General features: G+C 47.2%; 23 protein-coding genes, 1 long non-coding RNA gene, 2 other non-coding genes and 1 pseudogene across 34 annotated transcripts; 8 read left to right on the top strand and 19 right to left on the bottom strand.

Moving 5' to 3' along the window:
• The first annotated feature begins 17,474 nt into the window (after positions 1-17,474).
• On the top strand, positions 17,475-20,260 carry LOC112895704 (early nodulin-20-like). Of its 2 annotated transcripts, none has more exons than XM_025963690.1 (4): positions 17,475-18,081; positions 18,280-18,372; positions 18,481-18,597; positions 20,093-20,260. In XM_025963690.1, exons 1-3 carry the CDS (start codon positions 17,477-17,479, stop codon positions 18,491-18,493), a joined length of 711 nt encoding a protein of 236 aa, XP_025819475.1. In that variant the 5' UTR covers positions 17,475-17,476; the 3' UTR covers positions 18,494-18,597; positions 20,093-20,260. The 2 variants fall into 2 exon arrangements, with proteins under 2 accessions (XP_025819475.1, XP_025819474.1); XM_025963689.1 differs by having other exon boundaries at positions 18,280-18,387.
• Positions 20,261-30,426: 10,166 nt separating this feature from the next.
• LOC112894301 (COP9 signalosome complex subunit 2) lies at positions 30,427-37,550 on the bottom strand. 2 transcript variants are annotated; one of them, XM_025961962.1, is made up of 12 exons: positions 37,358-37,550; positions 37,167-37,259; positions 35,504-35,582; positions 33,157-33,397; positions 33,004-33,078; positions 32,779-32,913; positions 31,908-32,095; positions 31,725-31,793; positions 31,558-31,648; positions 31,332-31,466; positions 30,898-31,010; positions 30,427-30,806 (listed from the first exon to the last, which is right to left on the bottom strand). In XM_025961962.1, exons 1-12 carry the CDS (start codon positions 37,365-37,367, stop codon positions 30,716-30,718), a joined length of 1,320 nt encoding a protein of 439 aa, XP_025817747.1. In that variant the 5' UTR covers positions 37,368-37,550; the 3' UTR covers positions 30,427-30,715. The 2 variants fall into 2 exon arrangements, with proteins under 2 accessions (XP_025817747.1, XP_025817748.1); XM_025961963.1 differs by lacking the exons at positions 35,504-35,582; positions 37,167-37,259; positions 37,358-37,550 and adding an exon at positions 33,580-35,471.
• Positions 37,551-38,309: 759 nt separating this feature from the next.
• Positions 38,310-40,920, bottom strand: LOC112894302 (magnesium-protoporphyrin IX monomethyl ester [oxidative] cyclase, chloroplastic). Its single transcript, XM_025961964.1, has 5 exons — positions 40,392-40,920; positions 40,240-40,304; positions 39,470-39,797; positions 39,279-39,377; positions 38,310-39,044 (listed from the first exon to the last, which is right to left on the bottom strand). The coding sequence occupies exons 1-5, from the start codon at positions 40,866-40,868 to the stop codon at positions 38,781-38,783; spliced, it is 1,233 nt and encodes a 410-aa protein (XP_025817749.1). The 5' UTR covers positions 40,869-40,920; the 3' UTR covers positions 38,310-38,780.
• Positions 40,921-43,074: 2,154 nt separating this feature from the next.
• Positions 43,075-45,574, bottom strand: LOC112894300 (probable protein S-acyltransferase 4). Of its 2 annotated transcripts, XM_025961961.1 has the most exons (5): positions 45,200-45,574; positions 44,806-44,997; positions 44,341-44,682; positions 44,003-44,236; positions 43,075-43,883 (listed from the first exon to the last, which is right to left on the bottom strand). In XM_025961961.1, exons 1-5 carry the CDS (start codon positions 45,266-45,268, stop codon positions 43,485-43,487), a joined length of 1,236 nt encoding a protein of 411 aa, XP_025817746.1. In that variant the 5' UTR covers positions 45,269-45,574; the 3' UTR covers positions 43,075-43,484. The 2 variants fall into 2 exon arrangements, with proteins under 2 accessions (XP_025817746.1, XP_025817745.1); XM_025961960.1 differs by having other exon boundaries at positions 44,341-44,997.
• Positions 45,575-46,578: 1,004 nt separating this feature from the next.
• LOC112894299 (CO(2)-response secreted protease-like) lies at positions 46,579-50,256 on the bottom strand. Its single transcript, XM_025961959.1, has 10 exons — positions 50,046-50,256; positions 49,680-49,875; positions 49,344-49,496; positions 49,140-49,251; positions 48,489-49,035; positions 48,309-48,412; positions 47,977-48,219; positions 47,781-47,892; positions 47,467-47,680; positions 46,579-47,358 (listed from the first exon to the last, which is right to left on the bottom strand). Exons 1-10 carry the CDS (start codon positions 50,136-50,138, stop codon positions 46,793-46,795), a joined length of 2,340 nt encoding a protein of 779 aa, XP_025817744.1. The 5' UTR covers positions 50,139-50,256; the 3' UTR covers positions 46,579-46,792.
• A 16,291-nt stretch (positions 50,257-66,547) lies between these two features.
• On the bottom strand, positions 66,548-75,786 carry LOC112892730. The gene is made up of 4 exons (XM_025959854.1): positions 74,934-75,786; positions 74,743-74,857; positions 74,584-74,642; positions 66,548-66,771 (listed from the first exon to the last, which is right to left on the bottom strand). Exons 1-4 carry the CDS (start codon positions 75,784-75,786, stop codon positions 66,722-66,724), a joined length of 1,077 nt encoding a protein of 358 aa, XP_025815639.1. The 3' UTR covers positions 66,548-66,721.
• A 4,527-nt stretch (positions 75,787-80,313) lies between these two features.
• LOC112894415 (protein ZINC INDUCED FACILITATOR-LIKE 1-like) lies at positions 80,314-90,237 on the bottom strand. 3 transcript variants are annotated; one of them, XM_025962120.1, is made up of 17 exons: positions 90,030-90,237; positions 84,183-84,223; positions 83,999-84,059; positions 83,772-83,874; positions 83,576-83,678; positions 83,434-83,487; positions 83,265-83,327; positions 82,942-82,991; positions 82,787-82,862; positions 82,391-82,591; positions 82,217-82,304; positions 81,983-82,068; positions 81,444-81,551; positions 81,073-81,117; positions 80,911-80,999; positions 80,750-80,793; positions 80,314-80,632 (listed from the first exon to the last, which is right to left on the bottom strand). In XM_025962120.1, exons 1-17 carry the CDS (start codon positions 90,199-90,201, stop codon positions 80,529-80,531), a joined length of 1,488 nt encoding a protein of 495 aa, XP_025817905.1. In that variant the 5' UTR covers positions 90,202-90,237; the 3' UTR covers positions 80,314-80,528. The 3 variants fall into 3 exon arrangements, with proteins under 3 accessions (XP_025817905.1, XP_025817904.1, XP_025817906.1); XM_025962119.1 differs by lacking the exon at positions 90,030-90,237 and adding an exon at positions 87,207-87,487; XM_025962121.1 differs by lacking the exon at positions 90,030-90,237 and adding an exon at positions 85,171-87,135.
• Positions 90,238-94,702: 4,465 nt separating this feature from the next.
• Positions 94,703-99,094, top strand: LOC112892231 (probable anion transporter 1, chloroplastic). The gene is made up of 10 exons (XM_025959364.1): positions 94,703-95,216; positions 96,122-96,229; positions 96,330-96,485; positions 96,851-97,066; positions 97,180-97,389; positions 97,469-97,606; positions 97,846-97,947; positions 98,094-98,159; positions 98,308-98,392; positions 98,486-99,094. Exons 1-10 carry the CDS (start codon positions 94,842-94,844, stop codon positions 98,581-98,583), a joined length of 1,554 nt encoding a protein of 517 aa, XP_025815149.1. The 5' UTR covers positions 94,703-94,841; the 3' UTR covers positions 98,584-99,094.
• Positions 99,095-99,280: 186 nt separating this feature from the next.
• On the bottom strand, positions 99,281-103,548 carry LOC112892232 (leucine-rich repeat protein 1-like). The gene is made up of 6 exons (XM_025959365.1): positions 103,123-103,548; positions 101,787-101,858; positions 100,544-100,687; positions 100,341-100,412; positions 100,171-100,242; positions 99,281-99,619 (listed from the first exon to the last, which is right to left on the bottom strand). The coding sequence occupies exons 1-6, from the start codon at positions 103,344-103,346 to the stop codon at positions 99,550-99,552; spliced, it is 654 nt and encodes a 217-aa protein (XP_025815150.1). The 5' UTR covers positions 103,347-103,548; the 3' UTR covers positions 99,281-99,549.
• Positions 103,549-114,070: 10,522 nt separating this feature from the next.
• Positions 114,071-119,800, top strand: LOC112893739 (transcription factor TGA2.3). The gene is made up of 9 exons (XM_025961205.1): positions 114,071-114,494; positions 115,745-115,835; positions 116,817-116,894; positions 116,975-117,034; positions 118,046-118,123; positions 118,206-118,257; positions 118,362-118,633; positions 118,926-119,171; positions 119,295-119,800. The coding sequence occupies exons 2-9, from the start codon at positions 115,773-115,775 to the stop codon at positions 119,439-119,441; spliced, it is 996 nt and encodes a 331-aa protein (XP_025816990.1). The 5' UTR covers positions 114,071-114,494; positions 115,745-115,772; the 3' UTR covers positions 119,442-119,800.
• A 417-nt stretch (positions 119,801-120,217) lies between these two features.
• On the bottom strand, positions 120,218-132,078 carry LOC112893738. Its single transcript, XM_025961204.1, has 5 exons — positions 131,925-132,078; positions 131,705-131,788; positions 129,317-129,909; positions 126,591-126,766; positions 120,218-121,032 (listed from the first exon to the last, which is right to left on the bottom strand). Exons 2-5 carry the CDS (start codon positions 131,724-131,726, stop codon positions 120,549-120,551), a joined length of 1,275 nt encoding a protein of 424 aa, XP_025816989.1. The 5' UTR covers positions 131,727-131,788; positions 131,925-132,078; the 3' UTR covers positions 120,218-120,548.
• A 19,056-nt stretch (positions 132,079-151,134) lies between these two features.
• LOC112893764 (pentatricopeptide repeat-containing protein At1g80270, mitochondrial-like) lies at positions 151,135-155,213 on the top strand. Its single transcript, XM_025961238.1, has 3 exons — positions 151,135-151,412; positions 152,190-152,745; positions 153,569-155,213. The coding sequence occupies exons 1-3, from the start codon at positions 151,378-151,380 to the stop codon at positions 154,817-154,819; spliced, it is 1,842 nt and encodes a 613-aa protein (XP_025817023.1). The 5' UTR covers positions 151,135-151,377; the 3' UTR covers positions 154,820-155,213.
• Positions 155,214-155,468: 255 nt separating this feature from the next.
• On the bottom strand, positions 155,469-157,242 carry LOC112893765 (eukaryotic translation initiation factor 6-2-like). The gene is made up of 7 exons (XM_025961239.1): positions 157,118-157,242; positions 156,905-157,001; positions 156,735-156,820; positions 156,578-156,622; positions 156,178-156,308; positions 155,899-156,009; positions 155,469-155,797 (listed from the first exon to the last, which is right to left on the bottom strand). Exons 1-7 carry the CDS (start codon positions 157,125-157,127, stop codon positions 155,534-155,536), a joined length of 744 nt encoding a protein of 247 aa, XP_025817024.1. The 5' UTR covers positions 157,128-157,242; the 3' UTR covers positions 155,469-155,533.
• A 9,746-nt stretch (positions 157,243-166,988) lies between these two features.
• Positions 166,989-170,809, top strand: LOC112894239 (F-box protein At2g26850-like). The gene is made up of 5 exons (XM_025961880.1): positions 166,989-168,417; positions 168,763-168,842; positions 169,012-169,190; positions 169,361-169,435; positions 170,188-170,809. The coding sequence occupies exons 1-5, from the start codon at positions 167,731-167,733 to the stop codon at positions 170,373-170,375; spliced, it is 1,209 nt and encodes a 402-aa protein (XP_025817665.1). The 5' UTR covers positions 166,989-167,730; the 3' UTR covers positions 170,376-170,809.
• Positions 170,810-171,535: 726 nt separating this feature from the next.
• Positions 171,536-174,694, bottom strand: LOC112895323. Of its 2 annotated transcripts, none has more exons than XM_025963271.1 (6): positions 174,278-174,694; positions 172,902-173,116; positions 172,507-172,780; positions 172,313-172,417; positions 172,073-172,203; positions 171,536-171,973 (listed from the first exon to the last, which is right to left on the bottom strand). In XM_025963271.1, exons 1-6 carry the CDS (start codon positions 174,677-174,679, stop codon positions 171,796-171,798), a joined length of 1,305 nt encoding a protein of 434 aa, XP_025819056.1. In that variant the 5' UTR covers positions 174,680-174,694; the 3' UTR covers positions 171,536-171,795. The 2 variants fall into 2 exon arrangements, 1 of the variants encoding a protein (XP_025819056.1); XR_003229177.1 differs by having other exon boundaries at positions 171,831-171,973; positions 172,073-172,174.
• A 796-nt stretch (positions 174,695-175,490) lies between these two features.
• On the bottom strand, positions 175,491-179,362 carry LOC112894112 (cyclin-B1-3-like). 2 transcript variants are annotated; one of them, XM_025961722.1, is made up of 7 exons: positions 179,220-179,362; positions 177,795-178,234; positions 177,574-177,702; positions 177,194-177,445; positions 176,943-177,101; positions 176,683-176,861; positions 175,491-175,875 (listed from the first exon to the last, which is right to left on the bottom strand). In XM_025961722.1, the coding sequence occupies exons 1-7, from the start codon at positions 179,248-179,250 to the stop codon at positions 175,737-175,739; spliced, it is 1,329 nt and encodes a 442-aa protein (XP_025817507.1). In that variant the 5' UTR covers positions 179,251-179,362; the 3' UTR covers positions 175,491-175,736. The 2 variants fall into 2 exon arrangements, with proteins under 2 accessions (XP_025817507.1, XP_025817508.1); XM_025961723.1 differs by lacking the exon at positions 176,683-176,861.
• Positions 179,363-189,871: 10,509 nt separating this feature from the next.
• On the bottom strand, positions 189,872-195,451 carry LOC112893169 (coatomer subunit beta-2). The gene is made up of 4 exons (XM_025960356.1): positions 193,270-195,451; positions 191,779-192,288; positions 191,099-191,184; positions 189,872-190,522 (listed from the first exon to the last, which is right to left on the bottom strand). Exons 1-4 carry the CDS (start codon positions 195,319-195,321, stop codon positions 190,318-190,320), a joined length of 2,853 nt encoding a protein of 950 aa, XP_025816141.1. The 5' UTR covers positions 195,322-195,451; the 3' UTR covers positions 189,872-190,317.
• Positions 195,452-200,025: 4,574 nt separating this feature from the next.
• Positions 200,026-202,117, bottom strand: LOC112894259 (blue copper protein-like). Its single transcript, XM_025961905.1, has 2 exons — positions 201,617-202,117; positions 200,026-200,702 (listed from the first exon to the last, which is right to left on the bottom strand). Exons 1-2 carry the CDS (start codon positions 201,843-201,845, stop codon positions 200,194-200,196), a joined length of 738 nt encoding a protein of 245 aa, XP_025817690.1. The 5' UTR covers positions 201,846-202,117; the 3' UTR covers positions 200,026-200,193.
• Positions 202,118-209,196: 7,079 nt separating this feature from the next.
• Positions 209,197-210,107, top strand: LOC112895575 (annotated as a pseudogene).
• A 5,131-nt stretch (positions 210,108-215,238) lies between these two features.
• Positions 215,239-215,311, bottom strand: TRNAR-ACG. The gene has a single exon. It is a non-coding gene; the product is annotated as a tRNA-Arg (tRNA).
• Positions 215,312-216,058: 747 nt separating this feature from the next.
• On the bottom strand, positions 216,059-216,131 carry TRNAR-ACG. Its single transcript has one exon. It is a non-coding gene; the product is annotated as a tRNA-Arg (tRNA).
• Positions 216,132-219,240: 3,109 nt separating this feature from the next.
• On the bottom strand, positions 219,241-222,821 carry LOC112893532 (tubulin beta-4 chain). Of its 2 annotated transcripts, XM_025960914.1 has the most exons (4): positions 222,757-222,821; positions 221,722-222,137; positions 220,700-220,969; positions 219,478-220,154 (listed from the first exon to the last, which is right to left on the bottom strand). In XM_025960914.1, the coding sequence occupies exons 2-4, from the start codon at positions 222,113-222,115 to the stop codon at positions 219,478-219,480; spliced, it is 1,341 nt and encodes a 446-aa protein (XP_025816699.1). In that variant the 5' UTR covers positions 222,116-222,137; positions 222,757-222,821. The 2 variants fall into 2 exon arrangements, with proteins under 2 accessions (XP_025816700.1, XP_025816699.1); XM_025960915.1 differs by lacking the exon at positions 222,757-222,821 and having other exon boundaries at positions 219,241-220,154; positions 221,722-222,115.
• Positions 222,822-237,654: 14,833 nt separating this feature from the next.
• Positions 237,655-239,078, bottom strand: LOC112892729 (atherin-like). The gene is made up of 3 exons (XM_025959853.1): positions 238,737-239,078; positions 238,333-238,580; positions 237,655-237,658 (listed from the first exon to the last, which is right to left on the bottom strand). Exons 1-3 carry the CDS (start codon positions 239,076-239,078, stop codon positions 237,655-237,657), a joined length of 594 nt encoding a protein of 197 aa, XP_025815638.1.
• A 4,741-nt stretch (positions 239,079-243,819) lies between these two features.
• LOC112891867 lies at positions 243,820-246,236 on the top strand. Its single transcript, XR_003228616.1, has 2 exons — positions 243,820-244,234; positions 245,193-246,236. It is a non-coding gene; the product is annotated as an uncharacterized LOC112891867 (long non-coding RNA).
• A 7,629-nt stretch (positions 246,237-253,865) lies between these two features.
• Positions 253,866-254,780, top strand: LOC112892728 (glutathione S-transferase T3-like). Its single transcript, XM_025959852.1, has 2 exons — positions 253,866-254,168; positions 254,247-254,780. The coding sequence occupies exons 1-2, from the start codon at positions 253,866-253,868 to the stop codon at positions 254,778-254,780; spliced, it is 837 nt and encodes a 278-aa protein (XP_025815637.1).
• A 782-nt stretch (positions 254,781-255,562) lies between these two features.
• LOC112895028 (NADPH-dependent aldo-keto reductase, chloroplastic-like) lies at positions 255,563-257,277 on the bottom strand. Its single transcript, XM_025962892.1, has 3 exons — positions 257,079-257,277; positions 256,687-256,935; positions 255,563-255,770 (listed from the first exon to the last, which is right to left on the bottom strand). Exons 1-3 carry the CDS (start codon positions 257,262-257,264, stop codon positions 255,687-255,689), a joined length of 519 nt encoding a protein of 172 aa, XP_025818677.1. The 5' UTR covers positions 257,265-257,277; the 3' UTR covers positions 255,563-255,686.
• A 712-nt stretch (positions 257,278-257,989) lies between these two features.
• LOC112892727 lies at positions 257,990-258,622 on the bottom strand. Its single transcript, XM_025959851.1, has one exon. The coding sequence runs from the start codon at positions 258,620-258,622 to the stop codon at positions 257,990-257,992; it is 633 nt and encodes a 210-aa protein (XP_025815636.1).
• Positions 258,623-269,411: the final 10,789 nt, after the last annotated feature.

Below are 269,411 nucleotides of genomic sequence, written 5' to 3'. Positions count from 1 at the left end.
GTGGGACCAAGCTGTCAGCGAAAGGAGAAGGAGCAGAGGCAGCCCAGCCCAACAAGGAGGAGGAGGCGAAAGGAGGAGGCCATCAACTCGCCGCGGCCCAAGAAGCGCAGCAAGGCCAAGACGAGCCAGTCAGCCCACCTGCCCGAGCCGACCTGCAGAGCCGCAGGCCAAGCTGATCCGCGAGCCGAGCCGAGCCCTGTTGGGCCAATCGAGCCGGCCCAACTGAAATTTAGCCCACAACCAGGCCGAACTTTTTCCTTTTTTTTTCCGGCCTGACCCGAGGGGCCCACCTGTCAGCCTCAGGGCGAGGCTGACCAGTGAAGCCCGTTGACCGTGGACCCACCTTGACCGTTGACCGCTGACCGGTCAACGCTGACGTCAGCAGGGCCCACTGCTGACGTCAGCAGACCCGGGCCCCCCTGATGACGTCATGCTGACGTCAGCATGCCACATGGCACGCACTGGTGCTGCCACATGTCTCTGTTTAATGATTTTCTTTTCCGAAATTCCTTTATTAATTTCAGAAATAGGTTTTTCCTTAGAAAATTCATAATAAATCAACCGGACCTCCGAAAATTATGAAACCAGTTCCATAATTCTTCTAAAATCATGAACCACCCGTTAGAGTAGGCATTGTGGTGATTTGGATCTTATTTGCAGTGTTTTGTGCATATTTGCACTTTGGTCCCTACTCTTACTCGTATTTACGAATAGGACCCGACTACGAGGAGTTGACCGACGGCCAGGACTACCCGGAGGCCCAGGAGGACTTCGAAGAGACGCCAGGTTCACGCCCATCTATGATTTGAATTCCTATTAGGCATTGCTTGTAGATGTGCTATCGCTATATGTATACTTATATCGAAATGAACCTGCATGGCCCATTTTATGTACCTTGCTCCTTGCCAACCTATCTTACTTGTTTATTATATAAAATACCTTGTAAATCCTTGAACGAGCATGTGTGGGAAACATGTCGATAGTCCTGGCGTGTGTGGAGTGGTTCCCTTCAGGAGTTGGTGACTAGGGTTCAGCCGGGAGTGGGCTACCTAACTCGATCGTGGATCGAGGGCTTGGGGTGTGTATCTTGGCACACCCTACGGAGTACCTGTGGCGGGTACAGCTTGGGTTATGTATTTGAGGTGATTGGGGCACCCGTTAAGGGTGCAGTCGCGGACCACCGTGGTGGATACGCTTTTGACGAAGATGCCCGCTTCGGCAGTTAAGGACCGGGTGAGAGTAACTATGAGTTGTGGGAATCTGTTAAGCGTGCACGCCACTTACCCATTATGAGGGTGGGCCCGGTCCGGGGTTAGCAAGCGCGGTACCAAGCCGGTAGGAGGATCGAGTATCGGTGCAGGGGAAGGAGGTGCTGACCTCACGTTCCCCGAGACGCATGGGAGGCTTCACAGTCCCGGGGCGACCTTTTGTGGGAGGATGCGCCCAATACCCGGGAAAGCCGGATGGTGCCGTGGCTCCTAATTCCGTTTCGGTAGACCGGTGTTTCGTATATTAGTCGGCTGATCTCCGGCTAATGTCGATTCGAGTGGGTCCAGGTGTACAACCCCTGCAGGGTGAAAACTGTACGTATAGCCGCGTCCTCGGTTATGGACATCCCTACTCCTCTGTTGCTCTTATTAGTTAGTGTTACTCATGATCTCTACCTCCCTCTAGAGCAACTTCCTGCCAGGGGGCAGTTGAGATGCGAGGAAAGGGAGTCCTCACATCGTCTTGGTGGTTTTGGAAGGCGTGTGTGACGGGGATTCCGGGATGCCGGAAGGGACCGAGTCGGGAATGAAAGGAGATGTGTGTTCATATATATATATATATATATATATATATATATATATATATATATATATATATATATATATATTTATATTGCATGCATAGGGAAACCCCAGCTTTACCTCTTGAACTCTGTTATATCCGTAGTATAGACCACGATAACGCTTGCATACAGATGGTGACGTGAACCTATCCCATTCCTTGGGGGTTGTCTGGTACGGTGCAGGATCCAATCCGGAGTTCGACTCCAACGACGACGGGTGGTACGACTGAGGCCCGAGCTACGCTCAAGTCGCCTGTGGAGGAGGTTCCCGAAGATGATGAACGGCCGAAGACCCAGCTACCGTTTTGCGCCTTCTGCCTTTTCGATCTAGCCGAGAGGCTTGTAATAAATTCCGTACTACAGATCCTCTGGATTTATGTAATAATTAAACCCGTGTTTGACCTTATAACGAGTATGACTGTGATATGGTGCCTGAAATGAGTTCTGTATGTGATAGCGCTTGATCCAGGGACTATCACGATGATACAGGGAGTCGGATTCCTTGATCCGGGAATCCGGTTCGTTTCAGTTGGTATCAGAGCCATACTTGACCGTAGCACGAGCCTTAGACATGGTCGGTAGACCTAGGGAAGTCTATACGATTCTATCCACTTACTATAACACCTTGGACTATTTTTCGTCGATACCTTGACTCTGTTTTCCTCCACTCTTGAGTTATTCTCTTACCTACGCTGACTCAATTCTCACGTTCCTACGTAGGGTAGCAACCGCGATGACGACCACGATGGAGAGTGTGAACCACGACCCCGAGCTGTACGCGGAGTACCACCAGAGGGGTGTCCTCAAGTGGTTTGAGCGCGTAGTGGAGCACATCGGCATCGACCTAAACTGCGTCAAGCTCTCCCTGAAGTCGACCACCGCCCCCCCATACTACTCCAAGATCGCCACACTCATCGTCTTGCCAGACCCTGCAGTACCCGATTTTGAGGGTAAGATGGTCTACGGCTTCGGCGTACTCACCGAGACAGCCGTCCAGTCAGCCGCTCGGAAGATGACGATGGAACTACTCGCCCAATTCTGGCAGACCAAGTTTGCGGACTCCTCTTTCCGCTTACTACCTCTGGTCGTCCTGCCCAATGAGGATCCCGAGGCTGTCTACCTAGAGATGTATTCTGCCCCGGTTCAGGAGACCGGAGGGGACCAACCCATGGTCCACACCACCGGTTCTTACCTCTACGACCTGGACCACCTAGCTGTGAACCTTTCCCAGGAGAACGAGCAGCTCCACCTGGGATTCTACGAGAGTGTGACGCACATCCACGTTCTACTGCACGAGATTCAGGGATGGAACCAGATCTACACCACAGCCCGGAGAGAGGCCCGCCGCAACCAGGTGTGCTACATGGAGGCGAACATGATGCGTCAGACCCAGACCGAGCAGAGGATGGCCGCCGAAGCAAAGCTACTCCAGACCGAGACCGAGCTCCAGAAGCTCCGGGAGGAAAAGGCCGAATGGGAGCTCAAGGAGAAGGACTACCTCACCACCATCAGCAAGCTCAAGGATCGGGCAACCGACAGTGAGGCCGAGTGCCGCCAGCTGCAGACCCAGGTGGACGACCAGCAGGACTTCATGACCCTTCACGGCTACTTCGAGGCCAAGGTGGAAGATCAGGTGAAGGAACTGGAGACCAGGCTGGAGAGGAACAAGAGGAACATCGCCTTGCTGACCCGCACCGCCGTATACCTCCGCGACATGGTCGCACGCGCCTTGCAGACGTGGGAGATTTCTGACTCCATCCGCGTCGATGAGATCCACTAGCTGAGGAACCAGCTACTCGAGGGGAGTCAGCCCATGGTGAGGAAGGAGGACTTCAAGCTCATTCCCATGGAGCTTCGCCTACACCTGTGCCCCCACGAGGAGATGCCGCCCGCAATCGAGACCGAGGAGGTGGTGGAGGCCGTCGCTGCCATCGACGCCATCTTCCCGGAGGACTACCCGGAGGACTATAAGCGCGTGCTGTCCTACAAGAAGCCGCGCGTCACCTTCTACTAGAGAGTGAGTCAGTGTCTTAGGTAGGGGTAGATGTAGGATCAGTAGCCGCCGATGGTCCATTCCGGCGAGAGTTCCCATGAGTCTTGTTCTGAGCCGATGACATGTTTCCGGCTAGCGTCCTATGATGTCACGAGTTCAGGTAGACATGATAGGAGTCGCCACTCTTTTTGTAAGCATTCACGATGTATTCTTAGAGTGTGAGTTGGGGGTGTTATCTTGAAGGATTAGGTGTTGACCTCGAGATAACACCAGTGTTTCCTTGTACTATCTGCATGATGTCTAAATGGATGGGTGTCATTTCTTTTGAATCTCGCATCTTTTGGATAATTGCTTTTATTCTGAATGTTATTGCTTTTTATTCGTGCATCTCTTCAGATAATAGGCATGTTTTGCCCATGTGTGTATTCTTTTACTTTGGGTGGTGAGTGCCGACGTTTATATGAGAGGTTTTCCCCTTCACCTTATACAGGAAATGTCGATCCGGAGATCAGACCGCTTGATGGCCCGCTTCGAACAAGCCGCTCAGGAAGAAGCCGCAGCCGAGGCACGCGGACGAGGCTGCCCATTTGGCCGTGGCCGAGGACGTGCTGCCCCAGCACGTGCGCCGGCAGCAGGACGTGGAAGAGGCAGAGGACCTGCCGCGAGTGCCGCACCCCGCGTCTTTGGGGAGGCACACCGTGGAGACGAAGCCAATGAGGACGAGGTCGACGAGGAAATCGACGCCGAGCCCGCACAGCAGCCACCGCCACCACCGCCGACACTCGCAGAGATCATGGACAGGCAGACTCAGCTACTCCAGCGCCTGGCCGAGTCAGTTGATCAGAGGAACAGCGGGGTCCACCATCATGGCCCGCCTGAAGAGGACCTCCAGCGCAAGATCGAGAGATTCATCCGCCTGAAGGCCCCGACTATCAGCTATGCCGAGGACCCCTTGGAGGCCGATGACTGGCTGAGGGTGATCGAGACCAAGCTGGACCTCACCAACTGCACCGACGAGGAGTGCGTCGCACTCACCGTTCACCAGCTCGAGGGCACTGCCAAGTCATGGTGGGACAGCTAGTGTGACTCCCATCATGACCCAGCACACATCTCATGGGAGGAGTTTGCCAGGGCATTCTGTGAGCAGCACGTGCCCCGGCAAGTGATGATTCAGAAGGCCCAGGAGTTCCGTACCATGACTCAGGGTACGATGAGGGTGGAGGAGTACGAGCGCCACTTCACCAAGATGATGAGGTACGCTGCAGACGACACCAACACCGAGGAGAAGAAGCAGTTCTGGTTTCTCCAGGGACTACACCACGGCATCCGTCAGATTGTGACGGGATGCGAGTACCCATCGCTCCGCAGCTTGGTCAACCGTGCCATTGCTGTGGAGAGGGAGAGACTGGGATGGGAAGACCGGCAGCGCAGCAAGAAGCGCCAGACCGACCACCGTGTACGAGACCGGCCCTTCCAGAAGGCAAGGAACGCGCCACCCCTGCCACCGAGGAGCGGTTTCCGATCCGGCTCCAGTCAGCCGAGCAGGAACTACGGTGGGGGAGGCAACCACTACTCCGGCAACAAGACCCACGGATGACAGAACCAGGGAGGAAGCAGCTACCACCGCCAGCAGCCGGCACAGAGGACCAACAGTGGCTCGACGCCGTTTGTTTGCTTCACCTGCAACAAACCGGGCCACAAGTCCTATGAGTGCCCTGAGAAGAAGACCTCGACTCCAGCTCGCGCGCCTGGCTCCGCCGGCAGGCCCGCTCAAGCTCCACGCTCTGTAGACCGTGGCCGCCTCACCCACCTGACTGAGGAGGAGGCCCGGGATTCCCCCGACGTCGTGACAGGTGAGTACCTTATCAATGGCTCTAAGGCCTTGGTGTTATTTGACTCTGGAGCCACTTGCTCCTACATCTTTTCGAAGTGTGTTGCACAAAAATCCCTTCCGATGACCCCGAGAAGCCATCCTATCATCACTAGCTCTCCGCTGGGAGATCATAGGTGCACACTAGCATGTAAGGGGGGTGAGAATCATGATTCAGGGACTGCCGTTCACCGCTGACTTGACATTACTGCCGTCAGAGGGGATAGATGTCATACTGGGGATGGACTGGCTGACCGCACACAAGGGTGTCATATCTTGCTCGCCCAGGTTGGTGACACTGGAACACCCTAGTGGGAAGAAGATCGAAGTAGAACCGTTGAAGTCCCGAGACGTATCTCGGGTGTACAATTTGAACAACTTGGAGAAAAGGACACTCGAAGACGTACCAGTGATTTGTGAGTATCCAGACGTGTTTCCCGAGGAATTGCCGGGTCTACCACCAGACAGGGATGTCGAATTCGTAATCGACCTTGTGCCAGGGACGGCACCGATCGCGAAGCGACCCTACCGCATGTCCGCAGAAGAACTCACCGAGTTGAAGAAACAGCTGAAGGACCTGCTAGATAAACAGTACATCAGGCCTAGTGCATCGCCGTGGGGATCACCCGTGTTGTTCGTAAGGAAGAAGGATGGAACCATGAGGTTATGCATCGACTACCGATCGTTGAACGTCGTGACCATCAAGAACAAGTATCCGTTACCCAGAATCGATGATCTGCTTGACCAGTTGAGAAAGGCCAAATTCTTCAACAAGATTGATCTGAGAACCGGGTACCATCACATGAAGATCCGGGAGTGTGACATTCCGAAGACAGCGTTCGTGACCAGATATGGCCAGTACGAGTTCACCGTAGTATCCTTCGGACTGACCAATGCACCCGCCTACTTTATGAACATGATGAACAAGGTGTTCATGGAAGAACTGGACAAGTTCGTCGTAGTCTTCATCGACGACATCTTGATCTACTCCGAGACAGCCGAAGAACATGCTGAGCACCTGAGGATAGTACTCGAGAGGTTGAGGCAGAACCAGCTGTATGCTAAGTTCAGTAAATGCGAGTTTTGGCTAGAGAAGGTTGCCTTCCTAGGCCACGTGTTAACTGCACACGGGGTTGCTGTAGATCCCGAGAAGATCGAAGCAGTGTCCGAGTGGCAGCAGCCGAAGAGTGTTACCGATATCCGAAGCTTCCTGGGATTGGCAGGCTACTACCGGCGATTTATTGAGAACTTTTCCAAGATTGCCAAGCCTATGACCGAGCTACTCAAGAACAACGTACCATTCGTATGGTCACAAAAGTGTGAAGCCAGTTTTCAAGAGCTCAAGACCCGACTCACTACTACCCCAGTCCTCACTCTTCCGGACATCCGGAAGGACTTCGTAGTCTACTGTGACGCTTCTCGTCAAGGTCTGGGTTGTGTGCTGATGCAAGATGGCAAAGTTGTTGCGTATGCCTCCCGACAGTTGAGGAAACATGAAGAAAATTACCCTACCCACGACCTTGAACTCGCAGCTATAGTACACGCCTTGAAGATTTGGAGGCACTACCTAATTGGCAACAAGTGCGATATTTATACCGATCACAAGAGTCTGAAGTATTTCTTCACTCAGGCAGAGCTGAATATGAGGCAGAGAAGATGGTTAGAGCTGATCAAGGACTATGACCTGAATATTCAGTACCACCCCGGCAAGGCTAACGTCGTAGCAGACGCCTTAAGCAGGAAGCACTATTGCAGCAACCTGACGGTTCGCGACGAGCAACCCGCACTGTACGATGAACTCGAGAGGCTGAAGTTAGAAATAGTAGAGCAAGGGCACCTGAACGCAATGACAGTCAAGTATGATCTAGAGGATCGGATCAGGCAAGCTTAGCGATGATGCCCGGAACTTCAGAAGCTCAAGCGAGCAATGCGAGATGGAAAAACGACCGACTACAGGGTCGACGACCAAGGGACCGTATGGCTGAAAGGTCGCATATGTGTTCCCCAGGATCAAGGGATCCGTGCCGAAATTCTGAATGAAGCGCACAACTCCAAGTACGCCATACACCCAGGATGCACGAAGATGTACCAAGACCTGAAGGACCGTTTCTGGTGGAACGACATGAGAACGGACATAGCCGAATTCGTGGCTAAGTGCGACATTTGTAGGAGAATCAAGGCTGAACACCAGCGCCCTGCCGGTCTGCTGAAACCACTTGATATTCCCGTATGGAAGTGGGATGACATTTGCATGGACTTCATAACAGGGTTACCCCGAACTCTGAAGGGCAATGACTCCATTTGGGTAATCGTTGATCGCCTAACCAAAGTGGCACACTTTATCCCCGTCAAGACCACATACACCGTGAGTCGACTATCCGAACTGTATATGGAGAATGTTCTGAAGCTCCACGGGGCACCACGAAGCATAGTATTAGATCGAGGCCCTCAATTTACCGCAAAATTCTGGCAGAGCTTGCACAAATCCCTAGGGACTCAGCTAGATTACAGCACCGCCTTTCACCCCCAAACCGATGGACAAACCGAGAGAGTGAACCAGATACTCGAGGACTTGCTTAGAGCATGTGTGCTAGCCTACGGGAGTGATTGGGAGAAGAGTTTGTCCTATGCTGAGTTCACGTACAACAACAGCCATCAGGCCAGTTTGCGGATGTCACCCTTCGAGGCACTTTATGGCAGGAAATGCAGAACACCGCTGATGTGGTCAGAAACCGGGGAGAGATCGTATTTTGGCCCAGACTCTATCGTAGAAGCTGAGGAAAATGTCGCCAAGATCAAGGAAAACCTGAAGATAGCGCAGAGCAGACAGAAGAGCTATGCCGACAAGAGAAGGAGAGACCTCTCGTTTGAAGTTGGAGACCACGTGTACCTGAAGGTGTCACCGCTCCGAGGCACCAAGAGGTTCCATGTCAACGGGAAGCTAGCTCCAAGGTTCGTTGGACCGTATCCGATCGTCCAAAAGATCGGAGGATTGGCGTACAAACTGAAGCTACCAGAAGGACTTGCTGGAGTACATCCAGTTTTCCACGTATCTCAGCTACGCAAATGCTTGCGAGTGCCGGATGAGACAATACCCCCAGAGGCAGTGGACTTGCAAGAAACGCTTGAGTATGTAGAATACCCCGTGAGAATACTGGCCCGGGCAGATAAGGAGACTAGGAGGACCTTCATTCCCTACTGCAAGGTTCTTTGGAGTAATCACTCAGAACGGGAAGCCACTTGGGAGAAGGAATCCGATCTGAAGGAGAAGTACCCACACCTTTTCGAGGACCAGGTAAACCTTTAATCTCGGGGACGAGATTCTTGTGAGGGGGGAGTCTGTAACATTCCATGTTTTACCCTAGGTGTTTAGATAGCAAAATTTGTGAATTTCAAAAACTTTTTGCGAATTAACTTGATTTGAATTGGTTGATGGATTTTACTTGCTGGGAATTTCCCATTCTGCTATTTTAAATGTGTGGGATTTGAATTTGAATAGACCAATCAAATTCAAATCCAAACCCTACCCTCTAACACCCCTAATGGGCCACCAGCCCACCGGCCAACGCAGCCCCAGGCCCAGCTGACCTCCTTCCCTCTTCTCTTTTTCCTTCTTCTCCCCGCACGTGAACCGGCCTAGCACCACCGGCCCAACCAGCCATCGCGAAGTGTCGCGACTCCTCGCCTCCTTTGTCGCCTGGGGCAGCTGACGGGCAGGCCCCACCCGTCAGCTTTCCCTTCTTCCTCCGCCCGCGCCCTCTCCCGGCTCGCTCCACCCGTGTCGCTGCTCGCCCGCTCCGCGATAGGGAGCCCAACCGCCGTGCCCCTGCTTTTTCCTCCGCCCGCGCCTTTTTCCCTTTTCCTCCCCGCCGCGGCCCCGCTCGCTCGCGTCATCCGCCAGCCCCGCGCGCCGCCCCGCTCCACGACAACCCGGCGTAACCGCCCGCGTGCGCGCTCCCTTTTCCCCGGCCTCCCGCGCCGCGAGCCCTAGCCCTAGCCCCGTGCCGTAGCCGCAGCGATGCCACCACGCGTCCCGGCCCGGCCGTCGAGAGCTCCCGGACGGAGCCGCTCCCGAACCCTAGGGCTGCCCCATAAGAACCCCACGGCCGCCGCCCGAAACCCTAGCCTCCTGCGTCCCTTTTCCTTTCCCGCCGACGCCGCACCAGTGAGAGGGAGAGAAGGAGGAGGAGGAGCAGTGCAAGGAGGTGGAGGACGACGAGCTGCGCAAGGAGGAGAAGGCCGTCGCCGCCGGAGCTCCGCCACGCCTGCGCCCGTACGACGACATCAACGCACCTGCGCGCCCTGCACGACCCCAACCCACCGGCACCAACCCGCCACCGCGTCGCGCCCCCTCACCAGCGAGCCCTCGGTGAGCACTGTCGCCGCCGTTTCCTTCCTTCCTGCCCTTGCTGCCGGCGTAGCCAAAGAACCCTCCCTAGCCCGGCCGTAGGACCCCCCATCCCCCTCCGGCCGCCGTGCCGACTTTTCGCGCAGGAGCCCGACACGCCGCCGTCTTCCCCGCTACCGCCGTCGCCTCACCGCCGCCGCGTCGTGCCGCGGGCCCGGGATGCCTGTGCCCGCGCACGGCACGGCCACTCCGCGGCCCTGGGAAACCAGGACCCGCGCGCGTGTGTGCACCGAGCCCAGATCGCGTTCGCGTCGCGGCTAGGCCTTTGAGGCCTTTCCCCGAGCACCCTTCGGGCGCCACACGCACACACCCGCGGCTTCCGCGCACGCTCGCACACACCCTTGCCCACTGCACTGGATCCAGCCGATGCCGCACCAAATCCCACCGAGGCCGACGCGTGGGACCAAGCTGTCACCGAGAGGAGAAGGAGCAGAGGCAGCCCAGCCCAACAAGGAGGAGGAGGCGAAAGGAGGAGGCCATCAACTTGTCGCGGCCCAAGAAGCGCAGCAAGGCCAAGACGAGCCAGTCAGCCCACCTGCCCGAGCCGGCCTGCTGAGCCGCAGGCCAAGCTGATCCGCGAGCCGAGCCGAGCCCTGTTGGGCCAATCGAGCCGGCCCAACTGAAATTTAGCCCACAACCAGGCCGTACTTTTTCCTTTTCTTTTTCCGGCCTGACCCGAGGGGCCCACCTGTCAGCCTCAGGGCTAGGCTGACCAGTGGGGCCCGTTGACCGTGGACCCACCTTGACCGTTGACCGTTGACCGGTCAACGCTGACCGGTCAACGCTGCCGTCAGCAGGGCCCAGTGCTGATGTCAGCAGACCCGGGCCCCCTGATGACATCATGCTGACGTCAGCATGCCACATGGCACGCACTGGTGCTGCCACGTGTCTCTGTTTAATGATTTTCTTTTCCGAAATTCCTTTATTAATTTCAGAAATAGGTTTTTCCTTAGAAAATTCATAATAAATCAACCGGACCTCCGAAAATTATGAAACCAGTTCCATAATTCTTCTAAAATCATGAACCACCCGTTAGAGTAGACATTGTGGTGATTTGGATCTTATTTGCAGCGTTTTGTGCATATTTACACTTTGGTCCCTACTCTTACTCGTATTTACGAATAGGACCCGACCACGAGGAGTTGACCGACGGCCAGGACTACTCGGAGGCCCAGGAGGACTTCGAAGAGACGCCAGGTTCACGCCCATCTATGATTTGAATTCCTATTAGGCATTGCTTGTAGATGTGCTATCGCTATATGTATACTTATATCGAAATGAACCTGCATGGCCCATTTTATGTACCTTGCTGCTTGCCAACCTATCTTACTTGTTTATTATATGAAATACCTTGTAAATCCTTGAACGAGCATGTGTGGGAAACATGTGGATAGTCCTGGTGTGTGTGGAGTGGTTCCCTTCAGGAGTTGGTGACTAGGGTTCAGCCGGGAGTGGGCAACCTAACTCGATCGTGGATCGAGGGCTTGGGGTGTGTATCTTGGCACACCCTACGGAGTACCTATGGCAGGTACAGCTTGGGTTACGTATTTGAGGTGATTGGGGCACCCGTTAAGGGTGCAGTCGCGGACCACCGTGGTGGATACGCTTTTGACGAAGATGCCCGCTTCGGCAGTTAAGGTCCGGGTGAGAGTAACTATGAGTTGTGGGAATCTGTTAAGCGTGCACACCACTTACCCATTATGAGGGTGGGCCCGGTCCGGGGTTAGCAAGCGCGGTACCAAGCCGGTAGGAGGATCGAGTATCGGTGCAGGGGAAGGAGGTGCTGACCTCACGTTCCCCGAGACGCATGGGAGGCTTCACAGTCCCGGGGCGACCTTTTGTGGGAGGATGCGCCCAATACCCGGGAAAGCCGGATGGTGCCGTGGCTCCTAATTCCGTTTCGGTAGACCGGTGTTTCGTATATTAGTCGGCTGATCTCCGGCTAATGTCGATTCGAGTGGGTCCAGGTGTACAACCCCTGCAGGGTGAAAACTGTACGTATAGCCGCGTCCTCGGTTATGGACATCCCTACTCCTCTGTTGCTCTTATTAGTTAGTGTTACTCATGATCTCTACCTCCCTCTAGAGCAACTTCCTGCCAGGGGGCAGTTGAGATGCGAGGAAAGGGAGTCCTCACATCGTCTTGGTGGTTTTGGAAGGCGTGTGTGACCGGGAGTCCGGGATGCCGGAAGGGACCGAGTCGGGAATGAAAGGAGATGTGTGTTCATATATATATATATATATATATATATATATATATATATATATATATATATATATATATATATATATATATATATATATATATATATATATATATATATATTTATATTGCATGCATAGGGAAACCCCAGCTTTACCTCTTGAACTCTGTTATATCCGTAGTATAGACCACGATAACGCTTGCATACAGATGGTGACGTGAACCTATCCCATTCCTTGGGGGTAATCTGGTACGGTGCAGGATCCGATCCGGAGTTCGACTCCAACGACGACGGGTGGTACGACTGAGGCCCGAGCTACGCTCAAGTCGCCTGTGGAGGAGGTTCCCGAAGATGATGAACGGCCGAAGACCCAGCTACCGTTTTGCGCCTTCTGCTTGTTCATCTAGCCGAGAGGCTTGTAATAAATTCCGTACTACAGATCCTCTGGATTTATGTAATAATTAAACCCGTGTTTGACCTTATAACGAGTATGACTGTGATATGGTGCCTGAATTGAGTTCTGTATGTGATAGCGCTTGATCCAGGGACTATCACGATGATACAGGGAGTTGGATTCCTCGATCCGGGAATCCGGTTCGTTTCAGTGCTCCAGGTTTCCATGTATACCTCAGCCCAGGAGGCTATAAAAGGAGGCCCTCTCCCCCTCATTCAACACACATCACAACATGGAGCCTCTCTCCCTCTCTCATTCTTGTGACTTGTACTCCTTAGGGTAGTGGAGCTAGGCTAGTTTATCTCTTTAGCAAATCCTAGTCGTCCTCGGGGTTGTTGAGCAATCCTCGGCCTTGGGTATGGTGTTGTATTCGACTTGTCAGTATCTTATTTGTAATGCAGAGCTTAGTCATGGTTGCTATGCTATCTTGATAGTTTATCATACCATGCCTTCTTCTTTCATAAGTTATGCTTCATATGTGGTTAGGCCAGATGTTCTAAGTAAGGCTATCGGTTCATTGTGCCTTTGCCTTATTTTATTTATGGTCACACACTCAAGAAAGGCTTGAATGACTCTTTGATTTTCTTCTCCTTGGGCTATGCAAATGAGATCCTGTTACCAAACACGGGGCACCATTTGTATAACTGGCGGTCACTAACCGTCCTTCTTGTCCCACACATAGACATAGTGTTTCTGGTTTGCCTGGCAGAATGACATGAAGCAGAGCCCGAAGAGAAGCAGCACCGACTCCACCACCTCCACAGCCTCAGCCATCATATCCACATGAGGTAGGTGGGTCATCATGGCATAGCGTGAGTACCGACGAGTGGGCACGGCAAGCCCCACCCCGCCGGTACACCAACTCTAGCTCCAGCGGGGTCTCACACCTTGCACGACGCACGGTCTAGAGTACAGGATTCAGCTCCATCACTCAGCAGCTAGGCGAGCTGAGGGTCTAGGCCAACAATATCGAGGAGTTGCTAGACCAGCACATCTAGACCAACCAAGCATGGCAGCGACATAGATGAGAGGATCCATGCTATGGAGTAGAGACAGCAGCAGCAGGAGAAGGAGCGTCGGTGGGGAGGGAGCGCTATGGATCTGATGAGGAGCGGAGGGGAGTGGGGCAGGGAGAGATGGAGCCCTAGGGTTTCTGGCAACATGATACGACGGGGAAGCAATCTAAACCGTCAGATCAGGAACGGATGGACACGAAAGTTAGGGCCGTGCTGGCGTGCCCAGAAAATGACCCAGTCCTATGTTTTTTTAGCACAAACTTTACAGGGGCTTTGTCACTATGTATGGATCCATGCTTCAATGTCTCAAAAAATACGTCCGGTGGCAACGGATTTTTCTGTGCTACTGCCTTAGTCAGCTCATCTGCCTCTTTGTTCAAAGCCCTTGCAAAACTTCTGATGCCGAAGCCCAAAAAATATTTCTCCATCCTCCTAACTGCAACTAAATATTTCATGAGCTCTGGATTTTGTGCTTTGTATGATTTGTCCACGTGCCCCGTGATCAGTTCAGAGTCGGACTTGATAAACAACCTTCAAACTCCCAATGCTCTTGCTTTCCGAAGGCCTAACAGTAAGCCTTCGTATTCTGCTATGATATTTATGCACCCTTCGAAGTCTAGTCTGACTGCGTTCTTTAGCTTGATGATCGAAAGGGCCACCAATACCGCCGAAGCCCCCTGCTCCTTTTCACAATATGCCCCGTCAAATGCCAGGTGCCATATGACTTCGGTCATTGGCCGCTCTTGACCCCTTATCTTGCACTTGTGAATTTTAAAGTGTCTATCATACCATCTTGGGTAGTTGAGGAATGGAACGGTCTTGAATCATGTCACCTTAACTCCTTATATCAAGCAGTTTGGGATTTTTCAATAAGTTTTCAAAACGAACCTTGCTTAGCTCCTAAATTGATTATCTCAGATTGCTCAATGTGTATATGCCCTCACCAAGGTATTTGACTTGGGACATGACCCACACCCTACACGAGTTGTAACTACTTGTACAGGAGTAGGAAAAGTCGGAAAAAATAAAACTACCCACTCGAGTAGAACTTCTAAGCTCGTATTTGGCTAGAATTTCGATGTAACCTATCCCCCAGACTATATAAGGGTTGGTAGGGATCCTCTCCAAAAACAATCAATCTAAGGCAATACAAACCACCACACAGAACGTAGGGTATTACGCATACCGTGGCCCGAACCTTCGAGTTCCTTGCACCTTCGAGGTTCTGATCTCGGTGACATCCTGCCTGCAATCTACCACCATGGGATATCCCTCGATGGGCTTGGAGGTTAAACACCGACAATAAACTTACATCGTGTTCTAGTACATTCATATGCCTGTTGCAATTTATATAAGTCTATATGACAGTGTAAATTGTGGTGTAAATCTTGCGTGCATGCCATGTAAGCTTTCCCCTTTTTACCTGCTGAATACTTGTGTCTCATATCTGGAGAAATTCATTTTTTCATTGCCCTTTAATTGTGTTAGTGTCATACTTTATCAACTTTTTTATGATGGTTGATGTCATTATCTGTTAGTGTCATACTTTATCAACTGTTAATATCACTAATTGCTCACAATAATCAGTCAAGATTGTATTATAGGTATGTGTTGCCTGCTGCTGTGAAAAAGCTATAATTCAATAATCTGTCAATATGTGAGCAATTAATGAATTATAGCAATTAACTAATTGTGTTAGTGTGTTTGGTTGGGTTGTGGCTTTTGGAAAAACTGTTGTGAGCTGTGGGCTGTGGAAAAGCTGCTGTGAAAAAGCTGATGTGGGAAAAGCAGAAGACCGTTTGGTTAGAGCAGTTGTGAGCTGTGGGTGAAATACCTGTAATACCCCTGAAGGTTTGTGGAACTGTAAAAAAAAAGATTAAGCCGAATTTAAATATACTAAAATACTCGTACAAACCTAATATCTTCACTATTTCGCATGTAAATGTATTTTTTGTAAAGGAAAATATTAAATTTCGTAAGTTTTTCGTCCATATGATCTACATAAATAGAACTGTACCAATTACATAAGATAAATGATTCATAAAATTATGACATATATCAACATAACTATCCTCCTCTCGCTCTAACCAAATCATCAGCGATCTTGTCACGAATGGTATCCATGGTATCCTCATTGTCTACATCTTCATTCCTATCTTCTTATATTTATATTGCGCCACTTATAAATTATAAATAGTACCAAGTACTCCCGTCCTCCCCGATTCTTTTTTGAAAGGCTGCTGACCGAGTGCTGTGCAATCATGTTCGTGTTCAACTATCAAGGGGGGAAAAGGTCCGCATCCTTGGCTGCGCCACCCATGACGCAAAAGCCATGCTCCTTCGGCTCCGCGCCGCTCTGGTCCTCCTTATCCCCGCTTACCACTGCGCCACGGCCACCGGCGGTAGCGACAGCCGCCAGTTCATCTACAACGGCTTTGTGGGCGCGAGCCTGTCCCTCGATGGCTCGGCCACGGTGACATCGGAGAACAGAAGCAAACCGTATTTTTTCATAGCGGCTGGTGGGTAATTTTTTACCCAAAAAACTACTAAAAGTAGGGGAAGAGATGTTTTTGCATTTGTACAATAGTGAAAGCTGCTTTTAGGTAAAAGCACTTAGGGCTTTCAAATTTTTTGGTTGGCTTTTGAGTTTTGCAAAAGTAAAAGTATGTTGGAAAGCCCAACCAAACACACCCTTAATTATTTACTCAACAGGTAAGGTAAATATATGGAATCCATTAGGTAAATATATGGAATCTATTTGGGCGGAGGCGCGGGTGGGAGGGGGTGGCAGTCGGTGGGAGAATAGAAGCGAACCGTTTTTTCATAACTAATGGCAAGTGGGTAATATTTACCCCAAAAGCCACTAAAAGCAGGGGAAGATGTGCTTTTTTATTTGTACTGTCGTGAAAGCTGATTTTGGGCAAGAGCACCTGGGACTTTTAAGCCTTTTGGTTGGCTTTTGGCTTTTGCAAAAGCAAAAACAGGTTGGAAAGCCCAACCAAACACACTCTTAATTATTTACTCAACAGGTAAGGTAAATATATGGAATCCATTAATGTTGGCCTATTTTGCAGCAGGAAACGATTGCCTGTCCATGAAATAATTTTCATCTATCCAGCTAGTATCGCTCTATATATAGGAAGAATAACGAATGAAATCGGATATTTATATCATTAATGCATACCAAATCACGTACTATATGGTAAGGTGGATGTGCCTCATCACCAATTCCCCCAACCTATCTCCCTTAAACGATCTATGCCTCTTCCCTTTCCTTGACACCGTAGCAAGTGCTAACACCATCGATCAAATCTGCATATCCAGAGACAAAAGGCCGCCATGAGGACCTGCATCCTCCTCATCGTAGCCATGGCTGCCATTGCCATGCCCAAGGTGCTGTGTGATGATGGATATGTCGAAATCCCAGACATCAACGATTATAAAGTCCAAGGACTAGGCCGGTGGGCGGTATATGAGTACGACTCCCAGGACCAAGGACGTATCAAGTTCAACAAGATTTTGCGCGGCAGGGAGGACTCGTCATGGTTTAAACTAATCATCAATGGATCATCATCGGACACTATTTACAGGAATTACGAAGCGTCGGTGTATCAGTTAAACAAGAATACCCAGCCCAAGCGTCGGTGTATCAATAAGTTTGTTTGATGTGCATGTTCCGCACATGTTGTGCCTGGATTTCGATGATTGAATCGACTATAGTTAGAGAGGAATGTCTCCTTTGTCTCTGTTCTTCCCAGACTCCATGGCGGCAGCGGCTGCGGCGGCATGCGAGGGTTAGGGCGGTGGCAGCTGCGGCGGCGTGTGAGGGTCTTGCCCCTCCCCGCGCCTCTCGTCCCTCCCCACGCCGCTTCCCCTCGTCCCTCCCCGCGCCGCCGCGCGCCAGCGTGCGAGGGTCCTGCCCCTCCCCGCGCCCCTCGGCCCTCCCCACGCCGCCTCCCTCCACCGCCTCCGCCGCCTGTAGGCCTCTGGCGTCGCTGCCCTCCGGATCCGCGTCCCCGTCCCAGGCCCACCGCCCGCCGGTCCCCTCCCTCGCCGCGTTCGAGTGGGCGCCGAAAGCCACGCTCGCCGCCTCCCTCCTCGCCCCCGCCGCGGGCGGCGGCGGCGGCGGCGTCTCCAAGTCGCCCTTCGTCACGCTCTCCATCGCCGAGTCCGGGGACACGGTGGCGGCGATCGGAGACGTGCCGGTCTGCGTCAATTTCGTCGGCAACAACCACATTGTGGTGGAGCAGGCGCCGGCGGGTGAAGATGAGATGGAAATTGTGAGCGGCTCCCCGCCGGAGGAGATGTACGCGCACTTCGCTAACTTTTATGTCCTAGAATGTCCTAGCATTGCTGTCTCCGTTGGCAAGTTTGATTGTGGAGTGATTGCGATTTACTAGCTGCTATCTCATGCAGCGTGAAATGGCACTGCATGTTCGTGCAATTGCCCGTAGATGAATGCATGGTGTCCTTCTGATCATCTATAAAATTTGCCGGATTTAAGGGCGGAATCTGGACTGCTTAGAACAAGGCCGGAAGGGCAAGAGAAAGAGATTAGCCAGCTGAGGAAGCAAATAAAGCATCTTGAAGAGGAAAGGTGGCAAATGAAAGTGTAATTTACTCACATGTCTAATTTCATGTTTCAAGTCTACGCATCACTATCTAAAGTTATGATGAATAACCAAATGCTGTGCACCCTTTTCAGGTTGAGGGTCTGATGATGGATGTAACAGCTGCTGAAGAGGAGATTAAAAGATGGAAGATGGCAGCAGAAGAGGAAGCTGAAGCTGGTAGATCAATTGAACAAGAGTTCCAAATTCAGGTGCCTCGATACAAAACATATTCCATATAGTTCTGCTTCTTTTCTATTAGCAGGAGATTTGAGTGTCGTTTCATTAAGAAGAAGAAAGATACTGCAGCCTTATGATGTTCCCCTGCGCGGTTGAGAAAAAAAAAACAGACCTTGTACTATTTTACTATACGATTTAGCATATGGAAACTTTTCAAAAAGGAAAAAGAAAGAACCTAGTGACACCAAATTATATGGTATTGCCATCTTCGTCATGGTTTCTTGCTGTGTTCAGTGTCTTCATCCACAAATTATTTCTGCTTGCTATATTCTCGTAACAAACTAAAAGTCTGTACTTAATGATCATTCTAGTATTCCAAGTCCATTACTACATATAGACCTGTCAACTTAGGCTGGTGCCAATGGGGGGCGATACCGCCCCCCTGTCGCCCCAGCCCAGGCGAGAGTGAGGCGAGAGGCAGGCGAGAGGTAGAGAGAAGGCGGTAGTGCTACCGCCGGGCGAGAGCGGGCGCTATCGCCCCGCTCTCGTCCGCGTTGGGAGGCGCGGCGGGGCGGTAGGCGGGCGGTAGGCGGGCGGTAGTGAGGTGGAGCGTTGGCGCGGTGGGCCCCGGGCGAGAGGACGTGACGTGGCGCGTTTTGATTGGTCCACGCGGACTATCCGTTGAACTAGCCGTTATTTGACCGTTTGAACTCCAAAAAATTCAAAAAAAATTGCAAAAAATTTCAAATTTTATCTCCAACCCCCTATAAATACCCCACCCGGTTTTCACTCCTTCCACACCCCATTTGAGCTCATTTCTCTCCTCTACAATCCGAAATCTCTTTCACCATAACCGGTTGCCCTCCAGATTTTCGTACCTTCACCGATCTCTTGCAGTCCGACGGGTCACAATCATTTCCTTTTTTAATTATGATGTAATCGGTAATTTTTTTAGTTGAATAAAATTAGTTTATTGAATTATTTTGCGTACGCGAACAAAAGAGAGTGAAATAATTAAATCTGGAAAAGAAAAGCTGACGTGGAGGAGAGAGAAGTGAGAGCTGACACTATAGCCTCTGCATTGGAGGGGTGGGGTGAGAGTGGAGGCGAGAGCTGACGTGGCGGGGCGAGAGTGAGGCGATGCACTGGACTCAGCCTTAATCATAGAGAGTAATGCCAGCCGAGAAACACGGTAGATGCCTTGATGATGTTATCCCATCATATATAGTCGAATCTTGCCTACCAATGTTCTGTAGTGTATCATGGAAGGCCTTGTGCAGTCAGTAGTGGCAGTGGATGTAGTTGAGCCCCCATTACTGGCACAGTGCCACAATGACTTCATGAAACATACATGGTTGATATAGAGCTGTAGTATCCTTTCTGTGTGGATAGCATGGTATTTTGGGATTTGTGTTCAAGAGAACACATTTTAGATATGCTGATGAAGTATTTATTTGGTCTAACCAACAATTTTCTTGATTTTGGATTAATTGATCTCAATCTGATGGAGTTATGCTTTTTGCACAGATATCATCCCTTCGCAAGGAGTTAGATGAAGCAAAGCAAGCTATGGTGGAGCTAGAAAACAAGCTGAAGTTCAAGTAAGAGACTGCGGCTGCAGCAATGACGGCACGTGATGCCGCAGAGAAGCCCCTAAAACTAGCGGATATGCGATCTTCCAGGCTACGGGAGAGACTGGAGGAGCTAAACTGGCAGCTCGAAGAATCAGATAACAGAACTGACTGTCAGTCGCAATGGCCTCAGGTACATGTGCTGGCCATGGCAATGGTTGGGACTGAAGTCACTGAACTATGTGCGGTTGCCTCCAGCCGAGACGGATCAAACGTCCAATGAGATGGAGTTGTCCGAGCCATAGTTGGCCATCAGGTCCGTGGGCCGGCCCACGGCATGGCTTTTTGGCCTGGCATAGGCCCATCATAGCATGAAGTTAATCGGGCCTAGCCTGGTGCTTCGGCCGATACCTCGGCACGTGGGTGGGCCTGACCTGGCACAATTAGTGGCCTGCTTAAATTAACAGCTCACCACACCATCCAGCCCACATATAAATACATGTTTTACATCTCAAACCCTAACTCTCACCAACCCTATCACTTCCTGGCCGCCGCTCGCCGACACCTGCTCCCCTCCCCCGCGTGGCCGACGCCCGAGTCCCGACCTCCTCCCCTCCCGGCGCAGTGGCGAGCTCGCTCCCATCCCCACCCGTAGGCGCGGCTGGCGCACGGCTTGCCCTCCCTGCGCGGAGGCGCGGCGGCGCCTAGCCTCTTTCTGCCCACGCGCGGGGGCGCTGCCGTCAACCATCCCTTCCCCACCGTCGACGCCATTGGCGGTCGCTGCTCCTTTCCTAGCGCGCCCGGCGCCTGCCCTCCCCGCGCGGAGGCGCGACGGCACCCGGCCTCCTTCCGCCCATGCACGGCGGTGAGGCCGACAGCCATCTCTCCCAACCCAGCCGGCACCTGACCTCCTTCCGCCCTCGCCATGGTGCCGCGCAGCCAGCGCCCGGCCTCCCCCTCCTCGCACGTGGCGCGATGGCGCCTGACCGGCGGCGACGCCCGCCTCCCCTCCCCAAAGCTGCATGGGCTAACCGGGCCTACGTGGGCTAATCGGGCCGTCGGGCCGGCCCGGCACGGCTAAAAGTCCCCCATGCCGTGCCTGGGCCGAGGCTTCAGCACGTGGGCTGGCCTGGCCTGAATAAGTAATCGGGCCAATCGGACCGAGCCTAATCATGCCGGGCCTAATCGGGCCCAGGTCGTGCCGTGCCTGGCGGCCCGAATGGCCAACTATAGTCCGAGCCTCTGATTATACAGATGTGCCATATTTATACAGATTAAAGATACGAGTCCTTGCTCTTTCATTTAGAGAAGGGGAACAGTAGAAATTTGTTTTGGTTTGCATTATCTTGTAGATGTTTTTCCCGGTTTGTTCACGTTAGTTTTGTGGAAAACTCACGAGGGTGTTGGATGGCACCGTGTAATTGTAAAAGTTGCCTCTTGGGATATGGTGAAGATGCCAGATATCCATCCTTTGAGAATATCGTTCCATTCTTAGACGAAACTAGCCTCACCTGATCTTCTGTATGTTAAGTCAGTTGTATACTTTAGGTTGGCAACACACTGTACAGAGAAAATATCTGCTCTGTTGTTTTTAGGTGGATAGTACAGTGTACAAAGAAAGATATTTCAGAAGCTGTACAGAGTATTTCAGAAGCTATTTTGGCGAATACTCAGGAGACTGAAGCTCCAAAATTGTGGTAACTGAGCTGCTGGCCTATTGGTGCTCTTTTCTTGGTGAGCACAGCAGCCCAAGTCAAGTCGTGCTCCAAAATTGTGGTAACTGAGCTGCTGGCCTATAGGTTTTGAAATATAGGTTTTAAACAACTTTGAACTAGATATTGACAATGACAGATCATGACTCATCCATTGTTCATTTCAGGCAGTCCAGTGTTTTGCCGGCACACTCGAGTCCCATGTCCTAGCATCCTGTGAGATTGTAAGCGTTCAGACGTTGTTATTGCTTCCCCAGTCACTTGTATTGTGGATAATATGGCGTGTCAGATTTTGTAAAGCAATAATATGCAGCAGAAATCACAGTAAGAGCCAGTGATGTACATCACCCCCTCTCGCGGAGAAGCTGGACGGCTCTCTGGGAGTCGTTGCTGTTGGCCCAATTCGGACTCTATTGATTTCCACACTTAGCACAATGCCCAAGGCCGGTTACATATAGGGGAGGAAACTTGGCTACCAAGTTGTCCCTAGCAGACTTGAGAGCCAAGTTTCCCCCTTGACTCTTTTACCTGGCGAGGCTCGCCGTCTTCATGCGCCACGTTCAGCTCCGCCGTCTCGCCATAGATGTCCTCCATGGTGCGGTAGCGTAGGGGCTCGCCGCTATGGATGTCAGATCTGGGACCACGGGACTGCTCAGATGGTGTAGAATATTCCAGAATAAGGGATAGGGCATGTTCCATGCCTTATATCTGTTGTAATATACTCGGATACGAGTTGGACTAGGTAGAAGAAAACTACCCAAGTAATACTTAGGTAAGACTCATAAGCTAGTATCCAGGCTAGAATTCAATATAACCCTGTCCCCCCAGAGTATATAAGGGCAGGAAGGGAACCTCTCCAAAGCATAACCAATCCAAGGCAATACAAACCACCACACAGGACGTAGGATATTACGCTTATTGCGGTCCGAACCTATCTAAACCTTATGTTCCTTGCACCTTCGAGTTTCTGATCTCGGCGACACCCTACCTACAATCTATCACCTAGAGAGTATCCCTCGGTGGGCTTGCCGATAAAACACCGATAGTGGAAGGCATCGATGCGGTCCTCATCGTTGGGCGGCGGTGTGATGAACACCACCATGCGCTGCTCGTTGGAGGTCGGCGTAGGCAAAGTAGAGCTTGGGGAAGCGGGAGTTGGTGCAGCCGAGTGGATGTGTTCGACGCTGGAGTGGGCGTCGAGTTGGCCGACGCCGCCGAGTGGCTCGGACTCGACGCCGGGTGGCTCGGCTCAGTGTGAGCTGGAGTCGGACTCGAGTGACTGGGGAGGAGTGACTCCGAGTCGGAGTCGCTGCAGGGTGACTCGGCGCCGGCTGACTCGGGATCGAGGTCGGGGTAGAGTGAGTCGTCGACGCCGAGTGGCCGCCAACTCCCCCGGCTCCTGAAAGTGGATGTACTCGATGTTGAAGTCGTTGAACGATGCCGAGTCACCGCCTGCTCTGAGTCCCATGTCCAGCCGCGCCCTTCATCGACCACGATGTTGCGCACCGTGCGCACGCGCCGAGTCGTTGGGTTGAGGATGCGGTAGGCCTCGCTGCCCTTCATGTAGCCTATGAAGACCCCCAGCTTGCTCTAGTTGTCAAGTTTGCTGACGTGGTTCAGCTCCTTGGCGAAGACCCGGCGGGCAAAGACACGAAGTAGCCAGCCGCCGGCTTGCGACCGTACCATGCCTCGTATGGCGTCTTGCCGTCGAGCGCCTTTGTCGGCAACCGGTTGAGGATGTGGATGGCCGTCATCACCGCCTCGCCCCGGTAGATGGCCAGCATGCCTCTCTGCATGAGAAGAGCGTGTGACGTGGCCACCACCATCTGGTTCCTGTTGGCGGTCGATTTCCATGATTTTTACCGCCAACATTTTCCTGAATTTCATACTTTTATGGCCAAAATCACGTTTAAATGATATATCCTGATGAGTTCCAGTAGTTTTGGTGATTATTTGATTTCAGGAGCTCACTACATAAATTTCGACCAAATTGGGAGAAAACCTAGGCTGACCAGCCTCCCTTAGGCCGGCCGGCCTGGCATCGAGGGGAACACACGCCAAACTTCACCTGCAGGGCCTCAAACACAATTGCAATCAATCCTGACTAGCACATCATCAAGTAAAATATCCTACGGTCGAAAGGCTTGAGCCATGGATTGATGGCCCACCTACAGTGACTACAAGGTCTTCAGGCTCAAAACCACCTTCCTGAGGCATTTGCACACGTTGATCAACACGTTGGTGAATCAGAGGGCTGAGAGGAGCCAGAGATAGGCCTACCGGCCTCATCCAGGCCGGCAAGCCTCTAACTTCCACGCCTCAAAGCGGTGCAACTATTACCGACCTCCTGGAGTGAGTGATCAGAGGCGTCCACAAGAAAGGCGATGACATGTGGCAGCATCCCTTGGCCAGCCTGTATAGGGGAGGTTGGCCGGCCTAGCCCTGCAACGCCATGTGTCCATATTCGCGTACAAGCTACGTTAACCGTCATACCTGCTTACAAGATAAACTAAGCAGCGAGTACCGACCTTGAGAAGCCATAAATAGCTGCCCAAACCTCCATTCACAATACACCATCCTTGGAGAGAAGTTGAGTTCTTGGTTTAGTCACTCTACCTTAGTGTAGAATAGGGAGAGAGTGAGGTGAGAGCTTGGGTGAGAGCCAAACTAGGAGTGCAGCCCGGTTCCCCTCGGTCCTACTCCGACTCTGTAGCCACCTTGGAGGAATAAAACTTATTCAAAGTTTCTCTTTTATCTTGAGTGTCTCGCTAGTTCTTCTCTTATTTTCAGTAAGTTGTTTATTTACTTTTGTTGATATGCGGGATCTCTTATCTGCGTGGTTAGCAAGTTCTATCCATTTGGGATTTCTTCTAGCCTTAACGTGAGGCGGAAGTCAGTAACTCGATAGTTTAGGCGTGGTGCTTATACTTGGTTAGTTACCTCGGGTTGTGTTCCACCCCATGTAATAGTGTGGTAGGTGGCAGGCGGTGACAGCCCTGTCTGTCCCTCGTAGTCCACCACATTCAAGTGTTTTCATAGCAGTAGTAGCAGGTTGTCGTTGGACTCCCTTCTCATCCCTTTCTGAAGTCCTTTCTCTTCCACGTCGTCGACTAGGGGCATCCCGCGCACCATCTCCCTGGTGCCGAGTCACTTCAGGGCCTCGAAGTGGAGGTGCCCAAACCTCTCGTGCCATCGCCACGCTTCATCGTCGTGCCGAGCTGCGAGGCAAAGTGGCTGGGCCACCTCAACTTTGAGGACGTAGAGGCGGTTCTTCCCCCGGTTGACTCTGGCGAGGAGTTGCTGCTGACGATCCCAGATGTGCAGCACCCCGGAGGCAATCTCAACTCGCGAGCCTGACTCGTCGAGCTGCCCAAGGCTGATGATGGAATTCCTCAGCGCGGGGATGAAGTAGACTCTAGTGAGCATGCGGTGCTCGCCCATCTTGGCGGCTAAGATGACGGAGCCGACTCCCTTGATCTCCACACCGGAGGCATCGCCGAACTTGACGGTGCCCTGCATGTCGGCGTTCAAGTTAGAGAAGAACTCCCGCCGCCCGGTCATATGGTGTGTCGTGCCGGTGTCGTGGTACCGGCCGTTGATCTTCTCATCGCTGGCACCGTCGCCGAGGAGGACGCGGGCTCGCTGCTCGTCGAAGTGAAGAAGCACCGCGGCCGCCGAGTCAGTGTGACTCGGACTCGGCGCCGAATGACTCGGCGCCGAGTGAGTCGGCGCTTGTTGACCCGGAGTGGGCCAACTCACTTGGAGAGCATGTAGTATTAAAAAAAGCACTTAGATCAAATTTATTGAAAACATGAAATGGTAGATTTTCGAATAAAGAAAACATGTCATGGGGCTAATGAACACATGGAGAAAATTAATACAAAATAGAACTGGTATTCACATAAAATAGATAAAGATATTCATATAAAAAAAGATAAATATTGCTTAAGACACATAGTGGTAGTTTTGGCTTAAGAGATGTAATCATAATAGTAGCTGACACACATGCATCAACATTCATCTTATGGAATAAAAGAAATAAAAAAACCAATGTGGTTGATTAGTTGCTCGTATAAATGATGCACTTGTAGAGATTACGTTGAAAGCCATGTGAGCGATCTCTTGGATGAAAATAATAGAATTTTCAGTTACTCTTTGGTTAATTAATGAATGGAGAAGGAAGAAACCACATCTAATGGATAGAAGATGTGCACGAAGGTAATCGGACGGTTAGGATAATCAAGGTGATGTGGCTGATTGAGAGAAGAGAGAAATAGCAATACATGCTTCTTAGTGGGTTGCTTCTATATAATATATATAGATTTGTTAGCTATGCATTTTGAGATTTCAATTTTGGGATGCCGCACCCCACAAGAATAGCAGTGTCATTAATTGCTCACAATAATCTGTCAAAATTGTATTATAGGTATCTGTTGCCTACTGCTTAATTATTTTCTCAACAGGCAAGGTAAATATATGGAACCCCGCCGTTCCCCTTCACTTTACTTTACTTTCTATTCCTTTTGTAGCAGGAGAAACCCTTGTTTTGATTCTCATGCCGCGTGGAATCAGATTTGTATCTGGGGTCGTTAGAGGTTACAGAGGGACTGGTTGAGGACTTGGCAGCCAGTAGTTACCTGCAATTTCGACAGGCTTTTTAGTCAGAGTGGATGAACCAAGAAGAAAATTGTATATTTAGAACTCCAAACATTATGCCATTCCTAATATTAATTTTATAAAGATCGGCCTCCAAATATTGTCCACTTGGTTTCCATACCATTAGGAGTATTTCGTCTCCTTTCTTATATTTCTATATGTACTAGTCATATGAATATCAATGGAACATATTGCCCTTCTACTTTTGCACCACGTACCCGACGTCATCGCTGACTTCCGCTCAGCTGGCACGCAGGCTGGCCGCCGCCCCCACCTGGGCTGGCTGGTTGGCCGCCGCCGCCATAAGGACAAAAATGAGCAAAAAATATTCTGGGCATAAAAATAAGCACAAAAAATTAATCTGGGTACAATAATAAGCATATTAATCTTGAGTTCATCTCAGAAATCCACAAGTTTAGTTTGAACAAGTTCATCTAGTTCCATCTTATATGAAATAAAGCATGAGTTTAAATCTTATCACAAAGAAAGCCATCACACATCATAAAAAATATCATTCATCCAATGTGAAGCCTTTTTATTAGAGTCATCTTTTTTGATGCAGCTGCAGTAGTCATCCTCTCAGGACCAGTGGCGATGGGTTGTGAACAGCTGCCCTCTCTAAATAAGAACGCAAGTTGGTTGCATAAAAATATGGCATGACAATTACATATATGCAAAAACTTATTACATAGTAAATGTGTTAATATTTCTTACCTTCTGGTGATCCTTCCTGGAATATCCCTTAGTATTTCTTCGTATGGCCACCTTCCATAAATCCTTTCAACCTAAGTTTTCTTCGTCTTCCTACGTCTCCTTTAGCAAGAGGTGCACCAACAACAAAGGGTAGTTCCACTAGGGGCTATTGCGGTTTTTCCGTCATTGGCTCAATCTCTCTACAATGAGCAGCCTTGAACCTATTCACCAAATAGTACTTATGCACAAATTGTTCAAGGTCAACTCCCCGTGTGCCATGGCTGGTTACAAAGGCCAATACATGTCGGCATGCCTTACCAGTGTGCTGCCATTCAAGATAAGTACAAGTCCTTTGATTTAAAATTCACAATATGCCTCTCAACTTTCTTGGTATGGTCCCAGATCTCTGCACTCTAATTAGCAGATGGCACAATTTTAAAGTTCTAAACCTAGTATTTGCCTTCAGGTGAAGTATAATAGCTGGAAGTACCCTGCCTTCAGGTATCCATAATTGCATAATCATTTATCTAATCTTATCAGCAAGGTTGACAACAGGTAAGTCTTTACGCTCTCTTATCCAGTTATTGAACGACTCTGCAATATTACTAGTGATGTAGTCACATTAAATTTCTGGATTAATGACACATCTATACCATAATAGCTTATGATGGTTTTGTAATCATTTCACTGCTTCTGATGATTTAGTAAGAATTGTTGCCATATGGTCATAGATTATATCTTCTCTGTAAGCCCTTGCTGCAGGAGATATCTAGCTGAATCCTCTAAACCTTTTCAAAAGAAATTCATAAGATGATAAAAGCATTCTTTTTCTCTGCATTTGGGAAAACATTGTTCACTGCATTCTCTAAACCCTTGCAAGCATCATAACAAACATCAAGGAGTGGAGGATCCCCTATTATCTTCTTTAATTATTGCATGAACCAAGTCCATTGTTTTTTCTGTGCTCTTAAACCATGCGTAGATGGTTTTTTGGAAACAGGAGTAGCAATACAATTGCCCCTATAATTTTTTACCATGTTTTTCGGTATTTACACTTGAAAACAGGAGTAGCAATACAATTGTGGGACAATAGCCCCTATAATGTTTTACCATGTTTTCCAGTATTTTTCATGTAATTTTTAAAAATTATTTGAATTCTGATCGATAAATCCGAAATTTTGTGTTTTTCCCCTGTTTCAAAGTGAAATGGTGATTTTGCCCCTACTTTTTGGACTGTGCGAATTTACTCCGCTTTTTGAAAAATGAAGGAAGTGTTTGCCCCTGTTCCGTGAAAGCCAGTTAAAGGTATTAAAATTGGTATAGAAAGACCAATTTACCCTTGCGGATTTGTCCCTACTATTTTGTGAACTTTGTGATTTTACGCTTGTTTTGAATAGAAGAACTGGACAACATTTTGACATGTCTAAAAAGAATTTTCTCAAGCAAATTCAAACCAAATTTTTATAGTTTTCAAACATAACCGAAATTTGATAAATTTTTCAAAATTTTGGTTTGTTTCTTGGTCTTCCCTTCTTCTCTCTTCTGTTCCTGTGCCTGCAGAAGCGAGGAGCTATGCGTGCTCGGGCGGAGCAGAGCACACGGCGCCAGGCGCTCAGCCAGCTACAGCAGGACATGTGGCCCAACAGCAGCCAGTGCTGCTCCTCTGCAAGGCTGCGCTGCGCTCGGGTAGCGGCCAGCAGCTGCGTGCCCGCGCCGGAGAGGCCATGCGCTTCCGCTTGCACGCTCCCTCCTGCGCCGGGTGGCCGCGCTCGCCCGCCTGCATGCTTCCACCTGGTCCGCCGCCGCCTGCGCTAGGGTTGGATGGGGAGGGTCCAGGACGTGAGAGAGGAGATGATAAAGGAGAGAGCTTTTGGATAGGATTAAGGGTAATACGGTTTTTTTCCATTGCTCTAAATGTTTCTTCCATTTGTTTCTATTTTTTTAGTGGGCATCCAAATAACAGAGTTAAAACCAGAAGTAAACGGTGGCTTCATTTTCAAAAAATAGGGGTAAAATCATATAGTTGAAAAAATAAGGGCAAAATAACCATTTGAGTTTGAAACATGGGCAAGAACACTAAAATCCCTCTTCTCTATGGTCAGGAAACACTATGTAAGAAACGCCCTACAGTGACGCGGACAAAGATGACGCGAGGTTACTGCGCGTCACCTCTGTATCAAAGGTGACGCGCGGAGATGACGCACGTCACCTTTGTTCTCATCGGGCCACGCACAGGAACAATGCACGTCACCTTTGATGGATCATATGTGATGTGGCTTAACGTTTTCCGTCAACCCTATTAATGGTGACAGGCAACAAAATAGCCTGTCACCTATAGATCCATCATCGGTGACGGGCTTTGTCCCGGATGCCAAAGGTGACGGGCTTCACTTGTAGCCAGTCACCTTCGGCTTGGCGTTTGAATATATACCACGACACTTAGCCGTTTTCTCTTGCTCTCACAAATCCTAGCCCGATAATCCTCTCTGGGAGACCCACGCACGCCGCCTCCTCATCACCGAGCCGCCGTCGCCGTCGCCTCCGGATATGCACATCTGCCACCATCGCCAACTCCCCTCGCCGCCTCCTCGTCGCCGCGCCACCGTCCACCCATACTCTCGGCACTGCCATCCTCATCTGCGCGCCGCCGACCTCATCCTCTTGGCCCCGCCGACCGCCATCCTCCCTCTGCGCCGCCGCCTTCCTGTGGCCGCCCTCATCACCATCTCGACGCCGGCAACTGCCACCTCAACCTCTTCTTCCTCCACATCCTCGTCCTCCGCCGCCAAGAGGTAAAATCCTTCTCTTTTTAGAAAATGTTTAGTGGATGAATTAATGAATGAATGGATAGATAATTTCATGAACTTTTTTAGTGGATGAATGCATGGATGGATGGATGGATGTATGGATGAATAAATAGTGGCTTTAGATTTTTGAGATGGATGAATGAGCGCACTGTTTAGGAATTTTTCAATTGTCTAGGATTTTTTCAATTGTTTAGGAAATGTATTTATGTTCATATGTTAGGAACAAAATTATAATATGTTAGCAATCTTTTTTTTGGCAAATGATGACATGGGAGAGTGATTAGGGTAATGTACCAGAAATGGTGTTAGTAAAGGACGTTGTTCCGATGTTGGGCTCGTTATGTCAGTGACGTCTACTCTCATCCCTGGCGAAAATTGCTCAAGTCTCAACTCTCGACCTGAGATCAGACGTTGAAACAGTATTGTTCAAGTGCAGCTGCCTCCCAGCAGGTTCCGGCATGTAAAGGATTCGAAGGCAGTAAGCACAACAAAAGTTGCTAAGGCAACCAGATGGAAACGTTTTTCCCCTCTGGCAATTGGCTTGGACCACTGGGTTCAGTTCAAGCTCTCAATTACATCGGCATTTCGCGTCACCCAGATCCAACATTCTATCTCAAGCGTCACAAAACAATATGCATTTGCCCTCAGATCTCCAAAACAGGCTATCAACATATCTCATAAGTGCAAAGCACCCGACCGCAAGAAGCCATCTCACCCAACTCTGTTGGAAACCGTTTGGTAGATAGACTTAAGCTGGCTATTCCACTTGTCGATGGCATTGTACTTCCGCATCCCCTTGGACCTGCAAAGCAGCCAAAAACTCACCATCTCAACCTGACCGCACAAAGCATAGTAATACAGCAACAGGGGGGAGTCAAGTTGGGATTACACACCTGTCTCCACGTTCTAGCAGCTTGTTCACCTGATCTATGTGGCCCTGGATCCGGTTGTCCAGAATCAGAGATACCAACAGCTGCTCGACATCCTTTTCGGGGACATTGAGTTCCTAAATGCAGACCGTGATAAGATTATTGGTGTCATCAAAAATCAAAACACTGTAAATTTAGTTCTTAAATGAAGATGGTAATCTAATAATTGCTGCTGTTCCAACACCGTAAAAAGACATCGAAGCTTGATCTTGAGCATATTTTGATATCCTAAATAGCAAATACTAATCAAGCCCACAGCTTTTGCTGGAGCAAAGAATTTTTTTTCTTTCAAATTTATATGATAGGGCAAAGTAAAAAAAAACCAGTAAAATGTGTAACTCACGTTCCCTTTCTTTTCACAAAGAATATCATGGGCATGCAACAGAGTAAAAATTTACCTGTGAAATGAATGGTATCCTGATCCGTGTATATGGCTTAATAAGCTTGAGCAGGACTTGAGTTCTGATGTTCTTCAATAGGTCCTCAATATAGTTCCGGATGAAAGGATCATCCATTATTGTCCTTCTATTACTCTGCCAAAATCCATTAACATGTATACTGAAAATCAAGAGCTGAAAATTTCTAGAGAATAAAAAAACCGAGCATCTAGGCATAAAGGCACACCTTTAGGATCTTTTCAAATTCCATGATGTCATTCTTCTGGTACGCTGCAATCAAGTTTGTCATTGCAAGGATTTCAGGATCATTTTTGTACCTGCAAACATTTTGAGTTTTCAGGGTGGTAGGAAAATCAAGGACAAGATTTATGCAGGGATCATCGGATGTCTTACGGTTTGGCCTCTTGTCCATCAAACGGATTCACTTCAGATTCCATCAACATATTGGCAAGGACGAGATATCTAATTCACAGCAAAAAAAAAAACCATATGCATCAAGTATGTCTCAAACTTATCTACCAATGAACTTAAGGTAGTAGCCTAGAAGGAGAGAAGTGTATAGGCTTGAATAAGTACTTGAGGCATTGAATTCTCCGCGGATTGCCTGCTTCATCGTAGTTCTTGAAAGCTTCAAAGAAATCAGTAGCAGCTTCTGCCCACTGCCTCTCAGCCATGTGCATCTTACCACCACATTCACGAATTATACCCATGATTCTTGGATGAGGTATTGCTGATTTGATGGAAAGAGCCCTCTGATACAATTCCTGCAGCAAAGATTCAATTTAGAATTCAGATAATCCATTTCAAGGAAACAGCAATCTAAAACAGGATCCTTGCACCTGATACACGTACTAAGAAAATAAATGGCATTGGACAAGAAATGGCAAAAGGGTGCAAAAATGAAGTATCAGTCTTGAGGGTTTAAGGCTACAAAAGCAGAAAAGAAGAGAAACCGTTTTATCTCATGAATGCGCTGGTGTGCATAACATATTACTATTACAATAGCTAAACATTCTCCCATAGATTGAGATAAAAGTTAGGTATTCCATCCAATTTCAGCTAAGCCTCCGAGAATTTGAGATAAAAACTAGTGTTCCATCCAATTTCAAATAGCATAAGCATTAAATCAGCATGGTAGCAGCTATTCTTACAAGTTATTACAGCACTAATGCACTAGGATATATCCGTTAAGCTCAGAGTGAAGAATCCTTGTGGCAATAAAATATAAGTCAGTATGCAAGTGCATAGCATCGAACAACTCAAATTATTTGCTTTACAAGAGAAAAACACAAGATAAAGAAATTATAAGCCACAGCAAAATGGAGAATAATAGAATAACAATTTTCAGAAACACATAATAGAATCACACAACAATAATCTATGATAAAATATTAGACAATAGTAAGCCATAACCCAAAGGAACACTTGCAAATGTGCAAACATTTACCTTAAGTTTTTTATTATTCTTTGTTTCAGTGTACATTTGGATTTCAATAGCATAGACTTCCAAAAGCTGTGTGCCTTTCTTTTGGTCATCAGAACCATCTTCCCTTTGACAAGATTTATGCAGCTCCTTCAGTATCTGCCAGTAAGATAGCATGGGAAATAATTTAATAATAAGGATTGCAATTATTACAATGAAAGTGTATGACTAATGAACTGATCCAAGTACCTTGCTCATGCGGCCATACTCCCCCATATCAAACCAAATTTTGCAAAGCTTCAGGTTTGTCTTGAACCATAATCTCTGCACCACAAACAATAAAAGCTATAAAGAACCATTCAGCACATAAAATGTTAGTCCACTTAATGCAACAAATCCAACCTCATTTTTTGCTTCTTCAAGAGCTTTCAGTGTTGTCTGGTAGAACTCTTGTAAAAGAGAAAAGTTCTGACTAGCTGATCCAGAAACAAAATCCATTATGTTGTTTATACATTTCTCACTGTAGTTTCGGGTCACAGCAGATTTTATGTATGTTAACATCTCCCTGTAGGCATCCATCATCTCTTTGTATTTCCCCAGCTTATAGTAAAGCTTGACAGTTTGTTTAAGAGCTTTAAATCCCCTACAAAGACAAAGTTACAGAGTAAAGCATAAGAAGGCAAGGATAAGAATGACAGTAGAATGTTCTTTTCTGGTAGGATACTTGGAACAATAGGCTGTTGAAAGATTCCCTTCCAAGACTCTATAGCTTTGCTAGAAACAGGAACATTTCAGTGGCTAAGTTTCTCCAAAGTGGTGACATACTTGAAAAGTTCCATATCCCTTTCAGCTGAGGCCTTTCAAGAATTACAAGACCTGCAAGCTATTATTCAAGGAATACAAATCCAAAACAATGAAGCAGATTGTTGGCAATATATCTGGGGCTCCAACAGGTACTCTCCAAAACAGTTCTACAACCTCCCTTTCAAAAGCATCAGACCTCCATCACCATTCTTATGGATTTGGCAATCAAGATGCAGCAACAAACTTAAAACCTTCTCATGGTTGCTGCTCATGGATAGATTGAATACCAGAAACTTGCTCAAAAGAAGGAACTTCCATATTGAAGGAAATAATTACAATTGTGTTTTATGCAATGGCAATATAGAAGAGACAGCCTTCCATCTCTTCTTCTCTTGCACCTTCAGTAAATCCTGCTGGCAGGCAATAAACATAATTCGGAGGGACAACCTACATTTCTTCCAAATGATGAAGAGAGCTAGACAGGACTTTCAACACTGGTTCTTCATGGAAGTATTCATAATAGCCACCTGGCACATCTGGAAGCAAAGGAACAATCTAATCTTTGAAGGGAAAAGAACAACAGTTGGAGGCTGGTTTTCAAATTTTATAGACGAGGCAAGACTTCAAGCTCACAGAATCAAGGAAGACAAACGGCAGGCCTTTCTTAGCTGGGCTGATAGTGTCCACCTTAGCTGATTTCTACTTTCTCAGAGTTTTCTCTAAGGATCTCTCTCCTTTGCTGGCTCCTCAGCCCTTTGTGGTTGGCGGACTTTTGTACAGTTACTTTTCTTTATATATATACACCCTACCACAGCGGGGGCTTCCCCCGCTGTACAGTTTTCAAAAGAATGACAGTAGAATAACAATAAATACAATTAGTTTCATAAAAAAACTATGGCTGAAGAAAGTGTGATTCTTTAGTTATACAGGTATAAAGTAGCCACTGAGGTTAAAGAATCGACTTTTTTAACTTCACTAGAAATTTAGAACAAGGTGCAACACATAGTAGTGTTCATGAATCATGTTTTGACCAAGATTTACCCATTATCGGCGTGGAACATGTTGAAACAGGGAAACGTTCAGGCAGTTGATCAATAAGCAACTACGAAGATATTTTGCCAACCAGACAAATCTAAAAACCCTTCATTACCAGGGTTCTACTGGCACCTAAGCGATTTCAAATCAGTTTCTACGTTTCAGCCTTTCTTTTTCTCCTTTTCTTTTCTTTCTTGCTATGGAGATGTTTTTCATGCAACCAATGTTAAACAGCTTGAGATTGAGGCAGCTTAAACTGATATAAAAAAATGACCCGCAACTGACCCAAATCCACCACAATGAATATAAACATGAGTTAAAGGAAGGTTTAAACCCTGTTCTATAAGTCCTGACCATGTATCTGGTTCATCAGTCCATCCAGCTTAGTAAAATTTTTATTCTCGTAGTAAAATGTGCACTGCCGAATATCAGCTCGCACCATTCAGGTTACCATACATGTCTTTGAGATTTACATTCTTCATCATGAAAAATCGCAACAGCCACTAAAATCATGAGGCAGGAACAGGTAGCACTCTGTATTGCTAAATATTGATTTGGCCCATAAGATATATTGGAGACATCCTGGTAAAGATCATACGAGGACATAAATATTCTATGGCTCCCCTTAGATCCTAAATTTCAGGCACAGGCCTGAAGTAAAGAGAATTTTAGTGAGGAGCGATTTGCATATGTAAGTATCCAAAACATATCCATATGTGAACATTTGAGATTCCTAAATCTTAATGAGAACAGTTAGGTTAGATCCTATATTAGGTGGGCTTACTCAGTATTCACCAAGATGGTCAATATGCTTTAGCATTCATACTGGCATTCATATTGCAACAGAAACAGCAAAAGCAAATGAATCAGAATAGTGAATGTTGAAAAGGTTGAATTAAAAAAAAATTACCATTCAGCCTTTTCTGGCTCCATTTTGACTACTTGATCAAAACCAGCAAGTGCACCCTCTGGGTCTGTCTCAACCATACCTGCAGAAAGGTAGTAATAGCATTTACAATTTTGTTGTCCTTTAAGTACCCAATCTATGTACGCCTCGGTCTGATTCCATCATTAGCTACTGTTTCATAAACTAAAAACAGGCAGGACACACAAGTACCTAACTTTTGAGTGATACTATAGATGTAAGAGACTTATTGGACTCATAGAAAAACACACAGATAAACCAATCAAATAACTGTATCAATAAAAGGAATTGATTGACAGAAATCTTAAGAATGTTTCTGTTATAAATTTTGAGGAAATTCAGTTGGATTTATTGGTTACAAGAAACTGTAGAAAACATAGGGCTGTGACTTCTTCAATCTTCGTATAGTGTATAATTATGATTAACAAACTTAGAAAATATGATGTTTGCAGCGATGTTGTATGTGGAAAAAATATATATCTAAGGAATGACAGAGGTATATGCTGACAAGGAAATCTTTTATATAGAAATAACTGGTGAGATTAGTGGCACGTCGTTTGCATTGAAGGCTACAGTCGCACATTAATCCTTGTTGAATCAGAAAAGGGGCAAGTCCGAGTCCTTGCCTAAATTGAAGAGAGAAGAACGACTTCCAACATTAAAGAGAAACTAAATTATAAATCTCTCACAATTTCTATTCTAGAATATTCTATGTACTAGATGAATTAACTGATCAATTAAAAACAGTGAACTTCCTCTCACACATAGTAGGATAGGTGTTTAAAAAAAGAGATAAAGGCATGAAGCATGCGAAAAATGCTGACCGAGAGTCCGAGACTCACCTCTAAAGCACTGAAAAATTATATTGGTGTTTTAACTATGAAAAATTTGCATGAAGCCACGTCATCATACATGTCTAAAAAGTTGTTTGACTTTTAGCAGCGTTCGCTCACGCAGCCGCCAAGCCTTCTCGGGCACTAGGCGGCACCACTCCTCCTAGCTGCCTAGCCAAAATCCCTCCAGCCCCGCTAGGCGGCCACCTATGCCCACCTATTGCCGACTAGGTGCTAGGCCAGCTGCCCAACTAATGGGAGACGCTGATTTTTGGTAACAAGTAGTGCAGATGTTACGTATTTGTCTATTTGGTAATTGCTATTCCTGTGCATTACCTTTCTGTAGTTATAAAGAAAAATTCTGCGTGAACCGAACTTTAATTGTCAATTACAGAGGAGACAGCAGGTCTAACAGCGAGCAAGAGTTGCTCAGCTAGCTGGCACATAGGCAACGCTTCCTTGTCACAGTTGTGAAACTTCCATCCACCATACAGAGAAAACAGGAACAAATGCGAAAACTGAACAACACACTGATGTCATTCTCAATCAATTTAATTTGTCTATTCCCCACGACCAATGAAATTGTAAATATGTCTCCAACCTCCTCACCTTAATCCTCACTCACCAAGGAAAAGAGGCGCAGCTAAATTGGCAAGCACAACAAAGCGGTATCCATCCGTCAGAACTCAAATGAGAACACTAAGAGTACCATCGGAAAATGCGTATGCGCAATAACAACAGGACTAGCAGATAATCCGGCCGCGCTCGTTTCTTAGAACCACCCGATTCGCAAGAGGAGGAGAGGAAGATCGAACCTTTGGAGTTGTAGTACTGGTTCTCGATGTCGACGTCCTGCTCCTCCGGCTCCTCGTCCGAGTACTCGAACCCGTAGTCTTCCATGTCCGCATCTAATCAATCACCACCACGCGCACCCACGATCAGAGAAACTCCTTCCTAATCGAGAGCAGGAAAACCTAGGTGCGCTAATCGGAGGATGAGCTCTTACCGGATCCCATGGCGGCGTCGACGGGGCGGCGAGCGCGGCGGGAGAGTCCACGAAGCGGGGGCGCGAGGGCTAGGGTTTCTGAGGGGACGAGGGGTTTGCGGCTTTGCGCCTTGCTGAGAGCGGCGAGCGGAGAGCAGATGGGCTAGATGGGGGAGCAGAGGGGACGCGAAGGGAAGGGAAAGGAATTTTTGCGTATAGGCCCCTGTACAAATAACAGGCTCTCCGCTCTTGACCTCGTGTGCTCCACGCGGCCACGCCTCCATCCCATTCCGTTCGGGTTGGGAATTGTTTTTTTTTTCCTTCTATACCCTTTTTCCTGTTGGTTATTAGGGTTTAGGGTTCGACTGATATTTAGTTTCTATATATTTTTATTTACTGGATTTTTTTGTGTTGAATCTGCTCTCCTCCTATCTTTAATTTCCAAGTGTAAGCTGATTGTGTTCAGAAGCCAACAAAAAGAGTGAACGAATTTTCATTTGCTCTGAATTTCTTATAACCAAAAAAAATTGCAAGCACTGAGGTATTAGCTTCAAAATAATGAATAATTGACCTGGGAGTCAGGGACGGGAAACTTTGAGTACTTCTTCCGCCATTATATCGTAGTGTAGTATACCAATTCTTGACTCTTGAGGTTTATTTTTTAGGTAAATGTTGTACATAATTTGTACAATATTTTCAAGGTAAAAAAGGCACGTTTTTGCCAATACATGCAAGTGTTTCTTTGAACTTTCTAAGTGTAGAACTTTTCAAATGCAAATGCGGAATTCCGCGCAAATCTTGGAGAATAAATGAAAGGGGGAGGTGGATGGTGGGATCTCCCCTTTGACATGATCATATCCGCTCTAATAATGACAGTGTTACACGAGGTTCTTATAAATGCATCTAGACAATTGCCACGTACTCTACATTGTAGAAGGTTCCTAAAAAGAAATATGTAAAAATTCACACGGTATAGCCTCATAGCCAAATGTGTTATATAGCTTTCTAGTGTTACACTGTTACACGATCAACCAATAATGCTTGGGACATTCATCATTCTTAGTTCCAAATCCACATGCACGCACAATAGAAATTGCCAGTAATTTCACCAAAGATCATATGTGATACAGTGGACTTAGCTAATGATCTGTATGCTCTTGCCTATTGGCTTCAGTATCAGTACAACTTCAGACTTCAGACGCTCCCTTCTGCTGGAAAACCGGAACGCTCACTTCTGATGCAGTTCACTGTCACTTACATGGAGATGCCACACAACAAAAGCTTGCCAAGCCTTACGTTGTCAATATTTTACAGACGAACACAAGATGATGCAGGTCCTCTTAAGTCTTAACCATCCAGCGTTTCGCCATTCAAAGCCCCTCAGGGAGAAAGCACCAACTTGTCTTTCGGGGAAAATAATTCGTGGATAAAACTTTCTACAGAATCAGTAAACAAGCTGAGGCTCGAATTCAGCAAAATCAACTGATCCTGACTCGATGGGGGGCATGAGGTACGCGGCGATGATCTCAGACACCAGCGCGGCAACAAGAGGAATCCTCTTCAGGTTCTTCACTAAGGGGATGTCGTCAGATTCTCCGATGGCAATGATCTTCTGGTTGATCTCAACCATCCTGTCAAGCTTCCTCTTGAATTCAGGGTTCTCGACGTCCAAAACAGCAGGGAAGATCCTCGCTGTTGTGCGGTTGGTCTGCAGATATATGCACATTTTACATTGTCAGTAGTGGCCTTGATACATTAAAATTTCTTGAAGTAATTCATAAATTCTCACTAACGCTGAAAGAGGTTCGTGTGATTTCTTTAATATTTTACAAGGACCTTATGTCCACATTGAGCAGTTATTCAGAATGGTGTGAAACACAGTAAAGAGGCAACTAAGATACAGAAATGATGACACTGTTAAGAAAATACAGCTCATTTTTACCTCAATGATCACATGCATGTCGAATTCCTTGGTGTCCAGACCAATTCCCTCATAGAATGTAGTGCGTTGGCAGTCATTTAGGTACATGGTCACATACACCTGCAGAAGGTCGTATAACACTATCATCAGAAGGGAGGCACAATAACCTTCAGAGTTAACCCATCTTTAACGAAGGAATAGCTTGAAATTACCGAGAGGCAGAAGAACCGTGACCAGAGCTTGGCCTTCCAGTCGTTAAGGAACTGCGGCTGAGCCTTTAGCAGGGCAGAGAAGAAGTCACCGTGCCTGTTCTCATCCTGGCACCAGTTCTCGAAGTACTTGAAGATGGGGTAAACCTGGTACTCCGGGTTCGCCTTGAGGTGCCTGAAGATGGTGATGTACCTCCAGTACCCAATCTTCTCAGACAGGTAGGTGGCGTAGAAGATGAACTTGGGCTTGAAGAAGGTGTACTTCCTAGCCTTGGTCAGGAACCCGAGGTCCAGCGCCAAGTTGAAGTCGGACAGACCCTTGTTCAAGAACCTGGACAGAGCAAATCACAAGAAAGTTTCAGCTGAATTTCTTTGTGCGCTCATTGTTATGCCTAAAACCTCAAATTGGACACCACAACAACTACATGCATGGCTGAATTCTAATAGAACGTTTATGAACAGTTGCTGGAAGCAACCCCGAATGGCCAATGCATTGGCCTAACTGCTACTAACAAAACAGGGGCATGTTGCTGACTACTTCCTTGGAAATGAGTATTTTGTTTTTGCATGTAGCCAGGGTCATGCCAATTATGTCTGCAAACTTCGAATCTGTACATTCCTTATCAAATTGAGGTAGAGGCATCGACTATCTCGCTCAAAAGCATAACTTTTTGATGAGAAAGGCAGACAACTGTATTCCTAATCATACAAGAATTCATTACTTGGCTCCTGATTGCGGAGCATTGTATAATGAAAGCAGATAAGATACGTACCCAGCATGGCGCGCCTCGTCCCTGGACATGAGCGAGAAGATCTCGGCCACCACGGGGTTGGTTTTCTGCAGAGAAATGGAACGTCAGTGAACGCCCACCAGGTGCTCGCGGAAACGCCTACCCCAGGCTGCAGAAGCAAAGAAGCCACTGACCTTGAGCCTGCGCCCGAGCTCCTTGTAGAGGAGGAACCCGGAGAACTCCGCGGTGCAGGAGCGCTCGAGGAACTCGACGAATATCTGGCGGAGCGGTCCGTCCATCTTGTCCGCGGCGGCCTTGAACTCCGGGTTGCGCACGAAGTGGGTCTGGTTGTAGTCCGTCTTGAACTCCTGCAGCAGCGCGTCGAACTCCGCCTGGTTGAGCTGCTTGTTGATCTCGGCGTTGAAGAGGCGTTCCATCTCGTCGAAGTCGGTGGTGTAGAACCGCGGCGTGAGCAGCGTCTCCTGGATCTCCGTCTTGCCCCGCTTCTTGGGGCCCGAGGACTTGGGCGGCGCGGCGGCCGCGGCGGAGGCCGACACGCGGAAGCGGACCACGGAGCGACGGGCCAGGGGCAGGCCGGCGGAGGGCCTGGCGGCGCGGTGGTGCATTGCAGCGGGGTTGAGGAGGGAGAGCTCCATGGCGGAGGAGGCCATTGGCTGGCGGCGACGGGGCGGTGGCTCGGCGAGCGGCTGCGCAGCGGGAGCGAGCTGAGTTGAGGTGGAGGGGGGTATATGCTGTCGCTAGCTACATGCGGATGGGGCGATAAGATGGCGATGAGGTGTAATCCTGGGCTTCTAATCGGGGCGCGCCATGTGTAGCGGAGCCCAATCTAGCCGCACGCTTTTCCCCGTCTCTTTCTTTCTGATTTTCTTTTTTTTTTGCCCAACTTGCAACTTCTCGTTGTTGGCATTGTTATTTCTGAAAATCTTTTCAGCCTCTTATTTTTCACATTTTCAGTGCGGGGAGTATTTTTTTTCCCCACGCCAAAATGTATGATGTTTTCTATGCCAACGAGATTTTTTTTTCTTTTTGTAATTTTGGATCCAGTTTGGGATCTTTCTTGGAAAGTTTCGGGAAGAAATTAAATGTTCTCTCTACACTAGAAGCAAATTTTAAATGAGTGGCACTGGCATGTCGATATTGATCCATTCAGAACTTGGTCTGCTGTTCAGGAAAAGTGAAATATTTATTTTGAAACGAAAAAAAGTGGAATGTTTAGTTCTTTAAACAAGCGAAAGAATAGGGAAATGTGATATTGTGAGTCTTGTTTTTAGAGGGAAAAAAAACATTGCAAGATTTCTGAGCTACTGGCCTGGCTGGAGCCAAGTGTGTGGCCATGAATATCCCCACGTAATGGTGTTTGGGAAATAAGATGCAAACGGAGAGAACAGACTGCATCAACTTGGGTGAAAGAGATACCTGTGTGCAGGTTTCAGATGGACCACCTTCCTAGGTGAGTACAAGAATGTTTTGCTGTAGATTGGCAACGTGAGGAAAAGAAGCAAGGGAAACAATATCAACTGTTAACTAGCATTATCATGCTAGCTCAAGGGAAACAATATCAACTGTTAACTAGCATTATCATGCTAGCTCGGGAGAGAGGGGATGAAAAAGGACGAAGCTGTTGGTGACACTTTAGGGTCCGTTTGGGACTGCTTCACTTCACCAAATTCGACTTCGCTTCGTGAAACTGTAGCCAAACACCCTCAGCTTCACCAGCTCAGCTTCACCAAAAAATGTGAAGTTGGTCCCAATTTCACGAAATCCATGAAGCAGCCAAAAGGGTACTTCACGAATAGTCGTTTTGAACTCCCTCGTGAAGTTGGAGGAAAATTACCCACCAATGCCACTGATTACACACCTGGAATGAAACGTTTTTCTTCTATCTCTCATGTACCCGCGACCCCCCCCCCTCTTCCTCCCTCTGTCCGCTCCCATCCCTCAAAACCCTAGCTGCCGGCATGTCCACGGGCGGCGCGGCGGGCGCGGGGGGCGCGGGCCGCGGCGCGGCGGGCGACGGCGCGGGCGTCGCGAGCGCGGCTGGCGCAGGCGGGGGCGTCGCGGCTGGCAGGGGCGTCGCGGGTGCGGCTGGCATAGAGGTGTAGAACCAAGGTCTCCTAAGGAAAAGTTCAATCGTAATTATGCACGAGTTCGTAATGTTATTGAGAGGTCATTTGGAGTCTTAAAAATGAAGTGGCCAATTCTCTATAAAATGCCGATGTATCCATTATGGAAGCAAAAGATGATACAGATAGGACTCATGGTGATCCATAATTTCATCCGTGAGCATAACAGTGGTGATTTAGACTTTGAACGTGTGGAGCGTGATGAAAATTATGAGCCTACAATACCGGAAAGGTATAACAAGTATGTTGTGCTCTCGGATGGATCATCTCCAGTACCCAATGCGCCTACTATGGATGTTTTTCGTGATGCATTAGCAACGGCTATTTATCAAAGTTGGATGTAGTATGAGTAGTAGATCATTGAGACTTGATATGTAATGGAATTATTTTGGAATATTTGTACTTTATTATCTATTTATTATCTATTTATAATGTACTGTTATTTTTTAATTAAGCGTTTAGATGAAAAATTATAAATGAAATTCTCTCATACATCGTTCAAGGGCATAAGGGACTTTTCCAATCCGAATCTCTTTTTTCTGAAGCTGAAGTTGGTCTGCTAGCCAAACACTTTTAAAAACTCTGCAACTTTAAAGCTGAGCTGCTCTGCTACGAAATTCATGAAGCTGATCTGCGATTTGTGAAGTAGAGCGGTCCCAAATAGGCCCTCCTTTTCCCTGTTGCCCCCTCCTTTTCTCCCTCCCTTCCAAATGAAACAAACAACAAAATGATAGAATAGGAAAAAAAAGTTTTTTTTCAGAGTGTCAGTAGCTCGTCCACTTGCAAGAAAAGAAAAATCTTCAGAACTGCTCCTACCGATTCACCAATCCACAACGCACAAACAAAGGTGATTTTCTAGAGTTACACGAAACCAATGACATTCCGAAGCAGGAAAAAAAAAACCTGGCAACCAACCTCCACAACAGGACGTGCCTCTCTTTGTGCAATTCCATGGAAGCAGCAGCGGCAGGTCGTTGCAAACCTGACAAATCCTCCATAAACCGTGCATCCCAATTTCAGACTGTTAAAGTGCTCAAAAAGGTCGTCCCTGCAGCTATACCTTTACAGTTTATACGCACGATGAAGATCACCGTTCCAAAATTTCCAACGAATCTTGCCACCTGGTCATCGCCGATCACTACCTCACTCAACCTCGCCGTCGTGCCGCGGCGCCTCCGGGATCATGAACGGGTCCGGCGCCTCCGCGGACTGCCGGTCCTTGACGTGCACGCTGGCGCTGTTCTTCTCCATCTCCGCGTAGTGCAGCCCCTGCAGGATCGCCGGAACGCCGCCGGGGTGGTGGTGGCGCCCCATTTCCAGGTCGGCCTTCTCGTCCGGACCGATGAGGTCGATCTTGTTCCTCGAGGCGAGCGGCCCGCCGTCGAACGCCTCCGGCGGCTCCGGCAGCTCCACCCATGCCCGGAACCTGTTCATCGACGGCGGCATCCCGGTGCAGAACACCTCGGAGATGTTGGCCGGCACGCCCCGGTCGTACGGGTTCTCCTTCTTGTCGTACCGGTACCTGAAGTTCTCGTACGTGGTCTGCACAAGAAGCATCATCAGTTGCGCAGGTCAAGGTTTCTGAATTACTACTGTTCTAGCTAGTGCTGATTCAGAGATGAGCATTTCTGAATCTCTGACTAGCAGATGTGGAAACGAACCTGGTTTGTGCTCATGAGGTAGGTGTGGAACACGGTGAGGCCGCCAACGAACCACGCGGAGACGAAGGTGTAGACGATCAGCACGAGGGACAGCGGCTCGCCGGTCATGGACCTGAGCAGCGACCCGCCGTGGCTCCCCCTCTGCGCGGCGATGTTCAGCCAGGACAGCACGAAGACGTAGAGGCACAGGAACGTCGACGTCGAGATGAAGAGGAAGAAGAACCGGTAGTTGCGCTGCACGTACGAGGAACACGATCAGCGATCATCATCTCATCTCAGGATCCCAGCCCTTTCCCCGCTCAGCTAGCGGCGGCCATGGACGCCGGCCGGGCACTCACCAGGCCGATGCACTGGCCGACCCAGGGGCAGTGGTGGTCGAACTTCTGGACGCAGTTGTTGCAGATGGAGCAGTGCGACGCCCGCGGCGGCCGGTACAGCAGGCACGTGTCGCAGTACTTGACCCGGACGACGTGCCCGCCGGCGACGGCCACGTCCCTGGTGCGCGGCAGCCGGAGGTGCGGGTTCGCCGCGCTCATCACCCACTCGGTGGACGGCGTGGCGACGTCGTCCTCGGCGGCGGCGGCGGCGGCGGGATCGTCGTCGCCGCGCTCCGGCGAGCGCGCGTTCCTCGGCACGATCCCGGGGTCCCGGCTCGACGTCAGGAACAGGAACGCCAGATCCTGCGCCGACGCGACGCGATGCGCAGTGAAGGGATTAGCAATGCTGAGCTGCTGACAGGTTCGGACGAGCTGGGAACGAAGAGCGCCAGCAGGTGATCGATCGATCGAGGGAGGGAGGCTCACCGCCAGGCCAAGAAGGATGGTGGCGACGAGGGCAGGCATGCCGAGAGCCTGCTTCTCCGAGCTGCCGGAGTAGTTGAGCTTGGTGACGCACTGGAAGCACAGCCCGACGAGAGGGCTCGCGATGAGGACGGTGGATAGGAACAGGGAGCCCGCGTCGGGGCCGAAGATGAGCCGCCCGCCGCAGAGGAATTTCTGAGAAATCAGGCAAGGTCATTGCCATTTGATGAATCGAGTTGAAAAAAGCTAATCACAATGCTACTTCCGTTAAAAGGAAAAGGAATCAGAAAACTACTTGTATCGAGACGAAAACCAAGTTAAAAAAAAGCTGCTCGCGAATTCGCAGATATTTGGAGGAAATTCTTGGTGAAGCAGAGAGGCAGCAGGCAGGACTTACATTGCTTCCTTTCCACACCTGGTACAGCCTCCTCCGTCCCGGCTCCGGCTCCCCCATGGTCGTCAGCATCAGCACCTCGCGGCCGCCGCGCTCCGACCTCCCAAGATCAAGAAGTAGACATGCGCCGAGCACACGGCAGCGCGCCCCTTCCCGAGTAGTCCTCCGGCGTCGTCAGTGCTCGACCACGACAATCCGGAGAGGACGCCCGTCGGCGACGACGCCGGCCGCCGGGGACGAAGAAGACGCACGGCGCGGCGCCGCTGTGTCTCCGGCCTGCTCTCGCGACTTCGTTTCGGCGGGAGTTAGGAAGTCGGGAGCCCCGACCTACCGCGAATGCAACCAGCTCCGCTCCTCCTCCGCCGTCCCTGGCTTTGATTGGCCTGATCAGGCAACGAAGGGCGTGCGTGGCGGCGACGCGGGAAAACAATCATCGGGGTCGGGGGAGGCTTAACGACCGCCGCCTGGCCGGCCGCGTCGTGCCCGCCTGCATGAATGACGTGACAGGGTGGAGCACCGGCCGGGCCGGCTGGCGGGCTGGGTCGAGGAGGCTGCGGGGCCCGCATCCCAGCCAGCGCGGGGGATGGATGGATTCGCGCTTCCGGCTCGCGCACCTACTAATCATGTTCTAATATTCTCTCCGCAAAGGCAATCGCCACCGCCAATAACTATCTTCTAAATGGTATACATCTCATTTTCGAATTATTATCATTTATTTTCTTAGAAAGAACAGAGGAGGGGATTTTTTTTTAATGTGTATGATTATATTTTTTGTTGTTGTTGGTCGTGGGCTCCACGTACGTTTGCAGCCAGCAAACAACACAAAACTAGGAGCAGCAAACCTACGTGCCAACATGTCATCGTCGCCCGCCTTGATTAACCTGGACCGGTTCTCAGATTCTGTGCTTGTGCATCTCAATTCCCTTTCCAGGAACATCTATCTTCGCCGGCAAGGGGGCCGGACCGGGAAGCATTTGGCACGGTGGTTTTACACGCGCGAGGTCACCGATCGAGATGGAGATAATGGCGTCAGGCGCCTAAAAAAAACAAATGGCGTCAGCGTCACTCTAGAAAAATGACACGAATTAGCGGCCATTTTCTCACGTGGCACTTCGTTTTAATCGCCGCAGTTACACTAGTAGCGCATGAAACTATGTGCCTGACACGTAGCTATCACACTTGCGTAATCTCAGATGGCACATCATCTCCCAATGAATAATTAGCCATAAATATGCTATACCACAAGAAAACTTGGTCAATTTGCTATATCAAAAAATTCCACGATACATATATATAGTTATTAATTGGACCAAGCCCAGGAACTAATCTTCTGCTTGATAGCTTAACAGTTGGGCCGCAATTCCAAACGAGCACGGTCGTAATTGAGCCTAATTGCCTAAATAAGCTGACTTCTCATGATTGTGGCCCAGTGGTTAACAAAACTGAATTTCAAATTATTCCCCTACTGTCAAAACAAGGGGGAGCGCTGCTCCCCGGGCACAGTACAAATGGGTTACGTGTCACGCAAAGACCAAAACCAAACACACACAGTAAACGAAGAAGCAAAAAAAGAAAAAAAAACATCACTCCATCAGATCAGAGGACATTGACGGCGAACGGCGTCCGCACCGAGTGCGCCCCGTCCGACCAGGTGACGGCGCCGTGCGCGTACCCCTTGCCCACGCCGGCGCCTGCCGCCACGTCGAAGCTCACCTCGTACCTCGCCGTCGTCCACCTCCTCGAGAACACCAGCCGGTCGGGCGACACCGTCACCGTGACGCCCGGCGGCGCCTCGACGGCCGCCACGTACGTCGCGTTCGAGGGCCCCACGTTGATGGCCGTGCGCGCCACGGTGGCGGGCCTCCCCCTCTGGAGGCGCGGCACGGAGATGGACGGGTAGTTGACACCCGACGCGATGAGGTCCGGCGAGGGCGCGCCGGCCGGACAGGAGAAGCGCGCGGCGCCGGAGACCTTCCGGACCTGCTGCTCCTTGTAGCCGTAGTAGCAGAGGAAGTTGAGGTAGTCCTGCGCGCTGGTGTCGAACACCAGGCCCGGGCTGAGCGCGCGCAGCGGGCTCATCTCCCCGGCGCCCATGTCGTGCCCCGTCGCCGCCGCGCCCGTGCTGCTCGCCACCGGCTTCCCGAGGTTGTTCGTCGTCGTCGCTGCGTACGTGCCGGCCAAGGTTAAGTTTTCTTTTCTTTCTTTTTTGTGGGGGTTCCCCTACTCGAAATGCGAATGCTCTGCTGGCTCTACTGTGTAGTAGTCTGTACCTGTGGTCATGAGAGCCGATCTGATCATGGACGGCGTCCAGCCCGGGTGCGCCGACTTGACGAAGGCGGCGGCGCCGGCGACGTGGGGGCAGGCCATCGAGGTGCCGGACTTGATGGCGTAGGCCGACGGCTTCTTCCCGGGCGGGACGTCGTCGCTTTCCGCGGACGGGATCGTGGCGGCCAGGATGCTGACGCCGGGAGCCATCAGGTCAGGCTGCCACGCAAGGTTACGATCGTCCGACGACGACATGTCAGGACATGACCAAAATGCTCCAACTCCAAGCATCTCATCACGATTCTGCCGGGGAAATTACCTTCAGGATCGACTCTGTCATGCCGGGGCCCCGCGCCGAGAAGGACGCCACCACCGGCGCCGGCTTGAAGTCCTTGGCGTCCTCGGTCGGGAGGATCACCGCCGTCGGATTCCTGAATGGGCAAGGATCAACGGCGAGTCAGAATCCTCCCGCTGTGAAAATGATCTCGTGACGGCGGCCGGCCGGCGGGGCTCACTTTGTGGAGTTGATGTACTCGAGTATCTGCGCGCCGGCGTCGGTGCCGACCTGGGACAGCGCGAAGCCGCCGGCGACGAACGGCACGTCCTTCTCGGCGTCGTCGATGAGCACGAGGCCCCGGGCGCCGTTCCCCTCGGCCACCAGCTTCTTCACCCGCCGCGACACCATCGGGTCCGTGCTCACGCACACCACGATCTTCCCGGCCACCTTCTGCGCGTCCAGCGATCCAGGGTAGCAGTTGCTGCAATGCAACGGGCACATCAATCAGTTTCGAGCCATGAGAATCGCGGTGCGTCGCGTCGGGCGTCGGCGTTCAGCTGCGGCGTGTACCTTGCCTCGGAGAGCGGCGCGTAGCGGGCGGCCGCCTGGGCCCCGAACACCAGGGGGTACTGGCCGCCGCTGAGGCTGTGGTTGGAGAAGTTTATCGCCACTCCCTGACACGATGCAAACGACCAGGAGACCGCGTAAGCATGGCGACGGCGACAGTGACACAGTATGCAGCGTGGCTACCTTCACGACGGCGCCGTTGCCGAGCACGATGCTGGACTGGAAGGAGCGGTCGATGGAGGAGGCGGCGACGGTGAGGATCCACGGCGCGGAGTTGACGACGGTGTAGGGGTTGGGCCCGTCGTTGCCGCCGGAGCAGACCACCAGCACGCCGCGCTGGTGCGCGTGGAACGCGCCCAGCGCGATGGGGTCGCTGAGGAAGTCCGACTGGAAGACGGAGCTCATGCCGATGGAGATGGAGATCACGTCCACGCCGTCGGCCACCGCGTCGTCGATGGCCTTGAGCACGGCCGACGACGAACACCCGCCCAGCGAGCACGCGCGGTACACGGCCACCCGGCTCGCGGGCGCGCCGCCCTTGGCCGCGCCCCGGGCGAGCCCGTAGTAGCCCGCGTCCACCACCACCGCGCCGGCCGCCGTCGACGCCGTGTGCGTGCCGTGCCCCACGGTGTCCCGCGGCGAGCCGGTCGCGGCCGGCGCCGCCACGGCCCGGGAGGCGTTCGACGCCGACTCGGGCTGCACGCCGTAGTACCGGGCGCCGATGAGCTTCCTGCGGCAGCGGGCACATGGCAGACACACATTTATTTTATTCGTGTCACAGTCTCACAGAACATTCTTTACAAATGCAGAGGACACGCAAGCAAGCATTGGTACTTGTTGCAGTTGCTCTTCTTGAAGTCGGGGCCTTCCATGCACACGCCGCGCCACCGCGCCGGCACCTCCCGCATCCCGGCGTCGTCGAAGCTCGGCGACTCCGGCCAGACACCTGACGGCGGCACGAGACCACAAACGCGAGCGTCAGGGGAGGGCCCCACTCGTTTCTGGCCGTTTGGATTCAGAAATCAGGCCGTCACGCACCTGTGTCGATGATGCCGATGATGACGTCGCCTGACGCGCGGCGGCCGAGGCGGCCGGACTGGAGCCCGGACTGCACCTCGAGGAAGTCCCAGGAGCGCGTCGTGTGCAGCTGCAGCGAGCGGTCCTTGAACACTGACACCACCCTCTCGTGCCCTGCCAAGAACGCGAGGAAGATCGAGCAGGTCCAAACCATGTCGCCATCGATGCTTCGCTCGCGCGATCATTGCGAGGAAGGAAACAATTCGACCAGCAAAGTTTTTTTTGGGGAAAAAAATGAAATGCTTCTCGAAAGAAGAAACGATTCGATCGGAAATGGGTATGGATGAGGAGCCTCACCGGAGAGCGAGGCGGCCTCCTTCTCGGTGAGCGCGGCGGCGAAGCCCTCGAACGCGTGGTGGTAGCTCTGCGTCAGCGCCGCCCTCCCCTGCTCGCCGCTCGGGACGACGGACGACAGCATCTGCAGGTGGTCCGCCTGCACCGCCTCCAGGTCGCCGCCGCCGCCCGACGGGCTCCCCATGTAGACGACATACGACTGAATCGCCAGCACCATCGGATCAGAAAGCAAAATTCAGCAACTCTGATGGCACAAGCAAGCACAATCCTATCCTATCTAAGACAGTGGATGCTACTTCAGCTCCATCTTCTTGCAGCTCAGCTGCCAATCAATCAAGTAGTGTAGCAGCAACCCGACAGTATCACTACCTCTCTGGTGGCGTGGTCCGGCTCAGCTGAGAGGATGGGTACCAGGAAGCGGTAGGCGAGGGCGAGGATGACGAAGCGCCCGGTGTTCACCATTGGCGCCCCACACGATCAGCTCGGTGCTCGAGCCCGGGACAGTTCGGGGCAGTAGAAGCTGTGGGGGCTGGCTGATACCGGCAGGATGGGCACCACCACATTTGTAGCCGGAGCCGAGCCTCGCTTTTGACAGAATCGGATTCACCTGGGCTCCGGTGACCAGCCCTCTCTATGGCTCTTTTGGAGCAGCGGCTTCGGCGTCGCTTTCGATGGGATCATGGTGGATGGAAGCCTCTCTCGTCGGGATTCGTTTCGGTCGCCGTCGTCGCGGCGCGGTCGGGGCGGCCGCGTGTCTGCCTGAAACCATGCCCAGATCAACGTGGGGGAAATTGTTTTGCTGGAGGGATTGCTTGGCGCCGAGGAATGGAATACGTGCAATGCGGTCTGAGTGACGCTTTCACTGGTGGACATGGAGCCTTGCTTTTCACTTTCCTCATGCACTTCAGCTTCAGTGATTTTGCTTTCCTAGCAAAAATTTCTTTCCTTTTCCTCTTATTTTTTAAAAGATTTGTATAGTTTTTGTCAGAAGTTAACATTTGGAATCAAAGTTGCATATCGTGAGTGTACTAAATATTTTGAAGTGGCTGCTGCTGATGAGTAGGATAGCTCCGTGATGAAAGCATTGCAAGGAAAGTGATGGATCGATCATAAAGCAAATAAAAAAACTATGCCGTGTCAAGCATTCCTGGCTTTAACCACATATGTGCTCCGTCGAGAACACGTCGGGAACACTAAACAAAACGCACCTGCACTTGATGATGTCGGTCAGTCCTCAGTCGGCGTCTGGTGGCCAAAGGCCGGGCAAGTCGGTTTCAGGTAACGTATCGGATGGCCTTGCCTTTAGTGAGCGAGCCTCCCTTTCTGGTAGCTAACCTTTCATGTTCCATCTCCACAGCGAAGAGAGCTCGTTTCCTCGCAACAATGGCACTGCCACTTGGAACAACTCCTTCATTTTTCGCATCGATTGCAATCCCAATCGTTTTACATTATCTTCCGTTGCATCGGGATCGATGGCGATGATTGTTTCTTTTCTCACCGGGCTGGATCAGAGTCGGCGATCAGATCATACGCATGATGATGATTTGGTGGGGAGAAAAGGGAGGGGCAAAGCAACTCCACACCGGAGATGTGAGCTACACTAATCAGTAACCGGCACATGAGCAAAAGCGTTTCCACAATGCCTCCCTGATGACTTTTGCTCCGACCCATCACGGCAGGGCCTGCGTTTTCAGTTGCCACGATCAGGCCATGATCCTGGCGCAGCCTAGGGGGAGAAAGCTCGAATCCATTGGTTGCGCGACCGCTTACTGTTCGTCCTTTTCGCTTTGCTGCCCTGAGTGACTAAGCAGATGAAGTATCTGATTCTCTTCCATCCAAAAAAATAAGACCAACAGTCACTTGTCTTTTAAATTTGAGCCGGTCAAGAAAATTTCTCATCTTCTGTAGTTATGCCAGTGAAAAGATGATGGTTCATAGATGACCATTTAAAATCCCTTTCACATCTCAGATTATGAACATAGAAAGCTTCCTTGCAAAAAAGAAAAGAAAACAAAGGAAATATTTAGAGTACTAAAGAATTTGGGAGCATTGATGATTGTTCTTTTCTTGAGTATCAAGGGCCATCATAAAAACAGAAGCGTGGGGGCACTGTCACATACCAAGTACTGTAGCCAACTGAGTAAGCAAACGAAGATGCCTCTGACCAACTTTGCAAAGCCAATGGCATCCACCCTTTGTGAGGATGATTGCTCGAGAATGGTCAGCTATTGCAATTGCGGATGTGTTTGCTCACAACAGGACTTGCTGTAAAATCTTCAGACGCTCAGTACTTGTAAATGACATTGATATATTTCACTCTATTAGACCCAGGAAGCGCAATTTATAATGGGTTGGCGCACCTTCAGAGCATTCATATTGTGACACCCTAGGTGTCAATTTGTATCACATTAGGTATGAAATGTAATGCATGTGTTGAATTGTATAAGGTTGGATGTATTTGTAGAAATAAGACCCTATGTGTAATTTTATAAGAATATGAGTCCTTTTGTGCAAGATGCATGAGTTACAAAAGTAATTTTCAAAAGTTACTAGGGGCCAAATTATAAGAATGCAAGAAATCATGACAGTTCTGAAAACTTGCACCTAGGCCCAAGTTGTGTGTAAAATATGTAACAAGGACAAAATCTTTATAAAATTTAAAGTTAGTCCAAAGTTTCAAAATAAAGTTGCATACTTTGAGTTTTTGAATTCAAACCCTAAAGCAATGTTGTAGAGCTTGAAAAGTTACACATTTTCTATTTTGGTCATTTCTTCATTAGAGCCCTGTAATAGTGGGTAATTTAGCTTTTCTTTCAGGCCCTTGAAGATTTTGCAATTTGCAAACAGGTCCTTGGCGCCCTCAACCTTTCTTCCTCCTCTGGCAGGCCCTCTGCTTCCCCTGTTCTTGCGCCGCCGCCGCCGTTTTTCTTTAATCCCGGCCAGGCAGTGCACCCCCCCTACCCTTCCCTCACTCCCAGGCGCTGCCTTATCCTATCCCCAACCCTATCCCCCGGTGCTCTCGCCCATTCTTGTGTCGCCACGCGCTCTGCGCCGCCGCCGGCTCTGCCATGATCCACGCCGCCGTGGCGCCCGGCCATGCGCCGCTCCCCATCCTTCCCTTCTCTATAAATAGCAGCCCCGGGACCTCTGGAAGCTAATCCCCCACTTGCTAGCGCCTCTCCCTCGCCGCAGCTCAGCTCCCCGCGCCACCGTGCCGCCGCCGCTCTTGCCGCCCGCCGGCGACCCCTTTCCCGTCCTCCCCAAGCCCGGCCAAGGCCTCAAAAGGGTGCGCCCGGATGCCCTCTTCCTCCCCACCCCCTTCCCCTTGCTAATTGATCATCCCATCGCCGGAATTGGAGTTGGGACCGAGCTCCTCCGGCCATCCATGGCAGAGGGGCCTATTTGTGAAGTTCCAATTCTTTGCGAGGGCCTGTATGAAAGTTTTCAATCCTTTCTTCATTTTCAATGTGCTGAACTTTGAAAATTCCTACGAAATCATAGAAAATTCAAAAAAATGTGAAACCAGTTGGACTTGAATCCTTATTTCAAACTCTATCACTTTTGTTTTATGATCATGTTATGAAAGTATATGGTTTGTGCTGTGTTTAAAATAGAAGTAAATGGATGCTTGTTATTTCATGTGAGTGATATTTTTGACTTGTAAATTCAATAGAAAATTGTAGGAAATTCCAAAAATTGCAAAACCAGTTTTGTTGAAAACTAGGTTTTGAGCCTACAACTTCTATTAAGTGAGTTTGATATGAAACCAAATAGTTTTGAATCTATATTAAATCTAAGATAAGAGAGTGTAATATCCATATCTCCTACATGTAACTTTGTTGATCTTGATTTTTGGTATGCAATCCCTATAGATTAAGTATGGATTGATATGGAGTTTTCAAACCTAAGTTGCTTTGTAATTTAAATTCTTTTAAGTTGATCAATTTAATTTATTTTATAGTAGAATTAGCTAAGTCTATTCAGTAAAGCTTATCTAATTAGATCTTTTAGTCAGAATCTTTAAATATGCAATTGATCTGTGTTTAAATTTTCAAAACTTTATAACCCTAATTATTTAGGGTTCACATTCAATTTTAAATTTAATTTTGAGTATTTTAATTCTTGTTCTAAATAAATTAATGATATAGTCATGAGTTGAATGTTCATGATTCAAAGTTTAAGTTTCTTTTTGTACCATGAGTTCTTGAATGTTAGCTTTTGGATTGCAACTTTTCCGTGAATTGAGACAAAAGTGTGTGCATCCATTGAACTCCATCTTGCATATCATGTAGACTCGACCACTCCCGCCGACGGAAATTACCAGCTAATCCCGGAACCAGAAGGAGGTTGTTCTGAAGACCCTAAGAACTTCGTCAGGAAATTCTCGGAAGGCCCGAACCAAAGTTCGGACGTTATTAACTTGACTAACCCCAACCCCACCAGTAAAGGCAAGCCCCGGACATAACCTACTATTTTTATTACACTGCAATCTATATCTATTTACGTATTATATGCATTAAGTTCTTAGGAATTGCTTGAAACCCTAGTTGCATTTCCCTAGGAACCAATGTGATGAATACTAGCTCTTAAGTCCGATTAGCTGCTATGCTAATAGGGCCGGTAGAAGTCGGGTAATTTTCTGTCACTCGCGCGATATAGGAATTGTAATGTTTACAATCCTGTTATCACTATAAGGATGACGGACGGGAGTTTTGAGAGGTATCATGGTTGAGGTGATACCCCGTCTGTGTTGTTGAATTGGATAAGGTCGCAGTGCGTTGTAGTGCGGGTTAGGCGTTTGAAAGTACTAGCCACATGCCGTGAGTTTTGGGTAAGCGGTAAGCCTAGTAGCCAATCGGCCCGAGGAGTGGACATACCTCCCACCACATGTTTTTGGTTCTTCTGGTTACTTGGTTCGATTGGGGAATACGTGTTGCAAGGGCAACCAGGAATACGGGTTTTGTAGTCGCGCTACAGAGGTATGTCCTGCACACATTGGGTGTGCGTATAGTTCTGCAGTCGCTTGTGGTGGCTCTGATCCACGAGTCGGAATGAAAGGCAAACGGTTGCTTCGGAACGCCCCTTTGGTGTTCCAAGCGTGTGAGCTAGGTTTACCTTGCAAGGTTGAAAATTCGATTCAGAATCGTCCGATTCTCACGAAGATTGAGACTGCTTGATCCCTTTACCACATAGAGTAATAAGAGTAATATTATGGTTATCAAAGATGATGTTTGACCAAAGATTACACCATGCTTGCTTAGTTATAGATGCTTACCTAGAATGTATAATTAACTATAATCTGAAAACTAAAACTTGAAATTAAGGATCTACTCTTTGTTGCTTTTCAGCTAAAACTAAACCCAGAACCATTATAAGCTTTCATAAGTCTAGTTATGGGCTAAGTATACCCAATCCCGGGTAAGCCTTGCTGAGTATTAGTATACTCAGCCTTGCTAGTTATATGTTTTGCAGGTAATGTCTTGAAGACCCTACTCTTCCCTTGCCTTAGCCCTGTGCTCTTTCAGAAGGTTGGTCCGTGGAATGGGATCCGTCCCCGGCCAGCACTGGTGATATCGAGTGATGTCGTGCTAGGGCTTAGCATGACATCCGTCTTAATGACGTGTTGTAATCATCGCGTATGTTTTCCGCTGCTAAAAAACCATAGTTTTAACAGTTTGTAATCTTTTCTCTGAATCTGAAACTTCGTACCTCTTTTGGAAACTCTTGTAATGTAATTCTTTGTGATGTAACATATGATGGTGATTGTATCTCTGGACTCACCTTCGTGTGAGGTAACCTTATTTGATCCTGTGTATCGGTGGTTTATCGGGACGTTACCCGACAGGCCAAGGGATTATACCGTTTGAAGCACGTTGGAGCCCTCTGGAGTGGACTCGCGTACTTGAGCCGGTATAATTCAGGTTGGTTCTGCCACAGCTGGTATCAGAGCTATAAGGTTACCCTGGAGATATATTTTACCTTAAAAATGCTTTCAGTATAAAAGTTTGACCACCAAAATGTTTGGCAAAACTACGTTGGTTTCGTTAAGAATCGTGCTTAGTACGTAAAGCCCTAGGGTAATATTATGAGGGAAATAGAGGTGGCTATATATATATAACCCTAACTACCAGCATTATTTTTCTGTCAAAACTTAAAATTCATGCACAACTCCAACTTTACATTCTGTAACGACACCTTCGATTGTGAGGTAAGAAGGTAAGGATCCTCAGCCAACTGAGGGAGCTTGGCCTTCCCGTCGGTGATGCGAACCGAACGCTGTTTCTCAAGCAGTGGCCTACTTGAGATGCTGCCAATGTACCAACTTCGGTTGACTACATTGGGAGTATATGGTTCGGCGCAGGGTATGGCGATCGCTGTTCATACCCCCGCATTTTGCGGTACCCCCGTGAATACGTTATCTCGATAACGTATGTTAACGTTGTCTGTACGACGGTAATTGTACAGATGCTGTTTCTATAGTGAACAGTAATGAATGGGAACGCTTTCATGACGTGCTGGCATGAAAGGTTCATTGGATATATATTGTGGTTTTCTGCAGGTACACTAACCACGAATACGAAACTAGGACGGATAGGGTTTATCGACTAGTTAATAGTGAGAGACGTATGTATAATGCCACCGAAACTAACCACGTAAGTCCGAAGATATTCGACAGTTGCTTTTGGTTTGTGAGGACGAGTAGAACATGCATGCATAACTCATCATTAAATACATCATACAATGTGTGTTTTGGTTCTTCTAAGGATGTGTGGTAGAATGTTGATCTTTGGTGTGGTTAGCGGGATTCTTGTGGTAGTGTTAGTTAAGTCTCTTAAGTATCTTCCTGCTTTCCAGCCCTTGCTATATCAGAATCCGTTGTCTCGTCCTATTTACCCTGTAAGTCTTCAGCAGGGTAAATAAATTTTATCATCTGAATTTTTGTTTCAGATGGTTGGAGCCACACGTGGAACCCCGGAAGGTTTCCGGGCAGATCAATTCAGCAATTCCCAACAACCATCCCTATCACTTTCACATCTAGCCGAGGTTATGGCTCGGCAAACTGAACTTCTCAACCTATTGGTACAAGCACAACAGAATCAACAACACCAGCAATCACAAGGTCGTGATGAACTTCTGGTAGCAACCTATCAAGATTTCCTCAGCACTCAGCCCCCGCTGTTCAGCAAAGCAGAGGAGCCTTTGGATGCCGATGCTTGGCTCCGCATCATTGAATCTAAGTTTGCTCTTCTTACGATTCCCTGTGCGGATTCCAGCAAGGCTCACTTCGTTGCACAACAATTATGCGGAGCTGCCCGCATTTGGTGGGATAGTTATTGTGCTATGCAAACTGATGGCCATGTTATCTCCCGGGAGGAATTCCGTAAGGCCTTCAGAGCACATCATATACCTGAGGGATTAATAAAGCGGAAACTGAATGAGTTATTGGCACTTACTCAAGGCAACTGCACCGTGCTGCAATATGCACAAGCTTTTAATCACCTGTGTCAGTATGCGGGCTATCATGCTGATAATGATGCCAAGAAGCAAGATTGTTTTCGCCGAGGTTTGAATACTAAGCTCAAAGAATGTTTGAACCTTATCAAGGCAGGTACATTCAGCGAGCTGGTCAACATGGCACTGACTCAGGAGGATTTTATCACGGCACGAGGTGCCGAAAAGAAGCGTAAGGTTTCCACTGGATCTGCAAGTGTTCAACCCTCGTGGTACCAAGTTGATCAGAATATATTGCCTGAAGCACCACAGCGAAATGCTCCGATTGGCAGACTGGTTCTTAGGCCGCCTCAACAGCAAGGAGCATATCAACCTTCTGTATCTCGGCAACAACCACAACAATTTGGTACACGGTCAAATGTTCAACAAGTTCAGCAGAAAAGCAGCACGTATTGCTGTTTAAATTGCGGAAGTGCGGATCACTTTATCAGAGATTGTCCGCAACCCAAGAAATCTAATCGAGGGCAAAGCTCCAGTCAGAATAACCAGAATAAGGGCAAGAGGCCGATGATGCGAGTCCGGTAGGGGCAAATTAACTTCACTACCCTTGCAGAACTTCCGGATGGAGCTCCTATCATGTCGGGTACATTCTCGATATATCACAAACCAGTTGTTACATTATTTGATTCAGGAGCAACTCATAGTTTCATCTAACAACTGCAGTACCCGAATAAGACTTGATCCTTGTCCTACCCAAGGATCATATATGATTTCTACTCCTGGAGGGAAGATTACTTCTAATCAAATGATTAGAAGCGTACCAATTCAGTTAGGCAGTAAAATAATCAAAACTGATTTGGTCTTGCTAGATTTAGAGGGTATTGACATTATACTTGGGACGGATTGGATGACAGAACATAGAGTATTGCTGGATATTTCTTCCCGAGTCATTGAAATTGATTCACCATATCACGGAGCCACTACCTTCTATCTGCCTCAGCAAGAATATCTAAATTCTTGCGCTTATGCTATCACAGACCTTAAAGTAAAAGATATTCCAGTGGTCTGTGAGTACCCCGATGTCTTTCCAGATGATTTACCTGGAATGCCACCAGATAGAGACATCGAGTTCATTATTGAACTTCAACCTGGCACCGCTCCTATTTCAAAGAGGCCGTATCGCATGCCTCCAAATGAATTGGTTGAATTGAAAATTCAACTTCAAGATCTTCTTGATAAAGGTTTTATGCGCCCAAGTGCGTCACCTTGGGGTTGTCCCGCTCTCTTCGTCAAAAAGAAGGACAATAGCCTATGGCTATGTGTTGATTATCGTCCACTCAATGCGGTTACCATCAAAAATAAGTACCCACTTCCCCGCATTGATATTTTGTTTGATCAGTTAGCTGGAGTTAAGGTCTTCTCAAAAATTGACTTACGCTCTGGTTATCATCAGATCAAGATTAGGCCATGTGACATTCCAAAAACGGCCTTCTCAACCAGATATGGACTTTATGAATATCTGGTTATGTCATTTGGGCTCACCAATGCACCGGCATATTTCATGTATCTTATGAATTCAGTATTTATGCCGGAACTCGACAAGTTCGTCGTGGTCTTCATTGATGATATTCTGATATATTCCAAGACTAAAGAAGATCATGTCAATCATTTACGAGTCGTGCTTCAACGACTACGTGATCATCGTCTTTATGCCAAATTCTCAAAATGTGAATTTTGGCTAGATAGTGTGAAATTTTTGGGACACACTATCTCTAGTGAAGGCATATCGGTTGATCCAACTAAAGTCCAGGAGGTTATGGACTGGAAACCTCCAACTTCAGTCCATCAAATCCGAAGTTTCCTTGGCTTGGCAGGATATTATCGCCGATTCATTCTAGACTTCTCCAAGATAGCCAAACCTATGACTGAGCTACTTAAGAAAGAAGTTAAGTTTCGCTGGGATGATAAATGTGATAAAGCATTCTACACTTTGAGAAGACTTTTGACAACTGCCCCAGTACTAGCTCAGCCGGATAATACTCAGCCTTTTGATGTCTACTGCGATGCCTCTGGAACTGGCCTTGGTTGTGTTCTTATGCAAAACAACCGGGTCATCGCTTATGCATCCCGAGCACTTCGGAGTCATGAGCAAAATTATCCAACTCATGATCTTGAATTGGCAGCTGTTATTCATGCTCTCAAGATCTGGAGACATCATCTTATGGGTGCTAAGTGTAACATCTACACTGACCATAAGAGCCTCAAATATATTTTCACTCAAGCTGACCTAAATATGAGGCAAAGGCGTTGGTTAGAATTGATCAAAGACTACGATCTTGAGGTACATTATCATCCTAGCAAAGCCAATGTGGTTGCAGATGCACTTAGCCGCAAGGCACGTTGTCATTGCTTATCCATTAAGGCTTTCAGTGACACTCTCTACAATCAAATGAGAAAACTTAATCTAGAGATCATTCCTCAAGATAGTCTAAATCTACTATCGATCGAGTCTACTCTCCAAGATAAAATCATCATGTCGCAACTACACGATGAGGGTATCAACATTATCAAGCTAAAGCTATCACAGGGAGAAGCTAAATATAAGTGTTTTCACACTGATCATCAAGGAGTCTTGTGGTTCAACAAACGCCTTGTTGTACCAAAAGATCAACAGCTTAGAAAGCAAATTCTTGATGAAGCTCATCTATCCAAATTCTCTATTCATCTCGGTAGCACCAAAATGTATCAAGACTTACGCCAACATTTTTGGTGGACCAGAATGAAAAGAGAAATTGCCAAGTATGTATCTGAGTGTGATACGTGCCAGAGAGTCAAAGCCACTCATCTCAAAGTATCTGGTACACTTCAGCCACTACCCATTCCGTCATGAAAATGGGAAGACATCAGTATGGATTTCATTATTGGTCTTCCCAATACATCTCAAAAGTATGACTCCATATGGGTAATCATTGATAGACTTACCAAAACAGCTCATTTTCTTCCCGTGCATACCACTTACTTAGCTAAGAAGTATGCCGAAGTCTATCTGGATCAAATTGTTCGGTTGCATGGTGTTCCTAAAACCATTATTTCTGATCGAGGGCCCCAATTCATTGCACGCTTATGGGAACAGTTGCAGTCTGCTCTTGGAACTAAACTGTTTCGAAGCTCTGCATATCATCCCCAAACTGATGGACAGACTGAGCGAGTCAACCAAATACTGGAGGACATGCTCCGAGCTTGTGTTATACAATATGGTACAAGCTGGGACAAATGTCTTGCCTTGGCCGAATTCTCTTACAACAACAGCTATCAATCTAGTCTTCAGATGGCTCCATTTGAAGCGTTATACGGTCGCAAATGTCGAACTCCTTTGAATTGGTCTCAGACCGGTGAACGCAAAATCTTCGGACCTGATTTGGTTGTAGAAGCCGAAGATAAGGTCAAGGTTATTCAAGCCAATCTCAAAACAGCTCAGTCTAGACAGAAAAGCTATGCAGATAAAAGAAGGAAACCTTTGCAGTTTCAAGTAGGAGATTTTGTCTATCTTCGAGTATCTCCTACCAAAGGTGTCCAGCGTTTCAGCATAAAAGGAAAGTTAGCACCCCGGTATGTTGGACCCTTTGAGATCCTTAAAGTCTGTGGCCCCGTGGCTTACAAAATTCACCTTCCATCTCAATTGGCTGCCATTCACGATGTTTTCCATGTCTCTCAACTCAAGAAATGTATCAAAGTACCTACGGAGATCGTTGAAACCAGTGCCATTGAGATTGAATCCGATCTATCTTACACCGAGCAACCTATTCAAATCTTGGATACCAAGGAGAGAGTCACCAGAAGAAAGACGATTAAGATGTACAAGATTTTATGGGATCACCACACCGAGGAAGAAGCAACTTGGGAAACAGAATCTTATCTCCAACAAAATTTCCCAAACTTCCTTCAAGCCAATCCCCAAATCTAATCGTCTGATTCTTTCTGCCTTCGAATCTCGGGACGAGATTCTTTTTAGGGGGGAGGGCTGTGACACCCTAGGTGTCAATTTGTATCACATTAGGTATAAAATGTAATGCATGTGTTGAATTGTATAAGGTTGGATGTATTTGTAGAAATAAGACCCTATGTGTAATTTTATAAGAATATGAGTCCTTTTGTGCAAGATGCATGAGTTACAAAAGTAATTTTCAAAAGTTACTAGGGGCCAAATTATAAGAATGCAAGAAATCATGACAGTTCTGAAAACTTGCACCTAGGCCCAAGTTGTGTGTAAAATATGTAACAAGGACAAAATCTTTATAAAATTTAAAGTTAGTCCAAAGTTTCAAAATAAAGTTGCATACTTTGAGTTTTTGAATTCAAACCCTAAAGCAATGTTGTAGAGCTTGAAAAGTTACACATTTTCTATTTTGGTCATTTCTTCATTAGAGCCCTGTAATAGTGGGTAATTTAGCTTTTCTTTCAGGCCCTTGAAGATTTTGCAATTTGCAAACAGGTCCTTGGCGCCCTCAACCTTTCTTCCTCCTCTGGCAGGCCCTCTGCTTCCCCTGTTCTTGCGCCGCCGCCGCCGTTTTTCTTTAATCCCAGCCAGGCAGTGCACCCCCCTGCCCTTCCCTCACTCCCAGGCGCTGCCTTATCCTATCCCCAACCCTATCCCCCGGTGCTCTCGCCCATTCCCGTGGCGCCACGCGCTCTGCGCCGCCGCCGGCTCTGCCATGATCCACGCCGCCGTGGCGCCCGGCCATGCGCCGCTCCCCTTCCTTCCCTTCTCTATAAATAGCAGCCCCGGGACCTCTGGAAGCTAATCCCCCACTTGCTAGCGCCTCTCCCTCGCCGCAGCTCAGCTCCCCGCGCCACCGTGCCGCCGCCGCTCTTGCCGCCCGCCGGCGACCCCTTTCCCGTCCTCCCCAAGCCCGGCCAAGGCCTCAAAAGGGTGCGCCCGGATGCCCTCTTCCTCCCCACCCCCTTCCCCTTGCTAATTGATCATCCCATCGCCGGAATTGGAGTTGGGACCGAGCTCCTCCGGCCATCCATGGCAGAGGGGCCTATTTGTGAAGTTCCAATTCTTTGCGAGGGCCTGTATGAAAGTTTTCAATCCTTTCTTCCTTTTCAATGTGCTGAACTTTGAAAATTCCTACGAAATCATAGAAAATTCAAAAAAATGTGAAACCAGTTGGACTTGAATCCTTATTTCAAACTCTATCACTTTTGTTTTATGATCATGTTATGAAAGTATATGGTTTGTGCTGTGTTTAAAATAGAAGTAAATGGATGCTTGTTATTTCATGTGAGTGGTATTTTTGACTTGTAAATTCAATAGAAAATTGTAGGAAATTCCAAAAATTGCAAAACCAGTTTTGTTGAAAACTAGGTTTTGAGCTCTACAACTTCTATTAAGTGAGTTTGATATGAAACCAAATAGTTTTGAATCTATGTTAAATCTAAGATAAGATAGTGTAATATCCATATCTCCTACATGTAACTTTGTTGATCTTGATTTTTGGTATGCAATCCCTATAGATTAAGTATGGATTGATATGGAGTTTTCAAACCTAAGTTGCTTTGTAATTTAAATTCTTTTAAGTTGATCAATTTAATTTATTTTATAGTAGAATTAGCTAAGTCTATTCAGTAAAGCTTATCTAATTAGATCTTTTAGTCAGAATCTTTAAATATGCAATTGATCTGTGTTTAAATTTTCAAAACTTTATAACCCTAATTATTTAGGGTTCACATTCAATTTTAAATTTAATTTTGAGTATTTTAATTCTTGTTTCTAAATAAATTAATGATATAGTCATGAGTTGAATGTTCATGATTCAAAGTTTAAGTTTCTTTTTGTACCATGAGTTCTTGAATGTTAGCTTTTGGATTGCAACTTTTCCGTGAATTGAGATAAAAGTGTGTGCATCCATTGAACTCCATCTTGCATATCATGTAGACTCGACCACTCCCGCCGACGGAAATTACCAGCTAATCCCGGAACCAGAAGGAGGTTGTTCTGAAGACCCTAAGAACTTCGTCAGGAAATTCTCGGAAGGCCCGAACCAAAGTTCGGATGTTATTAACTTGACTAACCCCAGCCCCACCAGTAAAGGCAAGCCCCGAACATAACCTACTATTTTTATTACACTGCAATCTATATCTATTTACGTATTATATGCATTAAGTTCTTAGGAATTGCTTGAAACCCTAGTTGCATTTCCCTAGGAACCAATGTGATGAATACTAGCTCTTAAGTCCGATTAGCTGCTATGCTAATAGGGCCGGTAGAAGTCAGGTGATTTTCTGTCACTCGCGCGATATAGGAATTGTAATGTTTACATTCCTGTTATCACTATAAGGATGACGGACGGGAGTTTTGAGAGGTATCATGGTTGAGGTGATACCCCGTCTGTGTTGTTGAATTGGATAAGATCGCAGTGCGTTGTTGTGCGGGTTAAGCGTTTGAAAGTACTAGCCACATGCCGCGAGTTTTGGGTAAGCGGTAAGCCTAGTAGCCAATCGGCCCGAGGAGTGGACATACCTCCCACCACATGTTTTTGGTTCTTCTGGTTACTTGGTTCGACTGGGGAATACGTGTTGCAAGGGCAACCAGGAATACGGGTTTTGTAGTCGCGCTACAGACGTATGTCCTGCACACATTGGGTGTGCGTATAGTACTGCAGTCGCTTGTGGTGGCTCTGATCCACGAGTCGGAATGAAAGGCAAACGGTTGCTTCGGAACGCCCCTTTGGTGTTCCAAGCGTGTGAGCTAGGTTTACCTTGCAAGGTTGAAAATTCGATTCAGAATCGTCCGATTCTCACGAAGATTGAGACTGCTTGATCCCTTTACCACGTAGAGTAATAAGAGTAATATTATGGTTATCAAAGATGATGTTTGACCAAAGATTACACCATGCTTGCTTAGTTATAGATGCTTACCTAGAATGTATAATTAACTATAATCTGAAAACTAAAACTTGAAATTAAGGATCTACTCTTTGTTGCTTTTCAGCTAAAACTAAACCCAGAACCATTATAAGCTTTCATAAGTCTAGTTATGGGCTAAGTATACCCAATCCCGGGTAAGCCTTGCTGAGTATTAGTATACTCAGCCTTGCTAGTTATATGTTTTGCAGGTAATGTCTTGAAGACCCTACTCTTCCCTTGTCTTGGCCCTGTGCTCTTTCAGAAGGTTGGTCCGTGGAATGGGATCCGTCCCCGGCCAGCACTGGTGATATCGAGTGATGTCGTGCTAGGGCTTAGCATGACATCCGTCTTAACGACGTGTTGTAATCATCGCGTATGTTTTCCGCTGCTAAAAAATCATAGTTTTAACAGTTTGTAATCTTTTCTCTGAATCTGAAACTTCGTACCTCTTTTGGAAACTCTTGTAATGTAATTCTTTGTGATGTAACATATGATGGTGATTGTATCTCTGGACTCACCTTCGTGTGAGGTAACCTTATTTGATCCTGTGTATCGGTGGTTTATCGGGACGTTACCCGACAGGCCAAGGGATTATACCATTTGAAGCACGTTAGAGCCCTCTGGAGTGGACTCGCGTACTTGAGCCGGTATAATTCAGGTTGGTTCTGCCACACATATTGTGCCTAGATTTTCTTTTTTGAAAGAAACGTATTGTGCCTAGCAATGAGATAACCAGATTTCACTTCAGCTGTACTGTTTCCAGGCCAATTTAGATCCCAACAAAATACAGCAGGGAAGGGAAGAACACATGCAGTGAGGCCAGTGTGCTTAATGCTTAGTAGTTGCTTCTTAGGAGTAGATCTTAATTTCATCGAATGACTGACTGGTTTACAGCCATAACGAAATTGTCAATAAAATGAAGTTGAGGAGCAAACTTTGCGGTCCTAGCGCCGCCGCGGCCTTCACCGTGCGGCTCCTGCTCCCCTATGCCATCGGCCTGCACCCAGCCGCCACTCCTGGGGTCTCCGTCCCCACCGCGACAGCTGTGGGCTGTGGCTCCGGCCCCCGCTGCGGCTCGCATGGAGCACGGACGCTTGTCACGGCCGCCAATCCTCGGAGCGCACGACGGCGCCCGCCGCCTGGTTCGCGGTGAATGCGATGGATCAATGGGAATGGAAGACGGAACCGCCGGCGAGGATAGGAAGGATAGTTGGGCCATCGTTGGTGTAGGCCGGACCGAGAGAAAGTGGAAGCAAAGGAAGAGGGAAGGTTGGGCTGGGCTGAGACGGAAAGGCCGAACAAGCCGGCGGGGAAGGGCAGTTGGAAAAAGAGGAGGAAATGGAAGGGGAGGGATGGGTTGGGCCGGATTCGGCCTGGTTAGGGTTTTACGTTTAGAAATTGCTTTGGCATTTATATTTGCCAGGAATATCACATATGAGCATCACGAGTTCATTTTAAAAAAAAAACACATCACGAGTTTTTCTACAGGATGCTTTCATAAGTGCATACTCTAACAATTGTTCTACGGAGGCAGAAAAATAGGATAAAAACTATTTGTAGAGTGCAGGCCTCGCTGATGAACAGGATTGTTCAGAGGGACCAACGGGTAATTCAAAAGTGCTCCATTTATCGGGGTCCTGCATGATTTGGTGATATTAGCCAGCTGCCGTTGTTTCAGACTTTCAGTGTGGCGCAAGCACAGATCCATCAAGAAATTTGCCTCGGGCGTCGTCGGCCACGCATGCCTCGTGCGCTCGGTAAAGTGGTCGTTAGTAGCGTGAGGTTGAGCAGTTGGTCGTCGTCGGACGCCGCCGGCGCCTCCCTCGCCGCCGAAGTCTTCGGTGGAGGTGTCGTCGAACCGGCGCAAGTCCTCGGTCCCCGACGCCCTCCGGCAATGCCGTGCAGTCGACCGTGGGATCGGCCGGCACGTCGTCGTCGCGGAAGAACTGCTCCCAGAATCCATCTATCGTCGGCCGCCGCACAGGCGACGACTTCCAATCCGCCGACTCGTTACGCGCACCCCGGCCGCCGCCGCGCCTACGACGTCCTCCATCGACGAACCCTTGGGCACGGCGGGCTCCGTCGAGTCCAGGAGGCAGCCGTCGTCGGCCGCCGGCACCTCCCTGGCCTCGTCGTCCTCAGGACGATTCATAGTGGAACAGATAATGGAGTCGTATCCACATCCACCTCGCCAAGTTTGTAGGCAGCCGCGGATGCATCGGAGTCGGCAACCTGATCAACCGAGTCAGATGGGATCGAACTGGGATTCATTCGCGTTGGGCCGGAATTTAGAGGTGATTTCAATCAAATGAGATGAATTACGGGGAGAAGATGTGTTTGCCCTACAGAGTTCAGACTTGAAATTGGTACCATCTCCATCCAGTATATGAAGTGCAAGAATGTTAGTTTGGCAACTAAAACATCAAAGCTGCAGTTAAGAATAATCTCAATCTGTATAAAAGAAATAAAATTTCCCATTCCACAAAAATAAAATTAAAATTTCCCACTAGTACTTCACAACTAAGAATACAATGCCATAATAAACATGTGTGTTTCAACAAAAATCGAGGGACGAGAAATTTCAAGAGAGTGTTGGGTAGATCCATCAGCTTTGTGCCTCAAGACATCAGGACACTGCAAACGGGTACATTGAAAATACATGATGCCAAATTGATCACCCACATTTAGCAGGATTCTTTCCAAAACCCACATGTGCACAAAATGTATGTTCCTCCTAAAGGACGAAATAAAAAGAATTCAGAGTGAGAAAAATTGGCCACATCAGAACTTCAGAAGTAAGGCACTGCTCAACATCCAACCCTCATCTCACTCACTACTTTGTTTAATCACTAAAATTAAAAGGCTTCTCTATGGATAACTCAAATGCTTCGTCAAGCCATCGAAGAGATCTTGTGCTAGAATAAAAAGGATCATCCTCGCATCGGTAAGCCCCTTAGCCACATCCCCCTCCTGAACATGCATAATATGCTCCGGTTTTGTGACTTGTGTGCCAAACGGGCTCGACCAGTGAAACAAAATTCAGCATGGTAGTCTGACAATGAAAGCAAGCTATATACAAGTCCTAGGAAGCATGAATAGGCACCAGTCATTCGCTGGGAAAAATAGAAATTCGGCATGAACATAACAGCTTAAGATTAGAACAAGACTGCAGAGATCCACACATAGGTGGTATGGGAGGGAACACAACGAAGAGGGCTAGTAGAAGACTCAAAGCTGAACCTGGTACAGAGCACCAAAAAAAGAAAAAAAAACAATCAAAAGAGATCTCCCAGCCTGAAATTAGCAACAGCTATTCAAGTAAAGGTTTGCCTCTCACAAATATTGGAAGCAGGTGAACCAGGTTAAGAAACAGATGGGTCCTCCAAAACTACTGCAGTTACCAGCTTACATGTAGAAAATAGCAGGAGTGTCTATTGCCGAATCCTCATTCCACATAATCTGCATGTCTATTTTTTGCTCTCTACTTCATATCAGTCCCAAGAGTCAAGAGTCTCACTCTGCTCAAAGAACTCGTCAAGATTTTTGAATCCACTTGATGCGTGAAATTGTCTAAGAACCTGCCCATCCTGATGTGTTTGGATAAAATCATCATCCCTCTGGGAGATCAAAAGAATTTTAATTACACTGAAATAACATTAACACAAAGTACCAATAGTATGACAGTTGATGGGGAGATATAGAGAGGAGAAGAAGGATTTACATATGGTCTTTATTGACCTAGAGAAGGCGTATGACAAAATACCGAGAGACGTCATGTGGTGGGACTTGAAAAAACACAAAATCCCAACTAAGTATATTACCCTCATCAAGGATATGTACAAGGATGCGATGACTTGTGTTCGAACATGTGATGGCGATACCAGTGACTTTCCAATTAAAATAGGACTACATCAGGGGTCAGCATTGAGCCCTTATCTATTTGCTTTGGTGATGGATGAGGTCACAAAGGACATACAGGGTGATATTCCTTGGTGTATGCTCTTTGCTGATGATGTGGTGCTAGTTGACGAGAGTAGGGCAGCGGTTAATATAAAGTTAGAGCTGTGGAGACACACGTTAGAGTCGAGGGGGTTCAGACTGAGTATGACCAAGACCGAGTATATAATGTGCGACTTTAGCCCGACTAGGCATGAGGATGGGGATGTTAGCCTCGAAGGTCAAGTGGTGGCCAAGAAGGATACTTTTCGGTATCTAGGATCAATGCTTCAGAAAGATGGAGACATTGATGAAGATGTTAGGCATAGAATTTCAGCCGGTTAGTTGAAGTGGCGACAGGCTTCTGGCATCCTCTGTGACAAGAAGGTGCCACAGAGGCTAAAAGGTAAGTTCTATAGGACGGCGATTCGCCTGGCGATGCTATACGGTGCTGAATGTTGGCCTACACAAAGGCGACATATCCAGCAACTGAGTGTAGCAGAGATGCGTATGCTGCGTTGGTTCTGCGGGCATATAAGAAGGGATAGAGTCCGGAACAAAGAGATTCGAGATAGGATCGGGGTGGCACCTATCGAGGGGAAGTTGATTCAACATCGGTTGAGATGGTTTGGACATGTACAACGGAGGCCTCCCGAGGTGCCGGCGCGTAGTGAAGTTTTAAAGCTAGGCAATAATGTAAAGAGAGGTAGAGGTAGACCTAGACTAACTTGGGACGAGACGGTTAAGAGAGACCTTAAGGAGTGGAATATCGCTAAGGAATTAATTATGGATAGGAGCACTTGGAGATTAGCAATTAACGTATCTGAACCGTGACCTTTGTTACTTTTTGTTTAACCCCTAACTCTTCCTTTGGCTTGTGCTCTTTTTGTGTTTTTTATTCTTATTTTCTGTGGGTTTCATCTCTAGCCTACCCCAACTTGCTTGGGACAAAAGGCTAAGGCCGTGTTTGGTTCTGCTTCTGTACCCTGCTTCTGCTGTGAAAAAGTAGAAGCCAAACCAAACACCCTGCTTCCGCAGCTGCTTTTCCCACCGCACCCTGCTTCCACAGCTGCAAATCGCGAAGCAGCCGGCCACCTGCTTTTGCTGCGTTGGGGCGATCGGAAGTCGCTAAAATTACCCACTGCCACTCGTTACGAAGGTACCGATTCGTTTCTTTTTTCTTCTCCCCTTGGTTCTTTTCCCCTTCTCCACCCCGACGCCGCCACTCCCCCAGTGCTGCCCCTTCCCCCGGCGGCGCCCCCCCCCCCGGCGCGGCCCCGCCCCCGGCGGCGCACCCCTCCCCCCGCGCTGCCCCGCCCCCGGCGCCGCCCTCTCCCCCCCCCCTCCCGCGCTGCCCCTCCCCCGGCGCCGCCCTCCCCACGGTGCTGCAGTGTGCGCGGTATCTCAGCCCCCTGTTTGAGTTCTGCAGGAAGAAGGTATGAATTCTTAAGCGATTTCCCATCTGTGGGTTGCTTAAATTGTGTTATTCATTTGATTGCACTTGAAATTGAAACAGTTAAGCGAAAATGTATTTAGTAAATTGAGTGAATAGAACAAGATATAAAACGAAGCTCATTGCAGTGATGTGTACCTGGAAAATTCAGGATTGTGGGCAACTAGTTGGCGTGATGGCGTGATGATTAGAAAGAACAAATGACCTTCATAGTTTTCATCAGATTTGGAAACTGTTGCTTAAATCATTTTGGTTCTTATGTTTCAAATGTCTTGCTTGTTTCAGGAATGCGCTTCAGAGCTGATATAGCAATCTAGTTCTGAGATGATGGAGGGAACTAAGATAGTGACCCTAAAACATACCATAATTTTGTTGGGCCTATGGTCACTTGTTGAATGTTATGAAATTTTTCCCCCCGACAGATATATAAATGTTCAACTAATATTTCTTCAGCAACATGAAAATTGTGTTCTGTAACCACAATTTCTGTAAGATGATGCCAACCAATTTCTAATGTAACTATTGTTTATCTTTACTAAAGTATGGCTGAGAAGGCAGTTTGGGACAATGCAAATGTGAAGCACTTGATTGATATCTGCAAGGAGGAGATTTTAGCTGGGAATAGGCCTGGAGGTTGTTTCACTAGAAATGGTTGGAAGAATATGGAGGACAAGTTTTTAGTAAGGTGTGGAGTGAAATTAGTAAAGACACAATTGAAGAATAAATTGGACAATTTGAAAAAAGATTACACACAGTTCATGGAATTGAAGAATGCTGCGACTGGTCTTGGATGGAATGAGGCAAATCAAACAGTTAACTGCTCGGACATATGGTGGAATGAACACCTTGAGGTAAGATAAAATGTTATTTCAGTATAATACAAAATGCACTCATAATATAATATGTTTGACTGAATGTTGCATTTTTTTCAGAGATGCAACAACAGTGAGAGAGGTGTGAAGTGCAATCATGTGAGATTTCGGAAACGTGGTCCAAAATACCTTGATGATTTGTATTTCTTGTTTGATAAGGTGCATGTCACTGGAGCTACTGCGTTCTGTCCGGGAGATATTTCCTCTGGTGAGTCCTCAAGTGACGATATGTTAGAGGTTGCACAAAAAGATGATGATAGTTCTGTAATCAAGCTGAAAGCTTTGAAGAAACCAAAAGAAGCCGGGAAGAAGCGCAAACAAACATGCGGAGCAGCTGAAGACAAGGAGGAGAAAAGTCCATTTTTTAGAATGTATAAGAACACGTGCCTGAAAATTGATAGTGTAACTGACAAGATCGGATCAAGTGTTGAAGCATCATCAGCTCATCCATCCAGCCATGTCCCTACTCTTGCAGATGCTATGAAGTTGGTCAAGGAGTGTGGTGTGCAAGAAAAAACTGCTATGATGCACACAGCTGCGTTGTTGATCATGAAGCCGGAATTTAAGCAGATTCTTTTCTTACTTGACACGAATGAAGGCAGATATGATTTTATTGAGAGAGAGCACGAGAAGGAGATGAAGAAGGCTGCATGAAGACATCTGAACTATTATTTTCTTTTAATAATTATGTTGCGAGCTATTCTTTGCTTTGAACCATTAGTTGATTTGAACCATTATGTTATGTACCACTATTTGCTTTAAACCACTGTTTTCTTTAAACCATCAATATTATGTGAAACAATATATGTCGCTTATGTATTTTTCAATTTCTGTTTAGATGGATGCAAGCACGGAAGATTTAGCAAAAAAAGAGCAGCAGTCTCTACTATTTGTATCTCAACTATCTGAACTATCACATCATGCTGCAGTTCTTGCAAATTTGGGCAGTCTGTACCATGAGCGATATTTGCACAAAGATGAATACAGAGATAAAGATGCTCCAGAAACTGGGTATCAATGGGTTATGAGGTGCTTCAATCGTCCAAGATATTTTTATAAGATGTTTCGGATGAGTCCTGATGTTTTTATGGCACTTCATAATTTATTGGTCTCTTCATATGATCTGAAATCCACTCATAATTTTACATCAATAGAGTCATTGGCAATGTTTCTATGGATTGTTGGAGGTCCCCAATCATTTTCACAAGCTGAGAATAGGTTTGTACGATCAACATGGACCGTTCATATGAAGTTCAATGAGGTTCTCAAATGTTTGCGTAAGTTGGGGAAAGAAAACATTAAACCTAAGGATCCAACATTTAGCACGGAACATGAAAATCTCAGAGAAGATCGTTTTTGGCCTCATTTCAAAGGTACTATTGGTGCTATAGATGGTTCTCATGTCCAGGTCGTAGTTCCCAATGATGAGGTGGTTAACCACATATGTCGACATGGATATGCATCACAGAATATACTTGCAATATGTAATTTTGATATGAGATTCACATTTGCGATTGCCGGATGGCCGGGTTCAGCACATGACACAAGAATCCTTAATCATGCATTGTCAAATTTTGATTCCTTTCCTATCCCACCAAAAGGTACAAATATGAGAAAATTTTCTTCTATAGATAAAACTTTCTATATTAATACTAATTATATTTTTTTACAGATAAATATTATCTTGTGGACTCTGGCTATCCCAACAAAATTGGATATCTTGCTCCGTTCAAGGGGAGCACGTACCATCTACCGGAATTTCATCATCGTCGTGATCGTCCACCGCAAGGAAAGTACGAGATATTCAACTACTTGCACTCGTCCCTTCGTAATGTAATTGAGCGATCATTTGGAGTTCTAAAGCAAAAATGGCGTATATTAAAAGCTATGCCACATTTCTCAACTCGAAAACAAGCAAAAATCATCATAGCTTGTATTGCATTGCACAATTTCATTCGTGATAGCCATTTGAGCGATAAAGAGTTTGATAGATGTGATGTAAATGAGGAGTACATGCCTCGAGCGGCACATGCAGCAGCAGCAACACAACAAGTTGATGAGGTAGAGGGACATAATGAGGTTACCATGAACAGTATCCGTGAGATGATAGCTGATGGTTTGGTTGGTCAATAAGTAGCATAGAGGTATGTCTTATGTTTTAGTTATTTTATTTGAACTTTAAATTAGCCACTGACAAGTCATGTAAACCGAACAATCTATGTACTGCGATTATTTTGAGTATAAATATAGTATATTAGGGTTTCAAAGGTATTACAGCAGCTTTCTCAAAGCAGGGTGAACCAAACGACTTTCAGCTTTTTCACAGTTATCAGCTCACAGCAGCTTTTATACAGCAGAAAGTTCACAGCAGCTTTTTCACAGCTCACAGCTAAACCAAACAAATCCTAAGTTGTTGTTGTTGTTGTTGAAATAAAATTAACAAAATAGGAGAAGAGATGTGCCTGGATTGATCGTGGTTACATGGTGAACCACACGGAAGGATCCCTCTGGGAGATCAAAGAATTTTAATTACACTGAAATGAAATTAACAAAATAGAAAAAAAGATGTGCCTGGATTGATTGTGGTTACATGGTGAACCACATGGAAGGAGAGAAACAGGCGTCCTGAAACATGGCCCCTTTAGACTATTATTGTGTGTGACAATATAGTCAACGGGACTAACGAGTTTGTGAGATCACATTTATAGAATTTTTAGGTCACATGAATGGAGTCTAATTCATATACAAGACAGTCTAAATCGCCGTCAAGGCGTCCAAGTTGAAGTGATCGGTTGAACCGAGGGCATCAAAACTGAAAGGGTTGGTGCATTGGAAATTGCAACGGCAATCAAGTGCGGGAAAACTCAGTAACACCGGTTGAATCGACGGTACATGAAGGGAGGCGTCGGTGCAACGTGAAGATATAGAGATCAAGTGAAGAAATATCAGAGGCACCGGTTAAACCAACGCTATGGTACAAAGCGTTGGTGCATTTGTCATTTGGACCTCTAGAAGGTTTTGGAGCTGAAGAGGCGAGAAGATTTTCAGCACCGGCTGAACTGACGGTGCGTCGGTGCAATGATGTTAGCAGCAGGAGAACGTTGGAGTGTGACCGGTTAAACCGACGGTGCCGATCGGTTTAACCGACCCTTTGGTCTTTTTGGCAGAAAAGCTAGCAACGACTAGGAATGGATCTCTAACCTACATAAGGCCTCACCCCGGGTCATTTGAGGCCGCTGGAGTTCGTGAGAAGCTACAGAAACTCTGCTGAACTTCTCCAAGCCAACCAAATAGCTTATTGATCAAATGCTTAGGTTTAGCACAAGCTTTGTGAGGTGCAGTGCTAGGCTAGCTCTAGAGAGAGTGTGAGAGCAAGGTGTTGTGATCTTGTGCTAGTTCTTGAGTGAACCTTACCTCGGTGTGCCAGTCCCTTGGAGTATTGGTGGCTCGTCGGCAAGTCATCGACCCTCCGACTTGGTGTGGAACGGCAATGATGGCTTTGTGCGGGGGACGTGGAGACCCTTTTCCTTTATGGAGAAGCTTCTCAGTGAAGACGATATCGAGGTGACCGGAAACTTGGCGAGAGCCTTGGTGGCTAAACCTTCGTGGCGAGTCAAGAAAAGTCCCGGAAGAGATTTGGTGACCGGAAAGCAATACTCTTAGTGAGTACTTCAACAACGTGGACTAGGGGTGGCTTACTTTAAGCTTCTGCATTTCATATTGTAACTTGTGTGTCTTTACTTTCGTAGATTCTTTCATAGATTCTCTTAGTATCTTGATAGATTTGGCTATATGTTGCAAAATATGTTTGGGATGAGGTTTTCACCCAGTTGAATCCTAGTTGCACGTCTAGATAGTATGATTTAGTTTTTAGTTTATGTTCTGTGCAAACTAGTTTGAGGAGCCATAGGTTAAGGTTTTAAGTACGCCTAATTCACCCCTCCTCCTCTTAGGCTACGAGCACCGATTCCTTTCATATCCCTTTTAGTAGGTGTGGCTTTTGTTGCATGCAGATAAGTATGGATAAGACCTAGGAATCAAGCGTACATTTGAATTTGGTACTAGAAATCATTTCCAAAGGAATATTTCTTTATGTTTCAAAAAAGAAGAATTTGTCACTAAAAATGACAAATCCTATTAAACCAAACACTCATTAGAATTAATTCAATGAAATAATTCAATAACAATGCTAGCAGGAAGTGGTAAAGATGAACTCTATTTATATGGTAATTTGATTGTGCTTCATACTCAATTATGGCTTAAAACTTGGAAAAGCAGAACCCACCTGCGACGGCCAGCACAGAATCACGAGAAGGTGTCATGAAAGGCTGAGCTTTTGGTAACCTACACAGAAGTAATTATGTAAACATTGGAAAACTGGCATTAATACAGCATTTCGCTTCCTTGGATCTGCGGAACCAATTAAAAATGAATTGGCCCCAACCTCAAATGATTCATGAAACCACACTGGAGCGATTCCACATCTGGAAATGCCATTCCCCAAGCCAGCACGGCGAAACTCTGACGCGAAGAGATTGCGAGCAAAACTGGGACCAGCTCTGCAGTCATACAGCGTTGCCCGTGAATCTGCTAGAGTACTAGTAAATCTGAAACCGCCCTAGAACGGGAACGTACCTCGCCGCTCCCCCGCTGATTTGCTGCTAATCGAAGGCCAAACCCTCCCACACGGCCTAGCTGGTGGGCTAATTGATGGAAACCCTTGCCGATTGCGGTCGCAGAGCTCCGCCGGCGGCCGCCGCCGCTCGTCGCCCCAGGATTGATGCGGCTCACAGCCATAGGGAGCAGCCGGGTTCCAGACACCAACCAAGTAACCCGTTGTGATCCAACCCGACCGAACCGGACCCGGCCCGTCCTGACCAGTTGAACAAGTCAAATACCCATCCCCCCGCCTCTCCTCCCTTCTCCTTCTTCCTCCCTTGCGGCCTCGCCCAAGAATCAAGAATCCCCGGCGGCTCCCACCCGCACGCCCAAGAAGCTCCGCCGCTACCACCCGGCCTCCCGCCTCTCTTCTTGGCCTCCTTACTTCGTCTCCCTCGCGGAGAGAAATCCAAGAACCCCCGTGGCCGCTCCCACCCCTCGCCAGGGTGCTCCACGATTTCTCGCGCAAGGTGGTGGTGGTGCTCGAGCTCGACGCCGAGGGCGTCATAAACAAGGCGATGGGGTTCAATTGGGTGGACGACGACGGTTGGGTCTTCTCGCCCGCCCTTTGGGGCGACGTCGACGAGGCCTCGGTGAGGGAGGCCCTCGACGGGCCCAGCGACGGGCGCCTCGCCATCACCGCGGTGCGCCGCTGCTGCCACTGCGAGGTGCGCGCCGTCAGGTTTCTGGATAGCACGAAGGGGCGGGGCGCGTGGGCCTTCGGCTGGTACGGCGCGGCTGCGCGCGACGTCCAGGTCGCGGCCGACGGCGGCGACCTGGCGGCGAACTGGCCGCTGCTCGGTGCTGGTCGCGCGCACGGGCGTGGCATACACTTGTCGGTCCAGGGCAAGCCGATGCCAAGGTGAATTCAGAATTCTCCATTGACTTGGGTTTAGTTTAACCACCAAAATCGGGATGTTTTGGTGGTTCTTGTTAGGGCCGGCGAGGCAGGGAGCGCAGCAAGCGACCGCCGGAACACGCCGGCGAGGCAGGGAGTACAATGAACTCACGCGATCACTTGGAACACGATGAACACGCAGGGTTTGTGCTGCTAGAACTGGCAGCGTTTTCTGTTGATCTTTACTGTATAATTAAAGGAATTACAAGCTAAGCGTCTCGGCCATTTGCCGCACGTCGCGTGATTAGCGGGTCCATCCCCACGCCCACGACGTCGCCCACGGCTGAGAGCCCAGGTCCGTGACGAGCTATTCTCGGCCAAGACCTCTACGCGCGCACGGCGAACCACAGCCTGGTGCTCATGCGCGCACGCAGGAAAGAAACATGCAGTCTAATCATAGCAAGGCTTAATCTAACAGTTCTGTAGTTCTGTTCTTGGTGACTTCTTATTGTTTGCCAAGTATCTGCTGTCGATCAGTAGATGGATTGAAGTTTGGACAATTCTGTTATTGCATCGGTAACCTGTTCTTCGCCTATGTTCTATTTTCTGTTCTTGATGATGAATACATGGAAGTGACTAGCTGTTTGCCTAGTAATGTCCTCTGTTCTTGATAGGTAGATCGTATGAAATGCCAAAGTGACTAGTTGTTCGCCTAATTCTGTTCTTCAGAGTTCAGAGGTGGATCATATCATCATCCTGTTCTTGTCCATACGCAGTTTAAGGTCCATGCCGTTCTCTTAACTAAATGACTTCTATCATGCTCTGTTTGCAGTGTCGAGCTTTCGGTGGCGAGCATGAACGATCAACAGACCGCCCACCTCCTGCTCTGCGAGCTCTCGCCTGGCTTTCCGGAGATCATCGATGCCGGGTCTCCACAATCCCAGCCCGGCAGCCCCCTCTTCCGTTCGGGCACTGATTCCTCGGAGAATCCTACGTGGCATGTCATCTGGGAGAGCTCGGCACGAACACAAATACTTCCACTGTACATGTTCAGTTTCAGGCCTACCCAACTCTGCAAGAGGTCAGTGTCCCCGCATGAGGAGGCTTCAATTCAGAAAGCAAGGTTGAGTATGTAGATGCATACAGAGGGCTGTGCAAGAGTGGCACTACAAGAGCTGTACAAAGTAGCTTTGGTGGGTGCTCTGCAGTTAGAAATGAACCAACATCTGGAATTCTGGAGAACGACTTGTTGTCAAAATTTTGGCGGTGCTTGGTTTACTAAACAGTTGTCGTGGATCTCGTTTCTACTGATTGCAATTGAGGTTCTGCAGTATTAGTTTTTTACAGTTGGTCATTTTGCTTTATCTGTCACAACACGAAGCCTTAATGATAAAAAGGTGATACTTCAGGAGTTGAACAAATCCTGAACTTGGATGCCATGGGTGTTTGGTAGGGATGCAAGTTATATTTATTTTGGGTCATTGGTCGATCTAAAAGTTTGATAAAATAAACTAGGATGGCATTGTGCATAATTAATTTAGAAAAAAAATGAACTAGGATGGCGTACCATCGTAATTATTTAGTTGACCAATAAAATACCATTGGGTACCCACTTGCATCCCTAGTGTTTGGTGTTTCCATACGAGTGGTGCTATACCGCCCACAGAGCTTTTTAGAACATAGTTCAGATCTTGATATTTTGCGCATCTGCTCATTATGAAAGGTTAACAGGCTTATTGTTGCCATTCTGTAAAGGACGGTGCCAATTTTAGTTGGACATATGGCAACTCTATCACATACATATAACTCTACTAGCAAGGGTCATGGGAAACAAAAAAAAATTGACAAGCATGATTTCATTTCCATTTTATGATGATACCAAAAGAATGGTGGTCTACACAAAATGTCCAGAGAACCCTTTTGCATCTGATTGCTTAGCTGAACACTCGGCATAAAGTATGAAGTACGAACCAACACAATACACAAACTCTTGCAGTTCAGAACCCACAACTGTAATCTAACAGTGCCCGTGATTTCATTCACAAGTACGAAACCACATATAAATAAAGTAAGGAACACCTCAATGCATTCAACAGGAGGGAATGTTTTACAGTTTAGCATACAGGTTACTTTGCTGACGCAAAAACGAAGCACCATGTTTCACATAGCTCCATGTCGCATCTCGGCAGTCTGCATCCCCGGAGCTGAGCATCAGTTCTACACGCCTGTCCCAGATGCAGAGGGAAATGGCTTGAACGTCAGGACTAAACCAATTATTGACACCATGTTTAGCTTTAGGAACAGGATCCGATCACCTGCATTTTATGTAAATGAAAAAAAATACATGCACCAAGTTATTGTGTTTAGCTTACTGAGCATCCTAATTAAGGAAAGGCAAAGCCATCAGCAGTAATGCAGATGGCAAACTTGGAGAACCAAAGTATGTGCTTCTGAGCCCATGAAAACCTGAAATAGCTTTCTGCTGTTGCCTGCTGGAGCTACAGCTTCGGATATTGACATCTGAGTAACAGAAATGTCATTAGCAACACCGCTCTGTTTCACATAGCTCCATATCGCATCCAGACTGCCGAAGGAAATTTGTTTTGCAGATTATCTTATCTTCTTCTTGGCAAGGGATGGGGCTGCTCATGTGCAATAATCGTTAGCACAATTCGAAAAAAGATATCACGTACCTAAAATAGCTAGCATATAGTACCAACGTCCTCTGTTCACTCATGTTTCATCAGAGAAATCAGAATCTAGCAATATGATGGACCAGATGCGTTGACATAGATGAGCCTATTAGACGGGATTGATGTGTACCAGTGCGGTCGGTGTAGCCTGGTCCGTTCAAACAATACAGCAGAATTCGCTCATAACTAAATCTCCTTCGAAAACGACTGAACTAAGATATCGCATAAACGAAGATATCTATCCAACTGCTAAACTAGAATCTGGACTTGTTTATTGAGATTTAACGTTTCCCTGTTCTAGTTGCCGATGGTGACAATGAGATAGTAAAAACATGTTAATTTTTTGCTCGGGGTTAAGCAGACAAAGTGAATTGGTGAGGGGAGTAGAATGGATTTTTCCCCTAAATTTTTAGAGTGTTCAGTTTACTGTAAATACTCGCAGCTTCCATCTCTCGTTGCAATTAACGTGTACTAGACGTGTCATTCCTTTTTCTTTATCTGTTCAGAAGAGAAAAAGCCTTATAAGTGATAAAGAAAGGTACACATTGATGGTACATATGCTTACAACTAGTTCCCATTGAATAAAAAATTGAGGCAAAAAATCACACAAATGCAATTTGAACAGTTTTAAAGCAACGGTGAACTTCATCAGGAAGACACAGGCAATAGATCTTCCGCACGAGAGCCGAAAGCCATCAACAAACACAAAGTTGTCTTGGGCGTCGTCGTCATCCCGTCCTCAGCGAATTGGAGCGGGGGTGCATAGAGTGAGCTCGAGTGATGGCTCATCGTCAGGCACCTCGGCGGCTACGGGGAACATCATCTCCTCCTCCCAGATCGCACAGAATTCCTCTTCTCCGTCTTGTTGTTGCTGCTGATCGTCAGAACGCACGTCGTCGTCGTCGGAGACCACTACACCTCTTCCATCGCGGCCAGGAAGAACAAGTCGTCGTCGTCGAGACCGTGCTCGTGCAAGCCCTCCTCTGTCCGGGGCTCGACGATGCCCCGCGGCAGCGCCCTGTCGCGGGTCATGAGGCCATGGTCGTCGTGGTGCAGGAGGCGGGGTGGTGAACCGTCGTTAGGCTCCAGCCCACCGCCGCCGCCGCCGCCGATGAGCTTCTCCCAGAACGCTACGAATTCTTCGCCGTCTTGTTGTTGCTGTTGATCGCCAAAGGCCGCCGCAGCAGCAGCGTCCACCTCCATAGAGAAGGAGCCGGTGGGTAGCTCCTGCAGGTCGTCTGGCAGCAACCCCATGCTGGCCTCGGCGAAGTGGTCCAGTTCCTCTTCTATCGTCATCTCCATGCCTTGATCAGTTGATCTGCTAGTAGTGCTTCCATAGACGGTGGATCCGATCTGGGAAGAGGTACGGCACGGCTAATTTGGTCTCTGTTGACGAGATGGATCGGATCGAGTTGTCGATTGATCAGCTCGATTGCTTCCCGGCCTCCTGGATGCTCCCTTCCCCCACATTTATAGCCAGGTCGCAGGACACCACAACAACCTGATCGACCTACCGAGTCCGAGTCCTACCAAGGAACCTTGATCGACGTACTGAGTCCGAGTCCGACTCCATATTGTAAACTAATCGATATATCGTATTATTTGATTGATTGAATTATTTGTTTTCTATTCATATATCTTAATCATTAGGAACTGATGAACTTTTATAGCCTTCATGTTAATCCTCACAAGATGCTCTAAGAAAAGGATAGTAATCCTAAAAGTTCTTACAAAAAATCCGAAACATCCAGCCATCATAGACTAATTATCATTGATAGTAATAAGCTATTAGATCTAAATAATTATTAGAATAATTTCTGAATGATTTACACACCCCTGCCGTTGTGCAAATAGTTAAAATGACCCATAAATGTCTATGCGAAAATTCAGAGAACCCTTTGCATCCGGTTACTTAACTGAACATAAGGCGAAAAGTATGAACCATCACAATACATGAACTCTTGCAGTTCAAAACCCACGACTGTAATCTAACAGTGGACCTGATGTAACTCACAACTAACAAACTTCATATACACAGGGTTAAGAACGGCTCATCGCATTTGGCAGGGAGAAAAGTGGCTTGAATGTCAGAACTAGACCAATTACGGACACCATGTTTAGCATCAGGAACAGGATCTGATCACCTGCATTTTGTGTAAATGAAACAAATATACGCACTTAGTTATTATATTCAGTTTCCTGTCATCATTCTAAGGTAAGGCAAACGGCGAAATTGGAGGAGCCATGTATATGTCCTTTACCTGGTAAGAACAGCCCGCTTATGTGTTTCTGAGCCCATGAAAACCTGTGAAAAGGCAAGAAAACAAGTTAACCGGTGCTAATTCAAGATATTATTGTTATGTGGAAAAATAGTTGATTTCTTGCCATAAAAGGTAAAGAAAACCCAAAAGAAAATACTTACAGAATCCCTGCTGCTGCTGGAGCGACAGCTTTGAACATTGACATCAGAGTCACGGAGATGCCATTTGCAACACCTCTCTGTTCTTGTGTCTGCGCATGTTTCATCAGAGAAGTGAGAATGCATCGACAGATATTGAGGTTATTAGACAGAACTGATACGTACCACTGCAGTGTTTTGCAGAATGTTGCACGCAATAGTAATGGTAGCCTGTTTTGTTCAGATGATACATCAGAATTTGTTTGTAACAAAAAAATCCCTTTTGAACTTAACTTATATTTCCAAAAGAAGATAATTGTGCATTATCCAAGAATTCGCTAAATTAATGCTCATTTACATCAGCACAGATGATATCAACGTTTCCCTATTCTAATGGCCGATGCCGATAAAAGAAACTTTTGCCATCAAAAGCACTTCCAGTTATTGTATTAGGATGGAATAAAAGATGGTTCATACAAATTTCAAAAACAAAGAAACAAGGAAAAAGAAAAGGACCAACATGGTCCGGCAAACGTGTTCGTAGAAACTGGACTTACAGCAAACATGTTCTTCAAAAGCGATGCTATGTTGATAAGTATCTTGAGCTCCGGCCCATGTAGGTTGGTCATGAAGGGATATGTTGCAAGGAGAAGTATGGATAAGACCTAAGAATCAAGTGTACATTTGAATTTGGTACTAGAAATCCGTTTCAAAGAATATTTCTTTCCATTTCAAAAAAGAAGAATTTGGTACTAAAAATGACAAATCCTATTAAACCAAACACTCATTTGAATTAAGTATGGGCAAAGATAAATTAGACTGAAGAAGTATCTTGATAAAGCTGTGGATTTGCTTCGATACACCTCTTTTAGAAAAATTTACGCAAGGAGCACCTCTTCAGTCTCCATAAAAAGGATCAATCAATATTCTCCTCTACCTAATATTCAAATCTATATCTAATAATTTTGATTTGATTCATTTTGTCCCATTGATGCCTATTTGTTTCCCCAAATATTATAAACTATTTTTGAAAATTCTAAATTCTTTTACAAGAGCGTACAGAAGTAAACCACATGAAGATGCATTTTTTGCATACCGCCGCAGGACGAAATGGCTTGACTGGTCCAAAATACTTGGAAAGGAAAGGATAAATTGCAAGTTGATATACAAGAACACCAAAACCTAAAAAAAATGAAATTTTTGTCAGCTAAATAATTCAATGAAAATTCTAACAGGAAGTGGTAAATATGAGTGCTATTTATATAGTAATTCGATTGTGCTTGTCATATTCAGTTTTCAGTGGCTTATAACTTGGAAAAACAAAACACACCTGAGATGGCCAGAACAGTTCCAACATCCTGGGATGTCAAACTCAGGCCCCGAAATTTTCTGCTGCTAACAGCCCAAAGTGAAAATATCTGAAGATAGTTTTTACACAACATATTAGCATCCCCATTTGCAGCTTCTTATTAGAACACATCTCAAGGGCCAAAGTGAACATTACCTCAAGATAAGCTGTGTCATGCAGAGAAAAGATACAGTAGAGGATTACTGCTGACATCAATTGCCAGTTCTTTAGCAGATTCTTTGTAGATTCACCTCTAGATTCTTTAGCCTTTCGAGCATCTAAGTTGGAGTCACCAGCTTGTGCCTCCAGTTCATCAATAACTTCTACCTTGTCATCATTGTGAAAGTGCAGTGTTTCCTGAGAAGATGGGGTAAAATTTTGAGGAACCTTCTTGAGATCTTTAGAAAGTTTCGAAAGAAATGTTTTTTCAAGTACAAAAGGTTGCAATGAATGGAGACATATAAGTCCAAATATATTTCATTTATTTTCTTGAAAGGATGTAGCTAGTTGGAATTCCAAGAGAAAAATCAAAAGGGAGATGAGGTGGTGTACCGGAAGCCAAATGCATGCAATACAAGATCCTGCTGCTAGTACCGATATGACGAAGCAAGGGAGGAAGTATGGAAACCTGAAAGTAGATCCAAATTTAAAGGTTTATCTAGACTGAAAACCAATATAATACTAATAGTATGATGATAAAAATTTACCTCCCAAATATGGACTCTTCAGAGAAAAGATTGGGGTACTTTTTTGCTGGCTAATAAAGCATAGAGGATAGATAATGTTAGTCATACATTTTTGAATATTTTCTTTGTTACACTATTAGGTGCAATCTTATGTATTAATGTATATACAGTGAAATTAACCTAAGGATATACTTATACCCACTTTGTTCCATATATATGTTCTATTCTTACAATCTTGTTGGATGAAAATGTTTAGCTTCAGCTTGTTTTTTTTTTTGACGTAACAGAACAGCTACAGCTACATACATGATGCAGCCATGCAGGCACAAACCGGTAATCCTCACCTGTGCAAGAAAGCCTCCAATAGCAGGTCCAATAACAAGAGCGATCGCTCGTGACGATGTAACCTAGGACATTATGTTAGACGTAACTTAGCTACAATGAAGCATTACAAACTGAAGAATTTGCTCAAGGAAGAAGTTGAACACAAAATACAAAAGGGATTGCTCTTACAAGAGATATTCCTAGAGCTTGGTGCTCTTTCCTGCAGACTTCTGAAGCATAGGCCTATAAAATACAGATGCGAGCAACCATGAGAAAGTAGGACCTAAATATTAGTAAGCTCATTGGGCCAGCCATCCACACGGTGAGTTACCTTGATTGGCCCCAGTATGCCACAGAGCAATCCAAGTAACCCCCTAGTTACAATTGCCATCCAGTAAGTTGTGCTAAGGCCAAAAAGCGTGTTAAACACAACCCTGAAAGGAGAATCAAAATAACTTTTACTTCAGTCCTGTTTAATTGAGTGCGAAGTATGCTCCCACAATGGGTCTAAATATTATGTTCCCTACACTGAGAGGATGCTGATCACAATGCATGGCTTCCTTCCATACTTGTCAGCAAACATGCCCCATGGCACAGCACTGATGGTTCTTCCAAGGAAATAAGTTGCCCCTAAAAGATAAATGAAATATATCAGTAACACAATAAAGAGCACTGAAGATAAACCATAGTCAAATTAAAGATAACCGAAGGTTTACTCAATTAATCAGTGAAAATGACAGAAGACACTGCTCACCAACAAAACCAGCATAGAACCCAATGTCTCGCTCTTCTTTTGCGATTTTCAAGTCCCTGATCTGTTGGATGGCAAAAAATTAAGATGAATATTTAAAAGAAGTTTTATTTTAAATTAATTGAATATTCCAAGTGTTTGGCACGTTACTGAATGTAAAGCTTGTATTTTAGAAATTTGCACATACCATGAAGTACAGATACGGGAACAATGACTGGATTGGCAGAGCTGGATCAGGAAAAATATAAGAGTTTAGCTATTGAATGAAAAAAAAAAGAACTGATAACAAAAACAGACATATATTTTGGACAGTATAAGACGCCCCGTAAAAATGCATTTTAACATAAAAAAAACATGAGGTCCATCACGTGTGCAGAGTGTTCAAAATGAACATGTTGGCACTTTCATAGTTCCATGTCACTAAATTTGCCAATCAATATTACGCATGAGTTGTACTAGCATGTTTTCACTAAAGAGGTGCATGCCAGCATGGTGCAAAAAAAAACAGTGAATGCTAAGTAGCAAGTAAAATGAAGTAAGCAGGGGCTGTTTTGGACCACTCCTGACTCCTGGTAGTCTGAATTCCTTCTAGTGACGTTGCCAGCTGATATTTAATATCATCCAGCATTCTGAAATCTCAATCCATGGATGTCAACTGGTAAGCACCAATGAAGGAAAGACAACCAACCACTGTCAAACTGGAGTACTTTCTTCGTTGAAACTTGCTCAGGAAAACCCCTGAACAAAACAACCATAACCTATGCCACGAATAAGCACCAGCACTTATATATTTAGGCAGTGCCAAAGAACAGATCACACTATCAGCAGGACTAGACACATCAGTCCTATGTGCAGAGGTTTTGGTATGAAAATGAATTGTCTTTGTCTACTACTTTTCTAAAAGTCACACTCTGAATTGTTTGTCTTGAAGATGTAAAGCCCTCCTGCATGCGTACTCTTGGAAAATAAAAATCACTCCGGATTCGACTCTGAGAATCAGATTCCCATGGCCTATCAACATTGTTCTTCAGTTAGTGACGGTCACCGAGCTTGCTGTTTCGCAAGACGACGACTCGACATCGAGATCAGCGCCCCACGTCCGATCCCGTGCGGTCGATCTGCTGCATGTAGAAGAACTAAGAGACGACACGTACGCATGGGCATTACATTCGTACCGGCGCAGAGGCAGGAGATCCAGATGTAGAGGAAGGCCGCGTACGGTATCCGGTCAGAGGCCATCACCCTCCTCTGCTGCCGGCACCCGGGGCAGCGCTCGCGCCACGCCGGCGCCCCGTCGCCGACGAGCAGCGGCGCGCCGCCGTCGCCACCGCTGCCCGCCATGGTCGTCCGGGCAGCAGACGAAGGTCAGGAGCTGGACGAGGACGCCGCCGGGTGGGGTACGCGCGCGCGTGTGGTGGCTCTGTCCGGGTGGATCCGGCGCATGGGAGCGGCAGGACATGCTCCTTGGGCAACGAGGAGCTGACCAAATGGAGTTTAACCGGCGCTGATGTGTGATGCGCTAGTGCGAATTCTCGGCCTCTGGAGCTGAGTTCCTTCCTTCGTTTTCGGGGTTTTATCTTGGGTTTGGCTAAAATTAGGAGGCGGGGTGATCAAAGGGTTGGCTGGGTCTCTCCGTCCCGTTTGGAACGGCTTCGATCACTGCCAGTACATTTGCAAGTACGTTCCCCGTTTGCAGTTTCCAGACTTGTGCAAAAAGTATCTGAACTTGTTAATTGCGTAACTTGAGGTTAAAGTATCCTCTCGATCAACGTGTGGTTGCCGGTTATTGTGCTCTCCGCGGTCCCCGACGTCTACGATAAGTGCGGTCCCATTAGGATTGTCTCTTTTTCGCTGTTTTCTAGTTTACGTGTAAATATGCTTGACCACCACGAGTGATGAACCTAAGGCGAGGCGGAGCTAGAGGAACAATCTCCTCTACTACAGTAACGAATAGTGTTCCACAGTACCACTGCAATATGCTACAGTTGTGTGCCAGGTGGAACTGGAACAGGCCGAAACCCGGCCAAACGGGACCTAGTATAAGTTTCCTAGAAAAGAACGTGGGACAAGTACCCTCGTGAAATCCACGTACACATCGCCGATCCCGCCCTGATGAATAGGACCTGTCTCGAGTCGACTGCATGCGCGCTCGATCTCCCGGCCGGACGGAAACGGAAGCGCCCCGGCCGGCGAATGTGCGTAGCTTCCGAGAAGCTTCGTGGCTCCCCGCAACGGACGAGCCGGGCGGGCAGCACCGGCGGCCACGACGGCCCCCGATCGACCAAGAGATTTAGCCGGCCGGAAAGAGGCGGCGCTGTGCCCGCAGCAGCGGCGCCGGGGCCACGGCCTCGAAACGGAAAGCCGGCCGCGCTTCCAGGATCCGAACGGATGGGGACCGGCTCACAAGCATGGAGGAGGAAGGTGGAGCGCGTCGTGCCAAGCCGGCGCCAAACCCAACCAGCGAACCAGACAACCACGGCGCCGCCGCCTCGTCCTCCGATCCCATGGTATGATCCTCGCAGCGGAGGACGAGCTAGCGCTCGTCGGATCAGCTCGACCGATGGCGCGATCCCGTTGCACGGTTACGGTAGCAACTAGTTAATGCCAGCTGGTTTACTCCTGCTTCCGGTATAGCTGCGGGGCCTGCTGCCGTTTCTTCAGTTCAGACTACTACTGCGCCGCACCGCACGTTCGCGGTGGAGAGGATCACCGGATGGACGACCTTTTCTTCATCCGTTCAGATTTCTGAAAACTTCAGTCGGGACTAATTTGCCTTTCTTCTAGAGAAACAGTTCGACCGGTAACGTACGTTGCGTTTAAATAAAGTAGCAAAAAAAAAGCCAAAACTCCTATGTTCGTTCGCTGCTCCCAAATTTCTTATCAGCAAATCCACAAGCTAAGTCATCCGCGCACCGTGAATCACGTACCGGTTTATTAGGTGAGTAAACTAAGATATCCTTATTTGTATGGAGCCCATATAGGATATAGTAATCTGTAGGGGATTATATTAGGGGTGCTACAGGACACGAACACGTACACGTCCAGGTGAGATGCGCGTGCGGCGGAAGCTTCTAACGCAGCGGCCGGGTGGCGCTCCGTCTGGAGCTCGCGTGCGTGCCTACCCAAGAACCCGAGAGAGAGGAGGGGGGGGGGGGGTACGTAACGCCAGGAACAATCGGGAGAAAAGTGTGAGCGATCGAGCCGGACTGACCGGCGGCGAGGCAGACGACCCAGATGTAGAAGAAGTTGAGGTAGGGGACGCCGGCCCGGGACTTGCTCGCCTCCTCCACGCGGCACCCGGGGCACCCCTCGCGGCACCGCGCCCTCCTCCTCCTCTCCTCCCGTGCCGCCGGCAGCAGCAGCAGCGGCGCCGCCGCCGCTGGCGAGCCGTCCTCGCCGCCGGCCATTTCTCGACCCTCTAGCTCTCGGCTCTCGCAGCTGCCACTCGATCGGAAGAAACTATACTAGCTAATGCAGTGAGTGACGCCAATTTGAAGAGGGTGCGTCCGTTCTTATAGACCACGTGAGACGCGCACCCTGACATTCCCAGAGGTCATGCGCGTGAACGGGCCGGGACAGGCCCTTGCGTGCGTTTTCTCTTTTCATCACACGACCGATCAAAAAGGGAGTTATTACAGTTTAGTTAATTCGGCTGTTTTTAGGTCATCCGGCAACATTTATTTTATTTCCACCTAATTGCTTCGCTTTGGTGCTCCCCAATCTCCTTGCATTGGATCTACACGTATTGGAAGGGCTTGACGGAAAAGATTAGTTAAGAAAGGTAAATATGATAAGAGCTCTTAGAACGTGTCATTCCATCTCCACGGCGCTGCGAACTTTGATCGCGTGACTGTCAATTCCCTCCCTCCACTCCTCTTCGCCGCAACAACGCAGAGCTATCATAAATCGTCGTTATTATTATCGAGTAATGTCTACCTATTACTAAAACACACAACGTTTATTTCCACCAAAAAGTTTAGCTTGATCCAAACGATAGATGGACCCAAAGCATAAATAATGAGAACTGAATAACAATACTATGTTGTAACCTAAACGGATTTAAATATAACAAAAAGGTGAAAACAAGATAAATCCATGTAAAAGAAAATTTACCACAGGTTCGTCGCAATGTACGGGCATATATGTTAGTGTGTATATACCGTACGTTGCGGGTCAGACTGACCGATAGCCGGGCTCGCCTATCATCTGGCTGTGTCACCGCGGCCGTCCGACCAGGATGGATACATGATCGGTCGGCGTCAAGGTCAAGAGAGAGGAGGACGGAAATCAGAAGCCGCGCGCGCCGTAGACGACACGATCGACATCATGGGGTACGCCGCCGCACGTATCGCCACCAGCCGATCGACCGGTGGGATGAGGAGCCGACGGCGACGGGTACGGTCGATGATCGGGCGCGGATCTAGCTACGGGGACGGCGCTCGCTCGCTCGCTAGCTCTAGCTATAGCCTAGAGGTGGTCGCGTCGCTAGCTAGCCAGAAGTTGCGATGCGTAAGACGGACAGCGCCGGAACGTCTCGTCGCCGCGCTCGTTTCGGATACTAGATCGAAGAAGAGAGCGACTCCGGCAACTAGCTAGGGGCCGGTGCACGGTGGTTTCCAGGAAGCTTCCCTCGCTCGCTCGCGGCCGTCGCCGTCGTCGTCCGTCCGCTGGCCGCCGGATCATCGCCGGCCGGAGGAATAGCCGCGAGACCAGTGTACCGTGCGAGCGTACGGACATCCCGATCCTCGCCGTCGCTACCACAGCAAACGTCCGTGCGGATACGCCGCCGCCTCGCTTCGCTAGCGGCCGCGCCGTCCCGCCGTCCCGTTCCCCGGCGCGCGATCGACTCCATCCACGCACGCCGGCCGCGCGATCCGCCGGGAATCGAAAAGGCAGGCCGCGCGCAGCTTCCGGGAAGCTTCCGGCCGGCGTCATGACACGCCACGCCATGCGGGCAGCGAGTGATGGCATGGGCGGGACCGACGGGTAGGTGGACAGCGGCCTCGCCGGGCGGCTTCGTTCACCGGCACGTCGTGCACCGGCCATTACCCGCCAGCGCGGCCACATGACAGGAAGTGAGCATTGTGTTGTGGGTTCTTTTCGTTGCCGGCCGGGCCTTTTGCACACTTGCTTGCTTGCGAGCAGCATGATGCTGTTGTGTGTACATGACGACCGGCGCAGGCTGCATTGGCCGGCTTATAATGTACACGTACAACGTATTTAACCGATAAATCTTTGGCACGGTGGCCGGACGGACTTGGGAGTTTGTATGCTAAATTGCTAATGAAGAGCATCTGGTGACTCATCGAGTATAACTTTTTTGTTACTTATGCTCTAAGGCCCGTCTATTATTGCGCAGTTATCAAGATTGAAAACTTCTCTTATTTTATAAAACTTCTCCTCCTTTTTCATCATAAATAACTCTACTATATCAGCAATAGCATGACATTTAATGCTTATAATATTTCTATAATACTATTAGTCTAATATGATTAAGATCTAGAGAGAGAAAAAAGGTGCGCATACGCGTGTCGCTGTTGGTCGAATCTGTAGCCCTCGGCAGTCTACTCGATCAACGGCCGTTCGTTGACCAGCGCAGCGCCCCCACCGCAGATCCATGCCGAGGTCACGCGCGACAGCGAGACGGAGGGATGCAAACAAACAGAACTGCAGCTGGCCGGGAGAACCGGACAACAGCGACCTGCGTTCTCTGCCACTGCCACACCACATCGCCGCGTACGCGTCCTTCTCCCAACGTACGGACAGATAAGAGTGTACGGTGACCCGGTTACTAGTCTAGTCCGTTCTGACTAGCCAGGCATGCAGCGACTACCGTTAATTCCTTAATTCGTTGGGATATTCTTTGCAACTGTTACAATATACTAGTAATCCTAAATTAATCTCTCTACCTGCCGTTTCTTCAGGCTTCTACCGCATTCCAGTGATGCTAGAATAATGCAAGCTGCAAACAAACAGCACACAAGAAAGAGAAAAGACGGAAAAAGAGGCCGGGGCCGGGGACGGGGGGACTCACCGGCGACGAGGCAGACGACCCAAATGTAGAGGAAGCTGAGGCGGGGTACGCCGGTCTTGCCCTCGTTCGCCTCGGCCAGCCGGCACCCGGGGCAACCCTCGCGGTAGCGCTCCGTCGTCGTCGCCCCCGCCAGCAACGGCGCCGCCGACGCCTCGCCGTCGCCGCCGGCCATTTCGTTCTCGACCCGCCGGTCGGTCCCTCCCCTCGCAGCTCCGCACGAGCCACTGGACTGGAAATCGGTGTGCGTGGCGGCAATGCGTGCAAGGCAGGCAGGCAGCTATGTGCCTGTGGCCGGATCGGAGGAAGGCCGGGCATTTTCTGTAGACACGGGCGCGAAGCAGGAGTAGGTTCGAGTGGGCGCGCGGCGCATGGCCCTGCTGGGCCGCCAGTCCCTCGCGGCCGCGCCACGTGCCCGAACGCGTGTGCTCGTTGCGTGGAAAGTTAGGGGTGTATTTTTTTTCCCCTTCTATACGGGAGCAGCATGGAAGCCCGTACTGAATCTCTATAAAGTCCGTAAAAGGTCTTCGCTGCCCAGTCTAACTAGGCGTCCATTGGATCCCCGGATGGGCCCAAAAATCAGGTTCGTGTAAAAAAAGTTCTCTGCAAATATCCCGCAATTTAACACATTCACAACTCTCAAATTGCCTTCCACAAAAAAAAACTCTCAAATTGCATCCGGAGATAGATGCAGATCAACCAAACGCTCTATTTTTTTTTCCTAAGAAGTAAACTCATGCAATATGTTTCCCGTCATTTAGAATATAGGACAGCTCTACGAAACCCCTTCGAGCAAACGGGAGATTCTTATCCTTAATTAAAAAGACATAGTAGTACTGTTCTACAGCGCTTCCTCCAAAGAGGTGTGCTCAAATTGTCTGTTCTGTGTATCAAATATTTCCTAGGTACTCTTCAAAATTCTTATCAACTGATAGAGAACATTTACTAATTTGGTTTGAAATTTTTCTCAGAAAAAAACAAATTAGCAACCAAGACATTTCCTAAGAAATAACATCAGCCACCTACTCGGCTATTCTCACAATTAAGCTAAAAGTTCCTTCCTTATTTATTAAAGGAATAAAAAATAACCATCCCTGTTTACCCCCCAAAAATAGAGAAACCACAGAAGTTGAATCGTTGGATCAAATAGATATCAACGGATCCAAATTCAGGTGATGGGCTCGTTGAAATGCCCAAGTGCCCAATTGTCCCGTTCTTTTTCGTAGTAAGGGGCCGTCCAAACCTTTCTTATTAGGACGGTTTCTTAGCATTTGTTAGGATGCCATGTATTGAAAAATCTGACATGCTAAGAGGTTTAATGAGGTGAGAGGATGGAATCATTTCAGAAATGAGAAACCGAGTTGATTAAGGACCGAACAAACCGTCGGAGATTATTTGGCGTTGGGAAAATTATGGTCTCTACTGAGTGGACCCACATGCTAAACCGGTCCTCTCTAACGATAGGCGTTAGGAGAGTAGCGGCTCCCCCGCACGAAGCATGCTCCGCCGCGGCCGCGGCTAGTGCCCATGCTTCCCTCACCGCTCATGTGGTGCCCACCTGCCCCGCTCACCACTGGAGCCTGCCACTCGCTCGACGCCTAAGCTCGCCGCTCAATGCTCCAAAGCTCCGCCCACTCACTCGCCGCTCGGGGTGAGGATGAGTGGAGGGGGGAAGTGTGAGAGAGAAGAGAGAAGAGGACGTGGTGAGAAGAGGGACCAGATAAGGATGTACGAAGTTTATGGATCCACATAAATAAACTATGCATTGGGTGATTTAGTTTTTATATAAAGTTTCTAGGTGACATGGCAGCCATGGAAACTTAATAATTTCATGTTGAGATTACCCTAAGGCTAGAGGTGCAGTCTCCAAGTCTATTTTACCACTAATACGTACATTGCTTACATACAGCCATGACGTGCGTCTTAAGAAAAAGAAGGGAGTTATCCTTTGCATACTAAAATCTAAGTACTCCCGGTGTTATCACAGGTGGTGTAACTATCGTACTTTATTTGTACCATGGGTAAGTATAAAGTCTGTTGGAAAATACTCTCCCGTGCAAGCAGCAAGTTCTCCTGTACTTTATTTGGTCTTGGTCTGGCCCACCAAGCCCATCGACCGATATATGCGCTAGGATAACACGCAAGCCACGTGGACGATGCGGATCGGGCGCCCGAGACGACGAACAAAAATGGTAGGTATATAAACGTTGTACCGAGCGGTGCCCGTAGCACGCCGGCCGTTTAGGTCTAGCTAGGACGTCGACGAACGCGCAGCAGGCGTAGCTAGCTTACGAGAGAAGGAAAAGCCATTATAGACGACGCGAAGAAGATCGAGTACATGCACGAGCTAGAGGGGGGGCAGCTGGGGAGAAAACCGTTGAGGGATCGGAGAACTCACCGGCGGCGAGGCAGACGGCCCAGACGTAGGAGAAGTTGCGGTAGGGGACGCCGGCGTAGGCCTTGTTCGCCTCGTCCAGCCGGCACCCGGGGCACCCCTCGTGGCGCTGCCGCCGCCGCCTCCCACTCGCCGCGCCGCCGCCCAGCTGCAACGGAGCCGACGCCGAACCGCCGTCCATCTCGCCGGACGGTATGTCCTCTCGCGCCGGCGGTTACGAGACGCGCGTGGTCTACTGCGTGTGAGCACTGCACGTGTGCATGTAGCGAGCGACGACCGATCGCGCGGGGAGTGCAGGCGCGTTCGTATATATAGACGCCCGCTGGAGTACGCGCGCGAGGCGAGAGGAGAGAGGGTAGGCAGTGGCGTATAGCATTGCCAACGTCGTGGACTCGTGGCTGCTCCCGCCATGTTGGGCCGTAAATGCCTTTTCCTACTGGGCTTTCGTTTATTTGCAACGAGGCCTGTTTTGTTTATTTGCTTATGAGTTTGCTCATTATTTCCGTATTTTTCCTGCGTGGTTGCATCAACAGGGGCGGATACACCGGAGGCTGAGGGGGCTCCAACCCCCTACCTCCATAAAGTCCATGGAGCCCTCTCTAAGCAGGGCCTACTCTATGATTTTGAGAGCCCTAGTGCGAACTTAATATTATAGACTTTTTAAGCTAATATATTTATATGTAACAGATAAATGAGAAAATAGCATTAATAATAAATTTAATTGTTGAAAAACAACGTTAATAGTACAAACTAAATTAGCGGCAAAATAAAACTATATAGTATAATTACCAAATTTAGAGAATCAGAAAGCAACAGGAAGGCCACTTAGTATCTCGGTGTTACCATGATACGGTGATGGGTCTGCTGGCGCCTACTGGCTAGGAAGTAGGAACAGCAACAGGCGAGGGCACGCACACACACCAAGAGGAAAGCAACGCGATCCCAATCGACAAGATGATGATTCGTCGATCTTTTTTGCCTCTTGAGCGAGGGCCGGCGATAGATGATAGGATGATTGATGATGATCCACGTACGGTGTGTGTTGTGCCTGCGCTTTAGGCCTTGATCTTGATCACAGCCTCCTTCTGACTTTGTGTGCCTGCACGTGGCTGCTGTGGCCGGAGAAGTTTTAAGACCTAGAGCATGGAGGTATATGGACATATTAGCTCTTGGCCTCCCTCCGCTTGGGCCCTGGCGGTCTCCTCCGTTGCATAGGCTTAGAGCCAGGTCTGCCTCTAAGCCCCCACTATAATTTCCGGCCATGGTCGAAAAGGAGGAGGAAGAAGAAGAGAAAGTGAAGGAGGAGGAAGAAGAAATGGAAGATGAACCTCTAATATTTAGCTTCTGGATCCGCCACAACTAGATACCATGCCTAAAACGCTTAAAAAAGCATAGAGATTATAGTACCTCCGTTTTTAACAATACACGCTAAAATTAATTAATTTATTTATTCTAAACATCATATATTTTAAGATGGAGGAAATAATTTTAGAATTGGCAAAATCACGGGTACACACGAAAAAGCAATTGGACAAGCTCCAAAACATCCCAAGGATAAGGTTGCATGGAATGAAAATTTGGAGTTTAAGATAATTCCAAGCAAATTCTACGGTCCAGTACACACTTAAAATAATAGAGATCTGGTCATCTACTCATCTTCCCTCTGTCCTCATTAAAAGAAAGGTAATATTAGGATTGGAACATCCGATGCCTAGAAAAAATTGGACGCTCCGACTTATGTTGCAAGAGATAAGTACCGATGTTACAATTATTGTTTTTTACATTGCATAGTAATGGATGTTGCATGAAACATGATGTTTATATTGTGGTGGAAATTTTCCATCCTCAAATCGGATATCAGAGTCATTTATATACATTATTTTTTATATTGCAAATGTTAATTTTTAATATTATACTATTATTTATCTATATTGTGACGAAAATTCTGATCGGATGTCTGGAGGCTAGCTGTGCCAGAAAAAAAATCTTCCGCACCTCCTGGTTTGGCCAAACACGTGTGCATGCGACGCTGAGTTGGCTGGACGCCCACGCACGCGTCAGGCGCCAGGTGGGCAGATATAGCGGGGCACCCCGCCGATACGCTCGCCGCTGCTCGGCGCGCCACAGCCATTCGTATCCCCAGGCGGCCGCGGCGGCCACACCGCCCCCGCTCCGCGGCATCGCATCCGCAGCGGGAACCCGTCTCCCTCCAGGCCTCCACGGTCCACGGAACGCCCGCCCGCCCGCCCACCACCGCGGCTCCAGCAGCCTGAGCCCTGGAGCCAGTTCTTCCGGAGCTCGAGTGGGTGAAGAAAAAAAATATCTCCCGCACGCCGCGGGGGAGCTTCGCGTGCGCCGCTTGCTCACCGCCCCGCTTGCTCGCGCCGCGCCGGAACCGCTCTTCTTATCCTGCCGCAGCCATGCTCCTCCACCTGCTGCCGCTCTCCTGCCCCCGCCGCCCCGCGCCGGTGCTCCGCCCCGGCGGCCGGCCTGGCTCCGCCGCCGGCGGCCCGTGGGCTCGTCGGGCCGGGGGCCTGGCCCGGAGGCGGGCGCTGCGGCGGACGGACCTGCAGCCGGAGACGCCGCCTCGGCGGGGCCGCCGTGGGGGCGACGGCCACGACCCGCACGCTGGCGAGGCGCTGCTGGAGACGGTGCGGAGGCTGCTGCTCGCCAAGGAGGAGGCGGACGCCGAAGGGGACGAGGAGGAGGGGGAGGAGGAGCAGGCGCAGTTCCCCAAGCGCTGGGCCATCGTCTTCCTCTGCTTCTCCGCTTTCCTCCTCTGCAACATGGACCGGGTACGTGTGCCTCTGCTAACCCCCTACTCGGCTAGTCCTTCACTCTTTCAGCCTGCCATCGCCTGCTTGGCCTGCATGACCGCAGTGCCACGAACGATCAAGCTGGTCAGATAGCTAGCTCACGTATTCAGAGCTGAGAGGTGACTATGTGCTCTTCAGAAATGAAAACCAAATGCCTCTGCAGTTTTACAATCGGTGGTCGAAATAGTTAGTTGTTGTAACATGCTTCAAGTTTTGCGCATTTCTCTCTTGAGGAGAGCATAAAGGCACGAACTGACCTAGTAGTTTGGTGACACTACGGTGGTGGCGTTTGGATGGGCACCTCGATAGGGATAGGGAAATGACATGAGGTATGGTGAGGTGGGTCGTGATTTTCTATATCCTTTGTTTGGCAACGGTTGGAAATGCAGGCGGGGGGGGGGGGGGGGGGGGTGGGATTTTATATAATATATGAAAGTGCCCTCAGACTAAAAAGTTACAAAATATTACAGAAAATGCTACATAATCTGCTGCACAAAACCAAAAGGGAAAACATGGTCTTGCAAATTGATTCTGGTTACATTGAATATGTCATCAGGGAGGTCGTGTCCATATTTCCAATCGCTACCGATGTCCCATTAAGCGTGCATTACTGGATAAACTTTCACGGTGTTCATCACAAGTCCAAACCAACCTTCTTGTTCCCTTTGTTGCCATACTTTTTGTTTGATGTAATCATGTGAACAGTTCCAGTCTTTTTCATGAATACTGCAGCAGCAAAATGCATGTACCTGCTATCAATTATGTCAGCTGGAAATCAATAGTAAAATCCAGAGACGACTATGATTGTGGTAATAGTTTTCGATGGGTGTGTGCATAGTGGTGTTGTTTTGTTTGTGAGAGGTTTATAGTACTATCATTTGCAGGTGAACATGAGCATTGCTATTCTGCCTATGTCCGCAGAGTTTGGTTGGAACCCTCAAACTGTTGGTCTCATCCAGTCGTCTTTCTTCTGGGGCTACCTCCTAACTCAGGTCAGTAAGTACGAGAAATTCTTGCTTCGTCCAGGAATTCTGGATTTCGGATAAAAGGCAGTAACTTCTACTAAACAATTTAATCCCATAATCATTGCAGATAGCTGGAGGAATATGGGCAGATACTGTTGGAGGAAAGACTGTCCTTGGTTTCGGGGTGGTTTGGTGGTCCATAGCTACAGCTCTTACTCCCATCGCTGCACAGCTTGGCTTACCATTTCTTCTTGTCGTGCGAGCTTTCATGGGAATTGGTGAGGTAAGCCTTAGTTACTCATGGACCTACATATATTCCTTTCTAATCCAAGTTCAGAAACTTCTTGAGGGTATCAAATGATGGCATAATTTGAATGTTGATAGACTTTTGCCCCTAGGGTTGTTACCTGAAGGGAATATCATTACTTCCTTGAAATGTTTGCTACACTTAAGTTAGTACTTTCTAGAAAATTTGAAAAATTAGGTTCACAAGCAGCTATGCGCTCCTGTGCTCACCCTGCTGGGAACCCATACCAGCCTTGACCAGCTATGACAAGTGTATTCTGGTTGCTTAGCTCTGCATCTTTTGTTATTGATATCCTTTCTACACCTTTCTCTGATTTAACAGCGTATTCATTCTTGCTCCAGGGGGTTGCCATGCCTGCAATGAATAATATTCTTTCAAAATGGGTTCCTGTATCAGAGAGGAGCAGATCATTGTCTCTTGTGTATAGTGGAATGTACCTTGGTTCAGTGACAGGCCTTGCATTTTCCCCCTTACTGATACATAAATTTGGTTGGCCATCAGTCTTCTATTCATTTGGGTCTCTAGGAGCTGTTTGGTTGACGACATGGGTAACCAAGGTACTTTTGTCTTCAAGTGTTGCATTGTACATATGAAATTCTTCCAGTGTAGCAAAAATTGACTTCTGATTTCATCGTATCACCTCTAAATTTATTGCACGTTTATTTTTAAGGCATATAGTTCCCCACTTGAAGATCCTGGAATCAGTGCAGCAGAAAAGAAGCTTATTACTAGTCAAAGCACAGCAGGCGAGCCTGTTAAAACAATTCCATGGAAACTAATATTATCAAAACCACCTGTTTGGGCACTTATAGTTTCTCACTTCTGCCATAACTGGGGAACTTTCATTTTGCTCACATGGATGCCCACATACTACAACCAGGTAATACTAGAGAACAAATTTTCTACCTCGGGATCTTGAACTTTTACCACTTGTACATTAAAAAGTTTCTTTGAAATAGGTTCTGAAATTCAACCTCATGGAGTCCGGCCTTTTCTGCGTTCTTCCCTGGTTCACGATGGCAGTTTCTGCGAATGTTGGTGGTTGGATCGCAGATACCCTTGTCAGTAGAGGAGTATCTGTGACAACAGTTCGGAAGGTAAAGAGTTCCCTTCACTTCAACTAAGTAAATAAGCTATAAGGATCCATTGAATGCAAACCATGCAATGAAAACACTAGTAATCACTATACATTAGCAAAGACCATAGTTAAGTAGTATGAAGGCACTTAAGTCAGTAGATTGCAGAGCAGTGCAAAGTTAGCCCTTTTTTCATATACATTTAGTCGTCTGTTGAGTTTTGTTTTCTATTGTTTCATATATATTTACACCTCTTTCAGATCATGCAATCAATTGGATTCTTGGGGCCAGCGTTTTTTCTAACTCAACTAAGCCATGTCAACTCGCCTGCCATGGCGGTGTTGTGCATGGCTTGTAGCCAGGTAATTCTCCATTTTGCTTCTTTTTCGTGTCCAGTTTTTGTTGGGTAATAGAACAACGCATTTTCATATAGTCAAACAATTCCAGGTTTATCACTACATGCATGCTAATCACAAAACTAATTGCATTATGTTTTTCCCATTGTCAGGGAACTGATGCATTCTCGCAGTCTGGTCTATACTCAAACCACCAAGACATCGGCCCACGATATGCTGTAATCTCTTCCTCCATGTCCTATAGTATAACATTTTATTCCACACATGAGTCAGACCCATGCTACTGTCATATGTGAAATTCCGGAACCTAGAATATAAGTGAATCCGTAGGTACTAAACGGTGGTTGCCTTCTCCCTGTCTTTCAGGGTGTACTGCTTGGTCTTTCCAACACGGCTGGGGTTTTAGCTGGTGTATTTGGCACAGCAGCAACAGGATACATCTTGCAGCATGGTTCGGTCTAATCTCGCTCTCTTGCGTTGCATACTAGCAGCCTATTTTAAAACCCAGCTTGCTTGCTGAACGTAATCCCCCCAAAAAATGCAGGTTCCTGGGATAATGTCTTTGAGGTATCTGTAGTGCTCTATCTGGTTGGGACTTTGGTATGGAATGTGTTCTCAACCGGTGAAAAAATTCTTGATTGAAGAGTGTACATAGCATGCTCACAGTTCCAAGTGACATATTCGCCCTGGATCAACAACTTGCCCCCTGGATAAAGTTCAAGACAACAGATGCAGCCCCATGCAACTCAACTCTTCGGGAAGAGGCAACAGTGGACTGATAGCTCCCAAGGTGAGATTCCGAAAAGTCTGCCCAATCCTGGATACTGCTTGATTGCACTTGTATCAAGACACTTGCAAAAAATTGCAAACGAAGCATGGATGAGTTGAGTAATGCAAGCGCCTGCAGGATATGTGACTGTATATTTTGTTGAGTATAGGTATCCCTGTACAGCATAGCTGAAGGATTCATCATCATACACCGTAGTAATTTTGACATGTTACTCCTCTCTTGAATAGTTCCTTTCTGTAACAGCTCCATGTAGATTACAGCAAGAAAATTTGCAAGGGGTTACTACTAACACATTCAGCATTTGATGCATATGTATCTATTAACCTTTTGAGTTTTGATTGAGTATGGCAAAGTATTATTTCATCGACACTTTCAAAGATGGAAGTGTAATTTACTCTGGAACGTTTGACTTGAAAAGTGCTGCATCCAAGAGGATTTGTGGTTTTGAATTCGTAAAAGATGAAGTTTAGCTTCCTCACTAAGCGGTCTGAGGCTAACCCATCAAGAGAGAAGCATTACGTCTCATGTCTGAGGCGAAGATCATCAAACGATACGGTGAAAATGGCAACTAAATATTTCCACGTTTCCAGTTCATCGACCAACCATACACTGGCATTTTCAGTTCGCTGGACCATCAGTCCAAGAGGTCTCAACAGAGTGCTACAAGCTTTTTACTATCTACACAGCGAGGTACCGCCCTGCTTTTTACTAGCAGGTACTGCTACAAGCTACCAGGCATACTTCTCTACAATATGCTCCGATAAAGTTTTGATCCGCTGACATCCATGTCGTGTGAGCGACGAGAGCTGCTTGCCACTTCAGCAGTTTGTGTCATACGTTGCAAGCCCTTGCAACTCCGGGCCTTCCATTCTTGGATTATTGTCAAAGCTGCAGTGAGGTAGGATTGGTTTAGAAACAACACAGGCAGGACAAACGAGTTTGGCATATAGATGTGCTGATTATGAATGGCTCGTAAAGTTTCACACTATGTGGCAGCAGGCAGTGAAACTAGTCCATGCATCCTCAGGTCATCAAAAGAAATGAGCATTTTGTAAAACATATAATGTGCCATTTAATCCTCATTTGGCATATAAATGAATCAAATAAATAAAATAATAATTGTAGATCTACGTCAGATATTGCAGCATGGATGGTATAACTCATATAAGATCATGGTAGATGCAAGTGTATCTTTTCACCCAACATGCAAGAACATATAGGATATCTAAAAACCTCATATCAGACATAAACTTAATTGAGGTTCCTCATAAATCGATTTTGTAACTTCATGTGGTATTAGTTCCGGGTTGTTGGATACCATGGTTAAATGCTAATGGCTCTTGGTCCTTTAAAATAGACAACACTATACGCAGAAAGGTAAGAATCAAGTAAATCAGTTTATTTAGTAGAGGAATTGAGGAGGAGTCTGCAGATCATACTTGCTCAATGGTATGTGCTCAAAAGGCCCGCTAGTTGGGATTGTGCCGCAAAGATCATTGTTTGAGACGTCTCTGGAAGAAGTATGCATGCACAGGAGGAAGTATTGTCATTAACATGTACAGAAAGACATGCAATTCAGCAAATGCATAACAGGAAGCTGAAGACTTACATCACTTTGAGGCTAGAGATTTTTGTCAGTTCCCTTGGAACTGGACCCATCAAATGGTTGTCATTAAGTCGCCTAGAAAAACAAGAAAAGAAAAAAGAAAAAAGAAAAAAGAAACACAGTTAACAGTTTAACACGATACTGAGTGACACGGACTGTAAAGAAGGAAGACATGGTTGCATTCAAACTAAAGTATCAGTGCTCACAGGAATACTAAAGATTTCATCATGCCAAGTTCCTTTGGTATGTTCCCTGTAATGTTGTTGTTATACAGGTCCAAGCTGATAAGGCTCTTCAGATTCCCAAGCTCAGCTGGGATAGTGCCCTGAATATTGTTTTTGTAGAGTTCTCTGTAACAATTAAGAATGATGTCAGAGAACTTGTACGAATGCAAACTTCAAGCACACTGGATTCTGAAACACTGTTGAAAGTTTAATGGATGATCAGTGCAGTCATGAGACGACAAGATAACCAAAAGATGAAGCATATGTTAATACTATAAAACACATTGAAACTCATTTCTGTATCATGATGCACCATCCGAAGACTGAATATTGAAAGATCAGATGACAATAGCTGTGAACAAAACAGCTCACTGGAAAAATTACTCAGCTATCTGGTTTCCACCAATGGGATTGATCGATGCCAGTATACTAAGCCAGCTAAGTTGCAGAAATGAAGGGACAAATGGGAGGAAGTTTTCCTTTTTCAAGAAAAAAGGAGGAAGTTTGCACTGCTACTACTCCTAGCCCATATGTGTCAAAATACACATGACATTTTTTCAAGCTTCTTAAATTGTTTTATTTTCTCTGCTAATGAATATCAGCAATATTCTCCAGGCTACAGTGGTTTTCTACCACCCCTCCAGTATATCAGCAATATACTGGAATATGATGTAAGAAAACAAACTTGTAATCAGTATCTTAAGTAACTGATTGACCAATTTCATACAATGATTTAACAGTTAGAGATGTGAAAAGTTCATAAATATGAATGTGAAGGGAAAATAATCCGAGCAAAGATAAGGAGGTTTCAATCCAAGCACAGTATTCTAGTTTTCTGGTGATGATGTGATGCAAAGCATACTTTTTTTATTGTTCAGAGCCTACCACAAAATCTATTTAAATGGATTTCACTAGAACTGATCTCTAGCACAAATCTCGGTAGGATCCCTTCACAGCTGCACATCTAATATGCGCATTCTCATTACTGGACACCAAATTCTCAGAGCAAGAAATTGCATGAGCGAAATACAAATGAAATAGTGGAAGCAGGATTAAGCTAGGTTCCTTTTCTGACATCTCCAGGATTTGAAACTACATTCGTCACTCACCATATACAAATGCAAAATTGACAATGATTTTTTCATTTTGCAAATCAACTTTATGTACAGCTTGACTATGCAAAACAGAAAAGAAAGACGAGGCAATAACGTTTTGTCAGACTCACAGATATTGCAAGTGCTCAAGGTGCCCCAGTTCAGGAACAAGATTGCCTGACAAATTGGAGTTACCCAAATCCCTACAAGATACACAAGTGTTAGAAAGTGCCGTACATAATGACGTATCTGGAAACTTGAAAAGAACATAATACTGCAAATGATCCTGCCATGGTCATTTCATACAGATATTAAATACAGAAACAAAAACACGTTGCTGGACACGAAGTTTGCGGTTTGCCCAAGAATCGGTATATTCGAGTGGTCAGATCCATAAATGTCAATTAGGAACATGGAAGGAATTTGTCGGTAAGTTAAGACAGATTGCATCAGCAGTAGCACAGCTATCCGATACACCCATGTACCAAACCATAACTTGAGAGTAGAAGTAGCTGGTGCTTAATTATAAATTTCTACTGTGCAGTATTCAAATACTTTTATGACAAATTTAGTAACCCAAAGCATATGATATATACTATGTTGTACTATTTATGACACGAACTTGTACAGGCAGCACAATGATGTGACAGGATGTTTCTTTGTTTTGTATATAAAAAAGAAAAACTAACTAATACATGATCCTAGTAGTCATTGAAAACAGACCAAAAAGGAAGGCTTGCATATTTTGCTACAAACAAATGATGCCATGCTGGAAGTTGGATTACATGAAGCCATTTCTGTGGAGCAATTGCTTCCAGCAACCAAATGGATATGATAACTACCTTTGGATCTGATTAGCAGACTGCAAATTTACTTGTACAATGAAAGTGACTTCATCAAGCAACAGCTAAGCACAAAGCATATAATTTTACGAGCATGCGTGCCATGAGTGCGCGATTACAGTAGAGCCTGAACCAGAATACAAAGAAAGTCTGTCTAACTGACGATACTTTTGACAATTACAACAGGGGGGAGATTGCCATTTGACAAGCATCTAAGCTGTTAACACCAATGTTTTATTTTGATACAAACGTCACGACAAAGGGAGGTCAAAGGCCCTGTACCAGACTAATAGGAAACATTGCAGTTGCGTGATTGACGGCATGACTAGAATGCGGATAACCAAGTATTATCAACCAGCAGGTGCCAAGCAAATATTCATTGGGAAAGTTAATGCTTAATGCCATCAGAGAGTAACCATTTGGGTGCTTTCCCGTCTGGAACAGCCACATACTTCCAGATTCCAGAAAAATGAGCATCACGCCATACAAAGATGGAACGCGCCTATCGAACCCAATACCATTACAATTTGCATTTTGCAAGCACACTCAAGTACGGAACCAAAGATTAACTAGGAACAGCCGGTGTGTGATGTCAGGGAGCCAAGGAGAGGGCTAGTGAACTCACACGCGGGTGACGCGGTTGTCGCGGTTGCAGGTGACGTGGAACCAGGTGCAGGGGTTGACGAGGGTGGGGTCCCAGCTCTGGAGCACGCCCCTGGGGTCCTTGAGCGCGCGCCGCAGCGCGTACAGCGCGTCGCCCTCCGCGTTGGACGCCGACGCCACGGAGGCCGGCGACAGCACCGCCGCCGCAACCACCAGCGCCGCAGCCGTAGCCGCCGCCCAGGCCATCGAGCTGGTTGGCTAGGGTTTCGACTCCCGAGAGCAAGCGGCGACGAGGAGGGGTGGGGAAAGCGGCGAAGCAGGGGGAGTGGGAGTGAGGAGTCAGGAGTCAGGACTGGGGGGCACTCCAGGTCGGAAGTGGAGCGGTTAAAGCTGCTTGTTCGTGAGGATCTTCTGCGGCGTCCACTCAGCTGGTACTGATTCTATGAAAAATTGCCACAAGCCCACAATCACCTGGATTTTTTTTGAACGAACAGCACAGACTGTGTGCATTTCTATTAATAAAGAAGTAACAAGCGAGAGACACGGAAAGCTCTCTAGAGTGATAAAAAGAAAAAAGAGCGGTCAAAAAACTGTACAAGGTGTGGCCACTCGTTGACCACTAGGCTCCGATGAGATCAGCCAGGTGCCGAGCTCGGGCAATTCCCCACGCCCGCGCCGCCTCCTTGATTTTGCTGAGGAACATTGTCATCAAGCATTCTCAACTGTTGAAAGTTCTTGCATTTCTCTTCTTCCAAATCTCCCAGTTGACCAGCAGGAGGAGGGATTTGAGCGCCCTTGGCGGGACGTCCCGAAGGCTCCCCATCATGTGCCACCAGTTCTTAACCGAGTACGTGATGTCCCAATGACTTTGGGAGGAGCTGGTGGTAATAGACCCACTCCGCGATTAGGCTCCACACTCGCCTAGTGAAACGGTACGTAACTAGTAGGTGGTGCGCAGATTCTGGCTCAGCCCGACATAGGGGACAAACGTCGTTCCTTGGCCAGCCCATGACCGCCAAGCGATCGGACATCCAAACTCTATTCTTGATGATGAGTCAGGCAAAGAATTTGCAGTTTTGTGGTGCCCACGGCTTCCAAATCGGTGGTCGTAGCTTTGTTGCGACGGAGCCGAAAAATTGTGCCCGATAAGCCAAAGCTGGAGACTATTCTCCGTTGGCCGTCCACTTCCACCTTATTGTGTCTGCGATCTCCGGGTTGAGGCTGACCTCCCGCACAATAAACCATAGATCTACGAACTGCTGTAGGTGATGGGTATTAATGTTTGGGCGTAGCGTGATATCCCAGATCCACTGGTTGTCAGTCTTCATGTAGGTTCCTGTTCTTCTTTCTTGACATGGAGTAAATTTCTGGCGTGGTGTCCTTTGGTCTGCGGCCTGCCGTCCAGGCATAGTGCCAGAAGGAGATTTTCCTGCCATCACCAATCCGAATTTCCGTGGAAGCCGCAAAAAGCAATTTATCTATTTCACTACAAGTTGTGCCCATGCCGACCCAAGGTGTAACATTCCAGATTTTTCGGAATGTTATAAATTAGAAAAGTCATGAATTTTAAAAAACTTTTTGTGCAATGTGCTAATAGCTAGGATCACATGTAAGTCTGAACTATCTCAATCCCAAATTCCTAGTAATTAAAACCTAAATTGGATCAAGGACTATATTGTTAGTGTGAAATGTTTGGAGTTATTCGAGTTTCTTCGAATTTGGTTATTTGAGTATGTTGGTTTTGGTTTGCATTTGTTTTGATTGTTTGAAAGTGAGTGGAATTCAATTTGAAGTGTGCCCTTTGAATTCGAATTTAAAAGCTAATCTAACCCCAGCCTAACCCGGCCTAAGACCAAACCCTAGACCTACCCTAACCTGAGTCCAGCCCAACCCACCTAAACCCCGCATGCCAGCCCAGCTAGCCAATCCGGCCTGCCAACGTGCACGGCCCGCGAACCGGCCCAAACCTGCGCCTCTAGCCTAGCTCCGCACCGGCCCAGCACCGCAGCCCGGCCCAGCATGCCGCCCGCGCGCCCTGACCTCAGCCACTGCCAGCTTGAACCCACACGTCCACCCGCACTATTCCCCTTCCCCTTCCTCCTGACGCCGTGCTGCCGTGCTACCCCGCTCCATCCCGCACCCGCACTGTCCCATGCTCGGACGACACGCCCACACGTGTCAGGCCTTGTCGGTCCCCGCCTGCCCGCGCCGCGTGCATTAGCTGTCAAAGCAGCGAAACCGCCTGGCCGCGCTCCGCTGCCGTGCCAACTGCCACGCGTCCTTGCACGGATGCCAGAATCCGCCGCACCCTCACGCTCGCCCTTGCCAAACCCTAGCCGCGGCGCCCCCAAAAAAATCCCCTTGGCCGCCACGGAAACCCTAGCCACCTTGGGGTTTTCCCCTTCACCGCCACCACGAACCGAGGGAGAGAAGCAAAGGAGGAAGAAAAGAGGGAGAGCGTGGAGGAGGACCGTCGAGCGCCACCGCCGCCGGATTGCATCGCCACCAAGGGACTCCGCCGTCAAGCCTGCGCCTGCATGACTCCTTCAACGAAGCCGCACGTCCTGCACGGCTTTGACCCACCTACGTCGACCCACCACAGCACTGCCCTCAGTCCTGACTGGTAGGCCACCGCCCCATCGCCCTTTCCATCTCCCTGCTGCCGGTGTGAGCCTTGTGCCGCTGATGAGCAGTCCTTTAGCACCTTAGGACCACCCGTCATGATGCTTTTGCAGGAGCCCCTCGCCGTCGCCTTCGTTCACCCCTGCAGCCTAGCACCGCTACGGTCCAGCCTCACCGGAGTGCCGCGCATGTGCTGCGGCTGCGTCGCGGCCTCGGCCATGCCGAGTGCCCACGCACATGCGCGCCCGCTCCCCAGGCCGATCGCAAGACCGAGTTGACCCCTTTCTTTTTGTTTTCCTGTGCTGACCATCGGGCCCCACGTGTCAGCCTCTGGGTGAGGACTGACCAATGGGACCACTGACACGTGGATCCGAGATCTCGACCTGTTGACCGTTGACCGGTCAGCGTTGACCGGTCAACGCTGACGTCAGCAGGGCCCACTCCTAGCGTCAGCAAGACCCGACCCCACCTACTGACATTATGCTGACATCACAATGATGCTAGCATGCCATGTGGCATGCCCTGGCGCTGACACGTGGCATTGACCGTGTATTTTAATTTTTCAAAATCCTTTTTATTAATTTCAGAAAATGATTTGACCTTAGAAAATACATAACAAATTAATTGGACCTCCGAAAATTATGAAACCAGTTTCGTAATTCTTCTAAAATCATGATCTACCCGTTAGAGTAGGCTTTGTTATTATTTGGATCTTATTTGAGCAGTTTTGTGCATTTGCACTTTGGCCCCTATTTTTTATACATATTTACGATTAGGTCCCCACGAGAAGGAGTTGATCAACGTCCTGGACGACTAGATGACCCGGAAGACCCGAACGACTTCGTCAACCTCGACTGAAAAGTAGAAGACAAAGAGAAGGACCTTACTCCAGGTTTACGCCCATCTACGGTCGGAATACCTATCATGCATTGCTTACTAGATATGCTATTGCTTCATGTTGAACTACTATGAGATGAACCTGCATAGTCTCTTTATTTACCTGAACTCCTTGCTTTCCTATACACTTTATATATATATATATATATATATATATATATATATATATATATAAAAGATGCTTTGCTATGCTTTTCATGTGTGTGTGGGAATAGATGGATAGTCTTGGCGTGAGTGGAGATACACTTCCGAGGAGTTTGTGAATAGGAATTTTAGCATGGAGCAAGCGAACTTAACTCGATCTGCGGATCGAGGGCTTGGAGTGTGTATCTTGGCATACTCCACGAAGCACCTGTGGCGGTGCAACTTTTGTGGATACATGGTTGAGGAGTTGGAGGCACCCGTAATGGGTGCAGTAGCAGACCACTGCGGTGGATACGCATACGATGAAGATGCTCGTTTCGGCAATTGAGGACCGAGTGAGAGTAGCTATGATTTATGGGACTATGTTAAGCGTGCACACCATATACCCATTATGTGGGTGGGCTCAGTCCGGGGCTAGCAAGTGCAGTACCAAGCCGGTAGGAGGATCAAATATCGATGTAGGGGGAGGAGGTGCTGACCTTATGTTCCCTGAGATGTAAGGGAGGCTTCACAGTCCTGGGGAAAGCCGGGAAAGCCGTATGGTATCGAGGCTACTAGTTTTTGTGTCAATAGACCGGTGTCTTGTCGTTCAGTTGGGTCGCTCCTAGCTAGTTTCGATTTGAGCGGGTCCAGGTGTACAACCCCTGCAGGGTAAAAACTACACGTATAGCTGTGTTCTCGATCATGGATAACCCTACTTTTCTATTGCTCTTATTAGTTAGTGTTACTCTTGATTTCTACCTCCCTCTAGTTATGACTTCCTGCCTAGGGCAGCTGAGGTGCGAGGAGTGGGAGTTCTCATACAGACTTGGTGGTTTTGGAAGGTGTGTGTTGAATCGAGAGTCCGGGATGCCGGAATAGCCTGAAATCGGAGATTGGATGGGGATATACCTTATGAAGCTACTTGCTTAGGAAACCCCAGATTTCCTCCTTGATTTTCATTATACCTCTAGTATAGACCACTTTAAAGCTTGCATGCGGATGGTGATGTGGACCTATCCCATTCCTTAGGGATAGTTTGGTAGATGTAGGATCCGACCCGGAGTTTGATCCCAACTTTAAAGGATGTTGAGATGATGGCTCGTGTTTCTCCCAAGTTTGCCAACGGAGGAGATCTCAGAAGATGAAGGATGGTCCAGAAGTCTAGTTATCGCTTTCTGCTTTCTGTTTGTTCGATTTAGTCCAAGGGGCTTGTATTGAAACCGTACTACAATCCTTTGGATTATGTAATAAATAAACTCATGTATTGACTTTTCATAATGTATGACTATGATATTTATCTGGAATGAGTTCTGTACGTGATAGTGCTTGATCCAAATAGTATCACAAAGGTATAGGGAGTCGGATTTCCAGAAATGGAAATCCGGTTCATTTCACAAGGTTTGTCCGGCATTGTCCATTCCTGCTAGAGCCACCTTAGGCGTCGTTCGGTTTTGTCGGAACGGGCCGTTTTCGGGGGCCGTTCCGGGTGGAATGGAGCAGCCTGTATTGAAAACCGGAGTGTTCTGGCCAGGATCGAAACCTGGTCTGGCCGCTGCCGAACGAAGCCTTAAACGTAAAGCTCTTGCAAATCTCCCAAGGTCAAGGAGGCCAACCCCCCTAAATCCGTTGGCCTAGCAACCGTTGGCCAGTTAATCTTGCACTTCCCCCGTGAGGTTTTCGTCGCCCGCCCAAAGGAACTTCTTTCTGCAACTGTCGACGGCATCAAGAACCTCGTTGGGAGTGCTTAAGGCAGAAAGCAGGTAGACCGGTTGGGAGGAGAGGACCGATTTAGTGAGTGTCACACGTCCAGCCTGTGTGATGTTGCGACCCCGCTAGCCTGACAGCCTTGCTGCCGCTTTGTCGACCAGGGGTTGGAAGTCAACCTTTTCTCAATCGCCTGATGGAGAGTTGTAGGCCAAGGTATTTGATGGGGAAAGCCACCCGCGTTGTTGGGAGGTCAGCCAAAATGTCATCAAGATCTAGGCCGCCGCAGCAAATCGGTGCAATTGACGACTTCTGGATGTTCATTTGTAGCCCTGTCACCTGCCCGAAGAGGTTCAAGAGGCGGCGGCTCGGAGCCCGCACCTCACGCTTTTCCCGCCGTAGGAAAATGACCACGTCATCCGCATGCATGGAAACACGCAACCTGGCGCGGTCCCTTGCGATTCTAGTGAGAATGCTGGCCTCCGTGGCTAGGCTGAGGAGGCGCTGCAAGGGGTCAATTGCGAGGATGAACAATAGAGGGGAGAGTGGGTCCCCTTGCCGTAGCTCCCAACTCTGGGGGATCGACGCTCCCGGAATGCCATTGAGTAAGATCTGCGATGAGGCCGTTGAGAAGAGAGCGGCGAGCCAGTTTCTCCATCTTGTCGGGAAGCCCATGTGCTGCAACAGAGAGAGGATGTAATCCCAACGGACCGAATCGAAGGCCTTTGAGATGTCCAGCCTCACGAGTAACATTGGTGTTTTATTTGTGTGGAAGCATCCTGTCATATTGCGCACGTATAGAAAATTGTCATGGATGCTACGACGCCGGATGAAGGCACTTTGGCTTTTGGAGATGATCTGTTGCATTCCGGCGCTAGACGTAGCGCCAAAACCTTGGCCAGGAGTTTCGCCACGCTGTGGATGAGGCTGGTTGGGCGGTAGTCCCCGATCTTTTGCGCCCCCTCCTTTTTTGGTAGTAGGACGATATTTGTCGTGTTCAGGAGGTTGAAATTCAAGCAGCGCAGGTCATGAAAGGTGTTTAGCGCTGCTACGAGATCACCCCTGATAATTTCCCAGCATGATTTGAAGAAGTTTGTAGTAAACCCGTCTGGGCCCGGCGCTTTCCCGGAGGGTGTGAGGGAGATGGCTTTTAAAATCTCCTCGCTGGTGAACGGGGCATCTAGGGCCGCAAGGTTGAACCGCTGGACGTTTAGGGCCTCCCAGTTGAAGTCTCTGGCTTGCGGTGGCGGTGCGCCCATGACGCCGTGAAGTAGTTTTGCAACAAATTAGCCTTGTCCTCATGATTTGTGGTCCAACCCCCCTAGTGTTGCAGGCGTTGTATGCTGTTCTTTCTGCAGCGCACATTCACCTTTTGGTGAAAGAATTTCGTATTGGCGTCCCCCTCCCTCAAGTTTGTAATTCTTGACGCTTGCTTTTTGCTTGAACTTTCAATCACTGCAAGCCCTATCACCCGCCGTTTTAGACTTTGCCTAAGGATGCGCTCGGCATCGGAGAGGACCCTGTGTTCTTGAGGAATGTCGAGCCTCTTAATCACCTCTAGCGCCATGAAGAATTTCTTTTTGGCGTCGGAAAGAATGGATTGGCTCCATTTGCGCAGGTGCCTTGCCGTGGAGGAGAGTTTGTGGTGAAGGATGCGGATTGGTTGTGTGTGTGGTGAAGGCCTCTGCCAGACCGCTCGAACCTCATCTAAGAAACCTGGGATTTTTGTCCAAAAGTTCTCGAAACGGAAAGGCCGTGGCTGCCTAGGCCCCGCTAAGCTGGAGAACATCAGTGGGCAGTGATCAGAGAGGGCAGTGGCCAGCGCCTGCAACCCATGCTGCTCGAAGGTGAGGTCCCAACGTTCGTTGCAAAACGCGGTCGAGCCGGACCAAAGTGGGATTCCTTCTTTCATTGCTCCATGTAAATTTTCTGTTCTGGAGACGAATTTCTTTTAGCTCGCAAAAGGAAAGAGTTGCCCGAAACTGCCGCATTCTGCGCAAGTTTAAGTTCCTGTTATTTTTATCCCGGGCTTGGTAAATTAAGTTGAAGTCGCCTAGGAGCAGCCACCTAACTAACATCGTCAACCGGTTTACTGTTCCGGAGTTCTCGCAGGAAAGCCTGCTTGCGATTGTCTCTTGTCGGGCCGTAGACGACCGTAAGAGAGAAGGTCGTGCCACACTCCTTAGTGGAGACGGTCGCCGTAACTGAGAAACGCCTTATGACAATATCACGCAGGTCAATGTGATTGTCACTCCAAAGCAGGAGGATGCCTCCCCTAGTGCCATGCGCCGGCTTGTGCGTGAAGCAGTTGTGCTTGTACCCACTAAGAAAGGCCGCAAGAGGCCCATCCACGGCAGCAAGCTTAGTCTCCTGGAAGCATGCAAGGTGGCAGTGGGTCGCCGCCATGAGTTCGCGCACGGTGATGCAACGCGCGGAAGTATTCAAGCCTCGTACATTCCAACACAGTACATCAAGGTTTGGCGCTACCATGATGGGGTGGTGTTGCTCAGGCGCTCCCGTAGACGAGCGAGGTCAACCACTTGAAACGACCGCACAGTAGGCATAGCACGATTGCAAAAGGCCCTCGCTGAAGGTTCGCAAGGTAGCGCAGATACACATGAGTACAAAACGCAGCCTCTGGGAAGTTCGCAGGTACGATGACGACGAAGTAGCACAACATAGTAACAAAAGCAGGAAAAGCAGAGGCGCTGCGGTGTGACATTTAACTCTGATCACGCATCAATGTCATTGATCACCTCCTGGACGTCGTTGATCCCGACACCCGCAAGCTCCATCATCGCCTCATCCAGCTGCGTCGCCAACTCGTCGTGAATGCCGAAGAAGGTGGACAGCGCAGCGATGATGTGTTGTGGGAGCGGGCCGCTGTACATGTTGATGTAGCCGATCAGGACCTGCTCGATCGGTGCCCGTTCGTCATCGAGGAGGCCCAGCTGGTGGCACATGTTGAGCTGCGCCTTCTTCAGAGCCGGCATGGCTGGCTTGCTTGCCAGTCTTGCGCTTCGGCGCACCTTGGACATATCATACGTGCGGCGGCGGCGTGTCCGTGCCTGAAATGACATCTCCGGCTCCAAGTGATGGCTGGCGGCGGAGGCGTGGCGAAGAAGACGTCCAGGGCCATGGCTGGGATATCAGCAGGTGGGCCATCTTGGGCCGGCGCCTCAACGGTGCGTGGCGACGCGGGCCGCCCCGAACGCGGCGAGGCAGGCTGGGTCGGGGAGCTGCAGGCCGGCGGAAGGCTGGCGGTCGCCTGGGCCGCGGCAGCCTACATCTGGTCGAGAGCAGTCAGCTCCTGCTCCCTGGTGGCGGCGTGGATTGCACCCGCCTGGTCGATCTGCAGGGAGAGCTTGAGCCGCTGAAAGGCCATCGGCACCGGGACGTCCGGCAGCACCGAACACAGCCTTGCTGTGCCGCCAAGACTCGCAGCCCGCCCAGCGCCGTCAGTGTTGCCGGACAAGGCTTCATTCCCCAACTGGAATGCCGGGAACGGGGGCTCATCGTCGATCCCCAGCTTGTCAGCAAGCAGCACCGCCTTGCGGATGTAGTCGTCCATGGCCGGGATCACCAGGTCATGGCTCAGCCTCACGGAGTGGTTCTTGAGCAGATTGTTGGCCACATCCTGAATGGAGGCTGCTTGCGCCTTGAAAAGGAACCTGAGCCGAGCGTCGCTCTCAGCTTGGAGGTCTCTGACGGCGGGGAGCTTGTCGACCGGAGCCGGCGGGGACGCATCGCGCCGTCGGTTCCCTCGGTCCGTGCCCCAGTGACGTCGTGGCGGGGAGCGGTCCCGCTCCCTGAACACCGGCTCCTGGCCCACGCCCCTTGCACCATGGACAAAGCGGGCGTGAGAGCCACGGTTTGTGATGAATTTTAGAGTGAAGGCTTTAAAATTTCATCTGTGAATCTTTAGGTGAAAACTTTTTAAAAAATGTTTTATTCATATTTTTAGAATTGTCTAAAATAAATAAATACTACACCCGATGCATCATAAGGGCAAAATAAGTATGATTGGGTTAGTATACGTATAATAGAGTGAGTTTTCGACAAAATAGCTAGGGATGTAGGTCTTCTCAACCGAACTACTTACAAGATGGGATCTTAAAACCAAAGTGTCGTTTAATGATGTATTTTCTTTTTTACAATTTTCTCGCTACTTTTTCCTCTAAAACAATGTTAGTGATATATTGTTAAACAATGGATGTAGAAGTAAAACAAATGGCACCAACTATTGATCATAATTGCTCAAGATTAAGGGGTTGCTTGGTTCGCTGTTGCACCCTGCCATACCGTAGGTCTGGCGCGTATGGCACAGTGCGGCCGCACCACAATTTAGATAGGAAAATTGGCGTTGAAATTTCAGCTTTAGAAAAAATGTAAGAAATCACTTATTATTGTGTGTTATGTTGAAGCCTTAAGCAGGAGCCAACAGTAACCTGAATTTTGCGGCGACGGCGCAGGATTGGCATATGGCGGGCAGCTGTCAACCAAACATGCCCTAAGAATCTGTTGGTATTGTAATTTTATTTAGAAGTAATTTGTCACGCAAGGGTATTATAAATTAAAAAGAGACCTTTTCTCTTAGTTAGTTACATCCTTTATGGGGCTACCACTCCACCTAGATTTGAGTCTTTAAGCTGGTACGAGCGCTTGTATTTATGACTAATATTGTTCCACTAGTAGGTAGTATATCCATCAACAACGAAGCGCATATAGGTTAGTTTCATCAATCTTAATATGTACACGTATACAAGCGTCTGCATTTTATTTCTTGAATGGACACACATATTTATCTTTGCCCTAAGTTTCTCACCCGGTTCAAAACGAATAGTAAGGCTAGCCGAACCTATTCCGTTGTCTAACCTCATATTCAATCATATTCAAGGTCGATGTGCAAGATATTCCCCGGTCTAAGTATTCTTGATATTTCAGCTTTATAGGATACTCTATTACTTTCTAATTGTTAGAAAGAGGAAGAAAATATATCTAAGGTAGGACCTCTAGCTCTTATGTCTAAGATTGAGGAGAATTTTGATACTCCCTTCATTTGGAGTTGTAAGATGTATTTTTTTCATTAAGATAAGTCTTTGAACAAGAGTTACTCTATTCACATTTTATTTGTATGATATAAAGTATACTTACAAGAAAGTATTTTGAATACGAACCCAATGATTGTGTCATAGAATTAATAGAGTAATTATCTGTTCTAGATTTATCTTCACGAGATGAAATTAAATCTTGTAATTCCAAATAGAGTGAGCATATATTAGCCTGTGCCTCTAATAGTTTGATCGTGGCTCTATTCCAGAGTGAAATGGTACTAAGGAAAAAAATAAGCCTAATACAATGGAGTCTAAAAACATGCTACTTGGAGTAGAAACTTTGGAGTTACACCATTTTGCTATTCAAGAAAAATAGTTTTGGGTGATATAGACTATAAAATGTGTAGAATACTAAAAGTTATAAGCTTCCAGTGGCATTAAACTACTCCAAATCTCGTGAGTGTGGCAAATTCCTAAAGAAGATATCACCAAGAACTTTTCGAAAGAAACGATCCAAAAATAAACGCCCTCGTGCAACCGGGCCGGGGTTCGAGACCTGGTCCCTGCCGGCAGCCGGCACAGCCACCCCCGCAGCTCGGCCGGTTGCTCTGTACTAGTGCGCTGTGAGAGGGAGCCAGGAGTGAGGGTCCGTACACCCGCGGTCAGCATACCGGCCAGGGGCGGCCACAGCCCACAGCTCACCGCTCTCCCCTTCCCTTCCGGTTTCCTCCTCCTCTGCAAACGGCGGAGTTAAAAAAGGAAACCAAAAGTCTAGGGTTTGTTCCGTTCCATTTCCGGGGAGCCCACCGCCCCCCGTACGCTCACCACCGTGCCGGCCGCCTCCCTCCCTCCCTCCCTCTTCCCGCTCCTCCTCCCGACGAGAGGCGGCGGCAGCTTGGGGGAGTCAGCTAGCGGCTGCGGCGCCGGCGGGCCTCGCGCTGCGGAAGGGCCGGCGGCGGCTGCCGGTTGCCCCCGGCAGCTCCGAGGCAAGGTAAAGCTGCTCCCTTTCGATCGCAATTAGCTCAGTAAGAACCAGAACGGGGGGCAATCTAGCAACTCGAGCTCCAAATCCTAATCAGCAGAGGCCGACTCTCAGCTTGGTCAGTACATAAGCAGCAACGGACACCGATCCGCAGTGGGGGTTTTATTTGGAAGGAGGTTCCATGCCCCCACGTTGACCTGAACCAAGCTCCGCCAGTATAATCAATAGGCTAGGGTCGGGGTAGGTGGTTCGGGGCCACCCATCTTGTTACCCCTTTTGGACCGTGGACTCACCGTGGAGTCGTATGCTGTGTTATTCTGCTAAGGAGCTCTAGGTTCAATGTTACTGTGTTCAGTTCTTGCGTTGTCCAGCTCTCATCCTGTACCAGTTGCGAGAGTATTAAAGCATGTGGTTGCTAAATGGGTAGGTTATTTGAATTTGATGATGGTGATCTAGCAATATTGGCTGGTGGTAAAACATAGTGTTCGTGAATTCTATGATTCTATCTGGAATCATGTTTATTTTCTTGTGCTACAAAAGAACCTCTAGTTCTTCCTGGTTTACATCTACATGCCAGGAGTGTCTTCTAGACGTTCCTGGACAATTACAATGTGAATTTGCTGTATTCTAAGTATCCTGTTTCTGTTACTGATATTTGGCATATTTCAATCCTGACCCCTGCAGCCTTTGTACTACCCATGGTTGATCTGTTCCTTTGTGAAATTAATAGATTATACTATCTATACATTTGGAAGGTGTTAGACTTAGGAGGTGGAAGTATGATTCTCTAGGTTTTGGTTTGCACTCATCCCCAGTCAAAATGTTATTATGCTCTATGACAACCAAGTCTGTTGGTTCACAATTAAACTATCCATTTATTTCTTGGCAGCAACTGCCTAAATCCACAAATTAGTCTCTGAAGCCTGTGGAGGAGTCATGAATATGCATGTTAACTGACTACTTGTCTTGAAATTTACTATCTTGTATTTGGATCTTGGAACTTTATTCATCAAGTGCCTGTTTGCTGAGACCTGCTGTTTCTTTATCTGGCCTTACCATTGAACCAGTTCATGGGTACTCATTTTCCTAATGGGTATGTGTACGTCAAACTCAAACCGAGTCAGTGGACTGATCATGTCTAGTAGCATACTAGCATCCAAGTTACATCAGCTTTAGATCTTAATATTGATGTTATGTCTCTCACATGTTTCATTTTTTTTTAACAAGGAGGCAGTAACAAACTGATTTTGTCTGTGAAGGTCACATTTTGAGAACTGAGGGTAGTCTATGATGGCAGATGCCAGTCCTAGAACAGAAACATCAACAGATGATACTGACGACAACCATGGGGTAAGTCTTGTTGATCTTGATCTGGGTATTCGATGTAAACACTTATTGTCTGGCCTCAAGTGATGGAGTGGGGAATGACCGATTTATATTTGTGAAGTATTGTGTGAATTGTTATTAATGTTGACCATATGGTGCCAAGCTTCACTTTGCATCTTGGAACCATATATCTACCAATGTTTCCATGTAGTTATGTGAAGTCCACTATTGCAGCTAAACAATTTGAGCAAGAGTGACAGTAGAAGTTGAACAAACAAGGTGGACTAAACATACTATGAATGTTCAGTATATAGTTGCATATGCTACAAAGGACGTCTAATTTCTGATTTAAAAATCCTTGTGTTGCAGAATTGCTCTTGCAGCACAGGGTACATTAGACTATTCATGTAGATTACATCAGGAGTTCAGGACTCTTGAGGAATGCTGAGATTACTTGCCTAATATTCCACAGAACATGAACAGCTGTATAAGTCACATAATTGTCCACGAAATTACGGAGTTCTGAAACAACAACATGAACAGTTGGGTTTGCATATAGCTAGCAAAGTTGCATGGTGCTTGTTAATTTTGGTCAGTAAACAAATATAATTTTCTTGATTTGGACCCTTGAACTCTTTTATCTTTTTTAGTTTGCCAGCTTTTTTTCTTTTAAGTTTTTCATTCTTTCCAATCTTCTGTCTAATTGTTCTATAGTATCACATTCATTGTAAGCTGGTTGCATTACATGTGCATTTGCGCTAACAGACTGTAGGTAAGATTGTACCTTCATCCGAGTTCTGCAGATTTATTGATTCTGTGGTACTTCATGCATACGAACACCATGGATGCAAAAGCTATCATGTGGTGTTTGCAACCATGATTACCGGGAAAACTATGGAAAAAACTTTTCTTTCGAATGTAAAACCACAGAAAGAGGAAAATCTGTTTCTTAATGATAGGGATGAATGGATGATGGGAGATTGATAACTATGCTTTCATTTGCAGCTGGAACCAGGCACAGGCGCTCTTGTTGTTGCTTCCGACTCCAGTGACAGATCCAAGGACAAACATGAAGATCAAAAGGTTCATGTTTTGAAGTAGCATTCTTATTTTTAATTCATATCACTGCTGCAAGAGGCATTTTCTTATAATTTATTGTGTAGACACTGCGTCGTCTTGCTCAAAATCGCGAGGCTGCAAGGAAGAGTCGATTGAGGAAGAAGGTGCGTGGATGTTGGTTTTTAGTCTTTGTACATAAAGCAGTGCTTTTGTGTTTATAGACTTCCTGTCCGGGTTCAGTTTTTCTTTTCTTCTGTTTGACTTGTTACTGGCATCATTGTGCGTGCAGTGTAAAGTATATACTGTTATTGTTTGTATAACTATTTTGCACGTGAGGGAGCTCGAAAGCTGTGCTGTTAAAGGTTGGAGTATAAATCCAGGAAAAGGGAAGTTGTAAAAGTTGCTATCAGTTAAGTTCCATGTGGAGCTTTAGTTGGGTTCTATGGAAGTGTATGGTGAAGCATTACTCTAACAAGTGTTAGTATAACTTTATCGGGGAAAGTTTGACACTGTCCTGTTTGCTTTCAGTTGTCAGAGCTGTTTTTCTCCACTAGGGGTTCGCTTCCGTGGTCCTTTGTATGAGAAGTTTGTGAATCTTACAGCATGATTAATAACTTGACTAAGGGCAAAATTTTCTCCTTAGTACAATTAATATCATCAATAATGTCTCTTATATCTTGTCCGATCCGATAATCAACATATTCTGTTTGTGAAGATCTTGCCTTTACCAAGGACTCCTGGCTTTTGCACAGTAGGAGTCGTAATTCAATATGATATGTTCAGCAGCTTTGATGTTTGAATATCGAGATTGAACCTCTATCTCAATATTGCTGTTGTTGTGGTAAATACCTTTTGCTTTCTTTGATCAACATACCCGCGACAAGCAATCAGATTCACTGCAAGTTTTGTTATAGCCCTAGATCATGGTTCCCTTTAAATTCCATCTGAATGTGCTTTTAAATCAAAGTTTTATAGCAAGAACCCCATCTAGTGAACTAATTTATATAAGTCAGTACTGAGTTGCCCTTGTCATTAGTAGCTACCTTGGATTTTTTTAAGATTTCTTTTCTATAGGAGGACCACTGAAGCAAGTGGCAATATCCCTATCCAATTTGTGATGTAGATTGCCGGTGGACATTGATGTGGTATTAATTGGTATTTTGCTTTATCTATAGGCATATGTCCAACAGTTGGAGAATAGCAGGCTGAAACTTACCCAACTAGAGCAGGAGTTGCAACGAGCTCGTCAGCAGGTTACTCCTATTGGATGCCACTTTTTACAGCCCTGTGTCCTATTGACTTCATTGAAGTTGCTTAAGAAATTCTCTCTCCCAGGGCATTTTTATATCTAGCTCAGTTGATCAGTCACACTCCATGAGTGGAAATGGTAATCACTGCTCCCCATGGATAATGTTTGTTTGCTCATTAGCAAAGGAGTATCCAAGAGGTAATTCCATTGTTTTGATGGGAAAAAACTGCCTTCTCTTTCAGGTGCATTGGCCTTTGATATGGAGTATGCGAGGTGGTTGGAAGAGCACAATCGGCAAATTAGTGAACTAAGGGCTGGTGTTACTGCTCATGCAAGTGATAGTGACCTACGCAGTGTTGTTGATAAAATCATGTCGCACTATGATGAGATTTTCAGGCTCAAAGGAAATGCAGCCAAGGCAGATGTCTTTCATGTATTATCAGGCATGTGGAAGACACCGGCAGAGAGGTGTTTCTTGTGGCTAGGAGGTTTCCGGCCATCTGAGGTTTTAAAGGTGTGTAATGTACTAATCTTACAATGTGCTTATGATCTTTTGGGCCCTCCTGGAGGAGTAAAGTATTTATTAATACAAGGGGCATTGCATTATAAGACTCGCTATAAGGTTTCACTCATAGAATGAAATAATGTATCAGTCTTATTAATTTGGAAAATGCAGAGCCATGTATTGTGTTTCATTTCTTTTGCATACTTTGTTTTCTGGTCATTGGGCAGTGTGTTAGTACCTTACCCAGTGCTAAGCCGCTGGCAATTTGTCATTGAGTTACTGATAAATATGCAAACTGCAGCTGCTTTCAACACAGCTTGAACCTCTCACTGAGCAGCAGCTGTCAGGGATAGGCAACCTCCAGCAGTCTTCGCATCAGGCTGAGGATGCACTTTCACAAGGAATGGAAGCCCTTCAGCAGTCCTTGGCAGAGACCTTGGCTGGGTCTCTTTCGTCTTCTGGATCAACAGGAAATGTGGCAAACTACATGGGTCAAATGGCCATGGCCATGGGAAAGCTTGGAACGCTTGAGAATTTCCTTCGCCAGGTATTCACTCTCGTTTTTGGAATGTATCTTTGCCTTAGATAAAGGGTTTGATTCTGAATTGCTGTAGACCATAAGCCAAATCCTGACCACCAGGCTTACTACTTTTTTCTTTGCTGTATCAAGGCTGACAACCTGCGGCTGCAGACCCTACAACAGATGCAAAGGATCCTGACCACCAGGCAGGCAGCTAGAGCACTTCTTGTGATAAGCGATTACTCTTCACGACTCCGTGCCCTGAGCTCTCTCTGGCTTGCTCGGCCGAAGGAATAGCAAGCGCATGTGATTTGACTGCCATACTTTTCACAGTTTGGTATTCAATGGGGATCTTATCAGGAGGGTTTGACAGGATTGCGACAGACTTGATTCGGAGATATCTGCACATACTATAATCGGGATGGTCATGTAGTTTAGCCATATAGTTAAGTGCATTGGTTCTTGGTTCATGCTGTATTATTACCAACTGCTGTAAAAATTGCTCTCTTTCGCCATCATTTTCCATATATGTATGCCCCTAATTTGCAGAGGATCATTAGAATGCAGATTGATGTTGATCGGTCAGTTTTTGTTGACTCACTTCTAGGAAGAAAAGCATGAATTTGAATACAATGCTCTGGCAGTAAGTAATATCTAACTAGTACAAGGCTGGTTCACTGCATTAAAGTTTCAGCACGTAATCGATCTTTCATCATTGCTGCCAATACTTTTCTGTACATTCAATTTTTTTTCTATATATCCCTCCGTATTTTGTGGTTTCGTACCATTCTTCGAATTTATGCTTTTGTTTCAAATTAACACAGGTTTAATCGCTCTTATAAAAAAACACAGGTTTAATCGCCATTTGTGGCCTTCTACGAAGGGATATTGCCTGTGGCACATCGCTGTTATACCATCCGTTTGTAGTCTCGGCAGCATGCGCTCATGCCGTCATGCGATCTTATTGACAATTCATTCTACTGCGTTTCTTAAAAGTTCTGATACCTGATGTGTTAATTCTTTTGCATGTGTATAGTAGGCCTTAGTAAAAGTTCAAGCTGTTTACCACTCATCTGCAAACCAAGCTTTCAAGTTCATGTTGCACAAGCCACACCTACAATAGTTCCATTAAGTTAAAAACAGTGTCCACAAACTTAGATTATTCATGGATAAATCACACCTAAGCAGCATCTGAGCCCATTCTCTTCTATCAACAGAAGTCAGCATGACAGGTTAGACACTACCTAGTGAGCGTCCATTGTCTTATGAGCAAAGTTATATCATAATATATACGGATCGGGAGGCGCAGCGGAGGAGCAGGCAACCGCAACATAGCACCTCCCTTAGTTGAAGCACCAGGTCCTTTGCCCTTGAGATCTGCTTGGACGGCAGCACATTACGCCTCTACGACGCCCATGCAAAGTATGGGCAGATCGCCCGCCTCGTGGCGGTCCAGTTGCCGCATCCATAGAAGTATCGTCCCTGCATGGGTCCTGGCTTGCGCACAACGCTCCACCTGCTCAGCACACCGCAGTAGCAGTACATTGCTCTGTCCTTCCCTGCGGAGGGGGCATAGGGATTAACCTGCACAGGAGATCCGAGCATCTCATTCGGCTTATGCTGCGGTTGGACAGGATCTGGAGAGTGGTCAGGGGATAGCAGGCAGGTTGCTGACTGTGGGGCAGGTTGCCACACAAGTGAGTTGGTGATAGAGAACTTGAAGCCCCGGTGCATCATAAGTGCCAGGAGGCGAGCAGTGTTGCGAGCATCATCGAGTCCACAGTGAGCACGACCCTCCCATGTAAGGCCAGCCAACTGAACTGCCTCCTTCAAGTTGCAACGGACATCCCCATACACTTCATGGAAAGGTACCTTCAAGTTGATCCACCTGATAAAAAATTGGGCAAAAGACTTCAAAATTAGAATAACATTCAAGATTCCTTCAGATGAAGTTCTATAGGGGAAAAAATTGGCCTTGACACCACATCATAGGCTCAAAACACTATTGACTCATCAGGTATGAGCTAGAAAACTTCCACTTGCTAGTCTATGAGGTGACAATTTGGGGAAAAGAAAACTGTATCCTATGGTACAAACACAAGTAAATAATTACCTTTAGAATGAAAGATAAAGATTCTTTTGACTCATCAGGTATGAGCTAGAAAACTTCCACTTGCTAGTCTATGAGGTGACAATTTGGGGAAAAGAAAACTGTATCCTATGGTACAAACACAAGTAAATAATTACCTTTAGAATGAAAGATAAAGATTCTTTAGCTATATTAAGTGATATCTTTGTTCTATGCAATGAAGTTCAGACACCAAAAAAAGGGGTCCAATTGACAATTCTGATGTTATATAGAATATATTGCATCAATATCATATCTGATCTTTCAAATAACCATACGGGTCAAAACTATAACATTAGTCATATATAGTTCAAAATTATCCACATGTTTCATTCTTTAGTGAAAAATGAGCAAGGGTCTTCGCATTTCCCTCGACGGGTGCGAAGGGTAAGGAAGCTAGCCGAGCCAACTCGGATTCGTCTAGATAGTTGGAACGTAGGGTCTCTAACAGGTAAGTTAAGAGAACTAGTCGATGTAGCAATTAGGAGACGTGTAAATATTCTATGCGTGCAGGAGACTAAATGGAAGGGCCAGAAGGCGAAGAAGGTGGAGGGTTCTGGCTTCAAGCTTTGGTACACGGGGACAACTTCGGGTAGGAATGGTGTAGGCATCTTGATCGATAAGAACCTTAAGGATGGGGTTGTAGATGTTAGGAGGCAAAGCGACCGGATTATCCTAGTGCGGTTGGTCATTGGAGATTTGGTCCTGAATGTGATCAGTGCCTATGCCCCTCAGGTAGGTCTTAGTGAGAGCTCCAAGAGTCAGTTCTGGGAAGATCTTGATAGCATGGTTAGTACCGTGCCTATCAGTGAGAAGCTCTTCATAGGAGGAGACCTCAATGGCCATGTGGGTGCGACTAATGTAGGATATGAGCGAGTACACGGGGGTTTCGGGTATGGTAGTAGGAACGAGGGGGGAGAGGATGTTTTGAATTTTGCGTTGGCCTACGACCTGCTGTTAGCAAATACCCTCTTTAGAAAGAGGGAGTCCCATCTGGTGACCTTCCATAGTGGACAATACTCGAGCCAAATCGATTTTATCCTTGCTCGGAGAGAGGATAGACGCGCATGCTTAGATTGTAAGGTGATACCTGGGGAGTGTGTTGTCCCCCAACACAAGCTTGTGGTGGCGGATTTTCGTTTTCGGGTACGTACCCACCGGGACAAACGTGCCAAGATTGCGAGAACGAAGTGGTGGAAGATTAGAGGGGAAGAGGCACAAACGTTTAAGGAGAGGATGCTAGGCGAGGAGCCTTGGGAAGAAGGGGCAGATGTAGATGATATGTGGCTAAAGATGGCGACATGTGTTCGGAAGGTGGCTTCAGAAGTGTTTGGTGTGAGTAGGGGAGGCAAGCAGGAAGTGAAAGAGACTTGGTGGTGGAATGACGAGGTGCAAAGGGCTATTAAGGAGAAGAAGGAGTGTTTCAAACGCCTTCACCTCGACAAGAGCGCAACCAACATCGAGGGCTATAGATTAGCGAAGAGGTCTGCAAAGCGAGCTGTAAGTGCAACGAAAGGTCAGGCTTTTGATGACCTTTATCAACGGCTAGGTACGAAGGAAGGAGAGAAGGACATTTATAGGATAGCTAGGACCCGCGAGAGGAAGACAAGAGACATAAACCAAATCAAATGCATCAAGGATGAGACAGATCGACTTCTGGTGAAGGATGAGGAGATCAAGGACAGATGGCGAGAATACTTCGACAAGTTGTTTAATGGGGAAAATGAGGGTCCTACCTTCGTGTTGGACAATTCATTTGATGATACCAACAGACGCTTTGTGAGGAGGATTCGGGAGGCAGAGATCGGAGAGGCTTTGAAGAGGATGAAGGGAGGTAAAGCGATGGGTCCCGATGGCATCCCCATTGAGGTGTGGAGATGCCTGGGCGAGAGGGCGGTAGTATGGTTAACTAAGCTTTTTAACCTAATTTTCCGGTCAAACAAGATGCCGGAGGAATGGAGGAGAAGTATTTTAGTACCGATCTTCAAGAACAAGGGAGATGTTCAAAGTTGTACTAACTACCGGGGGATTAAGCTGATGAGCCATACGATGAAGCTTTGGGAGAGGGTTATCGAGCATCGACTAAGAAGATTGACAAGGGTGACCCAAAAGCAGTTTGGGTTCATGCCTGGGAGGTCGACCATGGAGGCGATTTTCTTAGTACGACAGTTGATGGAGAGATATAGAGAGGAGAAGAAGGACTTACACATGGTCTTTATTGACCTAGAGAAGGCGTATGACAAAGTACCGAGAGACGTCATGTGGTGGGCCTTGGAAAAACACAAAGTCCCAACTAAGTATATTACCCTCATCAAGGATATGTACAAGGATGCGATGACTTGTGTTCGAACATGTGATGGCGATTACAGTGACTTTCCAATTAAAATAGGACTACATCAGGGGTCAGCATTGAGCCCTTATCTATTTGCTTTGGTGATGGATGAGGTCACAAGGGACATACAGGGTGATATCCCTTGGTGTATGCTCTTTGCTGATGATGTGGTGCTAGTTGACGAGAGTAGGGCAGGGGTTAATATGAAGTTAGAGCTGTGGAGACACACATTAGAGTCGAGGGGGTTCAGACTGAGTAGGACCAAGACCGAGTATATGATGTGCGACTTTAGCCCGACTAGGCATGAGGATGGGGACGTTAGCCTCGAAGGTCAAGTGGTGGCCAAGAATGATACTTTCCGGTATCTAGGATCAATGCTTCAGAAAGATGGAGACATTGATGAAGATGTTAGACATAGAATTTCAGCCGGTTGGTTGAAGTGGCGGCAGGCTTCTGGCATCCTCTGTGACAAGAAGGTGCCACAAAGGCTAAAAGGTAAGTTCTATAGGACGGCAATTCGCCCGGCGATGCTATACGGTGCTGAATGTTGGCCTACAAAAAGGCGACATGTCCAGCAACTGAGTGTAGCAGAGATGCGTATGCTGCGTTGGTTCTGCGGGCATACAAGAAGGGATAGAGTCCGGAATGAAGAGATTCGAGATAGGGTCGGGGTGGCACCTATCGAGGAGAAGTTGATTCAACATCGGTTGAGATGGTTTGGACACGTACAACGGAGGCCTCCCGAGGCGCCGGTGCGTAGTGGAGTTTTAAAGCGGGGCGATAATATAAAGAGAGGTAGAGGTAGACCTAGACTAACTTGGGACGAGACGGTTAAGAGAGACCTTAAGGAGTGGAATATCGCTAAGGAATTAGCTATGGATAGGAGCGCTTGGAGATTAGCAATTAACGTACCTGAACCGTGACATTTGTTACTTTTTGTTTACCCCTAACTCTTCCTTTGGCTTGTGCCCTTTTTATGTTTCTTATTCTTGTTTTCCGTAGGTTTCATCTCTAGCCTACCCCAACTTGCTTGAGACAAAAGGCTAAGTTGTTGTTGTTGTTGTTGTTGTTTCATTCTTTAGTTCCATCATTGTAACAATAAAAAAAATGTTGCCAGTGTTTCTTTTACGAACTAACTTATGCCAACTGAGTAAACTTCCACATATAATAGATAAACATCAGAATTTCAAACCACAAGGAAATTTGTTTTCCCTTGTTCTTGATACTGTGAACACAAAATGCAGTCCACCTAGCTGAATAACCTACAAAATTCAAACCTAAAAGCCTATCTGGAACCATGGACTTCCAATGTTTTCTTTTTTGTGTGTAAAACAGAGGTCACATAGTGCATCAATGAACATCAATTTCGACAAACACAAAAAGACACAGGAAAAATCCTGACATTACATGAACAATAGGGATGAGGAAGGACTTCCTTCATCAAAGTTATCGCTGCGGAACAGCTGAGGTTACATTCTTTCCAAAATTTAGAAGCATGTGTGCAAGATATTTTACTGCGGTAAAATGTTACAATTCAAGATACTTTCTCCAATCATAAAATGATATCATAACCTTTTGGGATACGGTAACCATTTTCTAAACTTTGGTGGGCTATCCAGAATATTTTTTATGATAAATTTAAATTGGACCTATGTAAATGATGTGCAGAAATGTCTCAAATAATACTTAGAAAATGGATTTGCACAAACCACCCAGTAATTCAGTATCAGTTCAACTGAACCTCCATGCAAGTTAAATAGTTCCATTTAGCACCCACATCTCTACTCCCGTTACAAACCCACACCAGCCCTGAAGGAGTTGATTTGTTGGATTGGTGGAATAGTGCTGGGTGCAGGATGAGCATTAAGGTTATTGAAACCATGACAAATCTGTGATGCTAAGTGCGATTTTGGTGACTGTTTTTCAATTCGAGTAGGTTATACATCTACCAAATTGGGTCTTGATTTTGACTTTACAGCCTACTACCAAATACAAAGGCATGAGCATGAGTTTGCAATCGTACTAGAGATGGGAGCTAAATGCACCTAGTTTACATTACAGGTTTGGGAATAGCTAGCAAGGCCAGAGGCGGTCCTCTAGCTTACAGTCTAGTCTTAAGGATAAAAATATTACATGCAATGGCTGCTCTGTGCAGTGAAAGACGAAAGCATGAAAAAATAAAAGAACCTGTGAAAGAGGAGAGGAAAGGTTGAGGTGGTTAGTACTGTTTTGTTTAGTATAGGTCCTACCTTAAGACCTCTATAGGCCACATACAACTACAGAAATTTGCAACATGCCATGCAACATGTCATGTCATCATCTATGAACACCGAGGACCGCCTTACACGCATTTGTCTGGCAGGTGTTGGGTGCAACCTACATGTATACTGTCAATTCAAAAAACTTGTAGTTGTTCAAATTGAAGTTTTAATTGAGTTGTGTGTATCAAAATTTCAAAATCGTATATTCCAAAGCATAAGGTGCAGTTGTGTAAACATTTCTTTAAATGGATGTAAGCCATCTGCTATCAGGGTATTCATCTATACAAGCTTGTCAAAGAGGAAAATGGGCAGAACAATTCACCTTCAGTTTATGACATACAACATGAACAGACAGAGGATATGAAATCAAAATCGTGCACCATTACTATCCAAGGATCCAGCTTCCACAGCGCATTTTAATATTATAGCATACAGACGTTATGTTTCTCTCATGTGAATGAAATATAACTTAAAAGTAATGGGACAGAACAGCTCCAAAAAGAGTTGAAACATATGAACACCAGTAAAGAAATTTGGCAATATTTTCCAATTTTTCTTGTATTTTGGCAATTTGCCAGTTGCTTGCAAATCAACACCAATCATCATGCACACAATCATTTACTTTCATCAAATGTTAGAATATTTGTAGAAAGAAATGTTATGATATACCATAGGTTGAAGTCCATTCTACTACCCGAAAAAAATACATGTTGTTCATATGTTACCTGTTGAAATAAGGGGGCTTCCTGATTCTCTTAAATCTGCATTCTGACTCCAGCATTGTCCGGCAGTCCCAATTAGACCAGGTGACAATAGCAAAGTTTGTGTTCTTAATGCCCTTGTCCTCTAGCCACTTATCATGCATGAGTAAGGCTTCACCTAGTGGCACACCTCTGTCCACCTATACATGGAGGAGAAGTACTATATTGACAATCAAATACATGGAATGATCATAAAATTTTGAATCATACTCATATGACAACATCAATTTTCGAAACTGGCACATATGGTTACCACAGAACCAGTGGTTTCACATCTCAGCTTGTTTCTAGTTTAAATGGTAACAGTGAGATAAAATAAAGGCACACACAAATCAAATGTTATTTTATTACTTGTCCAATGGATTTACTAAACAAAATTGAACTTTAGAGCTCCTATATCAAGATTACCATTAGAAACAACAAAAATGAAGATATAACAGTATTAAAACTCATCAAATAACTAAAACAATTCAATGATTAGTCAAGAAAAACATATCATCTGCTAACCTTGACATGCTAGCCGAGGGACAATGCTACATTGTCATCATATCTAATGTGCTAAACAATTCAAGTGATTAGTCAAGAAGAACATATCATCTGCTAACCTTGACATGATAGCCAAGGAACAAGGCTACATTGTCATCAAATTTAATGTGCTAGGTTTCCTTCAAGAGGGAAATGAAGATTTCCATACAGTTTGAGGAGCTCTCTAGATGCCCATATGTTACTGAACACATTGACCAAGTACTTAGTTGCTCATAGGAAATGGAGAGAGTGTATGAATTCATGATCATAACATCCCATTGGTTCTCTCATTACTTCTGACGTACTAACAGGCCATGACATCAATCACCAAATGGCATCAACGTTACCACATGCACACAACCAAACACTCAATGTCAGAACCTGGAAGCATGCAGGTTGAGCTGAAGCACACACAATAGCCGCATAGAGGATTAATTTAACTGTAGGAACGAACTGGTGCAATCCTTTTATACACGGTACTGGTGGTATCTTGAAAGTTGGAAAAAAGATCCAGAAACCTTCCATCCTCATAAACTACTGTTCCACATCAAGGGCAAGCCCCACATATCAGCGCATCTGTCAAGATCTCTAGTAATTTTGGACATCATTACTACAATCCAAAGAAGGCATCATATGAACTTTTCTATATGATTTCTGTCCGGTGAAATTCCTCCAAAAATCATAAGTTCCGAAGGGTCCCCAATCAGTGACTTGCTACTGCTTTGAAAATACCAGGGCCTTACAGACTTGTCATAACCATAGCAGACACTGCGACTGGATACAGAAACTACATTGTACCTAGTTCCTAGACTGTTTATAAGTCTACAACTACACCGACTACAGTTAATGCTTTTTTTATTTGGCGTCTTAAGTATGTGCCATCAAACACTCTAGAGTTTGACCATTAATATGTTTAGCAAGGTTGGGTACATAAAATTGTAATATAGGTTTGCCTTAGCTTTATAAAAATATAACTTCAAATGAAAAGGATATAGTGGCCCCAGTCACATCTCAAATACCCCGCAATATCAAACATTCATAAAAAAGAACCAGGGAGTAATGATATTCACAGAGCATCTGATCACATTGGTCAACAATATGGCATTCTGTACTCCCTCCAGACCCTTTTTTAAGGCGTATCTCCGTTTTCCATTTGGGCCACAATATAGAGCGCTCCATCAGTACCAAGGCAGGCCATCACGAGGGCAGTAAAAAACGAAGCGTCATCTGGCTGCACCGTTTCGGTAACTGCCAATTGGATGCTTCTACAAGAGCGCAGCAGCCAAGCGTGTGTTGAGGCAAGCGCGGGACCCGGTGGATAATTATGCCACCATGATGACGTCTTTGTATTTGGGTTTAACCTCAGCGCGCCTAACAAATGGGTCTGGAGGGAGTATTCCATATCAGTTGGAATACTACAAGAACTTCAACATCAGTATGCAACCCTTTTCCAGTAAAGCTTCAAAACAGTATCAACACGAACTGAAATTTTCATATCAAACTGATACAAGAAAGCTACCTATGAGATGAAGCGTGAACATGGAACAAGATATGCAGGCACGTGAAAGAGATTTATGTTGGATAATGGTGGAACTAGCCAATAATGATCAGAGAGGAAGGGACACTGCCACAGTGGCGGAGCGAGGAAGGTGCTGGCAGGAGCCATGGCCCCCCCTCATGCTCCTATATTGAGCATTTTACCCCTTAAGGTTTGAAGAAACTTTGTTGTATTGTACTAGAAGGCCCCATTCATCAAATCTCTCTCTTTTTGTTACTTTATTTGACCCCTCTCAATTCATGGCTCCACCACTGGCACCACATACATACAAATTACGGGTCATGAACAAGTTTTTGTCCTAGTCAGCATCTAGAATATGAATAGAAATGTTAGCTTATCGAATCTGGTTACAACAGACGCTCGTGGGCCTGCATTTGAAAACTGGACTTAAAATTCCTGGAAGCTATACCGAGTAAGCTAGATAATTTTTGTTTAAATCTTCGAGATAGGCGCTAGAATAAAAACTAATTGACTCCTTGGCCATCACTATACTTGTGTACATATATGACTAGTTAGAAAAAACATAATATTGGCTTAAGCAATCATACACAACTTATTCAGTATCAATGCCCTAATAATTTATGACTACATTGGAGTATGCACTGACCTGAATCTGTTGTATACCAGTAAGCTCCTTGCAGAAGTCAGTCAAAAATTGATGATATGTTGGCCGAACGTACGTTTGAAAGCATTCTTCCAGTTTCCCAGTTGCACTGTTAACCAAGACAGATGGAAACTCAATGATCTCTTGTGGAAATGGATTGTTCACCTTGTCGCAGGTTGCTTCAAAGTCAATAACCACAAAATATTGAAATTCCTGAAGTTGTGCATCATGGGGGTGACCTTGGGGGAGCATCTTGAATGGAAGATACTGAATTCTGTTCTCAATAGGAAAACTGTGGTCCCTATTTACTTGATAAAACTGGTTCTCAAAGCCATAAGGTAGTGGCTGACGCACCATTTGGTAATCTGAATAAATATATGGCCAAGCATAAAATTCTTGTCGGTAGAAGGGTCTGCCAAGGCCTTGAGTTGGAACAGGTGATGCCTCCCAAACTTTTTCCGCAACAACCATATCATTCCTTTTTTCATTATTCTCAGGAACTCCTTCAATTCCACCTCTCTGCTCTGGAGAGTTATACTGAGAAATATTTGGCTTGAGGCACCCTAGTGGCGCCTCATTATTAACTTGCATTTCCTCTGCATCAAATAAACTATATAAGAAAATGAAACAAATAGCACTATTATGGTTGCAAAGTAAAACCATCCATGCAGTTCCAAATATAATATGCATTTACTCAAGACATGGTGTTACATCCTGATATTTAAAGACTTGGCCAAAGAAAAAGGATACCAGCAATAGGAAGGCATCTTTAGTACATCAAGGCCCAAACAACATATGGCTGACAAAGCAAGAGGTATCTTAACAGAAACCTGAAGAATTGATCTCAACAGTAGCTATTATTGGTCCACAAATTAGGGTGGCTAATATCTAGCAACAGCTTCAGTCATAGAAGGTGTTCATGAGTCTGCTGTACGCATATGGGTGATGTTTCCAAGTACTTTGAACTCTAATATGTTAGCTATAGTTCTGTTTATGTCAGCAAAAGAGACTAGTTTTCTTTTTCCTCTGATGTTCAGCTTTTACATATTTCTGAAGCATCCAGAAGTATCCACTTAATAGATGTTGCAAACAGCATGTTAAGTTTACAAGTACAGCTGAAATCATTACACGGGCTCATTTGGATCACAGGATTATTGTAGGATCTTCAAACGATCCGCTTAGATATGTTTCGTCTCCCTCCTATAATATCTGACACGGGAAAGTGATTATGGTATTCTGAAACAGAACTGCTACCAGTACCTTTGTAGGAAAGATATCAACAGGTAAAGGCGAAAAAAATCTTAAAGAACTACACATTTCTAAAGGATAAATTAGAAGTTGTTACTAATGCTGATGAACTGCTGGCTAGTGTCTTAATTTTTTTTTCAATCCACACTCCTAAGTTCTTTTTCCTTCTTTTGTGTAGGCATGTTCGTTTACGGACTACTGAGGTGGAGCCCCCATGATTTTTTTTCAACTAAAAAGGCATGCATGTACGATGGATAACAGAAAGAAATAAAAAATCAAGCTATACAAGGGACACTAGCCACTAGAAATTTTGTTTGGAACTACATTGATGTTGACACCAGATTTTTGCAAAAGTAATTATTAACTTTCTTGTGTTTCACTATTCTTTTTTTTTAATCTATAAAGTTTCTAGCAGGCCTCAATAGTTTAACCAGTTCAAATGCAATACCTCATTGGACCTTCAATCAAAATATATTTAGATAATAGTCATAAAAGTATCATCTGCAGTACGTCATGACTTCATATGTCGTTATCAAATAAAACTGTGTTGGCTTGAACTCTATAATAAAGAATTAAGTGCAGCAAGTATGTAAAATTTGCTTCACCAAACATACTAGTATAACCCAACGGGACATCTTTTCTTAGCACAACATATCCCCACTAGCACTAAGCAGCAGCGCCATACTCCGCCGAAAGTATGCTTTTACAGTATTATTACTCGGAACTTGCAGATTTCCAAAGAAGCACTACACCCAGTGAATTTCCTCACATGATATACCACCAGTCAGTAAAAAAACCCAGAAGCACCACCTCTCAGACAAGGAGACAAACCCGCACAGCAAACTGTCACTACACTTTTCTACAGAAAAATGAAATTTCGAGCATAATGGCATCACTAGAGCACCATATCAGGAACCCAGGTAGTCCAATTAATGCGTCCTGAGTTATCAGAATGCTCCTGAGTTATCAGAATGCTCAGTGAAACTCAGTTACGGCGGGAGCTTCACCGACCACCTTCACAGAGAATTCCCGCCGGAAACCCACGAAAAATCGCATCTTTTCGCCACTACAACTCACAAGGCGCGATCCTCCACACTGTAAACGGCGTCAGAGAGCAAGATCTGGGGTCGAAAGATGCCTGACCTGCTCGTTCGCGATCAATCATGGCCGTGGGCGATCCCGCGGCGCTGCACCATCCGGATCAGAGCTCCCCCCGCGCCACACGACCTGTTCTCCCGGGCAAAAACCCACCAAAAAAATCAGGGCAAAAAGCAACAGATCAGCACAGACGACGAGTAGATCGAGCAGTAGATGGGGTCCGGCGGCACGGGGATCGAGCGCGGGATCGGGGCGGCGGACATACATGTGACTGCGAGAGCCGGAGGTGGGGGGCGGGGACGGAGGAACAGAGCGGCGCGGTCACCACGCGATGACGACCCCCTCCTGCTTCCGCTTCCCCCTCTTCCCTTCTCTCTCACACCACACGGTCGCACGGAGACGGGGATCGGGCGCAACCGCCGAACAGCGTGCAGCGGCGGGGGTCCAACGGGTGGCTGACACGCCTGGTTTCTCTCGCTTCTGGTAGCGGTTAGCGGCGGTGGCGGGCCCGGGAAACCCGTGTTTGGTAGAGACGGCGACCGGCGCCGCTGGCGGTATCTTTTCATCAGACGCACCCCGCGCTCCCCCGTGTTTCGCAGTGTATCAAGAATGTTTTATAAATATATTGCAGTGACACAAATTGTCTGTCGTGCGGATCCGGAATTTCCTGAACCTAGGCTAAAATTCCCACCAATAACAAAGTTATGTTCGCGTATCAACTTAGGGTGCGTTAGTTTCCTACGCTCCAGATCCATCACATCAAAAAGAATCTTGTCATTTAGAAGTATTAAATAAAGTCTAATTACAAAACTTTTTGCACAGATGGGTGCTAATTCGTGAGACAAATTTAATGAGCCTAATTAATCCATAATTTGCCACAGTGATGCTACAGTAATTATTCGCTAATCATGGACTAATATACCTCATTAGATTCGTCTCGCGAATTAGCCCTGGGGTTCTGCAATTAGTTTTGTAATTAAATTTTATTTAATACTTCTAAATGACAAGATTATTTTTGACGTGATCCCTCTAAACTTTAGACCCCAGGAAACGAACACAACCTTCCTTACTGACCAATAACTGTTGAGCCGCCGGCGGCCGTCGACCCGCCAGCAGCTAGCACACTGCCCCTCGGTAAATGCCCGAGCGCATAGGCTGCAAGCCAAGGGGATTTTTCAATCGGGATACGAAATGTCGCGGTCGTCGTGCTGCTAAGTGCTTTTACCGCGGTGGCGTTGTCTGCAACTCCACCTCGTTTACATATTTTGAGTTGGGTTGGCAGCGGTCCATGATATTATTCCACTAAGCTGGAGTACAAGAAACCCGAGCCGGTGCCTGGGGTCACCGGGTCTTGGACCCGCCCCTGATGACTGCATGATTCAACAAGTAGAAAGGAATCACCCTAAACCCTGAATCAATTTGAAGTAAGATTTCAAAACTCCGAGGATTTCAACGGTGAGTGTGTACTTTCAAATAGAAAAAAAACTTATCATGGTAGAGCCAAAATAAATTCTACTACAACATGCTAAATATGGGGGACGATAAAAGTACCACGTTTCTCTTACGTGTGATGATTAAATGCAAATATTGTAGCACAAGCTCATAATGCTGAAATTTATATAGTTATATCTCAAATTTTATCATTTGACTTCTAGTCATTTAAGCTACTATGAGTGGTCTATCCAATTAATTGTACCTTAGTTTTGTGGAATACCAATAATGTATTTTTTGTGTAAAGTAGCAGTAATATTTTGAGTGAGTGCGAATATACATGCACGAATATTATGAGAAATTCTAAGATTAGGCAATACCTAATCGGATAATAATGATAAATTAATATATATCATTAAGCACATATGCATTGAAAGAACACCCAATTGTGTTTAAAAGGATTACTATAAACATGTTATTAGCTCAATCAACACTTGATTTTTATATATTGAAAAACACAGAAAGACGTGTTGGGTGAGTGGTCAACATTTACATTTTCAGTAAAATCAGAATGTACACTATTTTTTAAATACTTATCTAAACAGATAGAACATATTTATATTATGGCTGATGACCGTATTAAATAAACTAAACATTCTGACAGGTCCAAGGACCGGGTCCCCAGCGGGCCCACTCCCTGCTAGCACTCTGGATGGCCTAAGATCAGGCGTGGATCAAACGGACGCCCTCCTGGGCCATTGACTTTCTCCAAGCATTCCAGGCCCATGGTCCCAACCAGTCAGCGGGTCAGCTGGAGCCTCGGGCCGCGTCCCTGACCGAGGGGACAACCAAGGTCAAGGTCCGTACTATGGTCCCGACCTAAGATGCCAACCGAACTCTACCACGCACGTGTCACTTCCCTCGACTGACGAGGTCAGGGGTCGCCAGGCCTCGCACGTTGACCGTCCCCGGGCTAGGTGCTAAGGATAAGAACGGACATGTCGGTTGTCGTACGGGCCAACCACTCCCTCCACGGGGGTTACGGTCCCTCTGTTGCCAAAGTGGGGGATACTATTCCACCTGCCCGTCCTCGTGAAGGGACGGGACGCAACGTCATCATGACGCAGCAGACATCACAACGGAGTGACGGGGCGTAGCGCCAGGAACGGAGCGTGACTACCGTACTGTACTTATCATCGCACGCTCGCCCGCCGACCGACGGAGCATGACGCAAGGGATAAGATAAGATGGCCAACCCACGACGCAGGACTTGGATGGTGGTCATCAGAATGCCCCGACTGACAGAGTTGGCAGTCCCGACTGACAGAGCTGGCGACTTCATCGGCGAAGCAAGGAACACTCTATCTTTCTACCTTTGGTTCTCCTGTAACGGAGACCCCCCTTTGGACTATAAAAGGGAGGGTCATCCGCTTAGGAAAGACACCTCAACAGATCTCGATCATACCACATCATCCACTCATAAGCTTGTAACTCCCTTAACTCTCACGAGCACCTAGACTCAAGCAATACAGCTGACTGACCCCCGACTGGACGTAGGGCATGATTGACTGAACCAGTATAAATCTTGAGTCATTGTGTGCTACGCCGATCACGACGCGCGATACACACTTCGAGTTGGTTTAGCTGCCAGCCATTTCCGGAACCGACAGTTTGGCGCCGTCCGTGGGGAGGACATTGTGCATCCGATGTCCCGGAGATCGGATGGCCTTCGTCTCCGACACCTCTAGCCTCACGAGCTTGAGCGATACGATTCGCTTCAGCTCGTTGGAGTTTTCCATGGCCTCGCGCGTTGGATTGTGGGAACCCCCGTCTTCGCGCCCTTCCAAGCCTTCTGCTTCGGAAGCTTGGACTTCGTTGCTGGTCATCTTGGCACGCTTCGCCTTTGCGAGGAGGCCACCCCTCTGACGTCGCTCGAGGGAGACACTTCCTCGAATGGGCCACTGGTTGACCTCAACACTGAGGTGCTCGCGCGTCACATCAAGCTCATGCTCGGAGACAACCCCTCAGAGAGTAATGTGGACTTGCTTCTATTCTCGTTTCGCATCGTCTTCCACCAGCTCTCCGGAGGGACCCCGCTGTCCCCACCTAGCCCACCGCGCGGTCGGTCCCTGTTTGGCCTCACGAGCGCCGTGAGCGTTTATGCTAGGGACCTCCGGAGGGCCATACCGCAGCCCCGCCCATGACCGAGTTCATGGGCATGATGGGGTACGGTCCCGCCTCATTCCACAATCTCTTTCCCGATGATGACCTCCTGAGTGAAGGGTCAACTTGTTGGAGGAGGCCCAGGAAGCGGCCTTGGTCTGCTCGGCTCGTTACCAGCAAACCCTATTGAAAGGATCGATGGACCAAGAGGGGGGGTGAATTGGGCCTTTTTCAATTTCTAAAACAAGATAAAACAATCTTAACCTATGCAAAACTAGAAAGGCACCAATTCACCAACCGGATAGCCAAACAATCTACACAAGCTAGTTAAGATGAAAAGAGATAAAGCCTAGCAAGGTAGAGCTAACTAGTGATCCCTAAATCAAGCACATGAACAAATTGCATGAAAGATAATGCTTGAAATAAGTAAAGTGGACAAGGGACAACCGGATTTTTTCCCGTGGTATCGATGTGTTGGCACACACCCCTAATCCACGTTGTGACACTCACAAAGAGTATTGTCACCTCCCAAGTCACCAAGACGAGGGCGCTCACTAAGAGTCTCCATTCACCATCCCGGTGTGGTGGAGATCAAGCCACGTACAAATCTCTTCTCCGGGCTTCCACAATCCTTGGCAAGCTCCGCGAGAATCACCTCGATCACCAAGATCGCCTAGGTGATGCCAATCACCAAGAGTAACAAGCTAAGGCCTTCACTTGAGCAAGAACCAATCACAAAGAATGGATACACACAAGCTTCTCTCTACTCAAGTCCTTAATCTTGCTTCTTGAATGATTGAATGAATAAGTGTATGAAATGTTGAAGCTCAAGGTGGCTCTTGACTATAGTATGAGTGTTTGGATGTTGCCCTAGTGTCAAGAGTAGTAAAATGACCCATTGGAGGGGTATATATGGGCAGCTCACACGAATAGAGCCGTTGGAGAAAAAGCTGCCAGAAAACTGCGTTGCGCCGGTTAATCCGACGTCCCTCCAATAGTCATCGTCGGTTTAACCGGTGAATGTAAACTGCCACTTCTGAAAACTAGCCGTTACAGCTTGGGCAGATTAACCGTCGTTGCATCGGTTTAACCGGTGAGTGTAAACATCCATTGATCAACAGAAATACCAAGTTACTGGACAACTGCACCGACGTCCAATTTCAAATAGCGTCGGTTTAACCGGTGAGTGTAGTTGTCCACTGATCAACTGAAAACCGAGTCTCTGGACAACTGCACCGACGTCCAATTTCAAATAACGTCGGTTTAACCGGTGTATTGACTTGTCCAGACTTGCTGACCTCGTTTAACCGACGTATATAAAACTTGAAGCGTCGGTTAATCCGGTGATAAGGATTTTTCTGGTTTTGCCTTTTCTGACTTGAGTCTTGAATGAAATCCAAATATTTTTGAGATATAAGTTGAGAACCACTTATTTGAGCTTCTAGAAACCTGAGTGACCATTGTGTGCATCCATTTTCAAATGACCATGTCCATGCTCAAGTTACCAAGCCTAAACCCCTCTTAATAGTGCGATCACTACAAAACTATAAAACCTATACTAACCTAAGTGTCCTTCTCAACCTTGTGACACTTAGGACTAGAAAGATCCTTAGTCTTGACACATTATAGAGTTGAATGCCGAGATCGCCTTTTTGAATAATGAAAATTAGGGGCTTCTTTTGACATATAACCAAATGAGCAATAATGATTTATAAAGCTGCACAAACTCATTAGTCACAATAATGGTTGTCATTAATCACCGAAACATACCTTAAGGGCCTAGATGCTTACAATCTCCCCCTTTTTGGTGATTGATGACAACATAAACATAGATATCGAGAGAGCGAGAAAGATAAGGCACGAATAAACACAAGCAAACTTGAAAAGAAAGGAACCAAACGAAATCCATAGATATGTCTCAAAAGCTCAGCATGCTCAAATGACAAATGTACATATCCATGAACTAACATCAAATATAATACAATAAGAAACATCAAAAGTCAGATCGAGCTCTCTCTAAAGCTACCCTCCCCCTGACTCCCTCTCCCCCTTTGGCATCAAAGCACAAAAAGGCTACTGATCGGGGTGCCGCGGGACGGCGAGGAAGCGATCCGGGTCATCGTCGTCGTCGTCGTCGTCAGACGGAGGATCCTCAGTGACTGCCGGTAGCTGCTGGTCTGAAGGGCCTGCTGGTGCTGAGCTGACCGGAGGTGTAGCTGTAGTCGAGGCTGTCGTCGAGGCCCTGGTGCTAGCACTGCCTGGGAGAGGGTCCGTGGAAGTAGTAGCCGGCTCAGCAGAAGATGTGTCAACATCTGAAGTGGTGAGTGCTGAAGCTGCCGGCTGTGACGACTGCTGGGCTAAGGACACCTCTCCGCCTCCCCCTGAAGGTAATGGCTGTGGTACTGCGGGGAGGCCAACTGACTGGACTGTAGAGGGTGACTCCTGGAATAGTGAGGTCGCAGGCAGTGGAGAGAAGATAGGACGACTCGCAGACCCGAGAAGTGCTGACAGTGAGAACATAATCTCCGGAGTCGTAGAAGAAGCTGGAGCAGTGGAGGCCGGAGCAGGTGTAACTGCAAGTGCTGGTGCTCCGGCGCCCTGAAGGCCTGACTGTGCTGGCTGCTGAGGGGCGAGTCCGGTGTGAGAATACAACTGTGAAATCATCCCGAACATCGCCATCATGCCCTGCTGCATCTGCTGGAACTGAGCGTCCGTCCTCTGAGAGACTCTGTCAATAAGGCCGACGAAACGCTCCTCAGTAGCAGCTCGCTCTCGAGCGGCCTCCCTCTGGATCTGTGCAAGCTGTGCCTCATGGGCCCTCCTGGCCTCCTCCTGAGCACGACGATCCTCTCTCTGCTGTGTGACCAGCTGCTGTAGGAGTGCGGTGAGCTCAGACGGCTGAGACACCTGAGACTCAGAAACTGTAGCAGTAGCAGCTGTCACTGGAGCTGGCTCTCCTGAACCTCCTGCCTCATGATCATGTCTAGCTGGGGCTGGTGCAGGGAAGTACTCCTCATCCTCGGAGGAGTCTGACTCTAGGTCTGACCAGTGAATCTCATCATCTCCTCCGGGAAGCTGTGCCTCTGCAGCAAGCAGTGCCTCGTCCTCCTGGGCCACTCGGGCCTGTACCTCTGGTGATAATCGTGCCATGGCAGCACGATCTGCCTGTCTCCCTCTCCTCCTGTCTGAGGGTGCTGTTGCTGCGGTGGACCTGCGAGGCTCCTGTGGCTGGTGACCTCCTCGCGTCCTAGGTCCAGTGCGACGCTCGGTCGCAGGTGAGGGCTGCTCTGCAGGGGACGTCTGCCGAGTGCGGCCAGAACGTCGTAGAGCTGGTGACTGAGGTGTAGCCTGCCCCTGAGACTGCTCAGACTGGTCTGTCGCTGACTCTGACTCGGACTCTGCCGCTGAAGCTGACTGTGCTGACTCTGCTGCTGCTGCTGCGGCTCTGGTGGCCCTGGCTCCTCTGACTCTGCCCATGCCTCTGCCTCTGCCTCTGCCCCTGGTTTCTGGATTTCTGATCGCGAAAGGACGAGCACGGCCTGACGCCTGCTCCTCGGCGGCCTTTGCCACCATCTCGGCCCTTTCGGCCTCTCTCGCTGCGCGAGTCCGCTTGCGCGCGGGCTCCTCAACAACTATCTCCTTCCCCTTCCTTTTGTCACGACCCATCTCGATCACACAAGACGCGGCGCTGCGAATTAGGGCTAGCGAAAGAGAGCGCGGCGTGAAAGCGGTGTAATGCGGCGGCGCGTGTGCGGCAGAAGACGCGGTGGAGCTGCAGGACGTGCTGGCGATGGCGTGGAGCAGCACTGGCGGCGGCACTTTGGAGCGTGGGCGGCGCTGTGGTGGCGGCGACGGCGAGGTGGCGCACGGGCGCAAGTGAGAGGCGGTGCGCGCGCGCGGGCGGCAGGTGACGGCGGTGGCTGCTGCGCGGGCGCGGGCGCGGGCGCGGGAATGCGTCGGCGCACGGGAATGCACGGGCGTGGCGCAAGTGCGAAGGCACGCGGTGGAAAGCGGCGGCGGCGCGACGGCAACGGCGGCGGGCGGCGACGGCGGTGGCGGGAGCGGGTGCGAAGGCGAGGAGTCAAGCGAAACACGAGCGCGAGTGAAGGGTTGTGACCGGTCAAGTGAGGAATATGACATGTGGACCCCGCAATTTTTCTTATCGCCGGTTGAACCGACGCTTAGGTTTTGAACACCGGTTGATTGCGTCGGTGTAGTTCACCAGAAATTCTGCCAAATCTGTATCTGTACGCCGGTTGAACCGATGATCTGAAAAGTGAACGCGTCGGTTGAACGATGCAAATAACAGTTGATTTTCAGGTCAGAATTGTGTTCTGTTCATCGGTTGATCCGATGCTGCAAACTTTGTATACGCCGGTTGAACGCCTGAAATGACTGAGCTGTGGCTGTCACTTAGTAACGCCGGTTAAACCGATGGGTATAGATCCATTGAGCGTCGGTTTAACCGGTGAACCCAAAAACCCTCTCTCAGCTCACTTTTCTATGCTAAGTCCAATGAACTTATAAGATTCAACCAAACTCAAGTTAATGGACTTGCATAGGCGACTTTACCCCTCAAAATAGGATAGCTTAATAACTTAAATAGTTTTTCTTTTCAAAATCAAGGGTAAGTCGCAAGAGAGACAAAGCGTCAATTTAAAATGTATGAGCCATGTCATAGGAATATTGAAGGAGGAAAGCTTCAAACTCACAATGACCTTGCTCACTAGGCAATAACGCACCTAACACTTTACTCTTTTCACTTCTCATGAATTAAGATCTTGCACGTAAAACAAGTCTCATTTTCATCAAGTGACCTCCTTTGTGACTTTTACGCATGCAATGATAATGCAAATTACAAAAACATGCGAAAGAAAGGTAAACATGAGATGCACAACTATATGACAAGAAATGCATAACGAGAATTTAAGATCTACTTGTCAAATTTGATCCCACGGAAAGCTTCATCATGATGAGCCTTTCTACAAGCCTAGAGGAAAACAAGTGGACCACCACCTCTAGCTAAACCCTTGCTCATCACTATCTTGCCATGGTTAGACAAGTGTCCTATATGTATGCATTTTTCTATATGACATGGCAACTTACATGACGTTTGCCGCATCTAACACATTTAGCTCATTTCTTAGCCTAACAAAGGTACTCTCGTCTAAAGGTTTTGTGAAAATATCCGCCAATTGCTCCTCGGATCTCACACCTTGAAGGGAAATGTCCCCCTTGGCTTCGTGATCACGCAAGAAGTGATGGCGAATATCAATGTGCTTTGTGCGAGAGTGTTGAACCGGATTCTTGGCAATTTTTACGGCACTTTCATTGTCACAAAGGAGTGGTATTCTTCCTAGTTTCACACCAAAATCCAAAAGGGTTTGCTTCATATATAGAATTTGGGCACAACATGCACCGGCTGCTATATATTCCGCTTCCGCGGTGGACAAAGCCACGGAATTTTGCTTCTTACTCGACCAAGAAACTAGAGAACGCCCAAGCAAATGGCAACCCCCGGAGGTACTCTTGCGATCGACACGGCTTCCGGCAAAATCCGAATCCGAGTATCCCAAGAGATCTAAGCTAGCGCCTTTGGGGTACCACAAGCCTATGCTAGGGGTGTGCTTGAGATACCGAAGGATCCTATTCACAGCCGAAAGATGTGATTCCTTAGGGTTAGCTTGAAAACGGGCACACAAGCACACGCTAAACATTATATCGGGCCTAGATGCGGTAAGGTAAAGCAAAGACCCTATCATAGAGCGATAGAGGGATTGGTCAACCGGTTTACCGTCCACATCCAAGTCGAGATGCCCATTGGTTGCCATGGGTGTCTTGATTGGCTTACATTCATCCATCTTGAACTTCTTCAAGATATTTTTAGTATATTTTTCTTGATAAATGAAAGTCCCTTCCTTCATTTGTTTGACTTGAAAACCAAGGAAGAAGGTCAATTCGCCAATCATGGACATCTCGAATTCCCTAGACATCATGGTAGCAAACTCATGGCTTAGTAAATCATTAGTTGAGCCAAAGATAATATCGTCAACATATATTTGACAAATGAAAAGATCCCCGTTGACGTCTTTTGTGAACAAGGTGGTGTCCACCCTCCCGATCTTGAAGCCTTGCATGATTAGGAAGTCACGAAGCCTCTCATACCAAGCCCTTGGAGCTTGTTTGAGCCCATAGAGTGCCTTGTGCAACCTATAAACATGATTAGGATTCCTCGGATCTTCAAACCCGGGAGGTTGCTCAACATAAACAAGTTCGTTAATAAAGCCATTTAAGAACGCACTTTTCACATCCATTTGATATAACTTGATATTATGATGTGAAGAGTAAGCAAGAAGGATGCGGATAGCTTCAAGTCTTGCGACCGGAGCAAAAGTTTCACCAAAATCCAAACCTTCGACTTGAGAAAACCCTTTTGCCACAAGTCTTGCTTTGTTGCGTACCACCACCCCATGTTCATCTTGCTTGTTTCGAAAGACCCACTTTGTGCCGATGATGTTCTTGTCTTTCGGAGGAGCTTCGAGGACCCAAACTTCATTGCGGGTGAAATTGTTCAACTCTTCTTGCATGGCCATCACCCAATCCGAGTCCTCAAGTGCTTCCTCTATGCTAGTGGGTTCAATACAAGAAACAAACGAGTGATGTTCGCAAAATGAAGCATGCTTAGAACGAGTTCTTACTCCTTTGGAAGGACTACCAATGATTTGACCAATTGGATGATCCTTGGAGATGCGACCATGCTTCACTAGCGGTATTTGCGTGGATGCTTGTTGGGGTGGATCATGAGTGACTTGTGCTTGTGGTGGAACATTTTGCTCTTCTTGTTCTTGGACTTGGGGTGTTGGCGTTGACACATTTTCTTGAGGTAGTGGATCAATTTTATCTTGATCTTCATCCACTAGGGGTGCCGTGGAGGTGCTTGGTGTAGATGAGGAAGGTCTTCCCCCTTGATCATTGCCTTCATGCATCTCTTCCGGCTTGATATCCCCAATGGACATCTTCTTCAAGGCTTCTTCAATCTCTTCATCCCCTACATTCTCATAGCCAACAACCTCCTCTTGGGAGCCATTAGATTCATCAAACTCCACATCACATGTTTCTTCAACTAACCCGGAGGTTTGATTGAATACTCTATATGCTTTGGAGTTTGATGCATAACCAAGAAAGAAACCTTCATCACATCTACTTTCAAACTTACCGAGCCTTTTCTTCTTATAAATGAAGCATTTGCAACCAAAGACCCGAAAGTATGATACATTTGGTTTCTTCCCGGTGATGAGCTCATATGGAGTTTTCTTGAGGAGTCGGTGAGGATACACACGGTTGGATGCATGACACGCCGTGTTGATTGCTTCCGCCCAAAACTTCTCGGACGTGCCATAATCATCCAACATTGCTCTTGCTAGGGTGATGAGTGTCTTGTTCTTTCTTTCCACCACACCATTTTGTTGGGGCGTGTAGGTGGCGGAAAACTCATGTTTGACTCCTTCTTCATCGCACCATTCTTCAATCTTCATGTTTTTGAACTCGGTGCCGTTGTCACTCCGAATCTTCACGATTGGGGAATTGTATTCCCTTTGAGCTTTTCTTGCAAATGTCTTGAAGATTTCCGGAGTTTCACCCTTATCGCCTAGAAACATGACCCAAGTGTAACGTGAAAAATCATCAACGATTACTAGGCAATAGAGGTTACCACCAATGCTCTTGTATGAAGTTGGACCAAAGAGATCCATGTGTAGTAGCTCGAGCGGCTTGGAGGTAGACAACATCGTCTTGATAGGATGATGAGTTGCTACTTGCTTCCCGGCTTGACATGCTTTGCATAGCTTGTTCTTGTCAAAAGTGACGTCCTTTATGCCGGTGATCATCCCTCTCTTGTGGGCTTTCTTGAGGTTGCTCATGCCAATATGAGCAATTCTTCTATGCCAAAGCCACCCAAGAGACGACTTGGTGAAGAGGCAAGTCATGGTGCTTGTTTGCTTTGAAGAGAAATCCACCAAATAAATATTGCCATGCCTAAACCCCGTGAATACCAATGGCTTGTCTTTTTCATAAGTCACTACAACACCATTCTTGTCAAAGGTACACGTTAGTCCAAGATCACACAATTGTGCAATAGAAATGAGGTTAAAACTAAGTGCTTCTACAAACAAAACATTTGAAATGGATAAATCTTTTGAAATTGCAATTCTACCCAAACCTAAGACTTTCCCCTTAGAGTTATCACCATAGGTGACATGTTCATGATCGCCGGGGTCTTCAAGTGAGGTGAACATGCTATCATTGCCGGTCATATGTTGAGAGCAACCGCTATCAAGTACCCAATGTTTTCCACCGGCTTTGTAGTTCACCTACACACATGAGAATTTATTTTTGAGTTTTCGGAACCCAAACAAGCTTTGGGCCTTGCACATGTGTGACAAGAGCTTTTGGGACCCAAAGTTGCTTGGGGAGCTTCTTCTTTGACTCCTTAGCAATTTTGCCAATGAACTTGGCCTTCACCTTGCCCTTCACTTTACTCAAGAGAAAATGATTATTTTGAAACATTGATGAGTAATTCTTGGGTAATTCAGGAAGAGGACGTGATGGTAAAGTGCACTCCCTAGTGTGGTGCCCGGTGACTTGGCAATGTTGGCAATATGAACCAACTTCCTTGATGAAGCTTGTCTTGATCTCCGGAGAAGGAGTTGTAGCCATGTTTGGCTCCGGAAATGAACCAAGACCTCTCTTACCATAGTCACGGGCATTGTTGAAGAGAATCTCCTTGTGGATGTATTCTCCCCTTGAGAGTTTCTCCACACTACTCTTGAGGCTTGCCACTTGATCCATCAATTCCTTTTCCCTAAAAGAGGCAAGCTCGGGCACAACATTAGTGGCATATGCATCAATGAGTAGGTCATCACATGAAGTAGAAGCATTGACCGTTTCATTTACAACTTTCTCAAGACTTGGGTCAATTACTTCATAAGCAAATTCGAGTTCTTGATACTTGTGAGCCAACTCCCTATGCTCTTGTTTAAGCTTTTTGTGGCTCTCTTCAACTTGCTTAGCAAGTACAAGTGACTCATTGTGCTTTTTGAGCAAGTCATTGTACTTACTAAGTAAGTCGGAGTGGGCAAGCTCTAACTTAGCATGAGTGCTCTCAAGAACTTTAACTTTGCCCTTTTCCCTCTTGATGACGGATGTGTACTCATTGATGAGGTTAGTAAATTCATTAGGATCAAGCTCTTCATCACTGTCATCTTCACTATCTACCTCACATACCTTGGTGTTACCTTTTGCCATGAGGCACATAGGAGACGGAGGTAGAGAAGGTTCTTCATTGGTGAGGGCGATGGTGACAATGTCTTCTTCATCACTTGAGTTTTCGCTTGATGAGACATCGGTCACCCACTCTTGTTTCTCCACCAAGAAACTTTTCTTGGTGTGCCCTTTCTTCTTTGGGAAGAGCTTGGTCTTCTTGTCATGGGTCTTCTTCTTCCCAAATCTCTTGTTTTTGTTCTTCCTCTCCTCTTCTTCATCATCGCTTAAATCATGGCGATGCTTACCCTTGTTATCCTTGCTTCTTTTGTCCGGCTTGGGGCAATTTGGACGGATGTGTCCTTTTTCGCCACAATTGTAGCAAATCTTGTTCTTGACATCCATTGGCCGGAACATTCCCTTCTTGGAGTCAAAGTTGAAGCCCTTCTTATTGATCTTCTCATTCAAGCGTGTGAACTTTCTCATCATGAGAGCAAGTTCTCCATCATCTTCAACATCGGATGAGCTCTCATGGTGATCATCTTCTTCATTGCTTGAGCTTGAGTCTTGTTTGACCATCTTGAGCTTGCGGGATTTGTTTGTCTTGGTCTTTAGAGCAATTGACTTGCTTGATGTTGGCTCTTCGGTCATACCAAGAATGCTCATTTCATGAGCGCGAATTTCGCCCACAAGTTCTCCAACTTCCATTGCGGCGAGATCCTCCTTTTGAAGCATAGCATTGATGATGTTATACTTGGGCTTCGGGAGTAGCATGAGGATCTTGCGGTTGATGGATGCACTGTCAATTTTGGATATTTCAAGTGCATTAATGTCCTTGACAATGACATTCAAGCGAGAATACATATCATTGCAATTTTCATGAGCTAGCATTTTGAAGGAATCATACTTAGCTCTAAACAAGTGATATTTTTGTTCACGAACTTTGGTGGAACCTTCATGTATTTCAATGAGCTCCTTCCAAATATCACTTGCTAGGTCCATGCCATTAACTCTAGCAAAGACCTCCTCACTAATAGCTTCGAAAATTGCATTTCTAGCTCTAGCATTCCATTTTAATTGGTCGGGGGTGGGCTCTCCGGTGAATCCGACTTTAGTTGCCAACCACACTTCGGGGGCAATCGCATCAAGGTATGCGGCCATGCGAACTTTCCAATAGGCAAAGTTCTTGCCCTCGAAGTGAGGCGGCGAACCACCCATCTTGGCCATAGCTCAAGGCGGTGAAGCCTAATGATCCAAATGAGCAACGAGGCTCTGATACCAATTGAAAGGATCGATGGACCAAGAGGGGGGGTGAATTGGGCCTTTTTCAATTTCTAAAACAAGATAAAACAACCTTAACCTATGCAAAACTAGAAAGGCACCAATTCACCAACCGGATAGCCAAACAACCTACACAACCTAGTTAAGATGAAAAGAGATAAAGCCTAGCAAGGTAGAGCTAACTAGTGATCCCTAAATCAAGCACATGAACAAATTGCATGAAAGATAATGCTTGAAATAAGTAAAGTGGACAAGGGACAACCGGATTTTTTCCCGTGGTATCGATGTGTTGGCACACACCCCTAATCCACGTTGTGACACTCACAAAGAGTATTGTCACCTCCCAAGTCACCAAGACGAGGGCGCTCACTAAGAGTCTCCATTCACCATCCCGGTGTGGTGGAGATCAAGCCACGTACAAATCTCTTCTCCGGGCTTCCACAATCCTTGGCAAGCTCCGCGAGAATCACCTCGATCACCAAGATCGCCTAGGTGATGCCAATCACCAAGAGTAACAAGCTAAGGCCTTCACTTGAGCAAGAACCAATCACAAAGAATGGATGCACACAAGCTTCTCTCTACTCAAGTCCTTAATCTTGCTTCTTGAATGATTGAATGAATAAGTGTATGAAATGTTGAAGCTCAAGGTGGCTCTTGACTATAGTATGAGTGTTTGGATGTTGCCCTAGTGTCAAGAGTAGTAAAATGACCCATTGGAGGGGTATATATGGGCAGCTCACACGAATAGAGCCGTTGGAGAAAAAGCTGCCAGAAAACTGCGTTGCGCCGGTTAATCCGACGTCCCTCCAATAGTCATCGTCGGTTTAACCGGTGAATGTAAACTGCCACTTCTGAAAACTAGCCGTTACAGCTTGGGCAGATTAACCGTCGTTGCATCGGTTTAACCGGTGAGTGTAAACATCCATTGATCAACAGAAATACCAAGTTACTGGACAACTGCACCGACGTCCAATTTCAAATAGCGTCGGTTTAACCGGTGAGTGTAGTTGTCCACTGATCAACTGAAAACCGAGTCTCTGGACAACTGCACCGACGTCCAATTTCAAATAACGTCGGTTTAACCGGTGTATTGACTTGTCCAGACTTGCTGACCTCGTTTAACCGACGTATATAAAACTTGAAGCGTCGGTTAATCCGGTGATAAGGATTTTTCTGGTTTTGCCTTTTCTGACTTGAGTCTTGAATGAAATCCAAATATTTTTGAGATATAAGTTGAGAACCACTTATTTGAGCTTCTAGAAACCTGAGTGACCATTGTGTGCATCCATTTTCAAATGACCATGTCCATGCTCAAGTTACCAAGCCTAAACCCCTCTTAATAGTGCGATCACTACAAAACTATAAAACCTATACTAACCTAAGTGTTCTTCTCAACCTTGTGACACTTAGGACTAGAAAGATCCTTAGTCTTGACACATTATAGAGTTGAATGCCGAGATCGCCTTTTTGAATAATGAAAATTAGGGGCTTCTTTTGACATATAACCAAATGAGCAATAATGATTTATAAAGCTGCACAAACTCATTAGTCACAATAATGGTTGTCATTAATCACCGAAACATACCTTAAGGGCCTAGATGCTTACACCTATGAGTACCATGAAAGGAAGATCCGGGGAAGAACCCTCGAAGTCGGCGACTTGGTACTATGGAGAACACAGTCGACGAAGGACAGGCATAAGCTCACTCCGCCCTGGTGAAAGTACGCCTAGAGGGGGGTGAATAGGCGATCGTTGCTTAAAACCTGCACACAAGAATTCAGTCCGAGGCTGCCTGGTGGACCGTCCGCTGGGACTGTCCGCTGGGCACTTCCAATGTCCGCTGGGACGTCTCGGGTAAGAAATGTAACTGATTGAAAACTAAAACTTGTATACAAAATCTATTTGAATAGAAATGCTCTAATACAAGTTAGGAACACTAAGTGCGGAAGCAATCTAACACAAGATAGGTATACAAGTAGATCGGGCAAGAATACTACATGGAGGTACAAAAAGCAAGTATAACAAATGTGCAAGAGATGAAGTGAAGTAATCAAACACAAGAGACACAAGATTTTTCACCCGAGGTTCGAATCCACTCAAAGATTCTACGTCCCCGTTGAGGAGTCCACAAAGGACCGGGTTCCTCTCAACCCTTTCCTCTCTCAAGCAACCACAAAAGTCAAACTTGAGCTTTTCACTGGCAACAAGGGTAATACAAACTTCTCAATCCAACCACACCACGAGTTGGTTGTTCTTGAGCACCTCTAACCGTCTAGGAGCCAAGCTCCAAGAGTAATAGATGTGGAAAGCGATGGAGAGAGCCAAGAGATGCCCAAGAGAGGTGAATCTCTTGGGGAAAGCTTGAATCTTGCTTGGATCTTGCTCAAACCCAACCCTAGACCAAGGATTTGGAGTGGGGAAGCTAGGGTTTCACTTTGGGGAGCTTTGGAGCGCTTAGAATGTGCTTGAGGCTCAGCTTATGCAGTTTGACCGGTTGTTTTTCGTTGGGGGTCGAAGGGGTATATATATAGAACCTCACTAAAAACTAGCCGTTATGCTGTTTTTAGTGTCCTGGCGGACTGTCCGCCAGGCCTGGCGGACTGTCCGCCAGGACCACTCGGGTTTGCAATTTTCTGTTCAAGGCATGGGTTCCGGATTTGGTTTATTTGTGTTCTACCACACACTTTCCACATCCCCCTTGATAGTACGCTATACCTAGACTTAAGAAAATATAAAATAAAGAATTATCTTCGCTTGAATCACATTTCTTGAACCGGTACCGTTCTCCAATTTTAACGAATCGTCGGAATTGGTTCTTCTTCTTTTCTCCTTTTTGGTTTCTTTGACCTCTGCTCATTATTCTCAATTGAAATATTAGATACACATTTAGGTTGTTATTAATCACCAAAATAGGTCATTAGACCTAGATGCACTTTCAATCTCCCCCTTTTTGGTGATTGATGACAACCCAAATGAATTAATAAAAATAATAAATTCAATAGAGCTTGAGGAAATAAATATGTGATGAGCTCCCCCTAAATCCATGCATCCACAAGATATTCATGAACTCCATTTCATAATGAGCAAACCAAATAAAGTCAAAGCATCATGATAAGATAAAACCAAGATAATAGAATATCACATGATTTCACAAACATAGAAAAGCAATAAGATCATAACCAAGCAAAGCATCATCCATAAAAGAAATTAGAAATTACAAGCCAACTTAGTTCAAATAAGATACAAGCCAAGTTTCACATACATCCAAATTCTCACCACGACTCTAAAGGATGGAAAGATAAGAATGCTAGGAATGCACTAGGAATGCTAGGATACAATCTTCTCCCCCTTTGGCATCAAGCACCAAAAAGAGAAAAGACAAAGGAAAGCTAGGAGCAGTAATCACTCATCATCCGCATCATCATCATCATCATCTACATCATAATGCTCCCACTCAGCACCTTAACCCGAATAAGAGACAAAGGGCCCATAAGAGAATCACGAGAGATACAAGAAATCGGTCAGCTCGGTTGACCGGATCCGAAGCCTCCTGGCGGACTGTCCGCCAGGCCTGGCGGACTGTCCGCCAGGAGCCTTCAGCCAGCAACATTCCTCTCTCATGTAACCTATCCAATTATTCAAATAACTTAGAGAGTATATTGGATGTATATGATGTAGGACATTTGGAATATAATACATGGTTTTTCAAGAGAACATCATATAAAAATGATCATGTTAATCAATTCGATCCAAACGATCAAGAAAATTCAACATTTTCACAAACAAGGCATACATTATTTTGAAAATAATTTTGTTTCAAAAAGAAATTCTCCACTAGGCAAGCAGGTGTGCAACATTTCATTCAACACTCCTAGAGTCAATAATGTTTAGCTCATTTCTTAACTCACAAAATCTTTTCTCATCTAAGGTTTAGTGAATATATCGGCAACTTAGTCGTTTGTTCTCATATGAGAGATCTCTATGTCTCCTTTAAGATTATGATCTCTCAAGAAATGATGCCGGATATCTATGTGTTTGGTTCTAGAATGCTCACATGGATTTTCGGCTATTTTAATGGCGCTCTCATTGTCACATAGGAGAGGAACACGGTTAAAAGTATAACCATAATCCTTTAGAGTTTGTCGCATCCACAAAAGTTGAGCACAACAATGTGCGGCTGCAACATACTCCGCTTCGACCGTGGAAAGAGCAATGGAATTTTGTTTCTTAGATGCCCATGATACAAGGGACCTACCCAAGAATTGGCAAGTCCCGGATGTGCTTTTTCTATCAATTTTGCATCTGACATAATCCGCATCGGAATAGCCAACTAGATTGAAATTTGAACCTTTTGGATACCAAAGAAGACTTGATAACTATTTGCGGCATGAGCACCTCACAGCCTCGATGCAGCTAAGGAAATACTCGGAGGACACCTTCAAGATGAAGTTCGGAAGAACTCGAAGATGCCTTCAGAAGTACTCGGCCGCCTGCAATACTCGACTATGAATAGCTCGAGGACTTGTTAGGCCCGGACCGACAGGATTGTGCACATAGCGTACTTTTCTTAGGATAAGGGATGGGATATAGCCCACGCCCTACATCTGTTGTAACTACTCGTAGTATAGTAGGACTACTTATACAGTAGTAAAACTAATCGGACACGGTAGGAAACTAACCGAGAAGTACTCGAGTAGGACTCCAGGGCTTGTACCCGACTAGGATTTCCATGTAAACCTGTCCCTCAGACTATATAAGAGCGGACAGAGACCCCCTTCAAATAGGAGATCACCCGATCACCATTTAAGGCAATACAAACCACACAGGACATAGGGTATTACGCTCTCGGCTGTCCGAACCTGTCTAAACCTTATGTTCTTTGTACCTTCGAGTTCCTAATCTCGGCGACACAGTAAGTACAGACTCATCACCTCAGGGGTATCCCTAGGTAGGCATGGTGGTAAAACACTGACAGACACCTTGATGGATCTCCATCATACCACATCATCCACCCGCAAGCTTGTAACTCCCCTAACTCTCACGAGCATCTAGACTCGAGCAATACAACCGACTGACCTCCGACCGAACGTAGGGCACGATTTTACCCAAACCAATATAAATCTTGAGTCATTGTGTGCTACGCCACCTCCGACACAATACGTGATACACGGTTCAAGTTGGTTTAGCTATCGGCCATTTTCGGAACGACACATTCCTAAGTGAAAAAAATATATCATGCACGGATAATGATCGAATTAATCCCTTTCTCATTTAGCCATCCCCTTGAGGTTTGGGCTACAAGCCATTCCCGTGTACACTTCCACGTGTGCCCGCAGCTCTCGTTGCCCTGGCAGAAATATCTAAAAACCCTGCGAGGCCGTGGCCGTCGGCGAAACCGCATCGCCGCGCCTCCGCTCCGCGCGCCGCGCTAGGGTTTTAGGACTCCTCCCCATTCGCCCCCAAAGGCAGCCGCCCCGCCAGGGTTTTAGCCGCCTTCTCCCTCCCTCCCTCCCCTCCTCCCCCTCGCCTCCCTCGTCCACATCCCCTCGCCCGCCGCCGCCCGGAACCCTCCCGCAGCGACGCCATGTGGGCCCTCCGCCGTGCCGGCAACCCCCTCAGGTAGGGATCCTCCCCAACTGCCCCTGATGCGCGTTGCACCCGTCGTTCTAGCGGCATGTTTGATCCGCGTAGCGCTCCTAGTTCGTGATGTTTTTCTCCCCGTGTCGTGGCGCCGAGCAGATCCATCCCTTTCCATCTCCTTGTCTTTTGCCCCCGCGTGCGGAAATGTGTGGTGTTTTCCTGTTGGGCTTCGTTTGGATACTTGCTAATCCCCTCCAATCCATGCGTATTAGGAGGGATTAAGGGAAAAAATAGTTCATTTTTAACCCCAATTCATGCGTATCGGGAGGGGGTGGGTATACCCAAATAGGGATTAGTCGCGATTGCTTGGAACAGGCGGTCATATGATTATTGGGGGATGAAGTTCCCATCTTTTCCGAGTTGCTCATTGCCAAGTACTGATTGTTGCCTTGTTGGTATCACTCGATGCTTTGTTTGGGCACATTGTGTTTCTGTGCCGGTCTAAGGGTAACGATAGTCCATGTAAATGCGAGGATTTAAGGGTGATTCCGGCTGCATCTGTCATGGTTACTCTAGTTTGTTTATATGCTATATGAGATTAGGCTATGGGAAGTGAGTATTGTTCAATTCCTTGTTCATGTTTGATGTTGGAGCCGGTGTACATATTCAATTTACATTTGAAGCCTCAGGATCATGCCTTCTAGTGTTCCTTGTTGCACATACAGTTTATTCTCATATTTGGCTCTGCTAATTGCTTGCTGCTCACATATAGTTATTCTGATATTTGGCTTTCCCAACTGTTTGCTGCTGATTTAGGGTCCGTGCCCAACAAGTTGTGAGTGCCTGTGGTTGTGCGAGTCTTGAGGTGCTGCTAAATGCAGATGCAAAGGATGTAGAGGAGCATCACGAGGGTAATTGTCAGAAAGCTTGCTGCCGTCGTAACCCAAAGTTGCCAGCCTTCCTGTTGTCATTTTCACCAAGCCATTTCACTTTGAGTAGGAGTTTCTCCTCTCAGGCAGGTGCAAATTCTGGTAACAAAGACGATGCTTTGGAGGATGGGTTTTCTGATCTGGAGGTTCCACCAGAAGCTGATACAAAGGATGCCGGGTTGACATCTGAAGATAGTTCTGATGAGGATGCCACTGATGAAGTTGGCTTGCCTGATGTGGATGCTGCTGCAAAGCATGAGAAGGAGCACATGAAGAGGGCCTCTGATTCCATCCTCCTTAAAGCTATTATTGAAGCTCCGAGGCATGAAGTCACTAAAGCACTTGAAAAATGGGCTAATGATGGCAATACACTCGATAGGGGTGAACTCTTTTTCGTTCTTCTTAGCCTTCGAAAGCGGAGGTGGTTTGACAAAGCCTTGCAGGTATTTTACTTACCAAGGAGATGTCTCTATATTTAATTAGGTTGCAACTTTGACTATGTTGGATAATATGCCAAGCGGATTATATGCTTTGCTCTTTGACTTGCAATAGCTTCTTAAAGGAAAAATAAAGTATTTACCACCCACATCTAATGCTGAAACCTATCTGCAAGTCTGAATGGTCTTGTTTACATATAGATTTTTCTTCTGTACTTGTTTCATGAGCATATAAGAGGAGACATGTAGAAGAGTGCAAAGATCGTTAAGTAAAACCTTAGGATCGGGTTGGAAAAAAATGTTGCCTTATGGAAGCATAGCATGGTAATCAAGATCATATGAAATGATATGCAAACTGCATCCTTGCTGCTGTATCTGTATATTTTTTTAAATCATGTTTTGGAGCTTTTGTTTTGTTTCTTGCAAAAGGCTATTTGTTGCGTTCTGCTCAGCATAGCTTTGTTCATTTGATTCATTTTTCTAACTATCATTTCCTAATTCTTGAGTCTTTCTTGGCACTACTATTTTACCATTATGAGCGAAGTATGTTTATCCTATGTATGCAACTGATGATCTAGGTGCACATGCACATTTATAGTTGGCTTAAAAATAATGATAACAGCCTTCATGATTAATGCATTTATTGCACTTTGCGTCATCACTTTCCAAAATATATATAGGAAGCCCTTTTTCATTAATTACAATTGAAATGATCACTTATGCCCTACAGTATCCTGTAAACAGATTACTGATGTTGTTTCGAGGTGATTGCTTACCTTTGTATGTGTTCTGTTCGACTTGTGAAATAATTTTCACCATTTTTCTGCAGCTCCACGAATGGTTTGAAAAATCCAAAGTGCTAGAATTTGGAGAGCGTGATTACGCTTCACGTGTTGATTTGACGGCTAAGGTTTATGGTCTTCAGAAAGCAGAACAGTATATTGAAAAAATTCCTGCACCTCATAGGGGTGAGATAGTGTATAGAACACTATTGGCCAATTGTGTTCATGAAGCAAATGTCAACAAAGCAGAGAAAGTCTTCAATAAGATGAAGGATCTTGGATTGCCAATTACAGTATTTTCTTTCAACCAGCTTGTGCTACTTTACAAAAGGGTGGACAAGAAGAAGATTGCTGATGTTCTCGCCATGATGGAGAAGGAGAATGTGAAACCATCTCTCTTTTCTTACAAGCTCCTTGTAGACGCCAAGGGAGCGGCTAGAGATATAGAAGGTATGGAAAAGGTTGTTGAACAAATGGAAACAGAAGGTGTTGAGCCAGATCTTATGTTTCAAGCTACAATTGCAAGGCACTACATTTTTGATGGCCAGCGAGAGAAAGCAGAGGCGCTTTTGGAGTCAATGGAAGGTGATGATATCAACACAAATCGTGCTGCTTGGAAGATTCTGTTACCTTTATATGCTTTTCTGGGCAAGAATCATGATGTGGAAAGGATTTGGAGCGTGTGCAAGGATAATCCCAGGCTAGAGGAGTGTCTTTCTGCTATAGAGGCCTTTGGTAGGCTTGGTAATGTTGAAGAGGCAGAGAAAGTTTTTGAGGATATGTTAGTGAAATGGAAAACACTCTCTTCCAAATACTACAATGCTATGCTAAAGATGTATGCCAATCAGAATCTCTTTGACAAGGGCAAAGAGTTTTTTAAGCGGATGGATGAGAACCATGTCAAATTTGGAAACAGAACTTTGGATTCGCTTGTGAAGCTATATGTCGACGCAGGAGATGTGGGTAAAGCTGAGTCCTTGTTGCACAAGTTATCTCTAAAGAATAGGATCAGGCCTCAGTACACCACATACCTGATGCTGCTTGATAGCTACTCGAAGAAAGGAGACATCCACAACTCAGAGAAAGTGTTCAACAGGCTGCGGCAGATTGGCTACACTGGGAGGATCAGGCAGTACCAGTTGCTGCTCCAAGCATATCTAAATGCAAAGGCCCCTGCTTATGGGTTCAAAGAGAGGATGAAGGCTGACAACATTTTCCCCAACAATGCTGTGTCTACTTTGATTGCTGCTACTGATCCATTCGTCAAGAAGAAATCGATATCTGAGTTGCTCGATTAAGCTGAGGGCTAGTGTGAGATCCATCGTGTCGCCATGCAATGCATGTGCTGCTTTTGGCATTCTGCTAAAGTATATGGTGAGATAATAACGTCTTAGTCTTGTAACGAACTACTAGTGTTTGTTTGCATTCGGACTCCCGTGCTTTACTGAACTTTTGAGTCATAGAGAAATTGGATTCGGTGCCTTAGAATCCTTCCTGTGTGGTGAGTTAACCCTTCATATTATTTTTGCCCTTTTTGTTGATCCACTAGCGACCAAGATGAGCCTGTGCACATCATTTGCTTGTCGAAATTCCAAATCCCTCCTGCTTTAAGCTGAGGTTAGCCGGTGGCTTCTGTAAGCCTGAGCCGATTTGTAACTTGATAATGCAGTCGCGTGCACAGCTATTTTGACACTGCTCGTTTACCTGGATTCAATGTAGAATCTATTTGAAACTCAAGCTATGGCAGTAGTGGTGCTACTTTGAAGTGTGAACCGTGCTGTTTCAACCAGGAGAATGCTAACATGGCAATGAGGCAGAAAACATTTATAATCTTGATTGATAGGTTTGTCATGGTACAAATAGTACGTAGGATACAGCAGCAATGCCAATGCTGGTAATTTGGCTGACACGGGTTGAGACACCCGCCCCCCCCCCCCCCCCCCCCCCCCGGGTGCAAAATCTCTGTAGAACCTATTGCCTTTACCTTTGGCAAGTTCTCGAGGCCCTTACTCTTAACTTCTGAAGAAATCCTGAACCATGGAGCTCTTGACGTCCGAACCCAGTGCGCCCGGGCGGGGATCCCTGAGCCTGAACACGCTCTCGACCACTGAGACCTCGGTGGCCGTGGTGTCGGAGCCGCAGAACGCCGTCCAGTCGTTGACGGCGATGCCGGCGGAGACGACGTCGCTGCCCCTGTTGACGGTGCCGGCGACCAGGGGCACCTGCAGCAGCGTCGAGAGCTCGTCCAGGTCCTCCACCGACGTCTGCGGGTGAACCTGCATGATTAGCAGGTTTCAGGAGCAGGGATTAATGATCGGTAGCTTCAACTCTGCTCGCAGTGACGTCTGTTGTGCGAAGCTGGTTTTGATGGGCTTACCAGGCCTCCTTTGTTCGTGAAGGTGCAGTAGCTCCCAACCAGGATGTTCCCTGCAATCGTTTGCCTGAACACTTCTACCCCAAGAACATCTGAAATGACCTCCTCAGTTTCCTGTCCCACACAAAATTAGTCAGGCAAGAGAGCTGATCCCATTAGCCATTCATTCAGATTTCAGATTAATTCTTATATGTACAATAGCTGCTTGATGATCAGAATCAGATACATGGAAAGTTTGGAATGTGGGCGTGAAATTCCCAAGTGAAAGAGGGGCTCGCTTGCCTTGTCCAGGTCAGGGTGTGTGAGCGCGACGTAGTCGTTGCAGGCAATGCAGTTCCCCAAGGCGGACAGGCGCTCGTCGACGCACCTGACGACCACTTCGTCAGGCAGGCTGTTCCTCAGGTGCTGGACCTCTGTGAACACGAGAGAACAGATGGCGGCATGTCAAACCATGGTTTCAGCGAACGAGGAAGCTGACGCGATGCAACGCAATGCTTGCTCTGTCACCCCTGTTTCTGAAAAAAAAACAGTCCCCAAAACAGCAGCTACTCCTGAATTGCTACTTCAGCACACTCTTCGTCGAATTTGACCTAGATCGTCGGATCCGGGACAGTGCGATTTACATACGGTTCTGGACATTTGCTAATAATCCTCAAGGTCAGCAGTGGCGATGATACAGTACCTTGATCGGTGGCGTTATGTGGAAGAAGCAGCCCTTTCTTGTTACCTGACGAACAACAGTCACGCGAACACGAAAACGCGTTAGCAAGCTTCAAAAAGCCACCAAATGAAAATAATTCACCAGAAACAGCAAGAGCGGTGCGCGCTTCAATTCTTACCGACGCAGAGCCTCCCGACGATCCTGGTGCCGGCGACGGAGGACCTGACCACCGGGACGCCGCCGCCGAGCTCGGCATCGAGCACACTGCGCGCATGCCATGCCAGGGTCAGAACGCGAGTTCAGATAATAAGCTGCTGGTACGAGGGGGACCGGGGGAGACCGACCGACCTGTAGAAGCCCTCGGAGGCGCCGGGCGGGACGAGGCAGTAGGCGTTGGTGAGCCTCGCGAAGACGCCCACCTCGCACGAGTTCTCGAACTTGATGCCTGCATGCACACGGATCATCAGGAGGAGTGACTCAGGGCACGGATTTATCAAATCAACTGAACACAATGACACATGAAAAATTCAGGTATGCGACAGCGCCGGAGAGGGGCCTTACGGGACGCCATTGTCGTCAGTCGGGCTGGCTCGCGAGCGCGGAGCTCTCTCTCGCCGGCGAGTAGGGTTTACTGGTTTAGCGAAGGGGCGGGCGGGCGAGGAGACGGTGCGTGCTTGCGGATCGCGTTCGGAGGCGGATTCTTATACGCCGCCGCGCGCGGGGCTCCGGCGCCCTGCTGGCTGCGCGCGGGTTTCGTTGCCCCCAAGTCTCCATCTTCACCACGTTTCGTTTCGGTCTGGCCTGTCTCGGCGCGTCTCCCCGGCCCCACGGCAAGCTTGGCTTTCCGGCTTGGTGCCGGTGCCGTTGGAGCCAAGTTTCCCCTGCTGCTGCTGCAGTGCTGCTGGTCAAAGTCAAAGCTACTGTGTTGGTGGATAACCGGAGCTCGTCATGGAGGTGAATCAACCGGCCGGATAATTGGATTTGCATGTTTTCCCCTGGATAAAAGAAATCAAAATTAGGGAAAACGGTTTTCTTTTCCTTGGTAGTTTCTCCCCCAAACTTGGAGTTATGTATTGGTATCCTTGTTTCTTTTTCTTTCATATAGTCTTGTTTTTAATCAGCAAACAAAATGATGCAACAGTCCATTATTTTTTCTCTCTTCTAGTACTAATGCCGTTCATGCGTGGTGTTGTTGTGCCGCGCAATTTAGACTAACCAGTCATCCGGCCCCAATTATCTGATTGTAGAAGTGTTCAACTTGATAGTAGCTGCGTCTGCACAGCGGTCGCGGTGCAGGGAGGAATATATCGATCACTTGTTCTTTGAGTGGGAAACGATTTCTCTGCTGTTACTGCAGGGGAGTGTTTCACTGACATGTGGGGCCGCTTGCCACTGAATCCGGGTTCCGGGCGCCGCTCGAGACCGAGGCCTCTCGGTCGGGCGGCAAAAGACGCGTCGGAGAAATCTTCCGGCGCCGCAGCCCACGTATATATATCGTGTATATATATATTATGTACGAAGGAAGAGAGGAAGCTGTGTTGCTGGGACTTTGGGCTTCGCACGCTCTAAAAACCCCCTCTCGCCAACTCGTCTTAGGTTGTTGATGATTGGTATCATGGCACCCCATGTAATAGAAGATTTAAAAAATATATAGCCAAGAAAGTACTTGGAAGACATTTCGAAAGAACTCGAAGACGCCTTCAGAAGTACTCGGAAGTCTGCAGTACTCGACTACGAAGAGCTCGGAGGCTTGTCAGACCCGGGGCTGTGGGACTGCGCACATGGCATACATATTCTAGGATAAGGGATGAGACATGGCCCATACCCTACACCAATTGTAACTATTCATATAGGAGTAGAACTAGTTGGTACAGAAGGAAACTACCGAAGTAGTACTCAGGTATGACTCCTAAACTAGTATCAGGCTAATTCTTCCATATAACCCGACCCCCTCCAAAAATTACATCATCTGGCAATACAAACAGGCACACAAGACGTAGAGTATTACGCTCTCGGTGGCCCAAATCTGTCTAAAGTTTCGTGTTCCTTGCACCTTTGAGTTTCTAATCTCGACGACACCCTACCTATAATTTACCACATCGGGACTATTTCTCGGTAGGCTTGGAGGTTAAATACTGACATAATGCGAGTTTAATCGTATCCTATATAAAAGAAGACTTGCAAACTACTCGGATCTTGAATACCTTACAGTCTCGATGCAGCTGAGGAATACTCGGAAGACACCTTCAAGACGAAGTTCGGAAGAACTTGAAAACGCCTTTAGAAGTACTCGGAAGTCTGCAGTACTCGACTAGAAAGAGCTCGGGGGCTTGTCAGACATGGTGCCACGGGACTTCGCACATAGCGTACATATTCTAATATAAGAGATGGGACATGGTCCACATCCTACACCAGTTGTAACTGCTCGTACAGAAATACGACTAGTCGGAACAGAAGGAAACTGCCCTGAGTAGCACTCGGATAGGACTCCTAAGCTAGTATCGGATTATGACTTCCATGTAACCCTGTCCTCCAAGACTGTATAAGGGTGGACAGATACCCCCTCCAAACATCACAACATTTAAGATAATATAAACCATCACACAGAATATAGAGTATTACGCATACTGCGGCCGAACCGTCTAAAGTTTCATATTCCGTGCACCTTTGAGTTCCTGATCTCGACGACACCCCACCTACAATATAACACCTCGGAGGTATCTTTCGGTGGACTTGAAGGTTAAATACCGACATCAAGCATTCTAAAAGTTTGCCCCGGGAGTAACCGCACATGGTTTGTAAGAGAGATGTACTAAACGGTTGAAGCTGAAGTATTTTCTTAGTTTATTACAGATATTTATTTCATATACACGTTATGATTGAAAATATTACAATTATGGTGTGGAGCTTTGTGTTTGAAGAGAATAACTAAGAACTGTGAATTTATCTGGTAGATGCCAATTGTTTTAGTGCACCTTGAAAATATGTTTTTGCATATAAGTTTGGCTTTTTTTCAAAAATATTTGTCCAAAATACAATATTGGACTAAGGTTAGGAATAAGTCTATTTTATGACAATAAACTACTGGCCAAGTCTAAATTTCAACCATGCACATGAAATGATTTACCACAGTAATTTCATCCCTTGAGGATCAGTATGGATGTTACTTCCATCGTTCCAAATTAATCGTTCTAAATTATTTGTTGCTTTGCCTTTTCTAAATATACAGTTTTTACTATGCGAACGGATATAAAGTATACTTTTATGCATAGCAAAAATTATATAACTAGAAAAATCCAAACAACCTAAAGTTAGAAAAAGGGAGTACATAATAGATAGAAGCATTAGATAAAATTACGGCCACGTCTAAATTGATCACCCTTTCACTCAGCAGAATACTGCTAAAACGGATGAGATCTTTGACGTAGCAGTACTGCAAGGAATCCTCGGATCTACTAATAAACAACCAAAGAAAATCTGCTCCACTGTTTTCACGTGCAAGGATAGGAACAGAACACGGCGCAGTGAAATGTCCACATCCAGTAGCAAGATCAAGCAACGAAGCATTTGATGCGAACGTGTGTTCGTTTCCTCGTCTCTAAAGTTTAGATCCGTCACATTAAAGAAAATTTTGCTATTTAGAAGTATTAAATAAAATTTATTTATAAAATTTTTTGCACAGATAGGTGCTAATTCGCGAGACAAATTTAATGAGCCTAATTAATCCATAATTTGCCACAGTGATGCTACAGTAATCATCCGCTAATCATGGACTAATATATCTCATTAGATTCGTCTCGCAAATTAACCCTGGGATTCTGCAATTAATTTTGCAATTAGACTTTATTTAATACTTCTAAATGACAAGATTAACACATGTAAACTTTTAGACAGTAAGAAACGAACGCACCGTCAGACATACATGTGCAGTGAGAGCTCGGCCCTCCAGAGTCCTGATTCAGTTCAGTGAACCTGTCCTGTCCAAACCGGCCCGGCCGGCCGCAAATTGAAGAGCAGCAGAGAGCTTGGGATCCCAACCTCGCAGCCCATACCTGCAAATGGAACGGAGCACTGGACGATGCAGTGAACCTGCCCTAGCTACCAAGGATGGCACGGCGATGCCACGGGTATGCTGATGAGCGACAGGCAGATGCCTTTCCTTTCCTTTAGGTGCTCTCTCCGGTGGGCCGGTGGCTACTTGCATCTTCTTCAGTTATCTTGTTGGGCACTGCGTCACTCTGATCGTGTAATCTGGGCTCGCACAAAGGCAAATCGACCAAGTTGGCCTTGTTTATGGTTTAATTACTAAGGTGATGACTGATGAGCCATGCCATCTGATCCAGTACGGCGGCAATTAAGAAAGTCCAATTGATCAGCCAATTCTTATCTTAACTATAGTTATTTAAGCTGCTCAAGATAGGAGTGGCAGCATAGGCTTAAAAATGATCGCTGAGGCTCTTTGAAACCAAAAAAAAAAACATCGGATCTACTTTTGGGCTTTATTTGAATTTTGTAATTTGGTGAGAACTTTGTTGCAAGAAATGAACACTCATAATTTGCCGATAGGAAACTTTACAATTTACACACTAATCCATCAACCCACGTTCATAATATTCGTCATATATGTTTGTGATCATTCATGGTATGATACTTACTTTCCTTTTTCATTTTGGTACCCAGACTTCATTGAGGAACTGAAATTGTGAATGATGCAAGACAACAACACTTGAATATTTATATTTTGGTTGTTTGGATTATTTTTTCACAAAGACAGGAGTGAGTAACTTAAATGAAAGTAGTGTAGATGTACTTTGGGTTTATTTTTCATAGTGTCAAAGCTACGTAAGTTATAAGACAGTATAGGAGTAATTTGCATTGGCTTCATATTTTCAACTTTCATAATGGCCGAACAACTAATTCAGATGATACAACGGCTATTGTTTGACAATGGTGATTAGAGTCCACCGATTGGTTTATGCATTTTTATGCGAACTTGAAATATTTCAACCTTATTAGAAAATATTTAGGTTAAAAAAGAAATCGCTCCCTTTTACAACTCAGACACTCACAACGCACGCACACTCACCCATATGAACACACGTACGCAAACCATACCTCTATTAGCATCTTTGAAGATTGAGCCAGCAAATCCTCAAGATTGACAAAGTCACCACATGCGTCTCGCTATCGACGGGAACGTCGGCTACCACGGAAAGCACAACGCCATTAAATCCTAAAAAATTCACTCCCATAGAAAGTCGAACTCAGGACCTGACGTGCTACCGAGGCTCTTATAGCCACTAAAGCTAAAGGCCCTTTTGCACAAAACTCTCCACATGGATGAACACACTCACAAATACAAACAGTTATACAACATTGGACGGGCATAACTTGATAATGATGAAGTTATTACGTACTATGGGCAATGTCGCGTAACAAAAAGAATATATTGTTTCATCTTAGAATAAATTCAGATAAATATGACATAACTTTAGTGCTTGATTCACCTAAAGAATCTTTAATTAATAGTACTAGTAGGAGAGACAAAAACAAATCATTGGTGAATTATATAACACCTGTCACCTACTGTTTATTGTTTTATTACTCAACTCCGTGGCATCTCAGCTCCGTTTTCCTTGACATCGTTTCCTCCACGACGAGGTTGACCCCCTTTTTTTCACCTTTCCGTTGCATTCCAGTTGTCCAGAAGCAAGCATGATTGACTCACCTTTCAGACATGAATTTTTTCTAGCTACAAGCGCTTGGCTGCCACCGTTTCGTATCATCCAACAACAAATATGCCAGTGGCCATGCGCCAACTTTTCACACTCTGCTCCCCAAAAAAGGACCCGTGTTGCAAGCTAGCACAGTAAGTTGGGATGTTAGGTTAAATCCTCCACACGCCATCATCTGACTGCATATCCTAAACTAATCCTTTTTTAGTTAACTAATCCTAGTAAACCTAGCTAGCATCCAATCCGTGAGCAAAGAAAAAAGAGCAGCAAATTAATTAAAGGGCACGCCTTTTAGACCACACGTCCGAATTTCCCCCAGAATGCCTCCTCGCTGTCGAGGCGCGAGGCGCCTCCCGGCGGTTTTGTGCCCGCTGCCGTCGACACACGTCCGGGGGGGAGCAGGGATCAGCCCACTAGCTCGCCGGCGATTCTATATACATTTGTCACGTATCTCCTACCATATCTAGGGCTATCGCTCGATCGCTTATTTAACTGGGGGTATTAGGTGGAAACGCACCGTTTGCTCAGAGGGAGACGAGTCAATGGATTTGTTTAGTCGGAGGACGAGATTACGGGTGATACGTTGAACCTAATACTGCTGTCTGATGCTGGATCCCCGGCCGGCCGGCCACCGTTGTTTTGGAAATGGACACCATCGCTAGTGATGAGCACAATGCTCAGTCAGCATGTGTTTGGTTTAGAAATTTTTAATTTTAGGGTTAGGTTGAACCGAGTTGTACCTAGTTCTTATTTGGTTGATGGGATAAGTTAGATCCAATTTTTTGTTTGGTTACAAGAATACAGATATGGATTGAGGTGGCTATTTTTAACACCGTTAGGACCTTCCTGTGGGACCCACGTGTCATTCTCTTCACCCTCTACCTTCTCTTCCTCTTCCTCTTCCCTCCTCTTCTTGCCCGCGCCATCTGCCCGCCACGCCGCGTGGGCCAGAGCCGTCCGCTCACCGCAGCCTACTTCGAGCTCGCCTGCGCTCTCGCCGCGCCGCTGCTGGCCGCGTCACGCCATTCCCCGTTGCTCCTCCACTGGAGGTGCGCCACCGGAGCCGGGCGCGGGCGAGCTGCCCCACTCCGCCGTGCTTTGCTTCTTTGTTGGAGCCGGCCGCGGGCGAGCGGCCCTGCCCTGAGCTCGCAGCGCCGCCACGCTCGCCTCCACCCGCTCCTCCACCGCCGCATCCCAACCTTGCCTGCGCTGCCGTCGCGCGCATCTCATCCACGCCTGCGCCGCTGCCGCCGCGTCCTGACCTCACTGCCCCCTGGCTGCTCATCCCCCGCACTGCCCGTGCTCTGCCTATCCGGTGCTGGAGCTTGCTTCCCCGCCCCGCGGCATGACCAAGAGCTGCTTTGAGGAGACGCCACTCAAGTGGGTTAGAAGTGGATCAGATTGATTCCTTCGTTTTTGGAGGACAAGATGAACCCGCATCTAGAGGGAATATTTCTCTTTGGGTCCATCCCAACCTACCTTCAATTACAACTAAACGTGGGTTGAAGTGTGTTGAATCCGTCTCGACCCACTTCGACCCACCATTCAAACACTACCTCAAAGTAGAACTCCTGCTGCCAGTGTGCTATACTTGTTTTTTTCTAGAATGTAGATCGTTTAATTTTAGTTATATCTAAAAAGTTAAATTTCTCTAATTTTGATGAGTTTATAAAAAAATACACCAACTACGACATGGAATCATTTTCATTAAGTCCATTAGGGCATTCAGTTGGTATTGTAAATATCACTATATTTTTCTTAAACCTTAGTTAAAGTTGGGATTTAGAATAAAATTAAGTCGACTTGTATATTTTTGGAACGAAGAGAGTATCAAAATATATAGGGACGTGTATACTCAAAATATATAGGGATATGTATGCACTGGTAACAAAAAAGTTCATGTGGTGAATCTATGTATCTTGTTAATTTTCGAAATAAATAATTTGGACATTAATTAGACCAGTTGGTCATGTAGCTGATGGATAAATTAAAGCCCTATGAGACGATGGCTGTCAACTTGCGTAGTAGCTTTAGTGCTACGTAGTATCCATATCCCTAATAGTATATGTGCGTTCGCTTTCCTTATGTGGGAGTTGATGGGCATCGCCAAATGAAGACGCATCTTAGGCTCCCTAGTTGGAGTACCGAATAATAAACCGCTCAACTTTTGGTTAATCATCCATTAACCGACGCGTCAATTATACAAAACTCTACTTCCCCCACAACTGGATCGCCTCTCATCAGCAGGGTCTCGAGCACGGTCAAGATCCACCCATTAAAATTTGTCTAGGGCATTCAACAATTAGGAGCCAGGGAAAAATTTCGCCCATCTTGTAGCCACTTGGAAAATTATTTTTTTCTTCCTCAGTCCCTTTCGTTCTTCACCACGCCTCATCTTTCTACGTACTCTTCTTCCTTCATTGGTGTCACTTCCACCACTAGTAATTGACGACATAGCCACGTTTCATTCTTTTACCCGACTCCTCACTCTCCTCCTTTTTCATGCTTCTTTGTTAGCATGTGGGAAAGACCCCCACGTAGCCTCATCATCTCATAGTGCTTGACTTCACCTTACCTCCTATACCTGGGTGTGATAATCAAACTTGGACCTCGAAACTCTACATACGTGTTGCCCAGGGTGTCCCTTCCTTTTGTATGTTATCTTTGTATAATTGAACATCAATTATGCAATACTAGTCTATCAATTCAAGCAGGAGTACGGACTAGTAATTTTAAAATACATCATTGTTATAAATTATAATTAAATAAGTGTGGAACCCACAACTAATCAAACTTGCTTATCTTTGCTCACCCTCTTAATCTCTCTCGTTCATCCATATTATAATCGAATACCAATAATACACCTCAGGTTGTGAATATATGACACTAGGACACCTTTATCGGTTCATTTTCCATACATATTCGCAGTTTTCTTATCTTTTACCCGAGCGTCATATATTTTTGTTACAAGCATAATGCTATACCTTAAGTTAGTTTTTCTATATTAACAGTGATAGAAGTGCGTAATTTAATCTAGAAGCATATATATGGGTACTTTGGGGTTTGTTTTTATAAAGACAAAGTAGCTAATTTAAATTACCATACTTTGCAAAAAATAATTTAGATGCATATTTAGGTCTTATTTTAGAATATGCTTAATACTGGTGGAGGTGGGTAGTTTAGATGCAAATTAGAAGGTTATTTTATATTCTTTTTTAAATATATGGTATATGTGCGTCTTATTTATAAATAAGAATTTTTTGATAGAAGTAAGAAGGGGAGGCCCCCATCTATTTTATGTAAGTTTTTATTTAATTCATGCATATTTTTAATTTATTCCGATGAGGGGTCGAACCTAGGTCTGCTAGATGCTACTCAGGTGCTCTAACCACTTGATTAATATTATCAGATTACTTTAGATTATTTTCATATTAACATATGTGGGTACTCTAGACATACATATAGAGAGTGGTTAGACCATTTTCATGTGGATAATTTTTAGAGAAAGAATGGAACCAACGAGATTAGATTCTATGGAGTTGACAGAAGGATGTTTCTGGTTTCTATGAGATGGGCGGGTGTCTTTGATTTTTATGATAATCTTTACTGTTCATCTTTTTTTCCTAACATGTCTCATGAGAATTAGCATAGAGCCTCTGAAAAGAATCAATATGTATGAGTAATACAGCCCCCTATGGTTCCCTCTCATTATCAAAATTTAGCACAGTCAAACACTGGATTTGGGCTCACTTTGACTAGGGCATTCAAGAAGTAAGAGCCAAATTTCATATCTTGCTTGTTTCGCTTTCATTATTACCACCTCTATTTTGCCAAATTTTGTAGGAAATAGTTCCTGCTCAGTTTGCTAGTGTAACCGCAATTTAGACAGTAGCACTGCCAGATCTGATTTCAACGGTCTAGATCAAAATAAACAGCACAGTGACTACAGTAGCAGTATTTGAATGGATGGCAACGTATGCGGCCCGTCCTATCGTCCCCGTTGTAGCAGAGAAAGCATGCGGACCTCTCCCAATCATGACAAGGTCGATCGAGGTATAGCCAACAATTTTCTGGCCACATCTTGGACTAAATAATGTTTTTTTTTGTTAAAGCACTACATTCTACTGGTATGTTTCTTGCGGCTAAAACTTCCATACAACCTTAAGCATTTTGACCATCGGGGCCAAATAATGTAGTTGAAAATTGAGTTTTAACTAAGCATCTCTTCTAAACATCCAATGTGCTATATTATTGTTGGTTAGAACAAAACCTTTACTTATCATCCACCGCGCAACGTGTTCCTTGTATAATTGTACTGTCGTTGTTGCCATTGATGCCTGAAGCTGAGCGAGTGAGCAAGCAAGCTCTTTCTAGGCTTATTATTGCCTCTAAAATCTCCATAAAAATGATCTCATTTTCCTCATACCCTTCTTCCCTAAATTTGGCCATGAATCCGTTGGACGCCGTCGTCCCATCCCATCTCTCCTCCAGCCTAACCCTGCATGATTGGTCCTAAACGTGCGCGACCGAACGCATGGCTCCCAATTATTGGAGCTCGATGGCTCCTAAATCCCCTGCCCCCCAAAAAAAACCAGAAAAATCGATAGCCAAAAACAAGCGGCATGGGACCAGAGTCGCTACAAACAAGGAGAGCGGCAAGAAAGGAAGAAAAACCACCTGCAATTTCCTCCCCTTAAATACTCTTCTCCTCCACTTGCAATTTTCCCTATTCCAATTTTTCTTTCGTCTTCGTCTCGGCACCAGCCTTCCTTCTTGGAAGCGAGAGAGGAGGAGGGGAGGGAGGAGAGGGAGGCACCGGTGAGCTCGGGAAGGCCCCACCCTTGCCTTCCCCCGGTCACTCACCACGCTCCCCTCTCACCAACTCTCTCTCTTATCTCCTTCCAAGATCCCACCTTTTTTTTTTGCCCCACCCATTCTCGCTAGGAGCATTCCTTGATCTTTCGCTCGCTCCAAGACGCCCATTCCAGCTCCGGAGATCCCATCTCGGGCACCTCCTGCGGTTTCCGAGCTCGAAGAGGCCCAATTCAGCTCGAATTCGAGCTGTTTCAGGCCGCTGAGCTCGAATCAATCCAAGAACAAGCGGCTCGGCAACAAGTGTCCTTGGCTCCCCCGATCCCCGGGCTTCGATTCGGTCGAATCCGACCTAATTTTATTGTTTTTTGTTCGCTCGCTGCGCTTTTCTTTTCTCCTTTCTGTCGCAAAGTGGGTTCCATCGCGTCACCCGCACGGCTCCTCCGATCGGGCGGCGAAAGAAAGCGGCACAAAAGGGATAAAAGGCGAGTTCTTGATGCGGTTTTGGTCGTAGCAGCAACAGCAACCCCACTGCTTGGTGGCTTCGCCTGCTGTTTATCCGCACGGAGCAGCGGGCTCCCCGGCAGCAGCAGCAGCAGCCGCGCTCTTCCCCACCGGCGCGCGCTGATGCTTGCCCTGCTCACCGCCTTCGTCGTTGCCTGCCTGCTCTTCCTGTCCAAGCCATGCGCGCGTGACATGAGATTGTTCCTAGCCTCCCTGTTCCAGCAACTCGCGCTCTCGCTGCTCGGATTCCTGGCAGGCCTCCGCCTGCTCGGCGGCGTCGCGGCCGCCCCGGAGACCATGCCGCTCATGCCATCCTTCAAGAGGAAGCGGGCGGCGGCAATGGTGGAGAATGTGGAGGAGGTCCCAGCCGCCGCCGGTGAGCCGTCGGTGCTCGACCTGCCCGAGCTGGCCATCGATTGCATTCTCGAGAGGCTGCCGCCGGCGGAGCTGCGGAACATGGCCGCCGTCTGCCGCTCCATGCGGGAGCGCTGCCGCAGCGACCACCTCTGGGAGCGCCACATGTCGGAGAAGTGGGGCCGCGTCCTGGGGCGCGCCGCCAGGGACGAGTGGAGGGCGCACCTGGCGTCCGCCAGCGAGTCTAGCGCCGCGGGCTCCGTCTCGGGCGGCGGCGGCAAGCGCCGGAGGTGGCTTGCCGCGCTGTCCTGCGTCTGTCCGGTGGTGTCCTGGATGCGGCCCAGGGCAGACAGCGGCAAGTCCTCCGGCCCAATGTTGGACGATTCCATCATGTCGTGGTATCTGTCCATGGAAAGCGGCAAGTTCTGGTTCCCGGCTCAGGTTTACAACCGCGAGGTATCATCCCATGTCTTGTCAGTTACTAGCAGTTTCTTTATTGCAAAGCGTGCTAATTAGCACTCCTTATTTGTGCTCACTAGTGCTAATTGCTGACCAGTTAATGTCCAATTGCCAGAATAAACTTGTAGGGAAATCTTTAGGCCTTAAATTGGTTGAATAGACTTGCTTCTTCGGTCCAGCTGAGCTGAATCTAGACGGCTTCATCAGCCTGCAATGCTGGCTTACATTAATTTCCCCTTTTGAGGCCTGTTACATGCTATGCTGGCTTTACATATGTGTTCATATTGACTATTCCGTCATGTTTGTTGAAGCAAATCCTGAAGCTTCCTTTCTGTTTTGCAGCATGGCCATGTTGGGTTCATGATGTCATGCTATGATGCAGAGCTCAGCTACGATTACCATTCCGACACATTCCGTGCAAGGTATTACTAACTTGTCTGTTTTTGCCCCCTTGATGGCCAGAAAGATTGTGTTTATGTTCTGATGATTGTGTGATGAACACATAGAACCTAGAATCAAGATTATCTTTACCCACTGAAAAATTGCTCGTTCAAATTGCCTCTCTGACTCTAAAAATGATTGATGTGCCAGGTATCCACCACACGGGCGACGAACTGTGGTCTTGGAGGACGGGGTGCAATGGGACAGGGTCAGGGCACCGCCTGTCAACACTCTTGCACATGACCTACATGCCTCTGACTGCCTACATGAACTCCGGCCTGGCGACCATATTGAGATTCAGTGGAGAAGGAACAAAGAATTCCCATATGGTATGTTCCCGAGCACCCAACAATGAAATGCTTGCTTTAGGCTGTGCCAGTGGAATCATTGAACACCGCCATATGGCATCCATATGTCATATGATAATCTTTTCAGATAGTGGCGAGGAGTATTTTACCAGTGGATAGTGTGTTCATTCATGCATTTCTATGTTTGGCAGGCTGGTGGTATGGAGTTGTTGGCCACTTGGAGTCATGTGATGGAAATGAACACTTTTGTCGGTGTCATTTTAGTGGTGAGGATATCTTTAAGCGAAATAGCTAATTTATTGACTTGATTAATAATTACAAAAGTTGTTGCATGCACATCTGCTGTTGGTAGCCATGAACATGCCTGCATGCCTGCAAAGTCTAAAGAACATTATTATAAAACAAAATCATGGTCTCAGACTCATTTTACACATTCATTTTAGAAAGCAAAATGGTCAATTAAGACATGTAATATATGTTTGACCTTAAGTTTGCAGAGGTTTGTACACTCTGTTTTCTACTAAATAAAATGGACTACCATTTTTTAATATGATTATGAAAACAGCTGGCTTTAGATATGTATGCAAATATTCGACATATTCGATTCTGTGACAAATCATCTATTTTAGGCACTAAACTTTCATTTGTTGGTTTAAAATTGATTTATCCATAGGTCAGCATCACATGTTCTGAAATCTGAATAAAATCTAGTGTTAGACGCGTGTAGGATGTTTCATGTAAAGAATCACAATCTTTGCAGCTAAAATAAATGGGATATCAAATTGTTGTTGCTGATCCATTCCTTCTGTATGAATAAAAAATATTTTTCATTTAAAAGTAGTTGAACTCAAATATCTTGTTAACATGCATTTTGCACGGATTGGATACCACTTGAGATTATTGTTAGTTAACAGAAGCATGAAAATGCATTGAAGTACTAGTAATTCATTTGAGGCCTTTTGTTTTTATGCTCTACTATTGCTACTTTGAAATAACCTAACTCTTTATTATGTTGCAGATACCGTTGTGCTGGAGTTCAATCAATACACGCACGGCTCAAGATGGAGGCAAGCATTGGTGAACAGGAAGGACCACAGGGAAGAGGGCAACGAGGGTGACGGGTTCTACGGTGGGTTAAGGAAGCTCCGCAGCAAGGATGACATCTCCAAGTGGAGGCAGCTGTGGCCAACAGACATCCTGGAGTAGCAAAGAAGAGACTATTTCGTCACCGCCATTCATCAGATTGCTCAATTGACGCACCTTCCATTGACCATTGCTGTGCTCTGTGGACGGCCACTTCCTCTGTCGCGCTGTTGTACACGGGTTAGAACATGAGGTGACAAACAAATCTGGTAGCTGGACACGGGTGTAAACTCATACCATCAGGCATGGACGGCCGCACGGTCGCAGACTGCTCCCTATTCATGGGGCTGTAAGCATGCAATGAGCCTCCAGCCAGTGTGTGCACCTGTGGCCTGCGCCTTTGCCTGCTGTTGTAGCTGTAGAACAGAAAGATCAAATGTAAATTACATTTTTTAGCTCAGATTCATGACAGATTGGTACACCGTGGCTCGCAATTTTCCTTTTTGGCGTGCGTTTGAATTTTTTGCTGGGCCATGAAAGATTCTGACGTTCTTGTTGCCAGGTGTGTGACACATTGGGGCCATGTCTTATGTCTCCTCTTCAAGCGTCTGGGATCTTTCCAGTTACAATTGTCTGTTGTACAGATGAATTTGAACTGGAGCAATTTTGGGGACTAATGCTCGTAGTTTATGTTGCTTTTTTTTATTGAGATTCTGATCTGAATATCTGATGGAGAAATAGGTGCCACAGTTAGTCGTAAAATCCTCAGCTTATCGAAATGCCAAAATTTCTTATGGGCCTTCAAGTAACCTGCTAGACCGGTTGACGCATCTGGCCCAGAAAGAAAGGGGTCCATGTGTTGTTCACATCGCATCTTTTTCCTGTTCGCAATCACATTCACGCCCAAGCTACCCAATCTTTAAAAAAGATAAAAAATCTATTTTTTGCGAAAAAAATCTATTACTATCTGGATAATTTACTTTGTCCCTTTATATACTATTTAATAAAATTTCTACTTGTTTTCCTCTACAGGATATTAAACTAGCCAATCTAACCCTCTAATCAAATTTGTCTTTTCTATTTTCTTTCTCGTGGTTGAGTTTTTTAGTTCAAATTGGTGGGGAAGTGATGAAATCTTACCATATGTAGTGGCATGTTTTTTTTTTGGATAAAGGAGTATGAAGTGACACGCACACGAATTGAATCTTGAATCACCTGAACCTTCGTTAAAACACATGGAACAAATCGAGGGACTGCGCAAACAGTAGTAGAAGTGTAGAACATTACACTGCGTTGCAGATAAACTTCGCAAATGTTTTACTGCCAGAACCAGGCAAAGTGCTCCAACACGCACAAACGTACAAAACGGAGGCTAGTCATGTATGATGTTCCTCTGCTCGTAGTCTCTGATATAAATAAGGGAAAAAAAAGGAGAGATGTCACAGCGGTATGTACGAATCTCTGCTTCTACTGCATCTTCGCAAACACATGGCCATCGTCGTCGTAGCGGGGAAAAAACATCGATCAGTCTTCCAGTCTCCTCCTACGCCCTCGCCGTCCAGCCGGTCGCGGACTGCGCCGCTGCCCCCGAGCCGCCGGCGAAGCAGCTACCGTGGACCTGAAGAGGAGGGGAGCACGGCGGCCTCATCGTCAGGTCCGCCACCGTCCTGTCGATCGCGTTCGTCCCGCGCTCCGGGGGGCAACCTGCTGCTGCTGGGGCACTGGGTGCCAGCCGAACAATCAGGTGTCAGGATATATGAGGAAACAAACGATAAAACATAATCAGATTCAGAGCGACGAGACATGAATCAGGGATTTACCTGGACGCAGTGCCCTCAGCTGCTCGCTGAACGCTCTGCCTGCTGGGGCCGCTGCACCGGGGGGCTTTCGATGAGCATTCAGCCAGCCTGAAGAAGGCGTCCCTGAAGCAGATCCGCGTCTTCTTGGTCAGCTTCAGAGCAAACACGTTTCGCGGTTTCAGACAAGTACGGAGAGATGCAGGTTTTCAGTGAAAACAGGTAGTGACATTTGTTCTCGTGCCTCCTCACTGAAGAACGTACCTGGAACACCACGTCCTCGAGTTCCTCGAGCACCAGCGCCTCGAAGCCCCTCGGGCTCTCGTCATGAGCAAACGACCTGCTCCTCTTCGTCGTGCCCATCCCATCCTGCAATGCAATGTTCATTCAGAGCTCATCAGCACAGCCTGCTTTCAGCCAGTGTAAATACTGTGTGGATGGATGGGCATCACTCTCACCTTATCCATGGACGGGGTATCCGCTAGCACCTCCTCGCTGTTGTTCGGCTCCGCGTCCTGCAGGTCGTGGCTGAACAGAGGGAAGCCGCAGGTGTCCATGGTGTCCACCCCGTTCCGGTCCAGCTTCGCGTCCTGATCCTCCGACGAATTCCCAGTGAGCACGCCGCTGAGCATGTCCTCGTAGGAGAGGAGCCGGTGCATGGAGTCTGGGAACATGTCCAGCGCCTCGAACGGGGTATCCATCCGCCGCATCTCCTCATCCGAGAACTGGCTCCTGCGAATGCACATTCAGCACGGCACGGATCATCCACAGTCAAGCCATGTCGCTGATGATGAACACTGAAGAATGCAAGAACAATCTGAGGGTTCAGCTGGTAGTGCTGTGGTGAGCATACAGGAAGATGTCGTCGGTTGGGTGCGTGCACTGATGCGGCTCCAGTGGCGCCGGGACAGATTGCTCCTCTGAACACGCGGTGGCGGCTGTGTTCTGATCGTCGGAGGAGCTGAAGCTCCACAGCGACCAGCCGGCGCTCTGGTTCTCGAAGAACTCGTCCCCGGCCAACAACGCGCTTCCACTCTGTGGCAACGGATACCACGCCATGGTGCTCATCTGAAGAAAAAAAAGGGAGGCGCGATTAGCACCACCTGAATTCCATCTCGACAAACAACTTTACATAAAAAAAATCAGAACCTGATCAGGAAGCCTATCTATTTTGACAGGGCGTTGTTCTGAACAAAAAAAAAAGGCGGAGAACACAAACAGCTAAGCAGCAAATGGAGACATTGTTGAAATTAACAGTGTATGATGAGGAAGGAGAGGACCTACAGTAATCTTTTTCGCTTTCCAAAAGAAAGCACAGCATGGTTTCGATTTCCAAAGGAGAGCACAGAAAGAATGAAATGCTCAAGTAACAGAGCAGACGAAACAGCAGCACAGTAAAGCAGCTTGCAAAACCTTGGGATGTTACGATTTACGGTTCCTAGTTGGGATCAGAATCAGCAAGATCAAACCGACGGTAGCAGTTACTTTGCAACAAGCAGATCACAACCCCTTCCATTCTCAGCAAGCACACAGGAGATCGAGATCCGGATCAATAGAGCCGCAAAACAAGTCAGAGTAGCTCACTCAACCTTCATAAAATCTTCTTGTGTAAACCAAAACATGCTCCATAAAAGGATCACTCTTTCAGTAACAATCAAGCGCGTTCTTTTCAAAGGAAAGCCGAAAGCACAGCACGAACGGAATTGCTAAGTTTAACAGAGCAGATGGAGCAACAGCACAGTAGAGCAGCTTGAAAAACCTTGGGATATTACGATTTAGGGGCGGTTCCTAGTTGGGATCATAATAAGCAAGATCAAACTACGATAGCACCTATACTTAACAACAGGCAGATCAGCAGCCCCACTCCACCGTCCATTTTCAGCAAAGCACAAAGGAGATCGAGATCAAACAAAGTCGGAGTAGTCGAATAGATCACTCAACCTCCAAAAATTTCCTCCTTTAAAATTAAAAAGTATAATCCATTAGAGTTGAGAACCACTTCTCAGTATTAATCAAGTGCGTTCTTTATTCAGACGTTATCTTGCTAAACGTCAGAAACTAGTGTTGGCGCACAACTACACAGAACACAGATCTGTTTTTTTTTTTCCAGAAAGAATCGCATAAAAAAGAGGAACAGAAGAGTACTTTCAAAGAAGGATTGAGCAACCTTGGATGGAGAGGAATTTCACATGAACAAAGCAAGCAAAAATTCGAGCGAACAGAACTCACGCAGCAACTCGCACGCGGCAGCTGAATCCTCGTCGCCTCCGTCACGCCGTCCTCGGCTTCGAGACCCCCGGAAGCGTGCAGAACAGCCGCCGCCGCCGCCGCCCCCGCCGCTACTTGTAAATTGTTGTGGCTGCAGAGGGAAGAACTCAAGAAGCTATGCCAGAAGACGGAGGAGGAGAACCGAGAACCTGGCTGTTCTCTCTGCTCCCCGGAGTACTTAAGCCACTCTACCCCACGGCGGGCGTGTGGGCCCGGGGAGCGCCGCGGCCCCACATGGCATCGACCGACGCGGGCCCCACGAGGTCGGCCGGGCGAGCTGCGCGTGAGCCAGCCGAGCCCCCACCCCAGGCCGACAGGGAGAGGGGGGAGGAAAGGGGAGGGATCGTGTGGCTGCGAGTCCATGGCGGTCTGGCGGAGGCTGGTGGCCAGCGTTATCTAAATCTCGGCTGCGGCATCGCCACGTCGGCACGGGGCCCCAGCGGATCTTTCCCGGGAGCGGACCGGGCCTCCTGGCCCCACCCCTGGCAAGCGTGGTGGCCCGCCTCGCCGCGATTGGGTGGGCTGGCCCGTGCCGCCTGTCGACAGGGTGGTGGTGTCTGCCCCCTGGCCCGCGCTCCGCCGATCTCATCCCCGCCGGCTGCGCGGCTTTCCTCCGCCGCTGGTCGGCCGGCGTCCTGCCTGCGGGATCGAATCAGTGGCTGTGGTTTATTGCTTGATTTTCTTTTTCGTTTTCTTCTTTGTGTGTAGAGACCGATGCCAGGTCGCCCAATTTGTGGACGCTGTCAGGAGCGCTTTCCGAATCGGTTGCGGTAGCACCACTGCCTGCAGTAGAGATTAGAGAGATTGCGTGTACTGACGGAATTTCCTCCTTTTCTTTTGTTTGTTTTTCTGAGATGGGACGATGATGAACTTTTTTTTTTTGTGCCAAGACCGGACTTGTCCTTTAAAGTTGCGTTAAATTTTGTTAAATTTTTTTTCTTGTGTCTTCCACCGTTTCGGTTACACCAATAAGCAGACCAAGTACAAAACAGTCTAGACCTGCCACGCTATTATGATATTCTGGTCTTCATATCTTGTGAAGATGATCTGCATACGCTCTGCTTGACTGAACCGGAAGATTGCAGAAAAGATACTACTGCAAAGTGCTTCACATCACATCACAAACATGATTCCACTAAGCCTACAACAAAACATCACAATTTCACCACGAGCATAAACCACAAACCACAGATAACCATTAACTGAAGTACTGAACCATTCGATAATGGTTTAACATTTGCTGACGATTTTTAACTTTTAAGTATACTGATCAACACACGCTCAGCTTCTTCGGCGTCAAAGCAAGGAGCAGAAAGCAGGACCGAAACTAAATGGTATCATCAGAACGATGATACAGCAGCAGCAGTAATAGCATCTCCCAAGAGACAAGAGAATAAGCAGCCGCAGCAGGAGCCTCGGCTCAGACTGACAGTAGCTTCTTCGCAGGCGAGTAGAGCGAGACGGCGCCGAGCTTGGGGTGGGAGTACTTCTTGTACACCGCCTTCTGCTTGCCTTCTGGTGCCAGGGCGTGGAAGCTCATCAGGCGCCTCGCACAGTCCCTGTGGTGTTTCCATCATCCCAAACAGACAAGAATTAATCTCCCAGTCATCAGCCAAAAGAAAGAACAGTACACACTCCTATACCGTTAGAAATATTCAGTACGACTGATAGTGGAGAACTACTATCATCCGAAAGAAAACAACAGTACATACTCACTAAAAGGAAACAACAGTGTTCCATCATCCCAAATAGATAAGAATTAATCTCCCATACTCATGAGCCAAAAGAAAGAACATCACACTCCTATATTTTTAGAAACATTCAGTATGACTGGCAATGGAGAACTTCTAGTGAATCACTGAAGGAACAAAGCATGTATCAACAGATTGCAAGTTGGTGAGTGGGGCTGCTGGTTACTGTAACAGATGCTCTTATTCTGATGATCATCATATCTTTTAGCACGAGCAATTCAGTAAAGAGCAATGACTTTGGACATTTGGTTAGCATGTCATAATCATAGTTCAAACTTCAAACTTCCGAGGCTGCCCAATGCCCCAATCAACTCAACTTACCAATCTATGCTTCAGATGATCAGATTAGGATCAAATTTTTTCGCCAAGTTCAAGTCATGAAGATGACATAAAAGATAAAGGGGCAGCAGACCCAGAAGCGTGCAAATCTCAACAATGAATTAACGGGCTTAGTTTGTACAATGCAAATTCATTGGTTACTAATTTTATATCAGAATAGCATGTTAATCAAATTTCAGACTTCAACTGAAACGCAATCTACTCGAACTTACTAATCTTATTATTCAAACAAGAATCAGACTTCAATGGCAAGTTCAAGTCATGAGGAGGACATACAGTAATTGTGGCTCAGTTAAGCCAGTGTGATACTCCAGAATATCAGTCCACAGTGGATTCATTTCAAGAGTACTTCTAGCAGCATAGACAACAGCAGCTGCGGTCACTGATGGACGGTAAATCAGCATTGTGTACTGAACCAATGCAAGCTCAGAGTAGAAGAATGCCATGTTTTCAAGCTGCACCAGAAATAGGAATTTTTTTTTTGATAATTACACATCAATGTGTAAATAAATGTGGTGCTAAAAACATTACTATACCTTTTTGTCACCCCTAGCAGCTTTCAGATACCGGACGATGAACATGTACATTGTTGGAACTGTCAAGTTCCAGTGGAGCTTGTCCAGGATTGCCTTCTCCTTGGACAGAACCTGGTCTCTGCTGAAGGCATTGTCACATAGGCACAATAAATCCTTAACCTGTAAACATTGTTGCATTGTGTAAGTTATACAAGAATGGAACTCACATGTTTGGAAGCACAAACAGACAACATCAATGTTAAGAACCCTACCAGTGGAGCCCATATTTCCTCATACTTGGACGCTATCAACATGGCACTTACGCCGACAAGCTGTAGCTCCTTTCTTGGCACATTCTCCATGGATAAGTACTGATCGATGATGTACACTGTCAAGTAAAGTGTCTCTGGCATCAGTGTAAGCCTGTGGTGTACTTCAATGATCCAATCAACAAGGATAGCTCTCATCCTCTCATTGATCTCAGCCTGCGAGCTCATGTAGGTGCTGAGAGGCAGGCAGGTACCCTGAAGAAGCAACAATGCAGCAAAAGAACAATGGTCAGAAGTGGTCATATTAACGATCCAATTAATCAGCAATGAAGCAAGAAAATCATTGTTGCTTCAGTTTTCTTATAAAGCAAAAACAAGATCACCTCAGTACTCTTGTAGAATCTGTAGATGTCCTCAACATATTCAACCACAGCAAGCTCATTGGTAGCATCAGGGGCATCAATGTCAAATGCATGTGCATTCTTCGAGCTGGAGATTACCCCATCAGAAGCCTGTGTTCAGATAAAAAGTTACTCAGACATTAGTGTTGGAAAAGAAATAGAGAAAGAAAATGTTGAGCTTAGAATTCAGCTTGCGTTCATACCCTGCTGCAAGTTGTCAGGATATCAGTAAGGGTTGGTACCCTCCTTGCAATTCTCTGGCCTCCTGAGACTTTGGTTTTCTTCTCCCTCTCGGAGTCTGAACTTATCACAATGACTTCGGGCTTCACTTTACTCCGCTCCTTCAGCTTGACTGCTTTTCCATTCCTGTCAGATGCAGCAACCAGTGGCTTTTGACGATTTACAGGAGCCGGACATCCGTTGATAAGATTGCCGACATCACCAAGCACTCGCCGGCTTCTTGCTGCTACCTGAGGGATTGCTTTCCTACAGTTCTTAACTGGTACAACGACTTGCTTCTGATGGTTTGCAAGAGCAGGTTGGCCATTGATAAGGTTGCCGACGTCGGCAAGCACCCTACGGCTTCTTGTCACAGCTTGTTGTGGAACCGTCGCCATTGGCCTCCTGACGAGCCTGGCCGCATCTGATCACACAAGAAGTGAATTAGCAGAGACGATCATAGCACCAAAAATATACGAGGGACAAAGCAACGAAACACTACACCATTGTTATAGAAGTGACAATCTGAAGGAAAAGTATATAAAATCTAGCAAAAAGAAAACCCTCCCTTTTGCTATTTACAACTATTCAGTATTCACCATCACCACAGAATTATGGATAGACTTGACAGCTAAGATCCACACCCACTATGCATGTTCAGATCAAGATCACGTTACAAAAATACTCCATTACAGTACTAATTAAGATTGAATCGGCAAGCCCAATAATAGAAATCAACAAAGGGAGATTTGGAATAGACGTGCATATGAACTAAGTGGTTGAAAAGAAGAAATCTTTATTGCGCAAACAGGATAAGAATCCTATCGAAGCTACTCTGACAGAAGCAAAGCAGCGATTCTGCAAACTAACAAGGAAACCCGCAAGCAAGAACAACACAAGGTGTAATCAAACCGACGACCCGTCGCGGCAGCCAATAAAGAATATTGGTCATGTCAATTCCAGAACAATCCACCCGATCAATTTAAGAAATCGTACAGCGAAAGACCGAATCCGGACCTTCTAATTGCGGATCAAGGAGTTCAATCCATCAGGTAGAAGAGAAAACATCTTTCCCCAAAAAGGGCGCTGCCTTTACGACGAAATAAGGACAGGATCCCCAAACAGAACCATACCAGAGCAGCGACGTGACAGCATAATCGCCCAAGAACACCCCCTCGTCTCCCATGCCACGGAGACAAAGAAAGAACCGACGATTATCGCCATGCGCCAATCGAACCCGCACGAGAGATTCAAGAAACTTACAAGCGCAGCAGCATCCAAGACCCCATCCTGCTCCTGCTACCCTATCCCCCAACCATGGTCGTTGAATCACCGAACCAACCAGCAAAAGAATCAAACCAAACAAGACGGCGGAACCCGCCGAGGAATTGCGTCGTCGGGAAACTCACCGATCCTCTGTTCCTGCCTCTTGGACGCCATGGCCGTCGTCCTCGAGGAGCAGTCCAGCAAACCCTTGCGCGGCCTCCTCCTCCCTTCGAATCCTTCTCTCTCTCTCTCTCTCTCTCTCTCTCTCTCTCTCTCTCTCTCTCTCTCTCTCACGTTCTTGGGGGTTCGGCGAACACGAGGTGTGGCAAAGAAGGAAGCAGGAGGCACCGAGCTTTGTAGGCGTTGGGTTTGGGCGGCGGGGGGATTTCTCCCCAACGGTCGAATTTTTATTAATGGAAATCGGTCTCGCGATGGCGCTCAGATCGGTGATGGATGGCCGGGATTGGCTGCTCCGAATTTTTTAGCCGTTTGGATGGAGCGCGTAAAAGATATTTTCTGTGTCTGCCTTCGATTCTCCTAGTCGACGACAATGTTTTTAGTAGAAATGAAATTGGGAAATATAATATTGAAATATGCAAGAAAATTACTTTATTTTGAATTGGACACAAGAATCAGAAGAGAGAGAATGTGGAAAATAATTCATGTTACAAATCCTTCCGGGAATCTCCACGACTCCACGGGACCAGCAATTTTACCGTACCATAATAATAGATATATACCTATTTAAATGCTCCGTCAAAACTTTTTTTATCTTTCATTCTGAAATAGCTTTTTAATGCCTTTTTCTGATTATGTGATTTTTTTCCTTTTATCATTGGGATCGTGCTAGACACATGATGCTCACATTCCACATGGTTATGACTGTAGACTCTTTACGACGCATCTACTAATACCATAACATTGTGACGGCATTAGCTAGCATAATGGGGGGCTATCGTGGACACTTGTAAAACAATGTAAAACGACAAAACCATATAAATAACATTGTAAAACGGCCGTATAAATAACATGTTGACACTTCAAAACAATGTATAAGTTTTGACATGGTACATCACTAGTTCACTTCAAAAAGCCAAAAAGGTCGATAAAACCATGTGTCAAGTTGATGTTCCAAACTTAGATAGTGGCTTTTGCAAATATTACTATTTTGCATTGCATTACTTTTCAGATGGTAAATTTACCAACCTTTTTTATGCTCTACACATACTAATAAGTAAAATTAAGGTATAGAGTGTAACATTCAGGTAATTAGAATTATAAACATTAGATTTTTATGTGAAGTGTGTATGTTTGTTATTGTGTATGTGTGCCAAATTTAAGTGCAAAGGGGAGAAAGGGCATTTAGGTAATTTTGAAAAATGTGGACCCTTTAGTGCTATTGGGTAAGAATGTGAGGTAGCATCAAAACCTAGGAAAAATATGACACTAGGTGTCCAATTTATATCACTATAGGAAAAAAAGTGCAATAGATATGTTAAATCCTAAGAAAAATGGGTCTTTATGTGAAAACAGGGACCTAGATGAGATTAATACAAAAATATGGGTCCTTTTATGCAAAATATTGAATTATAAAAGTAATTCTTAAAGTTTACTTAGGGTCAAAATGTAAGAATACAAGTCATCATGATATTGCATGAAAACTTGCAAATGTGTCCAAAATTACATGAAATCTACCTCGGTAAGGACAAAACTTATTCAAATTCTACTTTTGTTCAAAATTTAACATGTAAAGCTGTATACTTTGAATTTTCGAACTTGAACCCTAAAGCAATGTTTTAGGGTTTGAAAAACGCTCCAACTTCTATTTTGGGTATTTCCTCATTAGGGTTTTAGATTAGCGGAAAATTTTACTTTACCGAGAGATCCCTGAGATTTTTGAAATTTCCAAACAGGCCCCCGGACCACCCCCCCCCCCCCCCTCCTTCTTCCTCTGGCACCCTCTGCCCCCCCCTGCCTTCTCTACCGCCGGTGCAGAGCACCTCGCCGTCGCCGTGTGCAGGCCGCCGCCGCTCCACCTCCTGCTGCCGCCTTCCCCACGTGTCGCCTGGACGTCGCCCGCCGCTCTAGCCCTTCCCTGCTGCCCTTCTCCGCGAACGCCACGACCTCCCGAGCAGTCCGCCGGCCGCCACATCATCGCCACCGCGTTCTGTGCTCGCACCTACTTCTTCTCCTTCCCTCTTCTGCCCAACAGAACCAGGAGACCACACTGAACCCGTTTGCACCTCTTTTCCCCTTGTCGTGCACATCCCGAGCCCTGATCGCCTCCGCCGCCCGCTTCTTCCCTCAGGTGAACTACGGGCCATCGTGGGCAGCCACTGTCGACCGCCCATTGCTTCCACTGACCCCCTAGCAAGCTTCTCCAACCTCTGCTCGTGCTCCCCAGCCCCCAGTCGCTCTCCAATTTCGGCCGGAGCACCGTTGCCGACGACCGCCGTCCGCCGCCGTCTCCTGCTCGCCGTGGGGCACCCCTCTCCGACCCTCCTCGACCCCAATTGCCTCTACCCCGAGCTTCCCCACACCGCCCTGAAGCTCCCCGACCACTTCCTTGCCGCCCCCGACCACCGGAGCACCGCCCCCGCCGTTCAACTCCGCCGCCGGCCGCACTGCTTCCAGCGCGCCGCCGCTATAGTCCACCCCGACCCGATCCCGAGCGTCTCCAGGTGTGCAAGGACTCAGTGATGCTTCCCCACACCTCCACCCTCGCCGCCGGCGATCGCCATCGCTGGATTTGGCCGGTCAACCATCACGTCCCCTCTCTGACCACGGCCAAGGGCCACGGGTCGGAAGAATCAAAAGCCCAGGGGGCTGTCTGTGAAACCCGTGACTCAGATGAATAGTGCCATATAGGGACCCCTTTGTTATTTGTGCTACAGACTTTGAAATTCCATAGCAATTCAAGAAAAAATCATAAAAATACAAAACTAATATTTGTTAGATTCCTTATTCTAAGAGCTATAACTTTCCTTATAGGTTGACTTTCAGTTTCTAAGTAGTTTGTACTCTAATTTAAATGTTAAGTTTAGGTAGTTGGGACCTATAAAAATGCTTAGTAAATAGTAGAAAAATGATAAAAAGGTCAAACCAATTGTGTTAGTTTTACTTTAACATGTAGTATCTAGGAAAAATAATTAGCCTACTGTTTGTACAATGTTTCCATAATATGTGAGTATAATCATGGATAAGGCTTATTTGATCTAATGTATTTAATATATGCAGTTCTAAATGTTTAAAAATCATGAAATTATTTTGAGATGTTGAACTTGAGTAGTGTAATCTGTGCACAAAAATCTAGAATAAAATTTTACATGTATGTATAGATATAAATAATACCTAATAAGTTAGCACTATTGCTAATTATCTTTGTAGCTCAATTTATATAGAAATAAAATTTTGATAAATTTACAATGACTTAGACATAACTTAATCTATAATTAATAAAAATTTCAACCCCAGTGCTATGGTAGTTTATTTCGTACATGTTGTCTAGTGTAACTAAGTAAGTTAGTTTATACCCGATAAATGACTGCCCAGTAAAAGGGTAAATGAGATGTTTGATGAGTGAGTTATGTTTTCGTTGGATTGCAACTTTATTGTGAAATGAAATAACAGTATATGCATCCGTTAAACTATATCTTTGCATACCATATAGACTCAACGACTCTCGCCGATGGAGACTATGAGCTGATCCCGGAATCAGGAGTGGAAATTTCTGAAGACCCCGGAAATGACGTCGGAAATCTTACTGAAGCTCCGAACCAAAGTTCGGAAAACTTTGACACTCCTGCCCCGAACCCCACTCAAGAAGGCAAGCTCCGGTGGATAACCCAGTATTTAATTTACTACAATTTTATACTTATATACATATTGTATCTTGCATTAAGTCTAGAAGTTGAAATGAAACCCTAAATGCATAAATCCTAGGAATCCAATGTATTGTACCTGAGTCCTTAACGCATAGATGCTCTGCTAATAGGACCGGCAGAAGTCGGGTGATTTCCTGTCATTCGCGCGATATAGGATTTGAAATGTTTACATTCCTATAATCACTATAAGGCTGACGGACGGGATTCGTGAGAGGTATCATGGTTGAGATGATACCCCGTCTGTATTGATGAATTTGATAAGGTCGCAGTGTGTGGTAGCGGTGGTTAAGCGTTTGAAAGTACTAGCCACATGGCGCGAAATATGGTAAGCGGTAAGCCTAGTAACCAATCAGCCCGAGGAGTGGACATACCTCCCACCACTCATAATTTGGTTTTTCGCACACGCACCAACGTGCGGGAGTACATTCCGCAGCGGATGTGAGTACGTCCTACAGTCACGCACACTGTAGGCGTGTGTTTCGCATAGGCGGACAGGAGTATGATCATATAGTCGCGCTACAGACATACGTCCTGCACAATTGGTGTGCGTACAGTCCTACAGTCGCTTGTGGTGGCCCTGTTCCACGAGTCGGAATGAAAGGCAAACGGTTGCTTCGGAACAATCGTTGGATGTTCCAAGCGTGTGAGTTAGGTTTGCCTTGCAAGGTTGGAAATTCGATTCAGAATCGTCTGTTTCTCGCGGAGATTGAGACTGCTTGATCCCTTTATCACACAGAGTAACAAGAGCAACTATATGATGAGTAATGCTGATGTTTGTTATAGTAAGTTCTACCATGCTTGAATAGCTATAGTTGCTTACCTAGAATGGATAATCAACTAGAACCTGAAAGTTAAAAGTTGAAATTAAGAATCTATTCTTTGTTGCTTTTTAGCTGAAACTAAACCCATAACCATTAAAGCCTTTATAAGTCTAGTTACATGGCTAAGTATACCATGAGACGGGTAAGCCTTGCTGAGTATTAGTATACTCAGCCTTGCTAGTTATATGTTTTCCAGGTAATGTCTTTGAAGACCCTACTCTTCCCCTGTCTTGGCCCTGTGCTCTTCCAGATGGTTGGTCCGTGGAATGGGATCCGTCCCCGGCCAACACTGATGATACCGAGTGATGTCGTGCCCGGGCTTAGCATGACATCCGTCTTGACGACGTGTTATAAATCGTCGCGTTTGTTTTCCGCTGCCAAGAACCTTAACTTTAACGGTTTGTAATAATTTTACTAAATGTGGAACTTAGTACTACTTTTGGAAACTCTTGTAATGTAATTCCCTGTGATGTAAAATATGATGGTGACTGTATCTTTGGACTCACCTTCGTGTGAGGTAACCTTATTCGATCCTGGAAGTTAGGTGGTTTCATCAGGACTCTACCCGACAGGCCAAGGGGTTACACCGTTTGAAGTACATTGGAGCCCTTGAGAGAGGACTTGCGTATTTGAGCCGGTGTAATTCAAGCAGTCTCAATCTCCGCGAGAAACGGACGATTCCTTAATCGAATTTTAGCCTTGCAAGGGTAAACCTAACTCACACGCTTGAAACATTCAACGATTGTTCCGAAGCAACCGTTTGCCTTTCATTCCGACTCGTGGATCAGAGCCACCACAAGCGACTGCAGGACCATACGCACATCCAATGTGCAGGATGTACGTCTGTAGAGCGACTACACGACCGTACTCCTGGTTGCCCGGCAACACGTATTCCTACACGTCGAAGCGAGTAACAGGAAAAACCAAATACGAGTGGTGGGAGGTATGTCTACTCCTCGGGCCGATTGGTTACTAGGCTTACCGCTTACCATATTTCGCGGCATGTGGCTAGTACTTTCAAACGCTTAACCACTGCTACCACACACTGCGACCTTATCAAATTCATCAATACAGATGGGGTATCATCTCAACCATGATACCTCTCACGAATCCCGTCCGTCATCCTTATAGTGATTACAGGAATGTAAACATTTCAACTCCTATATCGCGCGAGTGACAGGAAATCACCCGACTTCTGCCGGTCCTATTAGCAGAGTATCTATGCGTTAAGGACTCAGGTACAATACATTGGATTCCTAGGATTTATGAATCTATGGTTTCATTTCAACTTCTAGACTTAATACAAGATACAATATGTATATAAGTATAAAATTGTAGTAAATTAAATACTGGATTATGCATCGGGGCTTGCCTTCTTGAGTGGGGTTGGAGGCAGGAGTGTCAAAGTTTTCCGAACTTTGGTTCGGAGCTTCAGTTAGATTTCCGACGTCGTTTCCGAAGTCTTCAGAAATTTCCACTCCTGATTCCGGGATTAGCTCGTAGTCTTCGTCGGCGAGAGTTGTTGAGTCTATATGGTATGCAAAGATGTAGTTTAACGGATGCATATACTGTTATTTCATTTCACAATAAAGTTGCAATCCAACGAAAACATAACTCACTCATCAAAAATTTCATTTACCCTTTTACTGGGCAGTCATTTATCGGGCATAAACTAACTTACTTAGTTACACTAGACAACATGTACGAAATAAACTACCATAGCACTGGGGTTGAAATTTTTATTAATTATAGATTAAGTTATGTCTAAGTCATTGTAAATTTATCAAAATTTTATTTCTATATAAATTGAGCTACAAAGATAATTAGCAATAGTGCTAACTTATTAGGTATTATTTATATCTATACATACATGTAAAATTTTATTCTAGATTTTTGTGCACAGATTACACTACTCAAGTTCAACATCTCAAAATAATTTCATGATTTTTAAACATTTAGAACTGCATATATTAAATACATTAGATCAAATAAGCCATATCCATGATTATACTCACATATTATGGAAACATTGTACAAACAGTAGGCTAATTATTTTTCCTAGATACTACATGTCAAAGCAAAACTAACACAATTGGTTTTACCTTTTTATCATTTTTCTACTATTTACTAAGCATTTTTATAGGTCCCAACTACCTAAACTTAACATTTAAATTAGAGTACAAACTACTTAGAAACTGAAAGTCAACCTATAAGGAAAGTTGTAGCTCTTAGAATAAGGAATCTAACAAATATTAGTTTTGTATTTTTATGATTTTTTCTTGAATTGCTATGGAATTTCAAAGTCTGTAGCACAAATAACAAAGGGGTCCCTATATGGCACTATTCATCTGAGTCACGGGTGGTTTTGATTCTTCCGACCCGTGGCCCTTGGCCGTGGTCAGAGAGGGGACGTGATGGTTGACCGGCCAAATCCAGCGATGGCGATCGCCGGCGGCGAGGGTGGAGGTGTGGGGAAGCATCACTGAGTCCTTGCACACCTGGAGACGCTCGGGATCGGGTCGGGGTGGACTATAGCGGCGGCGCGCTGGAAGCAGTGCGGCCGGCGGCGGAGTTGAACGGCGGGGGCGGTGCTCCGGTGGTCGGGGCGGCAAGGAAGTGGTCGGGGAGCTTCAGGGCGGTGTGGGGAAGCTCGGGGTAGAGGCAATTGGGGTCGAGGAGGGTCGGAGAGGGGTGCCCCACGGCGAGCAGGAGACGGCGGCGGACGGCGGTCGTCGGCAACGGTGCTCCGGCCGAAATTGGAGAGCGACTGGGGGCTGGGGAGCACGAGCAGAGGTTGGAGAAGCTTGCTAGGGGGTCAGTGGAAGCAATGGGCGGTCGACAGTGGCTGCCCACGACGGCCCGTAGTTCACCTGAGGGAAGGAGCGGGCAGCGGAGGCGATCAGGGGTCTGGATGTGCACGACAAGGGGAAAAGAGGTGCAAACGGGTTCAGTGTGGTCTCATGGTTCTGTTGGGCAGAAGAGGGAAGGAGAAGAAGTAGGCGCGAGCACAGAACGCGGTGGCGATGATGTGGCGGCCGGCGGACTGCTCGGGAGGTCGTGGCGTTCGCGGAGAAGGGCAGCAGGGAAGGGCTAGAGCGGCGGGCGACGTCCAGGCGACACGTGGGGAAGGCGGCAGCAGGAGGTGGAGCGGCGGCGGCCTGCACAGCGGCGATGGTGAGGTGCTCTGCACCGGCGGCAGAGAAGGCAGGGGGCAGAGGGTGCCAGAGGAAGAAGAAGCAGGGGGGTGGTCCGGGGGCCTGTTTGGAAATTTCAAAAATCTCAGGGATCTCTCGGTAAAGTAAAATTTTCCGCTAATCTAAAACCCTAATGAGGAAATACCCAAAATAGAAGTTGGAGAGTTTTTCAAACCCTACAACATTGCTTTAGGGTTCAAGTTCGAAAATCCAAAGTATACAGCTTTACATGTTAAATTTTGAACAAAAGTAGAATTTGAATAAGTTTTGTCCTTACCGAGGTAGATTTCATGTAATTTTGGACACATTTGCAAGTTTTCATGCAATATCATGATGACTTGTATTCTTACATTTTGACCCTAAGTAAACTTTAAGAATTACTTTTATAATTCAATATTTTGCATAAAAGGACCCATATTTTTGCATTAATCTCATCTAGGCCCCTGTTTTCACATAAAGACCCATTTTTCTTAGGATTTAACATATCTATTGCACTTTCTTTCCTATAGTGATATAAATTGGACACCTAGTGTCATATTTTTTCTAGGTTTTGATGCTACCTCCCATTCTTACCCAATAGCACTAAAGGGTCCACATTTTTCAAAATTACCTAAATGCCCTTTCTCCCTTTGCACTTGAATTTGGCACACATACACAATAACAAACATACACACTTCACATAAAAATCTAATGTTTATAATTCTAATTACCTGAATGTTACATAGAGCATAAAAAAATTAATAAAAAATATTGATCCCTCACATGACAACCAAATTACTTCGTACCATAAATTTTACAGCATGCTGATCGACTCGTTGCACTGGCCGAAAGTTGTCGCCAACTGTAGGAAAATGTAGAGCATCACAAAGAATTTAAACCACCCAAACTTTTTTTTTGTTTTGCAGGAGCTCTGTAGGATTTCTCGTAGTCCTATGGTGGGCGGAGAGATTCACCAGCCTCCATACCATCAGACCACTGAACATGCTCCCAAACCGTAGCCCACAAAGTTGAAGCTTTGAACAGAAGCATGGCGCCGCAGCCTCTCACACGCCGTATCCGAGGCAGACCAGGAGACCCGGGCGGTAAGACACGCCGTCCTTCCTACGCGGCCACAGGGCCTTGGGCGCCACGGCGGCGCCGGCCATGACCACTCTGCACAGCAGGTGCCTGACGCCCCTCCTCGCCCGCCTCGCCGCGACGGCCGCGGCGGGTGCCGGGCGCGGCGCGCGCGAGCGGTTGCTGCTCTTCTTGTGCGCGGAGGAGGACGCGTCGGCAGCCGCACGGAGCGGCGAGAGCGACCTCGCGCGCCTGGGCGCGGCGGCGGCGGCCCCGTCCCTGCGCACCTTCTCGAGCGCCGCGGCGAAGGGGTCGAAGCCCCGGTGCTTCCTGCCGCCCCTGCCGCCGGCGTGCGCCGCAGCCGACGACGCCGAGGTGGGCGACGTCGCGGCCGAGGCCCCCGCGGAGTAGGCCGGGCGCTGCAGGCGCGGGGGCAGGCTCAGCGGGAGCAGCGCGCCGGCGCGGAGCAGCTCGTCCGCGAAGGCCGCCGCCGACACGTCGCTGGCGCACGCGCGCAGCGCCGCCGCGCCGCCGGCGTTCCTGGCCGTCGCGGCGAACTCGAAGCCGCCGCCGTCGTCGTCATCGTCATGGAGCGGGACCGGCGGCGCCAGCCCGTGCTTGCTGGGGAAGCTGGCGGAGAGGTCGTAGAGCAGGTAGAGCGGCGCGCTGTGCGAGTGCGGCATGAGCGAGGCGGCGAGGTCTTCCATGTCCGCGGCAGCTAGCGAGGGTGGCGCTGCTCAGCTCGGATAGATGCAACTATGGCGCCCCGGATGCAGTGGAAATATGGAATTGGAATGATTGGATGGATGACTGATGCCTCCTCTCTTTGCGAGCGTGCCGTATTTATAGGACCAGGAGCAGGAAATGATGGGGAGTGGCCTCGTTTCCGGCCCAAAGAAACTGAGATTTTTGACCACGACGCCTTTGCAGTTGCAAGGCTAATTCATGCACCCAATGATTGCTAGTAGTAGCTAGCAGTAAGCTCCGAGGCTCTGACCAGTGAACGCGGTGTGCTTCTTGCGAGCTACTCGACTTGCTGCTCGGGCAAGCTCTGCCATCGGCCGTGTACGTGTAGGAATCTCGACGGGGCGCCGCCGGAACCCGACGGCCAGGTTCGTGTAGCGTTATCCGGATGATGAAGATGATCTTTTCTGTTGCATATAATATATATATATATATATATATATATATATATATCTATCTGTGTCGCCAGTGTTGGCAGCCGCGAGCGCGCGCACGTTTGCCGGGCACTGAAGCGAGGAGGGCGGCAGGGGATTGAAGCGTTTGTCCGCGGGCCAAGAAATGGGGCTCGAATTCTGGGAAGAGGTGAGGTTTTCTATTCGGGCGGCGTTGCGGCAGCCGCATTTCTTTCCGGTTTGAATAATCCCGGCTGCCTCCCCCCCATCTTGTTTTTGGCGGGCGAGCAGCGTGTCGCCTGCTTCCTTTGAACAAACGCACGCAGTGACAGAGGGAGACGTCACCGAGCAATCATGTGACGCTCACTACCCAAGGAATGAATTCTCTGGGTTTTACAAGCCACGAAATACTACTCTACAAGTATTGCTAGATTAGTATTGAAGAATAGTTTATTTGCACATATGGATTATATTAATAAAAAATGCGAGTCCAAGGCGCACATGCCCGAAACAACACACTTTCCTTTGGTGAATAGAAATGTACATGAAGAGATCAAAATCAGGAGCATAGAGATCGGTGCCACCATACCACGAGCAGGAAACGGGGAGTAAAACGTGAGCAAGGAACTAATGTCATTGAACACAAAGCAGCCTCAGAACAACAGAGTTGCTGATGCAGGCAAATCCATATGAAAAAGAGAACATGAGCTCAAATTCATCTCTATAAAAAAAATAAGGTGACAGTACCGCCTCCGAGCTTCGTTTCAGGACCACAAAAATAAAACAACGCAAAGTATATAATATAGAAACAAGAGGGATTCATAATAATACAAGATCACAATTGATCTATCTGTCGAGAAATCAATAGAAAACTTCACAACTATTTCTACAACGTCATTTTATCAGGAAAGGAAGTTGGAACAGCGTAGTTACTACAGCCAACATGGATCTTCAAGGGTCTAGCGTCTTAGACCGAGAACTTCAGGCCCAGCGATCTAACACCATGACTTCCTCATAACTGTCCTCTTATCTCTTTCTTTGATCCTTTTGTACAAAAACACCTTTACTCAGTTCAATGCCACAGCGCCGGTGTCTCAGGCACGTGGATTTCCTAAAAAATAGGATGATACAACTGTGACACGCTGGCCAGTTAACTGCCTCCCTTCTGCTTGAGGGTGATCTTGTCCCCTAAGCTGAGCGCAATTCCCTGGGTCTTGCTCCTTATTCTGATGTAACCACTGAGCTTGCCATCTAGTTGCTTCTCAATGCTGATGTTCACCAAAGCATCCTCCCCAAACACACTCTTTGCATAAAGATTAGCAGCGAGGAAACCACATTCTCCGTCAAGTGCGGACCTGATGTCATCAATTATAAAGGTGGGTGACTCCAGTAGTAATGAGTTAGCAAATTCAGTGAATGAACAGAAATATGCTGCAGCGATTCACCCAATTCGCCTAGTCAAATGCAGTCCCTCAAAGATGAAACACATGATGTCTACAATGTTCAGCTAACCAAATTAATTCATACCTCATTGTACTGTGCAAAGGCAATATGAATCTCTTGCTAATTTGGTTAACATAAGCATATCCTTTCTGGGATGGATGGTTGAACAATTGAGTACAAACTGAGAAAAAAGATGGCATATTTGTCTCCTACTGAAGTTAAGATATACTTCACCAAGGTCGGGTGATTTTTATGGTACTAACTCTGTAGATTAGCCTGCTTCAGGCACAGTGATTGAAGAAACTAAGCTATGAAAAGTGTCTTATGCATTAGCTGCCATGCATGCAGTAACACCAGTATATTTCATGGCTAAGTGTATTTATAAATTAAAAGTCCTATGTATGTGCACATAGAATTACAGACATATTGGAGAAAAATGTTTCCTGTCTGCAGGTCAACATGAGAGGTCAATTTTCTAAAATACTTACGGTGGTGTCAGACACTTCATATTTGTTGACTTGATTATGTGATTCAAGAACTCCTTCTCATCTTGAATAACAGTGTTCACTGCCACCTGATATAGACAATGAACAATAGTCTTAGCAAAATAAGTGAAACCAATCAGAAAGAACGTGTTCTTGGACACAACAGAAAGAAGCATGGCATACAAATTTTAATGGATCCCAGATAAAAAAGGGCAGCACAAAACACAAAAAAAAGAAAAACTAGATAAATCAAATCAATTACAGATGGACAAAAGGATATAAACACCCACAATAGGTACCTGCTCAATACCCGTCTAATACACAGTTTCTTATGAAAAATTAGATAAAAAGAAAAGAGAAGATTAAAAAATCATTTTCTTCACACCCACTGTATAAAATAACCTTATGATGTATCTATCGCCATGAAAAAGGGTAGAGGATTCTGAAGCTGAAAGACTGTAGTATGATATTGCTGCAATAAACTCTATAAGTTATTATAGGTAGCAGTAGACTAGTATTGATATATTAGTAGAACAAGTTAAAGCTGACTTCTGCATTGATCTATTGCCCCATGGGGATAATACAATAGTTAGAAACTTTGGAATTGGGTTCACGATCAAGAATAGAGAACATCTTGCAGAAACAAATGTTTCACAACTTCAATGTACAGGGAAGCATGTTACCTTATTTTCCCATTCAAATTCTGCCCACATGTTCCTGAAAGTAACATCAGCACATGTAGCAGGTGAGATGTAATCCATGATGTCAATGTGAATATCATTTAGGACAACCACTGATCGTTCCATCACATTAGAAGTCTCATAAACTATGTTGCCAAATATGACTCCAGTTTCTGTTGATGAAACCTTGATATTGGCACGGATCTGTTTGCTAGTCTCAGGAGCCAAGGTGTAGTTCTGAGGGCGGTCAACAAGTTTGAGGTCACCCATTGTAGCCAATTCCAAGCACAAGTTCTGAAGTGTCTCCTTTGTGCGGTTAATGACAGTAACATCAAGCACGATGTCATAATGGTGAACTGTCACAAATGCTTCAGCATACACAGGATCACTGAACCCGGTCAATTGCAGAATGCGGTTGAGCTTGTTTGCATCATCTGCATCCTTAGTAAATCCACCAGTTGCAGCCTTCAAATCATCATGGACCTCATCTTCCAACTCAAGCTGGCTCATGCCCTAGGGAAAAAATGGCATGCTTTAATAACTGAAGGAGCAAATGTAAAGGCAACACCAATAGTGGCAAGGTTACCATCCAAACCAATACACTACACCAAACTTACTGCATGCACTGGCATATTGACAACCAAAAGCAGACCTTGATCACACATCAACATTTGTGATCAGCTCATATGCCTACCCTTCAAATGCATTTTCTATTATACATACATCTTTGTGCATCAATCTTGACATGCTTGCAGTATTGTTCAAATAATTATTTGGGTTTACCTCTAGCAAAGCAGGAAATTATTTTCCTTAACAATTTATAAGAAAGTTTACTATCTTATTAGCTCCTGAAGGATCAAGGTGGCTTCAAGTGTGGACCAAAAGCTCAAATCAAATTTATTGTATTATATAACTATAGAATACATTATCAGGCTCTAACTGGAACTACAGCTGAAAGTTCAAACATACATCAGATATAAACACACACACCATTGCACTACAAAATCACAGGAGCATGAGAAAGGGTTGCAGAAGATTGTTTACAAACCAAATCATTGCATGGGATGCTAGTGGAAGTAAAAGAGACAGAACTTGCTTGCCACTCGTGAGAAAGTAGTTCAAGGCGAGGAGAAAATTCAGACAAGTTATTGTTAAGTTGAGGTATTCTTATGGACCAGGAAATATTAACAACTTGTGTAAGACAATGGAGGATCACAAACTGCAAATGTTGGATGTCGAATCAAAAAACAAAATTGCTTTTGAAGCGAATGAAAAGGAGTTCATCAGCTTTTGATGCAACATAGAGTAGCAACTTGTATCTTTGATAACAGCATTTACTTCTGACTACATCAACTATTGGCAAAAAGACTAAATCAATGATTATTTTTTAATGTATTATTGACAAGATTATATTTAAACAATATTGATTCAACAACAAAATGATTAACATTTTAGCAAGTGAAAATGCAATGAGGTAAGTAATGTTTTTCTTACCCTCCTGCTCTTCAGGTGGTAGAAATCAATAAGATCATCCGGTTGGGCATGAGAGATCTGTGCCTTTGCCTTCATCTCCTCTGTCTCCCTGAACTGCTTCTCAGCGAGCATTTTGGCAAAGCTCTGTCTACATGACTGCAACCAGATCTTCCTGACATCATCACCAGTATTGCAAAGCAATCTCACACATAGCACAATCCTATCATATGAATCATTATCAATCGGGTGGGGAAGGTAGGAGGACTGTCCCAGCTGCAGAATGGACGTCATGATCAGCAACGCTCCAGTGCATGCCTTGTTTGATTCAACCTTCGATGGCTGCACCTCCTCAAGCCTCAGTACAAGCTTGGTCAGGGTACATGCAACAACAGCAGCCAGGAAGAAATCGCCTGACAGAATGAGTGATCTGAGGTTCAGGGTTGAAGCTAATGACCCAGGAGCAACTGACGGAGTTGAAATGGTCTCAGTAGCAGCACTCTGTGTGGCATAAGTGCCATCTGCAAGAACAACAGGCCGCCTGGAAGATACAGTAACAGAGTTCACCACCGGCTGGGCTGGCTTGGCAGAATCATTAGTCTCCCCCTCATCAGAGACAGTGTAAAATGGCAGGTCCCCAAGGCATTGCTTAATGGTGGCAATGGCACTTTCAACCTCTGATAGAGAGAGAGAGTACTCTCCAAGGATCCAGAGAGCACATGAGCAGACACGGGAAGCACGGATCTGATAGAATGTATCAATCAGCCTCTGGATCATGGAAACACGCAGCTTCGGATTTGTTTCAATGATCTCACGCACAAACAGCACAACATCAACTGCTGCAGCAACATTGGTGTCACCAAGAAAATCCATGAGGAGGTGCACCACAGATCCAGCCACCTCTGGGTACTCAACAGCGCAGGCATGGATGGTCTGCACCAACATCTGACGGTACTCGCCACCCTTCTCGAGGTCTCCAGCCTGTGTCTTGACAACCTCCTTCTTGAGGTAAAGCACGACCTCCTCGACATTACGCGGGGTGAGCAGATCAAGCACCAAATCGAGCACCTTCCTCTTGACATCCAAGTTGGGGCTGGCCAGCGCGCGAAGCACATCCATCACCACCCCGACCATGACATCCCGGTGCGTGGTGCGAAGCTCGTTGAGTCGATCCAGGAGAATGAGCTTCACATTGTTGTCACTCTGCGACGAGAGCAGCTGGCAGTAGGTGTTGGCAGCAGCTCGCACGGCCGTGGGTGCCGACGAGAGCGAGACCAGCGCGCCAGCACATTCATAAACAACCGCCGTGCTGGGCGCGGAGAGCAATGAGGTAATGATGGTGATATACCTGCCCTTGTTGGCGCGGTTCTGGGATCGGCAGACCTTGCGAATGAGATCCAGGACGGCCATCTGCAGCAGATCAGGCCACTCGGCTACGCGGTCCGCATTGGAGAGGAGGTAGGCAACGGCGCGCTCCTGCGCGCAGGCACAGAGCATGAGGAATGCGTTCCTCCGCGCGGAGGCATCCTGCTCAGAGGCGAGCAACCGCTCGACGAGCTCCGGCGCGTCGGGGATGAGCTGGTCCCCGTGCGGGAGCCGGTAGATCGCGGACACCGCGGAGACGGCGTGCCTCCGGATGAAGTGGTGCCTGTGCTCGAGGTTGGCGAGCACGGACGGCACGAGCGGCTCGAGCACCTCGGGCTCGGAGAGCCTGCAGAGGAAGCGCAGCGTGACGCCGCGGATGTACTCGTTGGGGCTCTGGAGGTTGTTGCGAAGGTTCTGGCAGATGAGGATCATCTCCGGCAGGGCGCGGCCGGCGGGGTCGCGGCGGTCGATGATCTCGAGGTAGAGGAGGAGCAGCTTCTGCACGGTGTGGTCCTCGGAGGGGAGCACGTAGCGGACGATGGTGATGAAGAGCTGCGGGAGCGTCTCGCCGTTGAGGAGGAGGGAGATGGCGCGGCGCATGGCGTCGGCCTTGGCGGGGCCGTCGCCGCCCTCCAGATCCGCCTTGATCTCGTTGGCCATCGCGGCCGAGCCCTTGTCGAAGTGGACCAGGAGGGAGCATGGCTTCTCCATGGCGGCGGCCGCGGCGGAGGCGGCGCGGCGGGCCCGCGGTGGCCGGTGCGGGGGAGGTGGTGGCTGGATCTGGCCGGGGCCGGAGGAGGAGGCGGCGGATCGGGATCTGGGGATGGGTGGGAGCGGGAGCGGAGGGGGAGGGGGAGGGGGAGGGGCGGAGAGACTGAACGATGATGTGGGTCGTCTCTTTCCGTCGGTTTTAAGGTTTGGTGTGTTTTGCTGTTCGTTGGCGAAGAAGTGGGTGGTGTTGGGCCGCCAAATGGGGTTTGAGCCCAACCTCAGAAAAAAAAACAGTGAACCCTTCTAAGAAATTTTAGAGTTAAATGTTGATCCAGCCCACTGAGAGTTTTTCATCCATCGCGCACCAAACAGAACATGGCCCACCGTTTGCTTTCCAGCCCAACTTTGGCCCTGTAGCCACAGCAACGTTGGGCTCATTTGGAGCTTAGTAAGTTAAGCCCGCTCGTGCTCCGGTGGTTTCCTCTGTTCTGTGAGGCTGTGATCACGCTCACAACACAACTGTATTCGTGGGTTTAAAAGAAATTATTGCAAATTCAAACATGATTGAATCATACGTAAAGCAAAATTTGATGAATACTCTCTCCGTCACAAATAATTAGTCATTTTAACTTTTCTAGATTTATAATTTTTCTATGCATCTACATAAACATAATAGACTATTCGATCAATTTGAGTATCAATCTCAAAAAAAAAAGAAGTATCAATCTATTCCATTTTCAAAACAGTATAAATGGATTTCATTGTCTACAAATATGAACGGTTTTTTCTTACGAGTTTGCAGTTTTATGACCTCGATTGAGGTCTGACCCAGCAGTTCTAGTCAATAGAATCTACATTTTGTGAATTTTATGTGTCAAGGTCTTGACTACAACCTGACTTAAAGGCCTTGATGCGATTTAGATTATGCAATATTTATAGCCTTTTTCATACATAGTTTGTAAAAGTAGACCATGCCTGACTTAGGACTGGCAGGACCAAATGAACACCTTTTCGTTCTACTGTCCAGTGAATAGCTGCAGAGCGCTATATGTTTTTCCAGCAGAGTCAAAAAGGGACTGTATCCGGCTCTGCGTCCGGCCTCTTACCAACTGGAGTACCACTCAATGATCAATGTAGGCACATGTTTACGTCCGAATGTCCGATGTAATATTTCATTTGACTTTCTTGCTGAAACATCCGAAGAAATCGCCCTGTCTCTTTAGCATATTTGGGGAACAAGAGGTGTTGTAATGGATTCCAATCTAGCCTGGCTCAATGGAGCAGTTGTTTGGTTACTAGCACTGCACAGAAAGTTCGCAAATAGGAAACAACTTGGTTGCCTGCATACATATGGTCCATTTACCTCTTGCATGAGGTGGTGAGGATACCCACTAATGCTACTGGTTTGTACCAAACCTTACAACAAGAATAAATGACAATGACAATTAGAATGATGTTGGCAACACCATGAACTAAGATTATGACATCTCAATATGTGACAGTAGACTTGTTCTTCATAGCTTGCTTCCCCTCTAACCTGTCATCTCCTTTTGTACCACCAGATTGAGATGCTGCTAATGCTTTGTGCTTTGTTTTATATCCTTTGCCCATAAGTGTGGGGCCGAAAGTGCACACGCTGAAGACTCTCGCGCAAAATGCCGAAGAGCCATAGAGCCAAGAGCGCCTATGAAATGAAAAATGATTACCCTCTCGAGTGATAGGCTGAAGGTATTCGTAGAAATAAAAAGCGAAACTCTCTCAAGCGAAAGGCTGAAGGTATACGTAGAAATGAAAAATGATGCTCTGTCGAGGGAAAAACCGAAGGTAAATCGTAATGCCAAGCGCGATTATGCAGGTAAAGCCAAGAAAGGCCTGCTTTCTTTCTATGTAATTCATACCTCAAATTGAAGTTATATTTTTGCAGCTCATAGAAAGCTTGCAGAATAGATGAAAGTGCCCGAAGGGTTCGCCATCAACTTTGGTGTTAACTACCACTTTGCCTCCCCTCTCAACCTTGACTTGAGGGGCCCAAGGGTTTATGCTTTGGTAGCTTGTAATTGCTATAAGCTATTGCATTGTTGAGCTGACAGGGCGGTGCGAAGGCCCGCTCTATTTCTATTTTGATTCCGCATGAATTTTTGCATCATCCAAGGAGGTAATGGACCTTCCTCACAAACACCGGCCAAAAAGGGGCTATGGTGGGACTAGGATTGGACCAAGTCCTTTGAAGGCGAAGTCTTACCCGGTGCTCATGACTCAAGGCCCGAGGGCACGGGGCCTCATCGACCCAGTTCGGCTCGAGGGGCTCGCCGTCAACCTCGGCGATGATAACTTCGCCTTCGGCCTCATCGACACAGTTTGGCTCAAGGGGCTCACCCTCTACCTCGGTGACGACTACTTCGCCTTCGGCCTCATCGACACACTTTGGCTCGAGGAGCTCCCCGTCTACCTCGGTGACGACTACTTCGCCTTCGGCCTCATCGACACAGTTTGGCTTGAGGGGCTCGCCGTCTACCTCGACGATTTCTATACTTCGCCTTCATCCTCGTCGACACAGTTCGGCTCAAGGGGCTCCGCCACGAACCCCGGGCAAGAAGAGCTATGGCGGGACCATGGAGGACTAGCACGACCTGGTGGACAAGTCTTGCCCGGTGCTCGTGAGCGAAGACCCAAAGGCGTTGCTGGATTCAGCACAATCAAGACATTCTGCTTCGACTACGTCGACTACACCGAAGACGGACCTGCCGCTTCGACTGCCGGGAAGAGGAACCGTCTACTTCGTATACTTCGACTATATTGGCTACAACAGAGTGGTCCGAGATTACAACAAGGCTCAATCAGCTCCGAAGATGTGAACACTCGAGTACCAAGGATCCGAAGTCATAGCCGTTGGGGGATGCAAAGAAGCTTCCGGGGCGAAGACTTCACCGACTATGAAGCCTGTCTAGCTCAGTCAGAAGAGCTAAGAAGTACCTTCTGCATCCCACAAAATGAAGACAAAGCGAGGCATAAGGGCGGATGGTCATGAGTTCATTCCTCGCGGCCGGAGTTATACAAAAGTCTGGACCAATTCATATGTATTCAGCTACTTCGCGTTGTTGTACCAATCAAACCAAAGGAGCCGAGGGGCTACTACTGGGAAATGGCCCAGCCCATGTAGAAATAAGCCTGATGTAAAGGCCCAAGGGCCTATTTAAGAATATTGTACCTACCAAGAGTATGGGTGCAAATTGTCATCCTCCCTCCTATACAAAGGACCCAAGGGGCACGAGGAGGGTAGGACTCTCTCTTGAGCACTCCCAATTGCTCTATTGATTTGTGCCTTCATTCCTCTTCGGCTGTCTTGACGGAGTCACATCCCAAACAATCCGACTGTGCAGCTATCTTGTTCAAGATCCTATATCATGAAGATCGTCAGGACTAAATTGTAAAAAAAACTGGAGTCAGTCAGGGGCGTATGGGTGCGCATGACGGATTGAGGGCTGAAGGGGATCCGCGCGTGTGAGATGATCCCGGCGTTTGTAGCCGTTAGATTTGAGTGAGTGAGAGAATGAAGGGGCAATAAAAGATCTGGGTGGTTCGTTAAGAATAACAAGCATTCCTGTGTGTACAAAATAGAGTGGACAGAGAAATTATCATCTCACTGGGTGCATCAAATCTGGTGGATGTAATAGATGCAGGCACATATTTATATTTTCATTTGACTCTTTTGTTGCAGCATCAAAGAAATCGCCATGTCTCTTTGGCACCGATTTCTCGCTGTAGCAGAACTCGACGAGAAGACGACTTGCTTGATCCAAAGAATGGAATTATTATTATTATTATTATTATTATTATTATTATTATTATTATTATTATTGCTGCTGCTGCTACTACTACTACTATTGGGTAATGACTTCTCTACAACGGGCTGTAATTTTATCCATATGTACACACCTTTTCCATCGATTGTGTTGTGTACTGTATACTTAACTAACCACTAGATCGCGTGAAATTCTAATCCGACAGCAGCTCAAATAGAGTGGCACATGCAATCGATTTTAGAACTTTAAAAGTTGAAGTTGTAGTTCTTGAATCGTCCATCAAATTTAATTTCCGATTGCAGAACCGTGTCTCTTTCAACGAGATCTTCAAAATAAGATCCCACTTGCATATGTTTTGATGATATTTTTAAAGACACATAAATTGTTTTATGTAGATTGGAAAAATAACAAAATAAATTAGCTAAAATGCGCAATTGATCTGCTAAAGTTACCTATTATTGATCACGCAACAGACATTTGCACACCCAATAAAGTTGTTTACGCTCATCCGCTAACCACACCAACCAATCTATCTTCACAATATCAACACCAATATCCACTTAACTGAACTTAGGCATCTAGAGCAATATTTTATAAATCTAAAAGTAACTTATGCAAAAGTTATAAGCAAATTAAAATACACTAACAAGCAATTTCTCTCAAAAAATAATGTCATTTAAATATAGTAATATGAGATCTTATTTTGAAGCTTTTATTAAAACAAGCGTAATGGTGTAACTGGATTTTGATTTCTATGCTCAATTTTGAAACTACGATCTTTTTATTTTAAAATTGTATGCATGCATGTATGCATGCGCTGACGTCTTTCCTAATTTTTGCATTCTCTCTCCGTCCCTCGCATGCATGTATACACTCTAATTTTTCCTTCCCAAAGCAGACATCTGTAAAAATATTTTTATAATACGGCCGGCCGTAGTAGTACAGTATACAAGCGAAAGCATTTTCACTGACTATATGTCACCTGTGGAAACCAACCCTTCTACTTGACTAGTAAACAAATCACAACAACAAATCTCATGCTTCAGGCATCACTGAAACAAATCTCATACTACGCCGCGAAGCAGAGCACGGTGACGACCAGCGTCGTCGCGGCCAGACCGGAGCCGATCCCGGCCACCAGAGTCCGGCCGGCGCCCGAGGTGTCATCATCACTGCCGCTCAGGTCGCGGTCGTCGTCCGACGCGCTGGGCGTGGTGACGTTCTTGGGGTGGCTGAAGTCGAGCACGGCGGCGCCGTCTGCGGGCCCGGCGGCCGCGGGCGCGGGAGCGTCGGCGGCGGGCGGCCTGAGGTCCGGCGGCAGGCCCTGGCCGTGCGCGACGTCGATGGCGAAGCGCTGGCCGCTCTCGCACTGCTCGCCGTCGTAGTTGCCCGAGAAGAAGTAGGTGCGGCCCTCCCGGAGGAGGGGCACGGCGACGGTGACGGCGTCCCTGCTGAACTCCGGCGCGGCGGCGGACCACTCGAGGGTGTCGTCGGGGCCCGAGTCGTTGTAGTCGCAGCTCTTGTACAGCGTCGCGTTCCGCGTCTGCACCACCGAGTGGTTCTTGTCCGTGTTGAAGACTGATCATGAGAACGTTGCAAATTAGTTAAAGGAGCAACAAAGAAATCGACACCAGACTGGTTTATTATGCAGTTGGACAAGCAGATTTGTGACTGATAATCGCAGTGATGTGGCGAGTTCAACCACCAGTTAGTCAGTCAGGTAGATGAGAGCTCAATGGATGCTGTTGCGACGTTCTTGTCGCTGGCCTGTGAACTCCATCAATACACACAATGCAAACAGATTTGGGATCCCAGTGAGTTGACTGGCAGTAACGATGGTTACGTTACCAGCCGAACAGAGTGGCAGGGTATTCAGATTCCAGCAGAGACCATGCCGGTACCGTACCCTTTGGCCATGTTCTTGTAACGTGAAACGACAGCGAGTAAAGTAGCAGTACCATGCGCTAGCAGCTGCGGCCACATGCACGGGAGCTGAAATGGTGTGGTGATTAGCAGTTTGAAACCTTGGTTAGACAACTAATCGACATCAGACATTTTCTTTTTTCTGTTCCTGATGGCGACTGATGAGCGACGACCTGAGACGAACGGAGTGGCGTCAGGGAGGGGCGTGCTGCGCCTTTCCCCGCAGGCCATGTGCATCAGGGAAATGCAGAATGGTGACCGCTCCCGATGCATCGATCACACGACAAGCACCGGAAATGAAGAGATTCCCAGGCTGATCCATCGGCCTTGGCAAAGCGGAACTGGGGCCTGAAAGAGGATGGGTCATGGCTCGCCTCGCTGCCGTGCTACCTACTCATGTGCGGGCCGAGCAGCACATGCAAATCGGACAGTTACAAAAAAGAAGCATCTGACTGAGGTCGATAGCCCAACGACAGTTACTACCAATGATCAACCACTTGATGGCCTGGCTGCAGATCGATCGAGACCATCAGCAAAAGCAGAGAGCAGGGGCAAGATGAGCTACTCACTGAGGAAGTCCCCAAGGCTGAAGTTCTTGATGCCGTCGGCCCACTCCTGGTAGTCGACCCCGGGCAGGGTGAGCCCGTCGTACCAGCCCTTGTCGTCGCCGACGGTGTAGTTCCTGTACGCCTCCGCCCCCCGCGGGGCGGCGGCCAGTGCGGCCACCGCCGCCACCACGGCGAGGCACGACGGCAGGGCCATGCTCCGGCTCCGGCCGCCGGAGAGCTGCATCAGCATCCCGGCTGCTAGCTAGGTTGCCTCTCGGGGAAGAGACGAACAGATTCTGCTCCTCCTCTGAGCTAGCGATGGATGATGAATTGATGATGACGTCCTCTGGCCTCTGGGAGTTGGGGGAGCTGGGGCTTAAAAGAGTGACGGAGCTCTAAAGAGAGAGAAATAAAGCGGCGCGGTAGCATATCCTCTCGTGGCGGCGCCGTGCAAGCCGCCACGGAGTTCTCCCGTATTGCAGGAGTGCCACTACACCTGTTCACCGGAGGTAAACGGCGCGGCCGCCGGGAAGGTAAACGGAGGAAGGGCAAACTGGGCACGTTAAAATCGAAACGAGCGAACGCTTCGTGGTCGTGGGGCCGGACCGGAGGTGAGGGGCGGCAGCATATTTCGTTGTGCTGGCATGCCATGGCGCGGCGGTGGTGTGTGTCGGCAGGCAAGGCGAGCGATAGGGCTTTTATCTGCACAAGATCGTGGGAGGCCGGTGACCATGGCTGAGCAGGCGACGTGGTTCCGTTTCGGTTGCCGCGTCCCGTCATTGGATCTGCTGCGCTACGCCCCTTATCCCTCCGTCCCTCCCTCCAGGACTGCATGTAGGTACAACAGATGCGATGCATTCAGCATGTCTTCAGAGGAATCTGCTGGTATGTTAGTGCGATCCGTCCCGATGCTGTGGTGAAAAACTGTGCCGAATTCGAATACTATTCTTCATTCCCAAAACGCAAAATTTATGTGCAACATGAATCGATCTGCCATGGCATTCTGTGTAAGTATGCATTTGTGTGATAAAAAAAAGTTCAGGGTTTTGGTTAAAATAAGGATGGATGCTGGTGTATAAGCGGCCGTACATCACCGCCTGTCTCGCTGAATCCAGGACCGACCAAACTAAAGGCCGGCCGGCCACAGGAGTAACATGGAAGAAGGAACAGATAACGCAATAAAAAAACATTGAAGATATTATGCAGCCATGGCGGCACATCTGTGACCTGTCCCTGGTGGTACTTCGCTTTGCTTGCCTGCTTTAAACAAACTAGCTAAGTGCTTGTTAGCTTGTTCTTATTTTACGCGCACCAAACCATTGCAGGTTGTTCAAGTGTTCTATGCCGATGATTCCACTGCACAGCTGCCCCTATGCTTATGCCTTTTCTTGTGAAGAAGAAGAAAAGAAAGGGGACGACGACAGAGACGGCTTACCTTGAACCTGAACTTTGACCTGTGACTTTCTGCGTTTGTCTAGCACCAGCTAGCTGCTTCTGTCGATGCAACGCTGACAGGCAGGTCGATGCTGATAGGCAGACCGATGCTCGTTGGTCTGATAAAAAAAATGAGTTCAAGAAACTCAGTTCGCAGTAAACTCATGAATTCTTCTACACCGTTTCACCTTAATTAATTCATGTTACATGTACCCTTGTTTTTCGTGTACCTTGATTTTCCGTGTAGTTACAATGTAGTATACATGTACCATTTTTTTTTTAATCATTGCTGCAGTATGTTTCTTTCTTATTTCCACCTGGGATGGAGTAGTTAGACGTCCCCATGCCGCTGCCCGTCCTAGTTACCAGCAGCTTGTCAGCAGAACAACGAGCTGCTCTTGCAGTTGCAGCGCGCAGAGGATCCAGATCGGGAGATATTCTTGCAGTCCCGGTCGCCATGAGAGCCCATGCGAACGCCTGGTTTTTGTGTAATCTTTCCAGGTGGGTGGTCCGTTTACATCATTGATGACAACTTCTGCACGGGACTACAGGCTGTTCCACCAGCATCAGGCGAGCTCAAACTGAACATCCATGCTGCACGTCGGTGGTTTCAGTCCCTGCGGTTAATCAAGCTTGTGAGACGTTGACAAAACATTTGGCCTTTTTAGATGAGGGATTAGAAATTCTCATGGTTAAGTGCAAACTTGGACTGATCCCTAGAAATCCATGGGTCGATTCTCCATTTCCGAAGACGCGCTTCGATTTAAGTCGGAAGAGGTTGAGGATAGGATCCACTAGAGTCTAATTTCATGAAGACGAAGGCCAAGCTTCCGCCTTGTATAATTTTGCAGAGGCGTAGGCCGCGAAAGCGTGGGAGCTTGTTCATCATCTGGGAGGGCCCATTTTTTTGGAGAGGTGTCAGCTCAGATGGACATCGAGGGGGCGCAAGCCATCGATGTTGTGTGTGAGGAGGAGGGGGTCGCATGAGGTGGTGGAGCTTTGCACGCATATATGCCTTGATTAGAGAGCCCTTGTTGCCTGATGTAGAAGTCTCGACCGCTCTGGTTTTGACACGGGCATGGTATGTGAAGACCGTAGCCCAGGTGTCGATGGGTGCAGCAGTGGAGGCGAAGATTATGAAGGACCAATGTTAATGGTGGCCCGGCCAAGACATAGTTCATGGCTGGAAGCGGCATGACCTATTCTAGGTAGTCAACAAAATTTTCTCTCTAGTGTTAGTAGATGCATGGTCTATGATTACACAGCATGCTTTCGGATAAAGTGCTCTTTTAATCCAAGTGGTTAATTGTTACGATCCTTGGTAGAGAGAGATGTTTACCGATGTCATGCACGGTGGATTAGCCTCGACAGTGACATCTTAGAGGAAGATCTATATATAGGGTTTAGGTAAATGCTTGGTTCATTAATTGATGTCTGGTTCGTCTCATCTGGAATAAAAAAAATACGTGCCTCGACATGGGCCAACTCACTCTGGACTCAGTTTCCGGTGTATCCAGGATAGAATTTTAGGGGGGATGGGGGCTCAGGTAGCTTAAATCATGGACCGTACATATAATTAGGATGTTGCCATACTTTTAAATGCATAGCATAGAGTGTTGACAAATTGAAAGGATCGTTTGCATTTTCATACTTGATAGCTTACTCTTGCTCTGTTGAGAACTTGGATTCCTAACCATGCTGCCCTACTGATCGCGCCTTGTTCTGTTGCATGCATGCCACCAAGCTCCTTGCTCATCATGCTGCTTCCGTCCTACTACCAGCCTTGGGGCACATTCCTATCCGCTTAATGCAACCATGCCGGCGTACGCCATCGTTGATGCCCACTACCTTAACATAACAGAGCTTGGTGATGAGAATGGAGAATGGAGATTGAAATGAAATGGTCCTACTTAGCTATTTAAGAACAGAATGTTGGGCAGTGGGCTATATGGCCAAGTGCCTTTTCTCTCATCCTTTCAGCCCACGGAGATAACTACCTCTCTTAAGTCCCGCTGGACTAAATGTACAGGTAACACTTCACAACAAACTTCTTTTTCAGCCTATATATGGTGTCAAGGGGGCCATTCTCTCTCATCCATGCCTCCAAGAAACTCTGAGGGATCAAAGGGGCTCCCTCGTCCTGCGGCCGATAGGGGGGCTCAAGCCCCCCTAGCCCCCTCCTGGTTGGATCCCACATGATACCGGTGCAATTCAACAAGCTCCACATGACAGGTGATAGACCAAGGTAACTTGTCGTGCATTATCCTTTATCATCTTATAATTCTTCGCATCGTACAATTCTTCTCCTTAGAGAGTACCGCAATCTCCAGTAGCTCAGCAAGAATTACTCCAATCACCAAAGACTCCGTGTAGTTCACAGCACGATTATTATGGAATATGCTTTTCAAGATCGTCGTATGTTGTGTGCGTGCAATCTTCAAACCCCAAAGGAGACATGCTGCAATATTCTTGATGAACTTGTCGTATAATACAACACATAGAGCTTCTCTGACTTATCCGAAATTCATTAATCCGGTAACCATTTCTTTAGTAGGCTGAATTAACTATGCTGCATGTGGAGCAACAAGAAAACTTGTCCGATTCAACAAGCTTTAAGTCCTTGCTCCACGCACACCAACTCTTTTCCTTAAGCCTTCATTGATCTACCTAGTGCTCGAATACCACAGGTATGCATCTAACCATGTTTAGACTCAACTAGGCCAATGTAACTCCTGGGCCCAACTAATACTATGGTCAGAGAACTTAAGCTATAAAACCTAATCTACTCTAAGTGACATTTATATCCTTTAGTTTGTATGCAAGTCGGCCACATATGTTGTGATTAGAGCTCCATATTTCTAGTTTATTTTCAAATGGAACAACGGCTATATTTTTAGGAACCATGCATATTATAGCTGTGACTGCACTGTAAATTTTTAATAAACAAAATAGGGAGCTGTAAAACTTCAAAAATGAATGGATCCAAGACAAATACGACGTAGCCAATAAACTGTTTCCACAAGAGACAAAAGACTTTTAGTATCTACGAATTTGGCTGGATATTGTTTGCTAGCAAAATTTTAGAAAAGACGAGATGAAGGGCCGCGTCCATCCTGCATTCCTGCGTAACCATGACCCAATAACGATGCCTGCAAGAAGCAAGCTCTTGAGACTTGAGGAACTTGGGCAACGCTGTGCAAGACTATATGGGCCGAGGATGATACAGAGATACTGCACGTACTATCTGATAAACAATTTCAGAGAAACAAAGGCATTCTCAAGGTGATCGTATTAAGTTCTTCAATTGTAGCTCTTTCTGAAATTGTACATGCTCAAGCGTCAATGATATGTACTGAAGAAATTGTAAAAAGAGATGCCAAACTCAATTCTGACTAGAGGTTCTCCATAGAACGGGCCTCAGTGTACTAAATAAATCTAGAATGCAACTCGCTGAGTACACGAACGCTGAATGAAAATAAAAAAAAAACTTTCATTGTGGCAGAAGCCGTGGAATTATTATGCACCTATATATGACCCTTGACACATAAACTGGCTGAGAGGTTCGGCCACTTGTTGGTTGCAGTGCAGTGCTATGATCAGATGCATTAGAAAGGCCCGCGGCTTTGCTGCGTGGGGCCCGTATCCCACGTCGTAGTATTGTAGTTGATGCAGACTTTAGTTCATTCATATAGTAGTAGTTGTATACAGGTAGATGTAAAAAGAAATTTAAGCAACATAGTTAAGATAAATCCATCATTTCGTTATTTTTACATAGGTGTCATGGTCTGCCCGCTGTTGCATTTGGTATATATTTTGAGCATTCTATTGTTGTGACACTATTATTTAAGTAGTATGTTATTTTGGGTATCGAAATGGAGGTATGACATTTGTTGCTGTATTTATTATGGTGAAAGAAGGGGTAAAATAATTATTAGGGAGGGTGAACCATAATTAGTCGGATACTTAATATATTTGCGAAATCATGAGGTAATTAATAGACGTGATGTTTTTTAAGAAAGTAGTGGTTATATTAAATATGCCGCGTTATTGTAGAGGTCGCATGAGAAGCTATAGAAGAACGGTAATACAATATTATAATTTTAGCAAAATAAGATATTATGTTGAACAAATTAGGAAAATATTTTGAATTTACAATTTTGTTATGTAGCAAAACTTTAGGTTTTAAAATTATGAGCAATTTTTTGTATTTGAAATTTTTTCGTAGAAGCATTTCAAATTTCAAATTTTACTATATAGTAAAGATGTATATTTTGAAATTCTAAGCAATTTTTGTATTGATTATTTTTTTATTTGAAGATATTTTGGTGTCTTAAATTTAGATACAACAGGTCATATGTAAGTATTTGTGCAAACGAATTGCAAAAGTGTTTTGAATTTTAAATTTTACTCTATAATAAAGTTGTAGTTTTTGAATTTTAGATCAAGTTTTATATTGAATAACTTTTGATTCCAACGTGTTTTGGTATTTAAATTGTATGTATAATATTGCTCGTGTAGAAATAACGAATGTAACGGGTTGTGGTTTTATTTAATTGAAATATGAAGGTTTTTCTAAAAATTTTGCTGGGAGAGGACCAGGATGGCGGGTAGATTTAACAAAAACTTAAGGTTTTATTTGCAAATTTTTTTAAACCTGGAAGGTTGGACTGCGGGTTGATTTTAGGAAAAGTTAAGGGCTTTTTCGCAAAATTACCTAAGAGAGAAGGCTGAACTGCGGGTTTATTTTTACAAAGGTTGAGGGTTTTTTTGCAAAATGACAGGAAATCGTAAGATCCGGACCATCCGCCCAGCCGATCGGACAGCCAGGAATTGGCCGCGACGTGGCCACGCTGCCTGGGCCTCTTTTGGTGCAACTTTCGTATACGTTTTTATTGTGGAAATGGAGGTATGGCATTTATTGCTGCATTTATTATAGTGAGATACTTAATGTATTTGCGAAATCATGAGGCAATTAATAAATGTGATGTTTTTTTAAGAAAGTAGTGGTTATATTAAAATATGCCGTGTTAGTGTGGAGGTTGCATGAGAAGCTATAGAAAAATGGTAGTACAATATTATATTTTAGCAAAATAAGATGTTATGTTGAACGAATTACACGAAAATATTTTGAATTTATAATTTTGTTATGTAGCAGAACTTTAGGTTTTAAAATTATGAGCAATTTTTTGTATTTGAAATTTTTTTCGTAGAAGCATTTAAAATTTTACTATATAGTAAAGATGTATATTTTGAAATTCTAATCAACTTTTGTATTGATTATTTTTTAATTTGAAGATATTTTGGTGTCTAAATTTTAGATACAATGGGTCGTATGTAAGTATTTGTGCAAACGAATTGCGAAAGCGTTTTGAATTTTAAATTTTACTCTATAATAAATTTGTAATTTTTGAATTTTAGATCAAGTTTTATATTGAATAACTTCTGATTCCAACGCGTTTTGATGTTCAAATTGTACGTATAATGTTGCTCGTGTAGAAATAACGAATGTAACGGGTTGTGGTTTGATTTAATTGAAATGCGAGGGTTTTTCTAAAAACTTTGCTGAGAGAGGATTAGGATGGTGGGTTGATTCAACAAAAACTTAAGGGTTTATTTGCAAATTTTTCTCTGAAAGGTTGGACTTCGGGTTGATTTTAGGAAAAGTTGAAGTCTTTTTCTTAAAATTACCTGAGGGAGGAGGCTGAACTGCGGGTTGATTTATATAAAGATTGTGGATTGTTTTTGCAAAGTGACCGAAAATCGTAAGATCTGGACCGTCCGCCAGGCCAATCGGACGGCCGAGAATTGGCCGCGACGTGGCCAGGCTGGTTGGCTCTCTTTTCGTGCAGCTTTCGTATATAGATATTTCAACTGCTTAGTTGTGTTGGTTTATTTTGCTGTGTCCAAAGTGGAGCGTATTCAGATTTTGGACAGCTTCCTTCAGCATGTACAACGACCATGACGAATGCAAAACGCTCCATTTTTCATGGCATCATTCGCCATCCATCAATTCCAGCTCATGGCCACCCTCTTGGTGGCGTTCCATTATAAAAGGGAGATACCACTATGCACAATTCGCCATCCATCAATTCGTCTCTCTAGCTACTAAGAACTAGCTCGTAAAACCCCAACAGTTAGCAGCCACCTGGGCACGCCTAATATAAGCCATGACAAGCCGAGCTCTCACTCCCTTCCAGCTCATGGCCACCCTCTTGGTGGCGTTCCTGCTTGCCACATGCCATGCCGGCGGCATCGCCGTCTACAGGGGCCAGAACGACGGTGAGGCGTCCCTATCCGACACGTGCGCGTCCGGCAACTGCAGGTTCGTCATCCTCGCGTTCGTGTACAAGTTCGGCAAGGGGCAGACGCCGCGGCTGGACCTTGCCAGCCACTGCGATCCCTCGTCGGGCGGCTGCACGGGGCTGAGCGAGGACATATATACGTTCGTGCCAGCGCAGCGGCGTCAAGGTCCTGCTCTCCATCGGCAGCGGCGACGGCAGCTACGGCCTGGCCTCCGAGGGGGACTCGCGCGACGTGGCCGCGTACCTCTGGAACAGCTACCTCGGCGGCACGTCGTCGTCGTCCCGGCCCCTCGGCGACGCCATCCTTGACGGCATCGACTTCGACATCGAGCTCGGCGGCGGCAAGTACTGGGACAGCCTCGCCAGGGATCTGAAGAACATGGGCAGGAACCAGGGCGGCAAGGGGGTGATCCTGAGCGCGGCGCCGCAGTGCCCGTTCCCGGACGAGTGGGACGGCAGCGCGATCGGCACGGGGCTCTTCGACCTCGTGTGGGTGCAGTTCTACAACAACCCACCGTGCCAGGTGAGCGCGGGCCACACGCGGCGCGTTCATGGACGCGTGGAGGCAGTGGGAGTCGGTGCCGGCGGGGCGGATCTTCCTGGGCCTGCCCGCCTCCAAGGACGCGGCCCGCACCGGGTTCGTGCCCGCCGGCGACCTCAGCTCCAACGTGCTGCCGCTCATCAGGGGCTCGCCCAAGTACGGCGGCGTCATGCTCTGGTCCAAGTACTACGATGATCGCACGGGCTACAGCTCGGACATCAAGAGCCACGTGTGATACATATTTGCATGCTCCTCTTCGTGTCTAGAGCTGCGATATATATCAGTGTATTCCCTAGTGCAGTCAGTGATTTGCTGTACGTTGTTGGTGTTGACTGTTGAGCCGTGTTCCTTTCCTTGTACATTCCTTTGTTACATGTAGCCAGGATCACACCACTGAATAAAAATGAGATACCGGCCGCTTGGTTGCCGGAAGCACTCTTTCTTTGTCAACTTTTATCTCCCTCTGCCTCTTATCATAGATCATCATTCAGCCATGAAGCCTGAAGGCCTGAACCGACCTCATCATAGTGCAAAGACAGAGAGAGTCAGAAACGAACAAAACTTACCAGCCAGAACAAGAACTCGACGGTCCACGCTTGAAATAATATGGCAACACGATTACACACAAGTTTTGAGCAGAAAAACTAGCGAATTGACATCTCCTCTTCTTCCCCCTCCCTTGCAACAGGAACATCTGCTGTTCTGAAAAATTAAGCTACGAATCACAGATACTTCACTAACCCAGCCGTACCCGTATCCGATACTTCGATACTCCGATACCCTCTCTATACTACCACTATGTCATTTTTCAAACCCACGAATTGCCGTACCGGTATCGCGTATCAGTGATACATATAGAAATTCACTAGAGACCCAACCTAATCACGCTCTTTGCTCCCTCTCTGAAGCACTAACGCTGAAAACCACCATGTCCTAATCTCAAAACTGGCCACCTAAATTCCCGTAATCGATTCGTAAAAATGAGAAGGTGCCGCTGAAATGGCGCTCTGCTTTCTGATGGAAGTTGTAACCACTTGCGCAGGCCACTGAAAACTGTAGCTCAGCTCATCAGTTACACGGATCGCCTTTTCCATTTTATCTCATCAGTGTCATGATTCACCTGACGCCATCCAAAATGGTACAAATGCCCCATAGAAGCAATCTAGAAGTTGTCAAACATTCTTAAACTTTGCAAGCCTGTAGCTGTAGATAACATTTTTTTTCCTACATTGCAGGCGGGCTCTACTGGGCCAAAGTGAACACAAATTAAGCCTAGAAGACTGAAAACAGCGGAGAGCCCGAGCGGGATTACTATTGGAAAAAGTTCATTTTACTCCCCTTAACAATTTACTTTATCCATTTAACCCTCTAAATAAAATTTAGGCTCGAGCTACTACCCCAAACTATTTCAATTGGTCCAATCTACCCTCTAATGAGATTTCTCTTTTTTATTTCTCCACTTACAAGTGTAATCTGAACTTTAAATTTTACAATGTAACTTATAATATGATGCCTATGTTAGAAAAATGCATTATAATTTTTTATAAATATTTTTCACGAAGAATTGTATTTTTATGATAAATTTCGTGTTAAATGTTTTCAAATTATAAAAATAACCATAAAAAATTCTTAATGTATTTTTTAACATATAACATCATGTTCTCTATCCACTCACAAAATTTGAACTTAAAATTCAATTCATACGCGGAGAAAAAAAAGAAATATCATTAGAGGGTATATTGGACTAATTGGAATGGTTGGAGAAGTAAATTAAGCTTAAATTTTGCTCAAGGGGTTAAACGGATAAAGTAAGTTGTTGAAGGAAATAAAATGGACCTTTTCTATTCCTATTCATCTTCCGGAAAAAATTATTCCATGTACCTTAGTGCAAAGCTCAACCAACGGATGATATGGATGCAGGTGGGGAACAGCATTGTGCGCAGGCAGGTTTTGGAATGGAGCTGGACACATGTCGGCATGCGAGTGGCTGTTGTGCATGGGTGGGTGGAGAGTTTCCTTGTGGATTTAAAACTTTAGTCTCATTTTTCTTTCAATCTATAAATGCGTTTTGGATTCCGTTTGAACCATGGTGTTATTGAGAATTTATGCAACACAACAAGATCCAACATAACTATATTATATATTTTTTATTTTTTCAAAAAAAGAATCAATATTCGAAATACACTCTTTCAACATTTGAATATGCATCTTCAACTTTTTAATATGCGGTCTCAACATTTTCTTATAAAACTTGAACTAGTTTGTCAGAAATATTAAACTAAGTTTGTATAAATGTTGAAGCTAATTATTTTAAATGTTGATGATATTAAATTAATATTTTAAACATGTAGATGACAAAATCTATAACAAGAATAATGAATTATGGACGCAGCAAGAAGTAAAGAAAAAGGAAAAGGAAAAGAAAGCATACCTGCCACCTGGTGCGTTTGCCAGCAGGTGGATGTCCTCCTGCGCACTGTCGCATGATAGTTTAATTGGGCCATGGCACAGTGTTCTGGCTTCTGGTGAACCGTGTTGGGCCGTGCGACACCGGTGCTTGCTATCGCACGGAAGATATATAGGACCTCCCGAACCGGAGACCCACCACGCGAGGAAACGGATCCTCTGCAAATTTGCTTCGTGGCCCTGCTGGCTGCTGCTCGCTCGCCAACACCCACTAATAAAATGCTTGCCGGCCTCCACCTCGAGGCTATCGATCAGGCCGGCAGCCCCGCCCCGACCTGCCCCGGCAATGGCGAGCTCCTTGCTGCTCCCCTCCGCCTGCCTCGCGCTGCTACTGCTGCTGCCGCTGTCGTCGTCCACCCGCGGCGGACGCGCGGAGGAGCCGGCGGCGCTGACGCTGGACGCCGGCAACTTCTCGGAGGCGGTCGCGGCGCACCAGCTCATCGTCATCAATTTCTACGCACCCTGGTAAATTTCTACCACGCTTACGCTATTCCAGTACGAGTTCTCAATACGAAAAAAAAAATTGCGCGGACAAATGTGCCTTCCATTGACCATACTCGTTTGAACTCTGTAACCCACAGGTGTCACTGGAGCGAGAAACTAGCCCCCGAGGTAACTCTTGTGGTCAGAGAATCCTCTGAAGTTAAGTCTGAATCCTTCCTGGGGAGAATCAAGAGTGCTGTGCCTGTGTTGCTCAAGGTCCTGTGCATGTCATGTTCGTTCGCAGTACGAGAAGGCCGCGTCCATCCTGCGCAACCATGACCCACCGATCGTTCTCGCTAAGATCGACGCCAGCGGCAAGAAAATTAGAAAAATAAGGATTTCAGAGAGAAGTACCACGTTGTTGGGTACCCAACTATCAGGTTCCTAAGGAACAAAGGGAGCAGGGTGCAAGAGTATATAGGTGCGAGGGATGCAGAGAGCATAGTGCAGTATCTGAAAAAACAAGTCGGTAGTACTGCATCTACTGAAATCAAGTCGGCCGAGGATGCTCCGAGTTCCATAACTGATAACAATGGCAACGGCAAGGGCAAGGCTACTGTAAGTTCTGCGGCTGTTGACCACTCCTCGGCATCCAAAGCCATCCTAGGTGGTTCCTGCACCTCCATTTTGGCCCATATATATGTTACTTCCCTCAAATTTGAGCTGACTCGTGAACTGTTGTTTGGAACCTTGTTGTCTAGGCAATTCTTTTCCTGAGATCCCCTCATGACATAATTCGAGAGTTCAAGGATCAATTTTTTGAAACTGCCAAGCAATATAGTCCAAAGAACATAGGTTTTACAATGGTGGATGTTTCTGGCCCACAAGTCGCTCTCCAGGTTTTCTTAAAAAACTTGAACTATTTATTCTTCTGATGACTCCCTACAGTTATTCTTCTAGTTACTTTCCTAATTAAAAAATAATAATCCAAGTAATGTATGGTGCAAATATTGCAGTATTTTAAAAATTGAGGTGCCCCTCATTTTCATAGAAGCATCTACCGCGACATACATGAAACCAAATGTGGAGCCTGATCAAATCTTACCCTGGTTCAAAGACCTAGTCCTTAAATGATGCCGTGTCCACTGTCTGCTGTTTATCATCATTTCTATGGAGGATCAAAAGTAATTACTCCACTGACCTTGACACATGTGCCACTTTTTATGTAGGATGGTACCTTGGAACCTTATCATAAGTCAGCTCCAGTTCCAGAAGTTAGCGATCAACCTGTTGAGAAAGTCGCTGCCGACAATCTTAATGACGTTATTTTCAATTCTGCTAAGAAATGTTAGCTCCTTATACAACAATTAGTTGTTTAAAGAAATTTTAGTCTCACACAACCTAGTCTTCTAATATATGCATGATGTTTTTTTGTTGCCTTCTCAATTCTGAGGATTAGTTCATGAACACGTAGTATTCTGTTGCAGTTCTGCTTGAGTTGAGGGAAAGGATGAAATGGGCATGCCAGACCCTGGTAGCAACGATTATGGAGATCTTTACCAAGCATGGGCGAAATGTACTAACAGTCCTTGTGTTTGAGTCTAATTTTCATCGTGTTTGCTTTCGCTTATTTGAGCCATTTGGTGGCACTTTTATTACGGTCTATTGCTGAGTGTTGTAAAAATAAATGAATGATTGACTGCATGCTTTATGAAAATACCGGAATAAAAAACTTCCTTGATCTTAAGAAGGTTCTGCCTGAGTCCTATACACCATTGTCTTGTGTGATTGTGTCTATTGCTCGCTCCAATCTTGGACAAAGCTGCAACTTCGTTGCAAAATGAAGAATATGTGATCATAGCAAATATGGTAGTTTTGCTTTATGACAGCGGTTCACAAATTACAGTAAACATGCAGTGAATGTATGCTCTGCAGTTCATCTTCTACAGCCAGCCTGCCAGGCTTCAGTTGATATCAAAGAACCTTGGCGTGCTAATAATCATAAGGGTCAATAGTACTACAAATGTGTTTCTTTATGTGCAGGATTTTGATAAACATGCTCTAGAAAAGTTTGTTAGAGCTTGTGTTTACCCAACGACCTTGGACACTAATGCCACCAATAAGTATCTCCTCATACTGAAAGAATGCTGCTATCAAAGTAACATTCAGATATTCACATAATGTTATATCACATTTATATAACCGTTTCTATCATATTAAAGGAACTGAAATTCCTCTAATTTTTTACTCTGTACACATGTTTGATTGTTTAACATATGAGTGTTTTATTCTGTTTTTTTCAGAGCACACAAATATGTGTACTTCTAGTATCAATGCTTTACAGGGTTATTAGGAGAAAAATAACTTGAGCTATCTTGTCTTGGAACTTCCTAGATTATTGACCTAATCACTTTCTGTTGCAATTGTGCAACTTGTAGGAAAAAATAAATACAGGCAAAAACTTAACTATATTATAACGACTCCGCTGGGGATCGAACCCAGAATCTCTGGTTCCGTAGACCAGCGCCTTATCCATTGGGCCACGGAGTCAACTGCAAATTTACTGCACCTCAGTTAGTAACATTATGTTATTTTAAGTAATCCGGGTCTCATAACCACTTAACTAGAATGCGATGCGTGGGCAGTATGGCAGCACTTTTGCCATGTCGCCTCACTATCTGACGAAACCTTTGGGCGAGAACGTCAACGAATGCAGGTAACTATGTAAGATTTTTCTTTGTCTATAAAAAAGCAAATTATAGGCTAAGGAGTAAGGATTGCTAAGTTGCTACAACGTTTGCAAATTATAACCGTTTCTATCATCTTAAAGGAATTGAAATTCCTCTGATTTTTTACTCTGCGCCCATGTATGTGTGTTTAACATATGAGCGTTTTACTCTGTTATTTTGTTCACAACACACAAATATGTGTGCTTTTAGTATCTTTCATCCTTTTTGAAGTTCTACTCTATTTTGGCGAGTTTATTACTCCCTTCTAATTTCAGTTGTCTCTCGAACTGCTCATTGGAATTTTGTTGGACAGGCAATTCTTTTCCTGATTTCCAGTGCTAATAGAACTCAGGACTTTTGAGGATCATTTTTTATGAAACTGCAAAGCAAAATGGTGCTCAGAATACAAGTTTTTTTTTATCTGGTTGTGGGTGCTTTCCAGGGTTACTGGGGGAAAAAAGCTTGAACTATCTTGTCTTGTAACTTCCTAGATTATTGACCTAATCACCTTCTGTTGCAATTGCTCGAATTGTAGGGAAATTAAATACAGGCAAAAAATTAACTATAACGACTCCGCTGGGGATCGAACCCAGAATCTCTGGTTCCGTAGACCAGCGCCTTATCCATTGGGCCACGGAGTCACTGCACATTCTGATTACCCGGGCCTATTACTTGAACAATTAACTTTAATCCGGGCCTCATATGCGACGCAATGCGCAATATGGCGGTACTTTTGCCATGTTGCCTCACTATCTGACGAAACCTTTGGGCGAGAACGTCAGCGAATGCAGGTAACTATGTCGGTCCTTTTCTTTGTCCATAAAACGAGCAAATTATAGGCTAAGGGGATTGCTAAGTTGGTACACTGTTTGAACCGTGTCGTTGAATCTTGTTAAGTTTAGAACTCTTTGTCATTTTTCTAGTGGAGGTTTTTGTTGTTACATCTTAGTAGCAAAGATGCTCCAATTAACACTGCATCCCAAAATTAGCTATCACAATGTTAAATTGAACTTCATTGTCATCACTACAGTAACAGATATCCAAAAACTAGCTATCGCAATATCCAGTGCTCAGTAGTAAATATAACATTCTTGTGTAGCAACCTCTGCAACCAGCCAATCGATACATTAACAAACTCATAGACAATGACAAATAAATGATATTGATCTCAGTTATTGGATGTAAATAATTTGACATTGTATAATTTTACCAATATACTCTCAATTATTGTATACTCCCTTCGTTCCAAAATATAGTTCATTTTGATTTTTTATAGGTTCACAGTATTTGATATGTATTTAGATGTCTAGTAAAATTTATGAGAATCTATAGAAAAGATAAAATGACCTACATTTGAGTAATTGTTAAAGGAGGTAAGAACTTGTTGCAATTGTTGTCTGATCCTTTCTATTCTCTTAGCGCAGCAACGACATAAAAACAAGCCTTGCACCGCACCACTCGGTTCGTCACCTTCTCCAATTTTCACGGCTCATGCGCGCAAAGGTCCACATTCCTCAACTTTTCATGTGGAATTTAACCATTCCTCAACTTTAATTTGGATAAAATTGGACCAAGCCCAATTAAATTTACAGAAAGTGATCGATTGAAGCCATCTGTGTATCGATAATTACATGAGACTAACTGGAGCATCTTTTAAGATGTATTTGATTCCACCTCAACGAAAAGGGAATCAGGGACCTATTTGGATCCAGCGACTAATTTTTAGTCCGGGTTAAATCGGACATTTGGATACCAATTAGAGGGACTAAATATGAGCTAACTGTAAAACCAATTGCATAAATAAAGACTAATTTATGAGACGAATCTATTAAACCTAATTAATCCATCATTAGCACATGTTTACTGTAGCATAACATTATCAAATCATGGACTAATTAGATTTAATGGATTCATCTCGCGAATTAGTCTCCATTTATGCAATAAATTTTATAATTAGCTTATATTTAATACTCCTAATTGGTGTCCAAATATTTGATAGGACGGGATTAAAGTTCAGTCCCGAGGAATCGAATAGGTCTTAGAATCCACAGCTTTCCGCTAAAATAAAAGAATCCACTGCTTTTCATTAATTCCTGACAAGTTGTTCGGTATTTCTGATAGTCCAGCTTAGATTTCCCGCCGTTCTAAAAAAAATGGATTTTGGAAATAAGATTTGCTAATCGGAATCAATAACACGCTTGCCCCGGCTCTCACGAAACAGACATACCGGAAAAACCTCCACACCGGCTTCACGAAACCGCCGCGGCGCATGCGCGTTCCTAGCCGTCACCGTCTCGAACGCCGGAGTGGAGTTCGACCCGGATTCGAGTCGTCGAGCGAGGCCCCGATATAGTTGGATCCCCCCAACCCCAACCTCACTGTCTCCCGTCCCACTCTCCCGCCATCCTGGAAAACCGTAGCCTCGCGGACACTCACGTCCCCTGCAACCGCGATCCCGTCCGATCTTGATCCCGCCGCCGCCGAGGATGGCCGCTGACGGGACCCCGCTCCTGCGCGCGAGCGCCTTCGCCTTCACGATCGACGGCGCCATCGCCGCCTTGGCAGGGTACTACGACGACCCTGCGGAGGAGCTCGCGCGCCGGCGCGGCCGCGACGCGGCGAAGAGGGGCCGCGACGGGGGCACAGCCCGGCGGGAGGAAGCCGACGCGGCGCGCGGGTGGTCGTCCGCGGTCGCGGAGCGCGGCCTCGCCCTGCGCCGCCGGGGAGGCTCCGCGTCCTGCTCCCGCCCCCACGGTGGCCTGGTCGTGGGGGGCGAAGAGGCCGCCGCGCCTGGTGCGGCGCTCGGAGCCGGAGCGAAAGCCGCTGCGGCGGCCGCGAAGCCGATGGTTGATCCGGGGGTCGCGTTCTTCTGCCTCGCCGTCCTCTAGTTAGGCTGCGGCATGTTTTTGTCTCTGGAGAAGTGTCACTCGGTTGCAGAGATTCTAAGTTCTGATTCTTTATATTTTTTAGATTTATTGAATCAGATTATGGGCGAGTGATTCATACTTATGTACTTGTATAGGTTCGTCTTGATATTGAGTTGTTGTAACCGGTTCATGCGACAGATAAATCAAAGCAATGGAGCGAAATTTATAGTAATATTTCAGCTGTGATCTTGTCTTACGTTACTGCAACCTTGCTTTTGATATGAGAGAAGAGACAGAACATGTTCTACACTTTATAGGAAAAAAGATCATACGCTTCGACAAATGTGGATAATGAACCTTTGCACTGTTTTGCATAAAGATGTCGTTTTGATAGTATAATAATCTCATTTTAATCATATGCATCAAAACCTGATTTTAGGTGTAGTGATGATATTCTTGTTTCGAGAGAAGTTACCTTTCAGATTCCCAAAACTTAGTGTGGTCCAGTAACTCGTAGTGGAGCTTTAAAAAAAAGGGATTCCTCTTGTAAGAAAAAGACGTAAAGAACAGGTTTCTAGTTCCTGAGCCACGGTATGTGTGCCAGGCAATCTGAAGCTTCTCAAGTCCATACAGCGCAACGGAAATCTGCTACCTGAATCATCCCAAGTTATGCAGACGAAAATCAGACGCTGGCAAGCACCAACGACGATTCTGCCAGACCGTCCCTTGGAACGGTCGGCACCAGCGAGGAAATACTTCGATTTGTCAGAGCACAAGCTCCAAAACTGTTTATGGCTTCATTTCACACAAAGATCGATGCATCGAATTCTAATTGAGTGCGTTCTCAAGAAGAATTCGCCAATGAAAGGGAACAACCATCACACGAACAAGCAAGCAGATACAATAATCCCAATACTCCTCCCATATACGCGATGGCATATCAAGCAGTGCAAGCGAACATGTCTTTCTGGCGATGAAAGAGGATAAGCGGTAGCATGCAGCATGCTACCACGGAGGTACTTACTACATACTCAGCATAATACTCGAATAACAATAACCAAACATAGGCAAGCTCCAGCTGAAAGCAAACCAGGATCCGGAGGGTACAACATGGGACACCTTACTCGTCATGGATCGCCTCCTCCTCATCCTCATAGTCACCCTCCTCATCCGCGGTGGCATCCTGGTACTGTTGGTACTCAGACACAAGGTCGTTCATGTTGCTCTCAGCCTCGGTGAACTCCATCTCATCCATGCCCTCACCCGTGTACCAATGCAAGAAAGCCTTCCTCCTGAACATAGCAGTGAACTGCTCGCTCACACGGCGGAACATCTCTTGGATGGAGGTGGAGTTGCCGATGAAGGTGGAGGCCATGGAGAGGCCGCGCGGCGGGATGTCACAGACACTGGACTTGACATTGTTGGGGATCCACTCCACGAAGTAGGAAGAGTTCTTGTTCTGGACGTTGATCATCTGCTCGTCCACCTCCTTGGTGCTCATCTTGCCACGGAACATGGCAGAGGCCGTGAGGTAGCGGCCATGGCGCGGGTCAGCAGCGCACATCATGTTCTTTGCATCCCACATCTGCTGGGTCAGCTCAGGGACAGTGAGGGCACGGTACTGCTGCGAGCCACGCGAGGTGAGTGGCGCAAAGCCGACCATGAAGAAGTGGAGACGGGGGAAGGGGATCAGGTTGACTGCAAGCTTGCGCAGGTCAGAGTTCAGCTGTCCTGGGAACCGGAGGCAGCAAGTGACACCGCTCATTGTAGCACTGATCAAGTGATTCAGGTCTCCAACTGTTCAGAAACAAAGCAAGTCAGAAAAGTAACAAGAACCTCAATATAACAGCTAATATATGTTCAAAAAAGACCACAATTACTCTTGAAGTGCACAATTATAGTCACAACATAAGAAATGGCAAATGTCTAAATAAGCACCATTAATTTTCTATTAGTATAGAAACACTGTTAAATTGAGATGTGTTACTGCCATGCCAAGGAGTACTATGTACATTGGCTGCATTAGACTAAACCAGCTCATTGGTAAAGACAAACAAGGAACATGATTTCTATGTACATTGGCTGCATTAGACTAAACCAGCTCATTGGTGAAGACAGGAAGATGGCGAAGTAATGAGTTGGTTTGGTGCATAGGACAAGTGCAAAACACATTAACTAACATCAACTTTTTTTGCATGGTTGGCCATATCAAGATCTACCAGTACAACATACAAGAGCTGATTTGAGTAACCAAGTACAGCAACATCAAGAGCATAAATCTGTCTGACAAGGCTAGCACATTTCAGATCAGGATAATTAAGCTTGAGTATAAATCAACTTACAGCTAGGAGTGGTTAGCTTCAGAGTGCGGAAGCAAATGTCATAAAGAGCCTCATTGTCAAGAACCATGCACTCATCAGCGTTCTCCACCAACTGATGCACAGACAGTGTTGCATTGTATGGCTCAACAACAGTATCTGAGACCTTGGGCGAAGGGAAGACAGAAAAAGTGAGCATCATCCGATCAGGGTACTCCTCCCTGATCTTTGAGATAAGAAGCGTGCCCATTCCAGATCCAGTGCCTCCTCCAAGGGAATGGCAAACTTGGAAGCCTGATCACAGAAAATCAAATAAATCCATGAGTTGCAGCCTAACAATCTAGATGCAAATATAGTTATAATGAAGGCTACAAACTATCTTGAAAGATATCATTGCACAAACTAGATGCACAGTTTCACGTGTTATCTTTTCTTATCACAAAGAAGAGGAATGTGTGGTCCAATATCAAGCAAGAGAAACATATACTGCAGACACCAATCACCCATATCTAAACCATTAAATAGTCTTTAAAATATGAAAGAAACCAAACCACAAACATCAATCAAACCACATCAAGTAATATGTGTATAAAAACACTAGACAAACCACATGAAAATATATTCAGGAAGAGGCTCATGTGATTGCACTTAACAGTACTAGCATATATCAATGACGGGCAGCAGTAAAAGTAGATCCTGCAATACATAAGGGTGAATCCTAGAAGTATCATGCTTTACAATACAGAGACAAGAGGAGTGTAAACATCTGGAATCAACATTATAGAACACTAAAGATCATCAGATGCAAACAAGGACTAGGCAATAAAAAAAATATTTACACTACTAAAAATAGAAAGCAAGCATACTTAAAAGCTAAATGATCACATGATCACGCCTTCCAAAAAGCAACAAACAGCACAGAATCTAAAAGTGCTCCTAGCAGATCTAACAAGCATCAAAGCAATTACACAGGCATAATTAACAGTGAGCTTTCAGGTCAAAAGGTAATAACAGTAAGCATTTCAGGATGCTGAAAAGAAATCAACCTTGGAGGCAGTCGCAGTTCTCAGCCTCCTTCCTCACGACATCAAGCACAGAGTCGATAAGCTCAGCGCCCTCAGTGTAGTGGCCCTTGGCCCAGTTGTTCCCAGCGCCAGACTGGCCGAAGACGAAGTTGTCGGGGCGGAAGATCTGGCCGTAGGGCCCGGTGCGGACGCTGTCCATGGTACCGGGCTCGAGGTCCATGAGCACGGCGCGCGGCACGAAACGGCCGCATGAGGCCTCATTGTAGTAGACGTTGACGCGCTCGAGCTGGAGGTCGGAGGTGCCGACGTAGCGGCCGGTGGGGTCGATGCCGTGCTCGTCGCACACCACCTCCCAGAACTTGGAGCCGATCTGGTTGCCGCACTGGCCGCCCTGGATGTGGAGGATCTCCCTCATGGCTGGATCTCAAGGTAGGTAGCTGCAGGTGGGAGGGGAGCAAAGGGATATGTGGTTAGTGGCGAGAAAACGATGGAGACATTACTCCGAAATGAGACTGGAGGAACAGATCTGAAGACCAATCACTAGCTCGAGCACCAAATCAAACAGATCCGGCCACAAAATGCGACGAAATTTCAAAAAAAAATGAAAAAAATCTTTGGGTCGCAGAAACCTCAAAACCTTGGCGATAGCATCTCTCAGAGCAAGTGAAGAGCAGACTTAGATCTACCAGAAATTTCAAGGGAATATCGCAGCGAAGCAACTCCCTATGAGCAAAGCCGCATCCCCCCCCCCCAAAAAAAATTCCAAGTAAGAACCGAGAACTGAAATCCCCATCCGAGAGATATATGATTTGACAATCAACGTCCGACCAAATCTGGAGCGCTGCAGATCTATGCAAAAGTAGCCGCGCCAGCAGCGAAGCGAACCGCAAAATCCAGCCGCCAAATTCAAACCGTCACAAAAATGGAACCTACAGAAATCCCCAAATCTGCTACCACAAGCCAAAAAACCCCACGGGAACACTGACAAGAACCCGATATCTCACAAAAATCCGGTGGTAGGAACAAAAAATGGGACAAGGATTTCGCAGCATTTACCTCACAGAAGCTAGTCGGCCGTCCGGACAGGAGAGAGGGGCGAGAGGGGTGGGGTAAATGAAATGGCCGAGTGCCCTAGAAAGGGGGCGGTTTTATAGTGGGCGCGGGGGGCTAGGGCGGCGGATCGGACGGCCCAGCCGCCTTCCCTCCCACGCCGCGCCTCGGCCGCCCAGGGCCGTCCGATCGCTTCCATCAACGGCCGGCCGCGTCGGGTTCGAAAACGGCCCGTTGGGCGCTTGGATTTTGAAATTTTTCGGGTGTCCGCTTGCGGGCCGGTGAAAATGACGCGGTTGCCCCCCGGGGACGGAACGGAGGTTGCGGTGTGACGTAACTGCCCCGGGCGCGTCTCGGCGTCTGTTTGCCTTTTGAATTTGCGGCATCCATGATTGCCCCGTTTTACCGTTTCGTATCGTAATTTTGCTATGGGGGCACGAGAATGGTACGTGTGTTTCGATTTTGAAATGCCTTATCAATCATTTCAAATTATGGTTCTAAATTATTTTTATATGTCAAGTTTGATATTTAAAATAGTATGAACAGATGTGTCTCGAAATAAAGTTAAGTAAAAATATGCTTTTGTTATGTTTAAAAAATAACAAAAGTTACTAGTTAAAATTATATTTTGGAGACCATGTTAATGTGTAATGAGTATAATTTATCTAATTAACATTTAATGATCTGACTAGATTTTTGTCACTACTACACTCGTGCTAATTTCCTTATAATGTACCGAGTTCCATATCTTAGCTTACTTTTTAGCTAAAAATCAACCAAATTAAGGAAACATTTTAATTACCAAGTTATAGCATGCCAGATATACATATAAACTCTCTCTTACAGCGTTGACTCCATACACTACTAGACCCAAACGAAACTCAAAGAACAAACTATTTGAACTACAATATAGTACTTATTGCCTCTTACATTGAGAAGCAAATACTTTATTTATTTGCATAAAAACTAGGAATTGTATTATAATAGTGTCGGTATTTTCACTGCCAGCCTACCTAGGGATACCCTAAGGTAAGAGATTATTTGATGAGGGATCACCGGATCTGAAAATTGAAGGTAGAAGCGAGGACAGGTTCGAGTTGCAAGAGTAGCGTAATGCCCTACATCCTGTTTGGGATATTGTATATTGCGTCCTGCGCTTGGATGTTGAGTTGCCTGTTGGCTGCTCTGCAAATCTAGATATCCCTGCCCTCCTATATATATCCTATGGGGCGGGTTACTAGTTGTCGGTTACAAGGTAGGTAGGAGTCCTCCTCGTAGAATTATAGGGTAGAGTTCTAGTAGGATCACAGAGAAATTGTAGTAGAAGTCCGACTTTGTTTTTCCTACGGGTAGCTTCCTTGCGGAATTATGACGATCTAACCCTGACAAATAGATCAAAACAAAGGACCTCCATCTCTATCTAGGTTTGGGCAGTTAAGTAGTGGCCAAATATGAAGGGATGAAGCAAGTGGAGGAGATGGTCATCAAGGGCGGTGCCTTGCTCATGGTGTAATAGTGGCAAAATGTTCATTCCTTTGTCATGGTAGAATACTAGTGATCGGCCACCTTTGGGTTGGGACCTAAGCGCGTTATATAATGAGAATCTGATGAGTGATGAAACTGGCCACTTATCAGTTATAGACGGCGAAGAAGAAAGTGGTGATGGGTAGTGTTGTCTACCACAAAGGAAGGTGAAAAAATAACAATAGATAGTTTTTATTTTGCAACGTAATGGTGTGCATGGTAGTAGTAGCACCCTAGGTGTCGGCATAGTGCAATCAAAGCTCTTGTTGTTTGTGGTAGCATGGGAGATAGCCACAAATACGTGGTAGAGGCAAAAATGGGTTCTATCAAACCAACCATAATAAGGAAAAAAGGGCGTATGAATAAGAGGGATATGAAAAAACCAATGCTCATATGCAAAACTATGTATTAAGGTAAAAAATATAGAAGGAAAAAGTGACACATTCATTTCAGCATAAAAAAGGTTAAGGTTTTCATAAGATGTTTCGTTGTAGTTGTACCGAGACCTCAATAAGTCAATATGCATATATCATACGTATACATACATAAAGTACACAAAAAGAAGAATCAACGAGGGATGCAATGTCCAGTGGTGTCGACTAGGCATGGAGGCAAAAAGCATAGAAACATGCCATCCTTGTTTGTGGAGAGGGGTGCTGGATGGTGCCACACTCGTGTAGCCTAGCACAATGGTTGTTTCTAATCAGTGAAGCATCAGTGCAAAAGGGGGCTCATTGGATTGTATATAGCTAACTAGAGCGGATGTGGTTGTTAGAGCTCGTTTCTCTTCCTCTCATATCTACCAACATATAGGGCCCCGTTTAGATCGCTTCCAAATGTTATAATTTTTACACTATCTCTCCATCACATCAATTTTGGGACACATGCATGGAGTAGTAAATGTATGTAAAAAAAAATAACTAATTGCACAGTTTAATTGTACATCACGAGACGAATCTTTTAAGCCTAGTTAGACCATGATTAAATAAAATTTGTCAAATACAAACGAAAATGCTACAGTAGCAAAAAGTTCCAAATATTATACAAATTTGCAATCTAAACGTGGCCTAGGTATGGACATTTTAAGGAAAAAACATAATAGGTATGATAACTGTGTACTACTCCTGCACTAACTTCGGCTCAGAATTGTTTAGCGGACAAAAGTTGCAAGGAGCATTCCGTGCCGCCAGGAGCTGGCCAAAGATGACGCAGGGGGTAGATTGGTCATTCCACAGAGACGTGACAAGCGTGGCGATGGATACGGAGCAGCAGGCGGGGAGCGTCCATTTGGCATCATCATTGTAGTCAAGCAGCGGGTTTGACCTTTCGCTTCGAGCAGATGAGCCCCCTCTCCCAGGGGTTTTCTTAATTTACTGCACTATTTATTTTTTTGTTTATTTATTTATCCGCCGGCCGGCGACGCACTGCCGAGTGCTGACTGCTGAGAGCCGAGACTGCTGACAAGGTCACCCCCTCCCGTAGGCCGCACACCACCGCACCGCGCACATGGCAACGGGCGCGCTCTGTCCTACCACGTACTCACCAGCATGTGTGCATGAGAGGCCAGGCAGGAACAGGATCCCGATCCCATCGCCCTTCCAGCTGCACCTCCTTTTGTCACCGCTTGTTCGTAGTGAACTAGCTACTCGACACGAAAAGAAAGAGAGAAAAACATTTCGATGGCTTCGTCGTATGATGATTCTTCGACTGTAGCTTGCAGTTCCGTGACAGGGCTGAAGAGAATGGCAAAAGCCAGGCTGATCAGGATGGTTTGCGAACTTACCCGGGTTGCTTGTACGCAGCAAGAAAAGTGAAGCCGGGCGATCGTAACTGGGGGCAGGTCGAGGTGGTTCACCCCTCGCTCAGATGCTCAATCATTGCAGGTTCGCAGTCCCATTCGCAAAATAGTGGATTGCTGCGAGCGTGAGATGGGACGAGTTTTATTCCGGCACCGGCAGATCCAGATCAGAAACGTGAGGTTATTCCCACCCCCGCCCTAATAATGCACTAATGTACTCCGATCAGCCGGTGGCCGGCCGGTTTAGATCAGTGCTGAACTCACTCAGTCTCTCGCACAATCAGTCACACTCCCAGTCGCAGGCATCACAGGCCATCCCTGCTGGCACTGTCGCGTCGAGCATCGCTGGCCGACGGGTGACGGCCGCCCGGTCCGCTCCCCCCGACCCCGATCCGTGGATGCGCCTTTGCGTGCTCCCGAGTCCACCGCGCATCTCCGGTGACCCAGAAGGGCCTGCACGCTGTTGTTGTTTACCTGCGCGCATGTGGCGAGCGAGACAGATATTTGCCTATCCCACTGCCTACTCTCCCGTGACGGGCGGGTCACATGCGCGGGCCGGCAGCGGCCGCGGCTACTTGTTTGGTTGGTGCGGTCTCGCCGCGCGCCTGGTTGTTTTCTGCACAGCTTTACATTTGGAGGTGCCCTGTTGGCGCCGTGAATGCTCGCCATGGCCTCTGCTTGTCGCCGCCGCACGACGGCGGCCGCGGCCGGCCGGTACGGGGACGACGCAGCGTGTGGCCCCGCGTCGGGCAGTAGATGCGTATCGCGTGGCAGTACTGGCGTGTGTGTGATCCTGTACCTGTACCTGTACGCCGCGCAGTGTCGCCTCTACATGAATCGATCGGGACGCGCGCGCTACCTAGCCGGGTGCCGCCACGGCGCATGCGCGGGAAGCCCCACATCGTCCGCCCGGAGCGTCCTGCCACGCATGTGACTCGGGCCATCATGGGTCATGAATGCCCACTGCTCACGTACGTCTCCGGTCGCGGTCGCCGCTCTCATCAGGTGAGGTCTCGGGCCCAGCTAGCAGCGAAAACACCGCCGGATGGCGACGCGCCCTTCCGCCGGCCGGAGGAACGGCGCCGTAGCGAGCGCCCCGGAAATTGGGGCGGCGCCGTGGTGTGTGGCTGGAGAGAAAAAGGCGAGAAAGAGCGAGCACGCTGCACGCACCAAAAACCAACTGCGTTGCGCAGTGCGGATCGGGTTGACAGGGGCGAGTCACCAACCGGGATCGCCGGATCGCGTGGCCAGCCTCTGAAGAAGCTGCAGCCGGGCAGGGGTCGACCGCTGCGACCTTGCGCCAGTTTTCACCAGTGCTGGTCCCAGGCTAAGCTCGTAAGCATCTGGCGCTAGCAGCTAGCTAGAGATGGGTCGGATTGGATGAGTGCTGAGCGTTTCAATGTCGCTGGCACATGGGCGCAAGGCTGTACACCTGTACCCGTTGCTCGGTTGAGCCTTTCAATGTCCCATCCAAGGGCCAGGCGCAGCCGATTGGTCACCGGCTCACCGCCGCCGCTGGCCCCCCATCTCCTCTCCTCTGCGCCGGTACAGGACAAGCGGCCAATGCAAGCGCGCAGCATCTCGACCCTAATCTAATCTAAACAAGGTGGTGGTGCTGCGATCAAGAACTCGCTGATGGGGATTTCTCGCTTCCGGCGTTCGGTAGACCTAACTAGAGATGCCTCGTCCTTTTCCGTGAGACGAGACCGGCAGATCCTTTTTCTCGTCGGCGAGAAAACAACACCTCACCAGCCCGTCGCAAAAGGGACCTGCGTTCAACAAACTGCAGCAGGGAGTGCAGTAACAGTAAGGGACAACCCGAAACTGAGAATGTGATGCCGGCGTTGCATGGGGTGCTTCAGCATTTATAATAAGGTGATCATCAAAGAGGCATCGCAAAGCATCGCCTGGTTGGTTCCGATGGTCCTGACTGATCTGGTGTTAGAACACAGTCGAGAGAGGGGACCTTATATTATATATCTCGCTGATGCTCCAATGGAGATCCGGATGCATCGGAGTTGAAGTTGAAGCACATGTCCCTGGTGCCTCCTTGCTTATCGTGTGTGTGTGGGTCAGGGATTACATTACCGGCGATACAACATTTATCAGTGAGCCCCGGTAACGATAATCAGTTGAAAATCGGTGAAAAATCGCCAAAACCGATTGGTAAAGAGACCTAAATTCAAAAAAATGAAATTCAACAATTTATTATCGATAATCGATGCAAACTGAACGATTTATCGCTTCGCCTACTGAAAATATATTTTGGCAGTGGAAAAAAAATAAAGGTTTGATAGCATTTAATTTTTTAGGTTATGTATTATATTATATTAGATAAATTACACATACATGCACAATTTTGCATATAGAATTGCCTAAGAAATAAATATGTTTACATATTTTGCCCATAAAATTGCATAAAGCATATGAATTTGCACATATATACAAACCACGAAGTGCATAGTTCATATAAACAAACGAGTGCATAGTCCATACAAATTTCATAGTTCACAGAAATAAAAGAGTGCATAGTTCATACAAACCTCATAGTGCATAGAAACAAGAGTACATACTCTATACAAGCCACGTACAAACTTAGCAAGCACATAGTCCATACATGAAGGCATTCGGCATATCAATTTAATCATTCTTCGGTCTCTTCGATTATCGACGCCACGATCAACTCCCTCGCTCCCAGCTGCAGCATCATCGATAATTGCCGCATATATATTGATTATCGGCCTTAATCGTACGAAAATCGGCCTTAATCGCATGAGTTAGTGGATGGTAACGGGTAGTTAGATAAAAATATTTTTTTCCTAAGCAAACAATTGTTGTTTTCAACATGTGACAACATTCTGGAATCAAGAGAAGGTCTAGTTTTTTATAAAAATAAGTTCTCTACTTTTTATAAATTTTTTTAAATTTTTGAATTTTTCATTGAAATCTAGCGAAATTCCAGTCGGTTTACGTTCTCAGCTAGCATCGGTAACGATAAATTTCACCGATAATCGCGATTATCGAGCGGTTTTGTAATCCCTGGTGTGGGTTGGGACTTGAGATGCCACCTAACACGAGCTTGTGCAAGAAGCGGGCAAGCAGGCCATGGATTGACCACTTGACCATGACTGAACTGCAAACTGTTGCTCCATCCCTTCAGAGTTCATGTCAGCTTGAAGCCGCGGAGGCACAGAGCAGGCACCACACCACACTCTGGATGCTGGCATTCCGACTAGGGACGGCGATTTTATCCGCGGGTACCCGACCCGATGGGCGAGGGCATGAGTATGAAATTTTACTTGCAGGTACGGGTACGGGTACAGAATTTTACCGGCGGGTAGAGCATGAGTAAGAATTTTTACCTGCGGGTACCCGATGATACCCGAAATACAATAATTATAACCTAATAAACCTATATTATTCTCAAATTTTATGTCTCATTTTCTTGTCATTGTGTGAACTACATAGACCGATAATGGGATTGTGTGAATTAATAGAAGTGAGTGATATTGACATCTTTCTTATTGTTTGTAGTGACGTGTATGCATCATTGTTGAATTTTTTAGATGAAATACTTAGTTAGAATTGAATGCATTTACTTCCATACAACTACAAAATAGATATTGAAGATAAGAAGAAAACGGTGCTGGATGAACCGTTTAGTTCTCTATTTTACTAATGCTTTGTGTTCATATGGGCGATAAATTCAAAATGTGCTAGTCTATATGACGAAATGATATGTTATTTATGCTATTGTCGGTACATATAGGCAGGGTACCTCCTGCTAGGGTGTCCAGGCCCTTAAGAACTCACGAATGCGTAATCTCCCCCTCGCCTTCTGGGGGGCGCGGCATACGACCAGGGCCTGACAGCCGGGACCGTGGTCTCCGGACCCTCCCCGTGCTGCCCCGGGTCAGGGGTCTCCGCGTCCCCAGGAAGGTTGGAAGAGCCCTCAGGTAGCTTCCGTGGACCCGGTCTCCTCAGGGAGGTCCGGGGGTGCCACGTATGATGGTCCGCCCATCGCAGGCCAGCCCGCTCCGACCGGCCTTGGGGGCCCGGACCCCCCTCCCCCCGGGAAGGGGTCCGGCGCTGCCAGGTGCCGTCGTGCGGAGGGATCGGGGCTGGCCCTGCCGCGTGCTGGAGGCTCCTTGCGGATCACCTCTCCACCTACCAGCATTTAATGCGGTAGCTGGGCTGGGCGCGCCCAAGTCAAAAAGAGCGGCCTGCCACTGACACACGGGGCAGGTAGGCTGACACCACGGTAAGCCTGCCTGATCTGAAGCCGGCGCGTCGTATCACCGTGCACAGTGCGCGGACTGTGTACAGTCCCGTCACGGCGCTGCGCGCGTGATGATGGTCTGTAATAGGCAAAGCCAAGGCATGCGCTGTAACAGTGCACACGCAACGGGTCAGCGCTGCTTCACCGCCTGACGGGAGGTCCCATCCTAACAGTGACAGCACGGCTTCACTGTTATGCAACGCTGACGCCGGACACTGTACAAGACAAGGCTGTACACGACCATATCCTGGCTAAAGATACGCACATCAACTTCTCGATTGAGAAGACTACGGAGAGGAGCTCGAGGAGATGACCTCCATACCTCTCATAGAACAGCTCCTGTTGGCCGGGCCCACCTGTCGGGGCCCCGCTCAGTGTAAGCACTCCCCTTGGACTATAAAAGGGAGAGTGCACTCGTTAGAAGATAGGTTGCACACACACAAGCTTATGCTGCCTTCCATTCAGGCTCACGCAGCCAATACAACTCCCAAGTGGACGTAGGGTGTTACGCTCCGGCGGTCCGAACCACTCTAAAATCTTCGTGTCCCTCCACCGATCGAGCGCTCCTAAGTCTCCTCCAAACCCATCCTTAACTAGGATTAGGCGGGTGCTTTCCGCCACCCGGCTGGAGAATTCCTCCAACATTTGGCGCGCCAGGTAGGGGATTTAGGTTTGGATAGCACTCGGCCGACCTCCTCGACTCCTGCGATGGCACAGGAGAACGGTCATCACGACCTCATGGTTGGAGAAGAAGTGGCGTCCACGACGCCACACGCTTCGTGCCGTCCCCCCTCTCGGGCGGCCCCGCGCGCTGCTCCACAGCGTGCAGCAGAGCGGGCCTCTGTGGCCCAATCGGTGCCTTCACCGAGTGGGCCCCTCATGGCAGCCAAGGAGTTGCTCCGCAATCCCCCTGGTGAGGCGGCGTCGCCAGACGCGCACAGACAATGGCGTGACGACGTCGATCGCCTCCTCAACCTGGCGCAGGCTTCCCCAGGCCCAGCGGGGGGGTCTGTATCCAGGCAGCGCCGTCGCCAGGGCGGCGCATCCGGTTCTGTGCACTCACCATCCGTGAGGAGTGCACGGACCGAGAACCTCCGGACGGAGCTCAACCGCAGGCATGCGGGAGAGGATGCCAGGATCTCCATCGAGCGAGCACGAAACCGATGGCTTAACATTGAGGGTCGGGACCTTGCGCCCGAGCTCGATGCGGCTGCGGCCAGGCCGCAGGGACTCCCCCAGGCACCGGTGACGGGCGTGGGCTGCGCGGCGCTCGCAGACCACCTCCGCGCTGTCGCCTGGCCGTCCAAGTTTCGGCCTCACCTGCCAGAAAAATATGACGGGTCCACCAGCCCGTCAGAGTTCCTGCAGGTCTATATCACCGCCATCACGGCGGCTGGAGGTAACGAAGCCGTCATGGCAAGTTACTTTCATGTAGCCTTGACCGGGCCAGCCCGGACCTGGCTCATGAATCTTACCCCGGGATCCATCCAGTCCTGGGGTGAGCTCTGCACACAGTTCACGGCGAACTTCGCCAGTGCGTACCAGCAGCATGGCGTGGAGGCCCACCTCCACGCCGTGAGGCAACAACCCGGGGAAACCTTCCGGGCCTTCATCTCCCGCTTCACCAAGGTATGTGGAACTATCCCACGTATCTCCGATGCATATATCATCACGGCCTTCCGACAGGGGGTCCGAGACGAGAAGATGCTAGAGAAGCTGGCGACCCACCAAGTGTAAGCCGTCACCACCCTGTTCGCTCTGGCGGACAAGTGCGCTCGGGCTGCAGAAGGCCGTGCATGGCACTCTACAACCCATGCAGGACCTGCTCAAACGAGTGGGCCCAGTATTGCTGCCCCTGGCAGTGGCAAGAAGAAGAACAAGAAGAACCGTGGCTTTGACAAGTCACGGATTGGGGGTCCGGCCGTTGCAGCTGCGACGACCGGGGTCCAGAACTCCCGTGGCAAGCGCCCGCGACAGCAGCGCACCGACCCCGGGTCGTGCCCTGTTCATCCAGGGGCTCGCCACAGCGCCGCCGAGTGCCGCGAGATCCAGAAGCTCGCGGAGCGCCTCAGTAAGAGGCGTGACCAAGCCTCTAAGGAAGGCAACTCCCCTCCGCGGCGGTCCGGTAAGGAAAAAGCCTCCGATGCCGACGCAGCTGCGACTGAGAGGGAGTTGGGGTATCAAGCCCCCAACAAAGACCTCAAGGGACTTTTCCAGCAGTCCGATTCCGAGTCCGGCGGGGACGAGCGCCGCAAGAAGTTGTACGTTATGTACGGTGGCAGTTCAGGGCTCGTCTCTCGGCGGGACGTCAAGGCCATTCGCCGGGAGGTTCTCTCGGTAAAGCTAGGGGTGCCGAGGGCGGCGCCCCACCAGCGGTGGAAGGGCACCACCATCTCCTTCGGGCCATCTGACTGCCCAGAGAATATGGCGGGCGCTGGAGTGCTGCCGCTCATCACGGCACCCACTATCGCCAATGTCCGCCTTCACCATGTGCTGATTGACGTAGGCGCCGGCCTCAGCGTCATCAGCTATGCAGCGTTCAAGCACCTGCAGATCCCGGAGTCCAAGTTGGCTCCATCATGCCCATTCTCAGGAGTGGGCCCGGATCCCGTGTACCCGGTGGGGATCATCACCCTACCGGTTACATTCGGGATGGAGGATAATTTCCGTACCGAGAACGTGCAGTTCGAGGTTGCAGAAGTTAACCTCCCCTTCAACGCCATCATCGGCAGACCGGCCCTGTACCGGTTCATGGCCGTCGCCCACTACGGGTACCTGGTCCTGAAGATGCCTTCTCCGGCAGGCGTCCTCACTGTCCAGAGTGACCGTGCCGCTGCTGTTGTGGCGGTTGAAAAGCTCCATGCGCTGGCAACAGGACTTGCCCCTGCAGCTGGCGCTCAGGGGTCCGACCCCTCGACCTCACGTGCCAAGGCTCTGGCCAAGGCACCGAGGGTCTGTCCGTCCGACACAGACGATGTTCCCGTGAAGACTGTCCAGGTCGGAGCGGAGACCTCCCAGACCACCCGCATCGGTGGCAACCTGGGAGAGAAATAGGAAAGCGCGCTCATCGCCTTCCTCCGGGCAAATGTTGATGTGTTCGCCTAGGAACCGTCACAAATGTCCGGGATCCCCAGGGAGGTGATTGAGCATCATCTGAAAATTCGCCCCGACGCCAGGCCGGTCCGGCAGAAGCCACGCAAGCAGTCCATTGAGCGGCAAAACTTCATCCGTGAAGAGGTCCGCAAGCTGCTGCAGCCTGGCTTCATCGAGGAGGTCTACCATCCTGTATGGTTGGCCAACCCAGTTGTGGTCCCAAAGGCCAACGGGAAGCTTCGGATCTGCATCGACTACACCAATCTTAATAAGGCATGTCCAAAAGACCCTTATCCACTCCCGCGTATAGATCAGATTGTAGACTCCACCTCCGGGTGTGATTTGCTGTCCTTCATAGATGCCTATTCTGGTTTTCATCAAATCAAAATGGCTAGAGATGATAGGAAGCATACAGCTTTTGTAACAGTGAATGGTCTTTATTGTTATATAGTGATGCCTTATGGATTGCTCAATGCTCTACCCACCTTTGCTCGTGCAATGAATATCACTCTAGGTGATTTGATTAGAGATATAGTAGAGGTGTATGTCGATGATGTCGTTGTCAAGACTAGAGAGTCGTATTCCCTATTGGAAAATTTAGCTCGAGTTTTTGACAAGTTACGAGCGACCTCCACCAAGCTTAACCCCGAGAAGTGCGTCTTCGGCGTATCGGCGGGGAAGCTCCTTGGTTTCCTGGTCTCCCACCGAGGAATCGAAGCCAACCCGGATAAGGTCCGGGCAATCGAGGCAATGAGACCCCCTGCACGCCTCAAGGATGTACAGAGGCTGACGGGGTCCCTGGCAGCTCTCAGCCGCTTCATTTCGAGGCTGGCGGAGTGGGCACTTACCTTCTTCAAGTTGATGAGGGGGTCCGGCCCATTCGCATGGACCGAAGAGGCAGAACGTGCCTTCCAAGAGATGAAGCAGTACCTTACCTCCTTGCCAGTCCTGGTCGCACCAGACCCAGGTGAGACACTGTTTCTTTATCTTGCAGCAACGACCGAAGTGATCAGTATGGTGCTGGTCACCGAGAGGTCCGAGCCTCTCTCGCAGGGGGCCCCCGCGGACCCCCTTGCAGGAGAGGGAGGTTCGGCCTCCACCTCTCCAGTAACCGGCCCTACCTCGGAGGATCCGGCCGGGTCCCGACCCGGAGAAGCGCTAAGCAGCCTGGGGGCCGACGGGTACCCAGCTGGAGCCGAAGGATCTGGTCCACCTGGCAGAGTCAGGACCGTACAGAAGCCGGTCTACTACGTCAGTGAGGTCCTTCATGAGGCAAAGGCTAGGTATCCTGAGACGCATAAGCTCCTTTATGCTATACTTATTGCGTCCAGGAAGCTCCGCCACTACTTTCAGGCCCACAAGATTGTGGTGGTGACCGCCTACCCATTGAGGGCCATCCTCCACAACTCCAACACTACAGGCAACATCGCCAAGTGGGCAGCAGAGCTCGCTGGATTCCAGCTCGACTTCCAGCCGCTTCATGCCATCAAGAGCCAAATCCTTGCTGACTTCATCGCGGAATGGACGCCTGCACCAAGCGCCTCCGGGGGTCCGGACCAAGGGACGGACCCCCCACGTCCGGAGGTCAAGGCTCCGGTCTTTACCGGACCTCACTGGACCCTCTTTTTTGACGGGTCCGCCCGCGGCAAGAGGGCTGGGGCTGGCGTGGTCCTCCTCGACCCACGTGGCGAGCAGTTAAAGTTCATGGTGCACCTCGATTTTGAGGCCACCAACAACATGGCGGAGTATGAGGCCTTAATCTTTGGGCTCACGGCGGCTCTGTCCCTGGGGCTCCGGGAGCTCCTAGTCAAAGGGGACTCCCAGCTCATCATCAGGCAAGTCCGGGGGGAGTGTTGCTGCAACAACCCCCAGCTCGCAGCCTACCTCATTCATGTGAAGAGGCTGGAGAAGGACTTCGATGTGCTGGAACTGCAACATGTTCCACGCGAAGGCAACACAGCAGCTGATGCCCTCTCTGTGAGCGCATCGACCCAGGCACCTGTGCCTGAGGGCGTCTTCCAGATACGTCTGCCGAAGCCTTCCGCCCAGCCTGCCGACCTTGGCGATGGGGGTCGGACTAGCACCTTGAAGCTAGCGGTCCCGGCGGCGCTCCATCCGTGGTGCCCGCCAAGGGTCGTGTGCTCCCTTGAGGGACCCGAAGACCTCAGGGTGCCACGCCCAGTTTCTCAGGAAGGTCCCGATGCATGGATCTCTAAGGTCCGGTACTACGTGAAAGATAATTACCTTCCTGAAGATCAAGCATCTGCTGAGCGCATTGTCCGGATGGCTAAGCGATACACAGTGGTAGAAGGGGATCTCTACCGCCGTGGTGCCAACGGCGTCCTCATGCGGTGCATCACTCAGGAAGAGGGTCGCGACTTGCTTGCGGAGATCCATGGAGGCGAGTGCGGAAGTCATTCTTCATCCCGCACGCTGGTTGGTAAAGCTTTCCGGCATGGCTTTTACTGGCCGACAACACTCCAGGATGCAGCTGAGTTGGTAAGGACCTGTAAAGCGTGCCAGTTCCACGCAAAGCAGATACACACTCCAGCTCAGGCGCTGCAGATGATTCCTCCCTCTTGGCCCTTTGCGGTATGGGGGTTGGATATCTTGGGACCTTTCCCTAAGGCCGTCGGCGGGTACCGGTACCTCTATGTCGCCATTGACAAGTTCACCAAATGGCCGGAGGCAACCCCTGTGGTCAACATCACCAAGGCGTCGGCAACTGCTTTCCTCAGGTCAATTGTGTGCCGGTTCGGGGTCCCGAACCAGGTCATTACTGACAATGGGACTCAGTTCACGAGCCAATACTTACAGGAGTACTGTGAGGATATGGGTATTCAGCTCTGTTTCGCCTCAGTGGCGCACCCCAGGAGCAATGGCCAAGTTGAGCGGGCCAACGCTGAGATCCTCAGAGGACTCAAGATCCGGACCTACTGTGATCTTGAGAATCATGGCGTAAGGTGGATTGAAGAGCTTCCGAGTGTGTTATGGGGGAACCGGACCACACCCAGCCGCGCAACAGGGGAAACCCCTTTCTTCCTGGTTTACGGGGCCGAAGCGTGCCTTCCCCCGGAGATCACCATGGGCTCTCTCCGAGTACAGGCTTTTGATGAGGATTTGCAGGAACAGCAGCGTCGCCAAGACGTGGACCTCGTCGACGAGCGCAGATGGCGAGCAGCAGTCCGAAATGCACGGTACAACCAAGCGCTCCGGCGCTACCACCAACGGTTCGTGCGAAGTAGGGAGCTCCAGGTCGGGGACCTAGTCCTAAGGCGAATCCTGAACCGGGAGGGCATGCACAAGCTCTCCCCCAGCTGGGAGGGGCCCTTCAAGGTGACAAAGGTGTGCCGACCCGGATCTGTTCGTCTTGCTGCGGAGGATGGAATGCAACTACCCAATCCATGGAACATTGAGCACCTCCGTAAGTTCTATCCCTAGGACCTGGTTGAGAGAAAATTTTTCCTTTGTAATTGGTAGCATTGCCGTGCAGACCAGGACGGTAGAGGTCCGCCCTCGTAAACCCGGCCCCTGGCATAAATCGCACAACTCTCCTGTACCAATTCATTAAGGGAAAATTTGTTTTCAAATGCATCCTTGAAGTCTATGCGATTCTATATTTTTTCGCTTCTTGTTACGCTAACCCCCCACATGTTCTTCACGTCTGTGTTGTGCCTAAAGCCTCCCTTGAGTTGCTACGCTACGTCTCTGCCTCGGACCTCTGTTTCGCAAGAGAGAAAGGATCGAACCCCTGGGAACTGGCTTCAGGGGGACGTGCTCGCCCTTTACTGGGGTCCAGGGTTGTCTAGCCGCTTAGCCTGGTTCCGTACCCTAAGCCTACACACTCTGCCCCCCTAGGGTGGGTACCGTCGTACCTTGAACCGTGGACCCGGGGGCCGGGACCCCTTTTAATCCCCGAACGCAGGTCCTAGTGCTCTGGCTTGCTACGCAACTTAGGAGGCCTTCGCTGGCCAGACTGAGAACCCGTGGGGACGTCTACTAAACGTCGATCCTAAGTCATGTGCAGGACCTCAGTTTTATGGCAGCTAGTCCCGACCTATCGCGACTATCTCACAGGGGGCCACGGGACCTCGGTGTGCCCAACAGCACTTTGCAGATCGACAATCAGGAAAAAAGCTAAGTTTTTCGCGAAAAGTAGACACATCAAATACTTAAACGCATTACTAATAATGTGCACAAAATTTTAAAGCTATCTTACAATAACAAAAGTTATGTTACAAAAGAAATAACAAAAAGATACTAGCACTACTGCTCTGGTGGTCCGGAGGCACTCCCACTCTCTGCAGGTTCGGGACGTCACCGGAGGCGGGCCGTGACCATGTCCACCGCCTCCTGGACCCTCTCTCGCGTGGCGGCCGCTGTCATCCGGAGGGGTCCGACCAAGACAGGAGTCAGCTGGATGGAGGGGTCATGGCTCCGGAAACTGGTGAGGATGTATTCAGCCATCCCCTGAGCAACTATTCGCCCCTCTGTCTCCAGGAGGTCCTGCATCCCGGCCTCCGCATCCTGTAGCCGCCTGGCGGTGGAGTCCAGCAGTTGGAGTGCGGCGCCAAATGGCGAAGGAGCCTCCGGTACCTAGATGGGGTTGGCTCCGAGTGCCTCTAGCAGAGGGTTCACCGTGCCGACCCATCTTGTTAACCGGCCGGAGCCGGCGCGCTGCTCTGCCAGGAGCCCCTCCACCTTGGCCTCCCTCTCCTGGAGCGCTGCCTCGCGTTCCTGGAGCCTCCGGTTCCCGGCTGCCAGCTCCTCCTCCACGGCCTCTTCCCGCTTCTGGAGCTCCTGAAGCCGGGCCACCTCTTCTACTTCGCGGGCGGCCAGCCATTCTTCTTTCTTTGCTGCCGCCGCCGCCAAATCTGCGAGGGCGGACTTTTCCGCCTCGACCGCTGCCGACGCCTTCCTGTCTGCCACCGCCTGCTTCATCTCCTCCACAGCGATCAGCCCCTCGAGGGCCTCTGCTTCCCGCCGCGTGGCCGCCTTCTCCCGTTGGAGCGCCGCCGCCTCTCGGACGCGAGCTTGCTCCAGCTCCTCCTGCAGAAGCTCGCGCCCCTGCACGAGCTTGGCGCGCTCCTCGGCGTAGCGGGCAGAGACGGAGTTGATGCGGTCGCCCAGGCGAACCTCCCAGTCGGAGAGCCGCTGGCGCTCCGCCTCCAGCTTCTCCCACTCCCGGCGCATGCCAACCTCTAGCTCCTGTTGAGCTTGCTGGCATTTGGCAATGAGCCGGGGGAGGGGGATCTCCGCCGTACTTGGGAGGAGGCGCCTTCCCAGCACCACCTCCGGTTCCTCCTCCTCTGCCAGTGGGGCGGCGTAGCTGGCAACTTCGGCGACCTCCGGTGCCGCTGTCTCTGCTGCCTCCGGTGCCGCTGCCTCTGTCGCCCCCGGTGCAGCCACCTCCGCTGCCTCCGGCGCCGCGACCTCCACCACCTCCGCTACCCCTGGCGCTGCAGCCTCCGTCGTGGCAGCGGTCCCCTCTGCTGCTAGCTCAGCTGGAGAGGGCCCGACCTCGACACTCGGCTCTGTCGCCGATGCCTCGGTCGTCGCAGCGGGCCTGGTGCCCTGCTCCTGGGGGGCAGCTTCGGGTCGTGGCGGTGTGGTGGCCTCCGGCTCCGGGCCCATGGGTCCGGGGACTTTTGGAGCTGTCTCTGGCAGGAGACCTGCTGGGGACGGCGCCGAGGGTCCCGGCGCTGGCTGGGGGCCGGATCCCCCAGTTGGTGCGTCTGAAGATTGCGGCCTGCCATATCACCTGTATGGTTACGGACCAGAAGCCAAGAAAGGAAATGAAAAACCTTGACAAAACTACTTACGGGAAGTCGCACCACTCCCATCTGCCCCGGGCGGCTGGGGGGACCTTCCTCCCTGCCGAGGACCCCCCGGACCTTTGGGGGGCGTCCCCGGCCATTGAGCCTCCTGGCGGCGGCGATGGGGATTGTGGCCTGACCTCGGACGGTGGTGGTGTCGCTGGCCGCCGTTCTGGTGGTGGTGGCGGAGGAGTCAGTTGTCTCGGAGGAGGCCGTCGCGCTTCCTTCGGTTCCCTCTCCGCCTGCCTGCATTGGGGCGGAGGTGGTGGAGCCCCGCTCGGCTCCTCCACCCCCGCCGTTTTCTGGCGTTTGGGCGCCGGCTCCCCGACCAAGGAGCCGTCGCCTCGCTGGAGCCTTCGGGATTTGCTCCCTTCGGCTTGGCTGCTTCGTGCGGGTACTACCCCCTGGCCTTGTCGCTTCCTCGGGCCGGGGCGGCACCCGCATTATCCTTCTGCCGGTGCTCTGGCACCGGCACCTTCTCCTTCCATTTCCCGCTGGGGGCCGGACCTCTGGGCTCCGGCTCTCCGGGACCCTCGTTGGTGCGTTGCTGGCGGTCCGGCGTGGCGCCAGGGATCTGGAGCCCGCGGTTGGGGTCGCCCCCCAGTTGCCGGACCGCCAGGCCGCCCTCGTCCAGGGTCGGCATCAACGCCAGGACCGATGACCGCAGTGCCTAGTCCTCGCACAGGGCCTTCACCCCGCTCGGGAGGACCAGGGACTCGGGAACGAACACCTCGCCGGTCATCGCCCGGACCGCCGCCTCCAGCTCCGCCCTGGTGAAGTTGCCGCCGGGCCCGCGCGCGATCCTGCAGCAGTCATTTAGCCCCATGTACACGTAGGCCATCCGGGACCGCTGCTGCAGGGGGCGATCCGCCGCTTCAGGAAGTCGCCCAGCACCATCATGGAAGTCAGGCCGCTCCTTGCCAGCTTCTTGATCCGGTACAGCACCGGGTCGAGCTCCGCTGGTTTCGTTGGCCTGGCCTTCCATGTGCTCCGGTCGCTCTAGGGACCCTCTGTTGGCAGCTCCAGACGGTCGTGGGGCTCGACTGCCGCATTGACCCAGCCTTCACGCCAGTCCTCCCACTTGGAGCTGGAGAAGGCGGCGATGTAGGAGCCCGCCATCCCGTGCTGGAGCTGGAAGTAATAAGCTCCAATCTCGCCGCGCTTCTTCCCGGTCCCAACCAGGGAGTAGAAATGTTTGAAGATAGTGGTGCAGGGGCGCACCCCCACGAACATCTCCATAAGGTGGGCAAAGACCGCCACGAGGAGGACGGAGTGGGGGGTGAGATGATGAAGTTGGAGGCCGAACTCCTCCAGGAGCAGGAGGAAGAAGGAGGAGATCGGAGGAACCAACCCGCACATAATGTACGAATTGAAAAGGACGAACTCCCCCGCGGCAAGGTCGCGGAGGGGAATCTTGCCGGCCCTGACCTTCCCGGCGTACGCCGGCGCGGTCCACCCCAGAAGGCGCCGCACCGCGTCCAACTGATCCTGGCTCTGGAAGCGGCGCGGGAAAGGAAGCGAAGCCTTGGTGATTGTTGGGAGTGGATTGCAAAAGAGGAGGGAAGAGAAGGGAGCCGAGCGCAAGGAAACCGATCACGAGAAGGGATGCGGAGACGAAGGGGCGCTACGGCGTCTGTTGTTGGCAAAAGCGAAAAGGTAGCCGTTCCCTTCGGCGCCTACCTTTTATGCAAAAAGCTTTTCCCTCCCTGCGCTCCGCGGCAACCGGGAAGAAGTCGAACGGTTGCCTGCACTTGCCTTCCCTCCTCTCACACCCTATGACCGGTGGGCCCGGGCCCGCCAGTCAGCGACGAGGGTGCTGGAGAATTGAGGAAAAAAGGCGGAATCCGAACCGCCCGAGCCACGCGACGGGCTCGAATAAGACAAGAATCTGAACCGCCTGACGCGCGCGGCGTGGGCGGGGGACGGGCCCTTTGGGGTTCCCGCTCTGGCGGAAAAAGACTTACATGCCCTTTCCCGGCGGGAGCAAGCTGTCCACCCGGCGCGGTGCTGGGGTCTGGCCCCACCTGCGGGTTCATCCCTCTCCCGAGGTGGGCCCGGGGCCTCTGTCGGTACATACAGGCAGGGGTACCTCTTGCTAGGGTGTCCCGGCCCTTAAGAACTCACGAATGCGTAATCTCCCCCTCGCCTTCTGGGGGGCGCGGCATACGACCAGGGCCTGACAGCCGGGACCGTGGTCTCCGGACCCTCCCCGTGCTGCCCCGGGTCAGGGGTCTCCGCGTCCCCAGGAAGGTTGGAAGAGCCCTCAGGTAGCTTCCGTGGACCCGGCCTCCTCAGGGAGGTCCGGGGGTGCCACGTATGATGGTCCGCCCATCGCAGGCCAGCCCGCTCCGACCGGCCTTGGGGGCCCGGACCCCCCTCCCCCCGGGAAGGGGTCCGGCGCTGCCAGGTGCCGTCCTGCGGAGGGATCGGGGCTGGCCCTGCCGCATGCTGGAGGCTCCTTGCGGATCACCTCTCCACCTACCAGCATTTAATGCGGTAGCTGGGCTGGGCGCGCCCAAGTCAAAAAGAGCGGCCTGCCACTGACACACGGGGCAGGTAGGCTGACACCACGGTAAGCCTGCCTGATCTGAAGGCGGCGCGTCGTATCACCGTGCACAGTGCGCGGACTGTGTACAGTCCCGTCACGGCGCTGCGCGCGTGATGATGGTCTGTAATAGGCAAAGCCAAGGCGTGCGCTGTAACAGTGCACACGCAACGGGTCAGCGCTGCTTCACCGCCTGACGGGAGGTCCCATCGTAACAGTGACAGCACGGCTTCACTGTTATGCAACGCTGACGCCGGACACTGTAAAAGATAAGGCTGTACACGGCCATATCCTGGCTAAAGATACGCACATCAACTTCTCGATCGAGAAGACTACGGAGAGGAGCTCGAGGAGATGACCTCCATACCTCTCATAGAACAGCTCCTGTTGGCCGGGCCCACCTGTCGGGGCCCCGCTCAGTGTAAGCACTCCCCTTGGACTATAAAAGGGAGAGTGCACTCGTTAGAAGATAGGTTGCACACACACAAGCTTATGCTGCCTTCCATTCAGGCTCACGCAGCCAATACAACTCTCAAGTGGACGTAGGGTGTTACGCTCCGGTGGTCCGAACCACTCTAAAATCTTCGTGTCCCTCCACCGATCGAGCGCTCATAAGTCTCCTCCAAACCCATCCTTAACTAGGATTAGGCGGGTGCTTTCCGCCACCCGGCTGGAGAATTCCTCCAACAGGTATCATTAGTAGACCCGATGGGTATCTGAAATCCGACCAGTACCCTGTGGGTATTGGTACGGGTATAAAATTTTACCCGTTAGACTTCATGGATGCGGGTATGCTTTAGAGTTTCGGGTATTTACTCTACCCGCACCTCGGTAGCATATGCGAAGGTGCGGCGGCGCAGGGCAATCCGCGCCTCATTTTCCGGGGGGTCCGTTCTGCCGCAACTGCATCGTTGCTTGCGCTCAAAGCTGGATATGATCCAGCGACCGACGATCCCTCGCACCCTGTTCAAGTGGGAGGAAATCGTGTTGTTTAAGAAACGTCCGGCGTCAAACTCTGGTTGGGAAACCTCCTCAGCGCACACCTGCAGAGCTGCTATTGCATGACTGTCTCTGGTTCTTCTATGATCAATCTGCCAGAATCGCTCACCCACTTTCCAGCTGGGTTTTCTTTCTTTCTTCCTTTCTTTCTTTACCATGCAGAGGTTGCTTCTGCCAGTGAAAATGTGCACGCACCAAAGCCACCAACCACATCTGCCGCGGTTCCTTCAGATGCACACTTTCTAAATCTGTCCCGTAGGAGAGGAATCGCGCGCTCAATATCATTGTGCTGAAGTCTGAACAGATCTCAAAACAAAAAAAGACCATGTTAAACTTGCATCTGAATTCTGAAGTATACAGGAAAACTCCAGTCACAGACCAAAAGAAAAACCATACATTTATGTTAGCTATGCGTATCTGACAACTTTTCTTGTTGCATGTGTTCATGATTACTTTGTGCTTTGGAGGCTTTGGATTAACGAGTACAGACAATATTGAATTGCTACAGAATTAGAGAGTACAAAATATATTGAATCGCTAAAGAATTAGAGAGTACAGATTAAGACTAATGAGTACTTGTACTTTGGACAAAAAGAATCATACCGGTTTCAGCCTCCTATGATTTAGTGTCTGCAGGGATCGTAGTTGGGGCATTGCTATCGACGTGGTCCACAGCATCGACAGCATATCCAAAACTATCCCCATAAGTTGGATTAGCTGCTTAGCCAACTAAACACTTTCCCCTCACCAAACCAATAAAACATCCAGGTATACAAGAACTTAAATTTATAGCTTGTTCGGCACACAGTTCATGGCAGAAGCAGTACTCCAAAATGGTTATCTTCGGTGGCACAACCAACTCTAATCAACAACAGACATATTTGATCGCACAGCTTCAAGGTCACGTAATCTACAAAGATCACACAATGGCTGATCCTAACGCCTCCTAACGTAGATGTCATCACATATTTTGCGAAGTAGGAGCAAAGCACCCTGCTTCCTTGAAGAGCTCTAACTTGTGAATCTTATGTAAACAAACTGATCCAATGTTTCTAGTTTTTTTCCTTATAAGAATGTTTAGGTAGTATTAAAACTACAATTATTCTTTAGGGCTGAGGACGATATGAACTTAGTATTTCAGGCCTAGATGAATAAATAGTATGATATTATATTAGGATCTGTATGTATGATGTCAAATAGTGATTGCATTAGTGTGCAAAATGTCAATTTTTGTTTACATGGGAGGAGTAATGGCTGAAGTGATCTATGTGCTCCTTACTATTTCATCTTGTAGTTTCTTTCATTACTATTTCATCTTGTCTCCACCTTACTTGAGTACAGGCCCGTGCAACTCCTCATCCCATCTAATCTCTTGTGCTCTTGTCCCACTATGAGATCACAGAGGTGCAAAAACGTTAGGTTGCTCAAAGGTACTACCAATTAACATTGCCTCCACCTTACTTCAGTTTGTTTCTTCAACCCACAGGCTAATTATGAATGAATCGATAGATTTTACCTACGTAGGAATAAAAAAATTAGAATAGTTTCTGTGAAATCATGCATCTGTCAGAAGGGAATTTATGTTTTTTGATGCAACTCTCCTTAGTTTAAGCTATACTAAAAATATTGTTGTCAGTCCCTAGATATCATCAGCATATATAAGGCACCGAGCGAATTTTTAGTGTTTGCAATTTTGTCAAGTCTCTAGAGTTTTTTGTTTCATCTGTGCCATTTCTGATGTGAGATATAGTGAGCACCACATATCTGCATGCACTGATGTCTCGGTAAGTTTTTAAAAAATTTCTTATTTGTTTTCTACAGCCTGTAAACTATAATTGTTTCTCTTTTATTTTCCAAGTTCTGTTACTAAAGTCTGCTGCATTTTAATATTTTATTGATTTTAAAATATTAATAGAAGTGCATTCATTCATCGAGTGCCTAAAAATGAGATCCATGGAGCAAGTATTCAAGTTATTGAAGTAGATACATCAAAATTTTATTTTACTGTTACACAATAGAAGTTTGATATCTTAAGTGAAAAATATGTGCTTTATAGCTTGAAAAAGTAAGATCTGTTCCTGGTCCTGTGGCCAACAATTAAGATCTGTTCCTGGCCCTGTGGCCAACAATGTGGCAATCTTGAGCTACTGTGAGCATTTGATTTATAATTATTAATTACTTAGATTTTCTATCTATGATAAAATATAAATCGGCAGCACACATAACTTGTTACTTAGATAAATTTCTAGCAAACTCAAGATAAAGCTGGTGATTTCAATTTGGAATATTTGCATTATAGAAAATGGGGATCTTTGCACTATATGTTTCTATTGATACTATGAATTATAAGTTTCCTATAACACAACAGTTGGTAATGATTTCTTTCAGGAAATTCTATGGTGGCTACAATATTCAGGTTGTAATGCCCACAGGTAAGCTACAGGAACAACTTCTTTTTGTGACTTAAAAGTGGCAGAACAGATGAATGCATATTACTCTACAAGGAATCTGCAATTTTTTATACTCTTTGAAAGACATGACATACCTAGCAACTAGCAGCCATGGTGAGTAATTTACATTTGTGAGCAATTCTTTTGTTTTTGGTTTGATTATGTCATATGGTGTTTACAAGTAAATATTGTTACACTAACTAACCTTTTAGATTAATATCTATTCTATTTGCAATTTGCAAAGTTCTTTAGTAAATATTTACCTTTTAGATTAACCTTTTTGTTTATATAATATGGTGTTTACAAGTAAATATTCTTTTGTTCCTCCTCCTAGAAAATATAGAATATTGATTTTGACATCTGGTTAGAATTCTATATGCTTAGGCTTTTTCAAAGGTTGCAAAGTTGAATGTACTAAATGGAGAATCTTCACCTAAGTCAGCTTAAATCACTCTTTATAATTTTGGAATTCTGCAAGAATTATCCTCGTAATATATTTGACTTTTTAATCTTATTACGTGTCTGATACTGCATATACCAGAGGAAAAACTTAAAAAGGTGATGCTGTAGGAGAGGGAGAGTTGCCAGAAATCCGAATTTGAAGCCAAATTGAGGCAGGCTGATGTTAGTTTCAAATTTCTAAATTTTATATTGTTGGGAACTCTGAATGAGCAATATTCAGACAACACACGACTTGGCTGGTGCGTCAGTAGGAGCGCATCCGCTAATCCGCAGAATCGGCTGTGATCCGCATCGATCTGGTTCCTGTCTGATGCAGCTGACTGAAACCTCAAGGTCTGAATTCCTGCTTGGGACAATATCATAGCATAAGCTTTGTACATGAAACCATCACAAATCGAACTTAGGCAGTGCTTTGTGCACAATTGAACTATTTGTTGTGGTGTCGATGCCACTGCCAAGAGCCCTGTAACGTGCCTCACTGAACTTGAGGCTGCAGCTAGCTAATGTGTTTAGTCTCTTCTTTTAACTGGTCAGCACTACCGAGGATGATATGCTCAATTTGTTGCCAACAAGAATGTAAGAGAATTTAAATTGAATTCTGAATTGATATCCCTCTTGCAAATATTGCCTATATTATTTTCCTCAAGAATGTTTGGTATTGCGTTAAAAAAGTTTTATCGCCCGTAGCGACGCACAGGCACGAACATAGTAATATAAATGAACGGGTATCAATAATTATCTTTCCTATATTACTCTTATACTACATATACTATCTCATACTACCAATTGATGTTTCAGTGGTACAGATAAATCTCGACCGTCCGATGTTTATGTACAAGTTCTTATGGTTGTATTGTGCGCCGTAAAAGTCCTCTCCTTGGAGCGCACAGTAAAAGTCCTCTCCTTGGACCCCTCCGAGGACACATCAATGTTTTTCTGGGGAGAAAAAGTAATGTGCCAAAACAACAAAAGCTACCTCTGCTTTTGGTGACAAACAACAGCGCTACAAGACGAATATGAGTCCATCAAGTATGAATCCATATTTTCAAGTTGCTTTTAAACCGAATCTGAAAACATACTGTGAGATCAGAAAAGTACATCACTTTGACATTCTGATATTGATTTGTTTGAGGTGTTAGGCCCTAATTCGGTAACTCTGATCCCCTCGTCCATTTTCCCCAGTCTGGCACGAGCACTGCTTGCCAACACTTCGGTCCGTATATATACGAACAAAACTGTTCTGTTCGAGGGAAGCAGAGAAAAATCACTAGAAGTACACATCGTACATGGAGGCGGCGCGCCAGGAGCGTGCGCGCGTTCCATCGCACGGCGTGTGCTCCGAGGTGAGTCATCGCCGGGCGCGTCCACGCTGTGAGGAGGAAAGACATGAAGCCCTGAATGCTCTGTTCTGCTTCAGAGTGGTTCTCCCCATCCATGAACCATGATGTGTCATGATTGTCCGAAGTCCAAAGTAACAGCAATTGTTCCAGAAGCGACTGAACTTGAGATTAACTTCTTTGGTTGATAAACTAGAATCTAGGAATACCCTGCTGACCAGGTTCAGATTCTGCAAAACAGTCCATCAACCATTCAATCATCGATGTTAGAATGGGAAATTTGTTTCTGACACTTTATAATTCTTTATTATAAAGACCAATTGACAACAAAATTGTTAGCTTTGCAACCTTAATCCTGTACAGCTAGCTGCTTCATCTTGCCCTTGTGTTTGGAGAATTTGACCAAAATCCTACCTGTTGACAGATTTGTCCTCTGTTATGCGCATATGCTCCTCAGACTATTTCCTGTTCCATTCTTTTGTTTCTCTGTTACCCTGATTGTTCCATTTACATGATCTAGAATTTCAGGCATAGCTGTGGTGGTGCCAACTGCTTTTCCCTTTATGTCTGAATCCATGTGGCATAAAGAGGAGTACAGCTTTCAGATGTGGAGGACCTTGCAGAGAAACTGTCTTTAGACAGAACACAGACGGTGAGAAACTTCATGACTGCAACATCACTTAAATAACTGGCACTGTAAGAACACTTGAATAACGGCTGGTTCTAGAGAGAGAAACTTGAGGCATTCCTTGCTACTACAAGTCTACAATGTCCCTCCTGCTGCTTGGAACATAATGGATTTGAGAAAAACCATTATTCAGTGCCAAAACTATGAAGATTGTCCCAATGTTCTTCTTCTGGTGTGACCAGTCAGATCACAACGAGTGTATCGATCGGCACAGTACAGACGACAGTAGTGCTGTGACCACCGGCATTCACGTCGAGCAGATCAATATGTTGACGTGCCGACCGTATGTAGGAACACATACATCTTCTCCTCCGGCGTGTGCAGCGAACTCGATCGATCCTGTGCATGTGTTCATCTCCGGCTCTAAACGCGCCATGGCGACTTTCACCCAATATGGCAGGCAATATCCAACACGCCGGCGCATTCACGAGGTCCAAGAGAACAAGAACGCAGAATCCAATCTGCCAGGAGAAAAAGGAGCAGGCAAGACGTTCCATGTGTAGATCGCCAGCGCGTGCACGCACGCATGACTGAGGCAGCGAGATTGCCGGAGGGCGGCGGCGAGGCCGGCCGGCCGGCGCAGCAGCGCCATGCGCGTTCTTGTCGGATGTCTGTTGCTCAAACCTGACTGTGTGGGACACGAATTGGATGGATCTCTCGTGCCCAGAGCCACCCGCTGCAGGTCGCTGTGTGCGACGGCACGGCAACGCCACCCGCCGGCGAGCCGAGAGCCGGCAAGCGAGTTCAGGAAGAGGACAACTGCCCTGGAACACGCGCTAAGAACGGCGTAGAGGCACCCTCCGCCACCCCGCGTCGGAACCCGCGCACGAATGCAACACTCACGAGCTCGGCGGTGCGCCAGGTGCGCGTTCGCCTGCGGCCTGTGGCCAGCGACCACGGCATCTCATCACAAACGCGGTGCGCTAGCCTACGCGCGTCGTGCGTGGTGGCCTGGTGGGTGGAGAAGTCCATGGCCTGGCCACCGGATGGTGAAGAAACGAGGCGATGAGCTCCTGAGACACCTTCAGGCGCGGCCGGCATCCGTGCTGCGAGGAGGTAGTAGGACACGAAGCAGAGCACGGCCACGGTAGGGAGTTTTGCTCTGCATCAGAAGTTCAGAGTGGCTTCAACTGTCAACATGCCATGCTTGTACAGTTGTACGAAGAACTAACAGCAATTACTCTCAGCGATATCCGGAGCAGGGCCACTGAACTTACTTCGGATTAACTCCGGTTGATAAAACTGTAGTACTTCCAAATGAACTTGTTAGCTAGGTTGATAAAATGTTAGGAACCTCCAAAATGCCTGACCGGTTTCAGATTCTGCAAAATGCAAACAGTCCATCAACCATCAATTTTGGAATGGGAAACTCGATCTTGCCAGTTAAAATCACCATCGATATGATTATACATCAGAGACAAGTCCATGAATCAGCTGGCCATAGAATTGGTGTTAGAATGGGAAATTCTTGTAAATTAATTAGGTGGCAGAAGAGTGTCTTTTCCCACTGCAGATTCCGCGAAAACCTTTTAACTGAGGTTTCAATGACTGCGCAATCACAAACTCTTTCAAATATGCCAATGTCCACTGAAAGCCTGCAGTAGGAACAGTAACAGATACGGTAGCTCTGCCTCTACAACAATCTTTAGCTGAGTGTGTGCCAATGCTGTGCTCTCTGAACGCTTTTTCATCAGTCTTAAGAGTCTTACTGAAAATGTATGAGGACACTCCCCTGACAGTTTGGTGAACCAACATTACCGTCGTGTGAAGGCCTGAAGCAATTGTACAAACTTTGGGTACTTCCCTGCAGAGTGACGACAGAACAACACGAGCTATCACTTTTTACACAGACAAGACAGTGTTGAGCTCAACTGGTTAAGTTGGAGTGAGCTGTAAAACAACACAGTTGCAACAGAGCTAATAATTAACCTTGCATCTGATGCTTCATACTCCCTCCATTTCAAAATGCAGATCGTTTTCGCAAATCTATATGCATAGATTTTGCAATGCATCTAGATATACAGTGTCTAGATCTATAGAAAAATTATGCATCTAAATTTGCTAAAATGACCTATAATTTGGAATGGAGGGAGTATTTTCTTGTTTCTGAAATCATTGTAGCACATGAAGTTCATATAAACCAGAGTATATCAAACAGAATTTCCAATCAATAGAGTGTGCTCGGTGTGTTGACTGATTACAGAAGTACATGAACACATGGTACATGATACATAACAGAAGTCTCACGCAGTTGCGATACATTGAACTTTGATGTAGGATACAAAAACCATTTGATTCCCAGTATACCATCAGCTGGTCAAACAATACTCCACACAAGCCATACAGGTCGAACCTAAAACTGAAGGGTACCTTTCATGTCCCATTCATTTGTTTCTCTGTTACCTGATTATTCCATTTACATGATCTAGAATCTCAAGCATAGATGTGGTGGTGCCAACTGCTTTTCCTTTTCTTTTTCTGAATCCACTCTGCAATAATCGAGCCCTGCAGCTGGATGGGTGCATGGCTGCATGGGCAACCCATAAGTCAATATTTTTGTTCTGAATCTGCATAAAGGCCATCACATCAGGAGATGATGTGTGGTGACAGTTTGGGCCTTTAAAAGGCTCCAGTGCAACGTGATGCCCCCACTATGACATTTTAGACAAGCCACAACTCAGTCACAAGGTTGCCTTGGGCTTCCAAATTGCAAAGATTCTGATCATCTAACCTTAGACCATTTTGTCAAACATTGGCAACATTAATAATCTAGGAGCAACGAGAATCATGTTGGTAGTTATGCAAAAAATAGCATTGCCATTCGCTATCAAATTCATTTAAAGTTTCCTTTCAACTTCTAACACTTAACAACATATAAGAAAGCATACTGAGTGATCCATCAGGAACACACTGCTCACCTGTCGGGTGATTGCTTGTGCCTGTCTTGCAACCCATCACAGCATATATATTAGACATTGGTTCCGTAGACCAAACAAATCTGCGATTCATATGTTTCCTGTTGATAGCTATAACAAGCACGACGCAAATCATATACAACCACATGTGCAACATCCGTTCGTTCAACCATATCAGCATCCACCAATATATCTCCAGCATCAAGGAATAAATCTTAACATCTTGAAAAAAAAACTAGGCAACAGATCGAATATCTATGGGTGCAGCATATATCAACTTACTGTCAATGACAATGATACCAGACACGCTTATCTTGTCTCGGCATACAACAGTACTTATCTAGATCAACTTACAGTCAATACCACTGATACTAGATACATTCATCCTGTCTCAGCATACGACAATTCGTTTCCTTTCAGTGGGATACAGGACAGCATTTTATATTCCCACGCCTATTGCCCTCAGTTGGAAACACTAGCTGTCAATGTTAATATTGTCGTCCTCGGTAGCTTCATCATCAAAGGCGGAGCTGTTTCCAGGCAGATTCCATCTCCTTGGCACTGGATTTTGGGGACTTGCCATCGGACCTGTTCTTTGTTGCTGGCGTTCTGCCTTCGTCAGACAACTGCAACTCAAGCCCCTTCGCAGACAGCAAACGCTTCCGCTTTGAATTTGGCCCTTCCACTGGGTCTTCAGCAGCAGAGTTGTCCACTGCCAGAGGAATAAAACCAAGAACATTATCGTCCGTGAATGGAACAGTTAGCATCACACTCAAGGTAATAGTTGAAACAAAATTAATGAAATGCTTAGCTTTTCTAGATTATATCCCTAACCGCAAGTGCTCTGGACCTAGTAATGCAACTCACCCTACTTTGAACATGCTGTAACCTATAGTTTCGTTGGTGCATCATCATTGTTACACACCATGTATATGTAGTTCCATAATTTCCCCTAAACTGAGGACCAAATCCTGTTCATCATGGTGGGTGCATGACTTAGTTTTCTGTGTGTAGTACAGGTTTTTTTTTATATACGAAACAAACCACGTTGCTAGCAGAGTCCAATTAGAAAACAGCTATAGAGCAACAGTTGCACAGAATCAAAACTACTGACGCAAGAAATTGCAAAAAGCAACAGCTATACCTTCCATCAGGCTTGGAGCCAGAGGAATGGCTTGACCATTCTGTACAGCATCCATAGCAAGCCAAAAATTTATTGGGCTGAAATGAACCCACAGGCCACACATGAGACTGTTTCCGACGATAACTCGCAATTTTGTCATGCGGGCTACATATAGTCGCAGCGGTTGGACCAAAGACAATGAAGTGCGTTACATTTTGAGGTTTACGCACCTTAAAACATTACTTTAGATCATAGTATATGAAAATATTTTTTACATGTGTTATAATGTTGGTAAATTTCCATAGAGGAGTTTCAATTTTTTAAATGATTTGCTATTTTTATGGATTAAATGAATTTTCAGTCCTTAGACCGACGCCAGCGGCTGGAGCAACGGAAGGAGCATGTCAGATTTTTTTGAAATGGGCCTCCGAGGCGACGGCCCAGCAGGCGGAGCAACGCGTGGAGAAAAATACCAGTCCAGCGCGGGCGGTTGGGCGTCCATATCCAGTCGAACCGTCTGCCTCCTCCCCCCACCGACGAAACCAGCGCCGTTCCGTAGCACGCGGCGGCGGCGGCGGCGACGAGGACTACCGATCTGGCGACTCCCGAAGCGAGGAACGGGAGGGGAGGCAGATCCGCCCCCGGTGAACCCAGCAGGAGGCGGCGCCGGGAAGGACACGCGGAGAGAGGTGCCAAGGCCGGTGAACCCAGCAGGAGGCGGCGCCGGGAAGGAGACGCGCAGAGAGGTGCCAAGGCGAAGGCAGCTCGAGCGGAGAACGTTGGGGACGACGCTGTCAGCCCGGATCCGCCGTCACCACCAAGCGCATCTTCCTCTTCCGCTCGCCCGCGCCGGTGAGTCGGCCCTAAATCTCCTCATAGCTTTGGTTAGGGTTTGGATCATTCGTTAGGTTACGGTTTGGTTGGGTTCGTTCGGTTGTTCGCCCCAAAATCTCGTGATATCCTCGTTTGTTTCGAGCCGTTCGGTTACAGATTAGGGACAATACACACTGATTATTTTGTTAGAGCGGTTTAATCGGGTCTGCTGTTGTTCATGGGATGGGGGAATGGTGGATGCATGGCAGTATATATGATGCTAATGCAGTCCGATATTAAGCAATTATTAGAATTCAACATGACGCAAATGATAATCTGTCAACATTAATGTTAAGAGTATACAGTAAGGATATGATTGTGGTCAATGTAGCTCAGTGGAATGTTTCTGTCCTTTGGTAAGTTGGTCCATCCCCCCATGCTTCCACCCCCAACCCAGTGTATAAACGAATGAAAAGTATGCTCCTTTTTTCATATCTCTTATCAACTAGGTTTTTGCTTAACATTCGTGCGTGAATTCCTTCTGTTCTAAAAATCATGTTCAGATGTGTATATATGCTCCTTTTAACATTCTGTTCTAAACAAATGAGTATATGTGCATGTCCAGATGTGCTAGCAATTGCAGTCGGGCTGCTTCTGTATTTGGTCCCTCATGAGTGCTGGTAGACTTGAAAATAATTTCTGTTTTCTGGTCTGGTGATGTTGCACCCTAATTCTTGGACCAGAATGATCACACTGTTTTTTTTGTTTCCCATTCACGTTGTGACACTAAACTATTATTTTGCTCACATATCTCAAATGAGAAATGAGATCATCATTTTTCCTATACAAAAACTGAAGGATACCAACAAAGCTGTTTAGCTAGTGTTTAAGTGAGCTAAATGATAGGTGGTCTTGATTTTAAAGTGAGCATGTATTTCTTTCTGTAACCATATGTTGTAGGCAATGTAGGTACCCGAGAACCCCAGTCAAGCGGATGGCCGATCCAAGGAATAACCTTCCACCCCACTCGAGCCAGGGCACCGCGAAGCCCCCAAATTATGGCTCCTTGGACCCAAGTGCTATGGCCGACCCTCAATTTGTTGCTTTTCTACAAGCTACCTATGCTGCCCAAGTTGCCCAAGCTGCCCAACCTGCATATTTTTCAGCGCCCGCGTATATAGACCTTGAGTCGTCCCCAGCTTCATGGCCACCACGCGCTGCCAGCCTTGCCACTTTGCATGCTCAGCTGCGTCCACCCATTGGCTTCCCCGCCATGCCACCTACTCCAAACTTTGACAACAGCCCTACCCAAGTGAAAAGTCGAACCAGCAACTTCACAATTGCTGAGGACAAAGCTATATGTTCTGCCTTCATAAATGTGTCCAAAGATCCCATTGTCGGTGTGAATCAGAGTAGTGAAGCTTATTGGGACCGTGTGCACAAGTTCCTATATTCAAACACCCCAGTAGAGAGACAGAGGCCGCCACAGTCCATCTGGAAGCGCTGGGGAACTATCCAAAAAGATACTGCAAGATTTGTGGCTACAAAGCTGAACAAGACAGGAAAAATCAATCCGGCAAGACGGAAGAAGATAGAGTGATCATGCTGCTTTGGTACAGATGGTGTCTCATATAGCTGTTTTCGGTTGTTACAGATTGAAGATGCCAAGAAGCAGTACCATGCCCTTGTTGGGAAGCCATTCGCATTCATGCATTGCTGGGAATCACTTCGTGGCCAAAGGAAGTGGCTGGACCTTGTGGGGGCGAAAGGAAAAGACGCGGACAACAATGGTGAAGAGTCTGCGCCTGATCTTGTAGACCTTGGCTTCCCTGAAGAAGATGCAAATGACAGTCGTCCAATTGGCCGAGATTCTGCGAAGAAGAGAAGGAGCAGTGAGCTGCAGTCATCTTCCACAGCTTCCGCTTACGTGGAAGTCCTTCAAAAAATGACAGACCACAAAGGAAAACAAATTGTGGCGGAGGTGGAGTGGGCTACTGCTTTCAACGATCGCGAAGATCGGAAGCTCACTTTGGAAGAGAAGAAAAGGGAAGATGGGATCATGAAAATGGATCTATCTGCGCTCGATCCATATCAGCGGAGGTACTTTCGTCGGGAGATCAAGGCGATCCTTGCAAGGACACGTGCTGACGACGATCAGCAGGAAATGGACGACGACTTTGGCGCTTGAAGCCACGGACCTGCTGCTGCCTACTTCGTCCGCAATGGTTGTTTCAATTTTATGTAGTCTTGTACTGTATGACCTAATAAAAGGTGTTGCCGCGAGTAGAGAAACATCGTTTTTTATGTATTGTACACTGTCCGAAACTTGTACCTGAGCTTGTTTGTATTGTTTAGGAAAAATTTTCGTAATGGTTGTTGTGTACCAATAAATGTTGTTAATGTGTCTATGTCTGGACGAACCGCCCAGTATCCACAAGATGGTCCGAGTCCGCAAAAATGTCATCCATTTTCAGCACTTGCTTTGTCCTATGTACTGTATCAAATCGCAGGCAGGAACACACACTGAAAGCGCATTTGATAATTTCCTAAGCATGTCGTATCATAATAACCAAAACTTCCTCAACTAGGCAGAGTCTTTATTACGATGCATTATCTGGTCCACTTTCTTTTCATTGGAACCCCAAGATTAGCACCTCAACTGTTACAAAATTTCTTCGACTCTATTTTGATTTATCTCCAAAATTATTGTAAATTCCCCACTACTTCTCCTTGTAGCTTTGCCAATTATACAGTTTCAAATATGAAGCTAGAGGCAAGCCCCGTTAACCACCAAAATGTTGATCCCACAAAGGTAGAGCGAAAACATTATCCACGTTACACCTCACTATGATCTGTTACTTATTGTAAAGGATCTGTTACATCGCAAATAAAACTATTGAAAAATCCACCCAAGAGTATTTCGCCTCATCTGAGGACTTGTCACTAGCATATAAAATGAAATAACAGCATAGAATCGGAGCTTCCGTGCAACTGAACCTTCATTCCTGACTACCAAATTCAGAGATAAATACGAACTGACTGACAGGCCCAAATGCATGCTGCTCCCTGCTCAGGATCAACAATGGTATCCTTCCTACAGTTCACCGTCCCAGAGCTCCTCATGGGTCTTGTAAACACTCTGAGGGTTAACAATGAAGTTGCCTTTGAGAAGCCTAGCCTGAAGATCACAAATTAAAATCATCAGACGCTCATACTTGCAGCATGAAAAGGTCTTCAAGGGAAAATGATGCCAAGATAGTAATGGACTGCATTGGTTGAAAAACGGTCTAGAAATTTCTCCTATGCAGCAAATCATGCTGCGTGAAACAATGAAAATGCACATTGCGCTATATATATGATCAGCACCCCTGTCAATATATTGTTCCAGAAAAAAGATTGATGACAGGGGCCAACATGAGTTTTTAGTGTCTTCTGTGGATCCATAGGGACATGAAGCTGTGTATATTGAACAATATAGCAAAGGAAACATAGCATTGCCCTATGTAGCAATCAATCATGATCACTAGACAATGGTGGTGGATTTGGTTCCACCCTAGGTATAGCTAATACTGCCAGTGAGAGTGAATAAAACAGTACTCCAGCCAGACTGGTGTCAGCACATGATAGCCACTTGTTGAACACAGACTTTCAGCTGGTACGTATAGGTGTGTACAGGGAATGCAGTATCTCACTAAAACATAATCACATTAAAATTATAATAATATGTTTATAGTAAATATTGCAGCTGCATATGTTACTCTGCACAAGTGTGATCAAGGGGAAAATAGGAGCAGGCACCCTTACCAGAAACCTGTCACAGAACCATCAGTTTTCCAACTGCAAGAAAGCTAAAAAAGAACTACAAATGCTACTCACTATAAATTTAGCATTCTCCAGGTGAGCAGACTCAGTAGACGAGATTTACACATGGGTTTGTTTATCAGGATAAAATCAAATCATATGAATTTAAGAAAAGCATAACAGAGCAATCTTGAATATCAACTTATCCTATAAATATGTCTTATTATTATCAATAAATACCAATGTAATTTATCCTCATTAATATATTGTAAGGGTATCACACGCATATATACCTGCTTAATCTCAGAGAACTTTGCAAGAAAGTCATCTGGAATAGAGCAATCGTAAACATCAAGGGTTTGCTTTATCCTTTCTTCATTTGTGCTCTTTGGTAGTACACTGTGACCCATCTGAATGTTCCAACGCAAAGCCACTTCTGCAGGTGTTTTCCCAAGTTTCTCAGCTATCGAGATGATTACTGGTTCTTTCAGGACATTACCATTCATCCAACTTGTACCAGGTGAACCTAGTGGCGAGTACGCCTGCAAAACACATGTGGAATAAAATTAACAAGAACAAATTTGTATTTCACAAAAGCATTGCAGCCTTTTAGAGATAAAGAAATGCACAAGGTATTCAGAATTTCAGATTAAAAAATAGATATATATGAGGTAATTAGACTTACAGTAACATGAACACCAGTTGACTGACAGAAATTATGGAGCTTAGTTTGCTGCCAGCCAGGATGACACTCCACCTGAACAACAGCTGGAGGTACAGGAGCTACAGCAAGCAAGTCCCCCAATTTCTTTGATGAGAAGTTACTCACACCAATTGCACGGGCTTTGCCAGCATCATATAACTTTTCCATTGCTGCCCAGGTAGCAGGGATGTAATATGGCTAACTGAATGGACAGAATTCAGGGAATAGGATAGCAGCACTCATATTCAACAAATGACAGAGAAAACCATAATTTCACTTTCCGAATTATAAACTATAGTAATAGCACACAACAGGCTATCATGGACAATAGAATTCTGCCAGTATATCTGATCAACTTTTAAGGTATAATGTAGTTCAGACAAATGCTCGTTTGCTTGCTGAGGACACTTTACTTTATTAAAAAATAAATAAAATGAATATATAAAAGTAGGGGTATCAGTACACACAAAGCAAGATACTAATAATATAGAGATCATAGTAGAGGAAATCTGATACTGAAATATATAAAAGTAGGGGTATCAGTACACACAAAGCAAGATACTAATAATATAGAGACCATAGTAGAGGAAATCTGATACTGAAATATAACGGTAAACAGGCTCTATAGAAAATAAGTGAGAGTGGTGCAACACGTTGATGTCATTGCACGATCCGGGGATGCCAAAATCATAGCTTCTTGTTTCCTTGCTTCCTGACCGGCAAATTAATTCCATGAGGAAGCCTCGAAGCCCGGTCTGTACAAGAGACCGTATCAGTGGGTGATCGTAACGGTGGATATAAATGATATAAATAGAGCTACGTGCACAACATTGAGTAAAGTTAACGTACCATAATCGTGCACCCGATTAGTTCGAGCGTCGACGACAATTTGCCTACACATGCTCCACCAAATCATCACGAAGTCGATGGTGCGTTGTTTTGCTTTGGATGAGCTTGTGCCTTGCTATCAACTCCTCTATGGGGGGAATATTTCTTCCTATGCCAAGGTTAGGATCGGTAGCGTCATCATAGTCCTCCCACCTTGGAAGTGGGAACTCCCTCTCATCTTCGATGGTCATGTTGTGAAGAATTATGCAACATTCCATGACGGATTTGAGCACACTTGGTTTCCAAAGCCGAGCTGGCTGGGCAACAATCCTGTACCTAGCTTGAAGTACACCAAATGCCCTTTCAACATCTTTTCTGCACTCTGTTTGCTTGAGTGTAAAGAATTTTTGCTCTTCAGTTATAGGACAATGCACGCCCTTCACAAGGGTAGCCCACTCAGGGTATATACCATCAGCAAGGTAGTAACCCATGTCATATGATTTTCCATTGACGCTGAAGTTAACAGGAGGGGCATTACCTTGAGCCAGGTCATCAAACAAGTGAGAGCGGTGCAACACGTTGATGTCATTGCACGATCCGGGGATGCCAAAATTGGCATGCCATATCCAGAGGTCTGATGAAGCCACGTCCTCTAGAATGACAGTGGGGGTGCTGACAATGACCACTATAGAAGCCATGCCATCCAGTAGGGCATTTGTCCCATTGCCAGTGCATGCAATCCAAACTCCCAAGCATGCCAGGGAAGCCCCTCCTCTCACCTATTTCCAGCAGCCTTGCAACATCTTGAGCATTTGGACGGCGGAGATACTCATCACCAAATAAGCGGATTATTGCCCAAGCAAATTTCTATGTCGCTTCTGCAATTGTAGTCTTTCCCATCCTAAGTTTCTCATCAAGCTCGTCTGCTGAATTGCCGTTGGCCAGCATCCTCAATGCAGCAGTAACCTTTTGCCTAGGGGTGCAGCCTAGGAGACCCCTTGCGTCCGGGTTTTGCCTGAAGTAGTAGTAGTTTGAAGCAATTGTTGTTGTGATCCAGTGGAACAATCGCTTTGTCATCCTGAACCTACAAGCATGCGGTCAATCATTACATAAATATTGTGTACAGCAAGTGTAAGTCTGCACAAAGCAGGTAAATAGAAATAAAAAATCATCTCACCACCAAACGTCTGGATGAGGCAGTAGCATATTCAGACATTACCAAGCTAATGAAAACATGCAAACGAACGATTGGCATTTAAGTTTTGATACTATTGGTACATGTCTTATAATCACAAAAGCGATGATATACAAAAAGCCGTACCATAGACAGACACTCTAATTGCAGTGCTACAACACGCTATTGGTAAAAACGTTGGAGCCGTACCAACGTGCTCCAACAATGTAGTGCTACAACACGCTATTGGTAAAAAAATAAGGCCGGTCAATATTTACAAGCAGCCCAAACCTTCTTCTAAACGCTTTGTCGTCGTAAACATGGATGTCGTTGAAGTAGTCTTGCCCAAGCCGGGCGTCGCCTTCGTGTAGCCCTCGCAGCACAACTTGGCGACCCGTCACGGAGCCTCTCCTTGTCCTCGGTTCGCGTTGCACACAAAGCTCCATCGGGTCACCAAAGACGGCCAAGTCTTCGTCGTCATCGTCGCACGAATAGGCGGGGTACACGTCCCGTGCGACGAACTTGCGAAAAAGTCGGAGCGCCATGGATTGGAGCCGCCCCTGCCCTGCAATGCACCCCCGCGCCGCACCTTCTCCTGCTCCCCCGCGCGGCCGCCCCTTCTCCTGCTCCCCCCGCGGCGCCGACCCTTCTCCTGCTCCCCCCGCGGCGCCGCCCCTTCTCCTGCTCCCCCCGCGGCGCCGCCCCTTCTCCTGCTCCCCCCGCGGCGCCGCCCCTTCTCCTGCTCCCCCTGCGGCGCCGCCGCCCCCTGCTCCTTCTCCCCTGCGGCGCCGCCCCTTGTCCTGCTCCCCCCGCGACGCCGCCCCTTCTCCTGCTCCCCCCCCGCGCCGCCGCCCCTGCTCGGATGCTCCCCCCGCGCGCCGCCGCCCTCTGCTCCTGCTCCCCCTGCGCGCCGCCCCCTGCTCCTCCGGCGCTGGCCCCTGCTCGTCCCCACGCGCCGGCCCTGCTCCCCCGCGCGTCGCCGCCCCCTGCTCCTGCTTCCCCCGCGCGCCGCCCCTTCTCCTGCTCCCCCCACGCCCTCGCCCCTGCTCGGCTGCTGCACCCACGCGCCGCCGCCCGCTGCTCCTGCTCCCCCCGCGCGCCACCGCCCGCTGCTCCTGCTCCCCCGCGCGCCGCCGCACGCTGCTCCCCCTCCTTTCAACTGCACGACGGCGTCGCGTGGGAAACGAAAGAGGATGGGGAAATTTCCCATAGGCCGCGCCAATGTCACATGGCCGCCCGCCCGCGCTGAACTGGAATTTTTCTCCACGCGTTGCTCCGCCTGCTGGGCCGTCGCCTCGGAGGCCCATTTCAAAAAATCTGACATGCTCCTTCCGTTGCTCCAGCCGCTGGCGTCGGTCTTAAAAAGACATTTTTTATTTTATATTATTTTTATGATATTTTTACTTGAACTAGGAGCATATATAGAATGACCATTAAAAAGTTCAGTCCAATCGGACTTAAGGTTGGCCTCTAGAAAATAAAGAAGATTTAAAAAAGTTAATATAAATGTAGTGCATCCCTTATCTCGTCGCAAGTGACTACGAGTGGTTAAAGAAGGGTCGTGAGCAAAGCAAGGGGTCATGGGTTCAAAACCTAGAGGAGGCAGTATATTGCAAACAAGTGCAAAAAATAGTGAAAGATTGAGGAGGGAGCCACTTGGGTAATAAGTTATTTATTGCGAATTTTTAAATACAATTTTAAAACATTATCACCGCGGGCAGCGACATGATGAACGTCTCCAACCCCGTCGATGCCCACAGCCGCCAACCTCTTTAGGATCCAGGTGAACTGGGCAGTGAAGCAGCGCCACTGACGCGATGACAAGGAACGCGAGTACTGGGATGCTCAATCTGAGTCCAGCCCACACCATCGATTCGTTGCGAACACATGGAATGCCTTGATGCACACAAATGAGCATTCGTACAAATAATCACAAATATAAAATGGATCATGAAAATATTGCAAGAAGAAATATACTAATTGATCATGGTATCTGCCACTTTGATATTTAAACTGCCTGGTTAAATAATAGAGAGAATACGATCACAATGACCGATTCTTTTCTTACTTAAACAGGACAATTTAAAACTAGACATATTAATTAACCATATGATGACCTACTCCTTAACTCTCCACACATCTCAGATAAAACGCTCTAATCATCAAGAAGCCAACAGTAGCACACTATGATTGATGGATCGTTGCATCTTCATCGTGGTGACACAGTTTGCCCTTAGCAAGATCTGCAAATAAAGATGATACCATGCAACACAGAAAATTACAACCATGGCATACCTCAATTGATGTTTGCACATATACGTGAGATAGGAGTATGTATACTGTACGTATGGATGATTATAAGAAAAAGCTTGGTATTTGTGCATGAGTGAGTAAAAGGATAATATATCATTAGATTACTATAGATATCTAGCAAATTTCAAGATCCTTTTTACCAATAAAAAAATTTCTAGAATTGTTATTGACAATTTGAACCTAGAAAAAGAAAAACATAGTTATCTTGGTTCTTATGAGATTGCAAGCTTTCAATTTCATATATTCTCTTACTTAGGAAAATATGCATCATTATCACATTAGTTTGCTCATCTGATTGAATATTCATATAGATCATGACTACTCAAAACATATACAACTTGTCTGCTACAGTGTAGGCCTCTAGGTTTAAAGACGTGTGAGTAACTTGGCGTGTTTGAAACTGCAAGCTTCCAATTTCACAAACCCATTGGTGCTGACTCGAGCACGGGTACCATTATTCATACGTTATGCTAGCTACTAACTCAAGTATTACATGTTGCCATACGTTTGAATAAATTTATGCAGATCACAGCAAAGGAAATATGCTGCGTAAGGCGTGGAATTAGTTAAAGAAAGGCACAAGTAAGACCTGGAGTGTAGAAGCTCATATAAGGTAAGATGTCAGAGCCCGGTCTTTCGGCAACCCTTCTCACCTGCCTTGACTTGAGATTGAGTGTGAAGGCTCCTATGTCTATGTAATTATCCAAGCTGAGGAAAATAATATCCGCTCCCTCTGCAAAGTCGGTACACTGAGCGACGATGTGGGGGCCCCGGGATCAACGTCTCAAGCTGCCCAACATTGTGTCGCACCCATCTTTCGATGCCATCATCATCAGCATCAGCTTGCCGTGACCGTGACCACATGTAGATGAAATTTTTGCAAGTAAATTCGACGAGCCCTAACCCTCCATCCACATCCGTTGGAACAACCTTCTGAAACCCTTGCGGTGTATCGACCACGGATAGCCCATCACCACCTAAGTCATACTTGAGGATCCTTATCACATTATTACACGCAAGGGTGAAGTAGAGCGCGTCTCCGATAAGAAGAGGTTTCGTGGCTTTAACGCCGTAATAACTGTCATCGGTGCTGGAGGTCTGGTCGTCGCTCCAATGCTCCATGCTCCGGTCTCTGGTGCGTGACTACACCAGCCGCGCCATCAACAGCGTGCGGCGGCGTCCCCACAAAGACCACGAGCAACGGGTCGCCATGGCAGTCGTGGTGGTCGCAGCCATCCACGGCGCATAGCACAGTCCGGTGAAAGAACACAGCTGTTATTAAGGTGCGGGTGAGCGGGAAAGCTCAGGTGCTGCTGGTTGCCGGTGATGGGGTCCCAGACGATGAAGCCTGCAGATGGAGATTTATTAGCGCGGATCAGCACGCGGCAGTCAAGGGCGGCCAAGGAGGAGTAGATGCCGGCAGACAGCTGCTTCCGGGAGAAACTAGTGGTTGGGACAAAGGCCGTGTGGAAGTCGTCGTTGTTGATGTAGCCCAGTAGGGGAGGCGTTCGGTGGAACCGGCAGTAGCGGCGGCGGAATGCGCCGTCGGAGAGGATGCGGCACCAATCCTTGCAGACGATCGAGGGCGGCACGGATGAGGTGCGCCGGCTCGTCCGGCGGGATGCGGAGGAGGATCTCTTCCACGAGCTCCTCCATCAACGCCGGCAGAGCCGCCATGTCGCACGATCTATCGGGTTGGGTACTGCTAGAAGATATGATGGCCGGCCGGCCGGCCGCCGGGCATGAAATAAGCTGGCCTGGATCGGAGGAGCGACTCGGCTCCGTTCCGGACTTTGAGGCCGGCGCGGCACGCACGATATATATGGAATCAAAGACCTGAAATCGGAAAGGCCGAGGAGAACGCGACTAGCTCGATCTCCCTGGTTGCTTGTTGGTCTGGGGCACGCAGGAGATCTGATCGTACTGAAGATCATGCAGCAGCGAGCAGCCCATCGCTGGTGCCACCCATTTGCTCCATGTGTCACGCACGACCCATGCATCTTGAGCATTTATTTGGACGCTAACACATGCCTGTCGCAGTATTCAATTTATTCATGTTTTATTATAAAAGGCTAAATGCTATTGAGAAAGAGCACTCTCAATTTATCTTGCATATACATGCCTGAACCTGCTGTGGAAGTGGGACAGGCATATACATGCATGCTACTGAAACAGGTGTTTCAAGAAGTGGATGGACGACTACATACCTTGAGTACAGGTACGGTTAAATTAATACTGGATTGCCACACACCACAAACCACATGCTTCAAGCGTTATTATTCCTTTACTTTGACTATGTAAACAATATTTGATCTGTTGTAGACTATATATATATGTTACCTAGTCACCTAGAGGTGAGGCCGTGAGGGAGAACTTATTCAGGCCGCCACTTGTGCTTTTGCCTTCTTATTTGGAGTAGATGGTATAAAGCTGTTGCTGTAACTTCAGATATAACAGCTGGGAAAAAAGATTCCCTAGATCTGAACACATGTATAGCAGCTTACTTGCAGCTTCTCTTGGTGTACAATGAAATGAAATATCTTTAAAGATATATGATCTTGCGTCATGAAACACTGATGTCAGATTTAAAACTTATGAACGCATGCACGGGAATGTAAGAAATTAAGATGAAAGCAGAAAGCTAACTTTGACACGCACCTGGAAGACGATGGCAAAACAGACAAGCTGCACGGTGCAGGTCAGCAAAGCGATGCATGAAGCTATAAATGGCCAAATGGGCGGCCCGGCCCGACATGGAACGGGCCTGATTAGGCACGGCCCGTTTAGGCATGATTGCTAAATGTGCCGTGCCGTGCCAGCCCACGGCCCAGGCACGGCATGAGACAGCCTTAGCCCTGCCGTGCCAGCCCGATCAGCCCATTTGGCCCGCATAGGCACGCCGCACACGGTGCCTGCTGCTCGCAGATCTACCCGCGCACCGTCGTTGGGGGCGGGTGCCGGTGGTGCCGCTGCGCGGATAAGGGAGGGGCACCGGCGCTAGCGTGCAGGAAAGGGAGGAGCTCTGCGCTCCGAGCGCCGGCGTCGGCGCGCGGGCACGGGAGGAGGTTTGGATGGGAGTTGAGCAAGCCGGCTGCGCCGCCGCGGGGAAGGGAAGGAGGTGCAGGCGGCCGGGAGCCGCCGCCGCGGGGGAGGGAAGGAGAGGCGCGGGCGCCGGGCGGGCAGCCAGCTGCGCCGTCGTGGGGAAGGGAAGGAGGTGTAGGCGGCCGGGCGCCGCCACTGTCGGGGAGGGACGGAGAGGCGCGGGTGGGCAGCCGGCCGCCGCCACCGCGTGGAGGGAAGGGGAGGCGCGGCCGGGCGCCACTGCCACGGGGAGGGAAGGAGAGGATCGGGCGGGCAGCCGGCCGTCGCCGCCGTGTGGAGGGAAGGGGAGGCGCAGTCGGGCGCCACCACCACGGGGAGGGAAGAGGCGTGGGCAGGCGGCAGCCGCCGCCGAGCAAGAGAGGAGGGGCGGTTTGGGGGAAAATGCAGTTAGGGTTTGGGGGTACGAAGATGTGTGTATATATATGTGGGCCGTTTGGATTGTTTGGTTTGATGGGCTAGAATTACAGAGCATATTCCATTTGCTAACCGTGCCGTGCCGGGCCGGCTCACGTGCAGAGGCGGCAGCCTAGGCATGGCATGAGGCCCGTGCCGAGCCGGCCCGGGCTCGATTAATCTCGTGCCCTGCCGAACCCATGCCGGGTCAAAAAGTCATTCCGTGGGCTGGCCCATGGGCCTCGGGCTGAATGGCTATCTATACATGAAGCACTATGTCTAGAAAGCTGCTGCATGCATGCATGCGTTGGATGTGAGTCCTTTTGCTCCATCTCCGCGTGGCACCGCGACCATGCATGATATTATGGCTGGATAGATTACCCGAAATCCAAAATCCGAACCCAAAAGTCTGAGCTCGAACCCAAAAAAATCCAAATCCGAAAAACCCGATGACTATTACGGGTAGCAAGCTCAGAAACCCGAAATTATTACGGGTAAATCGGGTTTAGTACCCCCGGTACCCGAACACCTAAAAAACCAGAACTTCAGCCCAGCGGTCCAAGTACCCAACATTTCAGCCCAAGTGCCTAATGTTTCTCCCAGCAGCGCAAGTGCCCAACGTTTCACCCCAGTCCACCAAGTCACCTTTATCTGCTGCCGCACTCACTACCTAAGTAACCTAGCCCCCACACACTACACCAAAATCAGGCAATTTCGTCGGCCCATACTATTTTCGTCGGCCCAAAGGAAGCCGACGAAAATATAATATTTATTTCGTCGGCCAAAAAAAGCCGACGAAAATAATATATATTTTCGTCGGTCAAATCTAGCCGACGAAAATATGGTACTATTTTCGTCGGCTCCATGTGGCCGACGAAACAAAGGACGCTAATTTCGTCGGCCAAGACCTGGCCGACGAAACAAAGCGCCCGTTTTCGTCGGCCGTCTCAGGCCGACGAAAATATACATGCCCTAATACCGCCGCGCGCTGGATCTCTGTCGTCTACTCCCACACACGCACAGTATACTTTCGCTATCCGATCCCCCCGCGCCGCCCGAGCCCACCGCCCCCGCCGGCGCCCCGCGCGGCCGCCGCCGCCTCCGCCCCGCGCGGCCCTCGGGCGCGCGGCCGCTGCTGCCGCCTGCCCCGCCTCGGGCGCGCCGCGCCCGCCGCCGCCTCCGCCCCGCGCGGCCCTCGGGCGCGCGGCCGTCGCCGCCGCCTGCACCGCCTCGGGCGCGCGGCCCCAGCGCCCGCCGCTGCCTCCGCCCCGCGCGGCCCTCGGGCGCGCGGCCGCCGCCGCTGCCTGCGCCGCCTCGGGCGCGCGGCCCTTGCGCTACAGTGTGGTTTTTAATTATCTTTCCTGATCTTGTTATAGGCGGGCAGACTGTCACCGGCATGAATACGCAATGATCAATCAATTAACATGAGTCCTGCTACTGTCGGCGTCTTGAGGATCTGGTGATTAAGCTATTTTGTCTCAATAATTCGAGAATTAGTGTCAATAAGTTGGGCATCAGGATCTATTACTCTGTCTTGTGTTCAGTAGGGTATATATCTTGGGTGCTTCTGAGATATATCTTCGAGAGGATGAGTACCTTGAAGTTGATATTAGCGGTTTGCCTTGGTTGAGAAAGTGTCCGGATGCTTGGCGAGCACTTTGTGCTTATTGGGTTTCACCTAGCTTTGTGGAAAAATCTAGAATGAAGAGAGCTAATCGTCAAGCAGGACCACGGGTTACGCAAAGATATGGGGCTGATGGACATCTTCGTTTGGCTCGTCGAATGGTACGTGTTTATTATTTCAATTTATTTACTATGTGCTTACTTGCAATATCACAATTTTTTTCTTTATCAGGAGGCACAAAGTGGGGTGGCACCAAGCTATATTGAAACATACATTCGAGGCCACCACGGTCCAGATCCTACACAGCCAGATTTGCTTTGCAGTGACAATGCCACGCAGACTCTGATTAGTAAAATAATATGATTTCAATTAAGCGATGATTTCAATATAATCTTATTACTGGTTGCCTGAATGGTAGGCGAGATATGGCGATGAAATGGTGGCACGTCATGGGGAGGAGTATGATTGGAGGACGAGTGATGTGGATGTCGGTGCATTATACTCAAGCGGGGGAGGGAAGAAACATGGCAGGTTTAGCATGTTGAATGGAGTTATTGATACAAGTGGTGCTTTGAGTGAGGCAAGGTGTTCCCAGTCCACCCCGAATTCTCGGGGCTACCAACGGCAAAGTCAAAGAGAAACTGCAATGCAGGAGCAGATAAGGCAGCATGAAGAGGCGATGCAGAGGCAAGAGGAGTGGGCAAGTCAACAGCACGAGTACATGCAAGGTTTTTTCGCTCAGCATCGACAGATTCAGGTACTATGCAAGTTTTATATTTTTTCAAGTCTTTATGCACTTTTCATTGCTATAAGATATTTAATCTACTTTCGGTTTTTAGGAAATGCTAGCGGCTACTCTTGGCTCACAATTTAATTTGCCACCTCTTCCTTCGCCTCCTCCTCCACCGCCGAATTTTATACCATTTGCGCGTGTACCGTCTCCACAAGTGGTAATTATATCGTATAACTAGCAATGCTCAAATTGTCTTACATATGCGTACTAAATAGATTTAACTTTTTCTATAATCAGGGTTCGACGAGTACTCATCCTCGAGGAGTTTCTGCCAGCCCGTCCACGCCACCATCGGCACCGCGTAACATTTCTGGAGGTGACTGCGGTAGCGGACATAACATTACCTCTCCTCCTTGATTTGTGTTTTCGCGTTGTAGGCTCTTGCACTTGCCATGACTAGCAGGGGAGCGTGTCGAAAGTTCTTCGGTGGATAACTTGCTTTGGATATGTATGTTATGTACGTTAAGTAGGCCTAGCAGGGGAGCGTGTCGAAAGTCCTTCGGTGGATAATTTGCTTTGGATATGTTAGATATGTTATGGTTATGGATATGTATGTTACGTTAAGTAACTGTTTTGGAGGTTATTGACATCATGTGATCTCGTTCTTCAATTATATTTATGGATCTTGATGTATTTCAGAAATCTGATCCGATTGTATGTTGCGAAGGACCTATATAGGCCTTCAGGTAGCTGCAGCTGCTGGTTGGAGGTCCCAGTATTTTCGTCGGCCTGATGGCCGATGAAAATACTGGGCAGCTGTCCAGTATTTTCGTCGGCCGCGTAGCCGACGAAAATATACTACATTATTTTCGTCGGCTACCTAGGCCGACGAAAATATATCACAGTAATTTCGTCGGCCACTGGCCGATGAAAATACGCAATATATTTTCGTCGGCCTAAGGAGCCGACGAAAATACGGTATTATTTTCGTCGGCCTAGGAAGCCGACGAAAATAAATGTATTTTCGTCGGTTGCCGACGAAAATAGTTCTATTTTCGTCGAGTTTATTTCGTCAGCCTATTTTCGTCGGGAAGCCGACGAAAATGACTGTTTTCGTCGGCATTAGGCCTATTTTCGTCGGCTTCTAGCCGACGAAAATGAGCTGTTTTCCTGTAGTGACACAGCACCACCAATCCACCACCGTGCAGGCAGGAGTCGTCGCCCCTTGATGGCGCATCTCGTCGCGGGCGCCAAAACCAGCGCCCTCCGCCCACCGGTAGCGCCGCAGCGAGAGTGCGCGACGGCCGACGGCGTCGCCTTAGCCCTGGCCTCCTCGTCAAGCTGCTGGCCTGCAGCGGCTCGCCTTCCCTGTCGGCATCCGGCGGCGCTGCAAGCAGGTGCAGGCTTGTTGTGTGCAGCGGTGCGGGCAAGCAGCTTCTCCGGCCACTAACTAGGAAGTCGGAACGGCACCAACGACAGAGGAACACTACACAAGCTGATCCGAGTAGCCAGCCAGAACACTACACAAGCTAATCCAAGCTTTCTTTCTTTACTAGCACTAGATAGAGTAGACAAATTCAAGAACGAAGAGTTTGTTTATCATTCAATAGCAATTCTTCCTCATCTTGTCATCTCCAGATTGGGCATTCTTCAGCTGCGAGATTAGAACAACAGCAGGTAGGAAGTCGGGTAGTACGGGTAACCCGAACCCCAACCCGAAATTATCGGGTACCTAAAATATCAGGATTTGTTTATTTTAAACAAATCTCGGGTTACAGTTTTCAAAACTAAAAATTTAAAAAACCCGAAATACCCGATCCGAAATTTTCGGATAACCCGAACTTCAAGGTCTACATGATACCCACCCACTCAATCCTGTTGAACCGTCCATGCATCTCTTCCGATTCACAGTGCAATGGCGCCAAACAAAGAGGCCAGCCTCGAGTCTAGCTAGCACCTGCATGCGACCGCTGCTTGGGGGCCGGCCGGTCCATACCTCGCGGATGCGATCGCCGCTCGCGCGAATGGCCAACCACACACACCATGCAGGTCCACTGGCTCTACCGCTCCTCAGCACCATGTGACGTACTTCTTCCGTTTCAAATTATAAATTATAAGTTATTTTAATATTACTAGTCAAAACATCTC

This window comes from Panicum hallii, chromosome 5, assembly GCF_002211085.1.
Source record: "Panicum hallii strain FIL2 chromosome 5, PHallii_v3.1, whole genome shotgun sequence".
Taxonomy (NCBI): Eukaryota; Viridiplantae; Streptophyta; class Magnoliopsida; order Poales; family Poaceae; genus Panicum; species Panicum hallii.
This window is presented reverse-complemented; position numbering and strand designations above follow the sequence as displayed.

Bases quoted from the DNA above. Each gene is read 5' to 3' on its own strand.
- LOC112895704 (XM_025963689.1), top strand. From the start codon at position 17,477: ATGATTGAATCGACTATAGTTAGAGAGGAATGTCTCCTTTGTCTCTGT. The intron at 18,082-18,279 runs GTACGCGCACTT...GCCGGATTTAAG, and splicing joins GGCTCCCCGCCGGAGGAGAT to GGCGGAATCTGGACTGCTTA.
- LOC112894301 (XM_025961962.1), bottom strand. The intron at 31,794-31,907 runs GTACTTATTCAA...GCTGTGAATTAG, and splicing joins CGGAGAATTCAATGCCTCAA to ATATCTCGTCCTTGCCAATA. The intron at 30,807-30,897 runs GTGTGTAATCCC...GCTGCTTTGCAG, and splicing joins CTGCTAGAACGTGGAGACAG to GTCCAAGGGGATGCGGAAGT.
- LOC112894302 (XM_025961964.1), bottom strand. From the start codon at position 40,868: ATGGCCTCCTCCGCCATGGAGCTCTCCCTCCTCAACCCCGCTGCAATG. The intron at 39,798-40,239 runs GTACGTATCTTA...TGCTCTGTCCAG, and splicing joins GACGAGGCGCGCCATGCTGG to GTTCTTGAACAAGGGTCTGT. The intron at 39,045-39,278 runs GTAAAAATGAGC...ATATATCTGCAG, and splicing joins ACATGCATGTGATCATTGAG to ACCAACCGCACAACAGCGAG.
- LOC112894300 (XM_025961960.1), bottom strand. From the start codon at position 45,268: ATGCTGACGACCATGGGGGAGCCGGAGCCGGGACGGAGGAGGCTGTAC. The intron at 44,998-45,199 runs GTAAGTCCTGCC...CTGATTTCTCAG, and splicing joins AGGTGTGGAAAGGAAGCAAT to AAATTCCTCTGCGGCGGGCG. The intron at 43,884-44,002 runs GTTCGTTTCCAC...CTTCTTGTGCAG, and splicing joins ACCTCATGAGCACAAACCAG to ACCACGTACGAGAACTTCAG.
- LOC112894299 (XM_025961959.1), bottom strand. From the start codon at position 50,138: ATGGTGAACACCGGGCGCTTCGTCATCCTCGCCCTCGCCTACCGCTTC. The intron at 49,252-49,343 runs GTGCGTGACGGC...TGCCGCCGTCAG, and splicing joins CATCGGCATCATCGACACAG to GTGTCTGGCCGGAGTCGCCG. The intron at 49,036-49,139 runs GTACCAATGCTT...CCGCTGCCGCAG, and splicing joins AAGAAGAGCAACTGCAACAA to GAAGCTCATCGGCGCCCGGT.
- LOC112892730 (XM_025959854.1), bottom strand. From the start codon at position 75,786: ATGCCACGCCCGTGCGCGCGACCAGCACCGAGCAGCGGCCAGTTCGCC. The intron at 74,643-74,742 runs GTTGGGGCCAAT...ACTTCTGTGTAG, and splicing joins GGTTTCATGAATCATTTGAG to GTTACCAAAAGCTCAGCCTT. The intron at 66,772-74,583 runs GTGGGTTCTGCT...TTCGTCCTTTAG, and splicing joins TTCTGTGCTGGCCGTCGCAG to GAGGAACATACATTTTGTGC.
- LOC112894415 (XM_025962119.1), bottom strand. From the start codon at position 87,402: ATGGCCGGCGGCGAGGACGGCTCGCCAGCGGCGGCGGCGCCGCTGCTG. The intron at 83,488-83,575 runs GTAACTCACCGT...TGTATTTTATAG, and splicing joins GCATACTGGGGCCAATCAAG to GCCTATGCTTCAGAAGTCTG. The intron at 82,305-82,390 runs GTAATGTTCACT...AACTATCTTCAG, and splicing joins ATGACACAGCTTATCTTGAG to ATATTTTCACTTTGGGCTGT.
- LOC112892231 (XM_025959364.1), top strand. From the start codon at position 94,842: ATGCTCCTCCACCTGCTGCCGCTCTCCTGCCCCCGCCGCCCCGCGCCG. The intron at 97,390-97,468 runs GTAATACTAGAG...TCTTTGAAATAG, and splicing joins TGCCCACATACTACAACCAG to GTTCTGAAATTCAACCTCAT. The intron at 97,607-97,845 runs GTAAAGAGTTCC...CACCTCTTTCAG, and splicing joins CTGTGACAACAGTTCGGAAG to ATCATGCAATCAATTGGATT.
- LOC112892232 (XM_025959365.1), bottom strand. From the start codon at position 103,346: ATGGCCTGGGCGGCGGCTACGGCTGCGGCGCTGGTGGTTGCGGCGGCG. The intron at 100,413-100,543 runs GTGAGCACTGAT...TTGTTTTTCTAG, and splicing joins ATGAAATCTTTAGTATTCCT to GCGACTTAATGACAACCATT. The intron at 99,620-100,170 runs GTATGATCTGCA...ACCTCACTGCAG, and splicing joins GAGCACATACCATTGAGCAA to CTTTGACAATAATCCAAGAA.
- LOC112893739 (XM_025961205.1), top strand. From the start codon at position 115,773: ATGATGGCAGATGCCAGTCCTAGAACAGAAACATCAACAGATGATACT. The intron at 116,895-116,974 runs GTTCATGTTTTG...TTTATTGTGTAG, and splicing joins ACAAACATGAAGATCAAAAG to ACACTGCGTCGTCTTGCTCA. The intron at 118,634-118,925 runs GTGTGTAATGTA...TGCAAACTGCAG, and splicing joins GGCCATCTGAGGTTTTAAAG to CTGCTTTCAACACAGCTTGA.
- LOC112893738 (XM_025961204.1), bottom strand. From the start codon at position 131,726: ATGATTGATCGCGAACGAGCAG. The intron at 126,767-129,316 runs GTCAGTGCATAC...CTCCATGTATAG, and splicing joins CTGGTATACAACAGATTCAG to GTGGACAGAGGTGTGCCACT. The intron at 121,033-126,590 runs GTAACATATGAA...ATTTTTTATCAG, and splicing joins AAGCCCCCTTATTTCAACAG to GTGGATCAACTTGAAGGTAC.
- LOC112893764 (XM_025961238.1), top strand. From the start codon at position 151,378: ATGTGGGCCCTCCGCCGTGCCGGCAACCCCCTCAG. The intron at 151,413-152,189 runs GTAGGGATCCTC...CTGCTGATTTAG, and splicing joins CGTGCCGGCAACCCCCTCAG to GGTCCGTGCCCAACAAGTTG. The intron at 152,746-153,568 runs GTATTTTACTTA...ATTTTTCTGCAG, and splicing joins GGTTTGACAAAGCCTTGCAG to CTCCACGAATGGTTTGAAAA.
- LOC112893765 (XM_025961239.1), bottom strand. The intron at 156,309-156,577 runs GTACTGTATCAT...TCGTGTTCACAG, and splicing joins ACATAACGCCACCGATCAAG to AGGTCCAGCACCTGAGGAAC. The intron at 155,798-155,898 runs GTAAGCCCATCA...CTAATCATGCAG, and splicing joins TCACGAACAAAGGAGGCCTG to GTTCACCCGCAGACGTCGGT.
- LOC112894239 (XM_025961880.1), top strand. From the start codon at position 167,731: ATGCTTGCCCTGCTCACCGCCTTCGTCGTTGCCTGCCTGCTCTTCCTG. The intron at 168,418-168,762 runs GTATCATCCCAT...TCTGTTTTGCAG, and splicing joins CTCAGGTTTACAACCGCGAG to CATGGCCATGTTGGGTTCAT. The intron at 169,436-170,187 runs GTGAGGATATCT...ATTATGTTGCAG, and splicing joins TTGTCGGTGTCATTTTAGTG to ATACCGTTGTGCTGGAGTTC.
- LOC112895323 (XM_025963271.1), bottom strand. From the start codon at position 174,679: ATGGACTCGCAGCCACACGATCCCTCCCCTTTCCTCCCCCCTCTCCCT. The intron at 173,117-174,277 runs GTGAGTTCTGTT...TTTTTTCTTCAG, and splicing joins TGCCGCGTGCGAGTTGCTGC to ATGAGCACCATGGCGTGGTA. The intron at 172,204-172,312 runs GTACGTTCTTCA...TTTGCTCTGAAG, and splicing joins TCGAGGACGTGGTGTTCCAG to CTGACCAAGAAGACGCGGAT.
- LOC112894112 (XM_025961722.1), bottom strand. From the start codon at position 179,250: ATGGCGTCCAAGAGGCAGGAACAGAGGATCG. The intron at 176,862-176,942 runs GTATAGTAATGT...TTTCTGGTGCAG, and splicing joins CTGCTAGGGGTGACAAAAAG to CTTGAAAACATGGCATTCTT. The intron at 175,876-176,682 runs GTATGTCCTCCT...GAAACACCACAG, and splicing joins TTAACTGAGCCACAATTACT to GGACTGTGCGAGGCGCCTGA.
- LOC112893169 (XM_025960356.1), bottom strand. From the start codon at position 195,321: ATGGAGAAGCCATGCTCCCTCCTGGTCCACTTCGACAAGGGCTCGGCC. The intron at 192,289-193,269 runs GTAAGAAAAACA...TTTTTTCCCTAG, and splicing joins ACCACCTGAAGAGCAGGAGG to GGCATGAGCCAGCTTGAGTT. The intron at 191,185-191,778 runs GTAACATGCTTC...TGTCTATATCAG, and splicing joins AATTTGAATGGGAAAATAAG to GTGGCAGTGAACACTGTTAT.
- LOC112894259 (XM_025961905.1), bottom strand. From the start codon at position 201,845: ATGCTGATGCAGCTCTCCGGCGGCCGGAGCCGGAGCATGGCCCTGCCG. The intron at 200,703-201,616 runs GTGAGTAGCTCA...TCTCATGATCAG, and splicing joins CAGCCTTGGGGACTTCCTCA to TCTTCAACACGGACAAGAAC.
- LOC112893532 (XM_025960914.1), bottom strand. From the start codon at position 222,115: ATGAGGGAGATCCTCCACATCCAGGGCGGCCAGTGCGGCAACCAGATC. The intron at 220,970-221,721 runs GTTGATTTCTTT...TTCTGTGATCAG, and splicing joins GAACTGCGACTGCCTCCAAG to GCTTCCAAGTTTGCCATTCC. The intron at 220,155-220,699 runs GTAAGTTGATTT...GTTTCTGAACAG, and splicing joins GAAGCTAACCACTCCTAGCT to TTGGAGACCTGAATCACTTG.
- LOC112892729 (XM_025959853.1), bottom strand. From the start codon at position 239,078: ATGGGCCCGGAGCCGGAGGCCACCACACCGCCACGACCCGAAGCTGCC. The intron at 238,581-238,736 runs GTGGTGCTGGGA...TCCGACTGGGAG, and splicing joins CAGAGGAGGAGGAACCGGAG to GTTCGCCTGGGCGACCGCAT.
- LOC112892728 (XM_025959852.1), top strand. From the start codon at position 253,866: ATGCCACCTACTCCAAACTTTGACAACAGCCCTACCCAAGTGAAAAGT. The intron at 254,169-254,246 runs GCAAGACGGAAG...CGGTTGTTACAG, and splicing joins AGACAGGAAAAATCAATCCG to ATTGAAGATGCCAAGAAGCA.
- LOC112895028 (XM_025962892.1), bottom strand. From the start codon at position 257,264: ATGGAAAAGTTATATGATGCTGGCAAAGCCCGTGCAATTGGTGTGAGT. The intron at 256,936-257,078 runs GTAAGTCTAATT...TGTGTTTTGCAG, and splicing joins CAACTGGTGTTCATGTTACT to GCGTACTCGCCACTAGGTTC. The intron at 255,771-256,686 runs GTATATATGCGT...TGTGATCTTCAG, and splicing joins AGTTCTCTGAGATTAAGCAG to GCTAGGCTTCTCAAAGGCAA.
- LOC112892727 (XM_025959851.1), bottom strand. From the start codon at position 258,622: ATGGCTTCTATAGTGGTCATTGTCAGCACCCCCACTGTCATTCTAGAG.